The sequence below is a fragment of the Oncorhynchus nerka genome, linkage group LG24, assembly GCF_034236695.1.
Source record: "Oncorhynchus nerka isolate Pitt River linkage group LG24, Oner_Uvic_2.0, whole genome shotgun sequence".
Classification (NCBI taxonomy): Eukaryota; Metazoa; Chordata; class Actinopteri; order Salmoniformes; family Salmonidae; genus Oncorhynchus; species Oncorhynchus nerka.
The window spans coordinates 35,339,919-35,628,103 of record NC_088419.1 but is presented as its reverse complement, the minus strand read 5'-3'; the positions used below and the strand labels follow the sequence as shown (position 1 = coordinate 35,628,103).

General features: G+C 44.9%; 1 protein-coding gene across 2 annotated transcripts; it reads left to right on the top strand.

The window, feature by feature from the left end:
- Window positions 1-45,964: 45,964 nt before the first annotated feature.
- Window positions 45,965-208,992, top strand: LOC115107907 (alpha-(1,6)-fucosyltransferase-like). Of its 2 annotated transcripts, XM_029631668.2 has the most exons (11): window positions 45,965-46,390; window positions 131,565-132,175; window positions 141,390-141,511; window positions 143,004-143,166; window positions 163,075-163,189; window positions 169,219-169,456; window positions 178,209-178,262; window positions 178,509-178,755; window positions 181,177-181,353; window positions 188,493-188,643; window positions 207,501-208,992. In XM_029631668.2, exons 2-11 carry the CDS (start codon window positions 131,973-131,975, stop codon window positions 207,840-207,842), a joined length of 1,812 nt encoding a protein of 603 aa, XP_029487528.1. In that variant the 5' UTR covers window positions 45,965-46,390; window positions 131,565-131,972; the 3' UTR covers window positions 207,843-208,992. The 2 variants fall into 2 exon arrangements, with proteins under 2 accessions (XP_029487528.1, XP_029487529.1); XM_029631669.2 differs by lacking the exon at window positions 178,209-178,262 and having other exon boundaries at window positions 45,967-46,390.
- The last annotated feature ends 79,193 nt before the right edge of the window (window positions 208,993-288,185 follow it).

The following is a 288,185-nucleotide window of genomic DNA, read 5'->3' as shown; positions in this document are numbered from 1 at the left end:
TCACCCACACAGATACTGATCATCACACACACACAGTGTGTAGGTATGTGTGTGTGTGTGTTTGTGTGTGAACATACGTTTCAGAGCTCATCTCCATCCATATATATTCATTCTGTAATGTCTGCTGTGGTTATCTGTGTCCTACGTCTTTGCAGTTCCCGTGTGCACGTGCGTGTGTGTTTGTGTGCACGTGCGTGTGCGTGTGTGCGCGCGTGCGTGTGTGTTTGTGTGCGCGTGCGTGTGTGTTTGTGTGCGCGCACGTGATGCGATATGAAACACTTTCCAGGTACCAGCCTTGAGTTGAGCAATGTGGACAGTGGTCACCCCAAGAGCACACTTGATGAACCACGGCGCTACGGCCTAGCGCTTACTGAAATTAAAAAGCGACGTGATTTACATGACAATGGGAGCGCTGAGCCTTTGTCACAGCTCCAAATGGACACAAAAACAAATATCAATTAGTTGCTAATCCTTTGGTGGAGTGCCGATCCCATTGGAGGGATGAGAGGGAGGAGAACACTGTGAAGTTTTATAAGGATGCCTATTAACCACACTAGATAGACAGTAATATGGCAGTGATAAGAGTCATGGCAATTAATGAACCGTCAACAAACTCAACGTGTGGCTGTTATCCCTAGAAATGTTGCGGTTGGATACATCCGTTACTCCACCAACAATACCTTTCTAAGATCCACATTGTAAACAGTGTAATAATTCAATATATATATATCGTTACAACAACAAAGACATCATTTGTGTTTGGGTATGTTTTAAGACATATTATGACCCCAAACAAATGTGTATTGTCATTACTAAAGGATGTTTTTTTTTGTTTTCGAATTGATAACATCTTCGCCTTGGTTTAGTTGAATTTGAGCTAGGGAATAGCTTCTGGTTTAAAGAATGTGAGGAAAATTCCATTAACAGTTAAATAGAATATGTGTTTGCTTCTGAGAGACAGACTAGAATGGGTGAATCTACCGGATGTATCTATCCACCTTCGTGAATTGAAGGGAGAATGCCATTAGCCAATGAAAGGCTGTATCTGAGGCCTAAATAGTGTTTGTGGAGTGAGTGTGCTTACAATAGCTGTGCTCAAGCACACTCATCTCCCAGAGGAGCAGATGGGTAGGCTCTGCAGATGTGACTGATGTGTGTGCGGGACGGGGGGGGATGGGTTTGGGGGTGGGGGGATTGGGAGAGGGGGTACTGTGTGTGTGTGTGTGCCCTAGGGTTCTTTATCTCCTCTCTGAGATTCAGCACTGGCATGACAGTGCATCCTGACTGGTCTTGGATCAGTTCCACACCTTCTCTCTCTCTCTCTTTCTCCTCTTCCACTCAATCTCTCTCTCTCTCTCTCTCTCTCTCTCTCTCTCTCTCTCTCTCTCTCTCTCTCTCTCCCCCTCCCTCCCTCTCTCTCTCTCCCTGTACCCCTCCTCCACACGCACACACACACACAAACACAAACACTCCCACTCCCTCTCTCTCTCTCTCTCAATTTATCCTCCTCCTCCTCACCTCCTCTCTGTCTCAGAGAGGGAGCACAGGGAGTCATTCTTCAGTATGAATTCCCCCACACCTTGTAATAGCTGTCAGAACTCTCTCTGACAACTCATTTAATTGCTTATCTTTCCATTGTATGGGCAGAGCTTTAAGGTGACGGGGAGAGAAAGGAGAGGAGAGAGAGAAACAGAGGGAAAAGGTGGGCAAACAGGGTACAGGTATAAACAAAAATGGAGAAACGAAGGGGCTGGGTTCTGAGAAAAGTAACGATTTGGGTAGGCCAAGGAGTACAGGTTCCATTGGCCAAAGAAATAACAAAATATCACAATAATATACTATCAAGCTTCACACAGAAATATTCTTTAGAAAATGATGGAAAAAAATATTGAACTTTCCCACCAAACATTAGAACGGTACTGTAATTAACGTGTCGCACCATTAATATGCGAAGTGAAGGTGGTGAATTAATGATGTTGGTTGGTGGGAGGACTGCGTGGGTGATGCTTCACATTGTTCACGCTGCCGGTTTGCTACTCTGTAATTGCTATAAGTGGTGTCATTAGCGCTCCATCGAGCTCCATGGAATGTGGGATCACACTTTATCCTATAGTTTGTTTCAGGAACACTCGGCGAAGAGAGGAGTTGGTTGAAGATAGCAGTGAAATTTAAGAGTGGTTACATTTCTCCTGTTCCATGTCTTAGCTGTTTACCAAAAAAAGTGGCAGGATAACAACTTTCTCTTATTTGAATCCCATATTTCCCCTAAAATCTAAACTGTGACTTTTAGTCTCTTCTAGCACATAAACTACTGTCAGGGTGAGGAACTTACTGTAACCTTAAGGTCTAAAATAGCAAACTTATCCTTTAACATAATGTGATAAAGCAGTATCAGATCCTTGTTGAATTGACATGTCCATCTACGTTTTAAAAACATGTTGTCTATGTTCAGATGATGTCGGGATGTACTGCTGAGCCTCAATCTTTTGCTGCAGGTGTTTTCATCCAGGTCCTCCTCATGCTACTCCTAAGGAAGGGGAGAGGTGGGGAGAGAGTCCCCAGTGTGCTGGGAGTAGGTGTGTTGCGCGCATATGAGTGTATGTTTGTTCACGTGTTCGCATATGCCTGTGTGTGTGGTTCAGAACTAGGCAGTGAGGAAAGCAAACAGCCTTAATCAGAGCACAGCAGCACAACCCGGCGCTCCAGCAGGCCCAAAGCACACAGAGCGGTGCACCCTGGGATTGCTAGCTGTTCTATGGGAGATGGTACTCCGGGACCATGCAGCGATGCAGCGACCGTGGACAACTGATAAATGCATGCGCAGCGGCTGCCTCTCTCTCTCTCTCTCTCTCTCTCTCTCTCTCTCTCTGTCTGTCTGTCTGTCTGTCTGTCTGTCTATCTCTCTCTCTTTGCTGCAGACTTTCTTCTAACACACATACACACTACTGCACTGGAGACCTCTCCTAATCTGGGTTCAAGGAAGGAAAACAAATAAATAAATAAACACTGTGTCATTCCTGAAGATGAAGTGGCCAATCGCGGCCATCCAGAAAATTAGTCTCCCTGGGCCTGGTTGTCTGCTTTGATGAATATTCATGAACTTAGGAGCAGCAGCGCGGGCGGGCAGGTGTATAACAAATGTTTATTCCTGCGTGGAGTCGGGGGCGTGTGTAAGTGTCTGTCGGTGTGTATTTTCACTTTTCCCCCAGGGGCTCTGCGAGAACAGGGAAACGAATGACGATGCCTGCATCGCCGTAAGGACTGTGGTGACGCATAGATGAGGACGGAGGGATACGGAGCTCTGAGGTCGAAGGTCATTGAGATGTAAACACAGAGAGGATCATGAGGAGGTGGGTGGTGGTGGTGCTCAATCCTCCTATAGCTTATACAGTATTAGGCTATCCATCCATCCTACTGCAGGGAGAGAGAATGAGTTTAGGAGGGAGGGGGGATGAGAGAAAGTCATAAAACAGCAACAGAAAGAGTGAAAGAGAAGGGTAGAAAGGGAGAGAGCGATAAGCAATGGGGAAGGAGAGTAGAGGAGAGGGGGAGAAACCGAGGGAGGATCAATGAAGTAGGAAAGCCAAGTCCTGGGCTTCACACAGAGAGAGGATTATGGGGAGAGATGGGAACATCGTGCTGAGCAACACAAAGTACCACAGCACCATGACAGACATGAGCAAACTGAGAGAGAGAAAGATTGAAAAAAGTGTACTGCATTTCAAATGACTTGAAAGGACTGTAGGAGGGACAGGGAATTAGCACAAAGAAATACAATGAAACTTTTTTCTGTTTTCAGTGTTTTCTATTGGATGACCTACAACTATGACATACAGTGCATTCGGAAAGTACTCAGACCCCTTCCCTTTTTCCACATTTTCTTACATTACAGCCTTATTAAAAAATTTATTAAAAATGTATTTTCCTTATCCGTTTACACACAATACCCTGCAATGACAAAGCAAAACATTTTTTTAAATGTTAAGCAAAAACATTTTTTACTTCAGAAATATCTTATTTACATAAGTCTTCAAACCCTTTGCTATGAGACTTGAAATTGAGCTCGGGTGCATCCTGTTTCCATTGATCATCCTTGACATGTTTCAAAAACTTGATTGGAGTCAGCCTGTCGTAAATTCAATTGATTGGACATGATGTGGAAAGGCACACACCTGTGTGCCTTTCGGTCCCACAGTTGACAGTGCATGTCAGAGCAAAAACCAAGCCATGAGGTCAAAGGAATTGTCCGTAGAGCGCAGAGACAGGATTGTGTCGAGGCACAGATCTGTGGAAGGATACCAACAATTCTCTGGTCTGATGAAGCCAAGATTGAACTATTTGGCCTGAATGCCAAGTGTCACGTCTGGAGGAAACCTGGCACTGTCCCTACGGTGAAGCATGGTGGTGGCAGCATCATGTTGTGGGGATATTTTTCAGCAGCAGCGGCTGGGAGAATCGTCAGGATTGATGGAGAGATGAACGGAGCAAAGTACAGAGAGATCCTTGATGAAAACCTGCTCCAGAGCGCTCAGGACCTCAGACTGGGGTGAAGGTTCACCTTCCAACAGGACAACAACCCTAAGCAGACAGCCAAGACAATGCAGGAGTGGCTTCAGGACAAGTATCTGAATGTCCTTGAGTGGCCCAGCCAATTCCCGGACTTGAACCCGATCTAACTTCTCTGGAGAGACCTGCAAATAGCTGTGCAGAGACACTCCCCATCCAACCTGACAGAGCTTGAGAGGATCTGCAGAGAAGAATGAGAGAAATTCCCCAAATACAGGTGTGCCAAGTTTGTAGTGTCATACCGAAGAAGACTTGAGGCTGTAATCATTGCCAAAATTGCTTCAACAAAGTACTGAGTAAAAGGTCTGAATACTTATGTAAATATAATATTTAAGTATTTTTAAACCTGTTTTTGCATAATCAATTATAGGGTAGTGTGTGTAGATTGATGAGGGGAAAAAAAAACATTTGCGGAAAAAGTAACAAAACGTGGAAAAAGTAAAGTGGTCTGAATACTTTCCGAATGTGCTGTGTGGTCAGGGGAAGAGCCTGCTAGATTAAGTCTTGATAAAAGTGTGACTGGGAAATTTAGGGTGAATCCCTAACCATAGCAACTCGCTCGGAGTGCCCTCCGTTGTCACACGAAACTCCAAGGCTGACTTCTAGGCTGCGTTTACACAGGAAGCCCAATTCAAGACTCATACCTGGACAGGACACAAGCAACCAACAGATCAGGAGGCAGCCAGGCAGAAAGACAGACAGACAGGCAGCTAGGCAGACTGCCGCAAGCCTACTTGATAGTAATAGCGCTCACCATTGCCTCAGTGGCCGGTTTTGAAGGCATCTCCTGACATCCTGGGGACATGGTAGAATGTTGAATGTCGCCTTGGATCTCGAGTGACCTGGCTGGGCAGGCAGCCAGACACACAGGCAGCCAGCCAGACATGCAGCCAGCCAGCCAGACAGGCAAGAGAAAATAAACAGCCAGGCTGAGGAATCAATCTAGGCTGCCTGTTAGACTGGCCTCCATGTTGGAAAATGTGGATGTTCCCTGTCTATTTGCTGCACCAGCACGACTAATATGAAGAGCGAGTGCTGAGCAAGATCTGCTGTTGCCACGCTATATCAGCATAAACATCAAGGCAGAGTGTGACTCCTAAGTGGAGTGTGTGTCTGTGTGTGTGTGCACACATCTATACAGTACATGTCAGTACATACACACAAAAAAGTAGGTCACATGGGGGAGAGGTGTTGTGCTGAGGTGTTGCTTTATTTGTTTTTTGAAACCAGGTTTACTGTTCACTTGCGCTATATGAGATGAAAGGGAGTTCCATAAAATCATGGCTTTGTATAATACTGTACACTTCCTTGTATTTGTTTTGAACTGGCTCTAACCAGAATAGAAAGAGTTGTGGGAGGCCCCGGTGCACAACTTGGCAAGAGGACAAGGACATTAGAGTGTCTAGATTGAGAAACAGATGCCAGTCTTCAACTGGCAGCTTCATTAAATAGTACCCGCAAAACACCAGTCTCAATGTCAACAGAGGTGACTCCAGGATGCTGAGAGTTCCTCTGTCCAGTGTCTGTGTTCTTTTGCCCATCTTAATCTTTCCTTTTTTTTGTCCAGTCTGAAATAAGGCTTTTTCTTTGCAACACTGCCTAGAAAGCCAGCATCCCGGAGTCACCTCTTTCTTCACTGTTGACGTTGAGACAGGTGTTTTGCAGGTACTATTTAATGAAGCTGCCAGTTGAGGACTTGTGAGGCGTCTGTTTCTCAAACTGGACACTCTAATGTACTTGTCCTCTTGCTCATCTGTGCACCAGGGCCTTCTATTCTGGTTAGAGACAGTTTGCACTGTTCTGTGAAGGGAGTAGTACACAGCGTTGTACGAGAACTTCAGTTTCTTGACAATTTCTCGCATGGAATAGCCTTCATTTCTCAGAACTTTCAGAAGAAATGTCTTTGTTTCTGGCCATTTTGAGCCTGTAATCGAACCCACAAATGCTGATGCTCCAGATACTCAACTAGTCTAAGGAAGTCCAGTTTTATTGCTTCTTTAATCAGGACAACAGTTTTTAGCTATGCTAACATAATTGCAAAAGGGTTTTCTAATGATCAATTATTCTTTTAAAATGATAAACTTGAATTAGCTAACAGTATGCCATTGCTTGCTTATAATAGGCCTCTGTACGCCTAGATATTCCATTAAAAATGATGCCGTTTCCAGCTCCAACAGTCATTTACAACATTAACAATGTCTACACTGTATTTCTGATCAATTTTATGTTATTTTAATGGACAAAAAATGTGCTTTTCTTTCAAAATCAAGGACATTGCTAAGTGACCCCAAACTTTTGAAAGGTAGTGTGTATGTTGCATTTCTAATCCAAATGAGCGGTTGTTAGGGTGCTACATTTTCATATTTATGGTGAACATAGTTTCCAAATGTATGTATGATAATCAACTCTCCTTGTCTCTCCCTCTCTTTTATCTTTCCCCATCCCCTTTCCAATGTGTAACCAAATGATCCTGCTTCTGTTAGTCCACTAGAGACTGTTTTCATTGCATTGTGTTAGTAATCAATAACCTATACCATGTGTGTGTGTTTATGTATTTCTGTGTGATTATTTAATTAGTTAGAAAATAAATAATTCATCCAATTTGCGTATCGATTATTCATCACTTAGGTCAGGATTCGTGCAGATTTACGAAGTCAACGACGTTCAGAATGAGACTGATATGAGAGAATTATTAATTGATGACTGGTATGATATCGATATATTCTTTTTGTATTATTAATTGAAAATCCGAAACATACTATATACTTGCAGTGAAGCAGCTCAACAACTACATCACACCAGTCATCGCACCAGTCATCCCATTCAGAGCGACACACAGAAGCATCCAGGGCCAATGCCCTGCTCAAGGGCACGTTGACAAATCTACCACCAGGCCAAAAAACCTGAACCCGAACCCTCCAAGATCCACCCACTGTTCCCCAATTGCTGTCCCTCAACCATTCGAGACCCCTCCCACAGTCCCCCCAAGAATATATATATATATTTTTTTAAATACAATGAATTCCATTCCCCACCCCCAAGAACCCCCCCAATGCACCAACAACCAAGAGAATGAACTAAAAAGAAAAAAGGAAAAGACAGAAGAAAACAGCAAACAAAAATGCAAAAAATAAAAAATAAAACAAAGGACATCAAGGACAACTGGAATCATAACAGCAATGCCTACTGTATATGTTTGTGTGCATGTCTGGCACTATTACATGTATGTGTATGTTCTTGTATGTGTTTATTTGAATGAGAGTTTGTGTGTACAATGTGTACAAACACCTGCACGTTATCAGCCTCAGGCAAACCGGCATTAGATGTAAAAACACTGCCCCTCAGTTTCATTCAAACTTACTTTTTATTATGTTTTATTTTGACTTCACATTATTATAATTTAAAAAAAACTTTTATCTTTGACCATCATTCTATCTCCCACACAGCAACTCCACTCCCACTTGTCTCCAATTCCACTTCCCAACCCTCAGCTTCCCTCAGCCCCTCCCATCTATCTCTGCTGGCCACCCACTTCGGGTTTCTACACAACACGTGTCTTTCAACTATCCTGTGATGTTTAACGTACAATTTCAATCTATCTAATCGAATAGAATCCACAGATTGCGAGTTGAAGATAAATACTTACAATTCTTAGTCAAGAGAGACTGGCATGCATAGTATTGATATGAGCCCTCTGATTACAACGAAGAGCAAAATGTGCCACTCTGTTCTGGGCCAGCTGCAGCTTAACTAGGTCTTTCTTTTGCAGATCTTGCCCATGTGACTGTATAATAATCAAGATAAGATAAGACAAGAGCCCGCAGGGCGCTTCTGGAGTGTGGTGTCAAAAACAGGCGAGAATCTCTTTATCACAGACAGACCTCCACCCATCTTTGCAACCATTGAATTTATATGTTTTGTCCATGACAGTTTACAATCTAACAACAGCCACACCATTCATTACCCGATTCAGCGGAGGTCTAGAACTTAGGGAACGATTTGACTGCAGCTATTTCATAATCACTGACATTTTCCATGTTGCGTTCGCATTAAATCAGGAGACAAAATGAATGGTTGCAATATTGTGGATGATGGTTGAACGATGAATTAGCTCCCGATTTTATGTAAAATGATGCATTATACAAACAAATACTCATTACCATCTACAATTATTCATAATAATCACCCATGTGCCCCTAACATTGGCTCAAATGCATAATACTGTTTTTCAATTGTCATCCTCAATTTGATGTTATATTTGAATGAAACCTCCTTCATGTGGGTGGCAATAGCCAATATTATTCCAAACATATTGCGTTTGTTTTGTTTGGCACCAACCATACAGTATTGCCATACACCATATGCTATTGAATAATGGCTGTGTTATGTGCTGTACTCTTATTTTGTTCATCCTCCACTGCTCAGGTCTGGATATGAATGTCTCTGGGCTCTACAGTGCAACCTGCATACCGCCAGCTGCCAGCCAGGGCCCGGATTCCCAAAAGCATCTTAAGGCTAAGTTCATCATTAGAACCGTGGTAGGATCATCCTGAAAACTCAGAGCTGTTTCCCAAAAACCAACGTTGTTAACGTTGCACTTGAAAACGCTTGTAATCTAATGCCTACCTCAGACGACTCGTAGAACAGCTACGGGCGTCGTTGGATGCTTTTTTTGGGGGGGGGGGGGGCCCTCCTACGTCACTTTATAGACAAAAGATCTTGGTTAAACGTAGAATCACATGGTTTATCTGTCTCTCTGTGACCACCAATAACAGAACAAAGTTCACTTCAAATACAAAGTGTCCAATGTCTTTGCAATTGATGCAAACAAGCGACGTATAAAAATATGCTTCAAATGAAAACCATGACCACTGCGTTAAAATATAAACAGTAGACTATCGGCAATCATATTGAAATGCATTTCATGTTCAATCCCTCGAGTTCTGTTGTAGGCTACTGTCTGTATCGTCTCAATATATTTCATGATGTGTAGCCTAACGCCTAGCGCAATGATGTGCCAAATCTGTGATTTAGTGCATTTTCATTGGGTAAGCGTTATAACGAGCCGCCTCAATATTTGCAGCCGTAGGTGATAATACAGTATCTCTCTAGGACCTGAATCCATCATCAGCATTGTCAAATAATTATAATGTCAAGAAAAGATTTGAATGGGAGAAAAAGCTCATCCGAGAGCAGCGTTCCCTTTCTTTCAATCCTATCAGTGTCGACACATGCTCCAACAACACACTTAGCGACCGTTCTCTCTGTGTGATGTTTTCGGAAATGAATGTTACATCTTCGGCCATTGTAGAAAAGATGCATCGTTAAAACACTCATAATTCTGTTCCATCGGCATCGTTAAAAACCGGGCCCAGGTCTGTAAATCCTCTCTGGTGGTGATGTCTACTGCTCTCTACATTTACATACATTTACATTTAAGTCATTTAGCAGACGCTCTTATCCAGAGCGACTTACAAATTGGTGCATTCACCTTATGACATCCAGTGGAGCAGCCACTTTACAATAGTGCATCTAAATCTTTTAAGGGGGTGAGAAGGATTACTTTATCCTATCCTAGGTATTCCTTAAAGAGGTGGGGTTTCAGGTGTCTCCGGAAGGTGGTGCGTTTTGACTCCGCTGTCCTGGCGTCAATGAGGGAGTTTGTTCCACCATTGGGGAAGCCAGAGCAGCGAACAGAACTTTTGACTGGGCTGATGACAAGTGCCTGGAACTGTACTTCCTCAGTGGTAGGGAGGCGATGCAGGCCAGAGGTGGATGAACTGTCAGTGCCCTTGTTTGGGTGTAGGGCCTGATCAGAGCCTGGACTGGTACTGAGGTGCCGTTCCCCTCACAGTTCTCCGTAAGGCTCTGGCAAGCACCATGGTCTTGTATGTTTTGCGGATGCAAGCTTCAACTGGAAGCCAGTGGAGAGATTTTGCGGAGGAGCGGGGTGACGTGAGAGAACAGGAAGGTTGAACACCAGACGTGGCTGCGGCGTTCTGGATGAGTTGTAGTTTTAAATGGGTTTAATGGCACAGGTGATTTGGTTTTTTGGATTTGAGCCCAGCCAACAGCGGAGTTGTTTTTGTGTCTTTCCCTTTGTTGCAGTAATAGCCAGACTGTGTGGGAGATGACAAGTGCCTGGTTAATTAGGACCTGCGCCTACGCTTCCTGTGTGAGGCAGGGTCGCAGGTGTCTGGCCGGTACTTTCTCTGTGGATGTTGTAGAGCATGAACCTACAGGAATGGCCCGCGGGCCACCGCCTTGATGTTAGTTGAGAACGACAGGGTGTTGTGCCAGGATCACGCCAAGGTTCTTAGCGCTCTGGAAGGAGGACACAGTGGAGTTGTCAACCGTGATGGCGAGATCATGGAGCGGGCAGTCCTTCCCGGGAGGAAGAGCAGCTCCGTCTTGCCGAGGTTCAGCTTGAGGTGGTGATCCGTCATCCACACTGATATGTCTGCCAGACATGCAGAGATGCGATTCGCCACCTGGTCATCAGAAGGGGGAAAGGAGAAGATTAATTGTGTGTCGTCTGCATAGCAATGATAGGAGAGACCATGTGAGGTTATGACAGAGCCAAGTGACTTGGTGTATAGCGAGAATAGGAGAGGGCCTAGAACAGAGCCCTGGGGGACACCAGTGGTGAGAGCACGTGGTGAGGAGACGGATTCTCGCCACGCCACCTGGTAGGAGCGACCTGTCAGGTAGGACGCAATCCAAGCATGGGCCGCGCCGGAGATGCCCAACTCGGAGAGGGTGGAGAGGAGGATCTGATGGTTCACAGTATCGAAGGCAGCCGATAGGTCTAGAAGGATGAGAGCAGAGGAGAGAGAGTTAGCTTTAGCAGTGCGGAGCGCCTCCGTGATACAGAGAAGAGCAGTCTCAGTTGAATGACTAGTCTTGAAACCTGACTGATTTGGATCAAGAAGGTCATTCTGAGAGAGATAGCGGGAGAGCTGGCCAAGGACGGCACGTTCAAGGGTTTTGGAGAGAAAAGAAAGAAGGGATACTGGTCTGTAGTTGTTGACATCGGAGGGATCGAGTGTAGGTTTTTTCAGAAGGGGTGCAAACTCTCGCTCTCTTGAAGACGGAAGGGACGTAGCCAGCGGTCAGGGATGAGTTGATGAGCGAGGTGAGGTAAGGGAGAAGGTCTCCGGAAATGGTCTGGAGAAGAGAGGAGGGGATAGGGTCAAGCGGGCAGGTTGTTGGGCGGCCGGCCGTCACAAGACGTGAGATTTCATCTGGAGAGAGAGGGGAGAAAGAGGTCAGAGCACAGGGTAGGGCAGTGTGAGCAGAACCAGCGGTGTCGTTTGACTTAGCAAACGAGGATCGGATGTCGTCGACCTTCTTTTCAAAATGGTTGACGAAGTCATCTGCAGAGAGGAGGAGGAGGGGGGAGGGGGATTCAGGAGGGAGGAGAAGGTGGCAAAGAGCTTCCTAGGGTTAGAGGCAGATGCTTGGAATTTAGAGTGGTAGAAAGTGGCTTTAGCAGCAGCGACAGAAGAGGAAAATGTAGAGAGGAGGGAGTGAAAGGATGTCCCAGGTCCTCCATTTCCGCTCGGCTGCCCGGAGCCCCTGTTCTGTGAGCTCGCAATGAGTCGTCGAGCCACGGAGCGGGAGGGGAGGACCGAGCCGGCCTGGAGGATAGGGGACATAGAGAGTCAAAGGATGCAGAAAGGGAGGAGAGGAGGGTTGAGGAGGCAGAATCAGGAGATAGGTTGGAGAAGGTTTGAGCAGAGGGAAGAGATGATAGGATGGAAGAGGAGAGAGTAGCGGGGGAGAGAGAGCGAAGGTTGGGACGGCGCGATACCATCCGAGTAGGGGCAGTGTGGGAAGTGTTGGATGAGAGCGAGAGGGAAAAGGATACAAGGTAGTGGTCAGAGACTTGGAGGGGAGTTGCAATGAGGTTAGTGGAAGAACAGCATCTAGTAAAGATGAGGTCGAGCGTATTGCCTGCCTTGTGAGTAGGGGGAAGGTGAGAGGGTGAGGTCAAAAGAGGAGAGGAGTGGAAAGAAGGAGGCAGAGAGGAATGAGTCAAAGGTAGACGTGGGGAGGTTAAAGTCGCCCAGAACTGTGAGAGGTGAGCCGTCCTCAGGAAAGGAGCTTATCAAGGCATCAAGCTCATTGATGAACTCTCCGAGGAACCTGGAGGGCGATAAATGATAAGGATGTTAAGCTTGAAAGGGCCGGTAACTGTGACAGCATGGAATTCAAAGGAGGCGATAGACAGATGGGTAAGGGGAGAAAGAGAGAATGACCACTTGGGAGAGATGAGGATCCCGGTGCCACCACCCCGCTGACCAGAAGTTCTCGGGGTGTGCGAGAACACGTGGGCGGACGAAGAGAGAGCAGTAGGAGTAGCAGTGTTATCTGTGGTGATCCATGTTTCCGTCAGTGCCAAGAAGTCGAGGGACTGGAGGGAGGCATAGGCTGAGATGAACTCTGCCTTGTTGGCCGCAGATCGGCAGTTCCAGAGGCTACCGGAGACCTGGAACTCCACGTGGGTCGTGCGCTGGGACCACCAGATTAGAGTGGCCGCGGCCACGCGGTGTGGGAGCGTTTGTATGGTCTGTGCAGAGAGGAGAGAACAGGGATAGACAGACACATAGTTGACAGGCTACAGAAGAGGCTACGCTAATGCAAAGGAGATTGGAATGACAAGTGGACTACACGTCTCGAATGTTCAGAAAGTTGAGCTTACGTAGCAAGAATCTTATTGACTAAAATGATAAAAAATGATACAGTACTGCTGAAGTAGGCTAGCTGGCAGTGGCTGCGTTGTTGATTCGGGGGCTAGCTAGCAGTGTTGATTACGTTACGTTGCGTTAAAAGAACGACAATAGCTGGCTAGGTAACCTAGAAAATCGCTCTAGACTACACAATTATCTTTGATACAGAGACGGCTATGTAGCTAGCTATGTAGCTAGCTACGATCAAACAAATCAAACCGTTGTACTGTAATGAAATGAAATGAAAATGTGATACTACCTGTGGAGCGAGGCGGAATGCGACCGGGTTGTTGAGTTCTAATCGGTAGACGTTGGCTAGCTGTTGGCTAGCTAGCAGTGTCTCCTACGTTAAGGACGACAAATAGCTGGCTGCGTTGTTGATTCAGGGGCTAGCTGGCTAGCTAGCTAGCAGTGTTGATTACGTTACGTTGCGTTAAAAGAACAACAATAGCTGGCTAGGTAACCTAGAAAATCGCTCTAGACTACACACTTATCTACACAATTATCTTTGATACAGAGACGGCTATGTAGCTAGCTATGTAGACGGTGGGCGTTAGCTAGCTGGCTAGCTGCTGGGCAGATACGTTAGGACGACGAAATACGATAATTACGCAATTATCTTTGATACAAAGACGGCTATGTAGCTAGCTAAGAAGAAATTGCTAAGATTAGACAAATCAAACCGTTGTACTATAATGAAATGTAATGAAATGTAATGAAAAGTTATACTACCTGCAGACCGAAGTGCAGACCAAAGTGCGGATGTGACTGCTCGCTCCAACCCGGAAGCAGACGACTCTCTGCTCAAGAGTAGGACCTACCCATCACCAGCTCAGCCTCTCATCTCCTCATCTCTGGGTTTACATAGTAGCCCCTCAACTGGACTATTTCAACACAGATATACATACACACATTCTTGCAAGCACACACACACACACACATCTGTATCCAGCGGTCGCTCCCAACTCTCATTTCAATGGCTCATCAGGCCCACTCTCTGCTTTGTTTATGCTTATATGTGAATATATTTCACCATTCCCCACAGTTATTCTCCCTCTCTCTATTTCTCTCTCCTTTACCTTCCTCCTCTCTCTCTCTCTCTCTCTCTCTCTCTCTCTCTTTTTTCTCTCTCTCTCTCCCTCCTCCACTCACCCTCTCTATTTTCTCTCTCTCCACTGTGTACTACCCTTCTCCTCGGTAGACCAATTTCCATATCCTCTCTGGGAAATATAACGAGCATTGTGGGTAATTAGCTAAAAACGGCTAACGTTTTCCTGTTTTATACACTGTGTCCCTCATGCTAATGCAGGCAGATGAGCCTGATGAGATGGCAGAGTTGCTCCCCGTGGAAGGGCTAAACTTCATTGACCATGATTTCACCTCAACGCCAATGACATCAGACCCAGAAGTGCTGACTAAACTAAGGCCCCCTCAGTATACTTGGCACAACACGCCTCACTGTAACAAAGGAACGGTAATGAACACACACAACAACACACATTTCAAACTATGTACTTGCACCAGGGAGGGAAACGGGTGAGTATGAACAATACACAATGCAACACAGACAATGATTAGTACACATATATAATCTTCATAACAAGGCTAATTCACTGGCTGCACTGTTAGCCTTGCTTGGATACACAGTTCAAAAACAACGGATACACAGTTAAAAAACAATGGCTGCACAGTTCATTAACAATAGATACACAGTTCATTAACAATAGATACACAGTTTATTAACAATAAATACACCGTTCATTAACAATAAATACACCGTTCATTAACCTCTTGCCTCTACTTGGGACGCTTGCGTCCCAACTAGAGCTCTGGAAATGCAAATGCGCTACGCTAAATGCTAATAGTATTAGTTAAAACTCAAAAGTTCATTAAAATACACATGCAGGGTATCAAATTAAAGCTACACTCGTTGTGAATCCAGGCAACAAGTCAGATTTTTAAAATGCTTTTCAGCGACAGCATGAGAAGCTATTATCTGATAGCATGCACCAATACACTACAACAGAAAAGCACAGCAGGGGACGTAAACAAAATAATTAGCATTTCGGCGTTACACAAACCGCACAATAAAATAGAAAACAGTCATTACCTTTCACCATCTTCTTTGTTGGCACTCCTAGATGTCCCATAAACACTATTGGGTCTTTATTTCGATTAAATCGGGCCATATAAAGCCAAGATATCGTTATATGTAGACTGTGTGATAAACGAAAAAAACAGCGATTTCACAACGTAACGTCATTTTTTAAAATTCAAAAAGTAGACGATAAACTTTCACAAAACACTTCGAAATACGTTTGTAATGCTACTTTAGGTATTAGTAAACGTTAATAAGCGATAAAAATCATCCGTAGGCGATGTAAATATCATTAGCTGTCGTCTTGGAAAAAATTTCAGGAGAGAGCTCTTCCGGAATGATCTGGGCGGAGACCGGAGGTAAGTCGTGCCCCTCTTTCGGTTCAACCAAGAATCAAAGATGATTCAATTCACAAGACTCTAGACAACATGGGGATGCTGTGGGAGTTGAATGCTCGGTCTTATCTAATTCGGCTCACTGTTAACAATTGCTGGAAGTGGCGCAAGGATATTTATTTCCATTTTCTGTGATCAGGTTTTCCTGCGCTTTCCGATGTAACGCACGTTATGTAATAGCCACAGTCGTGATTTAACCAGTTTTAAAAACGTCCGAGGGTTTCCTATCCACACATTCTAACCATATGAACGTACTATATTCCTGGCATGAGTAGCAGGGCGCTGAAATGTTGCGCGATTCTTAACAAAATGTTCAAAAAAGTAGAGGGTAGGAGCAACAGGTTAACAATAGATACACAGTTCATTAACAATAGATACACAGTTCATAAATAACAATAGATACACAGTTCATTAACAATAGATACACAGTTCATTAACAATAGATACACAGTTCAAAAACAGTTAAAACCCAGCAATAATGAAGGGTGATTAATGAGGTAAAAATAGGCATACAACTAGTATTTCCTCAAAGGAAAAAAATTCTAATGAATCTAAGACTAGAGCAGATATGGATGTACAATAAGTGGAATTTGTACATGTCGACTTGTGTTGAAAGTGTTTAGTACATTGCAGTTCACTCTCAGTTCCAAATACACTACATCCTTTTTTATTTGCTCTGTATATCTTCATGCTCTGGTTTAGTGTGTGTATTTACGACAGCCTCAAGCTACTGCGTTTATCAGGAGTAGTATCGTTATAAACCTGTATGTGAGTGAATGTTACACTAGTCTTTAGTTGTAGATTGCGTGCTGCTCTCCTACCCTATGAGTCAGAGACGTGTGTGTGTGTGAGTGTATGTGCACATGCATGCGTGTGTGTGTGTCAGTGGTGTGTGCACGTGTGTGTGTTTGGGCTGTGTTTGGGCTTATTGACGCAGGCACCATAGCATCTGTAGGTTGTTCTGAGCTTGAAATCTGTTTTGGGGCTTATCCTTCCTCTATGCCTCTTCGTTAAAAAAAAGTTATTGATTTCTAGGTAGCTTGTCTTTCAGTATCTCATCAATATCAGATAAAACCAACTACCTAGATACAGCATTGTTTTCTTTTGGGGTGTTATTTTATTATTCTCACAGATTTGTATTCTCTTAGTAACCTTGTTGCATAGTGACGTGATGAGAATTCAAAAAATGGCAACTTGATTTTTTTATGCTTCTTCATAAGTACTGTTTGTATAGCATAACTGTTGCCTAGGTCAGTTAATCCCTCTTCTGGGTCTCCCCACTGCTCTCTAGGTCGCCGAGGCACTCTTCCAGCATGTCTTCTGGCATTATGGCCTTGCAGAGGACATTGTCTCCGACCGTGGCCCCCAATTTACATCAAGAGTATGGAGGGCCTTCTTGGGGTCAGCCTCACTTCCATGTACCGGCCTCAGTCTAACGGACAGGTGGAGAGGATGAGCTGGGGAGGTTCCTGAGGAGTCACTGTCAGGACCGTCAGGGTGAGTGGGTACAATTCCTTCCCTGGGTAGAGTACTCCCTACATGACTCCTCCACAGGGTTGACCCCCTTCCAGTGTGTTTTGGGTTTCCAGCCGGCTCCACACCTCGGCTTCAGTGTTAGATGAGTGGTTCCGGAGCGTGGAGGAGGTGTGGAGAAACGTGCATGTGAGACTCCAGCACGCCGTCCATCAGAAGGAATGCACACGTGAGACTCACCGCTGCCACAGTGAGACCTCTGTGTTCCATTCTGGATCTCTACCAGGAACCTCCCACTCCACCTGCCCTGCTAGAAACTGAGCCCCCGGTTTGTGGGGCCATTCAAGGTTCTCCGGAGGGTCAACAAGGTGACTTACAGGTTACATCTACCCAGTCACTATCGTATCTCACCCTCTTCATGCCTCCCTTCTCAGGCTGGTGGTTCCTGGTCCCCTAGCTGATACTGTCCCCCACGACACAACTCCATGCCCTTGGACATCGAGGGGAGGTCCGGCGTATGCTGTCAGATCCCTACTGGAATCCTGACATTGTGGGGGTCGGCTCCAGTATCTGGTGGATTAGGAGGGGTATGGCCCAGAGAAGCAGTGTTGGGTTCCGGTGGAGGACATACTGGACCCCAACAGCCGTGATTCCCACATTCGCCGACCAACCCACTCCTTGTCCTTGACCTCGGGGTCGGCATCATCCTGCGGCTAGGGCCATGCGTCAGAGGGGGGGTACTGTCACGTCTTCTCCTACTCCTCCCCTCCGGTGTACGACTTCGCCGGAATACTAACCACCGGTCCTGGGATTCATCCTTACGCACACCTGGCACTCATGACAACGCGCACCTGTTAATCATTATGATTCACACATCAAATCAAATCTAATTTTATTTGTCACATACACATGGTTAGCAGATGTTAATGTGAGTGTAGCGAAATGCTTGTGCTTCTAGTTCCAACAATGCAGTAATAACCAACGAGTAATCTAACCTAACAATTCCAAACTACTACCTTATACACACAAGTGTAAAGGGATAAAGAATGTGTACATAAAGATATATGAATGAGTGATGGTACAGAACGGCATAGGCAAGATGCAGTAGATGGTATCGAGTACAGTATATACATATGAGATGAGTAATGTAGGGTATGTAAATATTATATTAAGTAGCATTGTTTAAAGTGGCTAGTGATATATTTTTTACATCAATTTCCATCAATTTCCATTATTAAAGTGGCTGGAGTTGGGTCAGTGTGTTGGCAGCAGCCACTCAATGTTAGTGGTGGCTGTTTAACAGTCTGATGGCCTTGAGATAGAAGCTGTTTTTCAGTCTCTCGGTCCCTGCTTTGATGCACCTGTACTGACATCGCCTTCTGGATGATAGCGGGGTGAACAGGCAGTGGCTCGGGGGGTTGTTGTCCTTAATGATCTTTATGGCCTTCCTGTGACATCGGGTGGTGTAGGTGTCCTGGAGGGCAGGTAGTTTGCCCCCGGTGATGCGTTGTGCAGACCTCACTACCCTCTGGAGAGCCTTGCGGTTATGGGCGGAGCAGTTGCCGCACCAGGCGGTGATACAGCCCGACAGGATGCTCTCGATTGTGCATTTGTAGAAGTTTGTGAGTGCTTTTGGTGACAAGCCAAATTTCTTCAGCCTCCTGAGGTTGAAGAGGCGCTGCTGCGCCTTCTTCACGACACTGTCTGTGTGGGTGGACCAATTCAGTTTGTCCGTGATGTGTACGCCGAGGAACTTAAAACTTACTACCTTCTTCACTACTGTCCCGTCGATGTGGATAGGGGGGTACTCCCTCTGCTGTTTCCTGAAATCCACAATCATCTCCTTTGTTTTGTTGAAGTTGAGTGTGAGGTTATTTTCCTGACAACACACTCCAAGGGCCCTCACCTCCTCCCTGTAGGCCGTCTCTTCGTTGTTGGTAATCAAGCCTACCACTGTAGTGTCGTCCGCAAACTTGATGATTGAGTTGGAGGCATGCATGGCCACGCAGTCGTGGGTGAACAGGGAGTACAGGAGAGGGCTCAGAACGCACCCTTGTGGGGCCCCAGTGTTGAGGATCAGCGGGGTGGAGATGTTGTTACCTACCCTCACCACCTGGGGGCGGCCCGTCAGGAAGTCCAGTACCAAGTTGCATAGGGCGGGGTCGAGACCCAGGGCCTCGAGCTTGGTGACGAGTTTGGAGGGTACTATGGTGTTAAATGCTGAGCTGTAGTCAATGAACAACATTCTCACATAGGTATCCCTCTTGTCCAGATGGGTTAGGGCAGTGTGCAGTGTGGTTGCGATTGCGTCGTCTGTGGACCTATTTGGGCGGTAAGCAATTGGAGTGGGTCTAGGATGTCAGGTAGGGTGGAGGTGATAGCGTCATTGACTAGTCTCTCAAAGCACTTCATGATGACAGAAGTGCTACAGGGCGGTAGTCATTTAGCTCAGTTACTTTAGCTTTCTTGGGAACAGGGACAATGGTGGCCCTCTTGAAGCATGTGGGAATAGCAGACTGGGATACGGATTGATGGAATATGTCCGTAAACACACCAGCCAGCTGGTCTGCGCATGCTCTGAGGACGCGGCTGGGGATGCCTTCTGGGCCTGCAGCCTTGCGAGGGTTAACACGTTTAAATGTTTTACTCACGTCGGCTGTAGTGAAGGAGAGTCCGCAGGTTTTGGTTGCGGGCCGTGTCAGTGGCACTGTATTGTCCTCAAAAAAGTTATTTAGCCTGTCTGGGAGCAAGACATCCTGGTCCGCAACGGGGCTGGTTTTCTTTTTGTAATCCGTGATTGAATGTAGACCCTGCCACATACCTCTTGTGTTTGAGCCGTTGGATTGTGACTCTACTTTGTCTCTATACTGACACTTAGCTTGTTTGATTGCCTTGCGGAGGGAATAGCCTGCCTGTTTGTATTCGGTCATGTTTCCGGTCACCTTGCCCTGGTTAAAAGCAGTGGTTCGCACTTTCAGTTTCACTCGAATGCTGCCATCAATCCACGGTTTCTGGTTTGGGAATGTTTTAATTGTTGCTATTGGTACGACATCTGTCAATGCACTTTCTAATGAACTCGCTCACCGAATCAGCGTATTCGTCAATGTTGTTGTTGAACACAATGCGGAACATATCCCAATCCACGTGATGGCAGCAGTCTTGAAGCGTGGAATCAGATTGGTCGGACCAGCGTTGAACAGACCTGAACGCGGGAGCTTCTTGTTTTAGTTTCTGTCTGTAGGCTGGGAGCAACAAAATGGAGTCGTGGTCAGCTTTTCTGAAAGGAGGGCGGGGGAGGGCCTTATATGCGTCGCGGAAGTTAGAATAACAATGATCTAGGGTTTTACCAGCCCTGTTTGCGCAATTGATATGCTGATACAATTTAGGGAGTCTTGTTTTCAGATTAGCCTTGTTAAAATCCCCAGCTACAATGAATGCAGCCTCAGGATATGTGGTTTCCAGTTTGCATTGAGTCAAATAAAGTACGTCGAGGGCCATCGATGTGTCTGCTTGGGGGGGAATATAATCAAAGAGAATTCCCTTGGAAGATAATGTGGTCGACATTTGATTGTGAGGAATTCTAAATCAGGTGAACAGAAGGACTTGAGTTCCTGTATGTTGTTATGATCACACCACCTCTCGATAATCATAAGGCATACTCCCCCGCCCCTCTTCTTACCAGAAAGATGGTTGTTTCTGTCGGCGCGATGCGTGAAGAAACCAGCTGGCTGCACAGTCTCCAATAGTGTCTCTGAAGTGAGCCATTTTTCCGTGAAGCAAAGAACGTTACAGTCCCTGATGTCTCTCTGGAATGCTACCCTTGCTCGGATTTCATCAACCTTGTTGGAAAGAGACTGGACATTGGCGAGTAGTATGCTAGGGAGGGGTGCGCGATGTGCCTGTCTCCGGAGCCTGACCAGAAGACCGCTTTGTTTGCCTCTTTTACGACGTCGTTGTTTTGGGTCGCCAGCTAGGATCCGATCCATTGTCCTGGGTCGAAGGCAGAACACAGGATCCGCTTTGGGAAAGTCATATTCCTGGTCGTAATGATGGTGAGTTGACGTTGCTCTTATATTCAGTAGTTCCTCCCGACTGTATGTAGTGAAACCTAAGATTACCTGGGGTACCAATGTAAGAAATAACACGTAAAAAAACAAAATACTGCATAGTTTCCTAGGAACGCGAAGCGAGGCGGCCATCTCTGTCGGCACTGGAAGTACTGTCGGCGCATGGACGTCATTACCTTCATCCTTTCCTCCCCTTTATATGTCACTCTCTTATGTTTACTCACTAGTTGGTATTATTCAAATCAAATTTTAAAAAATTATATAGCCCCCTCTTACATCAGCTGATGTCTCAAAGTGCTGTACAGAAACCCAGCCTAAAACCCCAAACAGCAAGCAATGCAGGTGTAGAAGCACGGTGGCTAGGAAAAACTCCCTAGAAAGGCCAAAACCTAGGAAGAAACCTAGAGAGGAACCAGGCTATGAGGGGTTGCCAGTCCTCTTCTGGCTGTGCCGGATGGAGATTATAACAGAACATGGCCAAGATGTTCAAATGTTCATAAATGACCAGCATGGTCAAATAATAATAATCACAGTAGTTGTCGAGGGTGCAACAAGTCAGCACCTCAGGAGTAAATGTCAGTTGGCTTTTCATAGCCGATCATTAAGAGTATCTCTACCGCTCCTGCTGTCTCTAGAGAGTTGAAAACAGCAGGTCTGGGACAGGTAGCACGTCCGGTGAACAGGTCAGAGTTCCATAGCCGCAGGCAGAACAGTTGAAACTGGAGAAGCAGCACGGCCAGGTGGACTGGGGACAGCAAGGAGTCATCATGCCAGGTAGTCCTGGGGTATGGTCCTAGGGCTCAGGTCCTCCGAGAGAGAGAAAGAAAGAGAGAAAGAGAGAGCATACTTAAATTCACACAGGACACCAGATAAGACAGGAGAAGTACTCCAGATATAACAAACTGACCCTAGCCCCCCGACACAAACTACTGCAGCTACAACTGGAGGCTGAGACAGGAGGGGTCAGGAGACACTGTGGCCCCATCCGATGATACCCCCGAACAGGGCCAAACAGGAAGGATATAACCCCACCCACTTTGCGAAAGCACAGCCCCCACACCACTAGAGGGATATCTTCAACCACCAACTTACCATCCTGAGACAGGGCCGAGTATAGCCCACAAAGATCTCCGCCACGGCACAACCCAAGGGGGGCGCCAACCCAGACTTTAAGATCAGTGACTCAACTCACTCAAGTGACGCACCCCTCCTAGGAACGGCATGAAAGAGCAACAGTAAGCCAGTGACTCAGCCCCTGTGATAGGGTTAGAGGCAGATAATCCCAGTGGAGAGAGGGGAACCAGCCAGGCAGAGACAGCAAGGGCGGTTCGTTGCTCCAGAGTGTTTCCGTTCACCTTCTCACTCCTGGGCCAGACTACACTCAATCATATGACCTACTGAAGAGACGAGTCTTCAGTAAAGACTTAAAGCAGAGGCAGACCATTTCATAAAAATTGAGCTCTATAGGAGAAAGCCCTGCCTCCAGCTGATTGCTTAGAAATTCTAGGGACAATTAGGAGGCCTGCGTCTTGTGACGGTAGCGTACGTGTAGGTATGTATGGCAGAACCAAATCAGAAAGATAGGTAGGAGCAAGCCCATGTAATGCTTTGTAGGTTAGCAGTAAAATCTTGAAATCAGCCCTTGCCTTAACAGGAAGCCAGTGTAGGGAGGCTAGCACTGGAGTAATATGATCCAATTTTTTGTTTCTACTCAGGGTTCTAGCAGCCGTATTTAGCACTAACTGAACTTTATTTAGTGCTTTATCCAGGTAGCTGGAAAGTAAAGAATTGCAGTACTCTAACCTAAAAGTAACAAAAGCAAGGATTCATTTTTCTGCATCATTTTTGGACAGAAAGTTTCTGATTTTTGCAATGTTACGTAGATGGAAAAAAGCTGTCCTTGAAACAGTCTTGATATGTTCGTCAAAAGAGAGATTAGGGTCCAGAGTAACGCCGAGGTCCTTTACATTTTTTTGAGACAATTAATTGTCAGATTCAACAGAATCTTTGTTCTTGGGACAAAAAACAAGCATCTCTGTTTTGTCTGAGTTTAAACTCTGAGACTATCGATACCGACAGAATGAGCGCAAATCTTTGATACTAATTACTAGTCTGCAGCTAGGAATTCTGTACCACTGAACCCATAACCAACAATTTACGACATTTGCAAAGAGAATAACATGAGGTAAAGAATCATTAATTAATTAGAAGACAAATTGATCAGATATTAAAATATCTGAAAAGTGTATTAGAAAAATTATAACTTTGTAATCTGAATATTTTCCTTGGTGCCCCGACTTCCTAGTGTTGGAATCGGCTAAACCTTGATCATCGAGGTAGTAAATGAATGATAGGAGATGAAAGAGACTGGGTGTTATGTTAGAAGTTAATGGTTCGCTGAAGAAAGACAAGGCTTTGAAATGTGTTTGATGGAGGAGAGGAGAGCAATGTGTTGATATAGGGAAGACAGATGGATATCTGTGGATTAGGTGAAGGAGGGGTTGAGGTCAGGAGGTGAGGAGGTGAGGAGTGAGGTCAGTTCCCCTTAAGGGGAGTAATCAGGGTTAGTATCTGGTTACCTTCTTTCCTGTGGAGCCATAAATTGTAAGGAGGAGGAGTGTCTTAAGTAGGATGTATATAAACTGTGAGGTCTGAAATGTTTACCTGTTGAAGGGAACGTCGAATAGACACACGACGAGGTTCATCCGTCTACAACAGCAACACATGCTAAATGACTACGCTAAACTTGCCACAGCTTTGAAATTAGAATTCAGTGGCTCTGTGACTCGCAAACACGATAGTCACTGGCTAACACCATCAAACAAGCTCGAAACGAACACGCACAAGCTTGCTATCATAGTCTTTGATCAGCTTACTTTGGCCTACTCACTGAAACAGGAATGGAAGAGCTGTTACCATTCAAACAAATGTTTCTGTCGAACATGTATCCAACCTTCACTACCTACTTGGGCCCTGCAGCTCACGTTTGCTTGCATATCTTACAACACAGAGAGCTTGCAAGCACAGCTTTTGAGGCATCAAAAGTTCACAATGCTAAAGTTCACAGGGCTAAGAGCCCTGACCACTCGGGTTTGAAGTTTGACCAGGAGCACTCACTCCAGTTAGAGGGTGCATTATCAGGTATTGTAGCATTGAGAGATGACACACAACAACGGTTTCTAGCACGAAACCATGATTCCAATAACCTCCACGGTCAAAATAACTGTCAAGTGCGTTGCCATCAAAACGACTACCTCTACAATCAACTTGTTTTCTCTACGTTCCTGCACCCAACCCACAAAAAGTGCCAGAGCACAAGGGTAACAAAGGGTTGAAGGACGATCAAAACGTAGGCCAATGTTCTCCAGAAGTTCCACTACGGGAAGAACTGAAGAGAGAACAATTTGAGAAAAGGGTAAAAGACAAGGGCTAGACGGGGAATTACCAGACACCAGGTCCGCAGGAATTAACACTCATAGCAAGGAAGTTAAAGTTCAAATTTCTCCCGCTCTCTTTCGAGACCCTATCCAGGGCCCGCTTGACTCTTGACTCTCATACAAAGGTTGCGAAGAAAAGGTCAAATGCTTCGTTAAGGCCAAGCCCACTCAAAATCTGAAAAGTCGATCTGCTTCCACCTTGAACAGAAATGGCACATCACGTCATTGCGAACGACCACTCCACTTTGTGGGGAATATGTCCACTAAACACAAATCTAAATGTCCATACCTGGAAACAGTCCTGGAGGACTGCTTAACTTGTCATGCGCTAATCGATTCGGGCTCGACAATATCACGCATCTCTCAAACATTGTTTGATGATCTCGAAAGGGTTTTGAAGCCAACTAAACATTGGCTAAAAGTGGAACAATGCGATACTATACTTCAAGGTGTCACTCTTACGTGGAGAGTCATGCTGAAACTCCACTTCCAGGACATATCGCTTGTTCACCCTGTGTATGTTACCAGCCTCGAAACTGTACCCCTGCTACTTGGAGCAGACTTGATGGATCGGTTACTCCCATTGATGGATTGGAAAACCAACCAGGTATGGTCACAGGCCACAGTACCTTCTCCACTGACCACACTGTCCTCCCCTAACGCTAGCTGCAACGCAGTCATTCACGAGGGGTATCTGTGGAAAGAACGTTTAGAAATCTCTTGGTGCAGAATCTGATCCAAGGAGATATTCCGATATCTCGACACATTCCATCAGCCAACCTGATTGACCATTCTTTTCATGATTTCGAGCCAGCTACAGTGAGTAAAAAAACGATTTCATCTCCTGCTGATTTTGTATGTTTGCCCACTGACAAAGAAATTATCAGTCTATACTTTTAATGGTAGGTTTATTTGAACAGTGAGAGACAGAATAACAACAACAAAAAACAGAAACGCATGTCAAAAATGTTATAAATTGATTTGCATTTTAATGAGGGAAATAAGTATTTGACTCCCTTTCAATCAGAAAGATTTCTGGCTACCAGGTGTCTTTTATACAGGTAATGATCTGAGATTAGGAGCACACTCTTAAAGGGAGTGCTCCTAATCTCAGCTTGTTACCTGTATAAAAGACACCTGTCCACAGAAGCAATTAATCAATCAGATTCCAAACTCTCCACCATGGCCAAGACCAAAGAGCTCTCCAAGGATGTCAGGGACAAGACTGTAGACTTAGACAAGGCTGGAATGGGCTACAAGACCATCGCCAAGCAGCTTGGTGAGAAGGTGACAACAGTTGGTGTGATTATTCGCAAATGGAAGAAACACAAAAGAACTGTCAATCTCCCTCTGCCTGGGGCTCCATGCAAGATCTCACCTCGTGGAGTTGTGATGATCATGAGAACGGTGAGGAATCAGCCCAGAACTACACGGGAGGATCTTGTCAATGATCTCAAGGCAGCTGGGACCATAGTCACCAAGAAAACAATTGGTAACACACTACGCCGTGAAGGACTGAAATCCTGCAGCGCCCGCAAGGTCCCCCTGCTCAAGAAAGCACATATACATGCCTGTCTGAGGTTTGCCAATGAACATCTGAATTATTCAGAGGACAACTTAGTGAAAGTGTTGTGGTCAGATGAGACCAAAATGGAGCTCTTTGGCATCAACTCAACTCGCCGTGTTTGGAGGAGGAGGAATGCTGCCTATGACCCCAAGAACACCATCCCCACCGTCAAACATGGAGGTGGAAACATTATGCTTTGGGGGTATTTTTCTGCTAAGGGGACAGGACAACTTCACCGCATCAAAGGGACGATGGACAGGGTCATGTACCGTCAAATCTTGGGTGAGCACCTACTTCCCTCAGCCAGGGCATTGAAAATGGGTCGTGGATCGGTATTCCAGCATGACAATGATCCAAAACACACAGCCAAGGCAACAAAGGAGTGGCTCAAGAAGAAGCACATGAAGGTCCTGGAGTGGCCTAGCCAGTCTCCAGACCTTAATCCCATCGGAAATCTGTGGAGGGAGCTGAAGGTTCGAGTTGCCAAACGTCAGCCTCGAAACCTTAATGACTTGGAGAAGATCTGCAAAGAGGAGTGGGACAAAATCCCTCCTGAGATGTGTGCAAACCTGGTGGCCAACTACAAGAAACATCTGACTTCTGTGATTGCCAACAAGGGTTTTGCCACCAAGTACTAAGTCATGTTTTGCAGAGGGGTCAAATACTTATTTCCCTCATTAAAATGCAAATCAATTTATAACATTTTTGACATGCGTTTTTCGGGACAGGCCCCTGTACGGGGATTATTTTAGAACACATCTAAGCTATAGTACTGAGGAGTACCACACTGGTCATAAAGGAAGTACAGTAGACTTGTCCACTGTCAAAACACATGGCATCAATAATCATTCCTTGCCATGTGTAGGTTCAACTACAATACAACTAGTAAAATGCTCTAATCATGTGTTCCTGTAATATAAGTTTTCAGAATAAATCAGTAGGATAACTGGCCCCTTGAGTACCAGCACCAATACCAACAACAGTCAGTCCAGCTGCAATCAGTAATTACCCATGACAACAGTGACATAGTAGTTAGGAGTCACTCAGAGTGCAACACGGGGAAGGGAATCCCCAGTGCAAACTTCCAATGGTTAAACTCTGAGACTATAAATACCAACAGAATAAGAAAAATCCTTTGATACTAATTCCTAGTCTGCAGCTAGGAAGTCTGTACCATTGAACGTGAACACCGACAACCGCCGAAACATCTATTCTATAACAACATTTCTAAATGTTACTCTGTAGTATCCATTCTAACCAAAGACTCCAGGGACGCAGAGAGAATCTCGGACGAACTCTCCAACAGAACTGAGCGTAAATATATTGATTGCAATTATTTACGAATGAGTGAGCGTTCATGTGCAAAGGATTAGCATTTCAATTGTTAGAATTATTAACTGTGTAATGTCTTTTGTCTTTTGCGCCCTTCTCAGTCCCTTTGTCTACCAAGCCGCCATACTGGTTTAGCCCACTAGGGCACATCCCCTATCATTTCCTTGTAACCATATCTACTTTGTTGTTTGTTTATGCATTTCTGTGATTATTTAGTTAGTTAATAAATAAATGATTGAGACAATTGATGTGTTGATGATTCATAGGGAAGACTGGGTTCGTGCAGATAACCAACAATTTACAACGTTTGGAATAAGACTACATTTTTACATTTAAGTCATTTAGCAGACGCTCTTATCCAGAGCGACTTATAAATTGGTGCTTTCACCTTATGACATCCAGTGGAACAGCCACTTTACAATAGTGCATCTAGGTCTTTTAAGGGGGGGGGAGAAGGATTACTTTATCCTATCCTAGGTATTCCTTAAAGAGGTGGGGTTTCAGGTGTCTCCGGAAGATGGTGATTGACTCCGCTGTCCTGGCGTCGTGAGGGAGTTTGTTCCACCATTGGGGGGCCAGAGCAGCGAACAGTTTTGACTGGGCTGAGCGGGAACTGTACTTCCTCAGTGGTAGGGAGGCGAGCAGGCCAGAGGTGGATGAACGCAGTGCCCTTGTTTGGGTGTAGGGCCTGATCAGAGCCTGGAGGTACTGAGGTGCCGTTCCCCTCACAGCTCCGTAGGCAAGCACCATGGTCTTGTAGCGGATGCGAGCTTCAACTGGAAGCCAGTGGAGAGCGGAGGAGGAGCGGGGTGACGTGAGAGAACTTGGGAAGGTTGAACACCAGACGGGCTGCGGCGTTCTGGATGAGTTGTAGGGGTTTAATGGCACAGGCAGGGAGCCCAGCCAACAGCGAGTTGCAGTAATCCAGACGGGAGATGACAAGTGCCTGGATTAGGACCTGCGCCGCTTCCTGTGTGAGGCAGGGTCGTACTCTGCGGATGTTGTAGAGCATGAACCTACAGGAACGGGCCACCGCCTTGATGTTATTTGAGAACGACAGGGTGTTGTCCAGGATCACGCCAAGGTTCTTAGCGCTCTGGGACGAGGACACAATGGAGTTGTCAACCGTGATGGCGAGATCATGGAACGGGCAGTCCTTCCCCGGGAGGAAGAGCAGCTCCGTCTTGCCGAGGTTCAGCTTGAGGTGATGATCCGTCATCCACACTGATATGTCTGCCAGACATGCAGAGATGCGATTCGCCACCTGGTCGTCAGAAGGGGGAAAGGAAGATTAATTGTGTGTCGTCTGCATAGCAATGATAGGAGAGACCATGTGAGGTTATGACAGAGCCAAGTGAATAGCGAGAATAGGAGAGGGCCTAGAACAGAGCCCTGGGGGACACCAGTGGTGAGAGCACGTGGTGAGGAGACGGATTCTCGCCACGCCACCTGGTAGGAGCGACCTGTCAGGTAGGACGCAATGCGTGGGCGCGCCGAGGAGATGCCCAACTCGGAGAGGGTGGAGAGGAGGATCTGATGGTTCACAGTATCGAAGGCAGCCGATAGGTCTAGAAGGATGAGAGCAGAGGAGAGAGAGTTAGCTTTAGCAGTGCGGAGCGCCTCCGTGATACAGAGAAGAGCAGTCTCAGTTGAATGACTAGTCTTGAAACCTGACTGATTTGGATCAAGAAGGTCATTCTGAGAGAGATAGCGGGAGAGCTGGCCAAGGACGGCACGTTCAAGAGTTTTGGAGAGAAAAGAAAGAAGGGATACTGGTCTGTAGTTGTTGACATCGGAGGGATCGAGTGTAGGTTTTTCAGAAGGGGTGCAACTCTCGCTCTCTTGAAGACGGGAGGGACGTAGCCAGCGGTCAGGGATGAGTTGATGAGCGAGGTGAGGTAAGGGAGAAGGTCACCGGAGATGGTCTGGAGAAGAGAGGAGGGGATAGGGTCAAGCGGGCAGGTTGTTGGGCGGCCGGCCGTCACAAGACGCGAGATGTCATCTGGAGAGAGAGGGAGAAAGAGGTCAGAGCACAGGGTAGGGCAGTGTGAGCAGAACCAGCGGTGTCGTTTGACTTAGCAAACGAGGATCGGATGTCGTCGACCTTCTTTTCAAAATGGTTGACGAAGTCATCTGCAGAGAGGGGGAGGAGGGGGGAGGAGGATTCAAGAGGGAGGAGAAGGTGGCAAAGAGCTTCCTAGGGTTAGAGGCAGATGCTTGGAATTTAGAGTGGTAGAAAGTGGCTTTAGCAGCAGAGACAGAGGAGGAAAATGTAGAGAGGAGGGAGTGAAAGGATGCCAGGTCCGCAGGGAGGCGAGTTTTCCTCCATTTCCGCTCGGCTGCCCGGAGCCCTGTTCTGTGAGCTCGCAATGAGTCGTCGAGCCACGGAGCGGGAGGGGAGGACCGAGCCGGCCTGGAGGATAGGGGACATATAGAGTCAAAGGATGCAGAAAGGGAGGAGAGGAGGGTTGAGGAGGCAGAATCAGGAGATAGGTTGGAGAAGGTTTGAGCAGAGGGAAGAGATGATAGGATGGAAGAGGAGAGAGTAGCGGGGGAGAGAGAGCGAAGGTTGGGACGGTGCGATACCATCCGAGTAGGGGCAGTGTGGGAAGTGTTGGATGAGAGCGAGAGGGAAAAGGATACAAGGTAGTGGTCGGAGACTTGGAGGGGAGTTGCAATGAGGTTAGTGGAGGAACAGCATCTAGTAAAGATGAGGTCGAGCGTATTTCCTGCCTTGTGAGTAGGGGGGGAAGGTGAGAGGGTGAGGTCAAAAGAGGAGAGGAGTGGAAAGAAGGAGGCAGAGAGGAATGAGTCAAAGGTAGGCGTGGGGAGGTTAAAGTCGCCCAGAACTGTGAGAGGTGAGCCGTCCTCAGGAAAGGAGCTTATCAAGGCATCAAGCTCATTGATGAACTCTCCGAGGGAACCTGGAGAGCGATAAATGATAAGGATGTTAAGCTTGAAAGGGCTGGTAACTGTGACAGCATGGAATTCAAAGGAGGCGATAGACAGATGGGTAAGGGGAGAAAGAGAGAATGACCACTTGGGAGAGATGAGGATCCCGGTGCCACCACCCCGCTGACCAGAATCTCTCGGGGTGTGCGAGAGCACGTGGGCGGACGAAGAGAGAGCAGTAGGAGTAGCGGTGTTGTCTGTGGTGATCCATGTTTCCGTCAGAGCCAAGAAGTCGAGGGACTGGAGGGAGGCATAGGCTGAGATGAACTCTGCCTTGTTGGCCGCAGATCGGCAGTTCCAGAGGCTACCGGAGACCTGGAACTCCACGTGGGTCGTGCGCGCTGGGACCACCAGATTAGGGTGGCTGCGGCCATGCGGTGTGGAGCGTTTGTATGGTCTGTGCAGAGAGGAGAGAACAGGGATAGACAGACACATAGTTGACAGGCTAGAGAAGAGGCTACGCTAATGCAGAGGAGATTGGAATGACAAGTGGACTACACGTCTCGAATGTTCAGAAAGTTAAGCTTACGTAGCAAGAATCTAATTGACTAAAATGATAGAGTACTGCTGGGGTAGGCTAGCTGCGTTGTTGACACTACCCTAATCAAGTCGTACCGTTGAGTGTGAAGTTTCTACAATGCTGCTTTTCGGGAGCTAGCTGGCTAGCTAGCAGTGTTGGTTACGTTACGTTGCGTTAGGAGAACGACAATAGCTGGCTAGCTAACCTAGAGAATCGCTCTAGACTACACAATTATCTTTGAAACAAAGACGGCTATGTAGCTAGCTATGTAGCTAGCTACGATCAAACAAATCACACCGTTGGGACTGTAATGAAATGAAATGAAAAAGTGATACTACCTGTGGAGCGACGCGGAATGCGACCGGAATGCGAAAGTTCTATTCAGTAGACGTTGGCTGGCTATTGGCTAGCTAGGAGTGTCTCCTACGTTACGGACGACAAAATAGCTGGCTAGCTAACCTCGGTGAATTAAGATAATCACTCTAAGACTACACACTCTAAACTACACAATTATCTTGGATACGAAGACAGCAAAGACAACTATGTAGCTATCTAATACTACACTAATCAAGTCGTTCGGTTGAGTGTGATAGTTACTACAGTGCTACGGTAGCCGGTGAACGTATGCTAGCTGGCTAGCTGCTAGGCAGATAGGAGGGCGACGAAATACGATAATAACGCAATTATCACTCTAAGACTCCACACTCTAAGCTACACAATTATCTTCGATTCGAAGACAGCAAAGACAACTATGTAGCTAGCTATGTAGCTAGCTAACACTACACTAATCAAGTCGTTCAGTTGAGTGTGATAGTTACTACAGTGCTACGGTAGCCGGTGAACGTATGCTAGCTGGCTAGCTGCTAGGCAGATAGGAGGGCGACGAAATACGATAATAACGCAATTATCACTCTAAGACTCCACACTCTAAGCTACACAATTATCTTGGATACGAAGCTAGCTAGCTAACACTACACTAATCAAGTCGTTCAGTTGAGTGTGATAGTTACTACAGTGCTACGGTAGACTGTGAACGTGTTGGACGAAATACGATAATTACGCAATTATCTTTGATACAACGACGACTATGTAGCTAGCTAAGAAGAAATTGCTAAGATTAGACAAATCAGACCGTTGTACTATAATGAAATGTAATGAAATGTAATGAAAAAGTTATACAACCTGCAGACCGAAGCGCGGATGCGACCAGATCGCTCCGACTAAAGAATAATTCATTAATTAGAAGACTTAATTGATCAGATATTAAAATATCTGAAAAGTTGTATTATAACTTTTTAATCTGAATATTTTCCTTGGTGCCCCGACTTCCTAGTTAATTACATTTACATTATTAGAATAATCACGTGATAATAATGACATAGAATTGGTTTGATAAAACAACAGTCTTCAGTTTAATGATGCCAAAGACACACAATATATGACACTTGTTCGTGATAAAGAAAATGCTGGGCCTCCCGAGTAGTGCAGTGGTCTAAAGCACTGCATCGTAGTGTTGCGGCATCACTATAGCCTTGGGTTGGATCCTAGGCTGTGTCATTATCGGCCGTGACTGGGAGTCCTATAGGGTGGCACACAATTGGCCCAGCGTCGTCCTGGTTCGAGGAGGGTTGGGCCAGGGGGGCTTTACATGGCTCATCGCGCTCTAGCGACTCTTTGTGGAGGGCCTGGCACCTGCAGGCTGATTTCGGTTGTCAGTTGAACGGTGTTTCCTCTGACACATTGATACGGCTGGCTTCTGGGGTTAAGCGAATGGGTGTTAAGAAGCGCAGTTTAGCAGGATATGTTTCAGAGGACACATGACTTGACCTTCGCCTCTCACGAGCCTGTTGGGGAGTTGCAGCAATGAGACAAGCTCGTAACCACAACATTGGGGAGAAAAATGGGGTTAAAATTACAACAACAAAAATGCTTTTTAGACAACACTCTCCACAAATCAAGTCCTACAGGCTCTAGTTTTATCTTATCTTGATAATTGTCCAGTCATATGGCCGGTCAAATGTTGCAAAGGAGGACCTAGTTAAGCTGCAGCTGGCCCAGAACAGAGCGGCAGTTCTTGCTCTTCATTGTAATCAATAATATAATATGCATGTCAGTCTCTGGCTAAGATTTGAGGAAAGACTGACTGTATAGCTTCTTGTCTTTATAAGAAACATTCATGTGTTTTAAATTCCAAATTGTTTGTGTAGTCAACTTATACATAGCAGTGACACAGTTACACCACAAGACATGCCACCAGGGGTCTTTTCACAGTACCCAGGTCCAGAACAAATACAAGGAAGTGTACAGTGTTATACAGAGTCATGATTGAGTGGAACTCCCTTCGACCTCACATAGCGCAAGTGAACAGCAAACCTGGTTTAATGAGAAAAAACTAAATCAACACCTCACGGCACAATGCCTCTCCCCCATGTGACCTACTTTTTGTGTGAATGCTCTGACATGTACAGTATGTGTAACTGATAGATGCAAATACACATGTTAGTGTTTTTACATGTATTTCAATTGTAAAGTATTGTGTCTGTAATGTATTTTTCGTTATGTGTCGGATCCCAGTAAGACTAGCTGTAGCCATTGGCGTGGTCTAATGGTTATCCTAATAAAATCGAATAAAAACTCTGACGAAACCGCCTATTCCCTCCGTTTATTTGGTGAACCAACTGGACGAGCTCTGTACATGGTTGAAAAACTAGTTTTCATGATTCCAACCTAAGTGTATGTAAACTTCCCACTTCAACTCTATGTAAATATGATATTTCCAATTTTTTGTTTTTAATGTTTATGTTTTAAAAAATGTATAAAAACCTTTTTTTGCTTTGACGTTATGGGGTATTGTGTGTAGATTGATGAGGGACAAAACAACAATTAAATCAATTTTAGAAAAAGTCTGTAACGTAAACAAATGTGGGAAAAGTCAAAGGGTCTGAATACTTTCCGAATGCACTGTAATTGCCTAATTTTGTCTGTCAAACAGGTAGGCCTACCTTTTTTTTTCTTAATAGGAAGAAATAGGCTCCAACCGAAATCCCTCTTGATACTAAAGTCTAATTAAAATGAAGATGATTGAAAGAAAATACGGCTCCTCAAAATGTGCCTATTTCTGACTGATTGTACCACAGCTCCTGGCTTACGTTTCAGCACCACAGTGTACGTTTCTCAAATCGGACTTCTTGTGAGGTCAATAACTCTGATAAATACACAATGGGCAAGAAACATATTGTTTTTAGTCAAATCAATTATAGTAGCAGCAAGCTATCAACGTTGACCTCCAGTCCTCCTTCTCATGTTCGTGCTCTCCTTATCAAACTGAACAGAACATAGCTCATAGGCTCGTCCATCGGAACAGTGCATTTTTTGGACTAGGGCTAATAAAAATAAAACAACTGAAGCTTTTGACTTTCCTCCTGAACTGCCACTGTAGGCCTACACAGCACAATCATTGGTTAGGCAGCACACACACACAAAAAAACATTTTTGATCAAATAAAGCAGAGCAGGCCAGGGCTCAGGGTTGGAATATCCATTGCAGTGTGCAATGCAGCCTAGTTTAATTTACACTATTCCATCAGCTATCTTAGAAATATAACTTTGCTCTTCTCCGAGCATGCACATCGTGGCCTATAGCCTAAAAGGGCACTTGATATTGTGCGCCCATCTGAGAATCAGAGATGAGGTGCGGCATTGTGCACACGTCGATATCTATAGCCTAATAAGCAACTAATTCTAAAACACTGAGAAATGTTGACATTTCATCAATTACAAATTGCATGACTCTCCCCTGGACTACATTTTTTAAAAACTAAACACTACCCTTGACTGAAAAAGCATGACCCTCCCCCATTTTCCTCCATGTAATCATTCTGTACATTTCTATCCATCCCTCACATCAGACAGTTCGGAGGGGGGTACGTCTCCAGGAAGGCTCGGCTGCGACCTCCTGAGGTAGTGGTCGAGATGTGACCAGTTCGCAAGTTTACATGACAGAAGAAGGTCTAGCTGAGGGTATTTTTGTGAAATCTCTAGGCATTCTCTTGTAGTGAGTATAGGGCCTAAGGTATAAGGCATTGTTTTCATATTGCATCTCAAAGAAACCAGGATGTCAGGTTATTTGCTGTTTTTGACTAACTTAGCCCCCGAAGATGTGCATATTTCCCTAGGCAAGACAATGTTATGTCTCTTTGTAGCATTTGGACATATTCTCCACTAATGATATTGGATTATGAAGTTAGCAAACTCTGCAGGGAGTGAAAAGCCTCATTTTCTGTTTACTTTCCGTGGCAGCTCAGTGACCAGAACCAATTCATTAGGTCAAACACCAACTTGGAGATAATTGTTGTAGCTTGTGATCTTGGAGAAAACATCCAGCCACCTTGTCTTCTTCGTAGCATAAGGCCACAGAGGCGTTAATGAGCAGCCCTCTGTTCCACAACACACACAAAAAGACAGTTATTCAAAAGGCAAGAAAGCTGTACCTTGAACTGAACCTCCTCCGCAATGTATTATATTTTCTATAATTGTCTAATATAATTACTTTGGAGATGCATAATCAGTCAGTGACCTCAACCTCTCCCTACACTCGGCTCCCAGAAGAATACTGTCACAACACAGCTAACCTGAGCTTCCAGGGGCCATGTTTTATAGCCAGTGTGGAGATCTTAGGCTTTGTGTTTTGTTTGGCTCATATAAGCAAGATCCTATACACGAGGGGAAATAAACAACAATTGTGACAAAATGGACAAGCTGATTTTCTTAACGGGAGGGTATGTGAGTTTGCTGTAGAAAGATGGCTATATCTGGTGTCTTGTGGCAGACAGGGTGCTTAGAGAGTCGGTTCAACGTATCCAAGGGTTTATGGGGAGGCAGTCCAGACAGAAGCGTGGATATGAGCCTTAGGGCTACGACGAGAGATTAAGAGAAAGAAAGGGAGAGCGAGAATGAAAGATTTTTTAAAAAAGAGAATGAAAGAAAGCTAGAGATAAGAGTCAGAGAACATTTTAAGGCTACACTTTTGAAACTCCAATAAAGCCAGCTGGCTCGGGGCTGCTTTGGAAAATGGATAATGGGCTTTCAGTGTTGGAGGAAACCAGAGGCCAGTGGAGCGGAGGACAGGGATGCGGGCCCAGCAGAGGGTTCTGGCAGAGCTAAACCATAGCATGGTCAGCCCAGTGTGAGAGAGCTCATTTGCCATGGTTAAGATTTCTGAACTGGAGCTCAGCTGGGTTGAGCTACACACCAGCTAGCCTTCTGATTCTCTCTGGGCTTTTCCACAATCTCCACAACGTCTTATGAATATATTCTAATATAGTAAGCAGTAGATCATACGGAATAATTCACGATATCATAGTGTATCATATTTACAGCTATTCTTGCATATTGGAGGCAACTGCAATCTATACGGTTGAGTGGGTAGTCCTATATAGTACAAACAGCTGCATAAACAGTATGGAGTAAAGTCATTGCAGATATGTGTCTCTTGGGTGATACTACACACAATACACACACACACAAACTACCCTGCTCCCCAACCCTGTGGTAATGACAGTAGTCCCCCGCTGTTGCGTCCCTCCTTGCTCCCCTGAGCCGCAATATTAACATAAAAGTTGCATGCAAAGAACCAGGAAGTGCTTCCGACCATGATATTCCTTCAACCCTCCTTACCCCGATGTGCCAGACTAGTTTAACCTAGCCTAAAGGCCTGTAGCAGCCCAGCCATACGTATGCCTCCTGTTTACCGGCAGTGGAATATGCAATGCTGTGTGAAAAAACATCTCCTCTCAGGGATGTATACTGATTATAATCCCCGAAGTGTCTCTTCCGGGTGCAATCAGTGTTTCAACAGATTCATGAAGGAGTTTGCATCCTGATTTTCCCACTTTGACTACTGAGAAGGGAAGAAAGTTCAGCTGCACTGAAACGAGAAGGTTGTAGTATTATTTCACATGGGTGAACGGTGAATCCCCACACTTCCTCTCAGCAGGCAAAATCTCCTAAACTTGGCAATAGTGCCCTCTTACTGTCGGTCTATGGCAAAGGGTCAGACCATGGGCACAGTTGAACCAATAAAGTAGTCCCAAAAGTGCAAATTCCTCCCATCTGACACTCAAGTCATGCTCAATATAACGCTTAAACTGTTTGAAAGGAAACAAACACTTTTTGAACCCAAGTCTGGGAAGAATAGGGATGGTGCAACTGGTGTCATTGGAACCATAGAGTGTACAGTGCCACAGACAGAGGTGCTTTTTTATTATCTGGCTCACTGAAGAGTGGGTGTAGGGTGAGTCCATGCTATGCTACTGAGAAATTGATCCCACATCCTCTCAGACGTAAATTATAGACAGTCATTATGAAGTGAATTCATCTTGTTAGGGGCCAAGCCACGGCTCAATATTTTGCTCTAGATCTTCACCTCAGTTTATTGAGTGGTCCTCAGTCAGTGGGAGGAGAAGGACTTGCCAAAAGAGGCTGGCAAGATGATGCCTGCCTAAAAATCGACATCTTTGTTATGGCTTCATCTAACATAGGATATGCATAGAGAATATGCTTAGCTTACATTAAATGCATATGTGCATGTACACACTTGCACACACACACACACCGTTTCAAACACTCTACGGCTAGATAAATGACCAAACTACCGTAGGATGACTCAGCAGTGTGTGTGTTTGTGATGCAACTCAAGCACATCCTCCCTGCATTATTGCGTACATGCGCGTACGTGTGCTTTCGTGCACAACCCTTCCACACATGTACATATATTTATGGAGTTGACCTCATCCCAGCCTTGACCACATTGATTCTCTGTCACAATCAACTCTTTGTCTCTTCTCCTCTCTCTCTCTGTGTATGTCAATGGATTGGCATGTCATATCCACCCTGCCCTACGTCACACATTATACCTAGTTATCAGCTGGAGACATCTCCCCCATCATCCTCTGGGGTAAACGGACTGAACCCCGCCTGTGTCCCAAATGGCACCCTATTCCGTAGATAGCGCACTACTTTTGACTGGGGCCCTATCTGTAGGGAAATAGTGTTCCATTTGGGATGCAGACATGGCAAGTGTTCTGCACACGCCTTTATGTCACTCTGGATGTGCTGCTGTCACACCGTAGTTAGCGCATGGGAGGCAGCGGGAACAAGCTACACATGGAGCCATTCAGCTCTAACTTTGGCGGCTGTCCCTCTCTCCTCTGCACTCCTAGCCAACGTGTGGAGGATTTGAGAAAGAGCAGAAAATAATGTGTTTCCCTCCTACAAAAGCCCCCCCCATCTGTGCACGAGTTCCGGGGACCCACACACCTACAGCTCATATGCACACACACACACAGGAATACACAAGTATGTGCAGGCGCACGAGCATATATGCCATGGTACACACACACACATGCGTTGCACACACACACACACACACGGTACACTCTCCACCTTCATCCAGCACACCACTAACACACACCTTTCTCTCCCAGCTCCTGGAGGTCTTGTAGATAACCCACTATCTCACAAATTATAATACGAAGTCAGCCATCTCAGCTTCAGCACACTTTGTAATGGCATTGGATTAGTGGCCGTCTCAAGGTACAAATTCAATTTAAATGTTTAGTTGACATGCTCTGGGTGTATGAAATGGCGTGTGTGTGTGTGTGTGTATGAACTGTATGTGCGTGTGTGTTCATACGTATACACTGTATGCAACTGTGGAATGTTAGTGTGCAGAACTGCCTCACTTTGTATTGTCCTGCATTAGTCTGACCACTAGAGTACCTGGGGCATTCCTAAAGCACCCATGCATGACCTGGCGCTCGACCTTGAGTCCATGTCTTGACATGCTGTTGAACGTTTGGCCTTTTCAGAGTCCATGTTCATAGTATGCCGCCACTGATGACTTTTATGGTTACCTAGCTTTATTTTCCCATCAAGCCAAAATCAGATACAGAGAATCAGATCAGAATCAAAATCAGATACAAAAATCAGATCAGATACGTCCACAGTCAAGAGGCAAAGAGCACATGCAGTTCACAAAGACTTTAACCCATAAAGATACAGCATCGCTACGCAGTTACACTATCACACTACAGTGCCTCTGTCCTCCTCTCTCTTTCACTGCTAGACAGCAGCAATAGTGCCACTGCATTTACAATATTTACTTTCTAATATTACTAATGACTATGGCAGACATCTTTTAGCATGATGACAACGAGGATGCGGATGAGGGTGGTGATGATAAAGAGTAATAGTAACAATGATAATTAAAATTACAATGACAAGAATAATTATAACAATAATAATATCAAGGCACTCTACAAATGAAGTAATAATAACATTTAATTTGTAGTGCCTTCGCAGGCTCTTCACTGTTGAGTGGTGATGACGATGGGGAAGGTGCTGATGATGATGACAATGAAGACGGAGATGATGATGATGGTGATGATGATGAACAGAGGGAGGATAAAGGAGAGGATAGTGGAAAGACTGCAGAAGGAGCAGAGTCTCAACCAACTCCAGTAGTTCTGTAAAAGGAGCAGCACTGACATCTGGTGGAAACAGAGAGCAGTAAAGTACAGTATAATAAACCCCAATGCATCGTGGTCTGTGAACAGGGTGGAATGGGACAAGAATTCCCCCCAGAACATGCAACAATTTCAAAGTTACAGTTCATATAAGTAAATCAGTCAATTGAACTAAATTCATTAGGCCCTAATGTATGGGTTACACATGACTGAGAATACAGACATGCATCTGTTGGTCACATATACTTTTTTTTATTTTTAAGTAGGACCCTGGATCAGAAAACCAGTCAATATCTGGTGTGACCACCATTTGTCTCATGCAGCGTGACACATCTCTTTCCCATAGAGTTAATTAGGCTGTTTGATTTTGGCCTGTCAAATGTTGTTCTACTCCACTTCAATGGCTGTGAAGTTGCTTGATATAGGCGGGTACTGGAACACGCTGTCATACACATCGATTCAGAGCATCTCAAACATGCTCAATGGGTGAAATGTCTGAGTATGGAAGAACTGGGATATTTTCAGGTTCCAGGAATTGTGTACAGATCTTTGTGACATGGGGCTGTGCATTATCATGCTGAAACATGAGGTGATGGCAGCGGATGTGATGGCAAGACAATGGGCCTTAGGGACTCTTCACGGAATCTCTGTGCATTCAAATTGCCATCAATAAAATGCAAATGTCTTTGTCCGTAGCTTATGCCTGCCCATACCATAACCCCACTGTCACCATGGGGCACTCTGTTCACAACGTCGACATCAAGCAAACCGCTCGCCTACACAATGCCATACACATTGTCTGCGGTTGTGAGGTTGGTTGGATGTACTGCCAAATTATTTAAAACGACATTGAAGAAAGCTTATGGTAGAGAAATGAACATTCAGTTCTCTGGCAACAGCTCTTCTGGACATTACTGCAGTCAGTATGCCAATTGCACACTCTCTCAAAACTTGAGACATCTGTGGGATTGTGTTGTGTGACAAAACTGCACATTTTAGAGTGTCCTTTTATTGTCCCCAGCACAAGGTGCAGTTGTGTAATTATCATGCTGTTTAATCAGCTTCTTGATATGCCACATCTGTCAGGTGGATGGATTATTTTAGCAAAGGATAAATGCTCACTAACAGGAATGTAAACATTTCGTTTTTTTGACAAATACATTCCTTGGATCTTTGATTTCAGCCCATGAAACATGGGACCAACACTGTACGTGTTGCATTTCTGTTTTTGGGGAGTCTATGTTCTTTTTTCTATGTTGTGTTTATGTGTTTGGCCTGGTATGGTTCTCAATCAGAGGCAGGTGTTGTTCGTTGTCTCTGATTGAGAATCATACTTAGGTAGCCTATTTTTCCCATTTTAGTTGTGGGTGATTATTTTCTGTTTAGTGTTTTCTGCGCTTTACAGGACTGTTTCGTTTTTTTCGTTTATTCACGTTGTTATTTCGTATTTCCGTGTTCAGTAAATAAAATATCATGAACACGTACGACGCTGCGCATTGGTCCGATATTTCATACTCGTCCTCAGACGACGAAGACAACCGTTACAGGAAGTGGAAACAAAAACCACATGAACTTGATAACTAACTATAATACACACTACTAGTAGCCATGTATTCATCTAATAGTAAATATTATGACTTAAAAAAACTTTGCAGTTGTAGACTACTACCCATGAGACCTATAAGCCTATGCCCTCACAATGGTCGGTGCACATTTCGCGCACGTTCGCAGTTCCATATCTCAAAGCCATATTAAATATCTTGATTGAAAATAGTTGATTTTGGGCTGAATATTTATAATTGAAAAATAAATTATACTGAGCTAAATATTAAGAGTTGAGAAATAAATGACACCTACAGAAAGCTGAGACCCTCCTCTCTTCGATAGGGAGAAAGGGGACGAAGCTTCCAAAAGCGTTTTTCCCACAATTTTCGAAATGTTCAGACAGCATTTTTCTCTTAAGCTGATGGGGGAGAGAATGGGTCGCTCATCACGGCAGCAGGCCCCAGTGAGGGCACAGGCACAGGCACAGGCACAGGCACAGGTACAGGCACAGGCACATTCTTTCATTACAGGAATCATGAGGATAACGCACTTTACTATTTGACCAAATCATTTTTAGGGCATTTTAAGTGAAGTGACAATGTAGAATATGCTCTTTCTACATTTATAGGCACCCTTTTTGTGTTTTACAATCCGTGATCTTGGATAACTGATGACAGAGTCAAAGCAGGTCTCTCTCCTCATTCCGTGTTTGACTTAGAATGTGTTTGAATGACTGGGCTGGCTAATCTGCCAAAAACTCACTATTGATTAGTATACTAGGGAAATTGCGCAAAAATATTTTTAAAAAGCCCATGGGCCTGCGGCCCATGTTTAAAAAAAAAAATTACGTGTGAATTTCGACCAGCCCACCAAACAATTTTCCCTGTCCTTGAATGACCTCTTACATCTCTGTATCTTCTGACCTCTGTAATGACCTAACGAAAAGATTTGGCATTGGTCCTCAAATCCTCAAAAGGTTTTACAGATGCACCATCGAGAGCATCCTGACGGGTTGTATCACTGCCTGGTGTGGCAACTTCTCGGCCTTCGACCGCAAGGCACTACAGAGCGTAGCGCGTACGGCCCAGTACATTACCAGGGCCAAGCTTCCTGCCATCCAGGACCTCTATACCAGGCAATGTCAGAGGAAGGCCCTAAAATTGTCAAATAATCCAGCTACCCTAGTCATTGACTGTTCTTTCTGCTATCACACGGCAAGCGGTACTGGAGCGTCAAGTCTAGGTCCAAGAAGCTTCTAAACAGCTTCTACCCCCAAGCCATAAGACTCCTGAACAGCTAATTAACTGGATACCCAGACTACTTGCATTGCCCCCCCCTCCCTATTTTACACTGCTGCTACTCTCTGTTATTATCTATGCATAGTCACTTTTTTAAATGTTTTTAATTTAACCAGGTAGGACAGTTGAGAACAAGTTCTCATTTACAACTGTGACCTGGCCAAGATAAAGCAAAGCAGTGCGACAAAAACAACAACAACAGAGTTATACATGGGATAAACAAACATACAGTCAATAACACATTAGAAAAATCTTTGTATACAGTGTGTGCAGATGAAGTAAGGAGGTAAGGCAATAAATAGGCCGTAGTGGCGAAGTAATAACAATTTAGCAATTAACACTGGAGTGATAAATGTGCAGATGAGGATGTGCAAGTAGAAATACTGGTGTGCAAAAGAGCAGAAAAACAAAAACAAAATGGGATGAGGTAGGTAGTTGGTTGGATGGGCCGATGGGCTGTGTAAAGCTGCAGTGATTGGTGAACTGCTCTGATAGCTGATGCTTAAAGTTAGTGAGGGAGATAAGTCTCCAACTTCCATGATTTTTTTCAATTGGTTCTAGTCATTAGCAGAAGAGAACTGGAAGGAAAGGCAGCCAAAGGGGGTGTTGGCTTTGGGGATGACCAGTGAAATATACCTGCTGGAGCACGTGCTACGGGTCGGTGTTGCTATGGTAATCAGTGAGCTGAGATAAGGCGGAGCTTTACCTAGCAAAGACATATCGATGACCTTGTGCCAGTGGGTTTGGCGACGAGTATGAAGAGAGGGCCAGCCAACTAGAGCATACAGGTCGTAGTGGTGGGTAGTACATGTGACTTTGGTGACAAAACGAATGTCACTGTGATAGACTGCATCCAATTTGCTGAGTAGAGTGTTGGAGGCTATTTTGTAAATGACATCGCCAAAGTCAAGGATCGGTAGGATAGTCTGTTTTACAGGGTATGTTTGGCAGCATGAGTGAAGGAGGCTTTGTTGCGAAATAGAAAGCCGATTCTAGATTTAATTTTGGATTGGAGATGCTTAATATGAGTCTAGAAGGAGAGTTTACAGTCTAGTCAGCAACCTAGGTATTTATAGTTGTCCACATATTCTAAGTCAGAACGGTCCAGAGTAGTGATGCTCGTCGGGCGGGCGGGTGCGGGCAGCGATCGGTTGAAGAGCATGCATTTAATTTGACTAGCATTTAAGAGCAGTTGAAGGCCACGGAGGAGTGTTGTATGGCATTGAAGCTCGTTTGGAGGTTAATAACTATACCTACATGTACATATTACCTCAATAACCTCGACACCGGTGCCCTGCATATTGACTCTGTACCGGTACCCCCTGTATACAGCCCCACTACTGTTATTTTACTGCTGCTCTTTAATGATTTGTTATTCTTATCTCTTACTTTTTTTTAGGTATTTTCTTTAAACGACATTGTTGGTTAAGAGCTTGTAAGTAAGTATTTCACTGTAAGGTCTACACTTTTTCTAATCAGCGCATGTGACAAATAACATTTTATTTTATTTTATTTTTGAAGTTAATTCAAGCCATGTAGACACACCATTCCATTACAAATATGACCGAAGTAGCAATATTACATTATCAAGTCACTAAAGATTGCTTTGTTACAGGAATCTTGAAAGGGGAATAAATTAATATAAAAGTAAAGACAAGACTAAATAAGGAATAGAAAAGACCTGGTTAGGTATTTAGTATCAGCAATACGATGTAATTAACCTATCATACAATGAAGAGATCTACTTTCGTTTAGTTGCAAATTATTCCATATTATGTACAATTATAAATGTTGGGTTGAAGTCCATATATCTTCAAAGAATAGCAAAAAAATATTTAAGTGGAGCCATCCTCTATTAAGCTTCCAGGCGTCTTATGCACAGCTCAGATGCCAAATTGAATAGCTATGAAGAGCAAGATGGCACGGTTAAGAGCTTGGTTGGGGACGTATTCTCGTATGTCAGTGACCTCTCACAGAAGACCTCCACATGCAAATCCGAGGTCATGATTGTGCCTTTGTTGTGGGTGTGGTAGAGAAGCAACCTGTATTTGCATGCAATTAACATATATTAGAAACAGAGGCGTGCTTCAACCGCACCGCGCGGAAAGAGCGGCAGAGGCTGCCGAACTACGGTCAAAATTCCGACGAGTCTCACTGTTTCAGAGAGCACTATATCCCCAGTTCGGTGCAGCGACAGAGCGCTGTTTGAACTAGGTTTTACTCCCCTAGAGAGATGCTGCGTATGAGACGATCGCTGTCCACTGCCCTGTGGTGCTGAACTTCGGAATGACAGTTATCGCTGGCCGCTTCAGTGGTGCTGAAACGCCGCTTTTACCTTATTTACATAAGCGCCAGCAGACATTTTACACTTATGACACTTGAGACAAAGTAAGCACGTAACTTGTTTGGGTAATACGTGTAGGCTATCTATCTCAAATGACGCCTTGCAATCAGATGATGTATTATTGCCTTCAGAACACTGGGTGGCAGGACTGTGTAGCCTAAGTAAAGCCAGTGCCAATGCTGACCATTGAACGCAGTAGAAGAGATGTCCCTAAGCCTTTATAGATGAGAGCTGATTTAACATTCAGATTTCCACAATGTCTCTTGTGTGATTTTACATTGTTACGCCCAGCAAAACGTTCAGCCACAGCACGTCATCCCAAATGGACTGTATTGAGTAATGCCACAGACAACAGGGCTTGTTTGATCCCATTTCGTCTTAATAGGTCTAATGCTCGGAGGTAGCCTACAGAAGGTGAGTGGATATTTAGCACTGGGGAGTGGAGAAGGGTGAAGTTGCCACTAAAACCGGATCTTTCCCAATAATGGTTAAGGTTGTATGGGGAGGGGAAGCGGATCCCAGATATGTACGGGAAACTTCACCCGGAGCCTGAGGAATAGCACTGCGCAATGAAGGGTATATGCATGGTTACTGTAGCATATCTGTGCTTTTGGCTTGATTCCATTTGTATTAATGTTGAAACTAAATGAACCTGGCAAAGTTGTTGTAAGTTTGTATTATCAAAAACCCTCATTCATCATAGCGTTACTCTGAACATTTGCTGATTCGACGCACACATATCTGATTAGTGAGCTGATAGGTTCATGTCAATAAAACGTAGACTAATTGATTGAGCTGACCCCACAATTGTGATGGCGGTTAGAGGGTCGGAGATGACTGAGTATGAATACTTCCGGGTGATATGGTCCTGGTTTATAGATGTGTGAAGGGAACATAATTTGCAGCTACACTGGCCAGCAAGGTAGTCTGTACTGTAAATTGATAAGCTTTTGCCTGCGTTATTTATTTTTACAGCACATAAATATGTGGCTCTTTAAACGATGAGTTGTACAAAGTCATGAAATGCAAGGTGGGTAAATTGACATTACGGCCTGCCATGCCGCGGAAGAGCCCATGCTTTTGGTGCGCAGTGACCAAAAGTGAAGTTGCCGCTTCCTCGCTCTTCCCATTGGAATCGCAGTAGCAGAATCAGAGTGCTTACAGTATGTAGGCTATGTGACTGCCAGACCCCTCTTTCTCTCTGACACCGATGCGGTGGCACTAGGTAGCAGATTGTCAAACTGCGGGGTGAGGAGCCGCGGAGGAGACGTAAACCCAATAATCAGTGCCACAGGGCCGTCTATCAACGTGGCTGCAGTACAGCAATCTGACACTGGCATGCGCACTGCAGTTTAGAGTCAATTCGAGTCTCCTCAACTGGAGCCACAGGCAGCAGTGACTATTCCGATAACAGCCGTCCCCAGTTCCTGTTTCCGCCGCAGCTTTTTCCAACCGAATTTTGGACCAAAACATCGCCGCTGCGTCAGACTTCAACTTCGTCAGGCCTCCCCTCTCGGATCTCCCGGTGTGTCAAGTGAAGGTACGTGATTTTTCTCTGCTCGTTGTCTCTGTGCATAGCGAACACGCAGTGAGGTGAGCTCCGAGCTCGGTCCATATGTTTCCAGTCCATCCTTGCCTGGCATGTTGACTGCGTCGCTTCTGCTGTTGTGATCGTGGTGAAATAATAGCGGTCATGTTTGGAATGACTTGTCCCTGTAATATCACCGCTCTGACCCGGTGTGCTGTGTTGTGTCCTGCTCCGAATAGCCAATGGACAGAGCTGTTTCCAAACGATCTCTGTTAAAAAAAATCTCCAAAGCATATTGCCACTTTAGGCTACAATGTATCATGGCACAAATGCATTGATTTGATGAACAGGACAGAGTGTATCTGACATGCACGCAATACATTGCGAGACATTTCAGACCTATGTGAGAATTGTAATATTCCGAGACCTGCTGCTGATGTGTTGCACATTCACTGCTTATATTGGCACTGTTGTGATGTTATTGTTATGAGCTGCACATGGATGAAAACACTGGTTTAGTGCCATAACTAGAAAGTGAAGTGCTCTCTCACATCGGGCTCTGACCTCACCCATGAAAACGTGAGGGAAATCAAATTGACACATGACATGGTCTTATCTGACCATGTTATGCTGAATGGACAAAGCCTGTTGTCGGAAGAGTGTTGCTGATGCTGCAGCGCAGTCAGAATAAATAACATCCGAAAGGGCATTGGCTGCACATCTTCCATGTGCACGCAGCACGCACAGCTAGACAGACAGGGTATGGGTTCTTCGGGTTATTGGGTGATGACAGTGGTTAGGCTAGCCTACTGAGCCGCGGTAATGGGTGATACTTCGACCATGCTAAGCTTGGATATGTCTGCATGTGATGCGACACGAGCATGACGAACCGTCCATAATTAATATTTTGTTCTCATTCAGATACCGGAACAGACCTGGAAAGGCTAAATCGCGCGCGGGATTCTGACTCAATTCATTCCCACCCAGCTTTATCACCCACATTCTTGCTGTAAGTCCTCATGGTTTAGATTTCGTATTTCTGTTGTTTCCCAACTTGAGTTTGAGTTTGAGTTCATTCCAGGCACACATACAGATATGGCTCTACCTGTGATAAGAGCACATGTCCATTTGCCCTTTTGTTTAGATTAAAACAATAACTATCTAATAATAATTCCTATACAGTTTTTGTCATCGTTGTCCACAAATATTTAGCAAACCCATTTTTTTTGCTGTAAAAATGTATTGGGTTGACTCATAATATTTGTCTTATATCATCAACTAATATGTAATATGTAATTTCTTGGATTTACTTTAGTAGTGTAAATTCAAATAACTTATTCAATTATTTTACTGAAAACATAGGACATTATATTTACTCAATTATATTGTGTGTAGTTTCGTTGCCTGAATTTTTAAAAGTAGATTCAACACCTGATATTTAAGAAAAGTATCAGGACACCAGGAAACCTTGTCAAACAAATAAAAATGTATTAGTTAAGATACTTGACACGTTTTTTTTCTGTTTAGATATGTACAAATACAAAATGGTAAATATGCAAAAAAGACAGGGATGGATTCCCAAACTGGCACACAGGGCACGTGCCCCGGGCCCCGGGCCCGGGCCTAGAGAGCTCGGGTTCCAGAAAGCATATTACAGAAACATTTGTAGAATTGCAGGAAAAGTGCTTTAAAATAACATTTTCTCTCAGCCTCATGGCAAAATGTGTAGAATAGCAGGATATTTGTTTTAAACTACAAAAGTATCTCAGCCCCATGACAAAATGTGAATAAAAGCATGAGATGAGCTTTAAAAAAGCACATTTGACAGTATATTTGCCCCATAAAGTGTAGAAGAGCAGGAAATTAGCTTTAAAACAGCAGCAGTTTATTTTAACCTAATGACAAAATGTGTAGAATAGCATTAAAAAAACTGCACATTTTGCTCTCTGCACCATGGCAAAATGTGTTGATATACAGGAAGTTAGCTGCCCGGGGAACCCCAAATGTGGTATTCCGTCCCTGAATGAGACAATACAGTATATGTGCCTACTGCCATTCACTTTTCTGCATACTGGATGTGGAAAAATAAGCTCTGTGAACCACAAAATACTGAAAAGCATTTACTTTAGACTTGACCTCCGACTCTGTAATGATAAAAAAAATCATTCAATTGCCTATGCCTGGTTGGTCAAATAAAGGCTGAGCTCTATAGACCTTAAGCCAGTAGCTTATTCTTCAAGGCTTGCACTTTTGGGGAGAGCTTAGAACTATCCAGCTCCAAGAAAAGCTTCTGGAACACCTTGAAGGTGTACCTGAGTTCTTTGGGGTAGCAGAGGTTGAGTGCGTACTTAAGCCCTACAAGCGCGGAACAGGCCTTTGTAACATTGCCCAGGTTGATCAGTCTTTGTACTTCCAGAAGCATGCACTACCCTTTGTGATCGCGCAAACTTTCAAAAGGTTGTGGTGTGAGGTCCCTTCAGCATCCTTTCAAATCACTAAATCAACATGACTATGTTGTCTTTGTCATGTTCTTGCTGTCATCGGTCAGGCTACACAGCTCTCAATGTTGGCGATCAAATGTTAGAATTGATCTTGCATGACGCGTGATTCAGAACTGGCGAGTGTTACCAGAATACACGGTTGCATTTTCTTAAGTTATGAATCAAGAGCAGAATGTTCAAGAGCAGAATGTTCACAAAAATCATATACATACATTACCATTCAAAAGTTTGTGGTCGCTTAGAAATGTTCGTTGTTTTTGAAAGAAAAGCAATTTTTTTGTCCATTTAAAATAACATCAAATTGATCAGAAATACAGTGTAGACATTGTTAATGGTGGAAATGACTATTGTAGCTGGAAACAGCTGATTTTTAATTGAATATCTACATAGGTGTAGATAAATGCAATAAAACTGGACTTCCTTAGACTAGTTGAGTATCTGGAGCATCAGCATTTGTGGGTTCGGTTACAGGCTCAAAATGGCCAGAAACAAATACATTTCTTCTGAAACTCGTGAGTCTATTCGTGTTCTGAGAAATGAAGGTTATTCCATGTGAGAAATTGCCAAGAAACTGAAGATCTCATACAAAGCTGTGTTCTACTCCCTTCACAGAACAGCGCAAACTGTCTCTAATCAGAATAGAAAGAGGAGTGGGAGGCCCCAGTGCACAACTGAGCAAGAGGACAAGTACATTAGAGTGTCTAGTTTGAGAAACAGACGCCTCACAAGTCCTCAACTGGCAGCTTGATTAAATAGTACCCGCAAAACACCAGTCTCAAAGTCAACAGTGAAGAAGCAACTCCGGGATAATGGCTTTCTAGGCAGAGTTCCTCTGTCCAGTGTCTGTGTTCTTTTGCCCATCTCAATCTTTTATTTTTATTGGCCAGTCTGAGATATAGCTTTTTCTTTGCAATTCAGACCGGGACAAAGGTTCACCTTCCAATTGGACAACGACCCTAAGCAGACAGCCAAGACAATTTGGAGTGGCTTTGGGACAAGTCTTTGAATGTCCTTGAGTGGCCCAGCCAGACCTAATATATGGCTTTTTCTTTGCAATTCAGACTGGGACGAAGGTTCACCTTCCAATTGGACAACGACCCTAAGCAGACAGCCAAGACAATTTGGAGTGGCTTTGGGACAAGTCTTTGAATGTCCTTGAGTGGCCCAGCCAGACCTAATATATGGCTTTTTCTTTGCAATTCAGACTGGGACGAAGGTTCACCTTCCAATTGGACAACAACCCTAAGCAGACAGCCAAGAAAATTTGGAGTGGCTTTGGGACAAGTGGCCCAGCCAGACCTGATCTACAAAAAGAGCCAACAGAGACTGTACTTTCTCAAAAAGCTGGAATCCTTTAATGTAGACTGTACTATACTGACTCTGTTTTACACATTTTTCATTGAGAGTATTTTAACTTCTTGTATTGTTTGTTGGTTTGGCAATGCCACTGTCAGCCAGAGAAAAATGCTGAGAAGGATTATCACCACAGCAAGCACGGTACTTGGAGTCAAACAGACAACCTGGATGAGATCTTTAAGGTCAGGGACGTCCGTAAGGCTCACAAAATCATTTTAGACCCAAGCCACCCCCTGTACCTGGACTTTGAACCACTCCCCTCAGGGTGCAGGTATAGGGCACCCCTCAGCAGGAAAAACACAACTAGACAATTGTGCCAGGTGTGATATGCCTCCTAAATAGCTGTGGCTAATGTTCCTATCGATTCAGTAAAGCCAGCAGGCTAGTCTTTTTTTATTGGTAAGTAACTGTTATGAAAGTTGTTTTGTTCATTTTGTTTTGTGTTTAAACACCACTTCAAATGTGTACATGACACTGCAACAAAATTTCCTCATGGAGACAATAAAATCGGTAAGTAAGAGCCTGGAATCTAACATCTCTGGAGAGACCTTAAAAAACTGTGCAGCGACGCTCCCGATCCAACCTGACAGAGCTTGAGAGGATCTGCAGAGAAGAATGAGAGAAACTCCCCAAATACAGCTGTGCCATGCTGTAGCATCATACCCAAGAAGACTCAAGGCTGTAATCACTGCCAAAGATGCTTCAACAAAGTCCTGAGTAAAAGGTCTTGAATACTTATGTAAATGTGATGTTTCAGTTTTTGTTTTTAATACATTTGCAAAAATGTCTTACATTTTTTTTGTTGCTTTGTCATTATGGGGTATTGTGTGTAGATTGATGAGGGGAAAAAATATTTTATAATTTTTAGAATAAGGCTGTAATGTAACAAAGTGTGGAAAAAGTCAAGGGGTCTGAATACTTTCCGAATGCGCTGTTTATTTATGTTAGTGCAGATTACAATTGGATGGTACATTTGCCAATACCTAATACACTCCTGTTTTTTTTTTTTCATCTTGAAGTTCCAAGTGGGTTCAACACCTCAAAATCATCAACAAAGAGGACTAGAGAGATTCTTTATTCTTGTCCAGCATGAAAGTAATTTTGCTTGAAATATTTACCATCATAACATGACTCATACCCTGCAGTACTACACTGAACAAAAACATAAACGCAACATGTAAAGTGTCCGTCCAATGTTTAATGAGCTGAAATAAAAGATCCCAGAAACTTTCCATATGCACAAAAAGCTTATTTCTCAAAAAAATGGCACAAATTTGTTTACATCCCTGTTATTGAGCATTTCTCCTTTGCCAAGATGGTCCGTCCACCTGACAGGTGTGTAATATCAAGAAGTTGATTAAACAGCATGCTCATTACACAGGTGCACCTTGTGCTGGGAACAATAAAAGGCCAATCTAAAATGTGCAGTTGTCACACAACACAATGCCACAGATGTCTCAAGTTTTGAGGTAGCGTGCAATTGCCATTCTCACTATAAGAATATCCACCAGAGCTGTTGCCAGAGAATTGAGTGTTAATTTCTCTACCATAAACATTGTTTTAGATCATTTGGTAGTACATTCTTCCGGCCTCACAACCGCAGACCACGTGTAACCAATCCAGCCCAGGACTTCTACATCCAGCTTCTTCACCTGATGGATTGTCTTAGACCAGTCACCCAAACAGCTGACGAAACTGTGGGTTTGCACAACCAAAGACTTTCTGCAGTAACTGTCAGAAACCATCTCAGGGAAGGTCATCTGCTTGCTCGTCGTCCTCACCAGGGTCTTGACCTGATTGCAGTTCGACGTCGTAACCAACTTCAATGTGCAAATGCTCACTTCGATGGCTACTGGCACACTGGAGAAGTGTGCTCTTCATTGATTAATCCTGGTTTGAACTGTACCGGGCAGATGGCAGACAGCGTGTATGGCATCGTGTGGATGAGCGGTTTGCTGATGTCAACGTTGTGAACAGAGTGCCCCATGGTGGCGGTGGGGTTGTGGTATGTGCAGGCATAAGCTATGGACAACGAACACAATTGCATTTTATCGAGCCAATTTTAACCCTCTTGTTGTGTTTGTTTCATATTAATTAAGTCTGTGTTCCCGGTCCCATTATAGCTGTTTATAAATCCATAATAATACACTTATTATCACCTAATGTTGTGTTAGATCTTTTTATCAAGTTAAGTTCTTGTGAACATTACAAGTTTTGAACTTCTATTTGCTATTTATGGCCTGTAGGCCTCATTGACCTGAGTTTAAAAAAAAGCTTAATGTATGAATTATTTTGACTACAACAAATACTCAGATGAAACATATTGTACTATTTATTACAGACTACTTTGTGTCAAAGTTTAACAAGGACTCTCTCCTCACCAGTGTCATGATCAAAGATATGATCAAGAGCCTCACATACAGTATATCGTTTGGTCATTGTGCTGCCACAGAATTAATTCTGAGCAAAGCCTCAAAAAAGATTTATATCCAGAGCTGTGAGAACATTTCTAGATATTATTGAAACAATGTTGCGATTGTTTGTGAGAATGCCAACAGGTGTGGTTGCCGTGGGGGAAGATTCTATTGGGGAGAGGTTCCCGTAGGGGTTGCCACAGAAGCCAAGAAGGGGAGTGAGGTGTGTGTGTGCTCAAAAAAACATGTATTTGGGGGTCTGGGAGAGGAAGTGTGTCCATCTGATGATTGGGCATGTGCCTGAACTCATTTTTATACACTAATTGTAGTCTCACCCATTCATCTCTAATGACCAGTCATATTTGACCAGGAACACCACAGGCGTACAAAAGTTAAATAAAACACCCAAAATGTTATGAATATCATCTAAATGTATTTTGTGTGTTCAGATGCCGTGTGTGGACAAAGTCATGGAACCTTATGATAATTAGATTAAATGAACTACATTTTACAAGTTTTCTCTTTGAACATCGGTCCAATTCGACCGGAACACAGCCGGAGGGTTAATGCACAGAGATACCGTGACGAGATACTGAGGCCCATTGTCGTTCTATTCATCTTCTGCCATCACCTCATGTTTCAGCACAGTAATGCATGGCCCCATACCGCAAGGATCTGTACACAATTCCTGCAAGCTGAAAATGTCCCAGTTCCTCCATGGCCTGCATACTCACCAAACATGTCACCCATTGAGCATGTTTGGGATGCTCTAGATTGACGTGTATGGCAGCATGTTCCAGTTCCCACCAATATCCCAAAACTTTGTACAGACATTGAAGAGGAGTGGGACAACATTTCACAGGCCACAATCAACAGCATAATCAACTCTATGCCAAGGAGATGTCACGCTGCATGTGGCAAATGGTGGTCACACCAGATACTGACTGGTTTTCTGATTCACACCCTACCTTTTTATAAGGTATCGGTGACCAATGGATGCAAATCTGTATTGCCAGTAGGGCTGTCACCGACCCCCAAAAATCTTGGTAGACCGAGAGTCATGCTGTTCTTGTGTTTTAAACATGTTTTTCCATATACAGTATAGACAGACACCCTATGTGTTTGAATACAATCAGCTACATATGCACTGAGCTTGTCTGATGCTTTAAGCACACTGTTTGGTTAAATAATTAAGACACAAATGACTCAAGAAGTACCCGATGTTTACACTGTTAAAAAAAATGTGTGACTGGCGCATGTTGTCTTGCTCTCCTCCCTACTGCAGTGAATAGGCACCATAGCACAGCAAGTGTTTATTGTGCTGTCCTTGCTGAAGCTGCCCCATAATTACAGCCATTTAGTTTCTTACTTGTTTCTGACTGAAAAGTTATATCACTGAAATCCCTAATTTGTTTAGGAAAATCATTCCCTATTCCCTCAACCCTTGCTCTATTTATGTGAAACATGTTTGCATCACATGCATGTGACCAATAGGGCCTGACCTATAGCCTATCATAATCACATGAATAAATGAGTTATAACAAACTCCAAACACAGTGACGCCTGACAGCAAAATGGATGCGGACGACGTGAAAAAGAAACTCAAACAAATGTTTACTGGTTCCTCAGTAGGGAAAGGGGAAGTCAGATCTGTGGAAGACATTTTACTTAGTTGTGGAAAATACTGTTCTAAAGAGAGAAAAGACAGAAAAAATAAATATATAAAGGTTGTACTACAGCAGATTAAAAACAGTTGCATTCACTAAATACATTTTCTTTTTTGTTTAGGCAAATTATTCAAAACTCCATTTATTTCATTTGAAAACTAAAATGCTTGATTGCATTTCAAAGCATGAATGTCTCGTATGCTGGGTGATGGCATGAACTAATGAATGATTGAGTGATTGATACAGTAGCCTATATATTGAAAGATAGGCCTAAGTAAGTTATGGTATTAAGACTAAACAGGATGCGCTCTTAGGCCTACAGCTCGATGTTGGTTATAAAAGGCTGCTATACTAAGCCGACTAAAGACAGTGACTTGAGTTATTACAATGATGATAATAATAATAATATTAATAGTAATAATAACAATAATAAAAATGAGGGTGTAGGAGCGAGAGCGGCTGTATTATCTGTAACAAACAGGTGCTGTTAGATTACAATATTATTTTTATGGCTGTTTGGAAGAGTGTAAACAACACTACATAGAGTGGCAAGAAAAGTATGTGAACCCTTTGGAATTACCCTGGATTCCTGCAGAAATTGCTCATAGAATGTGTCAACAATAGACAAACAGTCTGCTTAAACTAATAACACACAAACAATTATACGTTTTCATGTCTTTATTGAGCACACCGTGTAAACATTCACAGTGCAGGTTGGAAAAAGTATGAGAAACCTTGGATTTAATAACTGGGTTGACCCTCCATTGGCAGAATTAACCTCAACCAACATTTTCTGTAGTTGCAGATCAGACCTGAACAACGGTCAGGAGAAATTTTGGACCATTCCTCTTTATAAAACTGTTTCAGTTCAACAATATATATATACAGTGGGGCAAAATAGTATTTAGTCAGCCACCAATTGTGCAAGTTCTCCCACTTAAAAAGATGAGAGAGGCCTGTAATTTTAATCGTAGGTACACTTCAACTATGACAGACAAAATGAGAAAAAAAATCCAGAAAATCACATTGTAGGATTTTTAATGAATTTATTTGCAAATTTTTTTGGACAGCAGTGGCTTCTTCCGTGGTTCTCCCATGAACACCATTCTTGTTTAGTGTTTTACGTATTGTAGCCTCGTCAACAGAGATGTTAGCATGTTCCAGAGATTTCCGTAAGTCTTTAGCTGACACTGTAGGATTCTTCTTAACCTCATTGATCATTCTGCGCTGTGCTCTTTGCAGTCATCTTTGCAGGACGGACACTCCTAAGGAGAGTAGCAACAGTGAACTTTTATTTTATTTTTATAGACAATTTGTCTTACCATGGACTGATGAACATCAAGGCTTTTAGAGATACTTTTGTAACCCTTTCCAGCTTTATGCAAGTCAACATTTCTTAATATTAGGTCTTCTGAGATCTCTTTTGTTAGAGGCATGGTTCACATCAGGCAATGCTTCTTGTGAATAGCAAACTCAAATTTTGTGATGGATTGTATAGGGCAAGGCAGCCCTAACCAACATCTCCAATCTTGTCTCATTGATTGGACTCAAGGTTAGCTGACCCCTGACTCCTATTAGCTTTTGGAGAAATCATTAGCCTTGGGGTTCAAATACTTTCCCCAACCTACTCTGTGAATGTTTAAATTATGTATTCAATATAGACAAGAAAAATACAATAATTTGTGTGTTATTAGTTTAAATTAAGCACACTATGTTTGTCTATTGACGTGATCAGATCAAATTCGATGACCAATTTATGCAGAAATCCAGGTAATTCCAAAAGGTTCACATACTTTTTCTTGCCACTGTAAATTAAAAGTAATACCAGTCTGTTCTAACGGAAAACAATTGTCAAGCCTTTATTAAAGCACAGTAAAGATTAAAAACAGCCATATCTGTGAAATTGCTTTCACCAACATTTTGCCATTGCATAAGCCTTGGTTCTCATGGAATAAGTAGGCTATTAAAAAAACACTCAACCAGGCAACAGAAGCAAGATCTGTCTTATTTATGTAGATATATATGGATGATTTATAAACCCATGCACATTTAACAGTTAGGCTATTGATTATAGACCTACTTTCTTAGACAATTAGGCTAAGCAAGGGCTTCCTCAACTCTGCTGCTGCCGCCTCCGCATTGTTATCAATCCCAATAGGATGGTTCATTTTGCTATTATGCACATAGCAACACAGGGAAAGCGCTAATTCTACGGTGCACTGAAGATAATGCTTCAGGACCACGGACAGCGACCATATCCAGCGCGGGAGAAAGTGCATTTGTTGTAAAATAATATTCAATGTTTTTAGTGTTGCACCATTATTTTACATAATATAACCATATATAATTTCACTTGACATGTTTTAGGAGTGATGAACTGTGCCATCCTCGTGGTCTCCGCAATGGATTATTCCACACAGACAGGCACGAATCAGACAAGTGTCTTGTGCACCATGAAAAAAACAAAAAACACAATATAAAACGGCAGCTCTTCCACTAAGTCATCTATGCATTTCACTGAGACATTGTATATGCCAATTTTTTGGGACAATTGTGTAAAATGCATCTGCCGGATGGTCACAATATTAACTTGTGTGTGTAATGTTCCCGTATATATTTGTTCTGAAATCACACATCCATCAAACACACACATACTACAGTTTCATGATTCTTCAGATGACGACTGACATGTTGAATTCACACCTTCTCTGTAGGATAATGGGTGCTGCAAACTTGACACGTAAGAGAAGGGACTACTCCTGGCTCCAGAGTTTCCTAATTTCCATGGCATCTAGATAGATGTGTGCGAAGAGCCAGGGCAACTGTGATGTAGACGTGGTAGGGAATGCCGACGAACAAATGTTCCACGTTGGAGACTATAATGCTTCAGGAGATCCCCCTTTTTGGGAGACACAGATTTGCAGACCGTACACTGCCATTTCATGAGCAGACGCCTAAGCAAAAAAACATATTAGCAGTATTCTGAGATGCAGTATTCTCACTGACGAGATGTTTGGCAATTAGCCTACACCAGTAACAACACACCTAAACCACATAGCTAAAATGTAGCCCTAATGTACGTCGTCCTCACTTTTATCAAGCATATAGTGTGATACATACCGTTTAGGTTAAACTGTCAGAGACTTATCGGATTCGGTTTCCATGTGCACCTGTTAAGAGATGAATATCAAATGTCATGCTATTGAAATATGAACATTTGTCACGCCCTGACCTTAGTATTCTTTGTTTTATTTATTATTTTGGTTAGGTCAGGGTGTGACGTGGGTGATGTATGTGTTTTTGTACTGTCTAGGTGTTTTGTAAGTCTATGGTTGCCTAGATTGAGAACCAATCAGAGGCAGCTGTTTATCGTTGTCTCTGATTGGGAACCATATTTAGGCAGCCATATTCTTTGGGTAATTCGTGGGTTGGTGTATGTGTGTTAGTTGCCTGTGTCTGCACTTATCATATAACTTCACGTTCGTTTTGTTATTTTGTAAGTTTAAGTGTTCTTCGTTAATAAATAGAAGATGTATTCAAATCACGCTGCACCTTGGTCTCATCCATACAACGAACGTGACATTTCCTCACATTGGCACGTCGCTCCCTTTTCACTTTACTCTGCACACAGCAGCAGCGTAAATCACCTGTGATTCTCACTTTGTGCATGTGCCCCTTTGAACTAGAAGTTTGAACACCCAGGATAGATTGTTAATATTTCAATGTCATAATTGTAACAGTCCCCTCTACACAATACACGATTATGAGAACAGAGTCAGGCATGTTTTTGGTTAGAAGCCCCCGAAATCTATCTAGCTAACTTACAAATCAGAGTTAAAACAAGTTACATAGCTAATCTTAGCCATTTCTAAATTATAGAGGCAATTGGCCAGCTCGATCCGCTTTGATTTTAAAATGACAAAAGCAACGAGGTTAGCTAGCTAGCTTTTAGCTATGTCTCTATGTATGGAAGCTAGCCATATTCAGGGATAACATTACTTGTTAGCTAGCATTGGATTTAATGTTACAGGACAGGCTAGCAAATTTTATTACGCATACAAGCCAAAAACATTTACGAGTCATCAACTGATATCCAATACTTTATCATGGTAAAAACAGCTCTTACCTTACTTGATGTCAAATCCAACAATGACGGTGTTTGGCAGGCGAAAAAAACAGGCTTCAGCTTGTTGGAGTAGTGGTGGGTGCGAAATGCATTTCAGGAAGGAAGTACAAGGTAATTAAAACCAAAGAGTTCAATCACAAAATGTTCTCTATTTTTGGTTATCCTCAAAATATACTTAAATTTTTATCAACATATTAAAGTTAGATTTTTTACATTTTTAAATTGTGAAATTAAATAAAATAAATAATTGAAACAACTTTCATTCATTTGTATTAAGTATACACTAACGGTCAAAAGTTTAAGAACACCTACTCATTCAAAGGTTTTTCTTAATTTTTTACTGTTTTCTACATTGCAGAATAAAAGTGAAGACATCAAAACTATGAAATAACACATATGGAATAAAGTAGTAATCAAAAAAGTGTCATACAGATTCTTCAAATAGCCACCCGTTGCCACCCGTTGCTTTGCACACTCTTGACATTGTCTCAACCAGCTTCACCTGGAATGCTTTTCTAATAGTCTTGAAGGAGTTCCCACATATGCTGAGCACTTGTTGGCCGCTTTTCCTTCACTCAAACGGTTCGACTCATCCCAAAATATCTCAATTTGGTTGAGGTCAGGGGATTGGGGAGGCCAGATTATCTGATGCAGCACTCCATCACTCTTCTTCTTGGTAAAATAGCCCTACACAGCCTGCAGCTAACAAATGACAGTCCCACTAAGCCCAAACCAGATGGGATGGCCTATCGCTGCCGAATGGTGTGGTAGCCATGCTGGTTAAGCGTCTTGAATTCTAAATAAATCACAGACAGTGTCATCACCATAACACCTCCTCTTCCATTTGTTACGGTGGGAAATACAAATGCGTATGTCATCCGTTCACCCACACGCGTTTCATAAAGACGCGGCGGTTGGAACCAAAAACCTCAAATTTGGACTCCAGACCAAATTTCCACCTGTGTCAGTCATGTGTATAGGTGGCAGGGAAGTCAGGCGCAGGAGAATCAAACTTAGTGGAATGGAGTTATTTAAAGACTTTAAACAAAACATCACTCCAAAACTATGAATAATATAAAACAAAGTGGGTACGAGGACCCCGTCGCGCACCAATACAAACAACACGAAATCGGAACAACAAACAATCTCTGACAGAGACATGAGGGGAAACAGAGAGTTAAATACACAACAGATAATGAATGGGATTGAAACCAGGTGTGTAGGAAGACAAGACAAAACCAATGGAAAATGAAAAATGGATCAATGATGGCTAGAAGACCGGTGACGTCGACCGCCGAGCACCGCCCGAACAAGGAGGGGCGTCGACTTCGGCAGAAGTCGTGACAACCTGTCTAATGTCCATTGCTCGTGTTTCTTGTCCCAAGCAAGTGTCTTGTTATTGGTGTCCTTTAGTAGTTGTTTCTTTGCAGCAATTTGACCATGAAGGCCTGATTCACACAGTCCCCTCTGAACAGTTGATGTTGAGATGTGTCTGTTACATGAACTCTGTGAAGAAATTTCTGAGGCTGGAAACTCTAATGAACTTATCCTCTGTAGCAGAGGTAACTCTTGTGGAGGTCCTCATGAGAGCCAGTTTCATCATAGCTCTTGATGGTTTTTCCGACTGCACTTGAAGAAACTTTCAAAGTTCTTGAAATGTTCCGTATTGACTGACCTTCATTTCTTAAAGTAATGATGGATTGCCATTTCTCTTTGCTTATTAATATGAGCTTTTCCTGCCATATTATGGACTTGGTATTTTACCAAATAGGGCTATCTTCCTTGTCACAACACAACTGATTGGCTCAAAAGCATTAATAGGGAAATAAATTCCACAAATGATATTTTAAGAAGGCACACCTGTTCATTGAAATGCATTCCAGGTGGGTACCTCATGAAGCTGAGAGAGTGCCAAGAGTGTACAAAGCTGTCATCAAGGCAAAGGGTGGCAATTTGAAGAATCTCAAATATATAATACACTTTTTTGGTTACTACATGATTCTATATGTGTTATTTCATAGTTTTTATGTTTTCACAATTATTCTACAATGTAGAAAATAGTACACATTTTGAGTGTATGTAAAAAAACAAAAAATGAATCAATTTCAAATCACCCCAGAATATTTTTTTACAGTGTAGGATGTTCGGGTTAATGTTAGGAGTTATGTTAAATGGTTAGTGGTTAGGGTTAGGGGAAGGGTTAGCTAACATGCCAAGTAATTGAAAAGTAGCTAAAAAGATGTAAGTACACTACATGAACAAAATATATGGACAGTACCTGTCGTCGAACATCTCATTCCAAAATCATGGGCATTAATATGGAGTTGGTGCCCCCTTTGATGCTAAAACAGTCTCCACTTTTCTGAGAAGGCTTTCCACTAGATGTTGGAACGTTGCTGTGGGGACTTGCTTCCATTCAGCCACAAGAGCATTAGTGAGGTCGGACACTGGCTCACAGTCGGCGTGCATCCCAAAGGTGTTTGACGGGGTTGAGATCAGCGCTCTGTGCAGGCCAGTCAAGTTCTTCCACATTGATATCGACAAACCATTTCTGTATGGATCTCACTTTGTGGACGGGGGCATTGTCATGCTGAAACAGGAAAAGGGCCTTCCCCAAACAGTTTCCACAATGTTGGAAACACAGAATAGTCTTGAATGTCACTGTATTCTGTTGTGTTAAGATGACCCTTTAATGGAACCAAGGGGCCTAGTTCGAACCATGAAAAACTGCCCCTGACCATTATTCCTCCTCCACCAAACTTTACAATTGGCACTATGCATTGGGGCAGGTTGTGTTCTCCTGGCATCCGTCAAACCCAGATTTGGCCACCGGACTGCCAGATGGTGTAGCGTGATTCATCACTCCAGAGAACACGTTTCCACTGCTCCAAAGTCCTTTTGGCAGTGAGCTTTACACCACTCCAGCCGACCCGTGACATTTCGCAAGGTGATTATTGTGTGCGGCTACTCGGCGATGGAAAACCATTTCATGAAGTTCCCAACGAACAGTTATTGTGCTGACGATTCTTCCAGAGACAGTTTGGAACTTGGTAGTGAGTGTTGCAACCGAGGACAGACGATATTTACATGCTACGCGCTTCAGCATTCGGCGGTCACGTTCTGTGAGCTTGTGTGGCCTACCACTTTGCAGCTGAGCCGTTGTTGCTCCTAGACATTTCCACTTCACAATAACAGCACTTACCGTTGACCGGGGCAGCTCTAGCAGGGCAGACATTTGACAAACTGACATGTTGGAAAGGTGGCATCCTATGACGGTGCCACGTTGAAAGTCACTGAGCTTTTCAGCAAGGCCATTCTTCTGCCAATGTTTGTCTATGGAAATTGCATGGCTGTGTGTTCTATTTTCCACACCTGCCAGAGACGGTTGTGGCGGAAATAGCTGAATGCACTAATTTGAATTGCTTTCAACATACTTTTGTATATATACTGTAGTTGCAAAGTTGCTAAGTAGCTAAAGTTGTCCTTGATGAGATTCGAACACTTAACCTTTTGGTTAGTAGACTTTCGCATTATATGCCCACCCAACCAACTAACCACCCTGCTTTAGTTTTTGCCTTAAAGGGCAACTACACCACTTTTTAACTTCATTTTCATTATCTCCAGCACAATATCAGTGTCAACATATGTGAAAACTGCCAAGGTAAAAAAAAGTTCTACCCGATGACATCATCAAAAGGTAAAACATAAAAATGAAGTGATTTTCAAACACTATGAGATTCACGGTGACATGGGGAACAAGAACATACCCACCCTTTGGGCTAGAAACTCCTTTCAGGTTTTGAAAATCATTTTTAAAAACGTTTAATCCTACTCTGTGATGTCACAGAGAAACACTTTCTTCTTGTCTTTTTATTTAACCACAATGCTGTTTTCATGTATATAGATACTGGTTTGATGCTGGATATGAGGTTGAAAAGTGGCAGAATTGCCCTTTAACTGTGTTATGTTACTATACTAAACGTAACATATCATACACATTTCAGTGTCCCCGGATATTTATTTACTATGTCAAGTCTAGGAGACCAGCCTGAATTAAGAGGGATGCTGCCCATACCTTTTTGTGCAGCATATGCCCTACCTGAATCCTTTGTTAGCTTGACTATTTCTAGCAATAAATTTGTAGCAACACTAGGCTGTTAAGATGATGAAACGGTCCTCTGAGGAGAGGACAGTGTAACTCGACGCTTCTGGACAGCTAATGCATCATTAACGCTTATCTAGTACAGTGATGCCTCGCAAATGGAAGCGAATTGGTTGAGTAAGTAGCCGTAATCCATCCATGAATAAGTAAACAGTTATATATTGTGTTGACAGATACCGTCATTATAGTTCCTATCAGTCCGTTATCGCTGGCACGCTGGCGGTATCCGCAAATGGCGGCCTGCCTTGAGAGAGACCTAAGCTAGGTCTATTATTGGGGCTTCGATATTCAGACATTTCAAGGGAAAAACGACAATTGCACTCATTGGTTCTCCGCAGCCAGGTTAAACAATGGCCTTTCGATTTACAGGCCAACTGGTTAGGTTTGATAACACCATCATCCAGGGGCGCAACTTTGGTTTTAGAAGTGGGGGGACATAACTTGGTGGGGTCTTGGGGTCCTCCCATTTTCTGGGGCATCTAAAGATAATTTATACACAATCGAATTAGTCCCATGGCCCTTCTAGCCATCTCTATTTAGAACAACAAAAAGTAAGCAAAAATGCCCACTGTCATCAAGCTAGGTAAGATATCATTATTAAATATGTTTAAGTGAATGATAAGAATGAACTACATTTTTGTTCAGTGAATTTCATATCATAGGCCTCATAGTACTGCAGAGCTCTTTTTACTTGCACACCACATAGCGGGGTCACCCCATCCTTCACCTAGGGGTCAAAGGCCCTGCAGCGCCCCAACCCATCACACCCAACTCAGCCTTAGGATCTTAGTGAAATATGAATGATTGGTTTCAGGTGTGTTACGCCAAGGCCAGAGTGACAACCAACAGTACGGTAGACCCCCAGGGCCAGGACTGAGCAGCCCAGCAGCTAGGGGTTGCTTAAAATAGCTATCTCCTCTGACGTGGGCATGTTTTCAATACAGACACCTTTTGTCGCACAGTATTCCCTGCAAGGCATCCAGACCTTATGAAAGTTGTGCAGTATACCCATAATCTTGTAATAAATCATATCTAGTGATACATAACTGGACGTTGATTCCATCCATTGTGGGAGGATAACCAACCTTCCAATTAATAGCACTCCATTTCTTAGCCACTGTAAAATGCTAGGTTAAACACTTTCTTCTGAGAACAGTCTGCAGTATTTCCAAGCAAACAAAAACAGGGAGAAGGGAGACTCTGTAGACATGCTCAGATAAAAGAACATAGTCTTTGCCAGAATTCAGCCGGCCTTCACAAGACCATAACATATGCGAATATGTCCCCTTTTGTGTTTCACAACTCCAGCAGAAGGATACAATTTCTGAGTGCATGATATTCAGGTTCACTGGCATATAGTATGTTCAATGGATGGTCTTAAACTGCATGAATTTATGTTTATTATATGAACATGACTCGACATTCTAACATATATGTTTCCCTTCATCATCATCAATAGTGTTTCCCAGGTCTTCCTCACATTTTTATTTTTCATGTTTTGTCTCATCGGGAAAATCCTCTATCAACCCTTGATACAGTTTGGAAATCAACTTCAGAGGTTCGTCAGACTGCCTTAAAATATTGTCCGTGATTTGAAGCTTCTTGCTTGTCCAGTGGTTGCTGCACAGAGAGAATAAAGTGTTGCATCGGCAGTAGTTCACCTCTGCGCTGTCACAGACTGGTCTACCCTGGCTGCCTGACCCCGATGAGACCCCTGTCACCATCTGTCCTGTGCAGATGAGGCATGACAAAGAATTACCTTGGTGTAGATTTATACATGATATTATCCATGGATAGAATCAATGGTTCAATTATTGAAGTGACTATTATTCCCAGATCCCAGACTGTAGCCTACCCACCAACTCAAGATTGAACATTGTAACAATTCACTGATTGTTATAATATATTGCAAAATTCACCTGAGCTCCGTAGACTGGTCTTCCCTGACTGTATGATCATGCTGGGACACCTGTCACCATCTGATCCTGCTAAGACATGATGAGCATAGTGTTGTGTACTGACTGTGCACCTCGACAGTGAAGCCTGTAGAGCTGTTCATACCATGTCAGTGTGAAAAGTAGGGCAATAGCTGGGGAAACTGACAGATCAATAACGTTACATTGCTATACTGACTAATAAAAACTCACATTGCCGTGAAAAAAATTCAGAATATTGGTCTTCAATCGTTTGGCAGCTGGTTTCATAGTTTGATTCAGGTCTAGTGTGGTTCAGGCAAAAATGATAGATAAAAAGTAATCTAGCTAGCAAGCTAATGTTAGACAATGTTTGGCTAGCTCTAGCTAATGGTACAATGGTACGTCATCTGTTGAAATGGGACAAAACAAAGGCTATAAAACATGTCCATACACATGACAGCTGTTAGATATTGCTATCTGACAGATTGCTAGATGCAAGCTAGAGCTGAACTGGCTGTGGTAGCTACTAGCTAGCAAACTAACTTCTAGTAGCTAGTTCATTCACTTCAGTCGAGAAGGGATGAAACATTAGCTAACATAACATGTCAGTTACACTACTAGCTCAGCACTGGGAATAAATATTTTTTGACAGTCAAACAGCAGTTACCTTGCCAGCTAGATCAGTCAACTAAAGAGTAGCCCATTTCTGCTCTGCTTGCTTTTACAACTCTGAGAAAAAGTGAAACACAGACAGCAGCTGCCTCTGATCATCTCTCCAGTGCTGGTCCCATACACCATCCTTTCAGAAGCTTTGCCTTCACACAGCCTGTCCACATGCACTGTGGTGTGCATGCGGTCCTAAATTCTGCTGGCTGTAACCGGAAAACAGACTACCTCTCTGAGGCGTCCGCATGGTCCTAAAGCACACCGGTGCTGTGTATCACAGTGCATTGATAAAACTGGTCGGGGACAAAAATGCTATTTTAGAATGTAGGTGTGTCATGTCCCCCCGTCCCCAGTGAAAGTTGTGCCCCTGCCATTATCAGTTATACATTGCTGATCTATCTATATCATTTGGTAATGACATGAGGCCTATTGTGCCTGGAACCCGCTCCCTCCTCTCTCTCTACCCTCAGTTTTGAATTCAGACCATAGTCCTCTCATCCATAGCTTCATTCCACCGTCTGTCTGTCTTCATTTTGATACTAATCACTTCATTAAACATATCAGCACTGCACTGCCACTGAGGTTAGATGGTGTGGCATGAGCTAAAACGGGCTTCGGAACGTTTCGTTTCTTTGTTTGTGTATTCAACAGTCACAGTCACACATATTGGATCAAATAACCACGGTGAGCTTCGAGGCTCCCAGTTGGTTTTACTCCCTCTGTTTAACATTGCTTTCTGACACACAATGCACCAGCCAAGTAGATTTCTAGTTCAAACATTTCCGAGTCTGTCTACCTTGTTCTTTGCACACAAAGAAACTGTTAATTTCAAGCATCACAGTGCCGACTATGCCGTGTTGGACTCAATGTATATCACCTTGATATAGGCTAAGTATACATCCGTTTTACATACCATTGTTTGCCCAGCCATCCTAACCTAGATCCCTTTCTTAAACAACACTGGAGGGATGAGATGAGAGCTGAATCGAGAAAAAGCAGCAAACAAACACTGTTTGAAGGAGAATTCCCAGTTTACATTCCTCATATGGCACATATAAAGGCCCTGTGAAGGCGAGAGGGCTATGAGAGAGTATTGCTTCTATCTACAGTAACAATGCAGTCGAAAAAGGAAGGCTGGTAGCTTTGTTTTGTTTTATTCTTTCTTTCCCAGCTTTCCAATTACATTTATAAAGTCAATAGAGCCAGGCTATAGAAAGCAGTCTTTGCTGCTCTTTCTGCTCTGAGAAAAGGAAAGTCAAAATGTCATCCTCTTTTGTGTGTGTGCATGTGTGTGTGCCTTCGTGCTCACCTATGTGTGCACGTGCAAATTTAAGTGTGCGTGTTTGACAGGGTGTGCGCTAGTGCAGTGTTTCCCAACCCTGGTCCTCCAGTACCCCCAACAGAACACATTTTCATTGTATCCCTGGACAAGCGCACCTGATTCAACTTGTCAACTAATCATCAGGCCCTCATTGAGTTGAATGAGGTGTGCTTGTCCAGGGATACAATGAAAATGTGTTCTGTTGGGGGTACTGGAGGACCCTCTCTGATACAGAGAGGGTCAGAGAACATGTCCGGTAGTGGCATTTCGCTGGCATTTTTTATGTACGGCTAGCAGTTGATGTCAGTTCTCTATCTGTCCCTCTATCTTCTGTCCCAGGCTTTTGAAAATGCTGGAAAAGAGAGACGAGGAACGATGGAGGAGCATTATTATCCCCCTCTGACGTTTGATTTGTGGTGGAATATTCTTATGAACTCCCAACAGTTTTCAGACAGACGGGTTAAAGCCTAGCTGACTAGCTCCCAGATGGATTGCATGTGTGTGTGTGTGTGTGTGTGTGTGTGTGTGTGTGTGTGTGTGTGTGTGTGTGTGTGTGTGTGTGTGCGTGTGTGTGTGTGTGGTTTCTCTCAGGCTGTAATGGGAAAGTCTCTGTTATTACCACTACAGGGCAGAATCACTATGAAGACGAGAGAGAAATCAGCTCTCCTTGACTTCCTTAAATTCTGCCATCACTCTTTTTAATGCTTCCGTCCTCCTCCCATATTTATGCTGGAAATATTGTGCGTATTGTAAGACAGACGGTCTGCATGACTGTTGAGTGCACAAACCAATCACATGGCTAGTCTGGGGGAGGTTTCCATGGTGAAACGTTGCGAGGGACTGGCGAAACTCCAGAACTAAATCTGATCCATTGCTAATATGGTAATATGATATGTACCATTCTCCAGCAGCTGAAAGAAAAAGGACCCCGACAGGCCTGTCCGCCTATCTGCCAGTCTGAATGTTTGTCTTAAACAGGTGAATTTCTGAAAAGAGTAGGAGACGAGGGAAAAATAGATATTTGAAAAAGAACCAGCACAATAGAGAAGCAGCCAGACGCTAAGGCAGGATTTCCCAAACTCGGTCCTCGGGACCCCAAGGTTTGCACGTTTTGGTTTTTGCTCTAGCACGACACAGCTGATTAAAGTAATCAACTAATCATCAAGTTGTTATAATATGTAGCAGCTGTGTAGTGCTAGAGCAAAAACCAAAATGTGCAACCGTTGGGGTCCCGAGGACCGAGTTTGGGAAACGCTGCAGTAAGACGAGGAGACGCGGTGTCTGCTTGGATAAGAAGTTTACTCTTGATCAGCCTTAACTGCTGCTGCCTATAGGGATTGGGTCTAAGCTTTGAGTGTGTCCTGTCCTTGTCCCTTTGTTTGTTGTCCCTGTCGCCGTGGTGACCAGTGATCCTGAACCCCTTCCTTCCCCAAGTGCCTGCTGTTCTGGCTCTGTTTGTCCCTGCAGGGTTGCTGCCGTTGAGTTGTTAGTTAGGGATGTGGAGAATCAGTGTGTGTCAGTGTGTGTGTCTGTGCCTGTGTACTCAGCTAGAACTGTGTATATATGCGTATGTGTTTGTGTGTGTGTGCATGTGTGTGTGAATGCATGCGCCTTTGTGTGTCTTTGTGCTTTTTGTGTGTGTGTGTGTGTGTGTGTTTGCCTGCAGTGATGCATGTGTGTGCGTTTGTGTCTTTGCATGCGTGTGTATGTGAGTGTGTGTTTGTGTGTGTGTGTGTGTGTGTGTGTGTGTGTGTGCGTGCGTGTGTGTGTGTTGGCCCGTCAGGGATGCCACCGTTACAGCTATTAGGAAGTGGGTTGCGACATGGTCCGCTCTAAGGAGAACGTCCAGAAATAGACCCTATGCCCTCATCTAACTGATTTATTCACATGCTCCCTTTTCTTCCCCCTTTCACCAGAATGCACGTAACTCTATCCTTGGTTAAATAGCCTCATGTCAGTGCACGTGCATGCCTGTGCGTGCGTGTGTGTGTGCGAGTGCATGCTCGTGACTGTTTGTGTGTAAGTGTTTTAAGGGAGAGGGACCATGGTGTACCCTGTCATCCCGGGTGATGCTTGTTGCACAAGGAACTGATAACAAAGTACATGACATCCTTTTGTAGGTCTTTTTTAGTTTCTCATAAACGTACCCTGCCGGTAAGGTGGTCACTGCTGGGCAGGCTAGCTGAGTATGCAGGAAGAACACAGGCTTCCTAGCACCATTTAAACACACTCAATAACCCCTTAAGCCGAGTGGTGGACAATAACACTTAAAACCCCCTAAAATAACCCTGCCCATCGCTCCATCCCTCCATCCCTCCCTCCCCCACCCAAGGCCAAATATGGATGGATAGTGTGATAGTAGTGAAGGAGAGTATGGGGATGAAGGGATGAGGAGGTGGAAAGAAACGTGGTAAATGGGACAGCTGTGGGGCAGGAGCCCAGCCCAATAAAGGCACACACCCAGATGCCCTTATGATCCTGTCGTGACAATGGCCCAAATCCACTCCCGAAACACACACAACACACACACATTCCCCACAACCCACACACACAGAAAAGTCTAAACACTTCTGGTCAAAAGTAGTACACTAATATGGGGCATAGTGTTCCATTTGGGATACAACCTATGTTAGACAAATGCACTGTAGACCACTGAGTCTCTCTCTCTCTCTCTCTCTCTCTCTCTCTCTCTCTCTCTCTCTGAAACACACCGACATGATAGTATGAGCTAAGCTGACAGAATGAGCACGTATCACACTTTTTAGGGCTGAGTGTGTATGACAGGCCTTTCTCTCTGCGCGGGGTGATTTTCAGATCTATGTGAAGTCTGGTTACTTTCTCAGCAACTCATATTCTCATGAGACCATTCCGCCTCGAGGCCGTGTTCCAAATGGCACCCTATGCCCTATTGTACGTAGCGCTTCACTTTTCACCAGGGCCCATAGTAGTGCACTATATCGGGAACAGGTTACCATCTGTGCTGCAGGCTAGTCTTTACCCTCCTGAGGGAAGATGAATGGCTCATGAAAGATCTCCACGACCACAGTGCTACCTGATCTAGGAGACGGTAATAGGCATCCGTTGACAAGGTGTGAGTACCACGCGGAACCCTATTCCCTTACATGGTGCACTACTTTTGACCAGGGCCAATAGGGCTTTGGTCAAAATAAGTGCACTTTAAAACGGAGTAGGCTGCCATTAGGACACAGCCATGGTGGTACCAGATACAGGGCACAGTAAAAAGCATCCTATTGGCTGCTGACCCCATAGTGGGTCATCCAGGGTTCAGTTATGGTCCCCAGGGGATAGAGCTTCACTCTGATGAAAGAGAGCCTTTATCACTTTCTGGCAGGGTAACTTAGGTCACTATGGTGCCAGCCAATCAGCCATGCATCCTAGGGGGTAAGGGCTTTGTGTGTGTTTGGGGTAAAGTGTGAATATGATTTCATTGCATTTACTTTCTGGGTGTGTTTGTAAATGTGTGTGTTTACTGTCTGTGTGTTAAGTGTGTGTGAGTGATAGTTAGTGACATGGGGTGCTTAGCAGAGAGGATTTGGAAGGAGCCATTGGGATTGGCCTGATAGGATTTCCCCTGGTGTTGGCCCTGCCATAGGGGGAAGTGTCACCTGTCTTCAGCATGGAGCAAAACAGCAGTTGCATTTAACTGCCCAAGGTCCTGCACTGCCATCTCCAACTCTGACCAGTAGCATCTCCTCAATCCTGAAGGACTGATAAGGACAAAGCCAGAGGCACTGCAGACCACTGCTGCTGGAGTGACCTGATTGGCTGGGGATAAAAGTAGTGATTTTATATTTTTCCGACATATCTCCAGTTCTGCCAGCCGTATCTGGGAGCAGAAGGGCAGGGATAGGTCAAAGCATTTCAACCCCTTGAGTCAACTGAGGCTAAGGCAGCCTCAACGTACTGCTCCCTAAACATCCTCTCCCCTCACAAGTATGGCCACGGGCTAATCAGATTATTCCATACTACCCTCCAATAACCTCCTAGTCACATCTGATCTTTAACACAACTCTGCCTATCCATAACTTCTCTCGATTGCCTCCAGCAGCAGCAGCAGCAGCAGCAACAGCAGCAGCCACTCTTCTTTCCCTCCATCACCACCTTCCCCAGTGGTTGTCAGAGTGGCAGGACTGGCATCCACCTACGGCTCGCCCCTGGCACTACCCAGCATGAGACCTACTCTGTCTGCCTGCCTCCTCCGCACCCACCGCCACCACCAAGCCCTCTAGGCTTACATCAAACCCAGATATAATGCAGGGATGGAAGGAGGGTGGCACGCAGTACGGCTTGTCCTGAGCACCACTCTTCATAATGACATGCTGCCCCCTTTGTCCGGGCAGTGTCCAGACCAAGAAGGGCAACAGGGGCTGCCATAGGCAGGTCCATCTCCTCAGGCTCAGTCAGTAGTACTCTGTGCCAATGAGAGGGGTAGTTAAGAACATGCCAGTCAGGAAGTAAGAGGCCCTAATGGGACTGGATGAGACGACATGACAGCGCCAGGGCCATTACAGCCACTGAGAGAGCCCTGTCAGACCTTGAGTGGAAGGAGAGAGAGAGAGAGAGAGAGAGAGAGAGAGAGAGAGAGAGCACAATGTCTTGAGTAAAAGCCAAATTGGATTTATACCAAAACATCGCACGACTGATCATATTTACACCCTACACACCAAAATATACACTTGCTTTATCGACTTCCAAAAAGCATTTGATTCTATTTGGCATACAGGACTGTTCTACAAAGTTATTGAAAGTGGTGTAGAGGGTAAAACATATGACATAATTAAATCAATGTATACTGGCAATATGTGCAGCATTAAAATTGTTAAGAAAATAACAGATTTCTTTAACCAGAGGCGGGGCCTTCGCCAGGGTTGCAATCTGAGCCCTGCACGCTTCAATATTTACATCAACTAATTGGCCACTATTCTAGAAAAATCCTCAGCCTCTGGTGTTAGTCTCCACAATTCAGAGGGTAAATGCCTACTCTTTGCAGATGACCTATGCCTGCCGTCACCCACAGCAGATGGCCTACAGCAGAACCTGGACCTGCTAGAGCAGTACTGTCAGACCTGGAAAAAATATTTTCCAAAGAAGATCCAGATCTCAGGGAATTAGGCCAAAGTTCTCAATTGGTACAAAATATATAGAGTACTGCACACACTACAATTACTTAGGTTTAAAAATAAGCTCAACTGGACACCTTAATAAGGCAGTGAATGAACAGAGAGAGAAAGCACGCAGGGAATTATATGCCATTAAAAAACAAATTCAAATTGAAATAACTATTCAAATTTGGCTAAAACAAATTGGATGTGTCATTGAACCAATTGCACTTAATGGCAGCGAGGTGTGGGGTCCACTTGCCAAACAAGATTTCATCAAATGGGACAAACACCCCATTGAAACCCTGCATGCAGAGTTTTGTAAGATTCTCCTACATGTCCTGAGGAAAACTACAAACAATGCATGCAGGGCAGAATTAGGCCATTTTCCACTAATAATAAAAACTCAAAAAAGAGCAATTAAGTTTTGGAAACATCTAAAATACAGTGACCCCCTCTCATATCACTACCAAGCCCTGCAATGCCAAGCGCTGAGCAACGAAAATAGTCCCCTCATCCAGCTGGTCCTGGGGCTGAGTTCACAAACCTGTTCCACTAACACACTGAAGCCTCAGGACCAGAACATCCAATCAATCAGAATAAACCAAATGACAACAAGGTCAAAACAAAACTACATTGCTTATTGGGAAACACAAACAACAACAAAGCAAAATGCAGCGCTATCTGGCCCTAAATCGACAGTACACCATGGCTGACTATTTGACCATGGTTTCTGATCAAAACCTTAGAATTACCTTGACAAAGTACAGGCTCAGTGAGCACAGCCTTGCCATTGAGAAGGGTAGACACAGGAAAACATGGCTCCCTGTAGAGCAAATGCTGTGCAAGCACTGCACAACAGCAGAACCTGAGACAGAGCTGACTTTTCCTGACAAAATAAAAAATATAAAACAATTAGAGAGTGATTTTTCCCCAGATTTGAAACCCTTACTCAAGGTTTCAAAGACCTCTCTGATGGGAGTAGGCTACCCGTCCTGTTGAGGGAGGACGCAGAGAGTTGTGGGTTGGCAGCGCACTACATCTGCCATAAGATGAGGGACAGTGTCTGACAGACCAATCAACCTGCACATGTCCTCTACTGTATGCTTATTGTTATTGTTCATTGAGAGAGAGAGAGAGAGAGAGAGAGAGAGAGAGAGAGAGAGAGAGAGAGAGAGAGAGAGAGAGAGAGAGACACACACACAGAGAGACACAAAGAGAGACAGACCAAGAGACAGAGAGTGAGAGCAGGCGATGGAGATGAACACAGAGATTAGAGATGGAGAGAGAACAAGAGAACAACAAAAAAAAGCCACAGGATGGACGTGACAGAGTTGAAGGATGGAGGCTGGCGGTAGTGTGTGTGTTTGAGGGAAGGTCTGTCCCTGTTGGTTCCTCCGTGCTGTTGTGTTGCCTGTTCATGGAGTGAAACAGCCGTAGAGCTAGAAGACGGATCTTTGTGCAACGTCATGAAAGAAGCAGCAACAACAAACCAGTGTGACAGCCAACAGCCAGCTACATGAATACAGGCCTCTTCAATTTTCTATTTAATGGGTTTTCTTTGCTTTGATCTCTGTGATGAAAGCAACAGCACAGTGTCCAATATGTCACCGAAGAAGAAGCCTACCACAAGGACAACCAAAACATTTAGGGAGGTGTTTTACTCCCTGGGCTTTGATTTCTTGTCTAAATTGAGGATTATGTTGGATTAACCCAATGTTGTGATCCCCCTCCCCCTAAAAAGGATGTTTACTCAAAATGTGTAATCCTGTACGCCTTCCTGAACTGTCATATTTATAGAACAAGATAGATTCAAGCGTCCACTTGTGAGAGGTTTCGACAAGCTAAGTACCTGCTCTTATTACCGCAGTACGTGAGTTGTATCATCCTAACCGGTGAATACAATGAGTGTGGTGCAAGCCCAAATGTAAGCCTACCCTCTCCATTTGAAACCGGAACCTTCCTCTCAGTCAGAATACTACTTACACCATTTCCCATTTGAACGTCAACATAAAAGTAGAAACATCATCCTCTTTGTTGCTTCTCACACTGGAATCCCATCCATCTATCCACACCTTAATTGAGGCTCTCTCCACCGATGTTTCCAGTGATGTTTATCACCGTGGCAACATTGCTGCCCCTGCAGATCGTGGTTGTGTTGTCTTGTGTGAGGATTACCATAACAACAGAGCTTTAATTCCAGTAACACTGGACCCGGCTCCTCTGTGGATCGGCTCGCCTGGCGGGCTTGTCTTAACTGGTATTAGCAGGCGTGGGCAGGGAGCTAACGCTATCGCCCGTCTGAGAGGCTGATCTCGCCTGGGGGGGCCCATACGGCCCGCACGAGGGCCTAGTGTTGATGTTCCACTGTTCAGTACACTCCCCCTAAGGTAAGCCCCAGCCTTAGCCCTTAGCATGTCAGGCACCCCTAGCAAGTGTCCACCCAACCCCAGACTGCCTGCCTGCTGCTCGGCTAACTAGTGATTAGCGCTGTCCACCAGGCAAATGGGTAGGTGGGTCACTGCATGCTGCCTCTCAGTGGGCGCTTATTGCAACCTGCAGCCCGGTGGGACGGGACGGGACGGGGGGTTGATGGAAGAAGAAGAGGCAGAGACGACATGTCATCACGGCTAAGCTGGCGGAGAGGAGCGAGGCAGAGGGAGGCGGAGGAGGAGGGGTAGGGGGGTGCGGGGGCAGGAGCTGACCCTGTAAGCAGAGGAGATTAGGGAGAATAATGAAAGGGGTCTTGGCAGTGCTTAACTAATATGTGAAGTAATCTGAAGAAAATGTGTGGAGGGAAATGTCAGCTGTGTGTGTGCAACAGTGTGACAATGCAACTGTTTGTCTGAGTGTGTTTGTGTGTTCTCGTGTGTGTGAGTGTTATTTGCATGGAGGATTGCTGCAGTCAGGCCTACTGAAAGAATTCTAACAGCCTCTTAAGCAAACAAGTGTCGGAGCATGGAAAATTAATTTCAGGCCTCCTCAAAAGAACAGCCCGACCGTTGACATGGAGTGCCTGCGAGAGACTAACAGAGTCAGTTAGGTCTCACTACACACACACACACACACACACACACACACACACACACACACACACACACACACACACACACACACACACACACACACACACACACACACACACACACACACACACACACACACACAAACATACTTGGCAGTACCTTGGCTGAGTCTCCGACCTGTGATCTCCAGATGTAGCCCAGGCTGTGAGACCTGCTGACCCCAGACTCTCTAGAGCTGACAGGGACAGGGCCATACGCCCAGGCTGTGAGACCTGCTGTAACCCAACCTGACCCCAGGCTTAGCCCCATACAGCCCAGGCTGTGAGACCTCCTGTAACCCAACCTGACCCCAGGCTTAGCCCCATACAGCCCAGGCTGTGAGACCTGCTATAACCCGACCTGACCCCAGACTTAGCCTCATACGCCCAGGCTGTGAGACCTGCTATAACCCTACCTGACCCCAGACTTAGCCCCATATGCCCAGGCTGTGAGGCCGGCTGTAACCCAACCTGACCCCAGGCTTAGCCCCATACAGCCCAGGCTGTGATACCTGCTGTAAACCAACCTGACCCCAGGCTTAGCCCCATACAGCCCATGCTGTGAGACCTCCTGTAACCCAACCTGACCCCAGGCTTAGCCCCATACAGCCCAGGCTGTGAGACCTCCTGTAACCCAACCTGACCCCAGGCTTAGCCCCATACAGCCCAGGCTGTGATACCTGCTGTAAACCAACCTGACCCCAGGCTTAGCCCCATACAGCCCAGGCTGTGAGAGACCTGACCCCAGGCTTAGCCCCATACAGCCCAGGCTATAACCCTGACCTGACCCCAGACTTAGCCTCATACAGCCCAGGCTGTGAGACCTCCTGTAACCCAACCTGAGAGCCCCTACAGCCCAGGCTGTAACCCTGTAAACCAACCTGACCCCAGGCTTAGCCCCATACAGCCCAGGCTGTGAGCTGTAACCCAACCTGGCTGTGAGACCCCAGGCTTAGCCCCATACAGCCCAGGCTGTGAACCTGCCCAACCTGACCCCAGGCTTAGCCCCATACAGCCCAGGCTGTGAGACCGGCTGTAACCCAACCTGACCCCAGGCTTAGCCCCATACAGCCCAGGCTGTGAGACCGGCTGTAACCCAACCTGACCCCAGGCTTAGCCCCATACAGCCCAGGCTGTGAGACCTGCTATAACCCAACCTGACCCCAGGCTTAGCCCCATACGCCCAGGCTGTGAGACCTGCTGTAAACCAACCTGACCCCAGGCTTAGCCCCATACAGCCCATGCTGTGAGACCTCCTGTAACCCAACCTGACCCCAGGCTTAGCCCCATACAGCCCAGGCTGTGATACCTGCTGTAAACCAACCTGACCCCAGGCTTAGCCCCATACAGCCCAGGCTGTGATACCTGCTGTAAACCAGCCTGACCCCAGGCTTAGCCCCATACAGCCCATGCTGTGAGACCTCCTGTAACCCAACCTGACCCCAGGCTTAGCCCCATACAGCCCAGGCTGTGATACCTGCTGTAAACCAACCTGACCCCAGGCTTAGCCCCATACGCCCAGGCTGTGAGACCTCCTGTAACCCAACCTGACCCCAAGCTTAGCCCCATACAGCCCCATAACAGCCCAGGCTGTACAGCCCAGGCTGTGACCTCCTGTAACCCAACCTGACCCCAGGCTTAGCCCCATACAGCCCAGGCTGTGAGACCTGCTGTAACCCAACCTGGCTTAGCCCCAACAGCCCCAACCTGACAACCCCTGACCCCAGGCTTAGCCCCATACAGCCCAGGCTGTGAGACCGGCTGTAACCCAACCTGACCCCAGGCTTAGCCCCATACAGCCCAGGCTGTGAGACCGGCTGTAACCCAACCTGACCCCAGGCTTAGCCCCATACAGCCCAGGCTGTGAGACCGGCTGTAACCCAACCTGACCCCAGGCTTAGCCCCATACAGCCCAGGCTGTGAGACCCCAGGCTTGTAACCCAACCCTGACCCCTAACCCAACCTGACCCCAGGCTTAGCCCCATACAGCCCAGGCTAAACCAACCTGACCCCAGGCTTAGAGCCCATGCTGTGAGACCTCCTGTAACCCAACCTGACCCCAGGCTTAGCCCCATACGCCCAGGCTGTGAGACCTGCTGTAACCCAACCTAACCCAACATGACCCCAGACTTAGCCCCATACAGCCCAGGCTGTAAACCAACCTGAGAGCCCAGGCTGTGAGACCTGCTGTAACCCAACCTGACCCCAGGCTTAGCCCCATACAGCCCAGGCTGTGAGACCTGCTGTAACCCAACCTGACCCCAGACTTAGGCCCTGTAAACCACGACCCCAGGCTGTGATACCTGATGTAACCCAACCTGACCCCAGGCTTAGCCCCATACAGCCCAGGCTGTGAGACCTGCTGTAACCCAACCTGACCCCAGGCTTAGCCCCATACAGCCCAGGCTGTGAGACCGGCTGTGAGCTGTAACCCAACCTGACCCCAGGCTTAGCCCCATACAGCCCAGGCTGTGAGACCTGCTGTAAACCAACCTGACCCCAGGCTTAGCCCCATACAGCCCAGGCTGTGAGACCTGCTGTAACCCAACCTGACCCCAAGCTTAGCCCCATACAGCCCAGGCTGTGAGAGCGGCTGTAACTCAACCTGACCCCAGGCTTAGCCCCATACAGCCCAGGCTGTGAGACCGGCTGTAACCCAACCTGACCCCAGGCTTAGCCCCATACAGCCCAGGCTGTGAGACCGGCTGTAACCCAACCTGACCCCAGGCTTAGCCCCATACGCCCAGGCTGTGAGACCTGCCCCATACGCCCAGGCTAACCCAACATGACCCCAGATGCTTACCTCCTGTAACCCAACCTGACCCCAGGCTTACAGCCCAGGCCAGGCTGTGAGACCTGCCCAGGCTGTAACCCAACCTGACCCCAGGCTTAGCCCCATACAGCCCAGGCTGTGAGACCTGCTGTAACCCAACCTGACCCCAGACTTAACCCAAGCCCCTTAGCCCCATACAGCCCAGGCTGTGAGACCTGATGTAACCCAGTCCAACCCAACCTGACCCCAGGCTTACCCCATACAGCCCAGGCTGTGATACCTGCTGTAACCCAACCTGACCCCAGACTTAGCCCCATACGCCCAGGCTGTGAGACCTGCTGTAACCCAACCTGACCCCAGACTTAGCCCTGTGAGACCTGCTATAACCCGACCTGACCCCATACGCCCAGGCTGTGAGACCTGCTATAACCCAACCTGACCCCAGACTTAGCCCCATACGCCCAGGCTGTGAGACCTGCTGTAACCCAACCTGACCCCAGACTTAGCCCCATATGCCCAGGCTGTGAGGCCGGCTGTAAACCAACCTGACCCCAGGCTTAGCCCCATACAGCCCAGGCTGTGATACCTGCTGTAAACCAACCTGACCCCAGGCTTAGCCCCATACAGCCCAGGCTGTGAGACCTGCTGTAACCCAACCTGACCCCAGGCTTAGCCCCATACAGCCCAGGCTGTGAGACCTGCTGTAACCCAACCTGACCCCAGACTTAGCCCCACACGTCCAGGCTGTGAGACCTGCTGTAACCCAACCTGACCCCAGACTTAGCCCCACACGTCCAGGCTGTGATACCTGATGTAACCCAACCTGACCCCACACGTCCAGGCTGTGATACCTGCTGTAACCCAACCTGACCCCAGACTTAGCCCCATACGCCCAGGCTGTGAGACCTGCTGTAACCCAACCTGACCCCAGACTTAGCCCCATACGCCCAGGCTGTGAGACCTGCTATAACCCGACCTGACCCCAGACTTAGCCCCATACAGCCCAGGCTGTGAGACCTGCTGTAACCCAACCTGACCCCAGACTTAGACCCATATGTCCAGGCTGTGATACCTGCTGTAACCCAACCTGACCCCAGACTTAGCCCCATACGTCCAGGCTGTGATACCTGCTGTAACCCAACCTGACCCCAGACTTAGCCCCACACGTCCAGGCTGTGAGGCCTCCTGTAAACCAACCTGACCCCAGGCTTAGCCCCATACAGCCCAGGCTGTGATACCTGCTGTAAACCAACCTGACCCCAGGCTTAGCCCCATACAGCCCAGGCTGTGAGACCTCCTGTAACCCAACCTGACCCCAGGCTTAGCCCCATACAGCCCAGGCTGTGAGACCTCCTGTAACCCAACCTGACCCCAGGCTTAGCCCCATACAGCCCAGGCTGTGATACCTGCTGTAACCCAACCTGAACCCAGGCTTAGCCCCATACAGCCCAGGCTGTGAGACCTGCTGTAACCCAACATGACCCCAGGCTTAGCCCCATACAGCCCAGGCTTTGGACTGTTGAGCTCAGGTGAAAGACTGATACCCTGATGTAATACTGAGTCGGAGACTCTTCTCAGGCATGCAATGGGATAGAACATGCCGTCTCAAGTTCTCTGGCCTCTTTTCACCCTCCTTCTTTATCACATGTGACCGACCAGCTCAATTCGGTCTTATGTAGCAACATTTGAAATGGTGTTTTTTACATTGGATAAATGTAGAGACTCAGAACTAGAAAACGGTACATCATACGTTACAGTTGAAGAACAATGGGAAAGTAATTCCGCTTTGAAAGTTGATAGACTTCTAAAATCATTTTTGAGAAAATTGCCCTTCAATGTTTTGGTACACCTACCGGAGAGCTCTTCTTTGTCTACACCCCCATTCAACATTTTCAATTTAGCCCCACACAGCTCTTTACGGATTCACATGAGGACCATGTATTGAACAATCAAAGATTTCAAGACTATAGGCTGGTTTATACTATGGGTGAGTTCATACATTTAAACTGGAGTGCCAGAGTGTTTTCTGAGTGTTTGTAAACTCAGTGTTGTCAGATTGTCCATTAGTAAATTCAGATATATTTGCTCTCTGAGCATTCGGAGCAGCACTCTGGCCGCCCTGACCGAAGAGTACTGTTGATTTTAGTGTTCTAAACCTAACAACCGCAGTCAAGCACAAAGCTAACTGGCTAACGCTACTTCCAGACACAAATGAGAGTCTTTTTCCATGGCCAAACCAACTAGGCTCAGAATTTAACAATCGTATTCATATTTACAGATGTCATACAAGTTTGTTATTAAGGCACATGAAAGTTCACATGTTCCAGAAGGCATTTCTTCCAAAAATAGGCATTTTGATAACAAAAATAAAAAGTTTACTTTCAAATGCCTCTCCTGTGAAGTAATGGCGCGCGACATATGCCGAGTTTCCTGAAAAGAGTCACATATACTGGCCCCATTTCATTCTCACTCTCTCTCTCTCATTCTCTAGCATGTTCTCACTTGAGTTACCTAAATCAGCTGTGAGATCTGAACAGATGCAGACACACACACATGTGTGACTGGTGGTTAACCAATGAGGAAGAAAATGCTCATCTCTCTCTCTCTCTCTCTCTCTCTCTCTCTCTCTCTCTCTCTCTCTCTCTCGCTCCCATGTATGCACACACGCTGTCGGGGAAAGTCTAATCAATAATGAGGAGAGACAAGGTCAATCACCCATCAGGATATTACTTTATTTAAAATGTATTAATAACATCAATGAAATATTGCAATAATGAAGCTGGTCGACGACCCACCCGTAGGTGACTCGTTGAGAGACCAACGAGCGGATTTGAGTCACAGCATTTTATAGCAAAGTACATCCTCCTGAATGTTCATTACAAACAACAGATGTATGGAATGGGTCAAAGGTTTAGGATTCGTATGAAAGATAGTAATAATTCACAGCAGACAGTATCTACGGTAAAGACTGTAAGCATTTCACTGTTAGTCGATGCCTGTTGTTTATGAGGAATGTAACAAACAAGGGCGTCACAGGTTACTAGGAGTGGTGGGTGCGAGCAAGGAGGCCTACAAACCTGACACAGTTACACCAGATTTTTCAGGAGGAATGGACCACAATTCACCCAACTTATTGTAGGAAGCTTGTAGAAGGCTACCCGAAATGTTTGACCCAAGTTAAACATTTTAAAGGCAATGCTACTGAATACTAATTCAGTGTATGTAAACTTCTGACCCACTGGGAATGTGATGAAAGAAAGAAAAGCTGAAATAAAACATTCTCTCTACTATTCTGACATTTCACATTCTTAAAATAAAGTGGTGATCCTAAGTGACCTTGGACAGGGACTTTTTTACAAGGACTAAATGTCAGGAATTGTGAAAAACGGAGTTGAACTGTATTTGGCTAAGGGGTATGTAAACTTCCAACTTAAACTGTAGGTATTTCAGACTGGGTCAGCGAGAGATTGAAAATGTCAGTGAAGATACTTGCCAGCTAGCAATCATTTTCTGATTTATATCCATTTATGTGGCAGATCACGCCCACGTGAATGTTTATTGTTCAGTAAGCCGCCATATTTTTGGAACATATTGTGTTGAGCGACCTTATTCCATCAATGCTATACATCAAATGCATTATCGGTTATTCGGTGGCAGAGGAGTAGCGTTTTGAGTTTTATTCAAAAAGGTTAAATGGTGGAAACTCCATCATGGCCGACCTTATGGGTCCTAGAAGCAAATGTGTTCCTTGTTAGGTAGGGAACTTAAGTACGGAATTTCATGATTCTAGGTCACATGGCGTGAGGGGCATGACTTGCAAGTAGGGTTGCAAAATACTGTTAACTTTTCCAAAATTCCCAGGTTTTTCAGAAAACCCAGTTGAAAGATTCCTGTACAATAGTATACTGTAAAATAGTAATAATATACCAAAAGAATAACGTACTGTAACATACTGTTCCTTTCTTTCACAGTAACTTACAGGTAAACAACAAGACATTTTTTTAAGTGTATTCACTTTTGTGTCCATTCACTCCATTCTCTCTCTATTAATAGGTGCCATTCATTCCATTGTTTGCTTGTTCGCCAGTGCTGTATAATCTCCCTCTCTTTCTATCCTTTTCAGCTTCTCTTCCCATTCTCTCTCTCTCTCTCTCTCTCTCTCTCTCGCTCGCTCGCTCGCTCACTCACTCACTCACTCACTCACTCACTCGCTCGCTCGCTCGCTCACTCACTCACTCACTCACTCACTCACTCACTCACTCGCTCGCTCGCTCACTCGCTCGCTCGCTCTCTCTCTCTCTCTCAATATCCAGGAGATGATAGAAAAGGCGAGGGAAAGAGGGGATCTCTGTCTCTTCTCTTCCACCCTCTCCGGTTCTCTCCTTCCTAATATTTCTCTCTCTCTCTCCTCTCTCCATATTCCCCTCTCTTTCTCGCCCGCTCCCCCGCTCCCCCCTCTCTCTTTGTCCACCATGTACTCCCTTTTCCATCCCTCCTTCCTCCCTCGAGTCATCTGCTGCTCCCTGACTTGTCACGTTTTGCTCAGTGTGTCTGTCCAGCCCCATCACAGTGCTAGCCGAGCTGACAGATAGCCACAGCAGAGTATAATACAGCACAGCGCTAAGGGCCTTTGGCCTGCATTCCAAATGGCACCCTATTCCCTTCATTTCATTACTTTTGACCAGGGCTCAGAATCCTCTGGTAAAATCCAGTGCACTAAATAGGACTAAGGTTGATATTTGAGACATTGCCAAAGTCCACAGCACAATATACAGCGGTAAGGGCCTCTGACCAGCTGACCTGTCTCTGTCCCTCACTCCTTTTATTTTTATTTTTTTTTTATTTCACCTTTATTTAACCAGGTAGGCTAGTTGAGAACAAGTTCTCATTTGCAACTACGACCTGGCCAAGATAAAGCATAGCAGTGTGAACAGACAACACAGAGTTACACATGGAGTAAACAATTAACAAGTCAATAAAATCACTGTGTGTGTTTGTCTATGTGTGTCTATGTGTGTGTGTGTGTGTGTGTGTGTGTGTGTGTGTGTGTGTGTGTGTGTGTGTGTGTGTGTGTGTGTGTGTGTGTGTGTGTGTGTGTGTGTGTGTCTGTGTCTGTGTCTGTGTCTGTGTCTGTGTCTGTGTACCTGTGTACCTGTGTCCCCCCCTGTCCCTCACTCCTTAAATTAAAGCACTGACATCATCAAAGAGGGACACGTTGGGACACAGTTCTTAACCCCAGGGATAATCATTGTACTACGGACGTACATAAAACACATTCTAATGTGTTGTTTCTATATGCGAGGGACAATATACATTTTGACTCATTGTTTTTGGATGTTCTTCTCAAATAACTATTTTAGTCGACAGTTTTAGACCTTGTGTACAGTGGTGGTTGCCTCACTTGAAATTCCTGGCCTCTTTTGAGTTAAAGACACCTCATCAGCACTATTCTGTTGGAGCGTTTCCCACTGAAGCTTTGCTACACACACACTCATACATGCACGCATGTACACTGAAGTCGTTATAAAGGCTTACATCAAATCAAATCACAATTTACGCTGAGTATACCAAACATTAGGAACACCTTCCTAATATTTAGTTGCCTCAATTCGTCAGGGCAAGGACTCTACAACATGTTGTACTACTACCATACCCCATTCAAAGGCACTTGTTTTTTGTCTTGCCTATTCACCCTCAATGTCACACACACACAATCCATGTCTCAATTGTCTCAAGGCTTAGGAATCCTTATTTAACCTGTCTCCTCCCCTTCATCTACACTGGCTAGCTCGATAGTCCTCAACGTGCGCCAGAAGAGGAACGAACTTATCCCAGCCATGAAAGCTGCCAGAGCACGTGGGGACATTGCTTGCATATGCTATGACAGGCTCATTGTCCACGCTCCCTCCCAAAAGCCTGGTAGTGATGAAAGAGCCAAGCAATTGGGTTCGTAGCTTTAACCCCTCAGTACACACACACACACACACTTACACACAACAAGTGATTAATTGACTGCTGAATGTATCTTTTTTTCACTTGCTTTGTTTGCTCTTTTCCATATTATGTCTATCTCTGATAAGCTACCCAGGAAAGGGCTGAAAATAGGCCATATTAATATATGTAGCCTTAGAAATCAATAACTTGCTAACATCAGATAACAGTAATATATCAGCCATTTCTGAGAATCACTTAGATAAGTCATTTGATCATACATCAGTAGAAATACAAGGGTATAACATCTATAGAAGAGACAGAAATCCTCATGGGGGAGGTGTTGCGGTGTATTCAGAGCCATATGTAAACACGGAGCCCTACTTTCTTGGGGACCTGAATATTGACTGGTTTTCATCGGGCTGTCCACTCAAGAGGAAGCATCTCACTGTAATCAGTGTCTGTAATTTGGTTCAAGTTACTAGTCAACCTACCAGGGTGTGTACAAACACTACAGGGACAAGATCATCCACATGTATCAATCCCATTTTTACTAATGCTGTAGAACTTTGTTCTAAAGCTGTATCCGTACCCATTGGATGCAGTGATCACAATATAGTGGTTATATCCAGAAAAGCCGAAGTTCCAAAAGCTGAGCGTAAAATAGGGAATAAAGATCAATACAAAACATTTATGTGGATGATGTTAAAAAATATTTGTTGGTTTGATGTGATTAATAGGAACCATACAGGTGCTGCACTTGATGAATTTGGGAAATTGCTTCTTCCAATTGTTAATAAACATGTACCTCTTAAAAGAAACGGACTGTTAGAACTGTTAAGGCACCATGGAATGATGAGGAAAGAAAAACGGAATGAAATCAACCAAAAAAAGGAGACTGTATTACGAAGCCAAGATCAATGACATAAAGAATGATGCGAAAAAGAATGTCGGAGTACTTTAAATTCAATTATGGGCAGAAAGACTAATTCAACTCCATCTTTCATCAAATCAGAAGACTTATTCATCACAAAACCATTTGATGTTGTTATTTGAATGATTACTCCATTGTTAAAGCGGGCAAACTTAGATAGGAAATGCCAACCGCGAACAGTGCAAAATAATTATTATAATAATGAAAGAAAAGCATTGCAAGTTTGAAGTTAGTGTGGGAGAGGTGGAAAAATTCTTATCGATCAGTAATGACAAACCTGGCATTGACAACTTAGATGGAAAACTACTGAGGATGGTAGCAGACTCTATAGCTACTCCTATAGCTATCTGTCATATCTTTAATCTGAGCCTAGAGGAAAGTATTTTTCCTCAGGCCTGGAGGGAAGCCAAAGTCATTCCACTACTCAAGAGTTGTAAAGCGGCCTTTACTGGTACTAACAGCAGACCTATGAGCTTGCTGCCAGCTCTTAGCAAACTGTTGGAAAACATTGTATTTGACCAAATACCATGCTATTTCTCTGTAAAACAATGACAACATACATTCAGCATGCTTAAAGAGAAGGGCACTCAACAGGTACTGCTCTGACACAAATGACTGATGTTTGGTTGAAAGAAATTGATAATAAGAAGATTGTCGGTCTGTACTGTTAGATTTCAGGAAGCCTTTTTTGAAAAATCACACAGTTGAAGTTGGAAGTTTACATACACTTAGGTTGGAGTCATTAAAACATATTTTTCAACCACCCCACAAATTTCTTCTTAACAAACTATAGTTTTGTGCATGACACAAGTACATTTTCCAACAATTGTTTACAGACAGATTATTTCACTTATATCACAAATACAGTGGGTCAGAAGTTGACTGTGCCTTTAAACAGCTTGGAAAATTATGTCAGGGCTTTAGAAGCTTCAATTGGAGGTGTACCTGTGGATGGATTTCAGCCAAGACCCCAGAAAAATAACTGTAGACCTCCACAAGTCTGGTTCATCCTTCTGAGCAATTTCCAAATGCCTGACGGTACCACGCTCATCTGTACAAACAATAGTACGCAAGTATAAACACCATGGGACCACGCAGCCATCATACCGCTCAGGAAGGAGACGTGTTCTGTCTCCTAGAGATTAACGTACTTTAGTGCGAAAAGTGCGAATGAATCCCAGAACAACAGCAAAGGACCTTGTGAAGATGCTGGAGGAAACAGGTACAAAAGTATCTATATCCACAGTAAAACGAGTCCTATATCGACATAACCTGAATGGCCGCTCAGCAAGGAAGAAGCCACTGCTCCAAAACCGCCGTAAAAAAGCCAGACTCCGGTTACAACTGCACATGGGGACAAAGATTGTACTTGTTGGAGAAATGTCCTCTGGTCTGATGAAACAAAAATAGAACTGTTTGGCCATAATGACCATCGTTATGATTGGAGGTTAAAGGGGAGGCTTGCAAGACGGTAATCACCATCAAACTGTGAAGCACAGAGGTGGCAGCATGTTGTGGGGGTGCTTTGCTTGCAGGAGGGACTGGTCCACTTCACAAAATAGATGGCATCGTGAGGATGGAAAATTATGTTGATATTTTGAATCAACATATCAAGACATCAGTCACGAAGTTAAAGCTTGGTCGCAAATGGGTCTTCCAAATGGACAATGACCCCAAGCATACTTAAAGACAACAAAGTCAAGGTATTGGAGTGGCCATCACAAAGCCCTTACCTCAATCCTATAGAAAATGTATGGGCTGAACTGAAAAAGCCTGTGTGAGCAAGGAGGCCTACAAACCTGACTCAGTTACACCAGCTCTGTCAGGAGGAATGGGCCACAATTCACCCAACCTATTGTGGGAAGCTTGTGGAAGGCTTCCCGAAACGTTTGACCCAAGTTAAACAATTTAAAGGCAATGCTACCAAATACTAATTGAGTGTATGTATATTTCTGTCCCACTGGGAATGTGATGAAAGAAAGAAAAGCTGAAATAAATCATTCTCTCTACTATTATTCTGACATTTCACATTCTTAAAATAAAGTGGTGATCCTAACTGACCTAAGACGGGGAATTTTTACTAGGATTAAATGTATTTGGCTCAGGTGTATGTAAACTTCCGACTTCAACTGTATGTGTTATGGCTTTTCATCCTCTGCCATATAATGGATTCAGAGCAATCTATCTAATAGAACTCAAAGGATTTTCTTTAAAGGAAGCTCCTCTAATGTCAAACATGTAATGTGTGGTGTACCACAGGGCAGCTTTCTTTGCCCTCTACCCTTTTCTATTGTTACCAATGACCTGCCACTGTCATAAAACAAAGCATATGTGTCCATGTATGCTGATGATTCAACCATAAACGCATCAGCAACCACAGCTAATGAAGTCACTGAAACCCTTAACAAAGTGTTGCAGTCTGTTTTGGAAGAGGTGGCCAGTAATAAACTGGTTCTGAACATCTCTAATACTAAGAGCATTGTATTTGGCACAAATCATTCCCTAAGTTTTAGACCTCAGCTGAATCTGGTAATGAATGTTGCGGCTGTTGAGCAAGTTGAGGAGACTAAATGACTTGGTATTACCTTAGATTGTAAACAGTCATGGTGAAACCATATAGATTATATGGTTGTAAAGATGGGAGAGGTCTGTCCGTAATAAAGAGATGCTCTGCTTTTTTGACACCACACTCCAAAAAGTCCTGCAGACTCTAGTTTTGTCTAATCTTGATTATTGTCCAGTCGTGTGGTTGAGTGCTGCAAGGAAAGACCTAGTTAAGCTGCAGTTGGCCCAGAAAAGAGCAACACGTCTTGCTCTTCATTTTAGGAGGAGCACTGCCAGAGCCCTGCAAAAGGGCTAATATAAATAATATGCATGCCAGTCTCTCTTGACTAAGAGTTGAGGAGAGAGTGACTGCATCACTTCTTCTTTTCATTAGAAACATTGAAGTGTTGAAAATCTGAAATTGTTTTCATAACTTACACAGCGCTGACACACACACTTACCCCACCAGACATGCCACCAGGGGTCTTTTCACATCCCCAGTTTAAATTCAAGGAAGTGTACAGTATTATATAGAGCCATTATTTGCATGGAACTGCCCTCCATCTCATATTGCTCAAATGAACAGCAAACCTGATTTAAAAAAAAGAAACAAATGAACACCTCACGGCATAACGCCGCTCCCCTGTTTGATCTAGATAGTTTGTGTGTACGTATTGATATTGTAGGCTACGTGTGCCTTTAAAAAATATTCGATGCAATTCTGTCCTTGAGCTGTTCCTGTCTATTAATATTCTGTATTATGTCATGTTTCATGTTTTTAGTGGACCCCAGGAAGAGTAGCTGCTGCTTTTGCAACAGCTAATGGGGATCCTAATAAGATACCATTAACCAAAGCTTGATGATGAGTTGGTTGCTTGAATCAGCTGTGTAGTGCTAGGGCAAAAAAACGAAATGTGCACCCAGGGGGTCCCCAGGACTAAGTTTGAGAAACACTGCCTTATAGGGTACCATTACAGTGAAAAGCATTTGTACCCCTTAAAGTACCATTTGTGACCTTTTTCCCCAGAGTGTATAAACAGACAAAGCAGTCGAAACATTTCACGAAAATGTCCCTTTATTTCTGTCCGTGTGACCATGAATATAGGCTAGTACAGTATGTCTTTGTAGCACGCAATAACATGCAAATCACCCAACAACCCAGGACTCATTCAATAAAACATGAATAAGGACAAAAGTGAACTCCTTTTGAGTATTCATTAGGATGAGGTCGCTGGTTTCATTCTGTTGCTGCAGGAGTTGGATGGCTTAGATGTTTTGTTCAGTGTGGCTCCTCCATCCATTGAGATGTGCATGGTACTGTCTGGGTGTAGCATACCAGGCTAGGATCTGGGTGCAGGGAGAGAGATGGATACTGAGTGGTCAGGGAATGGACACATCCATCAAGGAGCCAGTAGCTTACCCACTAGCAGAGCCAGGAGGGGAGGATTGGTCCGCATTGCACTGTAGAGCCGAGCCGGCTGATCAGTTGCCAAGAGTGACAGAATGGAGCCCTTCAGAGGAGTGCAACTGTGACTGGCAGTGTTCATTAGTCCAATTAGGGGTGGCTCGCGGACACGCACGCACACACACACACACACACACACACACGCACACACACACACACACACACACACATACAAATACATTCACACAGGCCATAGCTCCAGTCAGAGGCAGGGCCGAGCGGAGCGTGGGCGCTGATAGCCTCAGCCGCTGTATTGATGGGTGCTTAGAGTGGAGCGGAGGAGAGAGGATGAGAAAGAGGGAGGGAGGGAGGGAGGGAGAGAGAGAGCGAGAGAGAGGCGAGAGAGTAACAGGAGAGAAATGGAGTGTTATCCAGGTCTGGACAGTTTACGGATTGCCTGCAGCTGAGCAATGCCTCAGCTCAAATCAAATCAAATATTATTGGTCGCATACACATATTTGTGTAGTGAAATGCTTATGTTCCTAGCTCCAATGATGCAGTAATACCTAACAATGCAAAACAATACACACAAATCCCCAAAATAAAAAGAAAGGAATTAAGGAATATGTAAATATTAGAACAATTAATGTCAGCGTCCAGAATATACATATATATATATAATATACAGTGCCTTCAGAAAGTTTTCACACCCCTTGACTTATTCCACATTTTGTTGTGTTACAGCCTGAATTCAACATTTATTCCCCCCAAAATTATCATCTACACACAATTCCCCATAATGACAAAGTGGAAACATGTTTTTAGAAATCTTTACAAATTTTGTGAAAAGTAAATACAGAAATATCTCATATTCGCACCCCTGAGTTAATACTTTGTAGAAGTACCTTTGACAGTGACTAAAGCTTCTAAGACTAAAGTCTTTCTGGGTAAGTCTCTAAGAGCTTTCCACACCTGGATTGTGCAACATTTGCCAATTATTCTTATCAAAATTATACAGTGTTGAGCACTGGCTGAGTGTCATGAGAAGACTGTGCATATGTCCTATTCCCTATATAGTGCATTACTTTTGACCAGAGCGTTATGGGCCCTGGTCAAAAGAAGAGCACTACATAGGGCATATGGTGTCATTTGGGACGCACACTAAGTGTGTACGTGGTTGACTCAATGGCTACGTCCCAATTGACTCCCTGAGCCCTATATAGTGTTTTTTTTTGACAATAGTGTTATTGGCCCTGGTCAAAAGTAGTGCATTATATAGGGAATAGGGTGCCATTTAGGATGGACGAAGGTAGTGGTCTGTCAGCATTCATCTTGGATTAGCAGGACAAAACAGATTGTATGTCCTTGAATGGACAGACAGACAGACAGACAGACAGACAGACAGACAGACAGACAGACAGACAGACAGACAGACAGACAGACAGACAGACAGACAGACAGACAGACAGACAGACAGACAGACAGACAGACAGACAGACAGACAGACAGACAGACAGACACAGACTTGTGAGCAGAGAATAATGGTGGTAGACTTTGCTATCGGGTTCCGTTTATTAGGAACAGGCAATGTATGAATGACAGAAGAGATTTTTTAGGTAACACTTTGTCTGAAGGATAACTACATCAGGACTTCATAACCCATTCATAACCCATACATAACCCATACATAACACATTCCACTGTAGGACATAAGAATTCTATGTCAGCAACTGTGCCGTTGTTGAGATTAGCGCTTAGTTACTGCTTATAAAAATTGGTCTCAGCCTTTTTACCTCCTCAGAGAGGCTCACACACACACACACACACACACACACACACACACACACACACACACACACACACACACACACACACACACACACACACACACACACACACACACACACACACAGCCAATGTCCAGCTGCTAGAACAGCAGTGTTGGTTTTATGATTCATGACAACAACTAATGAACGGACGTAGCGGATGTGCATTTTATTTGTTGTTTTCCTGTGAATATCACACACAAACATCTTGCAAGTGCCTAGCTGGAGCATACTAGCCGCTTTCCCCTCTTTCTCTCCCCTCCTTCTTTCATTTCACTTCTCATCCATCTCATCCAAGGCTCTGGGTGCTATCAGATGAGACAGTGGGAGTCGGCGTTGGCGAGACCACTCTGTCTCGTTAGATGAGCTCATGTGAGCGTGTGTGTTTGTGTGTGCGTCCATGTGTGTGTTGAACTATGCATGTGTGCCCACTCGTGTTTTTGAGTGCTTTTTGTATGTGTCACAATTAACACGCTCCCTTGATTTAAAGCTCCCTTCTCTCTCTCTCTCTCTCTCTCTCTCTCTCTCTCTCTCTCTCTCTTCGGGCACATTGATCTGGGATCATTGGTTCGGGCATGAAAACAGATCATATTTGCTTTCCTTCCTCCAGAAGAGTGATCTGTACAGAGCGGTCGGTAATGAATTCCAGGAGGCTGAGCATGCTAACGAGTTCATTATTCCAGCCCGGGTTCGGGAGTAATTACCATTTTGTATCCCAAACTGTTCAAGACTGTTAAGCTGAGGCTGAATTTGGATAAATATTTGCATAAGTGTAAGTGTTGTGCGACTGACTGTGTTGGGGTGGGCTAGGCTGGTTCACTTTGTGACAGCTGGAGAAATTGGAGTGGGCATGTAGTCGAGTGGCTCGGCCGTTTCCACGGGCGCCCAAAGTGATGATCCGTCACCTCAGATATTAGTGGGTGTCTTTTGATTGGCCGAGGAGGAGGCTACAGGTTTCTATCCGAGTGGATGATTGGTGGATGATGAGGGATTTTTCCCATGGCTGGCTGCTGATAGGATGACTGATTGCAATGATGTTGAACTACTGACACCAGCTGTGCAGGCCTCTTGCATCTTGTTAGTCCACAAAAACAACATTCTACTTGGCTTGAGTCTTTCATGGATGTTCCCAACATTCAACAGGCTCATACAGATCAGTGTAAAAAGAGTACATATACCATTCCATCCTCTCCTATTTGTATTCGTGTGACTAAAAACCTTCATTACAATCAATGCGCCGTAGCATTTACAACGGACACGTATGGCAATCAACCAGGGACAAAACACCAATAATTCATGCCTTTCTACTCATCCATCTCGCCCATCACTTGCCGCTAGCCATTCAGCCGTTGCTTTCGTATACCGTCAGTGTGTAATTGATTGCTATATGTTTAATATTTGGAGAGAGTGTTGCATTAGTTTAGCTCCGATGAGATGATGATTTTTGTTTTTAAACTTGTAATAAATACTGTCGATTGCGTTATTTTCTCTCAGAATTGTTTTTATAATGGAGTGGATGGGTGATGTTTGCAGGGTTAATATTTAGTCGCTAGGCAACAGTTGTTGGCATTCGCCAGGAACCTTCAAGTAAAGTGGGTGGAGGGCGAGAGGAAGGTGGGGGCCACTGGCGTACCAGACACCCTCGCAGTCCCCTCAAGGCGGATGGGCCGACGAGCTCTGTAAGCCCATGCTCCTGTTATCTATGTCTATTTTTTAAATGTAATAAATCCTAACCCTACAAAAAGTCATTTATAATCTTTTTAAAATTTCCATGTACTAGGAAGCAAAGTGTTTGTGTCTTGGGCTTCAAGAATGTGACTGATCAAAGTGTTTCAGGCCTTGAAAAATAAGTCATTTAACTGATTGTAAGTAAGTAGGGGGATATTGGTGAACAAATGCTGTGGTTAAGGCTACAATGGTGCCAGTGCAATGAGTAGAGCTTAATCAGGTGTTCAAAAGAGCAAATTAGACCGAGAGCCTCATGCTTCTTTGTAGTTCTTTATGCACTTTGGTTTAGAAAACAATCAGTGCGCCGAAGACAGTCTTTGGTTACAGGGATGGTAAAAACATTTGATTTCCGTAGCAACATCAGGGAAACTGGGCAGAAGGGAGTGCTGCTTCAAATACAGCAGTTCTGCAACATCTCTAATTGAGCCTCTCTCATTCTGCTTAATTGCCGGCCTCAACACATTACGGAAAGAGATGAACTGTATAGGAAGCTCTGGGGACAGGTCGTCTGGATACTGGACAGCCAATAAATTGGCAGATGAAAACAGATTTATCGTGTTTAGCGGACAACAGTTCTTGAGGGTTAAAACAAAAGACAGCGCTTTAGGATTTTGTTCATACTGGTGAACTGGCGTTTGGGTTGTCTGGTTGCAATATATCCAGTCTCTTATCGCTTGTATATCTTGGCAAGACTAAGGGCTCTATTCAGTCTGTAAAGCTGAAGCGTTACAGATTCTGCAACAGAAATGTAGCCTATAGGGAATTTCAGATTGAACCCGACATATGCAGTGTTTACCGTGAATGCAGCTGAAGCAGGAGCATTACCTTAGATTGAAATTGAATCTCTAAAGCTGATCTTCCGGGATGCGGATTCAATATAGCCCTTAGTTTAAATTATGTGCAGTGCAATGGACATATATTGCACAGTTTCTCAGAACGGGCTGTCTGGTTTGTCAATATTCAGTGTAGAAAACATTCGGACCTGCAATCTGGACCTACAGGCCATGGCGAAAACATTTGCACAGAAGAATGCAAGGTCGACTCAGTTGCATACTGTGGCAACTATAGGCCTCCACTTAGAAAATTTAATTGACCTTGATTGCTGCCCATTTGTATAGGCTATTAGCCAGAAAAACCCCGCTGCGTTCAACAATAAATAGTGGCTGAAATGATCCTCAAACCGGCTACTTTTACATAATTTTTTTCAGAGGAAATGACTGGACTGAAATAGATGTGTATGGACAAATGGCAATTTCCCCCGGTATACAGTACACTGATCACTTTGTTGTGAAATAATAGCCCGTGCTCAACTACCAGTCATGCCAACTGCAACCCTTTAGCTTCCAAGATGGATTTATTCCAGTTTTCAGACCCAGGCATTTAAGGTTTGATCAACAGAATGTGTTGGTGTTCAATTCATACCGTTGAGCGTTGTAAGAGTTCATTTTGAGAGTGTGTGTTGTAGTGACGGCCCAGCTCCCTATCTGACTGTTATCAACTGTATACAAGGATTATTTTGTGTTTCTCAGGAATGCTGAATTATTTGGGTTGCTCTCACCATCCCCCATACTTTCACATCTCTGTGAAGCAGAGGTGATGTTGTGATAAAATCATGTACATTACTCATCTCATATGTATAAACTGTATCTTATACCATCTATTGCATCTTGCCTATGCCCTCGGCCATCGCTCATCCACATATATATATATATGTACATATTCTTATTCCATCCCTTTAGATTTGTGTGCATTAGGTCGAGTTGTCGGAATTGTTAGATTACTTGTTAGATATTACTGCACTGTCGGAACTAGAAGCACAAGCATTTCGCTACACTCGCATTAACATCTGCTAACCATGTGTGTGTGACCAATAACATTTGATTTGCGGCCTGATATCTGATTGGACGTTTACTTTGACAGCACTCTGTTGGACAAACAGATGGTCAGATGGTTATAAAAGAGTCAGATCCATTGCTATTTCTCTTTTGTTCCTGCTCTGGTGAGGTACACACACTGTCTCTCTCTCTCCTTCCCATGGTTATTTAGGTCATGACTTCTCTCTCGTTCTCCCTCTCTGATCATGACTAGATTATTAATGCTTAGGTTAATCAGTAATGTCTTGTAACTTATGCTTTTGCCTTGTATGATGGAATCTACTGATTTTCACAGTGTCGATAAATTAATTTGCCTTTGATAGACAATTCTCAGCCCTTTCTCGGTGGTCTACTCCTGTAACTCGACCATAGTCCCTCTTGCACAAGGCTAAATCCTCTTTATGGAGTCAGATCTACATTTTGAAGGACTTTGTTATATCAATTGCATAGTCTTATTACGAGTCGCATGTAAGGTACTTTACATACAAATATTACCCACTACAGTGTGGAATGCTCAGGCACTTATACCACTTCACCACTATGACCATTTGTACCACTCCATGAGGAACATAAAGGCAGTTCACAATGTCATCCCGCAGTCTGAGCGTGGCCCAGGAATATGATCTATCTCTCTCCATAACATCCCTGCTTAAATAAGTTCTGTTTATTTGTCATTTTTCTTTACGAGAAAGTAAAGTAAGTAGCCTTGTACGATTCTTTAAGCCTTCAACGATGCCATGTATATAACACAATGAAAGCGAGCTCCCCTAAAAACAGAGCCACAACCTCATTCACTATCCTATCTCCTCTACCGTCTCTGTCCTATCCCTGTCCTATTCTACCCCTCTATCCTATGGCCTCCATCCTAAAACCCTGGTGACGCTGAGGTCTGCTTTCCCAACTCCGTTTCCTCTGCGTTCAGATTGGTGTTTCTGATATTTATAATCTTTGCACACTGAGCTAATGGTATTTTCCGACTCAAATCAGTTTAGGTCATGTTTTCTGTAATAGCTTTTGCTTCGTGGCTGCAGTTAGAGGCCCAATCCTGAGTGTTGGAGGGATGGCTCTCATTTGGGGACGAACAGGGACAACTTCCCAAATTGCGCCGTATTCCCTACGTAGTGCACTGCTTTTGACCCGAGCCCTATCAATGGGGCAGAAGGCCGTGTGTTGTTATGATTGTAAACAATCAGTAAGTTAGCAACAATGACAAGAAGCTACCATGTGGGGAATCGTAGCTGGCAAGTTTCAGCTAGTTGTATTTTGTTCTTGATACCATGTCTTGTTTTGAGGTGTCTATGCTAATATGACTAAAACTCCTTAGCTAACTAACCAACAACTGTAACAATGTATTTGAGAGACAGCAGGTGCTTATTGTGCAAATGTATTCATGTTTTCAATAAACATTTGGAGTTGAAGCCTCAAAGTTGCGCACACAGCTGTTTTGTTCCTTAACAACCCACCAGTCTATTGGGAGATGTTTTGTTCCTTAACAACCCACCAGTCTATTGGGAGATGTTTTGTTCCTTAACAACCCACCAGTCTATTGGGAGATGTTTTGTTCCTTAACAACCCACCAGTCTATTGGGAGATGTTTTGTTCCTTAACAACCCACCAGTCTATTGGGAGATGTTTTGTTCCTTAACAACCCACCAGTCTATTGGGAGATGTTTTGTCAGTCTATTGGGAGATGTTTTGTTCTTAACAACCCACCAGTCTTAACAACCCACCAGTCTATTGGGAGATGTTTTGTTCCTTAACAACCCACCAGTCTATTGGGAGATGTTTTGTTCCTTAACAACCCACCAGTCTATTGGGAGATGTTTTGTTCCTTAACAACCCACCAGTCTATTGGGAGATGTTTTGTTCCTTAACAACCCACCAGTCTATTGGGAGATGTTTTGTTCCTTAACAACCCACCAGTCTATTGGGAGATGTTTTGTTCCTTAACAACCCACCAGTCTATTGGGAGATGTTTTGTTCCTTAACAACCCACCAGTCTATTGGGAGATGTTTTGCACAAATAGAATAATTCATGATTATCATCTTTCTCATCCTTATGATCGCTATCATCGTCATCTTCGTCATCATCATCTTTCGAATCCCCGAGCTGACAAGGTCAAATCTGTCGTTCTGCCCCTGAACAAGGCAGTTAACCCACTGTTCCTAGGCCGTCATTGAAAGTAAGAACTTGTTCTTATTAACTGACTTGCCTAGTTAAATAAAGGTCAAATAAAAATAAATAAAAACATATGATGTTATGTTAGTTAGCTACAGGTAACTGCCAAAATAAAGGAAACCCCAACATAAAGTCTCTTAATAGGGTGTTGGGCCGCCACGAGCCAGAACAGCTTCAATGAGTCTTGGCATAGATTCAACAAGTGTCTGGAACTCTATCGGAGGGATCTGACACCATTCTTCCACGAGAAATTCCATCATTTGGTGTTTTGTTGATGGTGGAAAACGCTGTCTCAGGCGCCGCTCCACAATCCCCATAAGTCTTCAATGGGGTTGAGATCATCAAATCATTCAGTGACCACTCCTGCCCTGTGGATGGGGACATTGCCATCCTATGGGGGCGTAGCCATGGTAGCCAAAATAATGCAGAAATAATAGCCTGCCCAGCATTTTTAGACATGACCCTAAGCATGATGGGATGTTAATTGCTTAGTTAACTCAGGGACCCCACCTGTGTGGAAGCACCTGCTTTGATTATTCTGTGTATCATGCAGTTACCTGTATGTAAAGTTAGCTACTGTATGTACAGTTGAAGTCGGAAGATTACATACACCTTAGCCAAATACATTTCAACTCAGTTTTTCACAATTCCTGACATTTAATCCTAGTAAAAATTCCCTGTCTTGGGTCAGTTAGGATCACCACTTTATTTTAAGAATGTGACATTTCAGAATAATAGTAGAGAGAGTGATTTATTTCAGCTTTTATTTCTTTCATCATATCCCCGTGGGTCAGAAGTTTACATACACTCAATTTGTATTTGGTAGCATTGCCTATAAATTGTTTAACTTGGGTCAAACGTTTTGGGGCCTTCCACAAGCTTCCCACAATAAGTCGGGTGAACTTTGGCCCATTCCTCCTGACAGAGCTGGTGTAACTGAGTCAGGTTTGTAGGTCTCCTTTGCTCGCACACGCTTTTTCAGTTCTGCCCACACATTTTCTGTAGGATTGAGTTAAGGGCTTTGTGATGGCCACTCCAACACCTTGACTTTGTTGTCCTTAAGCCATTTTGCCACAACTTTGGAATTATGCTTGGGGTCATTGTCCATTTGAAGACCCATTTGCGACCAATCTTTAACTTCATGACTGACGTCTTGAGATGTTGCTTCAATATATCCACATACTTTCCAACCTCATGATGCCATCTATTTTGTGAAGTGCACCAATCCCTCCTGCAGTAAAGCACCCCCACAACATGATGCTGCCATCCCCGTGCTTCACAGTTGGGATGGTGTTCTTCGACTTGCAAGCCTCCCCCTTTTTCCACCGAATATAACAATGGTCATTATGGCCAAACAGTTCTATTTTTGTTTCATCAGACCAGAGGACATTTCTCTAAAAAATAATTATGATACAGTGAATTATGATTGAAATACTCTGTCTGTAAACAATTGTTGGGAAAATTACTTGTGTCATGCACAAAGTAGATGTCCTAACCGACTTGCCAAAAGTATAGTTTGTTAACAAGAAATTTGTGGAGTGGTTGAAAAACTAGTTTTAATGACTCCAACCTAAGTGGATGTAAACTTCCGACTTCAAATGTATATGCTCTGTATTGAAGCTCTCAAAGCCTAGGCCACTATCATAGATTACAGGAGCGCAGTTATAAAATATGGTTGAAATGATCATGCATGGTTTGTTACTGGTAGCGTTTGTTCAGCCAGTCTAAACTCCTCTGCCTGCTCTATCTGAAAATAGAGACACGGGTAGAGCACATCACCTTGGCAACTGAGGTAAAGGTGGGCGCTAAGCTCGCAGGCGGTGGCAGCTCCCTGTAGCCCACAGAGGCAGTAGCACCTGTGTACCTGTGTAGACACGAATCGGGGAAGGAAGGAGGCACGGAGGGATAGATGGAGGGAGGGGTGGAGGGATAGAGGGTGATGGAGCCCAGGTGGGGATGAATGTCTGAGGAAGACCAGCGATGCGGTCAGTGGCTGGTTTACATTCCACAGAACCGACTAAAGCCTCGTACTCGTACACACCACACCACTGCTATATGTGAATGAGAGACAATCCGCACCGCAATCATCTGCTGGACTACTGTGGCTTCCAGTGCTTCGCGTTGCCACGTGGTATCAGAAACGGAAGTAGATAAACCACCGAAGAAGGTGCTAATGTAGCATGATTCTTTTTGTTGTGATGTGTGTATGGATTTTGACTATGAAGTCAAATGTACCGTACCACAATTTAATGATGTAACCACGCTCACCCACCACGGTCCCCTTATCCACATCTGCCTTCCAGCTACCAGAAAATCATAGACGGTTACACACACACACACACACACACACACACACACACACACACACACACACACACACACACACACACACACACACACACACACACACACACACACACACACACACCCCACCACTGCCACGAGTATTCCTCTGCTGTACGGCGTAACCTTGGAGACGGCGTCACCTTCCCTAGTCTAAGGGGAGGAGTCAGCCAGTTTAGAGCTGTAGGGACAGAGACCTGCCCTGCTCCTCACACACAACATGCAGACATTACAATTATTGGCCTCAGTGCTCCACAATCACCTATGTACTATAGCTACGACTCAGCTAGTGGGGGCCATTAGCGTGTGTGTGTGGGAATGGGCGTCTGTGTGTGTGTACGGATGTGTCTGCCTACGTGTATGGGTGTGTGTGTGCTTTTGTGTGTGTGTGTGCAGGTATAATGTGGGTGTGTGGTGTGTTGTCTGTGGTCTATGTGTGTGTCATGGTACATGCTCATCTTGAGGGTCTATGATGACTCTCTCTTCTCATGTCCCAGGGGCCGGTGAAACCACCAAATCAAATCACAAATTTTCTTCTCCCTCTCTCAGAGGTATTCATCGGATGTCCTTGGCACCGACACAGATACAGGTTCATTTGACATCACTCAACATAGACATACAAATAATACGCCATATACCCCTTGGTTGAATCAATGTTGTTTCAATGTCATTTCTCAATGTATTGTGATGTAGAATCTAAGTGGAAAATACATTGGATTTGAAAAAAGTCATCAGCTGTCGTTTTCAGCCACAAGAGTATGTCATCATAGGAAACAAATGTCAACCTAGACAAACCATGTATAAAATGTGATGTATTTCCACCTTCAAAGACATGCTCCAGTACTTTGGTGACTAAGAATTTTTTTTTGAAACATCACGCTTCAGGCTGGATGTGTCAATGTGTAGTTCATACATGCATCATCTAGGAGCAGAATTACTGGTTAACCTCAGTTAGCCACGAAATGCCTGGCTTTAAAGTGACTGTTTTCTGGAAGCTGTGTACGCCACTTTGAGTACTCCAAGCTTGGACGACGTGGGCCAACCCCTTAGCAATTCCAGCCAATGAGGTTCAGCCCCTTGCCATTTGAGTGACAGCTAGCACAAGGACCCAACAGCTCAGTGGAGACAGCAGAGAGAAAGAGCAATACTGTGGTGCAGATATATGCATAATGTATGTGTCAGATTTTTCACTATAAGAAAACAACTATAGGCTGGGCATCACCTTGTTCTGGAGAATTGATCTAGCCACAGCTCACCTTTTGGTTTCCAACTCAGGGTTGTAACCAAGCCAAGCCCTGCTTAGCTATAATATTTGTCACTGACTATTACTATTACACTGTGCTATCGTGAGAATGATTGTTGAGAGATCTCCACATAAATACCAAGTAGATGAACGGTTGCTGTTGAAGTCATTTCAAAGGGTAGGTTAAACAGAGAAAATTAAATGTGACCATACTTTCTCACTCAAATATCCTCAATGATGCTATTTAGGCCTACACTGAGTTTACAAAACATTATGAACACCTTCCTAATATTGAGTTGTACCCGCTTTTGCCCTCAGAACAACCTCAATTAGTCGAGGCATGGACTCGACAAGGTGTCGATAGCTTTCCACAGGGATGCTGGCCCATACTGATTCCAATGCTTCCAACAGTTGTGTCATGTTGGCCGGATGACCTCTGAGTTGTGGATGATTCTTGATATACAGTGCATTCAGAAAGTATTCAGATTTTCCACATTTTGTTATGTTACAACATTATTCTAACATTGATTAAATATGCATTTTTCTCATCAATCTACACACAATTACCCATAATGACAAAGCAAAAACTGTTACATTTTTTTGCTAATTTAAAACAAGAAAAAACTGAAACCTTATTTACATAAGTATTCAGACCCTTTTCTATGAGACTCAAAATTGAAAAAAAAAATCCTGTTTCCATGAATCATCCTTTAGATGTTTCTATAACTTGATTGGAGTCCACCTGTGGTAAATTCAGTTGATTGGACAAGATTTGGAAAGGCACACGCCTGTCTATATAAGATCCCACAGTTCACAGTTAATTTCAGATCAAAAACCAAGCCATGAAGTTGAAGGAATTGTCTATAGAACTCCGAGACAGGATTGTGTCGAGGCACAGATCTGGGGAAGGGTACCAAAAAATATCTGCAGCATTGAAGGTCCCCACGAACACAGTGGCCTCCATCATTCTTAAATGGAAGAAGTTTTTAACCACCAACACTCTTCCTAGAGCTGGCAGCCTGGCCAAACTGAGCAATCGTGGGGACAAGGGCCTTGGTCAGAGAGGTGACCAAGAATCTGATGCTCACTCTGACAGAGCTCTAGAGTTCCTCTGTGGAGATGGGAGAACCTTCCAGAAGGACAACCATCTCTGCAGCATTCCACCAATCAGGACTTTATGGTAGAGTGTCCAGACGGAAGCCACTCCTCAGTAAAATGCACATGACAGCCTGCTTGGAGTTTGCCAAAAAACACCAAAGGACTCTTAGACCATGAGAAACAAGATTCTCTGGTTTGATGATAGCAAGATTGAACTCTTTGGCCTGAATGCCAAGCGTTACATCTGGAGGAAACTTGGCACCATCCCTAAGTTGAAGCATGGTGGTGGCAGCATCATGCTGTTGGGATGTATTTCAGCGCCAGGGACTGGGAGACTAGTCAGGATTGAGGGACAGATGAACGGAGAAAAGTACAGCGAGATCCTTGATGAAAACCTGCTCCAGTGCCCTCAAGATCTCAGACTGAGGCAAAGGTTCACCTTTCAACAGGAAAATTACCCTATGCACACAGCCAAGACAATGCAGGAGTGGCTTCAGGACAGGCCTCAATGTCCTTGAGTGGCCCAGCCAGAGCCTGGATTTGAACCCCGATTCTGAAAATAGCTGTGCAGTGACGCTCCCCATCCAACCTGACAGAGCTTGAGAGGATCTGCAGAGAAGAATGGGAGAAACTTCCCAAATGCAGGTGTGCCAATCTTGTAGCATCATACCCAAGAAGACTCGAGGATGTAATCGCTGCCAAAGGTGACTCAACGAAGTACTGAGTAAATGGTCTGAATTATTATGTAAATGTGATATTTCAGTTATAGGTTTTTCATAAATTTGCAAACATTTCTAAAAGCCTGTTTTTGCTTTGTCAATATGGGTTATTGTATGTAGATTGATGAGGAAGACAATAAGGCTGTAACGTAACAAAATGTGGAAAAAGTCAAGGGGTATGAATACTTTCCAAATGCACTGTCACGAGAAATTGTTGATCGTGAAAAATCCAGCAAAGTTGCAGTTCTGAAAGTGGATATAACAGGTGACATCAATAAAGGATCATAGCTTTCACCTGGTCCAGTGGAGGCTGCTGATGGGAGGACAGAGCAAATTAAATGGCTTCAAACACATGGAAACCATGTATTTGATACCCTTCCACCAATTACGCTCCAGCCATTACCACAAGCCCGTCCTCCCCAATTAAGTTGCCACCAACATCCCTTGACCTGGTCAGACTATGCCATGGATAGAACAGGTGTTTCTAATGTTTGTACACTCAGTGTATATACTATTTGAAACATCATCAACAGCTATTGTTTCAATTCAACACAGAATTCAACTAAAAATAGACAGCACAATAGTGCTAGGGTTTCAAGCTCTGATTGTAATGATATTTAGTGATATTGAATTGTTAACGATTAATATGTTGGATTCACCTCTCCATCTCAATGAAAAATAATTGTATTTAAAGTGACTTAAATTTGATTTGATTTAGTCCTATTCTTACATTTTTGTTGAGATGGAGATGTGAATCCAACATACAAATGATAAATTGTAGACAAACTGGAATTAAAGCCAAACTAAGTCAGTGCCTCAGAAGGAAATATCCAAGCTGTAGATACATCTCCTTTTTTTAAGTGATAATGCCCTGTAAGCCGGTGTTTGGTGGATATAATGGCGCGGTTGTTGTTAGGATATACAGTTAAAGTCAGAAGTTTACATACACTTAGGTTGGAGTCAGTAAAACTCGTTTTTCAACCACTCCACACATTTCTTGTTAACAAACTCTAGTTTTGGCAAGTCGGTTAGGACATCTACTTTGTGCATGACACAAGTAATTTTTCCAACAATTGTTTACAGACAGATCATTTCACTTATAATTCACTTTATCACAATTCCAGTGGGGTCAGAAGTTCACATACACTAAGTTGAATGTGCCTTTAAAAGCTTGGAACATTCCAGAAAATGTGGTCATGGCTTTAGAAGCTTCTGATAGGCTAATTGACATCATTTGAGTCAATTGGAGGTGTTCCTGTGGATGTATTTCAAGGCAAACCTTCAAACTCAGTGCCTCTCTGCTTGACATCATGGGAAAATCGAAAGAAATCAGCCAAGACCTCAGAAAGAAATCTAAACAAGTCTGGTTCATCCTTCGGAGCAATTTCCAAACGTCTGAAGGTACCACGCTCATCTGTCCAAACAATAGTACGCAAATATAAACACCATGGGACCACGCAGCTATCATACCGCTCAGGAAGGAGACGCGTTCTGTCCCCTAGAGATGAACGTGTACTTTGGTGCGAAAAGTGCAAATCAATCCCAGAACAACAGCAAAGGACCCCGTGAAGATGCTGGAGGAAACAGGTACAAAAGTATCTGTATCCACAGTAAATCGAGTCCTATGTCGACATAACCTGAAAGGCCTCTCAACAAGGAAGAAGCCACTGCTCCAAAACTGCCATAAAAAAGCCAGACTATGGTTTGCAACTGCACATGGGGAGAAAGATCGTACTTTTTGAAGAAATGTCCTCTGGTCTGATGAAACTAAAATAGAACTGTTTGGCCATAATGACCATCGTTATGTTTGCAGGAAAAAGGGGGGTCTTGCAAGCCGAAGAACACCATCCCAACCGTGAAGTACAGGGGTGGCAGCATCATGTTGTGGGGGGTGCTTTGCTGCAGGAGGGACTGGTGCACATCACAAAATAGATGGCATCATGAGGTTGGAAAGTATGTGGATATATTGAAGCAACCACTCAAGACATCAGTCAGGAAGTTAAAGCTTGGTCGCAAATGGGTCTTCCAAATGGACAATGACCCCAAAAATACCTCCAAAGTTGTGGCAAAGTGGCTTAAGGAAAACAAAGTCAAGGTATTGGAGTGGCCATCACAAAGCCCTGACCTCAATCCCATAGAAAATGTGTGGGCAGAACTGAAAAAACATATGTGTGCAAGGAGTGATCTTAACTGACCTAAGACTGGTAATTTTGACTAGGATTAAATGTCAAGAATTGTGAAAAACTGAGTTTAAATGTATTTGGCTAAGGTGTATGTAAACTTCCAACTTCAACTGTATTGGCAACCCGTGCCAAAATGTCCTCCAAACACCGGCTTCGAGGGCATTACCACTTTTATTCAACATGTTACCAAGAAATAAAAAAACATAGTTGACATATTTTCTATTTTTTTTCTGTTTCATCCTTCCACAAGATATTGTCCCGACACAAATCTAAGGTTGCTACCAATCCCGGCTGGTCATTCGTTCTATTGTTTCCGTTGCCAGAAATGCGACTCAGTCATTAAGACTTTTTGTTCTGTATATACTGATGCGACCCAGTCTTTCGTTCTGAATGTTCCATTGCCGTACTGGCTTGCAACGTTATTATCCCTTGCGTGCAATCTATCCAACTACGGCTAACCTACAGTCACATCAAACAGTGAAGCCAAAATAACAGAAAAGTAGCTGCATTTTGCATTTCTTTAAGCTGTTTTCTGGTGACACTTTTTGGGATACATCCATAACAATGAGCTAATGATGCCCGATTTCTGCAGGCATAGAGAAATGTGCTCTCTCATCAGAATACTGTTGTTCAGAGAAGCTAGCAAACACATGTAGGCTGGAAAGAGTGCAAACTAGGTGCATTTCTAAACAAATTGGGAGATAATGTCTAGATGCTTTTTATAATGGAGGTCAAGTTCCTAAATTGCCTGGCTGGGCTGAAGACACAGTGGATTGCGCAGTGAGATGGAACAGAGTAAATAGCATTTCAACATCATAGCATTACCTGGTGGTAAATTGTGGAGTAGACACTGGCTGGAATGCGGTTTTAACCAATCAACATCCAGAATTAGACCCGCCTGTTGGAAAATGTTGATATTTGGTTGCGTTGTCAACCGAACTAAACGCAATATCACTTTTGTAATACAGTAAATAGCCAAAAGTTAAAGCTAGAGTAATTAATTGAAACAATAAGAAAGAAAATATCCCACCTCTGTTTTGGTAAAAAGCTGAGGAATGAGCATGGAGAAATGTAATAGACATAGCTATGGATGCAAGGACTGACCATCCATGATATAACAATTATAGTTTTAATCATGTTATGAAGCTATACAGTGTTTGTTTAGATTGTTTACAAACATTGGAGTAAAACAAGCTCATATGTTAGGTTCTAACAAGGTTCGACAGTTGAACTAAGCCCTTGAGGCATTTATTTCTTCCCCAATTCTTCAAGAATCCATAGCTATGTTAAGTTAAGCCCAAAAATGGGTGTACTGTAGCAACTAAGGATTCTAGCTTTAAGGCTATTTTACAAACTAATGTAACATTCAACCTTAAAATTAGTTATACATCCATGGGCACATTTTGAGGTTACTGTAACTATACATGTATTTTTATGTAGTCATATAAAGCGTGCCTGTTCAAGATAGCATGCAGAGGTAGTCACAGGTCTGTGGAGATCTTCCCAATTGCTGTAATAATCTGTGCAGAATCTTGAACAGCATTGATCACCTGCACTGTATACTTTCAATGTAATCTCAACTGTAATTCAGCTTCGTTCTGCTATTAGATGAAGCATAGTGACAACACATTCATCTGTTGTATAAATCCCAAATATCTGACATTGTATTCTCATATCAACTTTGATGTGCTTTTAGTTGGTTGAAAGCACAGTGCTAACACATTTGGAAATTCAACTAACTTGTAGCTGTCTTTTAGAGTGGGTGAGTATATGTTGTAATCTCACTGATATACCCAATTATCCACATTGAAATTTTGTGTGGTGCCCAGTGGGTAGTGAAAAATGATAAAACCTCTATACATAATCATATTCCTACCTATCGCCTTGTTGAAAGGACCTGTAACCCACTTCCTCATTCATTTCCTTGCTAGATGGGTCTATGGGATTTATAATTAAATGGCTCCATTAGATCTGTGCCGGAGCATCAGTTGCCTGTAGGTCTTCTTCTGTGATGGTTAGAGGAGAGGAAAACTGGGCTCCCGACAGACGTCTGCTGCTTGCAGCTCGTTAGCCAGGCGTTACGGTGGGGCTATGGGGAGGAAGTCAGGGTGTTCCTTCCCTTCCTACTCTTTCAGCAGATGGACAGACACGGAAACAGTGTTGTCCCCGAAACGAGGTAAAAGTAGAGTTAACAGACAGACGAGTTGGAGCGCAGTGGATGGTGAGCGAGCCAGCCAGCCAGCCAGCCAGCCAGCCAGCCAGCCAGCCAGCCAGCCAGACAGACAGACAGACAGACAGACAGACAGACAGACAGACAGACAGCACCGCCAGCAGGCACAGACACGTGGATGGTGCAAACATCAATGCGTACTTTGTATGCCTGCCTGCCTTGTAGGTTTGTTATGACTCTTTTAAGTCTGATGTCTTCTTAGATGTGAGAACTTTCCTGTCCATGTCCACGCTCTGAATTCAGTCACGTGTAGTCTTAAGATGCTGAGTAGTGAGGAAGATCTCTCACATACTTGCAGGGTCAAATTAAAGATGAACTTGGATCACAAACAGCATACTGTAATGTAAAGAATGTATGCATGACTGGATAAAAGGGTCTGTTAAGTGACATATACTGCACTGTATGTATGTAAAAAAATGTTTCATAGATTATCTGTAGATGACTGCTCTAATGAATTGACCGGCTCTTGAATTGTATGACTTTTTCCTTCATTAGTTATCAGCCATGTGTTTACCTTGTGTTACTGGTCCCCCCCACACACACACACACACCTGCGTGTTGAGAGTGACAGTGGGGAATGATCGCCCCTGCTTATTGCGTGTACAACACACACGCTAGCGATCAATAATTCAAGAGAGGGTAACCAGTCACGCCAGCCACCTCCATTACAGGGCAATATCACAACATGAAGCTTGTAACCGTGCCCAGAACGCCGCATGGACAGCGGAGAAACGGTGGGGGGTAAGGAGGGTGTGTGTGTGTGTGAGGGGATTTGGGGGACGGTAGTATTATGGGATATCTGGTTTCTCAGCCTGAGGTCCACAGAACAGACATACCCCTGCTTGCCTACCAGTACCGTTTCCATCCTATGTCCCTACTGGTGGATTGAGAGAAAAGTTCACCGCCATGCAAACAAACATCATCTGCAGCAACAGCAGAGACTGAGCTACCTGGCCCTCTTCCTTTACCTCACTCTCCCTGCCACGTGTGCCCACGTTCAGTTAAAAGTCATTCATCGACGTCTTCCATTCCTCCTTCAACCCATGTCTGAGAAGAGATACTTCCTTTGATTGTGTTGAAGACGTCCCATCTGGGTTCTGTTGAATGGGATTGGGTTCTGTTGAATGGGATTGGGTTCTGTTGAAAGGTACAAACTGTTACGCTAACTACGTTGCAACACAATAGCAGGGCTTTGTTGATTGTGCTTATGATCTTACCTTGTTTGTTGTTAGAAAATAAATATGTTTTATGTACACACTTTATTATAATTATTAGAATACTTATGAAATGCACGTTGATATATTTGGTAACATATGCTTTTTTTTCTTACACTCCAACCCTATTTGATGCATTGAACGGATGTGGGTGGAGCCATGTCTACATAAGGGTGCAAATGAAAAACACTCACAAAGCTCTGACGGAGGCCTTGAGGCCGATATGTAAAGCTTATTAAAGAGCAGTGATACTATCAAAAGCAGTGTGCGGGTTTCTTCTTTTTTCTCATCTGTTCTTAGAAAGCAAAAGCTAAGCAAAAAAGCCTTTTTTCCCCCTAGAAGTGCTTATGTTATGCATAATTTCACCAGTAGAAATTAGTATTGCTTTTGTATATAGATAAGAGGCTGACAACAAGTTTAGCTACTTTGTTTGCTGCCTCAGCCCTGTGTGTTTGCCCGCGTCCCGAAGTTGATCTCTAGAGGAAGATTGACTGGCACATCTGTATCTTTGTGGTGTTGTTGACTCTACTGGTACTGCCAAGTGTGTGTGTGTGTGTGTGTGTGTGTGTGTGTGTGTGTGTGTGTGTGTGTGTGTGTGTGTGTGTGTGTGTGTGTGTGTGTGTGTGTGTGCGTGCGCGTGTGTGAGAGAGAGACTTTTTGTCTTTCTTTAATGAAACATTCTCATTTCATTAAAACCTCACCACCCCCCAACCCCTCCCCGTTTAAAATTAAAACACCAAAATATGTACCATACTCACCTTTCTCTCTACCACATGATACAAAAACACACCACACATCACAATAACCAAAAAACCTCACCACTTCTACAACCGTATATCCAAAACATCTTCCCCAGCTATACAGACAGCCCCCCCCAACACGCCATATCTCCTGAGACAACTCCACACTTTTTATAATTTTATAGAACACAAATTTGACCCTAAGGCGCGCAGAGACCATCCCATTAAATCATCGTAAAGGGTCTGCTATTACCCCACCTTTGACCCTGTTCGTCCTTGTTATCCAAATAGTCAACTTTGCCTCAACAAAACACACTTGGCCTTTTTCTTATTTGGATACCTGTACCCCATTATAAACATCCTAACAGTAAAAACCACCCCCCAACCTCTCACACAGACATTCCAACAGAGACATTAATGGCCTTAACCTGGCGCACACAGAAAACACATGAATCACAGTTTCTCTCATAACACAGAAATAGCACCCCTCCCCGACTCAACCCGTGCCAACCAGCTGTTAGTGGCCAGGGCTCAATGTAGAACCCTCCACTGGAGGTCCCCTGACCTCTTTAGTACTGGGGTTTGTAGGGGTTCCATCTAAAACCCACCATACTCTCCGCCCCACATACCCCCTGCCACTGATGTGCCTTCACTCCTGTTAGGCTCCTAATTTTCCTCACTTTAATGCAGAGGTTGTAGAGGGCTTTTACCTCCCACCCCCTCAAACTCCCCCAGGCTCGGAGTGTTACAATCTAACAAGTCCTCCAGACCCCCTTGCCAGTCCCCAGTCTCTGCCATCACCTGCAGTGGTGGAAACATTGGTGGCCCCTTCCCCTTTTGCCACTCAAACACCCCACTTACCGGCTCAGACAGGGCCTCCTGGACCTCCTCCAGGAATCTCTCCAGCAGCCTAAGAGACGTTATTCCTGTTTGTTGTGCCAGGACGTCCGTTGTTTTCCACCCCTCCTCTCCCAGTAGTCGTAGGTCACCCAGCCTTTGTAAACCATCAGTTGCCTTTGCAGGGTGGCTGACTGAACCAATCTCAAAGGGATGGCTGGGTTGTGGAAGATAGGCTCCTCCCACACTCACAGCCCAAGCTCCACACCCCCTTCTCGTTAGCAGCTGCCAGGCCCTCAGCACTGCGGAGTAAAAATTACAAGCTTACATTGCAGGTCTGCGAGCAGACCGGCAGGGGGGTTGAGGACAGACAGTTTATGCCACAGGGAAGATGCCACCAGGTTGTTGATTATCAGCATGTTCCCTCTATTTGACACTCCAGACAGGAACCACCTCAATGGCTAGTGTATATAACTGCCCCTATAGAGGGCATCCTTGTCTAATGCCCCATCTCACACAGACTGACCTACTGAGCCCCCCTCTCAACTTGACCATACATGACACCCCAGCATGCAACATGTTCACAAAAGTCAAAACCTTTACCCAAACCCAAAACCAGACATCACATTAAACAGATACTCATGGTCCACTCTATCGAAAGCCTTCTCTTGATCCAAAGTTCACATTAGAACCTCTCGACAAGTCCAACATGTCCATGATTCAGAACAAATTGTCCATGATTGAGCGTCCCGGAACACAATATGTTTGGTCCTTATGTACTATCGAGTCCAAATGGGACAGTCTGTTAGAGAGGACCTTGGCAAATATCTTGTAGAGCAATGCCACAGGCTTCCAGTTCTTAAGTTCACACAAGTCCACTTTTTTGAGCAGGAGAGTCAGAGCCGCCCGATGGCAGCTCATCGGCAACTCTCCTACCCCGACGCATTCACGCAGCACGCAAAAGAAGTCTAGTCCAATTATTCCCCATAATTTTTTATAGAACTCCACTGGGAGTCCATCGACCCCCGGTGCACGACCGGGGGACATCTGGGTTATGGCCTCTGCTAGTTCATGGGACAACAGAGGAATGTCCATAGGGAGTGCTTAGGGAGTTCTGCGAACAAGACCTGAGCACACATAGGATCACACATTTCTGCCCTATGCAACTCACTATAAAACTCCACAGTCCGCTCCCGCATCTCACCCACCACAGAGGTCACCCGCCCATCAGACAGCCGTAGACAATGCAAACCCTTGGCTTCACCGCTCTGTCTTTCCAAACCAAAGAAGAAGGAGCTGGGAGCATCCATCTCCTTAAGCATGTAAAACCTAGCTCTTACAAGTGCTCCCTTTGCTTTAACCTGGAAAAAACTGCCCAGGCAGGTCCCTACATAATTCAGCTGAATTAGCCTGGAGGCCTACACTGCCTTGTCCCACCATCTCTACCTACATCTCACTAATACTGCGCTTGAATTATCCCCAATGCTCTCCTAGCCTCTGAGGATGAGAGAGCTGTATACTGTTGACAGAATAGCCAAACTTGGACTTTCCTCACATCCCACCATTGACTCAGAGACTCATACTCCTCTCTTCGCTGCCCCCACCTTTCCCAAAAAGTCTGGAAACATGAGCAAAAAGTGGCATCTTGAAAGAGCTTTACATTAAACTTCCAATCGGATGCCTACCAAGGCCCTGGTGAAATAGACAGCCGAGCCATGCACATGTGATTATCCGAAAACCCCACCGGGAGAAAGTAAAAATGATACATTTTTAATTCTCCAAACATCCACTAGGTCGAACTGATTAATATCCCTTAATTAACACTCCCACTGACACTGAATGAGGCTCTTCCCCATTTCTGTCTTTCGTCAAATCCATTGTACAGTTCCAGTCCCCGCCGACCACCAGCGTCTCCTCAGGCACTACCTGTGAGTTCCTGTCTAAGACACCCAAATAGAACCCCCCTCTCTCTCCCTGTGTTAGGCGCATACACATTTATAAAGACAAAGCCCATGTTGTAAATTTCTGCTTTTACAACAAGCAGCCTACCCCTACACACCTCCTCTCAAAATATTACAGCCAGACCTGGTACAAAAAGGACTGCCACCCCTGCACTAAAGTTTGTCCCATGGCTCAACACACTTGGCCCTTTCCACCAGAGCTCCCAATCGACTACATTCACCACATCACTATGCGTCTCCTGCAGAAACAACACCTGTAGTTTTTTTTGTTTGACATATTCACCCAACACACTCCTCTTTCCCACATCTCTGGCGCCATTTATATTGAGCGAGCCTACCCGAAGAGTCTCCATAAGAAGTGGGAGAAAAGCCAGCAAAGAAAGAGACCAATAGCAAAGCTCAAAAAGCCCCAGTGCCAGAAATAAACTATACATCTAAATATTGTCTGAAGGTCGACCCTTACGCATGGTTCTGACCCACTTCCTCAACCTAAACCGTTTCCTGGGTGAGAGGAAACCATGCCCCTCATTTTTCATAGAATGTTGTACTGATTTTACAAACTTTCTCGGGTCAGAAAAAAAGCCTCAAGATTAACTTTTCCCCTTGGTCTCATTCAGGAACCTTGTCAGTTCCCTCAACGTGTACTTTGACCCGTCTGCTTGACTGGCTGTCAGCTCCGGATCCATTGAAGAGGAGTCTGAAAAAAAGGCCTCCTCATCATCCTCTTCCTCAGACTCACTTTGCTCCTCATTTCCATCTCCCATCCTGACCACCTGGCAAAGGTTCATTGGTGCTTTTAACCACACCAGCCTCTCCCCTTTCTCCTCCTTTCTTCTCCCCCTTTTTCCTTTTCCTCTTGACCCCCCCCCCCAGTCTCTTACACTTCCCACAATACTCTCTTCATTCACTAGCATAACCTGACCAGACCCAGCCTTATCTACACCACCATCCATAGCATGACTAGGCCCAGCCTCAGCTACCCCACCATCTCTAGCCTGACTAGGCCAGCCTCATATACACCACCATCCATAGCATGACTAGGCCCAGCCTCAGCTACCCCACCATCTCTAGCCTGACTAGGCCATCCTTATCTACACCACCATCCATAGCCTGACTAGGCCCAGCCTCAGCTACCCCACCATCTCTAGCCTGACTAGGCCAGCCTCATATACACCACCATCCATAGCATGACTAGGCCCAGCCTCAGCTACCCCACCATCTCTAGCCTGACTAGGCCAGCCTTATCTACACCACCATCCATAGCATGACTAGGCCCAGCCTCAGCTACCCCACCATCTCTAGCCTGACTAGGCCAGCCTCATATACACCACCATCCATAGCATGACTAGGCCCAGCCTCAGCTACCCCACCATCTCTAGCCTGACTAGGCCAGCCTTATCTACACCACCATCCATAGCATGACTAGGCCCAGCCTCAGCTACCCCACCATCTCTAGCCTGACTAGGCCAGCCTTATCTACACCACCATCCATAGCATGACTAGGCCCAGCCTCAGCTACCCCACCATCTCTAGCCTGACTAGGCCAGCCTTATCTACACCACCATCCATAGCATGACTAGGCCCAGCCTCAGCTACCCCACCATCTCTAGCCTGACTAGGCCAGCCTTATCTACACCACCATCCATAGCATGACTAGGCCCAGCCTCAGCTACCCCACCATCTCTGGCATGACATTGATCATCTCTGGCATGGCAGAACCTCCTCCACCTTAACTCCATTCTCAGGAACACACCTGAAGCCATAGCCACCGCGCACACCACACATTCCAAACCCCCTAACTTTGAAAAAACCTGTGGACACTGCTAAAACAAATAGTGCATTAACCCTCCACCATAGAAAATAAAATATCAGACCAAGACAGAATCCTGAAACAAAACACAAAAACACGAGAGAGACAGTGAGAGACTTGGCCCTCTCCTGTTTAGGGCATGAGTTGCACAGCGGTTGAGTTTTCTCATTTTTCACGCTTAGTAAATCTGATTTGCGCATCAGATCCATTCTGTGGCGACACCGGGGTGAGAGGCTAGTGGTACGTCCTAACTGGCATCCTGTTCCATATATAGTTTCAGTTTGAATCCCAGAGCCGACAAGGTGAAAAATCTGTCCATTTGCCCTTAAGCAAGGCACTTAAACCTAATTGTTTCATGGTTGCCGTTCATAATGGCTGATCCCTGGCTTTGACCCCACTCTCTGAGGGTGTCTCAGAGAGAGTTGGATATGCAAAAAACACATTTCCACCTCACATGTGTATTAATACACACTTGTACATGTATGAAATGGCTATAAGGACCCATCAAATGATTGTATGGTATGGGGTGCCATTTGGGACTGGCTGTAGATGTTGAGCCTGTATTTAAAGGGCGTGCTAATAGGGGCCAGGGGACTGAGTGGAGCTGGAACTCATTGTTTTGACTGTAATCACATTTGGGGAAAGTCTGTTCCCAGGGAGACGAGGCAAGGCTATTTTGGGAATTTTTGTGAGCCTTGTTTCTTCTTTATTGTCCTGGAGGAGGGGGGTGCAGAGTAGGATGTTTAGACTTAGAGTTGGGCTGGAACCGGCTGGAACAGCTGCAAGGCTACGATATTGTCTAGGTATGAACAAGTGCAGAGGAGATGTGGGTAGTTATGTGTTTTCATTTTCAGTTTTATGGACAATCTTAGAAGTTCTTTCTCATATACAGTAGGCTAAGAGGAATGGTAAAGCCAGTCTTGTCTCCTCGGATGGAAGTTGACAAGACAAACAGGCACACAGTCGCATACATCTACGCACTCACTCACACAAACAGAAGGAGAGCAGAGGAAGGGAAGTCAAGCGAAAGTGTGTCGAGTGTCGACCCAGGGAACACAGCGTGACAGGCCGTGGGACTGACCCTCTATATAAACCAGAGGAAAAATAACTCTGGGCCACCTATACTCCACACACAGATACGCATACAACGCTCCCCATCGCCCTCCATTTGGCAAATCCGACCATAATTCTATCCTCCTGATTCCTGCTTACAACCAAAAATTCAAGTGGGAAGCACCAGTGACTAGATCAATAAAAAAGTGGTCAGATGAAGCAGATGCCAAGCTACAAGACTGTTTTGCTAGCACAGACTGGAATATGTTCCGGGATTCCTCCAATGGCATTGAGGAGTACACCACGTCAGTCATTGGCTTCATCAATAAGTGCATCAATGATGTTGTCCCCACAGTGACCGTACGTACATACCCCAACCAGGAGCCATGGATTACAGGCAGCATCCGCACTGAGCTAAAGGCTAGAGCTGCCGCTTTCAAGGAGCGGGACTCTAACCTGGAAGCTTATAAGAAATCCCGCTATGCCATCCGACTTACCATCAAACAGGCAAAGCATCAATACAGGACTAAGATCGAATTGTACTACACCAGCTCTGATGCTCATCGGATGTGGCAGGGCTTGCAAACCCTTACTGACTTACAAAGGGAAGCACAGCCGAAAGCTGCCCAGTGACACAAGCCTACCAGATGAGCTAAACTATTTCTATGCTCGCTTCGAGAACACTGAAACATGCATGAGAGCCCCAGCTGTTCCGGAAGACTGTGTGATCACGCTCTCCACAGCCGATGTGAGTAAGACCTTTAAACAGGTCAGCATTGACAAGGCCGCAGGGCCAGACGGATTACCAGGACGTGTACTGTAGACCTTGTGCCCAAGAACACTAAGGTAACCTGCCTAAATGACTACCGACTCGTAGCACTCACATCTGTAGCCATGAGGTGCTTTGAAAGGCTGGTCATGGCTCACATCAACACCATCATCCCAGAAACCCCAGACCCACTCCAATTTGCATACCACCCCGACAGATCCACAGATGATGCAATCTCATTGCACTCCACACTGCCCTTTCCCACCTGGACAAAAGGAACACCTATGTGAGAATGCTATTCATTGACTACAGCTTAGTGTTCAACACCATAGTGCCCTCAAAGCTCATCACTAATCTAAGGACCCTGGGACTAAACACCTCCCTCTGCAACTGGATCCTGGACTTCCTGACGGGCCGTCCCCAGGTGGTAATGGTAGGTAACAACACATCCGCCACGCTGATCCTCAACACAGGGTACCCTCAGGGGTGCATGCTCAGTCCCCTCCTGTACTCCCTGTTCACTCATGACTGCATGGCCAGGCACGACTCCAACACCATCGTTAAGTTTGCTGATGACACAACAGTGGTAGGCCTGATCACCGACAACGATGAGACAGCCTATAGGGAAGACGTCAGAGACCTGGCCGTGTGGTGCCAGGACAACAACATCGCCCTCAACGTGATCAAGACAAAGGAGATGATTGTGGACTACAGGAAAAAGAGGACCGAGCACGCCCCCATTCTCATCCATGGGGCTGTAGTGGAGCAGGTTGAGAGCTTCAAGTTCTTTGGTGTCCACATCACTAACAAACTAACATGGTCCAAGACAGTCATGAAGAGGGCATCACAAAACCTATTCCCCTTCAGGAAACTGAAAAGATTTGGCATGGGTTCTCAGATCCTCAAAAGGTTTGACAGCTGCACCATCGAGAGCATCCTGACTGGTTGCATCACTGCCTGGTATGGCAACTGCTCGGCCTCCGACAGCAAGGCACTACAGAGTGTTGTGCGAGCGGTCCAGTACATCACTGGGGCCAAGCTTCCTGCCATCCAGGACCACTATACCTGGCGGTGTCAGAGGAAGGCCCTAAAAATTGTCAAAGACTCCATTCACCCTACTCATAGACTGTTCTCTCTGCTCTCTGCATAGACTGTTCTCTCTATCTGCATTTTTTAAACTGAATTGCTGGTTAGTGGCTCGTAAGTAAGCATTTCACTGTAAGGTCTACAGTGGCGGGCAGCAACACCTGTTGTAATTCGGCTCATGTGACTAATAACATTTGATTTGATTTGATACCAATAGGCATGTGGAGTGATGTTGTGGAGCGTAGAGAGAAATTAGGAATATACAGAGGAGACTGGGTGAAGACATTTTGACATACCATGAAGGTCGAAGAGGTGGGAGACAGGAGAGGGTGATGACAGCGGAGGGTGACGAGGCAGAAAGGAGAAGAGAAGGGCGAGATGGGTGAAAGGAGGGGTTACAGAAAAGGAGAAGAGTGAGAGGAGGGGTGAGGGAATGGGTGAGAGAAAAGGAAGGAGAAAAGTGGGAGGGGTGCACCAGTATGCACACACAGGCAGGTTGGGACAGCACTAAGAGAAGTAATGTAGCAGAGAGAGGGAGCGAGGGATGAATGGGCCACAGCTTCAGGTTATTGCTGTTTATAGAACTCCCTCCAACCCTGTGTGTTAGTCAGACTCAGGACCCAAACACCCCTAGGGAGCACTCTCACTCTCTCTCTCGCTCATCATATTGCACACTCTGGCACTACTTTTGTTACACTGTCTTTAATCTATTTTGTCCTGTCTCTATCACTCCTTTTCTTTCTCTCACTTTGTCTGTCCTTTCTTCCTCCACCCTCTTCAATCATGCTGTTATTGGGAGGTTACAATTAGAGGCAGGGATGTTTTTCTCCACTGTCTCCTCTCGACAGCTGTACCCCCCCTAAACAGCCCCAGCTAAAGTCTCTTTGTATCTCTCTCTGAACATTTTTCTTTCTGCCTCTCTCTCTCTCTCTCTCTCTCTCTCTCTTTCTCTCCCTCCCTCTCTTTCTCTCCCTCCCTCTTTTTCTCTGTCTCCCTCTTTGCCACTATCTCTCTCTGTGTCTCTCTCTCTCTCTCTCTCCCTCTCTCTCACTATCTCTCTTCACCCACCCTCACTCCCTTCATCCTCACTCTCCTCTATGGCTGGCTGATTGGTTCTCTGTTTTCTCCTTGTCTGTCATTAGGCCGTTGAAGTGACTGAACAGAGGTGGGCGCTGTCAGTGGAGGGTTGCGACCCGCTCTGCTGCCCCCCACTGTGCCCATCTCCCCCTCGTACCCCTCAGCCCCTGGCCCGCCAAAGGTCAGCTGTCACTGGGGCCTCATGAGAAACAGAGACTGGAACAGACAGTGTGTGTGTGTGTGTGTGTGTGTGTGTGTGTGTGTGTGTGTGTGTGTGTGTGTGTGTGTGTGTGTGTGTGTGTGGAAGCTGAGCTGCGGCTAATTCAGGCAGGAGAAGTAGACTGAGTTTTTTAATACTGTTTTTCAAAAGCAATTACAGTCAAGGTTCTATGTCTGAAACGGGCATGTACGAATTTGGAGAACCATCAACAGGATGCTGTATGCACATTTAGTGAAAGCATATCGTACAAGGCTGGGACACAAACACACTAGCACACGCACACACACATACACACTCTTGAAAATGCGGTTTCCCTCCTTGTCGTATTGTGATGCATGTCTGTCTAAGTGGCATTGTTCTCTCTCTCTTTGTCTTTCTCGCTCTCGCTCTCGATCTCTCAAACGTAACACTCACAACCCTTGCCCCCACATACACTCCCTCACTCCCCACTCCCTTCTCAGAGTGTTACCTTGAACCAGCCTTTCTCTGGCTCTCCCTGGCTGTGTGGTTTGACAAGCATGTCCTTGACCACGTCTGAGCCCCTCAGATCCACCTTCACTCGTCAGGGAGGCAGATTGGCCTGGCATATTGGCCTCGGTATTGGTGGGGCCAGTACCGAGCCTTCCGCCCCCGTACATTTTTATTTGGACATAAAAAGTAATGAAACAGGGGAATGATGGGAGCGTTTTACTGCTAATCATGTGTCCCTTCGTCCAAATTAAAGACTTGTTTGTATAACAGTCCGCACAAACAAACTCCCTCTTCCCTCTCTCTCTCTCTCTTTCTCGGCTCTTTTACCTCTGGGCTTGGAAGAGTGTGTGTGTATGTCCAACTGTTTGTATATTGTGTGTATGTGTGTGTTTGTGTGTGTGTCTGTCTGGACCCTGTCAGCAAATTCTCAGCTGAGATAACCTTGAGGGAGAGGCAGTGTGCTTAGCGCTGATACCGAGTGCCGGGCCTAGCTGCATTGTGTGTGTGTGTGTGTGTGTGTGTATGTCATGTGTCGTGTGTCGTGTGTGTGTGTGTGTGTGTGTGTGTGTGTGTGTGTGTGTGTGTGTGTGTGTGTGTGTGTGTGTGTGTGTGTGTGTGTGTGTGTGTGTGTGTGTGTGTGTGCGCGTGTGTGTGTGTGTGTGTCGTGCGTGTGTGTGTCGTGTGCACTTGGGACTGCTACCGCTTCTTCCAAAGTTGATCCCAAAGTTGTAATGAGGGGAAACAGTGCCTACATGGCGCTCCAGGAGTAACTCAAGTTACGACACACACACACACACATGCACGCAAACTCACTCTCACACTGTGTTAACCCGCTGAGTAACTAAGTTGGGTAACTAAGCAAAGTGAGGTGTAGAATTACCAACTAGCTCTCACAGTCTCGTCAGAATTAGACATTCCTCCATGTTTCTCAAATGTCAAATTTCGAAGTTGTTGCAAACATCTTTTTTTAAAGTTTAATTTAAGTTTACATTTAGGCATGAACAAAATATGTTTTATGTTAGGGTTAAGTTTAGGCATCAGCTCTAAAATCTTAAGGTTAGGCATACACTCTGAATGATTAAGGTAAGTGTAAAGGTTTGGGATAGGCTTTAAAACTAAAATCTCAAAAACACCATTCTATCACTGGATTTGAACTTGCAGCCCTTAGAATCAAAGGCCCATCCAAAATGCCCTAAGGGGTGCACGTTTTGGTTTTTGCCTAAACACTACACAGCTGATTCACAGGTTGATGATTAGTTGGTTATTTGAGTCAGCTGTGCTAGTTGGGGGGGGGAACGTGCAGAAACCGAGTTTGTGAAACCCTACCCTAGCAAAACTGAAACCTATTTGAAGGTAAAAGTCCTCACTGTTGCCCATAGGGGACAGTTTGCATGTCATCTCCCAATGTCCTTAGACATGGAAGGACATCGAATACTGACTTGTATCATGGGTGACCTAGCTGGAATTACTGATCTACAGGTTTTGTGCGGCTCAAATTCACAGAGCTACAACTCCTCTTGGCTCAGGCGGTCCCGTCGTCCAACACACACAACGAGACACGGATTGATTGATTGGAGACCTCTTGTGTCAATTACAGAACGTTTTTGAGGATTTTCTACTTCTAGTAACAATAGTGGATAATGCTGAAATACCGGTGTAAAGCACAGTGCATCCATTTCCGCAACAAAAAGCAGGGCCCTAAACGACTACACTACCCATAATGACACTGTAATGGCATTACGTCATTACCTCAAGAGCCTCCTACTGGTAAACCTAACAGCATCAGTTACTGTCTCTATGGTCTCTCAGTCTCTTCATTTTTCTCTTTCTCTCTCTCTATCTCCCTCCTTCACTCCTCCATCCTTTTCTCCCACCTCTTTCCTTCAATCCCTCCGTCTGTCTATCCCTCTCTGGTTTCCATATGGAGATCTCTCGGTGCGCTCTGTGCCATTTAAGTTAATGGACTCCTGTGCAGTCAGCCTGGAAATGTTGTCAAGCAAACAGCAGCTCATGAAATATGCAGCCGGCTTCTGTCTGTGCAGCCACCCATGCCCAACACAGCCCTACCCAGCCCTACCCAGCCCCGGTGACTCCTAAACACACACATCACCGAGACACATGCAGACGCATAGGCATGCACACACACACAAACACCAAGACACACACCGCTGTTTAGCACCAAAAAGCAGCCGGTTCTGCACTTTTGCCAAAAACTATGTCAAATGTAGCATCCTTACTGAGACGGCTGTAGTCTACTCCTAATGATGAGTCAAGTAGAATCCTAACTGAGACGGCTGTAGTCTACTCCTATTGATGAGTCATGTAGCATCCCAACTGAGACGGCTGTAGTCTACTCCTATTGATGAGTCATGTAGCATCCTAACTGAGACGGCTGTAGTCTACTCCTAATGATGAGTCATGTAGCATCCTAACTGAGACGGCTGTAGTCTACTCCTATTGATGAGTCATGTAGCATCCTAACTGAGACGGCTGTAGTCTACTCCTAATGATGAGTCATGTAGCATCCTAACTGAGACGGCTGTAGTCTACTCCTATTGATGAGTCATGTAGCATCCTAACTGAGACGGCTGTAGTCTACTCCTAATGATGAGTCATGTAGCATCCTAACTGAGATGGCTGTAGTCTACATTTAACATTTACATTTAAGTCATTTAGCAGACGCTCTTATCCAGAGCGACTTACAAATTGGTGCATTCACCTTATGACATCCAGTGGAGCAGCCACTTTACAATAGTGCATCTAAATCTTTTAAGGGGGGGGGTGAGAAGGATTACTTTATCCTATCCTAGGTATTCCTTAAAGAGGTGGGGTTTCAGGTGTCTCCGGAAGGTGGTGATTGACTCCGCTGTCCTGGCGTCGTGAGGGAGTTTGTTCCACCATTGGGGGGCCAGAGCAGCGAACAGTTTTGACTGGGCTGAGCGGGAACTGTACTTCCTCAGTGGTAGGGAGGCGAGCAGGCCAGAGGTGGATGAACGCAGTGCCCTTGTTTGGATGTAGGGCCTGATCAGAGCCTGGAGGTACTGAGGTGCCGTTCCCCTCACAGCTCCGTAGGCAAGCACCATGGTCTTGTAGCGGATGCGAGCTTCAACTGGAAGCCAGTGGAGAGAGCGGAGGAGCGGGGTGACGTGAGAGAACTTGGGAAGGTTGAACACCAGACGGGCTGCGGCGTTCTGGATGAGTTGTAGGGGTTTAATGGCACAGGCAGGGAGCCCAGCCAACAGCGAGTTGCAGTAATCCAGTCTACTCCTAATGATGAGTCATGTAGCATCCCAACTGAGACGGCTGTAGTCTACTCCTAATGATGAGTCATGTAGCATCCTAACTGAGACTGCTGTAGTCCATTCCTAATGATGAGTCATGTAGCATCCTTACTGAGACGGCTGTAGTCTACCCCTAATGATGAGTCATGTAGCATCCTTACTGAGACGGCTATAGTCTACCCCTAATGATGAGTCATGTAGCATCCTTACTGAGACGGCTGTAGTCTACCCCTAATGATGAGTCATGTAGCATCCTAACTGAGACGGCTGTAGTCTACTCCTAATGATGAGTCATGTAGCATCCTTACTGAGACGGCTGTAGTCTACCCCTAATGATGAGTCATGTAGCATCCTAACTGAGACGGCTGTAGTCTACTCCTAATGATGAGTCATGTAGCATCCTAACTGAGACGGCTGTAGTCTACTCCTAATGATGAGTCATGTAGCATCCTTACTGAGACGGCTGTAGTCTACTCCTAATGATGAGTCATGTAGCATCCTAACTGAGACGGCTGTAGTCTACTCCTAATGATGAGTCATGTAGCATCCTAACTGAGACGGCTGTAGTCTACTCCTAATGATGAGTCATGTAGCATCCTAACTGAGACGGCTGTAGTCTACTCCTAATGATGAGTCATGTAGCATCCTAACTGAGACGGCTGTAGTTTACTCCTAATGATGAGTCATGTAGCATCCTAACTGAGACGGCTGTAGTCTACTCCTAATGATGAGTCATGTAGCATCCTAACTGAGACGGCTGTAGTCTACTCCTATTGATGAGTCATGTAGCATCCTAACTGAGACGGCTGTAGTCTACTCCTAATGATGAGTCATGTAGCATCCTAACTGAGACGGCTGTAGTCTACTCCTATTGATGAGTCATGTAGCATCCTAACTGAGACGGCTGTAGTCTACTCCTAATGATGAGTCATGTAGCATCCTAACTGAGACGGCTGTAGTCTACTCCTATTGATGAGTCATGTAGCATCCTAACTGAGACGGCTGTAGTCTACTCCTAATGATGAGTCATGTAGCATCCTAACTGAGACGGCTGTAGTCTACTCCTATTGATGAGTCATGTAGCATCCTAACTGAGACGGCTGTAGTCTACTCCTAATGATGAGTCATGTAGCATCCTAACTGAGACGGCTGTAGTCTACTCCTAATGATGAGTCATGTAGCATCCTTACTGAGACGGCTGTAGTCTACTCCTATTGATGAGTCATGTAGCATCCTTACTGAGACGGCTGTAGTCTACTCCTAATGATGAGTCATGTAGCATCCTAACTGAGACGGCTGTAGTCTACTCCTAATGATGAGTCATGTAGCATCCTAACTGAGACGGCTGTAGTCTACTCCTAATGATGAGTCATGTAGCATCCTTACTGAGACGGCTGTAGTTTACTCCTAATGATGAGTCATGTAGCATCCTTACTGAGACGGCTGTAGTCTACTCCTAATGATGAGTCATGTAGCATCCTAACTGAGACGGCTGTAGTCTACTCCTAATGATGAGTCATGTAGCATCCTTACTGAGACGGCTGTAGTCTACTCCTAATGATGAGTCATGTAGCATCCTAACTGAGACGGCTGTAGTCTACTCCTAATGATGAGTCATGTAGCATCCTAACTGAGACGGCTGTAGTCTACTCCTATTGATGAGTCATGTAGCATCCTAACTGAGACGGCTGTAGTCTACTCCTATTGATGAGTCATGTAGCATCCTAACTGAGACGGCTGTAGTCTACTCCTAATGATGAGTCATGTAGCATCCTAACTGAGACGGCTGTAGTCTACTCCTATTGATGAGTCATGTAGCATCCTAACTGAGACGGCTGTAGTCTACTCCTAATGATGAGTCATGTAGCATCCTAACTGAGACGGCTGTAGTCTACTCCTATTGATGAGTCATGTAGCATCCTAACTGAGACGGCTGTAGTCTACTCCTAATGATGAGTCATGTAGCATCCTAACTGAGACGGCTGTAGTCTACTCCTATTGATGAGTCATGTAGCATCCTAACTGAGACGGCTGTAGTCTACTCCTATTGATGAGTCATGTAGCATCCTAACTGAGACGGCTGTAGTCTACTCCTATTGATGAGTCATGTAGCATCCTAACTGAGACGGCTGTAGTCTACTCCTAATGATGAGTCATGTAGCATCCTAACTGAGACGGCTGTAGTCCATTCCTAATGATGAGTCATGTAGCATCCTAACTGAGACGGCTGTAGTCTACTCCTAATGATGAGTCATGTAGCATCCTAACTGAGACGGCTGTAGTCTACTCCTAATGATGAGTCATGTAGCATCCTAACTGAGACGGCTGTAGTCTACTCCTAATGATGAGTCATGTAGCATCCTAACTGAGACGGCTGCAAACCTGTTTTTTTGCTGCTCCTATTTGCTGTATTCAACCCCAGGTGTGTGTCTTGTTCCGCTTTACATAACTGTATTCCAGTAGTCAGCCAGTGCACCCATCACCCCCTCCATCTTGTTCTTAGCACGTGGGTGCACCTGTCGTCCCGAGCTACCTAGAGGTAATACCAGGAGCACACGCTAATATGCACAAACTCATGTAACCACATACACAGAGTACACACACTGTACAAACGGAATTCCATTACTGTCTTTCACGTGTCTGAACCCCACTAGATGTGTAAGAAACGTATTCTACTGCTTCATGCTTTATTCAATAGATTGGGTTTAATATGGCCTTGTGAAAGATAGATGACCTTTCCTAGGGCTTCACGTCTAGCTCTTCTAGCTCTACATTCTGCTAACCCTGGTTGGTCTTATAGAGAGTATGTGTTAGTGTGTGTTATTTGTTATTTTGTTATTTCATTAGGATCTCCATTAGCGTCTTCAAAATCAGCAGCTACTCTTCTTGTGATTCACATAAAACATGACATAATACAGACTATTAATAGACAATAACAGCTGAAGAACAGAACTGCATACATTTCAAATAAGAATATAATAAAGGTCCTGTACTGGTGTGTGTGTGTGTGTGTGTGTGTGTGTGTGTGTGTGTGTGTGTGTGTGTGTGTGTGTGTGTGTGTGTGTGTGTGTGTGTGTGTGTGTGTGTGTGTGTGTGTGTGTGTGTGTGCGTGCGTGCATGCTTGTGTGTTTGCATGCATGCATGTGTTTATGTGTGATAGCATCATGACGACATCTCCCAGTCCTGGCTGTACTGAGAGTTAGGCGCGAGGCGTCAGTATAAGGTTGGGCAGTATCCAGATTTTCATATCATCATGCCGTCTTTCTCTCGTCCCGTGATTTATGGTATTACTAGCTTAGTACATAAGGGGGCGTTGGGTGTCTATTATCAGAATGCTAACAAAATAAGCACAAGTAAGAGTGAAATTCCATGGAGGCTGCTAGCTAAATATGCAGACGAGCACAAACAGACATAAATTAATTGCAAAGATAGGCAATCCAGCTAATAAAGTTATACATAGTGTTGGTCCCATGTTTTATGAGCTGAAATAAAAGATCCCAGAAATGTTCTATATGCACAAAAATCTTATTTCTCTCCAATTTTTTCCACAAAATTGTTTACACCTCTGTTAGTGACCATTTCTCCTTTTCCAAGATAATCGATCCACCTGGCAGGTGTGGCATATCAAGAATCTGATTAAACAGCATGATCATTACACAGGTGCACCTTGTGCTGGGGAAAATAAAAGGCCACTCTAAAATGTGCAGTTTTGTCACACAAGACAATGCTACAGATGTCTCAAGTTCTGAGGGAGTGTGCAATTGGCATGCTGAAGCAGGAATGTCCACTAGAGCTGTTGCCAGAGAATTGAATGTTAATTTCTCTACCATTTGCCGCCTCCAATGTCATTTTAGATCATTTGGCAGTATGTCCCACTGGCCTCACAACCGCAAACCACGTGTATGGCATTGTGTGGGCGAGCGGATTGATGATGTCAACTTGGTGAACAGAGTGCCCCATGGTGGCAGTGCGGTTAAGGTATGGGCAGGCATAATCTACGGACAACGAACACAGTTGCATTTTATTAATGGCAATTTTAATGAACAGTGATAACGTGACGAGATCCTGAGGCCCATTGTCATGCCATTCATCAGTCACCATCACCTCATGTTTCAGCATGATAATGCGCAGCCCCATGTCACAAGAATCTGTACACAATTCCTGGAAACTGAAAATGTTCCAGTTCTTCCATGGCCTGTATACTCACCAGACATGTCACCCATTGAGCATGTTTGGGATGCTCTGTATTGACGTTTATGACAGCGTGTTTCAGTTCCCGCCAATATCCAGCAACTTCCACAGCTATTGAAGGGGAATGGGACAACATTCCACAGGCCACAATCAACAGCCTGATCAACGCAATGTGAAGGAGATGTCGCACTGCATGAGGCAAATGGTGGTCACACCAGATACTGACTCATTTTCTGATCCATGCCCCTACCTTTTTTAAGGTGTCTGTGACCAACAGGTGCATGTCTGTATTTCCAGTCATGTGAAATCCATAGATTAGGGCCAAATTCATGTTTTTCAGTTGACTGAATTCATTATATGAACTGTAACTTAGTAAAATCTTCGAAACTGTTACATGTCGCGTTTATATTTTTGTTCAGTATAGTTAAGACCTACCGAATGTAATTTTTCATGAGTTTGGACATTTACAAATGAATGTGGTGCCTCGTTAACTTATTAATTCGGCCACTTACTTAGATAACTAGTAACTTAAACTTAGGGGTTGCTTTAAGGCAGAATTTTCCATTTTTCAGGGAGGAAAATGAGATAAAACGCCTAAGAAATATCTTGCTGTGTTTTGTAAACACAGATGTAAAATGCTTCTTATTGTAATTTTTGCATCAGACTCATTTTGTGCTTCAGTTGTACTTCTCGGGATGAGAATTCACCAACGGCCGTTATACCAGTAGACAGTGCTCTGACTGATGTGCAGATACTTTTCTCCTGTAGGCTACTTCTCACAGTGTAGCTTCATGCTTTTAAGTTATTGCAAGATTAACTTTAAGCTACATTCTTTATATGATAAACATAAGAAATTTGATGGCCAAGGATCTTTTTTTTTGCAAAAAAAGACCTTGATTTTTCATTGTAAACGCCTTTAATTGTTTGGCTGCTAGCCAAATAGCGTTGCACTTCCGTTGTCATCTGATGAAAATCAAGCCATTTTTTGCCGAATGTGTTGCACTAATGTATCTACTGTGGAAAGCTATAGTTGCACGTCCCTGATCCCTCTACTGAAGCAAGAAAAGACACTGTTGGGTTTTCAATATAAACGCGACCCCAGTCAATACACATTTGGACTCATCCGCTCCTTCTTTCTCCCGTTGTGCTATTTACAAACAAACACATGACTGGCTCAACTGTTCTGGGGAACCACAGTAAGCTTCACAATGTCAAATAATGTGACAGGTGAAATAATCATGCAATCAGCGTTGTCTCCGAATGTATTGCACAAGTTGACCTCAGGTATTTACTTAAAAAGTAGCCACAAATATTAAAATGAATTGAAAAAGATAAAATTACTAGTTTTCATTTCTATATACCCCAACATACGGTATATACGGTATACCGCCCAAGCCTAGTCGGTAAGAAGATTGGCGAGATGGCGGTGGCTTGAGTCTACCCGCTTACGAATAGCGCTGCGCATCTTTTATTCCCTTCTATTCACCCATATTCCCTCTAGTGCAAATGTAAAAAAAGAGTCGTCACATATTTAATTTAGGCTGGAGTGGCTGGCGCTTCACTTTACATCAGGTTGCTCTTTTTTTGAGGGGAAGAGGAGAGGGGGAAATTGTGGTCAGAAACAACCACTAAACGACTAACTTGTCTGAAAATGTCACAGCTGTCAGCAGGACCTCGTGGTCCTTCCACTTCAAATGACTCTGGTGCTGAGGCAGTATTTTCGATTTCCTGGTTTAGACCTAACATTATCATTTTTTGACTTCTGCATCTCGCTATTAGCTGGGCTCCCCACTTGTGCCATCAAACCCCTGAATGCTGCAGCCCCCCTGGTTTTCAACCTTCCCACGTTCTCCATGTCACCCCGCTCCTCCATACATTCCACTGGCTTCCAGTCAAAGCTCGCATCCCTGGTGCTGGCTACGGAGCAGCAAGAGGAACTGCCTCCTCCCTACCTTCAGGCTATCCTCAAATCCCCCTACACCCCAACCCGAGCACTCCGTTCTGTCACCTCTAGTCTCTTGCGGACAGCTCGCGCTCAGCCCAGTTCAAGCTCAGTCCCTGCCCATTTTCCCGAAAGCAGCTGAAACCCTACCTCTTAAATAATCCCCCTCCTCTCCTCAACCACCCCCTTCCTCTAGCTCTGAGTTTGCTAATAGCTGCTTTATTAAGGAAAAGTGGACTTACTGTTCCTGTGATATGTGGTTGTCGACTTACAGTGCTGTGAAAAAGCATGTGCTCCCTATCACATTTTCTCTACTTTTGCATATTTTTGATACTGAATGTTTTCAGATCTTTAACATAACCTAATGTTAGATAAAGGGAACCTCATTGAACAAAGAACACGACAATGACATACTTATTTAATTGATTTCATTAACAAAGTTATGCAACACCTAATGCTACTGTGTGAAAAAGTAATCGCCACCTTACGGCACTGCAGCTATCTTAAGATGTTTTCAGAAGTCGCTCTGGATAAGACAAGTCTGCTAAATGACAAAAATGTATATATATATATATATATATACAATACCAGTCAAATGTCTGGACACCTACTCATTCCAGGGTTTTTCTTTATCTCTATTATTTTCTACATTGTAGAATGATATTGAAGACCTAAACTATGACATAACACATATGGAATCATGTAGTAACCAAAAAAAGTATTAAACAAATCAAAATATATTTTAGATTTGAAATTCTTCAAAGTAGCCACCCTTTGCCTTGATGACAGCTCTGCACACTTTTGGCATTCTCTCAACCAGCTTCATGAGGTGTTCGCCTGGAATGCATTTCAATTAACAGGTGTGCCTTGTTAAAAGTTAATTTGTGAAAAGCATTAATTCATTCATTCTTAATGCATTTGAGACAATCAGTTGTGTTGTGACAAGGTAAGGTTGGTATACAAAAGATAGTCCTATTTGGTAAAAGACAAAGTCCACATTATGGCAAAAACAGCTCAAATAAGCAAAGAGAAATTACAGTCCATCATTAAGGTCAGTCAATCCAGAAAATGTGAAGAACTTTTAAAGTTTCTTCAAGTGCAGTCGCAAAAACTATCCAGCACTATGATGAATCTCGCTCTCATGAGACCGCCACAGGAAAGGAAGACCCATGGTTACCTCGTCTGCAGAGGATAAGTTCATTAGAGTTACCAGCCTCAGAAATTGGCAATTAACTGCACCTCAAATTACAGCCCCAAATAAATGCTTCACAGAGTTCAAGTAACAGACATTACCTGTTTAGAGGAGACTGTGTGAATCAGGCCTTCATTGTCGAATTGCTGCAAAGAAACCACTACTAAAGGAAACAAATGAGAAGAATAGACTTGAGGAATTGGCATTAGGCTGGTGGAAGTCTGATGTGTCCAAATTTGAGATTTTTCCAACCGCCGTGTCTTTGTGAGACGCAGAATCGGTGAACAGATGATCTCTGCATGTGTTGTTCTCACTGTGAAGCATGTAGGAGGAGGTGTGATGGTGTGGAGGTGCTTTGCTGGTGACACTGTTAATGATTTATTTAGAATTCAAGGCACACTTAACCAGCATGGCTATCATAGCATTCTTCAGCGATATGCCATTCCATCTGGTTTGCACTTAGAGGGACTATCATTTGTTTTCAATAGGACAATGAACCAAAACACACCTCCAGGATGTGTAAGGGCTATTTGACCAAGATGGAGAGTGACAGAGTGCTGCATCAGATGACCTGGCCTTCACAATCACCTGACCTCAACCCAATTGAGATGGTTTGGGATGAGTTGAACCGCAGAGTGAAGGAAAAGCAGTGCTCAGCATATGTGAGAACTCCTTCAAGACTGTTGGAAAAGCATTCCATGCTCCAACCCTCCCTTGCTTCAATTAGAGGCCTCGGAGCATGGTAGTACGCATATTGAGAAATAACCATAACAGTTCCCCAGAACAGTTGAGCCAGTCATGTGTTTGTTTCTAAATAGCACAACAGATTAACTCTTAAGGATCTGCATCGCCTAAAATGACCTACCCAAATCTAACTGCCTGTATCTCAGGTCCTGAAGCAAGGATATGCATATTCTTGATACCATTTGAAAGGAAATACTTTGAAGTTTTTGGAAATGTGAAATGAATGTAGGAGAATATGAACCATTAGATCGGGTAAAATTATTTTATTTTTATTTGTTTTGTACCATCATCTTTGAAATGCAATGCAAGAGAAAGGCCATAATGTAGTACTCCAGCCCAGGTGCAATTTAGATTCTGTGCATGTGCAACGTTTTAGACTGATCCAATGAACCATTGTATTTCTGTTGAAAATGTTGTATCAAGACTGCCCAAATGTGCCTAATTGGTTTATTAATAACTTTTCAAGTTCATAGCTGTGCACTCTCCTCAAACAATAGCATGGTATTCTTTCACTGTAATAGCTAATGTAAATTGAACAGCGCAGTTAGATTAACAAGAATTGTTGCTTTCTGTCAATATCAGATATGTCTATGTCCTGGGAAATGTTCTTGTTACTTACAACCTCATGCTACTCGCATTAGCCTATGTTAACGCAACTGTCCCGTGGGGGACCCACCGATCCTGTCGTGGCTCCAGACTACTTCTACTGTAGAAGGAAATGAGAATACATATTATTCACCATTTGAACAAAATAGATTTCATGGCATAGGTTGTGATTTTCTCCCACATTCCATAAGGTATCACTTAGCCTAAACCTATACGGGAATCTCAGGGTTGATGTGTGGATCTCACATTTTCATTCCTGTGAAACGCAAGCGTCTGAAGAGTGTCACCTCTCCTCGTTCACCTCATATTCACAACAACGATGTCTGTGTTGAACCATTGAATCAGACAGCAGAGAAGGCAGCCTTCCATTTCAGTTTCACTTATAGTAACTATTCTATTGTACTAAAGTCATTGTAACCTACTGATACAGAGTGTGCCACAAGCTTCCCCTGCTTATTTTGTATGTGTTTTAGAGAAATATTAGCAAATAGCAAATATTGGTCTGTGCTATGGTGAACTCTGGCACTGAGGGTAGTGTGTTCCCTCTCTATTTATTATTTTATTTTCTGGGGTAGCAAGGGGCCATAGTCATTGTTTTGCTAATCTCTGCTAACCCAGAAGTAAAATCTCACATAATTTAATCAGCTGCATGATTAACATCTGTGTTCATACATGTTAGAAATTGAGAGTTCTACACCCTCCCACCCTCCCTTTCTAATCTGTGTGGGCACAGCGCTAAGCATTCGAGGCATAGGAGTTGAAGCACCGCCTTCGCCCCAATCCTGATACGGCCAAACAACCTGTGACAAAAAAACAAAAAAAAACGGAACTAATGCTGCTCGTTATCTCACGCATCCCAATCAGTCCCAGCAGATTCTTCTACAAGCAAAATCTGCCCACGGGGCATTAATGTCTTGCCAAAGCACCAACAGATCCTTTTAAAGGCTGTGTCAGGAGAAACACTAGCCTGGTTCCAGATCTGTTTGTACTGTATGTCAAAGAGCATATATGACATGGCCATACAGCCAAACAAATCTGGGACCAGTGCTACTGTGGTGCTCACCCTGACCCGGTCCAAGCCCACTTAACACAATCTTCATTACTACTCCAGCCAGACAACCTGTCTCCCTATAACATGATGACGAGTGATTCACAGTCACCCTCCACCAAGCAAATGCATTAGCTGGCAGCAGCTAATCCTCGCACTGCTTATTTCCCATAATAAAAACACAGCTCAGCATTATCCTAGCCCTGCATACAGTACGTCAACCTGTCCTCATGTCAGCTCGTGTTAGTCACAACAACAGTGCAGAGCCGCCACGGAGCACAGTGGCACGATATCATTTTGGCTCTCAATAGCTGGCCAGAAGGACTGGTCGGCCATTACGACTTGTTGTGTGTGGGAAGATCTCAATTGCGTTCTCCTTGCGTCGTCTCTCCTCTATGCTCGCCTACTTCTCAAAACCCATTGGATGAGAAAGCCAGAGGTCCTTCCCGTTTGACCTTCGCCTCCAATGTGTTTTGAGAAGTAGACAAGGAGAGAGAGGATGCGAGGAGTATGCAATTGAGATTCTCCCTGTGTGTGCATGACCGCAGTTGTGTTCAGGAGTGTTGTCAGTGAAACATGAAGGGCCTACATGGCACCACTTATGTCCTACATACCAACTACGCAGCATGCTCCATAAATCACATGCTGACGTACACTGGCAGTGCAGCTAACCTACTTATGTGTTACCACGCTAGTCCCAGGTGATAATGATCACACACACATCCTAGTGAGACCAAACATACAGATAGGCACGCACACATGACATTCCCTGTCATGTCTCAAAGCACGGTCCATACACAGCATCTGTAGGTCCAGTGCTTTGTTGGGTTTTGGAAGCTGATAGAAAAGGGGTGTATTGTCATAAACCCGGCAACGTCCGTGCATCTCTCTCTCTCTCTCTCTCTCTCTCTCTCTCTCTCTCTCTCTCTCTCTCTCTCTCTCGGTGATGTGGGGGAGGTGAAGTGATGATACAGGGATTTTTTTCCACATGCTCCATTGTGCTCGTCACATCACCTTGACAGTGTTCGCACATCGTCACAAAGACAATGGCGATGGCAGCGGGAGTGTACAGGGGAAAACCAAGGGAACGGCCAGGGATTTAGCCATCACCATGGGAAGTCATTAGCCATTAGGCTTAGCCATGCCTAAAAGTGAGAGGAGAGGTGGAGAGAGAGAGAGAAAGAAAGAATGAGAGAGAGACTGGGAGAGAGAAAGGCAGAGAGAGAGAGTGAGTAAACAAAACATCCCTGTCTCTCTGCCTCCTCATCACAGTGCATTGTGTTTCTCATCACCCTGGAAATGTAAATTGCGGTGTCATGCTGATCAATCTTGAGGGGCTGCTGCTGAGCCTGGGCTGCTGAGCCTGTTACACCCAGCAAACCTTGTTCCTTTGAGCTGTGTCTATGCTTCTCTGGGACTGTCTGCGGCATGTCTGATGCTCAGCTCTTCTCCCAGGCATATGTCTCTCTGTCTGTCTGTATGTTTGACCATCTCTCTCCGTGTGTCTATGTGTGTGGGTTTGGGTGTGTGTCTGAGCGTCCGTCCCTTCGTCAGCCCATCCGTCCGTCCCTTCGTCTTTCTGTCCGTCTGACAACCTCTCTTTCTCTTTCTGTCCCCATAGAAGCCAGGCCAAACACATGAAGTAATCAGGACCGGAGGAAAAGGTGACATGTACAAACCAGGTGCAACCAGCAAGGGGCAAGGAGTGGAACGATAAACACACAGTCACCAAGGAGCACGAAAAAACAGGAGGTGGAGACCCCTGCAGGACAGGATAGGAACAACAGCCAGGAGCCTTAGTCAGTCAGTGAACCCTCTGAGGAGAAAAACATGCTCTAGCACAAGAAGAGGGGACTGGTCGGAATACTCACCAAAGAAACACCCAATTGTATCCCCTTTCACGCCTTCCACAAAACCCCTCGTCTCTCTTACTACCTCCCTCCCCCTGCCCTGCGGTGCCAGAGAGGATGCCCTGGTGGGTATTGTGACGGGGCGCGACGGTGTGTGTGGGTGGCCAGGCTGAACTACGATGCGGCCCTGGGCGGGCTCGTGGCGCTGGATCACCCTGGTGTTGCTGGCGTGGGGCACGCTGCTCTTCTACATCGGGGGCCATCTGGTGAGAGACAGCGAACACCCTGAGAGATCCAGCCGCGAGCTATCTAAGATCCTGGCCAAACTGGAGCGCCTCAAGCAGCAGAACGAGGACCTGAGACGCATGGCAGAGTCCCTCAGGTAACTACCCGGAGGGGGGGATGTGTGTGTAGAGGGGGGTTAGTCTGTGTCTGGTTTGTGCGCGTTTGTGTGTGTTTATTTGTGTGTGTGTGTGTGTGTGTGTGTGTGTGTGTGTGTGTGTGTGTGTGTGTGTGTGTGTGTGTGTGTGTGTGTGTGTGTGTGTGTGTGTGTGTGTGTGTGTGCGTGTGTGTGTGTGTGAGGGCCTGCATTAGTCATATGTCCAGCTGTAGGTGCAGCATTCAGTTCCCTCCTGTGATATCCTCAATTGCTTTGAAGCACACACACTTCAGACAGCTGGTCTCCGATTAAATCCCTTGCTCTTGTAATTATTCAGGATTGGCTTGAAAGCAAAGGTAGGATTCATGGCACCAAAACAAGTCCAGCCTTCAAACAGGCACTGTCCAGATGGGTCTCAGTCAGAGACAGTGCCTTCCTTGTGTTTGTTGTTATTGAACAGATAGAGCCAGCGTTCTGCAACCAGTCAGTCTACTCTGTTAGAGCAGGTCAGGACCAGTGTTACCACCCAGCGTCATAAAGGTAATGTCTTGCTGTCTTGCTAAAGTCCCACTAATCTATATTGCTAATTATCAGAGATGACATGCCAGAGCTATGAGGCTGGGTAGATGGGTATGTATGTGTGTGTAGCGGTGAGTCTGAACTGAAGCAGGCGCAAGCCCGGAGACCGCTGCGGAGATGTGTCTTATCTGTGTAATAAGAGAGACCCTGCCCTTCTCCACCACCTAACTGCTGGCACAGACATGGACCAGGGCCTTTGTGTGTGTGCGTGTGCGTGTTTGTGACAGCCGGCCTGAGTGATGTGGCTCTTACCACCTAGTTGTCACGAACTGACATACTCACTGACTCACTGTTTGACTAACTTACTATATACACTGACTGTACAAAACATTAAGAACACCTTCCTAATATTGAGTTTTTTCCCTCAGAACAGCCTCAGTTTGTCAGGGCATTGACTCTACATGGGATGCTGGCCCATGTTGACTCCAATGCTTCCCACAGGTGTGTCAAGACGGCTGGATGTCCTTTGGGTGGTGGACCATTCTTGATACACACTGGCGTGAAAAACCCAGCAGCGTTGCAGTTCTTGACACACACAAACCGGTGCGCCTGGCACCTACCACCATACCCTGTTCAAAGGCACTTACATTTTTTGTCTTTCTCCTTCACCCTCTGAGAGGCACACATACACAAAACATGTCTCAAGGCTTAAAAAGTATTCTATCATTTGAATGTTTGTGCTTTTCTTATAACTCATTTCCGTGTTCTATTCATGTGCTGTTCTATAAACCAATTTCTGTGTTCATTCAAGCGACTCACTGTACAAATCCTCACTATCAGTAGCTGCAATTTGGCAGTACGACCAGACCTTGTTTTGAGAACGAACTAAAGATATCTCAGTATCAAGTATCTCAGCTTAGAGAGAAGAAGCCTCGTGAGATATTGGTCAGTCACATGAATGAAACAAAAGCGTAATGATGAATTAATTATGCTAAATCATGCAAATATAACTTGTCTGTGTATAGCCGTATATAAGACAAACTGCTGGGACTGCCACGGCAGAGCTTCTGATTAACGTGTGTACTATGGTGCATTGAGATAGTTGGAACCTTTCCAACATGCTGACAAATAGACAATGATTCATTTAAGATTGACTTCGAGTGTCCCCGTGTAAGAATTTCCACCACAGTGGATTTAACATTTGGCATCATTAAGGGATCATAGACTGACCAGGTGAATCCAGGTGAATGCTATTTCATGGAAAGAGCAAGTGTTGTTAATGTTTTGTACACTCAGCGTATGTCACCAACTCACTGACTGAGTGAATTATGGCTGTGACTAGTTTCAGGTTGACTAGAATGCCTGGATAGGTGTTGAACTTGTTGTGTTTAATATATCAGCTAACCCATCACATGATATAGAAATCTGGTGTCGGACTGTGGAGTTGATGACGTGGCACACGACATGTGAGCATGTATTGCAATGTAGTCACCCTGAGGTGCAGCCATTAACTCAGTATCTCACACCTCCACTACATTAACTCCCACTCAGCCTCTCCCTCACTGATTTGAGAGACAGGCCGATAGCCCACCCACCAATCACCCAGCAGCACTAATGAGGGGTGAACACAGGGTCGGTGTGGCGATCTGCCTCTGGTGCCGCCCTCTCCACAGCTGTCAATCACCTGGTGTGTCTCACACAGAGATGATTACACGCGCAAGCGATATGTCGAGAGAGAATGTGTGTGCGCGTGTGTGCGTGTGTAAAAAAAAACAGCTGGCCAGAGCGATGAGGGCCTGATCGATCCCCAGGCATGCGGATGGCGAAAGGGAGGGATGATGGATGAGGTGAGGTCTGCACCATGCAGATATTTAGGGATGGGTGGAAGAAGAGGATTGTTAAAGAGAGAGGAGAGCAGTGCAGGCACTGTTGTAGCACACACCCCAGCAGCCCCCGCAAGGCAAGGGGCCCACGTTATAAGCCATGATTTTATTTTTTATAGCAGGAAATTAGCTCTTAAACAGCATCATTTTCTCCAGGCCTCATGGCAAAATTTGTAAAATAGCGAGAAACTGATATACGCCACTGAGTGCAGGTCGCTATGATAACATGGACAGGAGGGAAAGAGAGTGGAGGGACTGACATGGACGAAATGGAATGGAGAGAGATGTACAGTCTTCATGCTCAAGCACACAAACAGTGTCACGCCCTGACCTTAGTATTCTTTGTTTTCTTTATTATTTTGGTTAGGTCAGGGTGTGACATGGGTTATATGTGTGTTTTTGTCTCATCTAGGGTGTTTGTACTGTCTAGGGGGTTTTGTAGATTTATGGGGTTGTTTCCATATAGGTGTTTATGTAGGTCTATGGTTGCCTAGATTGGTTCTCAATTAGAGGCAGGTGTTTATCGTTGTCTCTGATTGGGAACCATATTTAGGCAGCCATATTCTTTGGGTATTTTGTGGGTGATTGTTTCCTGTGTCAGTGTTTGTGCCACATGGGACTGTTTCGTTTCCATTTCACTTTGTTATTTTGTACTTGTGTCATATTCAGTATTTTCTATTAAAACATGGACACTTACCACCCTGCGTATTAGTCCGATCCTTGCTACACCTTGCTACACAGAGGAGGAAATCCGTTACAAACAGGGCCGTTTGCAGGCAGACACACAGGTCCGGTTGCAAGCACACACACACAGGGCCAGGTGCAGGCATAAGTGACATAAGCGGTTGCGTGGCCACAAAAACGTTTTACCGCAGGGGGGGTCCCCCCAATCAAATCTTGCTTAGGGCACCCAAAAGGCTAGAGCACACACAGACACAATAAGAAAGAGCTGAATGGTTTATTGGTTTTTCTCTACAGTGGTCCATTGACCATTATCTGTCCATTAGACGGTCTCCTCCTAATGATATAGACTTATTGGAGTCTGTCAGTCTGACTGTCTGCCTCCAATGAGACTGAGAGACAGATTACTCTATTACTCGGTGTTCTCCATGCTCCATGCAGCAGATCTATAACTGTGCTTTATGTGCAGGCGTGCGTGTTTGCGTGCGTGTGTGTGTAGCAACAGTCGTCAAAAGTGTATATAAAGGTCCAAAATACAGTTCTGATAAATGTAACAGCTGCATAATGGAGTAAAACACTTTTATAGCACATTCAGTGCATTCGGAAAGTATACAGACTCTTTCCCCTTTTCCACATTTTTTGTTACAGTACAGCCTTATTCTAAAATGAATTAAAATGTATTTTTTTCCTCATCAATCTACACGCAATACCCCATAAGTGCAAGTTAAAACAGGATACATTTTTGTGCGAATTTAGATCCTCTCAAGCTCTGTCATGTTGGATGGGGAGCGTCACTGCACAGCTATTTTCAGGTCTCTCCAGAGATGTTTGATCGGGTTCAAGTCCGGGCTCTGGCTGGGCCACTCAAGGACATTCAGAGACTTGTCCCGAAGCCACTCCTGCATTGTCTTGGCTGTCTGCTTAGGGTCGTTATCCTGTTAGAAGGTGAACCTTCGCCCCAGTCTGAGGTCCTGAGCACTCTGGAGCAGGTCTTCATCAAGGATCTCTCTGTACTTTTCTCCATTCATCTTTCCCTCGATCCTGACTAGTCTCCCAGTCCCTGCCACTGAAAAACTTCCCCACAGCATGATGCTGCCACCACCATGCTTTACTGTAGTATGGGGCCACGTTTCCTCCAGAAATAACAATTGGCATTCAGTGCCTTGAATTCTAAATAAATGACTGACAGTGTCACCAGCAAAGCACGCGCCACACCTGCATACCTCCTCCTCTCACTTACTCTGCGTCTCACAAAGACACAGCGGTTGGAACCAAAAATCCCAAAGGACAGATTTCCACCTGTCTAATGTCCATTGCTCGTGTTTCTTCTTCGTATTGTGTCATTTAGTATTGGTTTCTTTGCAGAAATTCAACCATGAAGGCCTGATTCACACAGTCTCCTGTGAACAGTTGATGTTGAGATGTGTCTGTTACTTGAACTCTGTGAAGCTTTTATTTGGCCCGCAATCTGAGGTGCAGTTAACTCTAATGAACGTATCCAGAGGTAACTCTGGATCTTCCTTTCCTGTGGCAGTCATCATGAGAGCCAGTTTCATCATAGCGCTTTATGGTTTTTGCAACTGCACTTGATGAAACTTCAAATGTTCTTGACATTTTCTGTATTGACTGACCTTCATGTCTTAAAGTAATGATGGACTGTCATTTCTCTTTGCTTATATGAGCTGTTCTTGCCATAATATGGACTTGGTCTTTTACCAAATAGGGCTATCTTCTGTATACCACCCCTACCTTGTCACAACACAACTGATTTGCTCAAACACATTAAGAAGGAAAGAAATTCCACAAATTAACTTTTAACAAGGCACACCTGTTTATTGAAATGCATTCCAGGTGACATTATGAAGCTGGTTGAGAGAACGCCAAGAGTGTGAAAAGCTGTCATCAAGGCAAAGGGTGGCTACTTTGAAGAGTCTCAAATATCAAATATATTTTGATTTGTTTAACACTTTTTTGGTTAATGCATGATTCCATTTGTGTTATTTCATAGTGTTGATGTATTCACTATTATTATACAATGTAGAAAATACAAATTTTTTTTTTGAAAAACCCTTGAATGAGTCGGTGTCCAAACGTTTGACCGGTACTTTGTATTATGTCCCCGACCACTTCTAAACCCAAGTTACGCCCCTGATCTAATCAAACATCAACTCTTTCTTGTTCAATTTTGAAAGCAATCGGTGAAGTGGCAATTTAGTTGACAAATAGATGATCCACTTCTCAAACACAGCCAACTGAGAGCAAAGAGATGTGTTTTCTCAGGTGGGCTTGGCTTGAGCCTTGCTAGTATGTGTGTATGTGTGTGTCTGCTTGTCTATGTGTGTCTCCCATTATGTATCTATGGCCTCAATTTGTGTGTGTATCTTTGTGTCTCTCTGTATGTAAGATCTTATCTCATGACTTGAGCGCTGCCTGTGTGCCATTGACTGTATTCCTTGTGTGGTGACTCTGGTGAGAGGACTCATTTACTGGGTAATGTCATTAGCCCAGTATGGTTCCACTGAGCAGACACTGCCTGCTACCACTGCCACTGCCTCCAGACTGAACTCCTGTTGACCTGGTCGTCTCAGGGAAGGCAGGGGCTCGGCCAGCAACACTAGCCCATTGTGTGAGCTGTCTGTGGGCACAACAACTGTGTAAGCCTGGCCTGGTTGGGAGAGATGAGCTGGAGAGAGCTGGAGTCTGGCCGTGTGGGCGTGGATTAGCTCGTACTTCACTTCTAGTGAATTTGAGGTTTGGAGTAATAGGGTATCAAGCACCAGCTGGGATTTTGACTCCAATACACAGCCTTTAACACTCTCTCTCTCACTCTCTCTCACTCTCACACTCACACATATATATATATATATGGCCTCCTCCCACGGCTCCACACAGCACCCGTCTTTTCCAGATGTAAATTGTATTTATATAGCCCCACTTTCATCTGTGTGATTCTAGCAGTGCTTTACATTCCTATCCATATGTATGTCTCTGCCCAGGTCAGCTCTAAGGTCACCTATGAAGTCTCGGAATAGAGGAGGTGAATGGAATACGGAAATATGTATGCAGTACCATTATGCCTCACACACATTATTCGCCCCCCCCGTTTAAACTGCTGTATCCAGCTCCGATCTTAATGTGACTCCTAACTCCATGGTTACCAGGCGGAGGCGAGCCAATGAGGAGGCAGCGGGCAGCGTTTCCGAGGGAACGGGGGCTGTGCGTGCGGAATCTCACCTGCTTTCCGCCTCAGTGGCCGTTGCCGCGGGGCTCCCTGCTCCCTCATTCTCAGCCTGTCCTTCTTTCACTCAGACTGAACAGTGTTCTTCATTCCTCCCTCCCCCTCCCTAGTTGGAATTTTCCCGTCCGCTATCTCTCTCCCGTTTCATTAAACGAAGGCCTAGATTCAATCAGAACGCGGAAGATCCGGGTTATAGCGTAATTTACATTGAATTAGTCATTTCCGATTGAGTGGACATAGTGTTCACCGTGAATGTGGTCACAGCGATTTTAAGGAACATTGCCTTTAAAACATGCATAGAAGACAATGCACGATTGGATTGTGCCGTTTTGCATATTTTACCCTCCAAGTTACCCTGCCTAGCCTCAGTTCTGTTTGTCCTTAGGGACAAAAGTATAGCACATATTCATGTCAGGGATCCTTTGAGCACTTTTTTGTTCATTTCATGTGTATTCTGTCAGTGGTAGGTCGTCTTTGGTGTTGTTACTATGTTTGCATTCCTGTTGTGTCTTTGTCTCTGTGTTTACATGTTGACGTCTGTTGTCTGTGGCTGCAGGCGTCTACTATTTGACGTCTCTCCGTTATCATCTGAGCTAGCAGTAGACACATGTTATGCTTGTTAGCCTTTGTTAGCATCACATAGAGTGAGTGCTGTAAGGATTTGTGTCTCTTGTCGGAGGTGCTACACTGTGGAAGTACAAACTTGTTTGCCTCATCATTCCAGGATCCTCATGGGGTATTTTCGGTAATGCAGAGCGTTCAGAATGGTGCAGATAGAAATGCAACATATAGAGCTGTAATCAGAGGCTCTCTTTAAATGAAATGATGACATATTCTACAGGTCAGAGAATAATGTTATATCATAGTCTACATGAATTTCTATCTGAACATTCTGCAAGTTGCATCGTCCTAAACAAGCCCCCAGCCCTTGTTCCTACGTGATCGTGTGAGCTGGTCAGTAAGGCGGTGGCCTCTGGGAGTTCCTCTCATTGTCTTCTTACAGTGAGGTTAAACGTTCATAATGTTACCCGTAGAAATGTAATGAATACACTTCTTCTAACTGAACGATCTGGAACGTTGCACACTTCTGAGCTGACCCCTGACCTTGAAGGAGGAGAACACACGCAATGGGTCTTCCTTCGTAAGAGTTTTGTCAGACTCAGGCAAGTGAAACAGCCCTTTCTCAAGTTTCTGCGACTCGGGGAGAGTTGGAAGACCATTTCACAGTAATATGAACTAATATCACAGGGGATTTTTGAAAGGTTAACCTTGTCCCTTATCCACTGCTGCCCAAATGTAAACTTCAAGTGGTTATTCATCACTTCTTTTTTCGTTTCTTCGTTTCTTTACTCCCACACTGCTGTTAGCTTAGTTCTCTGATGTGTGTGTGCATGTTTTATAATGACGATATAAGGTTATAGACCCATGTTACTATAAAAGTCTCCTCCTTCTGCCTGACAGCTTCTGATGTTCCCCACTCAGGGAGCAAATTGAGTTTGCGTGCCTTGATGACTCATTAGCAAAGCCTCTGTCTCGGTTCACGAATGACTGGATGTGTCTGGACGCACTTGGAGCTGTTTCAATTAATATTTTCTTATAGGTATTAATGTATTAGATAGCGTTAAGGCATTTTAATTTGCTATCATGATTGAAGATTGTGTGTGTGTGTGTGTGTGTGTGTGTGTGTGTGTGTGTGTGTGTGTGTGTGTGTGTGTGTGTGTGTGTGTGTGTGTGTGTGTGTGTGTGTGTGTGTGTGTGTGTGTGTGTGTGTGTGTGTGTGTGTGTGCTTGTGTGTGTGTGTACTTGTGTGCACGTTCGTGGCTATGTGTAATCTGTGTGTTATGAGAAAGAGGACAACCTTTTCATGAAGTAATTGAGATGCTCAGGAAATGGCATCAAGTGAGACACTATAGCACACTGTATACAGCATTGTAGCATTGAACTGTGGTACACCTTGAAAATTCTACAGCTCGTCTAAAATATCCCTATTCATTTATTTAATGGTAATGACCTCCATCTCATCTGATCCATGTTTTATGGATTACATTTTATTTGAACTATTAGTTCCTTACTCATGATGATTCATTTGTGTGTACCCCTTTAAGAAAGTAAAATAATTGTTGAATGGTTTGGACTACAGATAAGCGGTTATCTGCTCCATGCTCCGTTTGTTCCTGTGTCTTAGGATGTGGTACAGCTAATTCTAATCAGACTTGCCTATGCTAATGGTTCTCACAGGTGAAGTAAAATGAAACAAATTGCATTGCTCATGATGCGCGCCCCTCATATTAATACAATTGTGGCAACAGCCTGAGTTCACTGGACTTGAAACAACGATACAGATGTAACCATGTGCCATTTCATTTATTATCCGAGCATCACTGGTGCTCCCAAGTCAGAATTCCCTGTACGTTCAACAGGTCACGTTTACAAGTGAGTGTTCCAACAAATGTACACGATTTGGAAAAGTTTCACGGCAACCCGGTTGAAAACCACTGCATTATACTTTACAAATACTCATTAGTGAAAAGCGAGCAATGTAGGCTACATTTTAAATGGCTGAAAGGCGGCCTGAACGTAATTTAAATTGTAATTAGCAATTAAGCTTTGCAAGATTTTCAGCTGCAAATTTGCTAAGCTCACTGAAATACTGTGCTATTGAACACTCTTTGATGCATGCTCACATTTAATCAAGACAGCCACAAAGAGCTACACACACACACACACACACACACACACACACACACACACACACACACACACACACACACACACACACTGCATAAGAGCTGTAACTCATACTAACCCAGCGGAGAAAGATGATGAAAAACAAACACACGCACATCCACACACTCCCATACCCATTGCTCTCTCTCACCCTCGTCTCTTGTTGCAGGATACCTGAGGGCAAAGTAGAAGAGGGAGGGGCCCTGGCTGTGGGGAGACTACGCTCGCTGGAGGACCAGCTGACCAGAGCCAAGCAGAAGATCCACAGCTTCCAGAGACTGACCGGAGATGGTGAGCAGAACAGCAGGACCTGGGAAGGACATGTCGGGGGAGAGAAGAGGAAAGCTGTGGGAGAATCCCAGATAGGAAGGGGTGACCAGGTGGAACTGTACCTATAGGATCAGTTGGTATGAAGTCAGATAGATCAGGCTAATTCAATGCTGTGCTAGCAGCTGAACTCAGCTGAAATGTGTGTGTGTGTGTGTGTGTGTGTGTGTGTATGCTTTTTTAAAGCTTGCATCTGTGTGTGTCTAAAAAGTGAGCGTCAGGAGGATAGGGTAGTTGCTAGGTGAGTGGGTAAACGTGGGAATGGAATAGAATTAGTGTGAGAGAGAGAGCAATACAACAATTTTGAAGCAAAAGGAGAAAATCCAATATCTGTGAGAAAAAAAACCTTTATCAGCCTCAAAATATGTAGCTTCCTGCCCCACCCCGTAGGGACAGCCAGTGGAACGACCAACCAGAGCAATAACAGTTCTACCTGTGTCTTTCTCACTATTTCATTATTGTCCTCATTCATTTCTTACTGTAGTGTCCTGTTAAATGTTACTACTCACTGAGTATTATTCTTTTTCCTATTATGATCGATCTGCGTCATCATTGATTCTATATGTGTCCATATGTTTGCTTTGGCAACATATGTGGAAACACTTTTCAATTACTATACAAAATTATTGCAATGATAATATATATATATGGGGGATACAATCTTCCCAGCTCTGCAGATTTTGCTGTGAGGAGGCAGAGTTATTAGATCATTTATTTTGGTACTGTCTGTATGTAGCTTGTTTTTGGTCACAGGTCCAGGAATGGCTGAAGAATTGCAACATTTGCCTAGAACTAACGCTGCAGATAGCAATAGTGGGTGATTTGAAAAGCCATAGTCGATAAATCAATAATATAATTATTATTTTTGCAAAAAAAAAAATTACAATCTGTAGAAGCTATGAGAATAGAAAGGTTGAGTACTTTTGTGAAGCATCACACCACAGTTGAAAAATATATGGCAAAATGGATGGTGTTAATAAAGAGATAGATGGGAGAGGTTGAATGGAGCTGAAGGATGGGACTAATAACAAGATAAACAATGTAAAACATACGGTATCTGTAGAATGTATATAGGTTCAGAACTTTTGTGAAATAGCACAGTTACAAATAGAAATCAAACTGGATGGACATCAGAAATAGAGGAAGGACTAAAAACAAACAAAATATAACTATTGTAAAATAGATTGTGTCTGTAAAATGTGTATAAGTGTGGTGTTCCATCCTGTACGGACAAAACAGATGTGCTAATACTGCTCTGATCAAAGCAACCCCTTGGGAGGGAGGTTGAGAGGCAGGGATTGAGAAAGCAGACGATCCAGTATGTTCCTGAAGCTACCATGTGTTCAATGACAATTCCACCTGTGCTTTATGTTCATAATAGTTGTTCTATCCCCCCTCACTCCCTCCCTCCTTCCTTTCTTCCCTCCACAATCCCCACCACCCCACCACCCCTCAGGTCCAGGCCCCACCCAGGAGGAGCTGAGGCGGAGGGTAGAGAACGGTGTGAGGGAGCTCTGGTACTTTGTCCGCAGCGAGGTGAAGAGCCTGGGCCATGTGGAGGCCGGGGAAAGGCCCAGACAGGCTGACACCCTGCTACAAGACCTGGGACACCAGCAGAGGTCAGAGACACACACAGACATACAGTACATAAACACAAACATGCACGCATGCACACACACTGCAATAACATTTGATTTGATTTGACCTCTTAAAAGCCTTCCACAGGCTGCCCCCCCCATCCCGCCACACACACAGAAACAACAGGAACACGCACACACACTTTTCCTTTCCACTCCTCTCTTCCAGCGGCTCTCTCTTCCTTTGTGTTGGCCTTGAGCTCCCCGTGAGCAGGGAGCGGTTGAGACATGAGGCACACGTTCACGTAGTTGATGGGCCCTGTAAGACTGCAGTGTCCCCCAGCCCTCTCTCCCCTCCTCCCTCCCTTTCTCTGCCTCCTTGTTGATTTATTACTTGTAAATGGGACAATAATTGTCCACCAATTGGAGCGAGTAATCAGTACTCAGGGCTGCTCAGCTCAGCCGCCCGTCAACCCCTGTCTCCAGCCTGCAGCTTCGAAAGTCTGCATCTGCAGCAAGCGCCGGGCAGAGGAAGCCCCCACAAGCCACACAGAAAAGGAGACGGAGCATGCATGCAGAAAGACACACATACATACAGACACGCGCACGTATACAACCAACAAAAGAATCCCCCCTCTCGTCTCCCAAAGCCCACTGGGTCTGTCTGCCTATTCTCCCACACTGTACAGTTTTTTTATTTCAACTGAATATTATTAAGTAACTGGTTCCACAGTCTTTTTGTTTTGTTTACTCAACTCTTCGGTCAAAGTGTTACTTGAATTTCAAATGTTTAGTTGGCCCAAGTATAGCTCCAACATGAGAAAACTTCAAATGTGTTTCCACAAATTGTCTCATATGTTCATTCAACTAGAAATTATTATTTGGGCATCATAACAAAAAAAAAGGTTAGGAACTAGTTACACAGGAAATGGCAAAGCGATTTATTATACACAGTGCACCTTTTAATCTGTTCTTTAAAGGTTCCCAGAATGTTGTGAGAACAGTCTGGTGAGAACATTGTGGGGACGTCACATTGTGGGGACAAAGATATGTTCCCAAAACAGTTGTGCGGATGATTCTACAATATTTATTTTAAGGTACAAAAAAGATTCACCTGATGTTGCACGAATGTTCCTAGAACACATTGTGTCTGTTCTTTAAAGGTTCCCAGAATGTTTCATTAGGTTGTGGGAACAGTCTGGTGGGAACATTGTTGGGACATCACAAAAGATATGTTCCCAAAACTACAAAAATATCCAGTTGTGTGAATGATTCTTTATTTTAGGATGCAAAAAACATTCACCTAAAATAATGTGGATAAATCGGAGTAATCCCAATATCATATACATTGAGTATACAAAACATTAAGAACACCTGCTCTTTCCATGACAGACTGATCAGGTGAATCCAGGTGTTAGCTATGATCCCTTATTGATGTCACTTGCTAAATCCACTTCAACCAGTGTAGATGAAGGGGGGGAGACCGGTTAAAGAAGGATTTTTAAGCATTGAGACAATTGAGACGTGGATTGTGTATGTGTACCATTCAGAGGGTGAATAGGCAAGAAAAAATATTTAAGTACCTTTGAATGGGGCATAGCAATATGTGCTAGAAGCACCGGTTTGTGTCATGAACTGTAAAGCTGCTAGCTTGTTTTTTGCTTAACAGTTTCCTGTGTGTATCAAGTATGGTCCCACCACTCAAAGGACATCCAGCCAACTTTACACAACTATGGGAAACATTGGAGTCAACATGGGCCAGCATCCCTGTGGAACACTTTCAACACCTTGTAGAGTCAATGCCCTGACGAATTGAGACTGATAGAGGGCAATAAAGGGGGGGGGGGGGGGGTGTTCCTAATGTTTGAAATACTGAGTCTATGTCTAAAAGACACTTTTGGAATCAGAATTTGTCAGGATATGGTACTGATCTACAAACTCAAAATATGCATTGGAAATGTTCCGTATTCTGTAGAATATATATATAAAAAAATGTGTCATGTAAATATATTCAAAACACAAAAACTGTCCAGTTGTGTGGATGATTCTACAATGTTTATTGTAGGGTGCAAACAAATGAAATGTATTGTAGCGACCCGCACAGACAGCTGTGTGTTATGTGTTAGGCTAGGAGGTGGTTGTGTTGTACTGACCAGTACCCGGTGTCTGCGGGGTCCGACATGTCAATCAACCTGCTATCTGCCAATCACGGGAATGCCTGGAATGTTCTGATGCCGGGCATCCTGGTGGTTGGCGGAGTGGCGTGGAGGGGGGTTGGGCAGGGGGGTGGAGCATTGGAAGTTAAGACCAGGTTCAGCTTTTGTTCTCTCTCTTACGTCTGGGCTTCACAAGAGAAGGTCACGATTGGCTTGTGGGTTATCTGTCATCTTTTTGGCGTGTGCTACGGCCCAAACAGTAGCCTGTGTAAAGTTGGTTTAATAAACCGTCAATTCGCAAACTCAAGCCTATGCCTGGACAATTGTTCATTTCTGATCTAGTCAGGTCATTACATTGGTGTCAGAAGTAAAAATGTTGATACAAGTTAGCCAGCTAGCTAGCTGACTTATGTGGCTAGCTACCGTAGGTGAGAACGGGGATTGAAAATGCTTCGAGGGAATCCGAAAGTGAAGGTGGAGGTAGGGGACGATTATGGCCAAGGAGGTGCGTGTGAATGGACGTCGGGGGTTCTGTCTGAGGAGATCGCCAGGGCGTCGGAGCGCAGAGGCCGCTTGAGGGAGGACGTTAGAGCGATGGCGGATGAAGCGGGCATGAGTGCTTCGTCGACTGTATTTCGCGCGGATTCTGGTGGGCGGACCGAAGTGGTGACGTCGACGCGGCGTGACGAGGAATCTGGGGCTCAGGATGTAAACAAACATGGCGGCGCCCAGTTCCCGGCTGCGTCCGTATCTGTTAAGATCCCGAAGTATTCCGGTAAGGCGGATTGGGAAGCTTTTCATGCTCAGTTTGAACTGTTAGCTCATTTTAGGGGGGTGGTCGGATGAAGAAAGGGCACTGCAGTTGGCTTTATGCCTCACGGATGAAGCTCTGGCCTGTTTGATATTGATTAGCCCCGAGGACAGGCATGATTATGGTGCTTTAGTGGGAGCACTGAGGAGGCGCTATGGACAGTGTGTACAGCCCGGGCTACTGCGCTCCGAACTGAGTAATAGACGCAGGCAGCCTGGAGAGCCTCTACGGGTGCTAGCTAATGACATTGAGAGCCTCTCTCGGCGGGCATATGCTCACATGCCCCCCTCCGTGCAGAGCGAGCTAGCACGGGACCAGTTCATACAGGCGCTCTCTCCTACGGAGCTGCGCATACAGACCCAGCTGGCTCATCCTGAGTCATTGCAGACAGCCTTGGAGATGGCTTTGGAGAGGGAGCTGGTGTGGGCTGGGGCTTCAGCTGGGGCTTTGGTGGGGGTGCAGGGAGACACACCCTCTGTGCGAGCTGGGGGGCAGAGCAGCCCGGAGCCGGAAAAGCCTGCTTGGGTGGCCGAAATTTCTAAACTCATTCGTGCTGTGTCGCTACAGGCGGAACGAAACACACGCCCTGGTCTGCGCCGAGATTGCCCCATGTCCCCCAGAGCTCAGGGAAACGGCTCGGGGTCCGCATAGACCGGGTAGTGCGGACCCCTGGCTTTCTATCCCAACCACCATCATCTTCAGGAGGAGCCCACCGGCACAGACGGGGAAGCAAGGCTCCACTTCCCCCAGAAGCAGACGAGGGCAAGCGGATGGAGCCTGTTGTTGTGGTGGGCCGGACCTGTGTTGGGGACTTTTGTCATGTCCCTGTCACTGTGGAGGGGGTGCCCTGCTCCGCCCTGGTGGACACTGGGTCCACAGTAACCCTGGTGAGGCCAGATATTGTGCCAGGTTGGACTCAGTGTGAGCCTACAACTGTGCAGCTCCGCACAGTCACAGGTGAGCTGGCACCCATGAAAGGGAAGGGAATAATGACTCTGACAGTAGGGGGCAGGACTGTGCGTCATCCTGTGTGGGTGGCGGCTGTGCAGGACCCTTGTATCCTGGGGTTGGACTTTCTTAGGAGCACAGGCTGCCAGTTAGACCTAAATAGGGGCACACTGAGCTTCCAGGGAGGGACGGAAGTCACCATGGCCCCCCCTAATGTCACATTCACTCAACCCAACAAACCCTTTACTCCAACAGTTAAAGCAGCAGAGACTCATGGCTGCGCCCCCTTCCCCACAGCTGTGTGTGACTTTTCCCCAGTCCCCCTGTCACCTACGGCGGTGTGTTACATTCCCCCAGCTACCTCTATGACACAGCCCTCTGTGAGCCCGGGCCGCACCCCCAGCCCAGCTACCCCAGATGGGAGAGGAGAGGACACTGTCTGCAGTGAGGGAGATATGGGGGAGGAACTGTGTTGGTCTTGACCCCGAGCAGCAGGAACGGTTGTGGCAGTTGCTGTTTGAATTCAGAGACAGCTTTGCGTTGAGTGAGGAAGAGGTGGGTCAGACTCATCTGGTGCAGCATGAGATCGACACAGGTGATGCTCGACCCATCAAGATGCGTCCCCGCCGTATCCCGCTGGCACGCCAGGAGGCGGCAGACAAGGCTGCGTTGGAGATGCAGCGGGCAGACTTCATTGAGCCCTCAGACAGCCCCTGGGCGGCGCCAGTCGTCATGGTTCCGAAGAAGGGGGGCAAGCTGAGGTTCTGTGCGGACTACAGGCGGCTGAATGAGGTAACCAGGAAGGACTCATACCCCATACCACGTATCGATGAGTCGCTGGACCTGGTTAGGGGTCCTCCTGGTTCTCCTCACTAGACCTCCGCAGTGGCTACTGGCAGGTGCCCCTCTCCCCAGAGGCCAGAGCCAAAACTGCGTTCTCCACTAACAGAGGACACTGGCAGTTCAAGGTCCTGTGCTTTGGCCTGTGCAACGCTCCAGCTACTTTTGAGCGTTTGATGGACAGGGTGCTGGATGGCATTCCCCGACAGCAGTGTCTGGTATACCTCGATGACATCCTGGCCCATGGCAGCTCCTTCCAGTCAACCCTGGGGGCGCTACGGCGTGTGCTGGAGAGGGTGGCTGCCGCAGGTCTGAAGCTCCACCCCGAGAAGTGCCACTTCATGAGGAGAGAGGTGTCCTTCTTGGGCCACCGAGTGGGGAAGGAGGGGATCAGCACCATGGAGGACAAGGTAGGGGCTGTCAGAGACTGGCCCACCCCCACCGACCAGCGTCAGCTGAAGAGCTTCCTGGGCCTGGCCTCGTACTACAGGAGGTTTGTACGGGGCTTCTCGAGCGTTGCTGCTCCACTGAACCGCCTGCTGCCGAAGGACAAGGCTTTCACTTGGACAGTGGAGTGTGAGGAGGCGTTCAACACCCTCAAACGTGCACTGATCGAGGCCCCCGTGCTCGCCCCCCCTGACCTCACCTTGCCCTTTATCCTGGACACAGACGCGAGCAATGTGGGCATAGGTGGGGTGCTGGCCCAGGTGGGGCCAGAGGGGGAGAGAGTGGTGGCGTACTTCAGCAAAACATTTGACAAACATGAGCGCCGCTACTGTGTCACCTGGCGGGAGCTCTTGGCTGTTGTGGCTTCCGTCAAACACTTCAAGTACTACCTGGGTGGTCTGCCCTTTACTGTAAGGACTGACCACTCTGCTCTCCAGTGGCTCATGTCTTTCAGAGAGCCAGAGGGGCAGGTGGCACGCTGGTTGGAGGAGCTTCAGCCGAATGACTTCACGGTGGTGCACAGGGCAGGGGCACGCCACTCCAACGCCGACGCCATGTCCCGTCGGCCCTGTACTGCAGACGGCTGCCGCCACTGTGAACGGAGAGAGGGACGGGAGAGAGAGCTGCGGGCAGAGGAGGGTGTCTGTGCCACAGTGTGTCGGGCGAGCGGGCCTGTCTGCTGTGGGCTGCAGACTGTCGACGTGGCTGAATGGCGGCAGCAGCAGGGACGGGACACAGACCTACAGCCAGTGCTACAGTGGGTAGAGGCGCAGGTGAGGCCACCATGGGAAGAGGTGACAGCGCTCTCACTCGCGACCAAAGGGTTGTGGTCGAAGTTTGAGAGACTGCGGCTGGCTGATGGCGTGCTACAGCGGGCATGGAAGGAGTCAGCTACGGGAGAGGAGAGGTGGCAGGTGGTGGTCCCAAAAGCATTGCGGGAGGCTGTGCTCCAGAGTACTCATGGGGGGTGGGGACTGGACACTTTGGGGTCACAAAAACACTGCGCCGTCTCCATCAGGGCTTCTACTGGGGGCAGCACAAGAGGGATGTGGAGGACTTTTGTCGCCGCTGTGACAACTGCACAGCGAGAAAGGGCCCCCCAGGCCGCTCTCATGCTCAGCTCCAACAGTTCCCAGTGGGGGCTCCCATGGAGAGGGTGGGAGTGGATGTAGTTGGGCCGTTCCCCACCACAGACAGTGGAAACCGCTGGGTGCTCACGGCCATGGACTATTTCACAAAATGGCCCGAGGCCTATGCCCTGCCTGACCAGGAGGCAGAGACCATCGTCGACGCCCTGACAGCGGGGATGTTCAGCAGGTTTGGAGCTGCAGAGTCCATCCACAGCGACCAAGGCAGAAACTTTGAGTCCCGTGTGTTCGCCACCATGTGTGAGAGGCTGGGTATGCACAAGACCCGCACTACTCCTCTCCATCCTCAAAGTGATGGCCTTGTGGAGCGCTTCAACAAAACGCTTGGACAGCAGCTGGCCATCGTCTCCTCCAAACACCAGCGTGACTGGGACAAGCACCTGCCTATGGTCCTCATGGCATGCCGCTCCGCCGTCCAAGACTCCACCTCCTGCACACCTGCCCTCCTCATGCTGGGGAGAGAGATCCGCACCCCTGCGGAGATGGCGTTTGGTCGGCCCCTGGATAGCCCTCATGTTCCTCCGGGGCCGGAGTATGCCCGGAGACTCCAGGACCGCCTGGAGACAGCCCACACCTTCGCCAGAGAGCAGCTGGTGAATGCAGGTGTGAGGCAGAAAAGGAACTATGACGTGCACACCCGGGAAGGCACTTTGTGGCTGGGGAGCTGGTCTGGGTCTACAGCCCCTAAGGAAAAAAGGCAGATGCCCCAAGTTGGACAGTCACTGGGTGGGACCCTGCAGTGTCCTGGAGAGGGTAGGGAGGTTGTGTACCGGGTGCAGCTTCCTCCCAGGGGGAGAAAGGTGGCACTGCACCGGGACAGGTTAGCCCCATACAGAGGGGCCTCTTCTCCCCAAACCCCAGGAACCCCACAATTCCCCTCTCTGGCAATGACATTCTCCAGGCACCCGCCCTCAGGTGCCGCAGAAAAGGCTCCAGACAGCCCACTCCCCTGTCTCCCCCTGTGTCACCGCGTGGTTCCCCAGAGCCACGGACTGTATTACCCGTTCCCGCTTCCTTGTCCCCCATATCCCTGCCTTCATCCCCTGGTTCCCAGAGGGGCACTCTGCGACCATCACGGCCACGCAGGCAAAGGAGACCTCCGGGTCGCTTCAGAGACTTTGTTTGTTCCCTCGGGGACGAGGGACTTTGTGGTGGGGGGGCTGTGTAGCGACCCGCACAGACAGCTGTGTGTTATGTGTTAGGCTAGGAGGTGGTTGTGTTGTACTGACCAGTACCCGGTGTTCGCGGGGTCCGACATGTCAATCAACCTGCTATCTGCCAATCACGGGAATGCCTGGAATGTTCTGATGCCGGGCATCCTGGTGGTTGGCGGAGTGGCGTGGAGGGGGGTTGGGCAGGGGGGTGGAGCATTGGAAGTTAAGACCAGGTTCAGCTTTTGTTCTCTCTCTTACGTCTGGGCTTCACAAGAGAAGGTCACGATTGGCTTGTGGGTTATCTGTCATCTTTTTGGCGTGTGCTACGGCCCAAACAGTAGCCTGTGTAAAGTTGGTTTAATAAACCGTCAATTCGCAAACTCAAGCCTCTGCCTGGACAATTGTTCATTTATGATCTAGTCAGGTCATTACAGTATGTTCCCAAAACACCAAAGCTTCCAGTTGTGTGGATGATTCTACAATGTTTATTTTATGATGCAAAAACTTTCAATTGTTGTTGCAAGAATGCTCCTAGAACACAATCATAGCTAAATTTGGCGTAAGCAGCGTGTGTTCATGAGATTTGATGCTTCATAATGATGGTTGCTAGGCAGCACCTGTTACTAGGCTGTTTCCCTCCTCGTGGCAGTTCTCAAATTTGCGAAGCATGTCACTTCGCAAAGCCCACCACTACGCATGCACGTTTTCTTAACCACGACTGGATGGGTCAATCAATAATTATGGGAATGAATATCACTGAATGATGAAAATATTGGAATAAAGTAGGCTAATGCAATTGAAGGCATATATCAAATTGTTGCTTATTGAAACTCCCAAAGTCATCCAACCATTTTAAATATTTTAAAGCAATAGCTTTAAAGTATTATCAACTATAATGTTGTATAACCATTCTGATTGCGACTGCGTTAACGCGCTGTTTTGAGACAAGTCTTGGGACTCGTCTTGATAAATCAACCAATGTCCGAATCTCAGTTTGAATATTTGGTTACAATTAGGCTGGCAAAATGTTAGCCGAATTGAGGTGAGCGTTCATGATTTGAATTTTTTTGTTTAGTTTGCTCTTCTAACAGTGTTATCAGAAAACTTTGCTATCATGTTAGCTAGCTATGTAGCCTACGCTAGCCTAGTATAGCAGGTTAATTATTTTGCTTTTCACTCGCGTAAGCCTATAGGGGCTACATCCCGACTAAAAGCCCTTGACTTGTCTGATAATCAATCAATGTGATTGTGTTTCAATGAATCTCCATCTGTATATTTGGTTATCTGATCTCTGGCGATGCAAATAAGTGGAGGTGGCAACTCACCTATTAGTTTGCTAATATCTGATCAGACACATTTAGCATTCTATAGCATATACATTTCAATCACAGAAACAAACAAGCGTCATAGATCAAATAAAAAAAGATCTATCATATGTACCACTGCATCAAATCCTAATGACAATCACATTCCTCGGTAATATGTGAGTCAACCAACTGAACTCCTCCCAGGGAACAAGACCATGGTGTTTCAAGCTGGCCTGGAGAGAATTCAAAGACCACGGAGCTGAGTAGCTAAAGCGCCTTTTTGCCGTGATCCCTTCTGATTATAGGAACCGTTAAAAGTAAGTAGGAGTGAGACCATAACTGATATATATTTTCTGACCTTATCAAAGAATAACGGAGATAAAGTGGCAGTTTTCCCAAAATGGCCTTAGGCTTCAAGATTGGTATACTATGATCTATGTACTGTAGAGTCAACGAAGACCAGCCAACAGCACTATCGAGGTCACAGTGGTGTGTCAAAAGCTTTTGGTTGGTAATAAACCTAAGAGCTGTGTGAAACACAGAATCAAGTGCCTTCATGGTAGTGCTTGAGGTCTGTATATAAATGACATCCCTGTAGTCCAAGACAGAGAGGAATGTACACCGTAGCAGCTCTTTCTGGCTGAGCCTTATACCAGTAATAAAACCTATTCTCAACCTGATCCTCTTTACCAGGTTCTCAAGATGAGTAGTGAAGCTCTGCTTCTCATCCACCCAAACGCCCAGATATTTGTACTTCTTGACTCGCTATATGGAATTCCCTTCCAATGTAGTAATGACATGGTTTTCAGAGTGTTTAGTATTGGAAATTAGCATGTGTTTTGTTTAAGAGGAATTCAGAACAAGCTTCAATTTGCACAGATTATTTTTGATGTTCGATTTTTCAAAAGCCAAAATCAAACTGCTGCAACTTGAATAGAGACAGTGTCATTCGCATTAAACGTCAGCTGTCTCAACATGTCTCCCAATGTTGTTGATCGAGATAATAAACAACAGGGGACCTAAAATGGATCTTTGAGGCACACCTGAGTGCAGCTCTATGATGTCGGATTTACAACCATCTGCCTTAACACAATGGGTTCTACTTGACAGGTATTTCACAAACCACTCTAGAGCATGACCAGTAATCCCAATACACTTCAGTCTCTGCACCAATACAGTATGGTCCACAGTGTCCCATTCCTTTGACAAATCTATGAACAAATCTGATACACAATGCAACTTCTTATCCAGAGCACAGTAAATATCATCCAAAACTGTTCAATATTACTGTAACAGTGCTGTTGTGGCTTGTCCTGAAACCTGATTGCATACCACCCAAAATATTGTTTTCCTGGAAGTAGGCCTTAAGCTGCTTATTGACTAGGAACTCCAATACTTTTGCCAAAACAGACTATTTAGATATGGGTTTATAGTTATTCAGTAGACTGTGATCACCTCATTTCAAAAGAAGTAGGTGAAATGCTGATTCCCACAACTTGGGGATTTCATTACAATTTATAGTGAGGTTAAATGTGCATGTTAAAGGGGGAGCAATTATGTCTGCACCTTATTGTAATAGGCGGGGGTCTAGACCATCGGGGCCAGGGGATTTGTTTGACATCAATTGCTATCGCCGCTCTACGCACCTCTGAGACTGAGAAGGAGAACCTGGAGAAGGAGTAGACGGGGGTATCAGGTAATTTCGCAGGGGACTCATTTAGACCTTTAACCCTATCCAATAATCCACCTGCATCAAGAAAATGCTGATTAAAACAGGTTTTCTCAGTTACTACCTACCAGCAGTTGTTTAGAAAGCTGTGCATCTATTTTGAAGGATTATTCAGATTATCAGCAGTAGATTTGAGGGAGTGGTCTGCTTTCAGCTCTCGGGTCGTAGTCACACCTTGATTCCAAAGGCGTTTAAAAGCCATCCAATCTTCAGCCAAATCAGACCTTCTTGCTTTAGCCCACACACCATTCCGTTTCCTTATGATTTCAGCTAGTTCATCTGAGAATCAGAGTTGTCTGCCCTTAATTCGGGTATTGTTTGAAAGGGGCATGCTTGTTGCATACATCCTGGAATGCTTTGTGGAAGTAAGAAAAGGCTAATTCAACATCAGGGATGAATTCAACTCTATTGAATTAAAAACAAAATGTAAAAAAACTCTGAATATCAAACTGCTTCCAGTTCTTTTCATGATGATACGTGGAGGTAATTGTAGCAAAATAATGGCAAGTCTATGGGAAAAACACTTAATGTTCTCCGCATTTTAAGAGGCATCAGGCCCTAAAAGCATTATCCTCATTGTAAGATTCAAGGGTAGACAATAGCAACATGTTAGTTTATGGCTGATCAATCAATGTGAGAAATAACCATAAAAAGTTTGGCTAAAATAATATGCTTATGATGTTGCACTTCTCACAAATAGGCCTAAACTACTAAGGTACAAAACAATACCAATAAAGGCCAAGTACTGTCACGCCCTGGCCATAGAGAGGCTTTTATTCTCTATTTTGGTTAGGCCAGCGTGTGACTAGGGTGGGCATTTTATGTTCCTTTTTCTATGTTTTTGGATTTCTTTGTTGTTTGGCCGGGTGTGGTTCTCAATCAGAGGCAGCTGTCTTGTTGTCTCTGATTGAGAACCATACTTTTGAGAACCATACTTTGGTAGCTTTTTCCCACTGGGTTTTTGTGGGTAGTTCATTTCTGTTTAGTGTGTATTGCACCTGACGGAGCTGTTTCGGTTGTCTCTTTGTTGTTTTGCATTTTAGTGTTCAGTTTGGAATAAACATGACGAACACGTACCACGCTGCGCTTTGGTCCTCACCTTCTTCCACCAACTGCCGGTACAAGTACACTGTAAAACCGAATAAGTTAGCAGAACTCAATACATTTGTGGCAACTAATTGCTCCGTTTTTGTTGTTATTATGAAACTTAAAATTATTGATTGGGGCGGCAGGTAGCCTAGTGGTTAGAGCGTTGGACTAGTAACCAAAATGTTGCAAGATCGAATCCCTGAGCTGACAAGGTAAATATGTCATTCTGCCCCTGAACAAGTCAGTTAACCCACTGTTCCTAGACTGTCATTGAAAATAAGAAATTGTTCTTAACTGACTTTCTTAGTTAAAAAATACACAGTACTCAATTTCTGTTAATTAATATACATTTTTGATTACAGAGAGCTTAATTAAAGTCATTAGAATGAACTTTATTACCATGATCTACAGTAACTTATATATATCAATTAAACTCATTATGTTTAAGTAAACGTAACACACCACTTTCAAGGAGTTTTTCTACAAACTTCGTGTTGTATGAACTTAATATTTTAGTGAAATGCTTACATCCTAGCCATTAACCTGTAATCAATTATTGTAAGTTGCAACAACTAATATGCAAATTAAAAACTAGAACTTACTTAAATCAAAAGGTAGTTGTGCATCTAATCCAAAACTTTGTGGCCACTGATTGCGTATGTTTTCTTTAGTAGCACTGACTCAAACAGAATAATTGCAATGTAAAAAAAAAAAAACAGGAATAATATGGATTTATTGCTGCAGTAACAATAACAATCAGAGTACATTTAAAGAGAATACAGGAAAAGTTTTACATGTTAGAGAACACAGTGCAAGGTTCCACAATTAAATTGACCCCAATTACAGATTGGAGTCAATGTGGCAATGTCTCAGTGGAGGTCAGGTTTGGGTCAGTCATTTTCAATTCAGTCGACTTGGTAAGTAAACTGAAATTTTAATATTTTCCTCATTGCCTCCTTTGAGGAAAACATTTGAATTTCAGTTCACTTCTTGGATTGACTGAATTTAAAATGGAATTGACCCGACCCTGACCTCCACTGAGACATTGCTCCATATGTAAGCCCGAAAAAAAATAATTGGCAGTGCTAGGCCTATTCAAGTGCTGCGTGTTACAAGCAGTGGACAACATGCTTGAAAAGAAACTAACAGCAGTAGACGTATTCAAGTGCCATGTTAATAACGGTAGACAACATGCTAATTATCTCAATGCATTTGAGCAAGGAAATAATATGTTAAGGAAAACGGCAGATCTAAGAAGCACCAAGACCTACAATTATTAGCCTACATACTGCAAAGGTTAACTGAACACTTTACAGTAGCACTTCCACCATGGTTGGGGTCAATTCCTTTTCAATTCAGGAAGTAAGCTAACATTTCAATATCAATTCCAATTTTTCTCATTGCCTCCTATAAAATGAAATTAGAACTGGAATTTCAGTTTACTTCCCGAATTGAAATGGAATTGACCCCAACGCTGGTAGAGGTGCTACTGTAATAATGATTAGGGGGTAAGAGAAAGTGTCTTTTTTTGTGGTTCCTTTCGTTAAAAAAAATGCAACAATGTCAACAAATAATAGTTGGGATTTAAAAGCAGGATTTTCTGAATGAACTTGAACGTGTTGGACAGTTCTTTCGAATAACTGAGATGTAGAGCATAAATCAGATCAAACATTACCCAGGAAAGCATCCGGCAGTCTGGGGAGGTCAATCACCACAACTTCACTCTCCAGGACGACAGATCTTGACCGGATTGTAGTGGACTGGATTTTCTGTGTTGTCAAAAACGATTGTCAGCAGGGCTAACGGTGAGTCACCAACCTCTGGTTCGTCTGAATCCAGATGAGAATACTAGACAGATATGTTATATAGCAATAAATCTACACAGACTTATGGTTGGCTAGATTGACCATACTCACCCATCTAATCATCTGAGATCACCTCAGGAGCTGGAGTGGGTTGATTGGGAATGGGCACAATAATACAATATTACTGGAATGACAGAAAACCTACCTAGCATGTTTTGCTTACTAGCGCAGCAACACAGGAAGAGCACAGAGAACAGCTGTACACCTTGTGTGGGCATCATGTGTTCCTAAAGGGATACATGAATGTACATTTTATGACATCTGCTTACCCGATCTAACCTGGTACCAGAGAAAGATTTTAAATATTTCACTGAGGTCGGTTTAATTAGGAACATGGTACAATGAAACCAGTGGAATAGTCCCAAAAGGGCAAACTATCAGGTGCCTTTTTAAATTATTATCAAGCCTAGTCCTGGACTAAAAAGCAAGCTCAATGGAGAATCTCCATAGAAATAATTTTAGTCCAGGACTAGGCTTAATCTTTGTCTGGGACATCTCCCCTCAAGGTTTAGTAAGTAGTTGATAATTGCATTAGACCAAGATCTGAATTCAGTATAATGTGGAGTCCTCCGTCTTACCTGTAGATCATGACACCTCAGAATGTCAACCAAAGTGTCAGCAGTCCTTCCAGTCTTCGATGCCATCTGTCTGTACAAGGTCATTAACCGAGGGGTGTGACGGTCAGCATAGAAGATGTTTGGCAGGTTCTGGTTTGTAATTCGCTAGAACTCTGCATACACCTACACTTGGAATAGACATCATTTTGAATTTTTCACAGGTTTGGAATACTGTATCACAATTTAATTCAGTAGAACTAATATATTAATACAGCATTGCAATTTTACCTGCGGCTCCATGCTCAGAGCAGTCCAGAGATCAAGGAACTCCTTTACAATTTGAGTGTCGGTGACTATACCCTGGCACCGCAGTGCGAATGTGTTCTGCATCTTCCTATCGATCTTCCTTTCGTCTTCTGAACTTCTTGGACCATTACCTGTCTCAGCGATTTACGACTCCCTGAGTCCTTTCCACGGTGGAGGTTTGGCAGGAAGTTCACTTCAGCCCACTTACCTAGGTCTCTTCATGTTTGAGTGCGGTGGTTCATTCTCTGGATTGCTTCTCCTTCTTTTTCCTGTGTTTACGGAGACCTGACATCCTCATCTTGATTCTGTAGTTATCCATATTGAATTTGATCCTGTTCTTCCATCGATTCCAACCAGTTTCAGATTATGCCTCTTTTAGACAGGGGTGTTTCGAAACAAGAGCTTCAGCTGACTTTAGCTAGCTAACATTAGCTCTAGCCAGCTAACTTACCTGGTGCCTAGCTAAATAGCTAACGTTAGCCCTGCCTGGCACTTGCCAGTTAACCAGATTACTTGCTTGACAGATATCCATTCGATGCTCGATAAATCATACAATCACGACAGAGTTAAAAATAATGAATACATTTTTATCCATTGTCGTAGGGACCATCAACGATGTTGGAAAGATTTTGAAATGCTTGCCTTTGAACGTCGACGTACACTACCGGTCAAAAGTTTTAGAACACCTACTCATTCAAGAGTTTCTTTATTTTTACTATTTTCTACATTGTAGAATACTAACGAAGACATCAAAACTATGAAATAACACATATGGGATTATGTAATAACCAAAAAAGTGTTAAACAAATCAGAATATATTTTATTTGTGTCACGGCTGGCTGAAGGACTGGACCAAGGTGCAGCATGGTAAGCATACATTTGAACTTTATTTTAAAATGACGCCGACAAATGAAGAACAAACCAAACCGTGAAGCTTTGGGCTATGTGCCCTCGAACAAAGACAAAGTTAACTTCCCACAAAACAGGTGGGAGAAAAGGGTACCTAAGTATGATTATCAATCAGAGACAACGATAGACAGCTGTCCCTGATTGAGAACCATACCAGGCAAATACAAAACATAGAAAAAAGGACATAGAATGCCCACCCTAGTCACACACTGGCCTAACCAAAATAGAGAATAAAAAGCCTCTCTATGGCCAGGGCGTGACAATTTGAGTATAATATATATTTGAGATTCTTCAAATAGCTACCATTTGCCTTGACAGCTTTACACACTCTTGGCATTCTCTCAACCAGCTTCACCTGGATTGCTTTTCCAACCGTGTTGAAGGAGTTCCCACATGCTGAGCACTTGTTGACTGCTTTTCCTTCATTCTGCGATCCGACTCATCACAAACCATCTCAATTTGGTTGAGGTTGGGGGTTTGTGGAGGCCAGGTCGTCTGATGCAGCACTCCATCACTCTCCTTCATGGTAAAATATCCCTTACACAGTCTGGAGGTGTGTTGGGTCATTATGCTGATGAAAAAACAAATGACAGTCCCACTAAGCCCAAACCAGATGGGATGGCATATCGCTGCAGTGTGCCTTGAATTCTAAATAAATCACAGACAGTGTCACCAGCAAAGCACCCCCACACCATAACACCTCCTCCTCCATGCTTCACGGTGGGAAATACACATGCGGAGATCATCCGTTTACCCACACAGCGTCTCACAACGACACCAGACCAAAGGACAAATTTCCACCGGTCTAATGTCCATTGCCCGTGTTTCTTCTTCTTATTGGTGTCCTTTAGTGGTGGTTTCTTAGCAGAAATTTGACCATGAAGGCCTGATTCACACAGTCCCCCCTGAAAAGTTTATGTATTTTCTCTTTGCTTATGTCACGATCGTCGTAATGAGTGGACCAAGGCACAGAGTGAGTATAGTTCCACATCTTTATTACGGTGAAACTTTGAACAAAAAAACAATAAACCAACAACGAAATGTGAAAGTAGTGATGCACAAACACAAAACAATATCCCACAAAACACAGGTGGGGAAATGGCTACCTAAATATGATCCCCAATCAGAGGCAACGATAAACAGCTGACTCTAATTGGGAATCATATTAGCACCAATATAGAAATAGACATACTAGAACACCCCCTAATCACACCCTGACCTACTACACCATAGAGAACCAAGGGCTCTCTATGGTCAGGGTGAGACAGCTTTTTTGAGCTGTTCTTTACATTTCTGAGGCTGGTAACTCTAATGAACTTGTCCTCTGCAGCAGAGGTAAATCTCGGTTTTCTTTCCTGTGGCGGTCCTCATGAGAGCCAGTTTCATCATAGCGCTTGATGGTTTTTGCTACTGCCCTTGAAGAAACATTCAAAATTCTTGAAATTTTCCAGATTTCCTGACCTGTCATATCTCTTTGGTTATTTGAGCTGTTCTTGCAATAATATCGATTTAACAAATCGGGCTATCTTCTGTATACCACCCTTACCTTGTCACATCACAACTGATTGGCTCAAACGCATTCAGAAGGAAAGAAATTCTACAAATTAACTTAAGGCATGCCTGTTAATTGAAATCCATTCCAGGTGACTACCTCGTGAAGCTGGTTGAGAGAATGCCAAGAGTGTGCAAATCTGTCATCAAGGCAAAGGGTGGCTACATTGAATAATCTCAATCTGAAATATATTTTGATTTCTTTAACACTTTTTTGGTTACTACATGATTCCATATTTCATAGTTTTGATGTCTTTCTATATAGAAAATAGTAAAATAAAGAAAAACCCTTGATTGAGTAGGAGTCCAAACTTTTGACTGGTACCATATTATACTTTTTTTCCCCTTGAGCTTTCTTTTATCTCCTAGATGTAGGACAGACACTTCAAAAATTTATTTTTGACTGTCTTTTTTTGCCATTAATGAATGTGTTATTCAATGCGTTGCGTCAGCTTAGACCCCCCCCCCCCCACAAACACACATTTTTTAAGAAACCAGATTGGACTATAAATGTAACATTTAGTCATACAAACCAAACCATATTTTTACACTTCATATGTGGACAATCTGTACATTTGTGGTTTGAACCTGCAATGTGTAGCTCTAAAGGTAAGCCCTTCATCCTCTTCTCCACCATCTTGTTTTTTCAGTGTGGCAGTATGGTCAATCTTTAGCCTTCTTAGACATTAATAAAGAAATACTGGTAAGTAGGTTATTCACCAGCCTCTTTTTTATTTTTATTTTCTATTTCTCCTTTATTTAACCAGGTAGGCCAGTTAAGAACAAGTTCTCATTTACAACTGCGACCTGGCCAAGATAAAGCAAAGCAGTGTGACAGAAACAACAACAGAGTTACACATAAACAAACATACAGTCAATAACACAAAATAATAGAAAAATCTATGTACAGTGAGTGAAAATGTAGAAGATTCTGTATACACCTGGCCCTTCTTGGACACTGTGCTAACAAACCTCCAAATGAGCTTCAACGCCATAGAACACTCCTTCCGTGGCCTCCAACTGCTTTTAAATGCTAGTAAAACTATGTGCACGCTCTTCAACCGATTGCTGCCTGCACCCGCCCGCCTGACTAGCATCACTACTCTGGACGGTTCTGACTTAAAATATGTGGACAACTACAAAAATCTAGGTGTCTCGTTAGACTGTAAACTCTCCTTCCAAACTCACATAAGTATCTCCAATCCAAAATTAAATCCAGAATTGGCTTCCTATTTCTCAAAACAAAGCCTCCTTCACTCATGCTGCTAAACATACCCTCGTAAAACTGACTGTCATACCGATCCTTGACTTCGGCGATGTAATTTACAAAATAGCCCCCAACACTCAGCAAACTGGATGTAGTCTATCACAGTGCCATCCGTTTTATCACCAAAGCCCCATATACTACCCATCACTGCAACCTGTATGCTCTCGTTGGCTGGCCCTCACTACATATCCGTCACCAAACCCACTGGCTCCAGGTCATCTATAATTCTTTGCTAGGTAAAGCCCCGCCTTATCTCAGCCCACTGGTCACCATAGCAACACCCAGCCGTAGCACGTGCTCCAGCAGTTATATTGCACTGGTCATCCCCAAAGCCAGCACCTCCTTTGCTGCCAGTGACTGGAACGAATTGCAAAAATCCCTGAAGCTGGAGTCTTACATCTCCCTCTCTAACTTTAAACATCAGCTATCTGAGCGGGCTAACCGATCGCTGCAGCTGTACATAGTCCATCTGTAAATAGCCTACCCAATCTACCTACCTCATCCCCAAATTGTTTTTATTAACTTTTCTGCTCTTTTGCACACCTGTATCACTACTTGCACATCATCATCTGCTCATCTATCACTCTCGTGTTAATCTGCTAAATTGTAATTACTTCGCTACTATGGCCTATTTATTGCTTTACCTCCTCAAGCCATTTGCACACACTGTATATAAACTTTTTTTTTTCTATTGTGTTATTGACTGTACGCTTGTTTATTCCATGAGTAACTCTGTGTTGATGTTTGTGTCGCACTGCTTTGCTTCATCTTGGCCAGGTCGCAGTTGTAAATGAGAACTTGTATATATATATATATATATATATATATATATATTTTTTTTAATTCAGGAAAAACTATTGTATTTAACATAGTGATTAAGGAGTAACAATAAAACAGAATAATATGCCCCACCAACAGTAGACAACAGAAAAACCTCAAATCAAATCAATATTGAGAGAATAATCAAGGTGACTGATAACTGGCAAAGGCATGGTACCAAGGCAGGAAGATTGGAATGCCATGAACCAGGATGTTGTGCATTCAAATCCTAGGTGAGGACCTGTTGAATAATAATTACTGTGGACAATGTAATTATGTATGTCAACATGTGTCAAATATGTATGTTAAAAGTACTGTGTGTGTAACCAGTTGCACAGACTTTTTTAGTTAAGATGCCCAAATAATCATGTTTAGTTGAGTGAACATATGAGACAAGTTGAGCAAACACATCATTTGAAATGGACTTTTGCCAAAGTTTTCTCAATTTGTAGCTAAGTTTGGGCGACATTATTTTTAAATTTGGTAACACGTGTAACCAGTTACTTAGTAATGATTAGTTGAAACAACTAGATGAGTATATATTTTATTTTATTTACAGTGTATGTTAACTCAGTGACTAGCGGAGAGTTGTAGTTATCTCACAGGGAGACTGTGATATATCCCTGGTGGGTTCTGGGTAAAGGAGTTTGGCTTCACATCAAACACACACGTTGTGGTTTAAGATTAAAAATGGAAGCATGAGTGACGATTATGTCTTGCCAGAGGACACGTGTGCATGTGTGTACGTGCACAAGTGTATGTGTGTGTAAGTGTGCATGTGTGTACGTGCACAAGTGTATGTGTGTGTAAGTGTGCATGGGTACTTGTGCTCAGGAGGTTTCCCACACTGAGGATGTGACTGATTTGGGTCACTGAAATTAATTGAGCCATGCTGGTTTTTAGAGATGGGAAACTGCTGTATACGTGTGTCTGTGCTATGTAGCACACTGGACTTATGGGTTTCTTTTTCGGTATGTGTGCATTTGTGTGTGTGTGTGTGTGTGCGTGTGTGTGCGCGTGTGCGTGTGCGTGTGTGTGTGCATGCAGGTCTATCATGACAGACCTGTACTACCTCAGCCAGGCTGATGGAGTGGGAGACTGGAGAGTGAAGGAGGCCAGGGACCTGTCTAACCTGGTGCAGAGCAGGATCACCTACCTACAGGTACACACACATACACACACACACAGACACAAACACACACACACACGCACACACAAACACTCTTTCTCACACCTGCTCTTCTCTACCTAACACAAGCCAAACCTGTCAGAATCACCATAGATGAAACACATCGTGTCTAAGGGTCTGACTGCTGTCTAATCCCTGTATATCATCTATCCTGTCACACACACACACACCCACCATCCTCCGACCCTATCCACTTTCTGTTATCCCCTCATATACCCTCCACCCCCAGTGACCCAGGAGTCTCCCCTCAGCCCTCCTCCCTTCCCCAGTTTGCATGCAGCAGGCCTGGGGTGGGGCTGTGCGGCGCTGGGCCCTGCAGCATTAATGAGCCTTGGTGTTTGATGAAGAGAGCCAGAGCGAGTGTGGCTGGGAGGAGACGCCATAGCTAACAGCTGCTGTCACCACCGCTGAGGGATCACACAGCTCCAGCGGCCGCCATCACCAATTCATCAACCACACACAGTCCTCACAGGCTGGCAGACACACAAACACACACACACTTAGGGAGCCAGGGACCCGTCTACCTCTTACACTTCTGTCAGTAACATCAATCCCAGGTCTACAAACACACACACACACGGATGTGCATGAGCACACACACACACACACACACACACACACACACACACACACACACACACACACACACACCACCCTTCCCCCACACCACCAACTTCAGCCCCTGCGCCCTTCGGCCCTGGCCCGGCTGACTCCATCAACCTGTCTGTCTGTCTGTCTGTCTGTCTGTCTGTCTGTCTGTCTGTCTGTCTGTCTGTCTGTCTGTCTGTCTGTCTGTCTGTCTGTCTGTCTGTCTGTCTGTCTGTCTGTCTGTCTGTCTGTCTGTCTCACTGCGCCCTCTTCAATGAGAACACAGTGGCCTTTACTTGGTGTCCCTTTGTTCAGTGTCACACAGTACCACCTTGTCACAGACACAAACACATAGTACCTCCTCCATTTTCAGCCTTCCACTTTCACTTGTTCTTCTATAGCACATCATCAGCTCTGAACCAGCTGATTATAGGTCATATTTAATGAGTCACTCTCTCTCTCTCTCTCTCTCTCTCTCTCTCTCTCTCTCTCTCTCTCTCTCTCTCTTCTCTCTCTCTCTCTCTCTCTCTCACATGCACATTTTCAGTCTACTGTATTTTAACTAGAAAATGCCGTTTTTGAAGGGCTACTTAACCTATAGCAGTAAGGGTCAGCCTTGGTATTTCACTCTCTCCATAATTACCATTGAACTTTGTCTCCTAGCACATCTGAATCGCATGAATCTGTCTTTTTTAAACAACCAAAGTAGTTCAGAGTTTGTGCGCTTATGGTTGTTTGTCGTTCCGATTTAACGCCATGCTCCAAAAGAGATGGGTGTAAAATGGGTGTAAAACTGCCTTTCAAGTCGTTGTTGTTGAGACTCGCAACAACACACCAGATTATTAGTATTTAAATCAAACGTAGTTTACAAACGTTCAATGAGGAAGGCTGGTCTGGATGCTTGTTTATAATCATCCAATAAGCATAACATAATCCACTTCATTTCCATTTCTACTGGCATAGTCGGATTGAATACAAATGTACACTATATATACAAAACTATGTGGACATCCCTTCAAATTAGTGCTATTATTGTGAAGTGGAAACATCTAGGAGCAACAACGGCTCAGCCACAAAGTGGTAGGCCAAACAAGAACGGGACCGCCAAGGGCTGAAGCGCATAAACGTGTAAAAATCTGTTCTCGTTTGCAACACTCACTACCGAGTTCCAAACTGCATCTGGAAGCAACGTTAGCACAATAAATGTTCAACGGGTGCTTCATGAAATGGGCTTCCATGGCCGAGCAGCTGGACACAGGCTTAAGATCACCATGCGCAATGCCAAGTGGTGACTGAAGTGGTGTAAAGCTTGCAGCAATTGGATTCTGGAGCAGTGTACATGCATTCTCTGGAGTGATGAATCACGCTTCACCATCTGGCAGTCCAACTGATGAATCTGATTTGGCGGATGCCAGGAGAACACCCCAATGCATAGTGTCCACTGTAAAGTTTGGTGGAAGAAGAATAATGGTCTGGGGCTGTTTTTCATTGTTCAGGCCCCTTAGTTACATTGAAGGGACATCTTAATCTACAGAATACAATGACATTCTGGATGATTCTGTGCTTCCAACTTTGTGGCAACAGTTTGGGGAAGGCCCTTTCCTGTTTCAGCATGACAATGCCCCCTGTACACAAAGCAAAATCCAAATAGAAATGGTTTGTCGAGATCGCTGTGGAAGAACTTGATTGGCCTGTTCAAAACCCTGACCTCAACCCCATTGGACACCTTTGGGATGAATTGGCACGCTGACTGTGAGCCAGGCCCATTTGCCCAACATCAGTGCCCGACCTCACAAATGCTCTTGGGGCCGAAAGGAAGCAAGCAATGGTCCAACATCTAGTGGAAAGCATTCCCAGAAGAGTGGAGGCTGTTACAGCAGCAAAGGGGGGACCAACTTCATATTAATGCCCATGATTTTGGAATGAGATGTTTGATGAGCAGGTGTCCACATACTTTTGGTCATGTAGTGTATCATCAACACAGTCTATTCTCCTCTTTCCTATTAGCCATCTGCGGAATCTCATTCACCTATTTACCTTATAGCATATAAGCATGGCACAATAATGCACATTCCTCACACTTGCTGTTTAACCTATGGGCTCACTCCTGCAATTATCACTCACCCATGTTCTCTCACTTGCTATTTTTCAGCAACAGTTTCGACAACCATCCTCCTCCCCACAACCAACAGCTATAATAACCTTAAGGCCCGTCATTGGAACTCCTTTCCCCCAGCGGAGGTGTTTCAATGCCAAAAGCCTCGCATAGGGCTACCTGCCATCACATCATCTGAGACAGGGCCGCACACCAAACAATTTAATTAAATCTCATATTACATTCCGTCTTTGTTATTTATTCAGTAAAGCCTGTACTCGATTCAACTGTAAGTGTGATACCTATGGGGCCAATATGGAGAAGAGGAGCGATATTTACCTCAAACACACACACACACACACACACACACACACACACACACACACACACACACACACACAGATTCCTCAAAGGAAATCTTCCCAGTGGCTTGTTTGTTGCTTCGTTGACATCTGCTTGTGTTGTTCAGGTTATTATTGCACGTCGGCGGTAATACATTTGGAACATGAAGGAACATTAGCTCTCCTCTAGTTTTTAAACAGACAAGCGGTGTGATAACGTTAGCACTTGCCAGACGCCTTGCCGCCATGATCACCGCCAACCAGTTTCAGCTGTGACAGCCCAATGAGCAAAACACTCGCAATGCAGAGTAAATTGCTATTTAGAAAGATGTTGGCACAAGTTGGTGCGGAGTGAGGAGAAGAAGATGGGGAACCAAAGATGGTAGATAAATTAAGTTCACTCAGGCCATTTACTCTGGATCACTGCTACTCTAACTTCCGCGATGCATACAAAGCCCTCCTCTCCCAACCTTCCTTCGGGCAAATCTGACCACGACACCAAACTCAAACAGGATGTAACCGTGACAAGGACTATTCAACGCTGGTCTGACCAATCGGAATCCACACTTCAAGATTGTTTTGATCACATGGACTGGGACATGTTCCGGGTAGCCTCAGAGTATAATATAGATTTATACACTTATTCGGTGAGTGAGTTTTTAAAGAAGTGCATAGGAGATGTTGTACCCACTGTGACTATTAAAACCTACCCTAACCAGATAGATGGCGGTATTCACGCAAAACTGAAAGCGTGAACCACCGCATTTAATCATGGTAAGTTGACTAGGAATATGGCCGAATACAAACAGTGTAGTTATTCCCTCCGCAAGGCAATCAAACAAGCGAAATGTCAGGATAGAGACAAAGTGGAATCACAATTCAACGCCTCAGACACGAGACGAATATGGCAGGGTCTACAGACAATCACGGACTACAAAAAGAAAACCAGCCACGTCACGGACAACGACGGCTTGCTTCCAGACAAACTAAAACCATCTTTGCCCGCTTTGAGGATAACACTGACGCAGCCCAGTATCAAGGACTGTAGGCTCTCCTTCTCTGTGGCCATCGTGAGTAAGACATTTAAACGTGTTAAACCTCGCAAGGATGCCGGCCCAGACAGCATCCCTACCCGCTTCCTCAGAGCATGCAGAGATCAGCTGGCTGGTGTGTTTACGGACATATTCAATCTCTCCCTATCTCAGTCTGCTGTCCCCACTGGCTGCCCCCAGGTGGTGGAGGTAGGAAACAACATCTCCACTTTTCTGATCCTCAACACTAGGGCCCCACAAGGGTGCATGCTTAGCCCCCTCCTGTACTCCCTGTTCACCCATGACTACGTGGTCATGCACGCCTCCAACTCAATCATCAAGTTTGCAGACTACACAACAGCAGTAGGCTTGATTACCAACAACGACGAGACAGCCTATAGGGAGGAGGTGAGGGCACTCAGAGTGTGATGTCAGGAAAACAACCTCTCACTCAACGTCAACGAAACAAAGGAGATGATCGTGGACTTCAGGAAACAGCAGAGGGAGCACCCCCCTAACCACATCGATGGGTGGAAAGTTTTATGTTCCTCAGCTGACACATCACGGACAAACTGAAATGGTCCACCCACACAGACAGTGTGGTGAAGAAAGTGCAATAGGGCCTCTTCAACCTCAGGAGGCTGAAGAAATTTGGCTTGTCACCTAAAACCCTCACAAACTTTTACAGATGCACAATTGAGAGCATCCTGTCGGCTGCATCACCGCCTGGTACTGCAACTGCTCCAACCATAACCGCAGGGGTCTCCAGAGGGTGGTGCGGTTGGTACAACACATCACTGGGGGAAAACTACCTGCCCTCCAGGATACCTACAGCACCCGATATCAGGCCAACAACCACCCGAGCCACTGCCTGTTCACCTCGCTGCCACCCAGAAGGCGAGGTCAGTACAGATGCATCAAAGCTGTGGGCGAGAGACTGGAAAATAGCTTCTATCTCAGAAACTCAAATAGGATGTCAAACAGCCATCACTAACACAGTGAGGCTGCTGCCTACATACAGACTTGAAATCATTGGCCACTTTAATAAATGGATCACTCTTCACTTTAATAATACCACTTTAATAATGTTTACATATCTCGCATTACTCATCTCATATGTATATACTGTATTTATACCATCTTTTGCATCTTAAATATGCTCTGTCATTGCTCTTCCATATATTTCTATGTATATATTCTTATTCCTTTCCTTTACCTTAGATTTGTGTGTATTAGGTAGTTGTTGTAGAATTGTTAGATTACTTGCTAGATATTGCTGCCCTGTCGGAACTAGAAGCACAAGCATTTCGCTAAACTCGCAATAGCATCTGCTAACCATGTGTATGTGACCAATAAAATTTGATTTGATTGGATTGAAAACATTTTTTAGTTCTGTTTGGGGTGGCTCTCACAAAGATACCAATGTGATAGCAGCTGGGTCTGGTCTACTTAGTTTATTGATTTCCATTGAAACAGAAATAATGAGGGAGTGGGATATCTCACTTCCTCTTCTGTCTCTGTGGGGCACGACGCAGCGCCGCATGGTATCATTTTGCCACCGCTCGTCTGATGAGGTGTAGTTGAATACGGTGGAATGGTCTCACTTCGTGATTTACAGGTGCCATTTTGAGAGAATGCTTTTTTTCTCTGGCTCATATTTCGGGAGATCTCTTTGTCATGAGAGACAGAGAGGGGAAGAGAGTGAAAGAGAGCGAGAGATATAGACAAATTGTGTTATCATAAATTAGAGAACAATGCTCAGAAAGCCATTTTGGGCACCCCAGAGGTCAAGTGGTCAAATGTATGTTCTTACACCCATATGTCTCTCTCCCCCATCCCCCTCTGTCGTTTTCTTCACTCCCACTCTCTCCGCTCCGTCTCGATCTGTCTCTCTCTCCCTCTCATCCTCCCTCTCTCTACCTCTACCTCTCCCTCCCCCCTCATCAGAACCCCCAGGACTGCAGCAAGGCACGTAAGCTGGTGTGTAACATCAACAAGGGCTGTGGCTATGGCTGTCAGCTGCACCACGTGGTCTACTGCTTCATGATCGCATACGGCACCCAGCGCACCCTCATCCTGGAGTCCCACAACTGGCGCTACGCCACAGGTGGCTGGGAGACCGTCTTCCACCCCGTCAGCAACTCCTGTACCGACCGCACTGGGGTGTCTACAGGGCACTGGTCAGGTAGGCAGGGTGCGCGCTGTCTGGTGTGCAGCCAGGTATTTATAGTTTGGCCCGGTTCTATAGCTACGGTTGAACTATTGAGGTATCTGCATTATGGTGCATTTCCATTTTTATTTTTTTATTTTTTTATTTAACCTTTATTTAACTAGGCAAGTCAGTTAATAACAAATTCTTATTTACAATGACGAGCCTATCCCAGCCAAACCTGGAAGACGCTGGGCCAATTGTGCGCTGCCCTATGGGACTCCCAATCACGGCCGGATGTGATGCAGCCTGGATTCAAACCAGGGACTGCAGTGACGCCTGCAATACTAACATAATTGACACATCCTGTTTGCAACAAGGCAATAAAGTAACACTGAAAAAAAATAAGTTTGTCCTGAACACAAAGTGTTATGTTTGGGGAAAATGATATACAACACATTACCAGTGGTACTACTCTGTACTTTGTTACTATTTAGATTTTTGACTACTTTTACTTTTACTTCTCTACATTCCTTAAGAAAAGAATGTACTTTTTATTCAATACATTTTCCCTGACACACAAAAGTACTCGTTACATTTTAAATGCTTAGCAGGACAGAGAACATCCCTGGTCATCCCTAATGCCTCTGATCTGGCAGACCCACTAAACACAAATGCTTTGTTTGTAAATGATGTCTGAGTGTTGAAGTGTGCCTGGCTATTCATACATTTTAAAAAACAAGAAAATTGTGGCATCTGCTTTGCTTAATATAAGGAATTTTCTATTATTCATACTTTTACTTTTGATACTTAAGTATATTTGAGCAATTACATTTACTTTTGATACTGAAGTATATTTAAAACCAACAACTTTTATACTTTTACTCAAGTAGTATTTTACTGGATGACTTTCACTTTTACTTGAGTCATTATCTATTAAGGTATCTCTATTTTTACTCAAGTATGACAATTGGACACTTTTTCCACCGTACCACTGCATATTTTTAAGCATAGTGGTGGCTGCATCATCTTATGGCTATGCTTGTAATCGTTAAGGATTGAGGAGTATTTCAGGATAAAAAATAAACAGAATGGAGCTAAGCACAGGCAAAATCCTAGAGGAAAATCTGGTTCAGTCTGCTTTCCACCAGACACTGGAATATTTGTTCACCTTTCAGCAGGACAATAACCTAAAACACAAGAAGCAAATCTACACTGGAGTAGGTTATTCACTGGAGTTGCTTAGCAAGAAGACAGTGAATGTTCCTGAGTGGCCAAGTTGCAGTTTGACCTAAATCGGTTCAACAATCTATGGCAAGACTTGAAAATGGTTGTCTTAGCAATGATCAACAACCAATTTGACAGAGCTTGAATAATTTTTTAAAAGATGAATGGGAAAATGTTGCACAATCCAGGTGTGGAAAGCTCTTAGACATGTACCCAGCAAGATTCCGAGCTGTAATAGCTGGCAAAAGTGATTTTAATATGTACAGTTGAGGTCGGAAGTTTACATACACTTAGGTTGGAGTCATTAAAACTCGTTTTTCAACCACTCCACAAATGTCTTGTTTTAACAAACTATAGTTTTGGCAAGTTGGTTAGGACATCTACTTTGTGCATGACACAAGTCATTTTTACAACAATTGTTTACAGACAGATTATTTCACTTATAATTCACTATATCACAATTCCAATGGGTCAGAGGTTTACATACTGTAACGATCGTCTGTGGTGTCCCGTAAGGTGAATGAAAAAAACACTAAACAGGAAATATTCACCCACAAAACACAGGTGGAAAAAGGCTACCTAAGTATGATTCTCAATCAGAGACAACGAACGACACCTGCCTCTGATTGAGAACCATACCAGGCCAAACACATAAACACAACCTAGAAAAACGAACTGCCCACCCCAACTCACGCCCTGACCATACTAACACAAAGACAAAATAAAGGAACTAAGGTCAGAACGTGACAGTACCCCCCCCCCCTCCAAAGGTGCGGACTCTGGCCGCAAAACCTGAACCTTTGGGGAGGGTCTGGGTGGGCGTCTGTCCGCGGTGGCGGCTCTGGCGCGGGACATGGACCCCACTCCATCATAGTCTCGGCCTACTGAAGTGGTGCCCCTGGCACGGCGACCCACACCGCCGACCCTGAACTGGGGACCCCTGCAGCGGGCCCCGAATGGACGGGAGATTCCGGCAGCCCCGGACAGGCAGGAGACTCCGGCAGCGCCGGAGGGAGGGTTATACCGGCAGCGCCGGAGGGAAGGGTTATACCGGCAGCGCCGGAGGGAAGGGTTATACCGGCAGCGCCGGAGTGAAGGGCGATTCTGGCAGCTCCTGACTGACGGACGGCTCCGGCAGCTCCTGACTGACGGATGGCTCCGGCAGCTCCTGACAGACGGGCGGCTCTGGCAGCTCAGGACCGACAGGTGGCTCTGGCAGCGCTGGACAGGAGGGAGACTCTGGCAGCGCTGGACAGGAGGGAGACTCTGGAGGAAGGATACGAAGAGACAGCCTGGTGCGTGGGGCTGCCACCGGAGGCCTGGTGTGTGGAGGAGGCACCGGATAGACCGGAACATGGAGGCGCACTGGAGGTCTCGAGCACCGAGCCGGCACAACCTTTGCTGGCTGGATACTTCCCGTAGCCTGGCCAGTGCGGCAGGGGTGGAACAGACCGCAATGGGTTGTGCTGGCGAACCGGGGACACCGTGCGTAGGGCTGGTGCCATGTACCCCGGGCCGAAGAGACGCACTGGAGACCAGATGCGCTGAGCCCGCTTCATAGCACCTGGCTCGATTCCCACTCTATCCCGGCCAATACGAGGCGCTGCGATGTAACACACCAGGCTATGCTTGTGCACTGGGGACACCGTGCGCCTCACGGCATAACACGATGCCTGCCCGGTCCAACTCTCTCCACGGTAAGCACGTGGGAGTTGGCTCAGGTCTCCTACCTGACTTAGCCACACTCACCGTGGTCCCCCCCAAGACATTTTGGGGCTGCCTCTCGTCCCTGTTGTGCTGCCATGCTAGCTCCTCATAATGTCGCCTCTCGGCTTTGGCTGCCTCCAGCTCTTCCCGGGGGCGGCGATATTCCCCAGCCTGTGTCCAGGGTCCCTCTCCGTCCAAGATCTCCTCCCATGTCCCGGAGTCCAGCCTTCACTGCTGCCTTCGCTGCTGCCTTCGCTGCTGCCTTCGCTGCTGAATCTGTACCGATCGTCCGTGGTGGAAGGTGAGGACCAAAGCGCAGCGTAGTAAGTGTTTATATTTTAAATAAAAGAACTGAACACTGAAAAAAACAATAATCGACAAACGAACAGTCCCGTAAGGTGAATGAAAAAAACACTAAACAGGAAATATTCACCCACAAAACACAGGTGGAAAAAGGCTAAGGCTAAGTATGATTCTCAATCAGAGACAACGAACGACCCTTTAAACAATTTAAAGGCAATGCTACCAAATACTAATTGAGTGTATGTAAACTTCTGACCCACTGGGAATGTGATGAAAGAAATAAAAGCTGAAAGAAATATTTCTCTACTCTTATTCTGACATTTCACATTCTTAAAATAGTGTTGATCCTAACTGACCTAAGACCGAGAATTTTTACTAGAATGAATTGTCAGGAATTGTGAAAAACTGAGTTTAAATGTATTTGGGTAAGGTGTATGTAAACTTCCGACTTCAACTGTATTGTCTCAAGGGGGTTGAATATTTTATTTTTTACAATTGGTCTTCCACTTTGACTTTACAGAGTATTTTGTGTAGATAACTTTGTAACACAACAAATGTGGAAACATACTTTCTGAACACTCTTTATGCTCGCTACATTTTTCCTCTCTGACTCTCTCTCACACTTCCTCTCCAGCTTCCTTGTTCTCTGTCTCCCCCTTCTCTCCCTTGGGCTTTCTTTTTCTCTTGCTTTTCCTGTTATACTTTTCTCTTTCTCTTGATTTTCCTGTTGGGTTTTTGCATCTTGCATGCTCTAATGGTCCTTATTGATTTGCCCTGCTTGCTCTTTGTGTGGTGAGTTCATTTCACTGGTTCATTGCTCATCTGAGCTGGATTCCTTATAGGAGCTGATGCACTTACAGTGGGGCAAAAAAGTATTTAGTCAGCCACCAATTGTGCAAGTTCTCCCACTTAAAAAGATGAGAGAGGCCTGTAATTTTCATCATAGGTACACTTCAACTATGACAGACAAAATGAGAGAAACAAAATCCAGAAAATTACATTGTAGGATTTTTTATGAATTTATTTGAAAATTATGGTGGAAAACAAGTATTTGGTCAATAACAAAAGTTTATCTCAATACTTTGTTATATACCCTTTGTTGGCAATGACAGAGGTCAGACGTTTTCTGTAAGTCTTCACAAGATTTTCACACACTGTTGCTGGTATTTTGGCCCATTCCTCCATGCAGATCTCCTCTAGAGCAGTGATGTTTTGGGTCTGTTGCTGGGCAACACGGACTTTCAACTCCCTCCAAATATTTTCTATGTGGTTGAGATCTGGAGACTGGCTAGGCCACTCCAGGACCTTGAAATGCTTCTTACCTAGCCACTCCTTTGTTGCCCGGTCGGTGTGTTTGAGATCATTGTCATGCTGAAAGACCCAGCCACGTTTCATCTTCAATGCCCTTGCTGATGGAAGGAGGTTTTCACTCAATCTCACGATACATGGCCCCATTCATTCTTTCCTTTACATGGATCAGTCGTCCTGGTCCCTTTGCAGAAAAACAGCCCCAAAGCATGATGTTTCCACCCCCATGCTTCACAGTAGGTATGGTGTTCTTTGGAGGCAACTCAGCATTCTTTGTCCTCCAAACACGACGAGTTGAGTTTTTACCAAAAAGTTATATTTTTGTTTCATCTGACCATATGTCATTCTCCCAATCTTCTTCTGGATCATCCAAATGCTCTCTAGCAAACTTCAGACGGGCCTGGACATGTACTGGCTTAAGCAGGGGGACACGTCTGGCACTGCAGGATTTGAGTCCCTAACGGCGTAGTGTGTTACTGATGGTAGGCTTTGTTACTTTGGACCCAGCTCTCTGCAGGTCATTCACTAGGTCCCCCCGTGTGGTTCTGGGAGTTTTGCTCACCGTTCTTGTGATCATTTTGACCCCACGGGGTGAGATCTTGCGTGGAGCCCCAGATCGAGGGAGATTATCAGTGGCCATTTCCTAATAATTGCTCCCACAGTTGATTTCTTCAAACTAAACTGCTCACCTATTGCAGATTCAGTCTTCCCAGCCTGGTGCAGGTCTACAATTTTGTTTCTGTCCTTTGACAGCTCTTTGGTCTTGGCCATAGTGGAGTTTGTAGTGTGACTGTTTGAGGTTGTGGACAGGTGTCTTTTATACTGATAACAAGTTCAAACAGGTGCCATTAATACAGGTAACGAGTGGAGGACAGAGGAGCCTCTTAAAGAAGAAGTTACAGGTCTATGAGAGCCAAAAATTTTGCTTGTTTGTAGGTGACCAAATACTTATTTTCCACCATAATTTGCAAATAAATTCATTAAAAATCCTACAATCTGATTTTCTGGATGTTTTTCTCTAATTTGGTCTGTCATAGTTGAAGTGTACCTATGATGAAAATTTCAGGCCTCTCTCATCTTTTTAAGTGGGAGAACTTGCACAATTGGTGGCTGACTAAATACTTTTTTGCTCCACTGTATACACATGGTGCGAGAGTACATGGTTGTGTGTGTGTGTGTGTTTCTGGGGGGGTATTGTGTGTGTGTGTGTCTGGGGGAGGTTATTGTGTGTGTGTGTCTGGGGGGGAGGTTATTGTGTGTGTGTGTCTAGGGTGGTATTGTGTGTGTCTGGGAGGGTGGTATTGTGTGTGTGTGTGTGTGTGTGTTTTCTTGTGTTTGTGTGTGCATGGGAGTGTGTGTGTGTCGATGTGTGCCTGTATTTGTGTGAACGTGCTTGTGTAGAAGTGAATACTGTAATCGCGTCCGTGTTCATGTGTGTGCTTAAGTTTCTGTGTGTGTTGTAGGGATGTCTTTGTGAGAGCATAGGAGCCAATCAACAAAGATACTGACATCGCGGTCAACAGAACAATGCATTATGGGTTAAATTTCTTCTCCATTCCTGCCTCAAATAGTGAAATAAATGTCTTAAATTGTTGCTGCATGAATTTATTCATGCAGATTGCGGAGGTTGAGTAAAAATGTAGACTCTTTGTGTCCTAATTAGGAAGCTATGGGAGGGGGAAGGAGCGCTTAACTGTGCAGTTGTGCCAAGAATTGCAGGCCTAAAAAATATGGCTAGTCCCCTCTCGCAAAACCTGCCAATGATGATATATAAGCAAAGAGAAAGCTTGGAAATATTTTTTCTGTTAAATATTTAATGCTCTTGCCAATTTATATTCCGCTCACGCTACATGGAGTACACATGCCCTCGCACCGACACCCTGGTTTTTGTGTTCCCTTGTTGTTATTAATTTTTTTATTTTATTCCAGTTCCATTTGAATGAGTAATTATGCCATTTGTTTGACAATGGGTTATGAAAGCTGTGTGCAGTTTTATTAGGCTTTCTGTAATGGAACAGGTCACCGTAGTTACAACTTCACAGAGATCAGTAGTTGCAACTTCACAGAGATCAGTAGTTACAACTTCACAGAGATCAGTAGTTACAACTTCACAGAGATCAGTAGTTGCAACTTCCCAGAGATCAGTAGTTGTCGTCTAAGCTTATTTTTGAAACTGTAAAAAAAAAACATGTTTGCAACTTCCCAGAGATCAGTAGTTGTCGTCTAAGCTTATTTTTGAAACTGTAAAAAAAAAACATGTTTTAAAAAATGTCCTCTGGTTTTCAGACCGGATGTATGTGTGAATGGAGGTTGTCTGCCAGACATATCCCTCCTGGCGAGATGAGATTAGACCAAAAGTGTGTGTGTGTGTCCACATGTGTTTGTGCGCGCGCTTGTGTGTGTGTCCTGGCCACTCCTTTGTGTACTGAGGCTTAACACCCACTCTCCCAGGTGGAAAGGCTATCAGGAACCCAGTGAGGATGACCTTCCTAATCAGCCCAGCTCAACCGTCCTCTCTGCCCACTGTGCCCAGAGCCCCTGCCAGTCCCATGCCCGTCAATGGGCCGCCCTCTGGGTGCAGCTGGTGCCAGTGTTCCACCCCCAGTACCATGGAAGTAGATTGGCTCACCTTGGCTTTTAAAGGGATATTCCACTTAAAATGACAAATTCCTATGATTTACATTGTTAAATAATACTAATATGTGAGAACAATGGGAATTTCATTTGCATTTTGTAGTTAGGAAGCAACATGTAAAAAAACTTGTGGAGATCTGCAGAGTAGAACCCACAATGCAATGCTTTCTCTAGATAGGTTGGCTGGCTAGCTAGGTAACTATGAAAATGTATGTAACACAATAATATCAAAGCCAATATCAGTATGTGAAGTAGTTAGCTAGTTGTAAAATCCCTGAAACACACTGCACTATTAATTTAGGCATTAGACATTTACCATGTTCAACCTGGTAGAGATCGCATTTCTAGCTCAAAGCTGTGCGAGTCAGGTTGCTATGCAAACGTGCATGCGCCCTGTGAGCCTGTGTGCAGGGAGACGAGAGGAGAAAACTGCTTTGCATCATGGCAGTTGAAGGAAAAAGGAAATTAATTTAATGGTGCACTGTCCACTTTGAAAACATTTGAACAAAAGATATACTTTGTCGTGACTATATAGACTGACTGATGTGTTTTAGACAAGTTTGCCCATACAGTCTATTGGCTGATTTGGCGTTCCCGAGTGCAAGTAATTGTTTTAAAAGAGTTATGAAATGTGATCGTTTGTTATCCCCTATCTCAAGTGATGAGAACCTTATCATGATGATGTAGCATGTCACATTTCAATTTTAGGGTGGATTATCCCTTTAAAGAAGGACAGCCAAAGGGCAACTGTCACTCTGAGTGCAGTGGGGATAAAGCGAGAGAGAGAATTGGGATTGTTGTTTTGAAAGAGCATGACTTTCTCCTGTCTTCTCTAACTTCTCTATCCTTCCATGACTTTCTCCTGTCTTCTCTAACTTCTCTATCCTTCCATGACTTTCTCCTGTCTTCTCTATCCTTCCATGACTTTCTCCTGTCTTCTCTAACTTCTCTATCCTTCCATGTCTTTCTCCTGTCTTCTTTAACTTCCTTCACTCTCTCTATCTTTTTGGCTGCGGCTCATTCCATACCCTTTTCTCCACAGTGTGCACTTGTTCACTGTAGCTGTTAGATGTACAGAGGGAAGAAACTGTCTCGCCAAGGTTTACACTAATCCAATGATTGTAAATGAACGAGGATTTAAGTCTCCGTCACAGATGGAACAATGAGACAGATATTTCACCGGGATCTATAAATGTGAAGCGTCCACTTGGCGTTTCCAAATATGGTAGTGAGAGGAAGCTCAGTGGCTGGCAGTGAGAGATGATGGAACGCGATGGATTTTGGTCAACATTCTGCACATTTTCTCAGCGATTAAACATTTGATCTCAATAAAATGTTCTGTTCCATAAACTAGAATATGTTATAAACAGAGGGGACTTTACCCTTGGCCAAAGTTGTAACAAATTGCGTTGTTTACAAGAAGTGCAAAGGAGAATTGAATTATTGCACACACGCACTTCACAGTGTAGGCGTTATACAACTCTTTTAATAGTATAGAATGGCTCCCTCCTCTCATCTCATCTGCTCTGATCTGACATCCTTGGATGAGTAGGAAACGTAGTACGGCAGAAAGTTATTTGGATATCAACTCTCACCTATCTGTTTTTAGATTTGTATAAACCAAGGATAGGACCCAAGAGGAGGCCAGTTGGATCAAATAAGGGTGAGTGTAGCCAATGTGGATTAGCTAGCTAGTTAGCTATGTGTGCAATAGACTAGCGTCCATTAGACGACATCACCTGCTCTCATACCTAGAAGTAGCTGCTCTCCCATAGCGTTTGTGGGGTGACAGGCAACGCTGCTTGGTGCAAAGTGTTGTTGTGCAGCAGAAGGTTGCTAGTTCGCTTCTAGTGAGGGATGGACAAAATCCGCAAAATCCCTGTAACTCTTTCCCCCTCTGTCTCTGTAGGTGAGGCCCATGACAAGGACATCCAGGTGGTGGAGTTACCCATCGTGGATAGCCTACACCCCCGCCCCCCGTACCTGCCCCTGTCCATCCCGGAAGACCTAGCCCAGCGTCTACACCGTCTCCATGGTGACCCGTCTGTGTGGTGGGTGTCTCAGTTCGTTAAGTACCTGGTGCGTCCTCAGGCCTGGCTGGAGAAGGAGATTGCAGACACCACAGCCAAGCTGGGTTTCAAGCACCCCATCATAGGGTAGGTGGATGCATGCACGTACGTATTAACACACATGTGCACGCACACACACACACACACACATGACACCCAACCTGGGTCAAGCTGGCTTTCAAACACCCCATTAAAGGGTAGATCAAATAGTCACTTTAATAACTCTACCTACATGTATATATTACCTCGACTGACCGATGCCCCCACACATTGACTCTGTACTGGTATCCCCTGTATATAGCCCCGCTATTGTTATTGTACTGCTGCTCTTTAAGTTGTTACTTTTATTTCTAAGTTGTTACAGCATTTCACTGTATTCGGTGCATGTGACAAATACAATTTGATTTGATTTGATTTGAAATAGGAAATACACTTTTTGAGTGTCTCTTTCTGTTTTTGGTTTGAAGTGTCCTATTTCTCTATCTATTTGTGTATGTTTCTGTCAGTTGTGTAAATGTCTGTCTGTCTGTCTGTCTGTCTGTCTGTCTGTCTGTCTGTCTGTCTGTCTGTCTGTCTGTCTGTCTGTTCACCTTTACCTCTATTAGGCCTACTTCTTTCTCAGTTTCTTCTGCTGCTACCTTTTTCTCTCAACCCTCTTTCATTCTCCCTGTCCTCTTTTGACTCTATGAATCATCCTCCTTTCTTTCCCAATCAAACGTTCTCTCTCATGTCGTCTGCACCTCGATCCTTTCTTTCACCTGCTCCTCTTTTTGTCTTTATCTCATTTATTTCGCTCACCTTTTTCTCTATTTCCCCCGTATCGCTTTCCCTATTTCCCATCACTGCCTCTCCTGACTCTATTGCTTTGTCTTCTCCTCTCTCCTCTCCTCACTTGCTCCCTCCATTCTCCCCCCTCTGTCACTGGGGAGCCTATTGAAATAAAGTGCTAGTTGGTAAGAAAGTTTCCTCTGCTCCTTTTCTCTTTCTACTTCCATCTGATAATATAATAAAGTGCCTTAGTACTTAGGGGAGATAGAGGGGGGTGGGGGAAGCAGTTGGGTAGGATTGGGGTTTGGGAAGAGGAAGATGTGGTGTGGGTGGGAGAGCATGAAACTGAGGAGAGTCATTGAGTGAGGGAGTGAGGGGATGAGTGAAAGGGGCTAGAGGAGGAATGCGAGAGGGGCTTCGGAGGGGAGGGACTGTATGAGGTATCTCCGAGGACACGAGACGACGTGGGAGCCAGCCGTCTCCCTGCATCCCCGTGCTCCTGTGAAAAGCAATGTCGTCGCAGCAGAGCCTCTACCCTCAGTAGGCCTGCAACACACCAGACTAAAGCATCTAAAAGCAGTCGTCAGCACAACCTCAGCCCCAGCGCAGCTTCTCACAAGCAGTGGAGACAGCCAGAGAGGAGGGGGAGTGGAGAAGGAGGGAGGGAGGGATGGGTAGATTGATTACTCGTACGCCGTCTGGCACTAAGCACCCAGGCACGGCCGCATCGTCTGCCAAGTAACGGGCGGCGGGATGAAGGGAGGGAAAGAGGAGAGAACGAGAGGAGGAACAAAACAGGAGGAGAGATGAAAGGAGAGAGAGAGCGGGAGAAAGACAGACAGAGACCATGGAAGAGAGAAGCAGAGAATGGAGAGGCTCGTAGTCAAGAGTCCCACTTATAATCAAAAGTCTCTTCAGATCAGATAGGGAGAGATGGAAGGAGAGAGTGAGAGTGCATGGGAGTGAATATGAAGATATGAACAGAGAGAGAGAGAGTTAAATAGATGTAGAGAAACAAAGAGGTTCACTTTCAGCCTTACGTGCACCTGTGGAGAATCCCTCCCCCACTCTACTCCTCTCCATCCATCTCTCTCTTTTAATCTCTCGTTCCCTCTATTCTCTCTGATCCAGGAGTGTGTTAGGGTAAATAAAGGTGTTTGTTGCTTCAGTGAGCATCCCGAGGACTGGGCTGACTGATCTCAGGCCAGTTCTGGTAATTAGACACACTGTGTTTATTATCTCGTTCTTTCGATTTCTCATTCATTCGCTCTGTCGCTCTCTGTCTCTCTCTTGCTCTTTCTCTCTCTTGCTCTTTTCACTCTCCTCTCTTTCTCTCTCTCTCTTATTCCCTTTGTCTCTAACTTCTTTATTCTCTCCCTCCAAACCATAGATGCTGGCTTTGTTGTGTTATGAGCAATTAAACAAAGAAAGCACTCAGTTTCACAAACACTTGCAGCGCTGGTCTATTATTCGTCAGTTCGCTTCTATCTCCCATTCAAACCCCCTTCCTTTCTTACTTTAGTTTTCTGTCATTACTCCTACATTGTGCCACTGGGTATCTCTCTCTCTTTCTCTCTCTCTCTCTCTCTCGCTCTGATTATGGGCAAGACTGGCAAGGGCACAAAGATGCTGTCAAATGAAGTACAGTATGAAGTAGCTGATAGTGAACGTATTGACTGAAAGTATTGCTCTCTCTCTCTCGCTCCCTCCCTCCCTCCACCCCTGTCTCTGTCCCTGTAGGGTCCATGTTCGACGGACAGATAAGGTGGGGACGGAGGCTGCGTTCCACCCTATAGAGGAGTATATGGTGCACGTGGAGGAACAGTTCCAACACATGGCCAGACGCATCCACGTGGACAAGAAACGAGTCTACCTGGCAACAGATGACCCCTCACTACTGCAAGAGGCTAAGACGAAGTGAGTGACAACCAATATCCTTATAATGAAGTGTGTGTGTGTGTGTGTGTGGTGTGCCGCCTCAGCTCCTATAAAGAAACCAGCTCAGATGAGCAGTGAAATGAACTCACCACACAAAGAGCAAGCAGGCCCAACCAATAGGGACAGGGAGGGGGTGTAGCATTCGTGTTTGTATGTTAGAAACCATCAAGAATCAAGTCCGTTAGTCTCTATGGGCCAGATGACCGTTTGGTGAGGGCCACAGCATAGTCCTTTAGTCTCTATGGGCCAGATGACAGTTTGGTGAGGGCCACAGCATAGTCCTTTAGTCTCTATGGGCCAGATGACCGTTTGGTGAGGGCCAGAGCATAGTCCGTTAGTCTCTATGGGCCAGATGACCGTTTGGTGAGGGCCACAGCATAGTCCGTTAGTCTCTATGGGCCAGATGACAGGTTGGTGAGGGCCACAGCATAGTCCGTTAGTCTCTATGGGCCAGATGACCGTTTGGTGAGGGCCACAGCATAGTCCGTTAGTCTCTATGGGCCAGATGACCGTTTGGTGAGGGCCACAGCATAGTACGTTAGTCTCTATGGGCCAGATGACAGGTTGGTGAGGGCCACAGCATAGTCCGTTAGTCTCTATGGGCCAGATGACAGGTTGGTGAGGGCCACAGCATAGTACGTTAGTCTCTATGGGCCAGATGACCGTTTGGAGAGGGCCACAGCATGGTCCGTTAGTCTCTATGGGCCAGATGACAGGTTGGTGAGGGCCACAGCATAGTCCGTTAGTCTCTATGGGCCAGATGACCGTTTGGTGAGGGCCACAGCATAGTCCGTTAGTCTCTATGGGCCAGATGACAGGTTGGTGAGGGCCACAGCATAGTCCGTTAGTCTCTATGGGCCAGATGACCGTTTGGTGAGGGCCACAGCATGGTCCGTTAGTCTCTATGGGCCAGATGACAGGTTGGTGAGGGCCAGAGCATAGTCCGTTAGTCTCTATGGGCCAGATGACCATTAGGTGAGTGCCACAGCATGGTCTGTTAGTCTCTATGAGCCAGATGACAGGTTGGTGAGGGCCACAGCATAGTCCGTTAGTCTCTATGGGCCAGATGACAGGTTGGTGAGGGCCACAGCATAGTCCGTTAGTCTCTATGGGCCAGATGACCGTTTGGAGAGGGCCACAGCATAGTACGTTAGTCTCTATGGGCCAGATGACCGTTTGGAGAGGGCCACAGCATGGTCCGTTAGTCTCTATGGGCCAGATGACAGGTTGGTGAGGGCCACAGCATAGTCCGTTAGTCTCTATGGGCCAGATGACCGTTTGGTGAGGGCCACAGCATAGTCTGTTAGTCTCTATGGGCCAGATGACCGTTTGGGGAGGGCCACAGCATGGTCCGTTAGTCTCTATGGGCCAGATGACAGGTTGGTGAGGGCCACAGCATAGTCCGTTAGTCTCTATGGGCCAGATGACCGTTTGGTGAGGGCCACAGCATGGTCCGTTAGTCTCTATGGGCCAGATGACAGGTTGGTGAGGGCCACAGCATAGTCCGTTAGTCTCTATGGGCCAGATGACCGTTTGGTGAGGGCCACAGCATAGTCTGTTAGTCTCTATGGGCCAGATGACCGTTTGGGGAGGGCCACAGCATGGTCCGTTAGTCTCTATGGGTCAGATGACAGGTTGGTGAGGGCCACAGCATAGTCCGTTAGTCTCTATGGGCCAGATGACCGTTTGGTGAGGGCCACAGCATGGTCCGTTAGTCTCTATGGGCCAGATGACAGGTTGGTGAGGGCCAGAGCATAGTCCGTTAGTCTCTATGGGCCAGATGACCGTTTGGTGAGGGCCACAGCATAGTCCGTTAGTCTCTATGGGCCAGATGACCGTTAGGTGAGGGCCACAGCATAGTCCGTTAGACTCTATGGGCCAGATGACAGGTTGGTGAGGGCCACAGCATAGTCCGTTAGTCTCTATGGGCCAGATGACCGTTTGGTGAGGGCCACAGCATAGTCCGTTAGTCTCTATGGGCCAGATGACCGTTTGGAGAGGGCCACAGCATGGTCCGTTAGTCTCTATGGGCCAGATGACAGGTTGGTGAGGGCCACAGCATAGTCCGTTAGTCTCTATGGGCCAGATGACAGGTTGGTGAGGGCCACAGCATAGTCTGTTAGTCTCTATGGGCCAGATGACCGTTTGGAGAGGGCCACAGCATAGTACGTTAGTCTCTATGGGCCAGATGACCGTTTGGAGAGGGCCACAGCATGGTCCGTTAGTCTCTATGGGCCAGATGACAGGTTGGTGAGGGCCACAGCATAGTCCGTTAGTCTCTATGGGCCAGATGACCGTTTGGTGAGGGCCACAGCATAGTCTGTTAGTCTCTATGGGCCAGATGACCGTTTGGGGAGGGCCACAGCATGGTCCGTTAGTCTCTATGGGCCAGATGACAGGTTGGTGAGGGCCACAGCATAGTCCGTTAGTCTCTATGGGCCAGATGACCGTTTGGTGAGGGCCACAGCATGGTCCGTTAGTCTCTATGGGCCAGATGACAGGTTGGTGAGGGCCAGAGCATAGTCCGTTAGTCTCTATGGGCCAGATGACCGTTTGGTGAGGGCCACAGCATAATCCGTTAGTCTCTATGGGCCAGATGACCGCTAGGTGAGGGCCACAGCATAGTCCGTTAGACTCTATGGGCCAGATGACAGGTTGGTGAGGGCCACAGCATAGTCCGTTAGTCTCTATGGGCCAGATGACCGTTTGGAGAGGGCCACAGCATAGTACGTTAGTCTCTATGGGCCAGATGACCGTTTGGAGAGGGCCACAGCATGGTCCGTTAGTCTCTATGGGCCAGATGACAGGTTGGTGAGGGCCACAGCATAGTCCGTTAGTCTCTATGGGCCAGATGACCGTTTGGTGAGGGCCACAGCATAGTCTGTTAGTCTCTATGGGCCAGATGACCGTTTGGGGAGGGCCACAGCATGGTCCGTTAGTCTCTATGGGCCAGATGACAGGTTGGTGAGGGCCACAGCATAGTCCGTTAGTCTCTATGGGCCAGATGACCGTTTGGTGAGGGCCACAGCATGGTCCGTTAGTCTCTATGGGCCAGATGACAGGTTGGTGAGGGCCACAGCATAGTCCGTTAGTCTCTATGGGCCAGATGACCGTTTGGTGAGGGCCACAGCATAGTCTGTTAGTCTCTATGGGCCAGATGACCGTTTGGGGAGGGCCACAGCATGGTCCGTTAGTCTCTATGGGTCAGATGACAGGTTGGTGAGGGCCACAGCATAGTCCGTTAGTCTCTATGGGCCAGATGACCGTTTGGTGAGGGCCACAGCATGGTCCGTTAGTCTCTATGGGCCAGATGACAGGTTGGTGAGGGCCAGAGCATAGTCCGTTAGTCTCTATGGGCCAGATGACCGTTTGGTGAGGGCCACAGCATAGTCCGTTAGTCTCTATGGGCCAGATGACCGTTAGGTGAGGGCCACAGCATAGTCCGTTAGACTCTATGGGCCAGATGACAGGTTGGTGAGGGCCACAGCATAGTCCGTTAGTCTCTATGGGCCAGATGACCGTTTGGTGAGGGCCACAGCATAGTCCGTTAGTCTCTATGGGCCAGATGACCGTTTGGAGAGGGCCACAGCATGGTCCGTTAGTCTCTATGGGCCAGATGACAGGTTGGTGAGGGCCACAGCATAGTCCGTTAGTCTCTATGGGCCAGATGACAGGTTGGTGAGGGCCACAGCATAGTCTGTTAGTCTCTATGGGCCAGATGACCGTTTGGAGAGGGCCACAGCATAGTACGTTAGTCTCTATGGGCCAGATGACCGTTTGGAGAGGGCCACAGCATGGTCCGTTAGTCTCTATGGGCCAGATGACAGGTTGGTGAGGGCCACAGCATAGTCCGTTAGTCTCTATGGGCCAGATGACCGTTTGGTGAGGGCCACAGCATAGTCTGTTAGTCTCTATGGGCCAGATGACCGTTTGGGGAGGGCCACAGCATGGTCCGTTAGTCTCTATGGGCCAGATGACAGGTTGGTGAGGGCCACAGCATAGTCCGTTAGTCTCTATGGGCCAGATGACCGTTTGGTGAGGGCCACAGCATGGTCCGTTAGTCTCTATGGGCCAGATGACAGGTTGGTGAGGGCCAGAGCATAGTCCGTTAGTCTCTATGGGCCAGATGACCGTTTGGTGAGGGCCACAGCATAATCCGTTAGTCTCTATGGGCCAGATGACCGCTAGGTGAGGGCCACAGCATAGTCCGTTAGACTCTATGGGCCAGATGACAGGTTGGTGAGGGCCACAGCATAGTCCGTTAGTCTCTATGGGCCAGATGACCGTTTGGTGAGGGCCACAGCATAGTCCGTTAGTCTCTATGGGCCAGATGACCGTTTGGAGAGGGCCACAGCATGGTCCGTTAGTCTCTATGGGCCAGATGACAGGTTGGTGAGGGCCACAGCATAGTCCGTTAGTCTCTATGGGCCAGATGACCGTTTGGTGAGGGCCACAGCATAGTCCGTTAGTCTCTATGGGCCAGATGACAGGTTGGTGAGGGCCACAGCATAGTCCGTTAGTCTCTATGGGCCAGATGACCGTTTGGAGAGGGCCACAGCATAGTACGTTAGTCTCTATGGGCCAGATGACCGTTTGGAGAGGGCCACAGCATGGTCCGTTAGTCTCTATGGGCCAGATGACAGGTTGGTGAGGGCCACAGCATAGTCCGTTAGTCTCTATGGGCCAGATGACCGTTTGGTGAGGGCCACAGCATAGTCTGTTAGTCTCTATGGGCCAGATAACCGTTTGGTGAGGGCCACAGCATGGTCCGTTAGTCTCTATGGGCCAGATGACAGGTTGGTGAGGGCCACAGCATAGTCCGTTAGTCTCTATGGGCCAGATGACCGTTTGGTGAGGGCCACAGCATGGTCCGTTAGTCTCTATGGGCCAGATGACAGGTTGGTGAGGGCCAGAGCATAGTCCGTTAGTCTCTATGGGCCAGATGACCGTTTGGTGAGGGCCACAGCATAGTCCGTTAGTCTCTATGGGCCAGATGACCGTTAGGTGAGGGCCACAGCATAGTCCGTTAGACTCTATGGGCCAGATGACAGGTTGGTGAGGGCCACAGCATAGTCCGTTAGTCTCTATGGGCCAGATGACCGTTTGGTGAGGGCCACAGCATAGTCCGTTAGTCTCTATGGGCCAGATGACCGTTAGGTGAGGGCCACAGCATAGTCCGTTAGTCTCTATGGGCCAGATGACAGGTTGGTGAGGGCCACAGCATAGTCCGTTAGTCTCTATGGGCCAGATGACCATTAGGTGAGGGCCACAGCCCGGGGGAAGAAACTCTTAGGTGGGGGGAAGTTTTGGTCATGAGTGAAGTGGCAAGGAGGGGTAGACGGAAGGGTGTATTGTCCTGGTGATTGAGGGGCCTTTATGAGTCAAATCTGTAGTAAACTGGTTTAGTTTGTTGGGCAGTGAGGGGTCGTCTGGCGTCAGGGAGCTTTAGGTTTGAAGTTGGTAATGGTTTTCAGTCCTCTCCAGACAGACAGTCGTGGCTGGAGAACTGTTGCTCTAGCCTGTCTTTGTACTGCTGTTTGGCTGCCCTAATTCCTGAGTGTATATTTTTCTTGGCCTCTCTATAGAGGTCCCTGGTCTTGCTCGTGTGGTCTTCCTCTTTGGAAGAAAGGAGAGCCCTAAGCTCACCAGTGCTTATCGTTGCTGTGTGATAGAAAGGTATTTCATGGTATGCAATTCTCCTCACATACACTGATGTAGGATGTGTCTGTGTAGTCGTGTGTGTTGGCATTGTTGTCCTTGAATATGTTCCAATCCGTGGCGTCTAGGCAGTCCTTTAACTCCCCAATGGCCTCTTCAGTCCATTTCTGCACTGTATGTTTGACAGGTTTAGCAGTTTTTAGTTTCTGTCTGTATGCGGGGATGAGGTGTAGCATCACATGGTCTGAGTTGCCCAGAGGAGCGTGGGGGACAGTGTGGTATGCCCCTTTAATTGTGCCGTAAACGTTGTCCAGAATTTTTTATTGGCTTGTTGAACATTTCACCATTTGTTTGTAGCTGGGAAGTTCCTGTTGTAGGCCGGTGTGGTTAAAATCCCCCATGATGGTCAAAGTAGAATCCGGATATTTCCTTTCCACCTCTGTGATCTGATCAGCCTGCAGCTGTTGTGATGTGTGTGCACACAGGTGCTCGGCGTGATGTAGACTCTGGAGAGCATGCTTTAGACAGAATAGGGAAACACACACCATTTTTGAATTTACTGGACTGCTCCGGGATCAGCCCAGTTCAGCTGGAAGCCGGCTAGATCCACGGTGGTGTCGGGAATAGAGGCATTTAACCATAAAAAAAAGAAAGCAGAGGTGAGAGAGAAGTCCTTTTTTTCTCATCATCAGAAGTTGTAGCTCGTCGGATTTGTTGGCGAGTGAACGCACATTGGAGAGGGAGATGACGGACAAGGGGCATGGAGTCCTCACCTTCTGAAAGGCATGAGTCCCAGCTTCTCCTCCCCATGTGTCTCTGTCCCACAGTCCCATAACCTCGGTTTAAAGTCTGACTCAACATCGGGGTAGTCTTCAGTAGTATATCGTTGGATGATGACAGAATTTCAGGACAAATACCAACCGGTACTGTGTCCCTAATATTCATTAGCCGTTCTGGGTGAAATCCACATTTTGTTGCGATCCAAAAGGGAACAAGCAAACAAGCACACATCCGAGCAGTGACCAAAACAATGTGGCTGATCACTGGCCACAACTGTGTGTGTATGATTGGCCGTTTCCGAAATCTTTCTTGCCTACTACTTACTAAAACTGCATACTGTATACTAATTGTACTAGATAAAACATACTGTTTTATAAAAAATGTATTGCAGTAAGCAAAAACGATCAACCTTTTTGGTGATCAGTTGTTGTCCAACACACTTGGATCTGAAAAGATCAATCTCCTCCTCAATAGTATGCAGCGAATTCTACTAGATGAAAAGTCTACATGAGTATGACATCAAAGCATACTTCATTTTCAAAATTTCACATAAAACATCATGTTTTTGCATAGCCAAAATGCCTACTATTTAGAACGCAAGTTTGGGTATTCAGACACGGCCATTGTGTTTCTGTTTGTATGTAGAAGCCCATGTGGGTAATCGTATGTGTGTCCTACAGGTACACTGACTATGAGTTCATCAGTGATAACTCCATCTCGTGGTCAGCCGGCCTTCACAACCGCTACACCGAGAACTCTCTGAGAGGAGTCATCCTAGACATACACTTCCTGTCCCAGACCGACTTCCTGGTCTGCACCTTCTCCTCACAGGTAGGTGTACCACATCCCCCAGGGGTTCTCAAAAGTGGGGTGTCTGCGAAGGTACTACAGGGTGTCCTTGGCTAAAGCAACAAAAAAGAAATATATATATATATATATATATATATATATATATATATATATATATATACACACACACAGATATATATTATTTTTATGAATATTACTAACAGTAACAGATTAAACAAATTATGGCCAAGGGATCTGTGGAATATGTTTAGAGGGTGTAATGCAATACAATGTAATATTATTCATGTACAATTTATATTCTTAATCATGAGCAACATGGGCCTGGGAGGCTCCCAGGGATATTGGTATCCTCAGTACTCCGCCAATTATACATTTTTCAACTCAATACCTCAAAATTATGTTTTTTTTTTTACATAAATGCACTGTAATTTAAGCTTTAAAACTGCAATGTTTTCTCTCTGCCTCATGGTAGAATGAGTAAATTCGCAGGAAATTAGCTTGAAAACTGAATTAATTCTCTCCGATGCAATGAGGCGAGCCTTTAAAATGTTTCATCCCAGGGCCCGGGACTTGATTCTTACAGCCATGCACTGAAGTCATAGTAAAACTCCTTGTATGCTATTTGTATGATTATGAGGGGGTCCCTGATGAATTTACTTTCACAAAAGAGGTCCTCAGTCCCAAAAGGTTTGAGAACCCCTGCCATAGCCAACACAACACCCTTTAAGGGAATATAAGGTATATAATTCACTGATCTATACGGTTACAAACCTGAATAGCCTACTACTACTGTCATTGTCATGTTAAACAATGACCATAGGAGATGGCAAGACAACAAATAGATCTGGGACAAGGTAACTTTTTCATCTGAACAAATCTAAATAGTCAAATCCACATAATGTACAGTGCATTCGGAATGTATTCAGACCCCTTGGCTATTTTAACATTTTGTTACGTTACTGCCTTATTATAAAATTGATTAAATAGTTTTTATCCCTCATCAATCTACACACAAAACTTCATAATGACAAAGCAAATGCAGGTTTTAAGAAATATTAGCAAATTTAAAAAAAATACAAAACTGAAATATTACATTTACATACAGTAAGTATTCAGACCCTTTCCTCAGTACTTTGTTGAAGCACCTTTGGCAGTGATTACAGCCTTGAGTCTTCTTGGGTATGACGCTACAAGCTTGGCACACCTGTATTTGCACATTGGCTAACCGGGCTATCTGCATTGTGTCCCGCCACCCCATCTGTTACGCTACTGATACTCTCTGTTCATCATATATGCATAGGTACTTTAACCATATCTACATGTACTTACTACCTCAATCAGCCCGACTAACCGGTGCCTGTCTGTAGCCTCGCTACTGTTATAGCCTCGCTAATGTATATAGCCTCGATACTGTTATTTTTCATTGTCTTTTTACTGTTGTTTTTATTTCACCTAATACCTTTTTTGCACTGTTGGTTGGAGCCTGTAAGTAAGCATTTCACTGCAAGGTCTACACCTGTTGTATTCGGCGCATGTGACAAATAAACTTAGATTTTATTTGATTTGGAGAGTCTCTCCCATTCTTCCCTGCAGATCCTCTCAGGCTCTGTCAGGTTGGATGGGGAGCGTCACTGCACAGCTATTTTCAGGTCTGTCCAGGGATGTTCGATCGGGTTCAAGTCCGGGCTCTGGCTGGGCCACTCAAGGACATTCAGAAAATTGCGTTTACTTGTCATGGCTGTGTGCTTAGGGTCGTTATCCTGTTGGAAGGTGAACCTTCGCACCAATCTGAGGTCCTGAGCGCTCTGGAGCAGGTCTTCATCAAGGATCTCTCTGTACTTTTCTCCGTTCATCTTTCCCTCCATCCTGACTAGTCTCCTAGTCCCTGCCACTGAAAGACATCCCCACAGCGTGATGCTGCCACCACCATGCTTCACCGTAGGCATGGTGCCAGGTTTGCTCCAGACGTGACACTTGGCATTCAGGCCAAAGAGTTTAATTTTGGTTTCATCAGACCAGAGAATCTTGTTTCTCGTGGTCTGGGAGTCCTTTAGGTGCCTTTTGGCAAACTCCAAGCAGAGTTTGGCTGGGCGGCCAGCTCTAGGAAGAGTCTTGGTGGTTCCAAACTTCTTACATTTAAGAATGATGGAGGCTACTGTGTTCTAGGGGACATTCAATGCTGCAGAAATGTTTTGTTACCCTTCCCCAGATCTGTGCCTCGACACAATCCTGTCTCAGAGCTCTACGAACAATTAATTCGACCTCGTGGCCTTGTTTTTGCTCTGACAAGCATTGCCAACTGTGGTACCTTATATAGACAGTTGTGTGCCTTTCCAAATCATGTCTAATCAATTGAATTTACCACAGGTGGACTCCAATAAAGTTCTAGAAAACATCTCAAGGATGATCAATGGAAACAGGATGCTCCTGAGCTCAATTTCGAGTCTCATAGCAAAGGGTCCGAATACTTATGTATTTCTGTTTTTTTTTGCTTTAACACATTTGCAAACGTTTCTGAAAACCTGTTTTTGCATTGTCATTATGGGCGATTGTGTGTAGATAGATGAGGAATGTTTGATTTAACCCGTTTTAGAATAAGGCTGTAACGTCACAAAATGTGGAAAAAGACAAAGGGCCTGTAAATACTCTCTGAATGCACTGTAATCTAACATGCAAGCTGCCATGATTCTTCACGCTTCCTGGTCACATGTCCTGTTTCCTGTATCTATACCTTCTGTTTCCTATACAGTGCCTTCAGAAAGTATTCCATATTTGGTTGTGTCACAGCCTGAATTTAAAATGAATTAAATCAAACAAATTTAAACACACCTGTCTAGACTCAATACCCCACAATGACATAGTGAAACCATGTTAATTTTTTTCGGGGGGGGGGGGGCTAATTTATTGAAATTTAAATACAGAAATATCTAAATACATAAGTATTCACACCCCTGAGTCAATACTTTGTAGAAGGACCTTTGGCAGCAATTATAGCGGTGAGTCTTTCTGGGTAAGTCTCTAAGAGCTTTCCACACCTGGATTGTGCAATATTTTCCCATTATTATTCTCAAAATTCTTCAAGCCCTGTCAAATTGTATGTTGATCATTGCTAGACAATCATTTTCAGGTCTTGCCATAGATATTCAAGTAGATTTAAGGCAAAACGACGCAACTTGTTGTCCTGCTCCCAGTGTCTGAAAGAAAGCAGACTTTTCCTCTAGGATTTTGCCTGTGCTTAGCTCCAAGCTCCCCAGTCCTTAACTAGTACAAGCATAACCATAACATGATGCAGCTACCACTATACTTGGAAATATGGAGAGTGGTACTCCGTAATGTGTTGTATTGGTTCTACTAAGCTAAACTCAGCAAAAATTGAAACGTTCTCTCACTGTCAACTGTGTTTATTTTCAGCAAACTAACAAGATTCAACAACTGAGACATAAACTGAACAATTTCCACAGACATGTGACTAACATAAATGGAATAATGTGTCCCTGAACAAAGGGGGGTCAAAATCAAAAGTAACAGTCAGTATCTGGTGTGGCCACCAGCTGCATTAAGTCCTGCAGTGCATCTCCTCCTCATGGACTGCACCATATTTGCCAGTTCTTGCTGTGAGATGTTACCCCACTCTTCCACCAAGGCGCCGGCAAGTTCCCGGACATTACTGGGGGGGAATGGCCCTAGCCCTCACCCTCCGATCCAAAAGGTCCCAGACGTGCTCAATGGGATTGAGATCTGGGCAGTATGGCAGAACACTGACATTCCTGTCTTGCAGGAAATAACGCACAGAATGAGCAGTATGGGTGGTGGCATTGTCATGCTGGAGGGTCATGTCAGGATGAGCCTGCAGGAAGGGTACCACATGAGGGAGGAGGATGTCTTCCCTGTAACGCACAGCATTGAGATTGACTGCGACTCGTCAGTGAAGGACACCTTTTGCCAGTCCTGTCTGGTCCAGCGACCGTGGGTTTGTGCCCATAGGCAACGTTGTTGCCGGTGATGTCTGGTGAGGACCTGCCCTACAGCAGTCCTACAAGCCCTCAGTCCAGCCTCTGTCAGCCTATTGCGGACAGTCTGAGCACTGATGGAGGGATTATGCATTCCTGGTGTAACTTGGGCAGTTGTTGTTGCCATCCTGTACCTGTCCTGCTGGTGTGATGTTCAGATATACCGATCCTGTGCAGGTGTTGTTACACCTGGTCTGCCACTACGAGGACGATCAGCTGTCCGTCCTGTCTCCCTGTAGCGCTGTCTTAGGTGTCTCATAGTACGGACATTGCAATTTATTGCCCTGGCCACATCTGCAATCCTCATGCCTCCTTGCAGCATGCCTAAGGCATGTTCATGCAGATGAGCAGGGACCCTGGGCATCTTTCTTTTGGTGTTTTTCAGTAGAATGGCCTCTTTAGTGTCTTAAGCTTTCATAACTGTGACCTTAATTGCCTACCGTCTGTAAGCTGTTAGTGTCTTAAAGAACGTTCTACAGGTGCATGTTCATTAATTGTTTATGGTTCTTTGAACAAGCATGGGAAACAGTATATAAACCCTTTACAATGAAGATCGGTGAAGTTATTTGCATTTTTACGAATTATCTTTGAAATACAGGGTCCTGAAAAAGGTATGTTTCTGTTTTTTTGCGTTTTAAGTTTATATGGAATTGTTTTAAGAAGGTCATACACTTGATCATTTTGCTATTTGATTTAGAATGATTATTTCTTTGACATGTATTTAACCCCTTATTTTTGTCACTAAACAGTCTCCATATATACTTCCATTCATTGTTTTTCAACCGGTAACAGGGGACCTTCAGACGAATCTTGTGAGCCCTGTGGGCGTCCTTGATCAAAACAACCAACACGTATGTGTTCATTATAGTCTCACCTTTTCACAGAAGGGTCAAATTAGTGTTCGGACGCTACAGACAGAAGTTGGCAAATCGGCTGTATCGATTTCCGACAAGTCCCAAGACACTTGTGGGGGTCATAGAGCAAAACGGAGGACACTATTGTGTTCGTGAGAGTCTCATCTTTCCATAGGGTTTGTAGGCCAAACCATTCGGACGCTACAGACGATTTTTTGGAGAAGACCGAACTTCCTCTCCGTCAACTGAGTTAAGGAGGATGCATGTGTCTTTGTAGTTACTGGGTGTAGGTGGCCTTCTTTGCGAGGCATTGGAAAAACACTGTTTGTTTTGGGTTGAATTTGTGTTTGAAATTCACTGCTCGACTGAGGGACCATGAAAATCATTTTATGTGTGTGGTAAAGAGATGAGGTAGTCATCCATGAATCATGTTAAACACTATTATTGCATACAGAGTGAGTCCATGCAACTTCTTATGTGACTTGTTAAGCAAATGTTTACTCCTGAACTTCTTTAGGCTTGCCATAGCAAAGGGGTTGAATACGTATTGACTCAAGACATTACAACTTTTCATTTTCCCACTTTGACATGATGGGGTATTGTGTGTAGGCTGGGGCCGATAGAGATGGTTGCCTCGCTTCAAGTCCTGAGGAAACTATGCAGTAGTTTGTCTTTCATGTATTATTTCTTACATTGTTAGCCCAGAAAATCTTAAATGTTATTACATACAGCCGGGAAGAACTTTTGGATATAAGAGCGGGTCAATACGACTTCCCCGAAGCGGATCCTTTGTTCGGATCTCCACCCTGGACATTGGATCTAATCCCAAGAGGCCGACCCAAAACAACGTCGTCGTTGCAAGGGAGACAGACGGAGCAGCCTCCTGGTCAGACTTAGAAGGCGAGCAACCATCCAGCGCTTCCGAGGTTCTTACTCGCCAATGTCCAGTGTCTAGACAACCAGGTGGACAAAAATTAGTTGCCTTCCAGAGAGACATCAGAGATTGTAACATGCTCTGTTTCACGGAAACATTGCTCACTCGGGATACGTTGTCAGAGTCAGTACATCCACCGGGTTTCTTCATGCGTCGCACCGACAGAAACATCTCTCTGGCAAGAAGAAGGGCAGGGGTGTACGACTCATGGTGTAATCATAACAACATGCAGGAACTCAAGTCCTTTTTTTCACCTGACCTAGAACCCCCCCCCCCCCAAGCAGATACCTCAACGGTCCTGAAAGAACTTCACTGGACTCTATGTAAACTGGAAACCATATATGCTGAGGATACATTTATTGTAGCTGGGGATTTTAGTAAAGATAATTTGAGAACAAGGACCCCTAAATTCTACCAGCACATTGTAGTACCTGCTCGAGCAAAACACTGGAACTGGAACACCTCTACTACTTCCGCAATGCATACAAGGCCCTCCCCCGCCCTACCTTCAGCAAATCTGACCATAACTCCATCTTGTTTCACCCTTCCTATAGGCAGAAACTAAAACAGGACTCGCCCGTGCTTAGGTCTATCCAACGCTGGTCTGACCAATTGGATTCCACACTTCAAGATTGCTTTGATCACATGGACTGAGATAAGTTCTGGCTAGCCTCAGACAATAACATTGATGTATACGCTTTTTGATTTTTAATCAAATCAAATCAAATCAAATTTATTTATATAGCCCTTTGTACATCAGCTGATATCTCAAAGTGCTGTACAGAAACCCAGCCTAAAACCCCAAACAGCAAACAATGCAGGTGTAAAAGCACGGTGGCTAGGAAAAACTCCCTAGAAAGGCCAAAACCTAGGAAGAAACCTAGAGAGGAACCAGGCTATGTGGGGTGGCCAGTCCTCTTCTGGCTGTGCCGGGTAGAGATTATAACAGAACATGACCAAGATGTTCAAATGTTCATAAATGACCAGCATGGTCGAATAATAGTAGGGCAGAACAGTTGAAACTGGAGCAGCAGCACAGTCAGGTGGACTGGGGACAGCAAGGAGTCATCATGTCAGGTAGTCCTGGGGCACGGTCCTAGGGCTCAGGTCCTCCGAGAGAGAGAAAGAAAGAGAGAATTAGAGAGAGCATATGTGGGGTGGCCAGTCCTCTTCTGGCTGTGCCGGGTGGAGATTATAACAGAACGTGGCCAAGATGTTCAAATGTTCATAAATGACCAGCATGGTTGAATAATAGTAGGGCAGAACAGTTGAAACTGAGCAGCAGCATGGCCAGGTGGACTGGGGACAGCAAGGAGTCATCATGTCAGGTAGTCCTGGGACATGGTCCTAGGGCCCAGGCCAGTTGAAACTGGAGCAGCAGCATGGCCAGGTGGACTGGGGACAGCAAGGAGTCATCATGTCAGGTAGTCCTGGGGCATGGTCCTAGGGCTCAGGTCCTCCGAGAGAGAGAAAGAAAGAGAGAAGGAGAGAATTAGAGAACGCACACTTAGATTCACACAGGACACCGAATAGGACAGGAGAAGTACTCCAGATATAACAAACTGACCCTAGCCCCCCGACACATAAACTACTGCAGCATAAATACTGGAGGCTGAGACAGGAGGGGTCAGGAGACACTGTGGCCCCATCCGAGGACACCCCGGACAGGGCCAAACAGGAAGGATATAACCCCACCCACTTTGCCAAAGCACAGCCCCCACACCACTAGAGGGATATCTTCAACCACCAACTTACCATCCTGAAACAAGGCCGAGTATAGCCCACAAAGATCTCCGCCACGGCACAACCCAAGGGGGCGCCAACCCAGACAGGCTGACCACAACAGTGAATCAACCCACCCAGGTGACGCACCCCCCCAGGGACGGCATGAGAGAGCCCCAGTAAGCCAGTGACTCAGCCCCCGTAACAGGGTAGAGGCAGAGAATCCCAGTGGAAAGAGGGGAACCGGCCAGGCAGAGACAGCAAGGGCGGTTCGTTGCTCCAGAGCCTTTCCGTTCACCTTCCCACTCCTGGGCCAGACTACACTCAATCATATGACCCACTGAAGAGATGAGTCTTCAGTAAAGACTTAAAGGTTGAGACCGAGTTTGCGTCTCTGACATGGGTAGGCAGACCGTTCCATAAAAATGGAGCTCTATAGGAGAAAGCCCTGTCTCCAGCTGTTTGCTTAGAAATTCTAGGGACAATTAGGAGGCCTGCGTCTTGTGACCGTAGCGTACGTGTAGGTATGTACGGCAGGACCAAATCAGAGAGATAGGTAGGAGCAAGCCCATGTAATGCTTTGTAGGTTAGCAATAAAACCTTGAAATCAGCCCTTGCTTTGACAGGAAGCCAGTGTAGAGAGGCTAGCACTGGAGTAATATGATCAAATTTTTTGGTTCTAGTCAGGATTTTAGCAGCCGTATTTAGCACTAACTGAAGTTTATTTAGTGCTTTATCCGGGTAGCCGGAAAATAGAGCATTGCAGTAGTCTAACCTAGAAGTGACAAAAGCATAATTTGTTTATACCTTCCGGAAACCTGCCTCACCTGCCCATCCACCGCTGCCCCCTGGATACTGATCTCTTGGCTACATAGCTGATGCACGCTGGACTGTCCATTAATCACGGTACTCCATTCTGCTTGTTTGTTTTATCTGTCGGCCCCGTTGCCTAGTCAACGCCATTTTACCTGCTGTTTGTTGTGCTAGCTGATTAGCCTCGCCTACTGTTTTAGCTAGCTTTCCCAATTCAACACCTGTGATTACTGTATGCCTCGCTGTATGTCTCTCTCAAATGTCAATATGCCTTGTATACTGTTGTTGAGGTTAGTTATCATTGTTTTAGTTCACAATGGAGCCCCTAGTTCCACTCTTCATACCCCTGTTACCTCCTTTGTCCCAACTCCCACACATGCGGTGACCTCACCCAATTACAACCAGCACGTCCAGAGATACAACCTCTCTCATCATCATTACCTCCGCTGTACCCGCACCCCACCATACCCCGTTCTGCGCATTATGCCCTGAACGGGGTATGGTGGGGTGCGGGTACAGCGGAGGTAATGATGATGAGAGAGGTTGTATCTCTGGACGTGCTGGTTGTAATTGGGTGAGGTCACCGAACAGGGCTCCGGGCAGCCGAGCGGAAATGGAGGAAAACTCGCCTCCCTGCGGACCTGACATCCTTTCACTCCCTCCTCTCTACATTTTCCTCCTCTCTCTCTGCTGCTAAAGCCACTTTCTACCACTCTAAATTCCAAGCATCTGCCTCTAACCCTAGGAAGCTCTTTGCAACCTTCTCCTCCCTCCTGAATCCTCCTCCCCCTCCCCCCCCCCCCTCCTCCCTCTCTGCAGATGACTTCGTCAACCATTTTGAAAAGAAGGTCGACGACATCCGATCCTCGTTTGCTAAGTCAAACGACACCGCTGGTTCTGCTCACACTGCCCTACCCTGTGCTCTGACCTCTTTCTCCCCTCTCTCTCCAGATGAAATCTCGCGTCTTGTGACGGCCGGCCGCCCCTACAACCTGCCCGCTTGACCCTATCCCCTCCTCTCTTCTCCAGACCATTTCCGGAGACCTCCTCCCTTACCTCACCTCGCTCATCAACTCATCCCTGACCGCTGGCTACGTCCCTTCCGTCTTCAAGAGAGCGAGAGTTGCACCCCTTCTGAAAAACCTACACTCGATCCCTCCGATGTCAACAACTACAGACCAGTATCCCTTCTTTCTTTTCTCTCCAAAACTCTTGAACGTGCCGTCCTTGGCCAGCTCTCCCGCTATCTCTCTCAGAATGACCTTCTTGATCCAAATCAGTCAGGTTTCAAGACTAGTCATTCAACTGAGACTGCTCTTCTCTGTATCACGGAGGCGCTCCGCACTGCTAAAGCTAACTCTCTCTCCTCTGCTCTCATCCTTCTAGACCTATCGGCTGCCTTCGATACTGTGAACCATCAGATCCTCCTCTCCACCCTCTCCGAGTTGGGCATCTCCGGCGCGGCCCACGCTTGGATTGCGTCCTACCTGACAGGTCGCTCCTACCAGGTGGCGTGGCGAGAATCCGTCTCCACACCACGTGCTCTCACCACTGGTGTCCCCAGGGCTCTGTTCTAGGCCCTCTCCTATTCTCGCTATACACCAAGTCACTTGGCTCTGTCATAACCTCACATGGTCTCTCCTATCATTGCTATGCAGACGACACACAATTAATCTTCTCCTTTCCCCTTCTGATGACCAGGTGGCGAATCGCATCTCTGCATGTCTGGCAGACATATCCGTGTGGATGACGGATCACCACCTCAAGCTGAACCTCGGCAAGACGGAGCTGCTCTTCCTCCCGGGAAGGACTGCCCGTTCCATGATCTCGCCATCACGGTTGACAACTCCATTGTGTCCTCCTCCCAGAGCGCTAAGAACCTTGGCGTGATCCTGGACAACACCCTGTCGTTCTCAACTAACATCAAGGCGGTGGCCCGTTCCTGTAGGTTCATGCTCTACAACATCCGCAGAGTACGACCCTGCCTCACACAGGAAGCGGCGCAGGTCCTAATCCAGACACTTGTCATCTCCCGTCTGGATTACTGCAACTCGCTGTTGGCTGGGCTCCCTGCCTGTGCCATTAAACCCCTACAACTCATCCAGAACGCCGCAGCCCGTCTGGTGTTCAACCTTCCCAAGTTCTCTCACGTCACCCCGCTCCTCCGCTCCCTCCACTGGCTTCCAGTTGAAGCTCGCATCCGCTACAAGACCATGGTGCTTGCCTACGGAGCTGTGAGGGGAACGGCACCTCAGTACCTCCAGGCTCTGATCAGGCCCTACACCCAAACAAGGGCACTGCGTTCATCCACCTCTGGCCTGCTCGCCTCCCTACCACTGAGGAAGTACAGTTCCCGCTCAGCCCAGTCAAAACTGTTCGCTGCTCTGGCCCCCCAATGGTGGAACAAACTCCCTCACGACGCCAGGACAGCGGAGTCAATCACCACCTTCCGGAGACACCTGAAACCCCACCTCTTTAAGGAATACCTAGGATAGGATAAAGTAATCCCTCTCACCCCCCCTCCCCCTGAAAAGATTTAGATGCACTACTGTTCCACTGGAGGTCATAAGGTGAATGCACCAATTTGTAAGTCGCTCTGGATAAGAGCGTCTGCTAAATGACTTAAATGTAATGTAAATGTAAAAATATATTCTACCATGCCCAGAAACCTGCTCCTCTTATTCTCTGCCCCCAACGCTCTAGGCGACCAGTTTTGATAGCCTTTAGCCGCACCCTCATACTACTCCTTCTCTGTTCCGCGGGTGATGTGGAGGTAAACCCAGGCCCTGCATGTCCCCAGGCACCCTCATTTGCTGACTTCTGTGATCGAAAAAGCCTTGGTTTTATGCATGTCAACATCAGAAGCCTCCTCCCTAAGTTTGTTTTACTCACTGCTTTAGCACACTCTGCTAACCCTGATGTCCTTGCCGTGTCTGAATCCTGGCTCAGGAAGGCCACCAAAAATTCAGAGATTTCCATACCCAACTATAACATCTTCCGTCAAGATAGAACTGCCAAAGGGGGAGGAGTTGCAGTCTATTGCAGAGATAGCCTGCAAAGTAATGTCATACTTTCCAGGTCCATACCCAAACAGTTTGAACTACTAATTTTGAAAATTACTCTCTCCAGAAATAAGTCTCTCACTGTTGCCGCCTGCTACCGACCACCCTCAGCTCCCAGCTGTGCCCTGGACACCATTTGTGAATTGATCGCCCCCCATCTAGCTTCAGAGTTTGTTCTGTTAGGTGACCTAAACTGGGATATGCTTAACCTCTTCAGTCGACCCTCTACTTTTTTGAACATTCTGTTAAAAATCGCGCAACATTTCAGCGCCCTGCTACTCATGCCAGGAATATAGTATATGCATTTGCTTAGTCTGTGTGGATAGAAAACACTCAGACGTTTAAAAAAACTGGTTAAATCACTGCTGTGGCTTTACCAGAACGGCATTTACATCGAAAAGCACAGGAAAAACTGATCACTGAAAATGGGGAAAATATATCCATGCGCTACTTGAACCCATTGATAAACGTGAACCACAATTAATTGACTGAGGTTGCAGTACCTACAGCTTCCACAGGGTGTCTAGAGTCTTGTCATTTCCCTTCAAGTTTTTTCTTGGTCAAACACATACAGGACACCGTATCTAATCCGGTCTAGGACCGGATATTTTCGTTGAGTTTCTAGCCGGACATTTTTCCAGACGGACAGCTAATGATCTTTACATCGCCTCCTGATGAATTTTATCGCTTATTAACGTTTACTAATACCTAAAGTTGCATTACAAACGTATTTCGAAGTGTTTTGTGAAAGTTTATCGTCGACTTTTTGAATTTTAAAAAATGACGTTACGTTTTGAAACTATGTTTTTTCCGTTTATCACACAGTCTACATATAACGATATCTAGGCTTTATATGGACCGATTTAATCGAAATAAAGACCCAAATAGTGTTTATGGGACATCTAGGAGTGCCAACAAAGAAGATGGTGAAAGGTAATGAATGTTTTCTATTTTATTGTGCGGTTTGTGTAACGCCGAAATGCTAATTATTTTGTTTACGTCCCCTGTGGGTCTTTTGGGGTGTTGCATGCTATCAGATAATAGCTTCTCATGCTTTCGCCGAAAAGCATTTTAAAAATCTGACTTGTTGCCTGGATTCACAACGAGTGTAGCTTTAATTCGATACCCTGCATGTGTATTTTAATGAACTTTTGAGTTTTAACTAATACTATTAGCATTTAGCGTAGCGCATTTGCATTTCCAGAGCTCTAGTTGGGACGCAAGCGTCCCGAGTAGAAGCAACAGGTTAACACCCCGGCAGTCCTACAATCTAAGCTAGATGCCCTCAATCTCACTCAAATCATCAAGGAACCCACCAGGTACAACCCTAACTCTGTAAACAAGGGCACCCTCATAGACGTCATCCTGACCAACTGGCCCTCCAAATACACCTCCTCTGTCTTCAACCAGGATCTCAGCGATCACTGCCTCATTGCCTGTATCCGCCACGGAGCCGCAGTCAAACGACCACCCCTCATCACTGTCAAACGCTCCCTAAAACACTTCTGTGAGCAGGCCTTTCTAATCGACCTGGCCCGGGTATCCTGGAAGGACATTGACCTCATCCCGTCAGTTGAGGATGCCTGGTCATTCTTTAAAAATAACTTCCTCACCATTTTAGATAAGCATGCTCCGTTCAAAAAATGCAGAACCAAGAACAGATACAGCCCTTGGTTCACTCCAGACCTGACTGCCCTCGACCAGCACAAAAACATCCTGTGGCGGACTGCAATAGCATCGAATAGTCCCCGTGATATGCAACTGTTCAGGGAAGTCAGGAACCAATACACGCAGTCAGTCAGGAAAGCTAAGGCCAGCTTCTTCAGGCAGAAGTTTGCATCCTGTAGCTCCAACTCCAAAAAGTTCTGGGACACTGTGAAGTCCATGGAGAACAAGAGCACCTCCTCCCAGCTGCCCACTGCACTGAGGCTAGGTAACACGGTCTCCACCGATAAATCCATGATTATCGAAAACTTCAATAAGCATTTCTCAACGGCTGGCCATGCCTTCCGCCTGGCTACTCCAACCTCGGCCAACAGCTCCGCCCCCCCGCAGCTCCTCGCCCAAGCCTCTCCAGGTTCTCCTTTACCCAAATCCAGATAGCAGATGTTCTGAAAGAGCTGCAAAACCTGGACCCGTACAAATCAGCTGGGCTTGACAATCTGGACCCTCTATTTCTGAAACTATCCGCCGCCATTGTCGCAACCCCTATTACCAGCCTGTTCAATCTCTCTTTCATATCGTCTGAGATCCCCAAGGATTGAAAGCTGCCGCAGTCATCCCCCTCTTCAAAGGGGAGACACCCTGGACCCAAACTGTTATAGACCTATATCCATCCTGCCCTGCCTATCTAAGGTCTTTGAAAGCCAAGTCAACAAACAGGTCACTGACCATCTCGAATCCCACCGTACCTTCTCCGCTGTGCAATCTGGTTTCCGAGCCGGTCACGGGTGCACCTCAGCCACACTCAAGGTACTAAACGATATCATAACCGCCATCGATAAAAGACAGTACTGTGCAGCCGTCTTCATCGACCTTGCCAAGGCTTTCGACTCTGTCAATCACCATATTCTTATCGGCAGACTCAGTAGCCTCGGTTTTTCGGATGACTGCCTTGCCTGGTTCACCAATTACTTTGCAGACAGAGTTCAGTGTGTCAAATCGGAGGGCATGCTGTCCGGTCCTCTGGCAGTCTCTATGGGGGTGCCACAGGGTTCAATTCTCGGGCCGACTCTTTTCTCTGTATATATCAATGATGTTGCTCTTGCTGCGGGCGATTCCCTGATCCACCTCTACGCAGACGACACCATTCTATATACTTTCGGCCCGTCATTGGACACTGTGCTATCTAACCTCCAAACGAGCTTCAATGCCATACAATACTCCTTCCGTGGCCTCCAACTGCTCTTAAACGCTAGTAAAACCAAATGCATGCTTTTCAACCGATCGCTGCCTGCACCCGCATGCCCGACTAGCATCACCACCCCGGATGGTTCCGACCTTGAATATGTGGACATCTATAAGTACCTAGATGTCTGGCTAGATTGCAAACTCTCCTTCCAGACTCATATCAAACATCTCCAATCGAAAATCAAATCAAGAGTCGGCTTTCTATTCCGCAACAAAGCCTCCTTCACTCACGCCGCCAAGCTTACCCTAGTAAAACTGACTATCCTACCGATCCTCGACTTCGGCGATGTCATCTACAAAATGGCTTCCAACACTCTACTCAGCAAACTGGATACAGTCTATCACAGTGCCATCCGTTTTGTCACTAAAGCACCTTATACCACCCACCACTGCGACTTGTATGCTCTAGTCGGCTGGCCCTCGCTACATATTCATCGCCAGACCCACTGGCTCCAGGTCATCTACAAGTCCATGCTAGGTAAAGCTCCGCCTTATCTCAGTTCACTGGTCACGATGGCAACACCCATCCGTAGCACGCGCTCCAGCAGGTGTATCTCACTGATCATCCCTAAAGCCAACACCTCATTTGGCCGCCTTTCGTTCCAGTACTCTGCTGCCTGTGACTGGAACGAACTGCAAAAATCGCTGAAGTTGGAGACTTTTATCTCCCTCACCAACTTCAAACATCAGCTATCTGAGCAGCTAACCGATCGCTGCAGCTGTACATAGTCTATTGGTAAATAGCCCACCCATTTTCACCTACCTCATTCCCATACTGTTTTTATACTGTTTTTATTTATTTACTTTTCTGCTCTTTTGCACACCAATATCTCTACCTGTACATGACCATCTGATCATTTATCACTCCAGTGTTAATCTGCAAAATTGTAATTATTCGCCTACCTCCTCATGCCTTTTGCACACATTGTATATAGACTGCCCCTTTTTTCTACTGTGTTATTGACTTGTTAATTGTTTACTCCATGTGTAACTCTGTGTTGTCTGTTCACACTGCTATGCTTTATCTTGGCCAGGTCGCAGTTGCAAATGAGAACTTGTTCTCAACTAGCCTACCTGGTTAAATAAAGGTGAAAAAAAAAAAACGCTTACTCTGTGAGCAATTTTATAAGAAAGTGCATAGGAGACGTTGTACCCACTGTGACTATTAAAACCTTCCATAACCAGAAACCGTGGATTGATGGAAGCATTCGCGCAACACTGAAAGCACGAACCACCGCATTTAATCATGGCTTGGAGACTGGAAACATGACCGAATTCAAACAGTGCAGTTACTCACTCCACAAGGCAATAAAAAAAGCAGTGTCAGTATAGAGACAAAGTAGAGTCGCAATTCAACGGCTCAAACATGAGACGTATGTGGCATGGTCTACAGACAATCATGGATTACAAAAAGAAAACCAGCCCCGTCGCGGACATCGATGTCTTGCTCCCAGACAAACTAAACAACTTCTTTGCACGCAATACAGTGCCACTGACACAGCCCGCTACCAAAGACTGTGGGCTCTCCTTCTCCAAGGGCCGACGTGAGTCAAACGTTTAAACATGTTAACCCTCTCAAGGCTGCTGGCCCAGACGGCATCACTAGCCGCATCCTCAGAGCATGCGCAGACCAGCTGGCTGGTTTATTTATGGACATATGCAATCAATCCCTATCCCAGTCTGCTGTTCCCACATGCTTCAAGATGGCCACCATTGTTCCTGTTCCCAAGAATGCTAAGGTAACGGAACTAAATGACTATTGCCCCGTAGCACTCACTTCTGTCATCATGAAGTGCTTTGAGAGATTGAGTCAAGGATCACCTCCACCCTACCTGATACACTAGATCCATTCCAATTTTCTTACCACCCCAATAGGTCCACAGAAGATGCAATCACCATCACACTGCACACTGCCCTATCCCATCTGGACAAGAGTAATACTTATGTAAGAATGCTGTTCAATGACTACAGCTCAGCATTCAACACCATAGTACCCTCCAAATTCATCGTTAACCTCTTGCTCCTACCTGACACGCAGGCGTCCCATCTAGACATCTGGAAATGCAAATGCGCTACGCTAAATGCTAATAGTACTAGTTAAAACTCAAACGTTCATTAAAATACACATGCAGGGTATTGAATTAAAGCTACACTCGTTGTGAATCCAGGAAACAAGTCAGATTTTTAAAATGCTTTTCGGCGAAAGCATGAGAAGCTATTATCTGATAGCATGTAACACCCCAAAAGACCCGCAGGGGACGTAAACAAAATAATTAGCATAGTCGGCGCTACATAAACCGCACAAATAAAATATAAAACATTCATTACCTTTGACCATCTTGGCACTCCTAGATGTCCCATAATCAGTATTGGGTCTTTTTTTCTCGATTAAATCGGTCCATATATAGCCTAGATATCGATCTATGAAGACTGTGTGATAAACAAAAAAAAATAGCGTCTTATAACGTAACGTCATTTTTTTTAATTAAAAAAGTAGACGATAAACTTTCACAAAACACTTCGAAATACTTTTGTAATGCAACTTTAGGTATTAGTAAACGTTAATAAGCGATCAAATTGATCACGAGACGAAGTATATTCTATAGGGGTACGTCTGGAAATAATGTCCGGGTAATCTCAACCAAAATATCCGGTCCGAGACCTGAAGAAATGGGCTTTCTCTTCTTCATTTGACCAAGAAACAAAGCCTAGGCAAATGACAAATCAAATCAAATCAAATCAAATTTATTTATATAGCCCTTCGTACATCAGCTGATATCTCAAAGTGCTGTACAGAAACCCAGCCTAAAACCCCAAACAGCAAACAATGCAGGTGTAAAAGCACGGTGGCTAGGAAAAACTCCCTAGAAAGGCCAAAACCTAGGAAGAAACCTAGAGAGGAACCAGGCTATGTGGGGTGGCCAGTCCTCTTCTGGCTGTGCCGGGTAGAGATTATAACAGAACATGACCAAGATGTTCAAATGTTCATAAATGACCAGCATGGTCGAATAATAATAAGGCAGAACAGTTGAAACTGGAGCAGCAGCACAGTCAGGTGGACTGGGGACAGCAAGGAGTCATCATGTCAGGTAGTCCTGGGGCACGGTCCTAGGGCTCAGGTCCTCCGAGAGAGAGAAAGAAAGAGAGAATTAGAGAGAGCATATGTGGGGTGGCCAGTCCTCTTCTGGCTGTGCCGGGTGGAGATTATAACAGAACGTGGCCAAGATGTTCAAATGTTCATAAATGACCAGCATGGTTGAATAATAGTAAGGCAGAACAGTTGAAACTGGAGCAGCAGCACAGTCAGGTGGACTGGGGACAGCAAGGAGTCATCATGTAAGACTGTTGACATCGTGTGGAAGCTGTAGGAATTGCAATCTCGGCTCCAGGTCATTTGCTTTCCCATAGACAATACATGCAAGTGGCGCATTGATATATTTTCCAATTTTCAGTGATCAGATTTTCCTGCACTTTTCGATGAAACACACGTTCTGTTATGGTCACAGCCGTGATTTAACCAGTTTTATAAACGTCTGAGTGTTTTCTATCCTCACATACTAATCATATGCATATACTATATTCCTGGCATGAGTAGCAGGGCGCTGAAATGTTGCGCAATTTTTAACAGAATGTTCGAAAAAGTAAGCCCTAAGCTTAATTAAGCTTGAGATCCTGGGTTTCGACCCCGTCCTGTGCAACTGGATCCTGGACTTTCTGATGGGTCGCCCCCAGGTGGTGAAGGTAGGAAGCAACATCTCCACCCTGCTGATCATCAACACCGGGCCCCACAAGGGTGTGTTCTCAGCCCTCTCCTCTACTCCCTGTTCACCCATGACTGCGTTGCCATGCACGCCTCCAACTCAATCATCAAGTTTGCAGACGACACTACAGTGGTAGGCTTGATTACCAACAACGACGAGAAGTTGGTAATCTCGGAGTGCGGTGTCAGGAAAATAACCTCTCACTCAACGTCAAAACTCAACGTCAAAACTCAAATCACTGGCCACTTTAATAAATGGATTTAATAAAAGGTATCACTAGTCACTTTAAATAATGCCACTTTAATAATGTTTACATATCCTACATTACTCATCTCATATGTATATACTGTATTTTATACCATCTATTGCAACTTGCCTATACCGCACGGCCATCGTGCACCCATATATGTATATGTACATATTCTTATTGCATTCCCTTACATTTGTGTGTATAAGGTAGTCATTGTGAATTTGTTAGATTACTTGTTAGATATTTCTGCACTGTCGGAACTAGAAGCACAAGCTTCTAGTCATTGTGAATTTGTTAGATTACTTGTTAGATATTACTGCACTGTCGGAAACAGAAGCACAAGCTCTACACTTGCATTAACATCTGCTAACCATGTGCATGTGACCAATAAAATTTGATTTGATAACAACAAAAATTTGGGAAAAAAAGTGAAGGGGTGTGAATACTTTCTGAAGGAACTGCATCTGTACTTCCTGTTTCCTGTATCTCTACGTACTGTTTTCTGTAGCTCAACTTCCTGTTCATACCTCCTGTTTCCTGTATCTCTTCTTTCTGGTTCCAGGTGTGCCGCGTGGCCTACGAGATGATGCAGACGCTGCACCCGGACGCCTCCTCCTTCTTCCACTCGCTAGACGACATCTACTACTTCGGTGGTCAGAACGCCCACAACCAGATCGCCATCTACCCCCACCACCCCCGCAGCCCTGAAGACATACCCCTGGAGCCCGGTGACGTCATCGGCGTGGCGGGGAACCACTGGGATGGCTACTCGAAAGGGGTCAACCGTAAAATGGGCCGCACCGGCCTCTACCCGTCCTACAAAGTCAAGGAGAAGATCGAGACCGTAAAGTACCCCACGTACCCTGAGGCAGACAAGCTGCTCTCAAACTCCCAACAGAAGTGAAGAAGAAAGGGAAAGATGAAAATAAAAATAGAGAAATAGACTCTGAATCAGTGATAGAACAGGGGGAAAGGGGGGGGGGGGTCGTGTTTAGGCTGCACTGAGAGTCTGTGTGTGTTGTGTGTGTGTGTGTGTGTGGGTCTGTAAATTATGGAATCTTGCAGCTGCCACTACATCGTCCCCGTGCACACAGATTATGATGAAAAGTATCAATCAAACATTGATTTCAAACGAACCGGAAAACAATTAAACGCCCGTAGCCGACAACGTGGACTGGGAATGGAACTAGCAAATCGGGTCGAGCCTTGGATCAAGGGCTGAAAAACAATTATAAACTGGAAGAAAAAAACATGTTTTCATTTTTATTCAATTATTTTGGTGGTTTTAATTCTATTCTTGTCTTATTTCTTCTCTCCTGTGTTCATTAAATGTACTGTATCTTGTATCTTCCCCTTGCCATATTCACTCACTGCGTTCCTCCCCTCTCCTTTTGCTCCAATAGCACTGTCCAACATCTAGTCTTTCATGTGCAATTCCTTTTATACCACCTTAATGTCTTTTTAACAAGTGATTTGATTTTAACGTGCGTGTGTCTGTTTAGGGGGCATGACATGGTGCCTGTCATCAGTGAGAGGTGTCCTTATGTCCTTATTCCTGACTGAATAGTTGTGTTGTGCTCAATGAGACTGGTGGTGACAGTTGGACCCTTAGCAGGAACTTGAACCGTGAACTATGGTGACCAATAAGTGAAGATTGATGATGGTGAACAATGTTGATCTATGTTGAACAATAATACTCTATGGTGACCTATGATTACCTTTGAACTATGATGACCTGTAATGATCTACGGTGAACTACAGTGCACACAGGAGCACTCTTTAGGCTCACCAAACAAAGCACTCCACTGAGCTAATGTCCTTTTGACATCTCTACGTCCGTCTAAGTCCATCTGTTTGTTTGTTGTATTTTTTTGTTACTAACATTACTGTTGGAAATATGAGGTGGGGGGGAAAGAGATGCCTATGTTGAAATTGATAATGCTATGTCATAAGAGGTTTGTAATCGACCGTGATAAAGAACTTTGTCATAGCTTATGTTCTGGGGGCATTTTCTTTGATAACAACCACTGATCGAGTAAACTTGACAAACCAAGTGACACTTGTGTTGTCCCGCTCCATCTACATTAAAAGGAATCCAAAATGATTCCACCTCTACCCTCAAACCCCCCAAAACTCCTTATGAATGATGTTGAATAAATGTGTTACGAAGGTTGTTATGGATGATACTGCTACTCCCACAAAGGTTGATATTAATTGTTCAATGTGAACCTACCAGGAATGTCTTTGTCCCGAATCAAGATGGCCTCCTAGTCAGGTGACCTATCATCATCAGCTGACCAGTCACCTGACCTCATCAAGATGGCAAACATTTGATGGCTTGACAGCCATCAGAGGACTTCATCCAGTATGTGTTCGTGACATGAGGGTTATGTATGCCTTAACCCTTAAAGTAAAGTGTCATCCCTCTTCCTTTAGAAGGAAGGGTCCAGCCAGAGCCAAATATTTAGAGAGTTGGGACATTGCAGTTTCTGTCTGAACGTTCCGAGAGCGCTACATTCTCCTCCGTAGCCATTGCTTAGTGATAACTGACGCTTCCGTATTGTGCTGTTTATTCTGAACGTTTTCTAAACCAATGAAGATGTCCATTTGTTGACACTACAATAGTATATATATATATATATATATATATATATATATATATATATATAAACACAGAAAATACTTGGATACACATGATCCTGAATGCTAATCAATAAAAATGTCTATTAAATTCACTGCTCTGTTTTGCTTGTTTACAGTGGGTCATTTCATAGGGAACTGTCGGAGGTGCTATCTTAATGTTACATCACCAAAATGTTGAGAATAAAATGGCGTCTGTTCTAGAAGTTGTCCAAACTCTCTAAATATATGGCTCTGGGTCCGGCGTCACTGACGGCCAAAGGCTGTCGATGACCCCTTGTGTGGCCGTAATGCCCCACTAAAAAAGATACATGCTTTGCTGCCAAAGTGGCAATTGTGCCCTTGAGCTGAATGTAATAACTCCCTTCTCACGGCTGCCAATCACCATTCTCCTAAGCGTCTCTCACTCATATCGCTCTCTCAGATATCTAAATTGAACTCTGTGAAGCATTTATTTGGTCTGCAATTTCTGAGGCTGGTAACTCTAATGAACTTATCCTCTGCAGCAGAGGTAAATCTGGGTCTTCCTTTCCTGTGGTGGTCCTCAGGAGAGACAGTTTCATCATAGCGCTTGATGGTTTTTGCGACTGCACTTGAAGAAACTTTCAAAATGCTAGAAATGTTTCGGATTGACTGACCTGTCATTTCTCTTTGGTTATTTGAGCTGTTCTTGCCATAATATTGACTTTTACCAAATAGGGCTATCTTCTGTATACCACCCCTACCTTGTCACAACACAACTGATAGGCTCAAACAAGTTAAGAAGGAAAGAAATTCCACAAATTAACTTTTTTTAAAAGCACACCTGTTAATTCTCCCGGCTGCCAATCACTGTGCTCCTAAACGCCTCTCACTCAAATCGCTCTCAGATATCAAAATTCTTATTAGCCAATACCTGTCAAGACCGACACATCGGGGATGCAACAGCATCGAATTCTGAGGCGCTTGTTGAAGACATTAGAACTGTCCACATTTACCACGTAAGCCAACATGATGAGTAGGCCTAACGAACAACAAAGTACTAGCGTATGTCAATCTACTATCCCCAATAGTACAAAAGTCAACCTTTTCTATTGGTCAACTTGTCCTTCTGTACGAGAAAGAAATATTTCAAACATACTCTGGGATAGTTGTGGGACGTGACAGATCCCAAATGAAAACAACCATTATAGCCTACATACAAATACAAATGAAAATGTACAAGCAATGAGGCTGATGCAACAGAACAGAATGATTAGCTTAAAATATTGATGAACTATTAGGCTATTTCTTCACATAATTGCAGCAATGCGCACAAGACGGGAAGGCTATACTCTCAAATTGTCACGTTCTGACCTTTATTTCCTTTGTTTTTGTATTTATTTAGTATGGTCAGGGCGTGAGTTGGGGTGGGCAGTCTATATTTGTTTTTCTATGATTTGGGGATTTGTATGTTTCGGCCTGGTATGGTTCTCAATCAGAGGCAGGTGTCATTAGTTGTCTCTGATTGAGAATCATACTTAGGTAGCCTGGGTTTCACTGTTTGTTTGTGGGTGATTGTCTATGTTAGTGGCTTGTTTCAGCACAGGTCTCATTTATAGCTTCACGGTCGTTATTTGTTTATTGTTTTTGTATAGTTTGTATTCAGTGTTCAGTGCTTTCTTTTATTAAATATTCATCATGAACACATACCACGCCACATTTTGGTCCTTCGATCCTTCTCGCCTCTCCTCTTCAGATGAAGAGGAGGACGACCGTGACACAAATGTTCTAAAATGCCATTTTAACGGAAGTGCACTGCAAATGTGAGCTCTTTCATATGACAGAGATGGAAAATATCCTTCCGAAATGTAGTAAGACACATTAACAAGCATGTGTTGTTAACATGACTGGACAACGAAAGAAAGCTGAGAACATCTCCGCATGTGTGGTTTCCACAATGAAGCCTGGAGGAGGTGGTGTGATGGATTTATTTTAAATTCAAGGCACATTTAACCAGCATGGCTACCACAGCATGGCTTCCACAGCATTCTGCCATCCCGTCTGGTTTGCGCTTAGTGGGACTATCATTTGTTTTCAACAGGAAAAGGATGTGTAAGGGCTATTTGACCAAGAAGGAGAGTGATGGAGTGCTGCATCAGATGACCTGTCCTCCACAATCACCCGACCGCAACCCAATTGAGATGGTTTGGTATGAGTTGGACCACAGAGTGAAGGAAAAGCTTCCAACAAGTGCTCAGCATATGTGGGTACTCTTTCAAGACTGTTGGAAAAGCATTCCAGGTGAAGCTAGTTGAGAGAATGCCAAGAGTGTGCAAAGCTGTCAAGGCAAAGGGTGGTTACTTTAAAGAATCTCACATATAAAATATTTATAAACACTTTTTTGGTTACTTCATGATTCCATGTGTTATTTCATAGTTTTGATGTCTTCACTATTATTCTACAATATAGAAAATATATGTTTTAAATTAAAAACTTGAATGAGTAGGTGTGTCCAAACTTTTGACTGGTACTGCATATATATAGGCTAAACACCAGTCTTGTTTGACATATTTAAAGTAGGGTCATTATTAACAGCTGAAGGCTGGATTCTGTCGACATACTTGAGGCACTGTTAGACAAGATAGGAAAGGCCAGTGCACTGCAACCTCACCCACCTTGCAATCTGAGTGGAGGCAGTCAACATTTAGGAACTATAAACCTAATTGTTTGAAACCTGAACGTTTTTTGTCATTTTATGATTCATGTTTTTCCATGTTCTGACAGAATGTCAAGGGGATTATTTCATAAACACTTCCTCATATGCCCTTGAAACTAGTAGCCTATTTATCTCATGTTCTAAACTTTCAGTTTTCAAATCAATGTAATTGGCTATTTTGGTTAATGGCCTTGGTGCCCTGGCAGATTGGGCACCTCTTGAAGGCCAAATGGCCTTGCCCCTGAAATCACAAATTTCCAGCTCTGGTCCAGCTAGAAACCAATTATTTATCTAGATATACTGTAAAGCTGCCAGAGTGAGTCACCCCAATGGACAATTCAGCCACCTAAAACCCCCATGCACCAGATGACAGAGAAGAATATTAATGCCATTTAGCAGACACTTTTATCCAAAGTGGGAATCAAACCCACAACTCTGGGAGTGTATATGCCATGCTATTTTACACAGTACTTCTTGTTCTCTCATGTCCAGTTTTTTACTTCCTACAACGTCTTAGTCATTTAGGATCTCTAATTATACGTCTTATTTTTGCAGACTTCTTATGTACACAGCACTGGCGGTGTATGGGAGCTTTGTTACATATCCCTCCTTTAACTCCATCAGTGATCTACATGCCTCGTTGGACAGCAACAAGATAAAGCGCAGAGCTAGTGGGGAGATGAGTTTCGAGTGTACAGTTTTTTTTATAGCTATTCACACTTCTGACAACAATTCAGAGCCAATTTAGTCTGGGTTGACAACCACACTCACAAAGTGTGCGGTGCAGACACGAGCACACGCACATCCTCTCTCTTAGCCGAGAGCTATTCAGTGAACATCTCTTTCACCGAGTAAGAGGTGCCTCCAGGGCTTTCTAAATGCACAAGTTAACTCGAGGGGAGTTTAATTAAAACACTTGACGCTGTAAGAGTCATTTAAAAGAGACGTTAGTTCAGTTAATTATTCTGTTAATTGGTCTGCGGGTACCCGGTGTGGGTGCCTTCAGGTTTTTAACTGGCCGATTCTCCTCTCTCTACTTATGGCCAAATTTTTTTAACAATTGTAAATCTCACAGAGAACACAGGGCTGCTTTATAGGCAGCGTAGCGAAGGTGTGTCCTGCCTTGTGTCCTGAGGGTAGGCCATTGCTGCAGAAAGAGCATGTTGATGGTCATTCTCCTGGTTTCTGGAGTATTTGGGGCCTTAGTCCATGCTTTAAGTACAGTATACAGGTATTGTGGCATTGAAGTGTAAGTCACTGGAAAAGTTTAACAAGTTACAGCAGCATGTTGACTTTCAGAATTCATGTCTTGTAAGCGGAGTTCATTTTGGCAGCCATTTTAGATTTAGTTTTATTCTTAGTCTTTTGATTAAAATAGCTTGTAGTCTTAATCACATTTTAGTAATTTAATCCTTAGGTTTAGTTATTATCAGTCGTCTAAACTCTGGACAATTTTAGTCTAGTTTTAGTCAATGCATTGTCTATTAAATAATTTATATTTAGGATAGCAGATAATTAACTGCAACGTCCCAATGGGTAAATTGTCTTAGACACACAGTACTGCTCTATACAAAATAGACACTGTACATTACACATTAAAAATAATGCATACCCTTATTATCAAACACTGCTCATATAGCCACATATAGTTGATGTCGGAAGTTTACATACACCTTAGCCAAATACATTTCAACTCAGTTTTTCACAGTTCCTGACATTTAATCCTAGAAAAAATGCCATGTCTTAGGTCAGTTAGGATCACCACTTTATTTTAGGAATGTGAAATGTCAGAATAAGAGTAGAGAGTGATTTATTTCAGCTTTCATCACATTCCCAGTGGGTCAGAAGTTTACATACACTCAGTTAGTATTTGGTAGCATTGCCTTTAAATTGTTTAACTTGGGTCAAACATTTCGGGTAGCCTTCCACAATGAATTGGGTGAATTTTGACAGAGCTGGTGTAACTGAGGCAGGTTTGTAGGCCTCCTTGCTCGCACACGCTTTTTCAGTTCTGCGCACAAATGTTCTATGTCATTGAGGTCAGGGCTTTCTGATGGCCACTCCAATAGCTTGACTTTGTTGTCCTTAAGCCATTTTGACACAACTTTGGATGTATGCTTGGGGTCATTGTCCATTTGGAAGACCCATTTGCGACCAAGCTTTAACTTCCTGACTGATGTCTTGAGATGTTGCTTCAATATATCCACGTAATTTTCCACCCTCATGATGCCATCTATTTCGTGAAGTGCACCAGTCCCTCCTGCAGCAAAGCACCCCCACAACATGATGCTGCCACCCCCAAGCTTCACGGGTTGGGATGGTGTTCTTTGGCTTGCAAGCCTCCCCCTTTTTCCTCCAAAAATAACAATGGTCATTATGGCCAAACAGTTCTAAAAATGGCCAGTGGACATTTCTCCAAAAAGTACGATCTTTGTCCCCACGTGGAGTTGAAAACCGCAGTCTGGCATTTAATGGCGGTTTTGGAGCAGTGGCTTCTTCCTTGCTGAGTGGACTTTCATGTTATGTCGATATCGGACTCGTTTTACTGTGGATATAGATACTTTTGTACTTTTTTCCTCCAGCATCTTCACAAGGTCCTTTGCTGTTGTTCTGGGATTGATTTGCACTTTTCACAACAAAGTACATTCATCTCTAGGAGACCGAGCGCGTCTCCTTCCTGAGCGGTATGACGTCTGTGTGGTCCCATGGTGTTTATACGTGCTTACTATTGTTTGTACAGATGAACGTGGTACCTTCAGGCATTTAGAAATTGCCCCCAAGGATGAACCAGACTTGTGGAGGTCTACAATTTTTTTCTGAGGACTTTTTCTGAGGACTTCTGCTGATTTCTTTTGATTTTCCCATGATGGCAAGTAAAGAGGCACTGAGTTTGAAGGTAGGCCTTGAAATACATCCACAGGTACACCTCCAATTGACTCAAATGATGTCAATTAGCCTATCAGAAGCTTCTAAAGCCATGACATAATTTTCTGGAATTTTCCAAGCTGTTTAAAGGCACAGTCAACTTAGTGTATGTGAACTTCTGACCCACTGGAATTGTGATAAAGTGAATTATAAGTGAAATAATCTGTGTATAAACAATTGTTGTAAAAATGACTTGTCATGCACAAAGTAGATGTTTAACCGACTTGCCAAAACTATAGTTTGTTAACAAGAAATTTGTGGAGTGGTTGAAAAACGAGTTTTAATGACTCCAACCTAAGTGTATGTTAACTTCTGACTTCAACTGTACATAATACTTTGCACATTCCCTTATTCTGTCAGTGGCGTTTAACACAGCTGAGCTTTACTTATTTCTGTTTAGGTATTTGATGGACATGGGAATGAAGGAGTGCTTATACCTGTTCAGTTTACACTTAAGGACCCCATAGAGTCTGCCTGTGGGGAGGATGGACCCTATAGAGTCTGCCTGTGGGGAGGATGGACCCTATAGAGTCTGCCTGTGGGGAGGATGGACCCTATAGAGTCTGCCTGTGGGGAGGATGGACCCTATAGTGTCTGCCTGTGGGGAGGATGGACCCTATAGAGTCTGCCTGTGGGGAGGATGGACCCTATAGAGTCTGCCTGTGGGGAGGATGGACCCTATAGAGTCGGCCTGTGGGGAGGATGGACCCTATAGAGTCTGCCTGTGGGGAGGATGGACCCTATAGAGTCTGCCTGTGGGGAGGTTGGACCCTATAGTGTCTGCCTGTGGGGAGGATGGACCCTATAGAGTCTGCCTGTGGGGAGGATGGACCCTATAGTGTCTGCCTGTGGGGAGGATGGACCCTATAGAGTCTGCCTGTGGGGAGGATGGACCCTATAGAGTCTGCCTGTGGGGAGGATGGACCCTATAGTGTCTGCCTGAGGGGAGGATGGACCCTATAGAGTCTGCCTGTGGGGAGGATGAACCCTATAGAGTCTGCCTGTGGGGAGGATGGACCCTATAAAGTCGGCCTGTGGGGAGGATGGACCCTATAGAGTCGGCCTGTGGGGAGGATGGACCCTATAGAGTCTGCCTGTGGGGAGGAGGGACCCTATAGAGTCTGCCTGTGGGGAGGATGGAACCTATAGAGTCTGCCTGTGGGGAGGATGGACCCTATATAGTCTGCCTGTGGGGAGGATGGACCCTATAGAGTCTGCCTGTGGGGAGGATGGACCCCATAGAGTCTGCCTGTGGGGAGGATGGACCCTATAGAGTCTGCCTGTGGGGAGGATGGACCCTATAGAGTCTGCCTGTGGGGAGGATGGACCCTATAGCATCTGCCTGAGGGGAGGAGCTGATATTCAGAGTGAAGTGCATGGGAGGGATCTGGAATAATTTTCTGTCCTTGTCTGGTAACAGTCTGTTCAAACAATAGTCTGCAGGGAGTGATGTTGCCTCACACCCATGACCTTCACACCCATGACCTTCACACCCATGACGTTCATTGCAGTTTGTATCAGGCGGGCAATTTGAGATGTCAGTTGGACTGATGAATTGCCAAACCATACTGTGATGCCATATCTCAACATACTCTCTACGACCACGTGGTAGAACAGAAGCATTATTTTCTGGTACAATTCCAAAAACCCAGAGTCTACATAGGAAATAGAGGCATTGGTTGGACTCTGCAGCAGACACACTCTAGTTGGACCTTCCAGCTTAGCACATTGTACATATGTACACCCAGGTACTTATCCAAACTAACCTGTGCTATGTTGGCATTGTGGACAACCACAGGCATGTGGTCGCCGACAGATTTGGGGTCAAACACCATCTCCTCTATTTTCTTTACATTGAGGATGAGAGAGTGCTCATCATATCACAACCTCTTGCTTCTACTTGGGACGCTTGCGTCCCAACTAGAGCTCTGGAAATGCAAATGCGCTACGCTAAATGCTAATAGTATTAGTTAAAACTCAAAAGTTCATTAAAATACACATGCAGGGTATCAAATTAAAGCTACACTTGTTGTGAATCCAGGCAACAAGTCAGATTTTTAAAATGCTTTTCGGCGACAGCATGAGAAGCTATTATCTGATAGCATGCACCAATACACTACAACACAAAAGCACAGCAGGGGACGTAAACAAAATAATTAGCATTTCGGCGTTACACAAACCGCACAATAAAATAGAAAACAGTCATTACCTTTCACCATCTTCTTTGTTGGCACTCCTAGATGTCCCATAAACACTATTGGGTCTTTATTTCGATTAAATCGGGCCATATAAAGCCAAGATATCGTTATATGTAGACTGTGTGATAAACGAAAAAAACAGCGATTTCACAACGTAACGTCATTTTTTAAAATTCAAAAAGTAGACGATAAACTTTCACAAAACACTTCGAAATACGTTTGTAATGCTACTTTAGGTATTAGTAAACGTTAATAAGCGATAAAAATCATCCTTAGGTGATGTAAAAATCATTAGCTGTTGTCTTGGAAAAAATTTCACGAGAGAGCTCTTCCGGAATGATCTGGGCGGAGACCGGAGGTAAGTGGTGCCCCTGTTTCGGTTCAACCAAGAATCAAAGATGATTCAATTCACAAGACTCTAGACAACATGGGGATGCTGTGGGAGTTGAATGCTCGGTCTTATCTAATTCGGCTCACTGTTAACAATGGCTGGAAGTGGCGCAAGGATATTTATTTCCATTTTCTGTGATCAGGTTTTCCTGCGCTTTCCGATGTAACACACGTTATGTTATAGCCACAGTCGTGATTTAACCAGTTTTAAAAACGTCCGAGGGTTTCCTATCCACACATTCTAACCATATGAACGTACTATATTCCTGGCATGAGTAGCAGGGCGCTGAAATGTTGCGCGATTTTTAACAAAATGTTCAAAAAAGTAGAGGGTAGGAGCAACAGCTCTGACCTTTGAATCTCTGACTTGTACACAGTAGTATCTGCATCTTTATACAATAGACCAAGAATGACAGTATCATCAGAAAACTTGACAATATAGGATTACTGCTAGTGCATTCATGAGGGTACTGTTAACTCTAACCGGTCGAGAATGACTAGTCAGGAATAAGTGGTACCATCTAATGGTGTAGCGGTTAACACCATCTGATTTAACTGGCTGAGTAGGACAAGTGGTTTTGTTGTGCTAAACGCTGAACTGAAATCAATAAATAACTGTCCAGCATAGGCCATGGGGTTTTCCAGATGCTGAACAATGAGATGCACTGTGGTGTTGATTGCATCATCCGTCCCACGACTTTTCCCTTGATAAGGATCTAACACACCATGATCTTTTCAAAACCCTTAAATGCGATGGGGGTCAGTGCAACAGGTGTGTAGTCATCATTTTCTTTTGGACAAGGCTTTTTGGGGACTGGAGTGCTAATGGCCTTTTTTTCCACAAAGATGTGGACAATATGGGAGTCTACAGACCTCTGAAAGACAGGGTATCAAGCAGGAGTAAGTTCATCAAAGAAAAGAAGAGTTGCCTTATTCATACAGGTGTGCTTGAAGACAGCCACAGGGTTGATCTCCGACCTAAGAACAATGTCATCAATAACAATGGAGTCAGTCATTATCACACTCAGCAGAGAAGTCATGTACATCAAATCTTTCATAGAAAACACTAAATTAATTGGCATTGGTCAATTCATCTGGTGTGCGCAAGGATTCTTTAGGCAAGGTTCATAATGGTTGTTGTTCTCATCAACTTTCATTGTTTTTTTTTAAATTCACTGTAAGGAACTCTTTTGTTTTCATTGATTCCTTATGGTCTTTCCTTGTCTCCCTGAGCTTTTGGTTGAGCTCCTTTTGCACACATTTCAGAGGTTGTTGCCTCTTGCTTGCCTCTTGACCCAGTCCGTTACCTCCTTTGTGAGGTTTGTTGTTTGGGTATGCCTTTAATGTCTTTTGGGGTATGACAGAGTCAACACAGAAATGGATGTAGTCTGTGGCAGCCTGTGTTGACTTGCGCATGTCTAACTCATGAAAAATATCCCAATCTGTACACAAAAAAAAACAGCCCTTAAGTGATTATCTGCTGTCTTCAGTCCACACATTAAAAGATTTCACGAGGGTTTTTTAGCTCGAGAGCTGTACTGTAGGTGGGAGTGAGCTGGACGGTGTTGTGATTGGAGTTAGACAGGTGGTTTAGCTCTAGCTGAGTATACATTTTTAACATTTCCAAAACATTTCTGTCCCAAGTCACTACTTCACCGGAGAGGCATTTGAATGTAATCTTTTTTCAATCAAAATGTATTTTATGGGCAGAAATACCTTCTGGAACATGTGAACTTTCATGTGCCTTAATAACAAAACGTATATGCCATCTGTAAATAAGAATTAAACTGTTAAATTATGAGCCTCGTTGGTTTAGCCATGGAAAAAGGAAGGAACCTTCCCGCTAGCCCTGATTGGCTGAGATAATGAATGGGCTGGACATGCCAAGAGATAAGTTCGAACTGGTCTGCCATGCATCATGCGTCTGTCGATAACGTGAGCTGTTCAGTATGTGTCGATAATCCTTGCTGCTGCGGCTTTTTAAAAGTACAGTATATAACATTAGCCATAGAGAACTGCAAAAGTGTTGATACTGCTCTCAACAACATTGCTGCCCTGAATTTAGCAGGCGCTATGGACAAAGTGTGAAAAGGTTGTGATCGACTACTTTCCGCACACAGTCAGAGTGAACTGGAGTGACTTGACACAACGCGGGCCAAACAAGCTGTACAATCTACAGACAAAACAGAGTTAAAGGGGTTCCAGTCTGCTGTGAAGCGTTCATCCACGCACACAGGGAAGAGCCTAGCTACATTTACAGATATTATACAGTACATTTCTAATTCAGTCAGAAAGTCGTTTTCATTGCATGTTAAAGCATACTTTAACTACTGTAGCTAGCAAACGTTAGCTTGCTGGCTCGCTAGCTAACGATGCGTGTATGGTCTGTGTAGTAATATTATTTGTATCTCAGAAAGCCATATGCATTGCTAGTTATAGCCTAATGTTAGCTAACTAAGATTGAACCTCCTAGGTTAGCTTTAGCTACCTGTGGATTCATACTACAGCATCATGCAAAATTGGGATTACAAGTTTATCAACTTCCCATTGTTCTTCAACTGCAGTGTATGATATACCATTATGTTGCTCTGAGTCTCTACAATATAAAAAGCACAATTGGAAATGTTGCTACATAAGACACAAAAAGAGGTGGTCGGCCCTTTGTCAAGAATGATGTTATTTCTAGTGTCACATTTAACAGACTGTTCATACCCAGGTAGTGACATTGTCAGTTTGCAATGATACACAAAAAGTTTCCAAAATAAAAATATGGGCTTTTGGGGTGCGTTGTAGTTGTTGGTGGCCATAGTCAGCTACTTTGGCAGTGGCCCTCGCAGCCGTGGAACTAGGGGGTATGTAGAAGAATGCTTCTGAATTCCCGGGGTAGGTAAAACCGCCTTAGACTCAAACATAGCTGTTGAACGTCTGGATTGTATATTGTTTACACCATTTGTTGTTGATGCACACACAGATACTGCCCCCTCTGCTCTTCCTTGACGCATCACTCCTATCCAAGCGGACATGAGTAAACCCCTCTATTTCAATAGGAGAATCGGTTGATGTCTTGATGTAACCAAGTCTCAGTAAATGGCATGATGCAGGACTCACATTATTCGTAGCATGCTCTGGTTTCCAGTCGGAGTTCATCCATTTTATTTTTCAGAAAACACGAGGTGCACTGGATCATAGATGGTAGAGATGGTCTACTGCTCCTTCGCCGGAGTCACTGTCTGATTCCCTCACTTCCATGCGCACATTGAGCCTTGTCCAGCAAGGCCTCTTATACCTTAGCTGGCAACATTGCTATTGTGGCAGAAATAGCCATGATTAACCATAAGCTACTTCAAAGCCTTGTCTATAGGTTAAACCATTTACAGCTCAGATCTTCTTCCCACTATAATCGTCAGAGGGGGGGGGGGGGGGTAAGTAACAGTGATACCATTGAAAATGGGAGAATCTGAGTTTTCTAACAATGGCAGACTTTTTGCTGTATCCTACTTGTAATACTCAGCAAATAGGAGAAAAGTAACTCTTCTCACATTTGCGGACCGCAAGGTGAATAAAGCACATAATGGCAAAATAGAGTTTGGGATGTTATTAAAGCAAAAATTGCCAACAGGTTTTGTTACAATTTAGAAGTGCCCTGAAGGTGCATCAGGGCAAAAGGAGCTGTGTGTGTTGCAAAGGCAGGCAGGGCCAAGCTCAGTCAACCTGTGCACCTGAAAAATGATAATTCTGCCAATGACAGGATTGCATTACAATTTGTAATAGTTATCGGGCTTTTTTCAGAACATCTCGTCTAGTTCTTGTCATAGTTTTAGTCAGGGAAAATAGGTTGTTGGTTATTTGTAACTCTTGGGAATGATGTGAAAATGCTTTACACTTGCTGGACCATCACAGGTATCAGATGATGAGTGAGGGGTTTGGGAGATAAACACACAGAGAGTGTTCTTTTCACAGGGGATCATTCAATGTGATCAAATTAAATCAAATGTTATTGGTCACATACACATGGTTAGCAGATGTTAATGCGAGTGTAGCAAAATGCTTGTGCTTCTAGGTCCGACAGTGCAGTAGTATCTAACAAGTAATCTAACAATTCCACAACAACTATGGAATCAATCACTTTCTGACTGCACCCATCTTGATTTGAATCAAACCTTCCATACAAGTTTGCCCATGGTAAAAGTGGTCAGAAAGTTACTTTTTGGTAAACATTCAGGAGATAGAGGTCCTCAAGAGGTACCCCACGTCCTTGTCTTTATTACTCATTAAGATAAACGGTTGAATTTCATATAATTTGAAAGCTTACAAAACAGGGTTTTCAAACCGTTCACGACTCATAAAAAAAAAAGTTTTTCACAACACAAATTATATTTTTTAAGCTCGTCAATTATCTAAAAACGCAACTCAGATTTTTGTCATATTCATATATGTTGTAGCTTAGACCCCATTTTGCATCATCTGAGGTGTTTGTGTTTTGCCTGCCATCGGTTGAGACACAGCACACTCCTCTTGAATACAGGGTGTATGTCATGTTTTGGCTGCTAAATGTACTAACATGTGAATAGAGTAGACATTTCGACTTTCAAAATGTACCGCAAAGATGGTTGGAGGTGCGTCCGGTTTAGCATGTGAATGGAGAAGAAGCTCGTGGACAGGGCTCCTACACATGAGTTAATTTTGCCACATTTTTACTTTCTTACATATCAGATTTGATTGATGAGTTCGTAAGTTACCTTTTTGATTCAAATGTCACACGATCGGAGGAACAGAAGACCTTTAATTAACATTTTAACCTCGAGGGGAAATGTGAATGGTAATGGCTTCGACTCCAGTCCAACCGGTACGGAGTCTCATGTGGTCACAATCCCCACCGATCTTCAGAACCTCCGTAAGATTCTGGTCTCTGAAATTACAGCTACCATTGCCACTCAGCTCAAACGGCCATCGATGCTGCTCTGGCTCCCTTCTCCGACTTCCTGGATGGTGTCCGAGCTGCTGCGGATGAACAAGGCCACAGACTTGACGGCTTTGAACATGACCTGTGTGACTGCAGTGACCGCCTAGTAGCCCTTGAGAAAACTGTCGCCCGTCTGAGCACCAAAAACCAAAAGCTGATTGACAAGACTGATGACCTGGAATCTCGTTCTCGCCGTTGCAATCTTCGGTTTGTTGGTCTACCAGAGAAACTTGAAGGAGGGGACTCAGTTAAGTTCATGTCAGACTTCTTCTCGGAGGTGCTGGGTCCGGCCATCGTTCCATCACCCCGAAGCTGGACATAGCTCACCGCATTGGCGGGCGGAGACGACAACTCCAAGCCTACAGTGTTTATCGTCCGTTTTCAGAACTACCGTGACATTGAGTGCATCCCCTAGAGGTGGGGCAGAGATGTTTTTTCATCTAGATACTTACTCACTTTATTACGCCCCAATGATCATTCATTCGTACAGACACTCGACCCCTTTTTTGTTTTGTAACAGGGTAACATACCACAGGACACTTATTTGGACCTCCTTAAGACACATAGTACGTGTTGCACTGATTGAATACTCCCAGGACAATTCCGTTTTACTGTTATCTGGATTTCTGTCTTTGTTTTGTCTTTGTTTTGGTTATACTTTACCATTTTGTGAATGCCTTTTCAAATCTATTTCACTACTCGTGCTATGGAGCCTCTCCTCGTTAGGATAGGAAGGTTTTCTGTGTATATGCTCCGAAGCTGCAAAAACGTCAACCTACTGTCTCCATTAGTTGGGGAAGGAGACTTTGGGTTTGGGTGGGTGGGAGGGGAGGGGAGGTCCTATTTTAAATGTTAAATGTATTTTTAATATTCGCTTTTTTCATCATTTTTCTCTGTTATCTTTGCAAATGCATGCTCTGTTTTCACACCTTTTTCCTTTAAGGATTCTAGATGGCTAACAACACTAATAATAGTACTATTGGAATAGGTAGGCCTAATCCTATAAAGCTTTTATCTTAGAATACTAAAACAATTAATAATCCTGTCAAGAGGTCTAGGATCTTCTCCCATTTGAAAAAGCTAAAAGCAGATGTGGTATTTTTACAAGAGACCCATTTAAGCATTAAAGGTCACTCAGGTTCAGTCAGGTCTTCCATTCAGACTTTAACTCCAAAGCCAGAGGGGTTGCAATTTTGGTTAGTAAAATAATGCATTTCTCTACTACTAATGTTATTTCAGACAGTAATGGGAGATATTTGATCATAACTGGCACCATTTGGCACACACCTGTAGTATTGGTCAATGTATATGCTCTCAATTTTGAAGATGTTTAATTTGCCAATGGGTTGCTGGGGAAAATCCATTCTCTGAATACGCATCTTTTGATATTTGGCGGGGATCTGAATTGTGTTATTAGCCCGGCTTTAGACCGCTCCAACCCCAGAACTATGTCTCCCTCTGCTATGTCAAAGTCCTTCTCAGGTTTTATGGTTCAGAATGGGTGTACAGATCACTGGAGATTTCAGAATCCCTAGGCAAGAGAGTATTCTAAAGAGAGTATTCTAAAGCCTCCTTGACTTAGACCACCAATATGCCCTGACGCTGTCTCCAGAGCTGTATAAGCAACGCTTGAACTTACAATCTGAATTCAATCTCTTGTCCACTGCAGATGCAGAACGGTTACTATTGCATTCACGTGTACCTGCTGTAAACATGACGACAGGGCAAGTTGTCTGCTCACAAACCAATTCAAACCCAGTGCTGCTACCCGTGTGATTCCCCTAGTTAAAGATTCCTCTCATAGCTTGATTTCTGATCCTACGGGGATCAATGACACCTTCAAATCTTTCTATTTCTCCCTGTATACATCTGAATTTCCATCAGATGCTGCCTATATGACTACATTTTAGGGTGAACTGGAGACTCCCACAGCTGAGACTGAAACTGCTGATTACCTTGATTCTCCTCTCAGCCTTGAAGAAGTTATTCAGTCTATCAAGTCAATGTAGAACAGCAAAGCTCCAGGGCCTGATGGGTTTTCCGTCTACTTCTCAATGGTTCAACGGTGTAATGTTTTTCCCAAAGCTTGAAAAAACGAGGTATTCTCTTAGGGCTTCCTGTGATACATATGTTATAAAATGGCAACCATATTTATCATACTTTAATGGCTTGCAGAGGCTCCCCTCTGGTGAGATACATTTACATTTACATTTAAGTCATTTAGCAGACGCTCTTATCCAGAGCGACTTACAAATTGGTGCTTTCACCTTATGCCATCCAGTGGAACAGCCACTTTACAATAGTGCATCTAGGTCTTTTAAGGGGGGGGGGGGGGGGGGGGGAGAAGGATTACTTTATCCTATCCTAGGTATTCCTTAAAGAGGTGGGGTTTCAGGTGTCTCCGGAAGGTGGTGATTGCTTTAAGGTTTCCCAGTAGGTATTCCCAGTAGTCCTTACATAATAGGTACAGTCATCAATATAAAGCTATCCAGTCCAAGCAAGTTTGTCAAAGGTTCACTGATAGTTTATATCCATATTTATTTATGTTTTTGTTGCTCAACTTCTGTATCTTGAATCCGTATTGAGTTGTTTGTATGTGAGACATTTTGTGTTGTTCCTGTATTCTTGTTTGTTTGTTTATTTGTTGAGATATCTCTGTAGAATTTTTGTTTTCTAGGAGCGAACTGAGAGGGGGGGGGATTGGGTATATGGGGTAATTGGAGTGGGTGGTTGCGAGGGGGTTGGGGTGAGTGGTTGTGAGGGAATCGAGGTGGTGGGACTGAGTTAGGGCGGAGAGGTAGGGAAGGACTGGGGGGGTTGGGGGGATGTGTTGTGTGGGGGGAGAGAGGGTGGTTGGGAGATAGTAAAATATTTGTACTTACATTGGTGTATATATTGCAAAACCTGAATAAAAATATATATAAAAAATAAAAAGATGGTTGGAGGTCTCCACAGCTCTCACGTGTGCCCCCTCTCCGGCCTCTAGGTCACCAGGCTGCTTGTTATGGCGCACACCTGTCACGATCGTTACGCGCACCTGCACAGCGTCAGACTCACCTGGACTCCATCAATTCCCTGATTACCTTCCCTCTTGTCACGACTTCCGCCGAAGTTGGTGCCTCTCCTTGTTCGGGCGGCGTTCGGCGGTCGACGTCACCGGCTTTCTAGCCTCCACCGATCTACATTTATTTTTCCATTTGTTTTGTCTGTATTGTACACACCTGGTTCCCATTACATTTGAATTATTCCCCTATTTAATGGCCTTGTACTCTTATGGCCTTGAACTCTTATAATCTCCACAGGCACAGCCAGAGGAGGACTAGCCATCCCTCAGAGCCTGGTTCCTCACTAGGTTCCTGCCATTCTAGGGAGTTTTTCCTAGCCACTGTGCTTCAACATGTACATCTGCATGGCTTGTTCTTTGAGATTTTAGGCTGGGTTTCTGTATAAGCACTTTCTGACCACTTCCCACATGGGCAAATATATCTGAAAGGTTTTGTTCAAATCAAAAGGGGTGCAGTTAGAAAGTGATTGAAATCATATGGAACGACCCCAGGGCAAATGGATTGGGTGTTGTCGGTGTTCTTTGTCTGAAATTGAGCTTGTGTGGGGTCACCCTAATTGTCCACGGATTGCACACTCAGAAGATGAGCTCCAAAATGTATTACCGTCTCTTAATGCCCTTATTCCTCTTCATCTCCTTCTCCAGTCTTTAAAATATGTTTCCTATTTTGGTTATTCCTTACCCCCCCCCTCCCATCTGGCCAAATTGAGCCTGTGTAAGGTACATCACCACTTAGTGAAGCAAAAGGAATTTTGTTTGGCACACACAACAAAGTGATTCTCGTTTGCAGATCAGATAAATCAATGACTTATTTGAGCTCTGAAGCAGTGAAGGAGATGAGAGACAAATGTGCAACAGGCTTTTCCAAATGTTCCAGGAAGAAAGAGAATAGTAAAATAGATCTGGGCTGCTGATGGCTCTTAAAAGTATTTGATTGGTTCGCCTGTTAAAAATGTTCTGATAGATTTAGTGATAGTTGCGGTCGTGGAGACAAGTGTGATGTTCTTCAAGTTTCTGTACTTGTGGTCAGACAAACAGCACATTGTGATGTCACAGATTGTATGTGCTTGTGGTCATAGGAACAGAGCAGTGTGATGTCACAGAGTTCATGTTCTTGCTGTCAGAAACAGCATTGTGATGTCACAAAGTTTATGTGCTTGCGGTCATAGAAACAGGGCATGGTGATGTCACAGAGTTCATGTGCTTGTAGTCATAGCAACAGTACTTTGTGATGTCACAGAGTTCATGTGCTCGCAGTCATAGACTGAGCGTTGTGATGTCACATAATTCAGGTGATTACAGTCATGGTTCAGCAACTACTTCTCTAGAGTTCAGTGTGTCAAATCGGAGGGCCCTCTATGGGGGTGCCACAGGGTTCAATTCTTGGGCCGACTCTCTTCTCTGTATACATCAATGATGTCGCTCTTGCTGCTGGTGAGTCTCTGATCCACCTCTACGCAGACGACACCATTCTGTATAATTCTAGCCCTTCTTAGGACACTGTGTTAACAACCCTCCAGACGAGCTTCAATGCCATACAACTCTCCTTCCGTGGCCTCCAACTGCTCTTAAATGCTAGTAAAACTAAATGCATGCTCTTCAACCGATTGCTGCCTGCACCTGCCCGCCCGTCCAGCATCACTACTCTGGACGGTTCTGACCTAGAATATGTGGACAACTACAAATACCTAGGTGTATGGTTAGACTGTAAACTCTCCTTCCAGACTCACATCAAACATCTCCAATCCAAAGTTAAATCTAGAATTGGCTTCCTATTTCGCAACAAAGCATCCTTCACTCATGCTGTCAAACAAACCCTCATAAAACTGACCATCCTACCGATCCTCGACTTCGGCGATGTCATTTACAAAATAGCCTCCAATACCCTACTCAATAAATTGGATGCAGTCTATCACAGTGCCATCCGTTTTGTCACCAAAGTACCATATACTGCCCACCACTGCGACCTGTACTCTCTCGTTGGCTGGCCCTCGCTTCATACTCGTCGCCAAACCCACTGGCTCCAGGTCATCTACAAGACCCTACTAGGTAAAGTTCCCCCTTATCTCAGCTCACTGGTCACCATAGCAGCACCCACCTGTAGCAAGCGCTCCAGCAGGTATATCTCTCTGGTCACCCCCAAAACCAATTTATCCTTTGGCCGCCTCTCCTTCCAGTTCTTTGCTGCCAATGACTGGAACGAATTACAAAAATCTCTGAAACTGGAAACACTTATCTCCCTCACTAGCTTTAAGCACCAGCTGTCAGAGCAGCTCACAGACTACTGCACCTGTACATAGCCCACCTATAATTTAGCCCAAACAACTACCTCTTTCCCTACTGTATTTATTTTGCTCCTTTGCACCCCATTATTTGTATTTCTACTTTGTACATTCTTCCACTGCAAATCTACCATTCCAGTGTTTTACTTGCTATATTGTATTTACTTTGCCACCATGGTCTTTTTTTGCCTTTACCTACCTTATCTCACCTCATTTGCTCACATCGTATATAGACTTATTTTTCTACTGTATTATTGACTGTATGTTTGTTTTACTCCATGTGTAACTCTGTGTTGTTGTATGTGTTGAACTGCTTTGCTTTATCTTGGCCAGGTCGCAATTGTAAATGAGAGCTTGTTCTCAACTTGCCTACCTGGTTAAATAAAGGTGAAATAAAATGAAAATAAATAAAATAAGCAGAACAGTGTGATGTCACAGAGTTAATGCTTATAAAGCTGTGGTTGCGGTTGTAGAAACAGAGCGTTGTGATGTCACTGAGTCAATAATGATGTAGATTCAGAAGGAGGGCTTTGTAATTTTATGATGGTAGTAATGATTTCACTGTTATTTATGGACTCATGAAGGACATATTGTGTCCTTCCGGTTCCAATTATGATATCACATTCAGCATATACTGTAGATATCTTTATAGCCATTGTGGTGAGTACAGTATATTTTCACCTAATGTGACTACAGTGAAACCATGGAGTTTCCATGTTAACCCAATAGCTCTTACTATTATGTGTCTGGCGTGTAAAGGTGTCCCTCCTCTCTCTTCTCCCCCTGTCCCTCCTCCCGGGGTTCCACCGTCCTGTGGTGATGACCATTAGTGTGTGGCTGCAGCCTGCAGGAGATAACAGGTGATTTAGTGGCCCTGCATCCCACCACAGCCAGAGAGAAATGGCTGCCCGCCGTTTATCTTCCCTGCTCCGCCATTCTCCACACACTTTTACATTAGGCTGCCCCATTCAAAGCCATCTGTCTTCCCAGTCAGAGTTTGATAAAGAGACGAGGAAGGGAGGAAGGAGAGAAAGTGGGGAGGCTGTGAAGGCACACAACTCAACTCTCCCTGCATACTTATATTATACACTGTCTGCTACTAGGAGTTCAGTAGGCACCAAACAGAGGAAAAGGGTCCGGAATGGATTGGAATTGAACTTGTTCAACAATAAATGCTCATTTTGGTTTGCTATAATGTGCCCTTATGAACATGGCCCAGGACAGGACATAGCTGGAAGGTTTGTATTGAACAATATATATATATTAATTAAAACAAATCTAAAATAAATCAATTGTACTACAGTCATTGACAATGATTTGCACAATAAACGTTTCTAGTATTAATTCTACGCAGTTCATCATTCATCACTCAATGGGTTTAGATAATAATAATAATACATACAGTTGAAGTCGGAAGTTTACATACACTTAGGTTGGAGTCATTAAAACTCGTTTTTCAACCACTCCACAAATGTCTTGTGAACAAACTATAGTTTTGGCAAGTCGGTTAGGACATCTGCATGACACAAGTAATTCTTTCCAACAATTGTTCACCTGAAACGTTTGACCCAAGTTAAACAATTTAAAGGCAATGCTACCAAATACTAAATGAGTCTATGTAAACTTCTGACCCACTGGGAATGTGATGAAAGAAATAAAAGCTGAAATAAATCATTCTCTCTACTATTATTCTGACATTTCACATTCTTAAAATAAAGTGGTGATCCTAACTGACCTAAGAAAGGGAATTTTTACTAGGATTAAATGTCAGGAATTGTGAAAACTGAGTTTAAATTTATTTGGCTTAAGTGTATGTAAACCTCCGACTTCAACTGTATATCTTGTATAGTCCTTTTCATTAATTATTAAAGAAAATGACCTCAAAACGCATAAAACCTGAACAAATAACAAATTGAAATTGATATAAGGAAGTTGTAATATCTCTATTTGGCTTCGGATGATGGAAAGGCCGGGAGTTGAGGTCTTAAAAAAAGGTGCCCTCTAGAACCTAAAAGGGTTCTTCGGCTGTCCCCATATGAGAACAACTTGATGTACCCTTTTTGGTTCCAGGTAGAACCCGTTTGGTTCATCTCCACAGATGGTTCTACATGAATCCGAAAAGAGTTCAATTTAGATCCAAAGGGGGTTCTGCTATGGGGACAGCTGAAGAACCCTTCTTTGAACCCTTTTTTTCTAAGAGTGTAGTTTGGATTGGAAATGCAGTGTAGCTTCAGTGGAGGGGGTATTAATGGTGCAATCAGGAAGAAACAAAGACAGTCTGACAAACATTGGTTAAGAACAGTCCCCGAGCCTCCCTTGCCATCTCTGGACAAAGCATGCAGTCCTTGTTGTAGATATTCCCGACAGATTAAACAAAAAGGCCAGGGCTGCGTTATTTAAATCAAGACAGCCAACAAGCTAGCTACAAGCCAAAAATATAGACCTTTTTATCCCAAATCTGCAAATCTGAGAATCATGACCTCAAGATGTAAGTGCAGTAAAACCCACGCCTAAAAAAAAGAAAGAAAATGCTACTAAAAACACATAATTGAAAATGAAATATGTACAATATTTACAGAGCTCTCTGCCTAGGCAATCTCATGGCACCATGACAACCTTGACGATGCGACCATTCCACAAAAGAACAACATGTAATTTCTCCTGAAGTCTTGTTTTCTTTCTACATGGCGAATTCCACGGGTGGTGGTAATAGCGGAGAGTGATTAAGATCGCAGCATGGCTTCCAGAGATTCCACCGCCACGCTGGTCCTCACCACACCACCGTGTCTACACGATGTCGTGATTACATCTTAATTCCTGAGCAACTGCGTGAACCTCCAGCAGGCATGAAAAGAGGATTCATTCTGCCTGGCTGATTGCGTGTTGCCATTTTGCCACTATTCTATAAGTTACATCACGCCAGGCAAGCTCAATCAAGCTCAACTAAAATGTAAACAATTATTTTGAATACTATTTGAACCCAGGTCTGATTGCAGATGCATATGAAACGAAACAGGACATATCAAATCTACAGTCAGAACTCAAGAAGCCTGATAAAAGCCCTAGTATCTTAGCCTAACAGATTGCTAGCTGCCAGGCTCCCTAGGAAGAAAAAGAAAGAGTGTGATATTGTGATGTGGTGCAGTTTTTAAGTGGTTGTTCTGTAATGGCCGAGCCAACGTGCCGATTTGTGATTTCTCTTTGGTGGTGGCGTGTCAGAGTGAGAGTGGAGCATTTTCAAGTATTTTGTTTGGTCCCTGGTCTGTAATTAGGATGTCATTGTGTGACAGGAGAATAGGACCGTGATGAGGTGGTGGCCTGCTAGAGGGACAGCAAGGTGTCTGGTGTCTAGACGCACGCTGGGAGAGAAAAAGGGGACTCCTCTCCTCCTCTGACACAGGTCTGTGGTCTAGCTGCGGTCTTCTCTCTCTTTCTCTCTCACTGTGTCGCTTCTCTCGCTCACACACCTTTCTCCCCTTCTCTCCTCTCGCTCTCTAATCCCATATCCCCCCTCTACCTCTCTGTCTTCCTCCCTGGCCCCTGTCCCTTTGATTCTGATGACCAAGCACAAGTGAAGTGTGCCTGTGTAATTAACTGTGTTGCTACGAGGTTAATGAGTCTATCTCTGTCTCTCTCTCTCTCGTCTCTCTCTCTCTCTCTAGTCTCTCTCTTTCTCTCTCTCCTCAGTCTCCCTCATCTGTTGACAGACTATAGGCCTTGTGCCTCGCATAACAGTGTGTGTTGCCTTTGTCTAGAGGACAAGATAGGAGGATAGTGGCCGATGTAGCACAGCTGCTGCTGTTTCTTCTACTGGGAATAAATCAGAAGAGAGAGGGAGGATTTTTGCTCATCTTCCGTTCTTGTTTCTCATCAGTGTATATTACTCCTTCATATATACAAACAGTATTAGGTTTCTTTTCTTTAAGTGACATGCAGTCAGGTAGTCAGGCACTCCCCTGAACCCCGATCCACTACAGCGGAGGCATTTCTTATTTTGTGTCCGTAGCTCCATCCAATTGGTGCCATATTTTCATGTGAATATTCAAAAATCTGCATAAGCCATCTATCTACTGACGGTTTTGTCAATAAGAATTTTGTGTTATATAGCAAATGTGTCCGCTAGGGTCTTGGTACGTTTGTTCTAGCCAACAGCTCGCAGATACAGTGAGGGTATAGCCTACATGATGATATTATGGATAAAATAGCTATCTTTTTGGGGGGTTTGTCAATTGGCAGCCAAGCCCCCAATCCTCAAGTTATCAGAATTAGACCCTCGATATTTATTGGAAAGGAGGATCAAGCTTATCACCATACACTTTCAAGACCCTGTGAAGTTCATCGTAACTTATTTTATCTAGAGCCTAACAAACTGCATGCTTTCCCGAGTCGTAGTGGGAGGACCACACAACAAGTCATTGCATATCATGTTTACTTGGATATGATGGTTATTATACTGTATCACATAATACATTTTACAGACACAAAAAGATCCCACCTTTTCTAACGTATTTCGTTTTATTGACGTTTGGAAGGTTTATCGTTAAATTTGACGTTTGCATCAGGCCTGACTTTTTTGTTGTTGTTGTGACGTGTACTTTTCTCGCAAAAAAAAAATGGTTGGATGGAAACCTGGTTAGTGAAGAATTGGAATGCTGGAGTTTCTGTCCACTACGATAGAGTTGAAAAGCAAAGATGTAAGAATTAAAGCATATCGTGAAAATGAAATGAAATGTTTGCCCTAAAAGGAATGACATGTTTAAACTATGAAAAGAATGTGTTCATGTAAATACAGTGCATTCAGAAAGTATTCAGACCCCATTACTTTTTCCACATTTTATTACGTTACAGCCGTATTCTAAAATTGATTCAATCATTTTTTCCCCTCATCAATCTAAATTATTGCAAAATTATAAACATTTATTTATTTGCTATGAGACTTGAAATTGAGCTCAGGTGCATCCTGTTTCCATTGATCTTCCTTGAGATGTTTCTATAACTTGACTGGAGTCCACCTGTGGTAAATTGATTGGACATGATTTGGAAAGGCAAACACCTGTCTATATAAAGGTTCCACAGTTGACAGTGCATGTCAGAGCAAAAACCAAGTCATGAGGTCAAAGGAAATGTCCATAGAGTTCCCGAGACAGGATTGTGTCGAGGCACATATTTGGGTAAAGGGTACCAAAAAATGTCTGCAGCATTGAAGGTCCCCAAGAACACTGTGGCCTCCATCATTCTTAAATGGAAAAAGTTTGGAACCACCAAGACTCTTCCTAGAACTGAGCAATCGGGGGAGAAAGGCCTTGGTCAAGGAGGTGACCAAGACCCAGATGGTAGCTTTGACAGAGCTTCAGAGTTCCTCTGTGGAGATGGGAGAACCTTTCAGAAGGACAACCATCTCTGCAGCACTACACCAATCAGGCCTTTATGGTAGAGTGGCCAGACTGAAGCCACTCCTCAGTAAAAGGCACATGACAGCCAGCTTGGTGTTTGCCAAAAGGCACCTAAAGACTCTCAGACCATGAGAAACAAGATTCTCTGATCTAATGAAACCAAGATTGAATTCTTTGGCCTGAATGCAAAACATCACATCTGGAGGAAACCTGCCACCATCCCTATGGTGAAGCATTTATGTATTTATGCTGCAGTAGTTTATGTGTCGGGGGGCTAGGGTCAGTTTGTTATATCTGGAGTACTGCTCCTGTCCTATTCGGTGTCCTGTGTGAATTTAAGTGTGCTCTCTCCAATTCTCTCTTTCTCTCTTTCTTTCTCTCTCTCGGAGGACCTGAGCCCTAGGACCATGCCTCAGGACTACCTGACATGATGACTCCTTGCTGTCCCCAGTCCACCTGGCCGTGCTGCTGCTCCAGTTTCAACTGTTCTGCCTTATTATTATTGGACCATGCTGGTCAATTATGAACATTTGAACATCTTGGCCATGTTCTGTTATAATCTCCACCCGGCACAGCCAGAAGAGGACTGGCCACCCCACATAGCCTGGTTCCTCTCTAGGTTTCTTCCTAGGTTTTGGCCTTTCTAGGGAGTTTTTCCTAGCCACCGTGCTTCTACACCTGCATTGCTTGCTGTTTGGGGTTTTAGGCTGGGTTTCTGTACAGCACTTTGAGATATCAGCTGATGTACGAAGGGCTATATAAAAAAAAATATGTAAAAAAAAATTGATTTGAAGTAACAAGAACATTTCCCGGGACATTGACATATCTTATATTGCCAGAAAGCTTAATAACTTGTTAATCTAACTGCACTGTTCAATTTACAGTAGCTATTACAGTGAAAGAATACCATGCTATTGTTTGAGGAGAGTGCAAAGTTAAGAACTATTAATAAACCAATTAGGCACATTTGGGCAGTCTTGATACAGCATTTTGAACAGAATTTCAAACCTTAATTCAAACCTTAATCAGTCTGAAATGTTGCACATACACTGCTGCCATCTAGTGGCCAAATCGAAATTGCGCCTAACCTGGAACAGTACATTATGGTCTTTCTCTTGCAATTAAAAGATGATGTATTATCTTTTACCAGATCTAATGTGTATATTGTCCTACATTCATTTCAAATGTGCAAAAACTTCAAAGTGTTTCCTTTCAAATGGTATTAAGAATATGCATGTCCTTGTTTCAGATCCTGAGCTACAGGCAGTTAGATTTGGGTATGTCATTTTAGGCTTCTTTTTTTTTTGAAAGGGTCCGATCGTAATGCCTCTCCTGTGAAGTAGAGACGTGCGACATATATTCATTTTTCTTCCAAGGAATGTGTTCCTATGAGTCATTTTGGAAAAATAAATGCATTTCCTTCTTTTGAAGATGCACCTTGTGTGACTGCAGTGTGTATAAATGGGCATTCTAATTCATGGCAGGTGCTTGTGCATGTTTAAGTGAAATGGTACACTCAGAGGCTTGGATTAGACATGCTGCTAGATGACTGCCTGCAGCTGCAGCCTCCCTATCATTATGGCCTTGTCCTGACTCTTGCCTGCAGCTGGAAAGGGGGGTGGGGCAGAGGGTAGTGTTTGTGAGAGTGTGTAGGTGTAGTGCGTGTGTGTGTGTGTGTGTGTGTGTGTGTGTGTGTGTGTGTGTGTGTGTGTGTGTGTGTGTGTGTGTGTGTGTGTGTGTGTGTGTGTGTGTGTGTGTGTGTGTGTGTGTGTGTGTGTGTGTGTGCGCGAGTGTGCGTGTGTGTGTGAGAGAGAGAGAGAGAGAGAGAGAGAGAGCATCAGAGAACCAGGAGGTATCTATTTTGGTTTCTATTTTGGACGACCTCTCCTTTTGTTATCCTCTCATTTTGCTGAACAAGTAAAACTTGCAGAATGTCTTTTGCTGAAAGCAGCATTTTACCAACTGTTTCCCCCTTTAGTTATCTATTCTTGGCCTAACCAGCATTGAGATGTTAGCTCTTATTTCAGAGTGCATGTCGTTACCCAAGTAGTGGGATCGATGCTCTTTCTCCGCTCTCTGTGTATATACTCACACACACACGCACCACACGGTAAACCTCTTGTCCTGGCTGCCTATAATGAAAATAGTTACTAATTATGGGAAGTATTTATTGGGATGTCTTGTCACGACATTCATCAACGCCACCCCAGGGATTCATATTCCATTATTCCATGGCCAGGTTGATCCAATTCAGCCTATTCATATCAACCATGTTTGCAGATTGACTTAATATAACACCCAAGCAAAGCCCATCCCCATCCAAGTAGAGGTCATTATGAGAAGAGATAATACATTTCCAAGACTTCCACTACCAAGGTTGTTTTCAGTAGGTACAATTTGGAAGAAAAACTAACTGAGACAGGGAGGTACTGTCTGAATGTGTCCAATGACAAACGTTCATTTTCGTTTACCGTTGCAAAGGTGTGCCCTAATGAACATGACCCAGGTTTGGATGCAGGTAGCCAGAGTGACATGGTAGCTCCAGAAAAGGAGAGAGGATGCTGTACTGTAAAGACTGTACTGTAAGATTGTTTAATGCCCTAGTCAAAACAATCCTATAGGATTAGTGATTTTCCAATATAATTTTGTGTTACTTGTATCAGAATCCAATTTGAATTCTATTGGACTACAGTTTTCCTATTGGGATTCAAAACTAATCCTATTTGGGCCCTACATGATTCTCACAATCCTATAGGATTTTGCATCACCTCTATCAGAATCCTATTGGACTACTTTTTTTCTGATTGTAAATCAAATGTAATCCGATTGGATCCTATAGGTTTTGATATATCCCCAATCAGAATACTATTAGAACTGTTTTCTTAATTGAATCCATTCAATTTTAGTTTGTTGTCATTAGTTCCAGTACAATACAACAACACTAATTCCAGCATTCTCGTTGATCGGAAACAACAGCTCTACATTCAATTCTGTTTCATTCACCTGTAAGAAGGCCTGTCCCTTTAAGAGTGAGTGATGACTTCACAGCTAGCGCAAGCTCACAATGTTAACTAGCCTAACTCCCAAGTTCAGCTTGCCACCTGTGGCTGTGCAGAGAATCTCTGGCTGCGTTCCGAACACATAAAAGACACACCCTCCTCCACTTACCTTCGCCTCATGCCCTTGGGGGAATCCCCGCGGCCATCTTTGCCGTCGGTCCAAACAATTAGCCAGGCAAGGGAAGTTGGCAACGTAAGCCTCTCAGCCCTTGTTTGTGATTTGAGTTTGCGAGTGTACAATTCTGTTCACTCCGGGGCCTGAACGCCCCAATCATGATGATTGTACATCCGCTAACAAAAGTCAACCAAAACTTACAACCAACATCAATATGGGAAGTCAACATAGAAGTACAAGTTAGAAGTTGTGCTACTAATGCACATGGTGGCACAAACTCGTATGTAAGAGTAATGATGTTTTTGTTTGGTTAGCTTTTGAAAACGTTAGCTAGTGCACACAACTTTTCCTGACATCACACTTCTACATTGTCATTTCCGATTTACCTGACATCGTCGGAGGGCTAGCATTCGATGTCTGCGGATGCGTTGTCTTCTAGCCAAGATATGAAATGCAATCATAATTGACTGTAGCTTATATGAAGCACACACAACAGCTACTGGTGGTTCCATTATGATTGAAGACAACAATGGGAGGAACAAGTGACAAATATCCATGCGAGGGAGGTATATTTCAAATTCACCAGTTTCATCCAACACATTGGTGCTGATGTCTTCCGGTGTTAAGCGAGCAGTGTGTTAAGAAGCAGTGCGGCTTGGCAGTGTCGTGTTTCCCATGCCTGTCAACCTTCGACTCTCCCGAGTACGTAAGGGAGTTGCAGCGATGGGACAAGACTGTAACTACCAATTGGATATCACGAGGTTGGGGAGAAAATGTGGGTACAAATATCTAAATACAGGGGGAGAGGGCTGAGAGGAGAGGGCTGAGGGGAGAGGGCTGAGAGGAGAGGGCTGAGAGGAGAGGGCTGAGAGGAGAGGGCTGAGGGGAGAGGGCTGAGGGGAGAGGGCTGAGAGGAGAGGCTGAGGGGAGAGGGCTGAGAGGAGAGGGCTGAGGGGAGAGGGCTGAGGGGAGAGGGCTGAGAGGAGAGGGCTGAGGGGAGAGGGCTGAGAGGAGAGGGCTGAGGGAGAGGGCTGAGAGGAAAGGGCTGATGGGAGAGGGCTGAGGGGAGAGGGCTGAGAGGAGAGGGCTGAGAGGAGAGGGCTGAGGGGAGAGGGCTGAGAGGAGAGGGCTGAGAGGAGAGGGCTGAGAGGAGAGGGCTGATGGGAGAGGGCAGAGAGGAGAGGGCTGAGAGGAGAGGGCTGAGGGGAGAGGGCTGAGAGGAGAGGGCTGAGAGGAGAGGGCTGAGAGGAGAGGGCTGATGGGAGAGGGCTGAGGGGAGAGGGCTGAGGGAGAGGGCTGAGAGGAGAGGGCTGAGAGGAGAGGGCTGAGGGGAGAGGGCTGAGAGAAGAGGGCTGAGGGGAGAGGGCTGAGAGGAGAGGGCTGAGAGGAGAGGGCTGAGGGGAGAGGGCTGAGAGGAGAGGGCTGAGGGGAGAGGGCTGAGAGGAGAGGGCTGAGGGGGAGAGGGCTGAGAGGAGAGGGCTGAGGGGAGAGGGCTGAGAGGAGAGGGCTGAGGGGAGAGGGCTGAGGGGAGAGGGCTGATGGGAGAGGGCTGAGGGGAGAGGGCTGAGAGAGAGAGGGCTGAGGGGAGAGGGCTGAGGGGAGAGGGCTGAGAGGAGAGGGCTGAGGGGAGAGGAGGGCTGAGAGGAGAGGGCTGAGAGGAGAGGGCTGATGGGAGAGGGCTGAGGGGAGAGGGCTGAGAGGAGAGGGCTGAGGGGAGAGGGCTGAGAGGAGAGGGCTGAGAGGAGAGGGCTGAGGGGAGAGGGCTGAGAGAAGAGGGCTGAGGGGAGAGGGCTGAGAGGAGAGGGCTGAGAGGAGAGGGCTGAGAGGAGAGGGCTGAGGGGAGAGGGCTGAGAGGAGAGGGCTGAGGGGAGAGGGCTGAGAGGAGAGGGCTCACAGTTACCAGCCCTTTCAAGCTTAACATCCTTATCATTTATCACCCTCCAGGTTCCCTCGGAGAGTTCATCAATGAGCTTGATGCCTTGATAAGCTCCTTTCCTGAGGACGGCTCACCTCTCACAGTTCTGGGCGACTTTAACCTCCCCCGTCTACCTTTGACTCATTCCTCTCTGCCTCCTTCTTTCCCTCCTCTCCTCTTTTGACCTCACCCTCTCACCTTCCCCCCCTACTCACAAGGCAGGAAATACGCTCGACGACCTCATCTTTACTAGATGCTGCTCTTCCACTAACCTCATTGCAACTCCCCTCCAAGTCTCCGACCACTACCTTGTATCCTTCTCCCTCTCGCTCTCATCCAACACTTCCCACACTGCCCCTACTCGGATGGTATCGCGCCGTCCCAACCTTCGCTCTCTCTCCCCCGCTACTCTCTCCTCTTCCATCCTATCATCTCTTCCCTCTGCTCAAACCTTCTCCAACCTATCTCCTGATTCTGCCTCCTCAACCCTCCTCTCCTCCCTTTCTGCATCCTTTTACTCTCTATGTCCCCTATCCTCCAGGCCGGCTCGGTCCTCCCCTCCCGCTCCGTGGCTCAACGACTCATTGCGAGCTCACAGAACAGGGCTCCGGGCAGCCGAGCGGAAATGGGGAAAACTCGCCTCCCTGCGGACCTGACATCCTTTCACTCCCTCCTCTCTACATTTTCCTCTTCTCTCTCTGCTGCTAAAGCCACTTTCTACCACTCTAAATTCCAAGCATCTGCCTCTAACCCTAGGAAGCTCTTTGCCACCTTCTCCTCCCTCCTGAATCCTCCTCCCCCTCCCCCTCCTCCCTCTCTGCAGATGACTTCGTCAACCATTTTGAAAAGAAGGTCGACGACATCCGATCCTCGTTTGCGAAGTCAAACGACACCGCTGGTTCTGCTCACACTGCCCTACCCTGTGCTCTGACCTCTTTCTCCCCCCTCTCTCCAGATGAAATCTCGTGTCTTGTGACGGCCGGCCGCCCAACAACCTGCCCGCTTGGCCCTATCCCCTCCTCTCTTCTCCAGACCATTTCCGGAGACCTTCTCCCTTACCTCACCTCGCTCATCAACTCATCCCTGACCGCTGGCTACGTCCCTTCCGTCTTCAAGAGAGCGAGAGTTGCACCCCTTCTGAAAAAACCTACACTCGATCCCTCCGATGTCAACAACTACAGACCAGTATCCCTTCTTTCTTTTCTCTCCAAAACTCTTGAACGTGCCGTCCTTGGCCAGCTCTCCCGCTATCTCTCTCAGAATGACCTTCTTGATCCAAATCAGTCAGGTTTCAAGACTAGTCATTCAACTGAGACTGCTCTTCTCTGTATCACGGAGGCGCTCCGCACTGCTAAAGCTAACTCTCTCTGCTCTGCTCTCATCCTTCTAGACCTATCGGCTGCCTTCGATACTGTGAACCATCAGATCCTACTCTCCACCCTCTCCGAGTTGGGCATCTCCGGCGCGGCCCACGCTTGGATTGTGTCCTACCTGACAGGTCGCTCCTACCAGGTGGCGTGGCGAGAATCCGTCTCCACACCACGTGCTCTCACCACTGGTGTCCCCCAGGGCTCTGTTCTAGGCCCTCTCCTATTCTCGCTATACACCAAGTCACTTGGCTCTGTCATAACCTCACATGGTCTCTCCTATCATTGCTATGCAGACGACACACAATTAATCTTCTCCTTTCCTCCTTCTGATGATCAGGTGGCGAATCGCATCTCTGCATGTCTGGCAGACATATCAGTGTGGATGACGGATCACCACCTCAAGCTGAACCTCGGCAAGACGGAGCTGCTCTTCCTCCCGGGGAAGGACTGCCCGTTCCATGATCTCGCCATCACGGTTGACAACTCCATTGTGTCCTCCTCCCAGAGCGCTAAGAACCTTGGCGTGATCCTGGACAACACCCTGTCGTTCTCAACTAACATCAAGGCGGTGGCCCGTTCCTGTAGGTTCATGCTCTACAACATCCGCAGAGTACGACCCTGCCTCACACAGGAAGCGGCGCAGGTCCTAATCCAGGCACTCGTCATCTCCCGTCTGGATTACTGCAACTCGCTGTTGGCTGGGCTCCCTGCCTGTGCCATTAAACCCCTACAACTCATCCAGAACGCCACAGCCCGTCTGGTGTTCAACCTTCCCTAGTTCTCTCACGTCACCCCGCTCCTCCGCTCTCTCCACTGGCTTCCAGTTGAAGCTCGCATCCGCTACAAGACCATGGTGCTTGCCTACGGAGCTGTGAGGGGAACGGCACCTCAGTACCTCCAGGCTCTGATCAGGCCCTACACCCAAACAAGGGCACTGCATTCATCCACCTCTGGCCTGCTCGCCTCCCTACCACTGAGGAAGTACAGTTCCCGCTCAGCCCAGTCAAAACTGTTCGCTGCTCTGGCCCCCCAATGGTGGAACAAACTCCCTCACGACGCCAGGACAGCGGAGTCAATCACCACCTTCCGGAGACACCTGAAACCCCACCTCTTTAAGGAATACCTAGGATAGGATAAAGTAATCCCTCTCACCCCCCTTAAAAGATTTAGATGCACTACTGTTCCACTGGATGTCATAAGGTGAATGCACCAATTTGTAAGTCGCTCTGGATAAGAGCGTCTGCTAAATGACTTAAATGTAATGTAAATGGGAGAGGGCTGAGAGGAGAGGGCTAAGAGGAGAGGGCTGAGGGAGAGGGCTGAGAGGAGAGGGCTGAGAGGAGAGGGCTGATGGGAGAGGGCTGAGGGAGAGGGCTGAGAGGGAGAGGGCTGAGGGAGAGGGCTGAGAGGAGAGGGCTGAGGGGAGAGGGCTGAGAGAAGAGGGCTGAGGGGAGAGGGCTGAGAGGGAGAGGGCTGAGAGGGAGAGGGCTGAGAGGAGAGGGCTGAGGGAGAGGGCTGAGAGGAGAGGGCTGAGGGGAGAGGGCTGAGAGGAGAGGGCTGAGAGGAGAGGGCTGATGGGAGAGGGCAGAGGGAGAGGGCTGAGAGGGGAGAGGGCTGAGGGAGAGGGCTGAGAGGAGAGGGCTGAGAGGAGAGGGCTGAGAGGGAGAGGGCTGATGGGAGAGGGCTGAGGGGAGAGGGCTGAGAGGAGAGGGCTGAGGGGAGAGGGCTGAGAGGAGAGGGCTGAGGGGAGAGGGCTGAGAGAAGAGGGCTGAGGGAGAGGGCTGAGAGGAGAGGGCTGAGAGGGCTGAGGGGAGAGGGCTGAGAGGAGAGGGCTGAGGAGAGGGCTGAGGGAGAGGGCTGATGGGAGAGGGCTGAGGGGAGAGGGCTGAGGGAGAGGGCTGAGGGGAGAGGGCTGAGGGAGAGGGCTGAGAGGAGAGGGCTGAGGGGAGAGGGCTGAGAGGAGAGGGCTGAGGGGAGAGGGCTGATGGGAGAGGGCTGAGGGAGAGGGCTGAGAGGAGAGGGCTGAGGAGAGGGCTGAGAGGAGAGGGCTGAGGGGAGAGGGCTGAGAGAAGAGGGCTGAGGGGGAGAGGGCTGAGAGGAGAGGGCTGAGAGGAGAGGGCTGAGAGGGAGAGGGCTGAGGGGAGAGGGCTGAGAGGAGAGGGCTGAGGGGAGAGGGCTGAGAGGAGAGGGCTGAGAGGAGAGGGCTGATGGGAGAGGGCAGAGAGGAGAGGGCTGAGAGGAGAGGGCTGAGGGGAGAGGGCTGAGAGGAGAGGGCTGAGAGGAGAGGGCTGAGAGGAGAGGGCTGATGGGAGAGGGCTGAGGGGAGAGGGCTGAGAGGAGAGGGCTGAGGGGAGAGGGCTGAGAGGAGAGGGCTGAGGGGAGAGGGCTGAGAGAAGAGGGCTGAGGGGAGAGGGCTGAGAGGAGAGGGCTGAGAGGAGAGGGCTGAGGGGAGAGGGCTGAGGGAGAGGGCTGAGGGAGAGGGCTGAGGGAGAGGGCTGATGGGAGAGGGCTGAGGGGAGAGGGCTGAGAGGGCTGAGAGGGCTGAGGGGAGAGGGCTGAGGGGGAGAGGGCTGAGAGGAGAGGGCTGAGGGGGAGAGGGCTGAGAGGAGAGGGCTGAGAGGAGAGGGCTGATGGGAGAGGGCTGAGGGGAGAGGGCTGAGAGGAGAGGGCTGAGGGGAGAGGGCTGAGAGGAGAGGGCTGAGAGGAGAGGGCTGAGGGGAGAGGGCTGAGAGAAGAGGGCTGAGGGGAGAGGGCTGAGAGGAGAGGGCTGAGAGGAGAGGGCTGAGAGGAGAGGGCTGAGGGGAGAGGGCTGAGAGGAGAGGGCTGAGGGGAGAGGGCTGAGAGGAGAGGGCTCACAGTTACCAGCCCTTTCAAGCTTAACATCCTTATCATTTATCACCCTCCAGGTTCCCTCGGAGAGTTCATCAATGAGCTTGATGCCTTGATAAGCTCCTTTCCTGAGGACGGCTCACCTCTCACAGTTCTGGGCGACTTTAACCTCCCCACGTCTACCTTTGACTCATTCCTCTCTGCCTCCTTCTTTCCACTCCTCTCCTCTTTTGACCTCACCCTCTCACCTTCCCCCCCTACTCACAAGGCAGGAAATACGCTCGACGACCTCATCTTTACTAGATGCTGCTCTTCCACTAACCTCATTGCAACTCCCCTCCAAGTCTCCGACCACTACCTTGTATCCTTCTCCCTCTCGCTCTCATCCAACACTTCCCACACTGCCCCTACTCGGATGGTATCGCGCCGTCCCAACCTTCGCTCTCTCTCCCCGCTACTCTCTCCTCTTCCATCCTATCATCTCTTCCCTCTGCTCAAACCTTCTCCAACCTATCTCCTGATTCTGCCTCCTCAACCCTCCTCTCCTCCCTTTCTGCATCCTTTTACTCTCTATGTCCCCTATCCTCCAGGCCGGCTCGGTCCTCCCCTCCCGCTCCGTGGCTCAACGACTCATTGCGAGCTCACAGAACAGGGCTCCGGGCAGCCGGCGGAAATGGGGAAAACTCGCCTCCCTGCGGACCTGACATCCTTTCACTCCCTCCTCTCTACATTTTCCTCTTCTCTCTCTGCTGCTAAAGCCACTTTCTACCACTCTAAATTCCAAGCATCTGCCTCTAACCCTAGGAAGCTCTTTGCCACCTTCTCCTCCCTCCTGAATCCTCCTCCCCCTCCCCCTCCTCCCTCTCTGCAGATGACTTCGTCAACCATTTTGAAAAGAAGGTCGACGACATCCGATCCTCGTTTGCGAAGTCAAACGACACCGCTGGTTCTGCTCACACTGCCCTACCCTGTGCTCTGACCTCTTTCTCCCCCCTCTCTCCAGATGAAATCTCGTGTCTTGTGACGGCCGGCCGCCCAACAACCTGCCCGCTTGGCCCTATCCCCTCCTCTCTTCTCCAGACCATTTCCGGAGACCTTCTCCCTTACCTCACCTCGCTCATCAACTCATCCCTGACCGCTGGCTACGTCCCTTCCGTCTTCAAGAGAGCGAGAGTTGCACCCCTTCTGAAAAAACCTACACTCGATCCCTCCGATGTCAACAACTACAGACCAGTATCCCTTCTTTCTTTTCTCTCCAAAACTCTTGAACGTGCCGTCCTTGGCCAGCTCTCCCGCTATCTCTCTCAGAATGACCTTCTTGATCCAAATCAGTCAGGTTTCAAGACTAGTCATTCAACTGAGACTGCTCTTCTCTGTATCACGGAGGCGCTCCGCACTGCTAAAGCTAACTCTCTCTGCTCTGCTCTCATCCTTCTAGACCTATCGGCTGCCTTCGATACTGTGAACCATCAGATCCTACTCTCCACCCTCTCCGAGTTGGGCATCTCCGGCGCGGCCCACGCTTGGATTGTGTCCTACCTGACAGGTCGCTCCTACCAGGTGGCGTGGCGAGAATCCGTCTCCACACCACGTGCTCTCACCACTGGTGTCCCCCAGGGCTCTGTTCTAGGCCCTCTCTATTCTCGCTATACACCAAGTCACTTGGCTCTGTCATAACCTCACATGGTCTCTCCTATCATTGCTATGCAGACGACACACAATTAATCTTCTCCTTTCCTCCTTCTGATGATCAGGTGGCGAATCGCATCTCTGCATGTCTGGCAGACATATCAGTGTGGATGACGGATCACCACCTCAAGCTGAACCTCGGCAAGACGGAGCTGCTCTTCCTCCCGGGGAAGGACTGCCCGTTCCATGATCTCGCCATCACGGTTGACAACTCCATTGTGTCCTCCTCCCAGAGCGCTAAGAACCTTGGCGTGATCCTGGACAACACCCTGTCGTTCTCAACTAACATCAAGGCGGTGGCCCGTTCCTGTAGGTTCATGCTCTACAACATCCGCAGAGTACGACCCTGCCTCACACAGGAAGCGGCGCAGGTCCTAATCCAGGCACTCGTCATCTCCCGTCTGGATTACTGCAACTCGCTGTTGGCTGGGCTCCCTGCCTGTGCCATTAAACCCCTACAACTCATCCAGAACGCCACAGCCCGTCTGGTGTTCAACCTTCCCTAGTTCTCTCCGTCACCCCGCTCCTCCGCTCTCTCCACTGGCTTCCAGTTGAAGCTCGCATCCGCTACAAGACCATGGTGCTTGCCTACGGAGCTGTGAGGGGGAACGGCACCTCAGTACCTCCAGGCTCTGATCAGGCCCTACACCCAAACAAGGGCACTGCATTCATCCACCTCTGGCCTGCTCGCCTCCCTACCACTGAGGAAGTACAGTTCCCGCTCAGCCCAGTCAAAACTGTTCGCTGCTCTGGCCCCCCAATGGTGGAACAAACTCCCTCACGACGCCAGGACAGCGGAGTCAATCACCACCTTCCGGAGACACCTGAAACCCCACCTCTTTAAGGAATACCTAGGATAGGATAAAGTAATCCCTCTCACCCCCCTTAAAAGATTTAGATGCACTACTGTTCCACTGGATGTCATAAGGTGAATGCACCAATTTGTAAGTCGCTCTGGATAAGAGCGTCTGCTAAATGACTTAAATGTAATGTAAATGGGAGAGGGCTGAGAGGAGAGGGCTAAGAGGAGAGGGCTGAGGGGAGAGGGCTGAGAGGAGAGGGCTGAGAGGAGAGGGCTGATGGGAGAGGGCTGAGGGGAGAGGGCTGAGAGGAGAGGGCTGAGGGGAGAGGGCTGAGAGGAGAGGGCTGAGAGGAGAGGGCTGAGGGGAGAGGGCTGAGAGGAGAGGGCTGAGGGGAGAGGGCTGAGAGGAGAGGGCTGAGAGGAGAGGGCTGAGGGAGAGGGCTGAGAGGAGAGGGCTGAGGGGAGAGGGCTGAGAGGAGAGGGCTGAGAGGAGAAGGCTGAGGGGAGAGGGCTGAGAGGAGAGGGCTGAGGGGAGAGGGCTGAGGGAGAGGGCTGAGAGGAGAGGGCTGAGAGGAGAGGGCTGAGAGGGCTGAGAGGAGAGGGCTGAGAGGAGAGGGCTGAGAGGAGAGGGCTGAGGGGAGAGGGTTGAGGGGAGAGGGCTGAGAGGAGAGGGCTGAGAGGAGAGGGCTGAGGGGAGAGGGCTGAGGGGAGAGGGCTGAAGGGAGAGGGTGTGTCTTTTACGTGTTTGGAATGTTGCCTCTGGTTTTCTAACATTATTATTCTAACTGTTATCATTCACTGTGCCTCCTTATGTTTCCTAATGAAGTTGTCAATGTTTTAGTCATATTTTCATAATTGTACAGCATTTAATGCACTCATTTTTATGTTAGCCACATGTTGCCTTTCATCTGACTGGCTAACTATGTTGTAGCCATGTGTATGCCGTTTTTGAGTCAATGTATTGTTATAATATTTATAGCAGATGATAAATGTTTTTTTATTGTTTGTTGTTGCTAAATACAGTATATGTGCCTTATTATAGGCAGGTCAATCCCGTTTTCATGATTTCTAGTAGATCATCAATCGATCACATCACATTTTTGAACTCATTCAAGCAGTTTTTACCTAAGTACAATACTATTGGAAATTAATGTTGAAAGTTCCATTTATATTCCTAAAACCTTGTTGTTTTGACAAGTGGCAATAAATCACTCATATTGATTGGGGGGATATCAGGTTATATGCACTGTTGCAACTCAAAAACCCGTAAATATGATATGTGTATATACAGTATATATGATATTATAAATACCTCACATCCGACTCATAAGACAATTAGCCTATTAACATCTTTATCTGGCTCCATAAAGATAACTAGCAATATACAAGAGACCATAGTTGAGTTACAGCAATGAGCAATGAAGAAATGCCTGAGAATACAAGTATCATTTAAGTACTATGTCAAATGAATGGATTCATATAGAAGACATAAAGCTTAAGTTACAAGCATTACAAAGAATTATTCTAATCATGAACAAAGAGATTGTCACGTTCTGACCTTAGTTCCTTTGTGATGTCTTTGTTTTAGTGTGGTCAGGGCGTGCGTTGGGTGGGCAGTCTATGTTCCTTTTTCTATGATTTGGTATGTCTGTGTTTGGCCTGGTATGGTTCTCAATCAGAGGCAGCTGTCAATCGTTGTCCCTGATTGAGAACCATACTTAGGCAGCCTGTTTTCACCCTTGAGTTGTGGGTGATTATACTTTCTGTTTAGTGTGGGTTGCACCTGACGGAGCTGTTTCGGCTGTGCTTTTTTGTTTCTTTGTTAGATGTTTTTCAGTTTAAATAAATAATATGAACAAGTACCACGCTGTGCTTTGGTCCTCACCTTCTTCCATCGACGACCGTTACAGAGATGCCTATTAGGCCTACAAGCCAAGGAAATTATAATTGATCATACATCCTTCCTCCATGGACTGGATACAGGAGGCATTTAATTCCATTTATAATATCTGAAAGTGTAACCTTTCAACCCAGAACCAAAAGTGACCACTAGTGACCAATCAAACAATACCAAGTTTACAGTAATCTAAACACTCCTAGGCCCAATCTCCACAGGGTTGGGTGTCATCATTTAAAGGCTTGTGTGGGGGATGAGACCAAAGTAAATAATACACAATTCCTGAGAAGACTATAAAAAAGTATTTGCATAATATAATAATTCAAAGTTCACCCTGTACAAATACAAGTAACCACAGAGATAATACATCCAAACAGATAGCTCAGAGTTATCCTCAGTGAACAAGTTTCTGATACATACCAGACGTGGATAATATAGCATTATTCTACCACAATAGTCATGTGGCAGGTAGCCTAGTGGTTAGAGCGTTGGGCCAGTAACCTGAAGGTTGCTGGATTGAATCCCTGAGCTGACAAGTTAAACATATGTTGTTCTGTCCCTGACAAGGCAGTTAACCCACTGTTCCCTGGGTGCCATGTATGTCGATTAAGACAGCCCCCCGCACCTCTCTGATTCAGGGGGATTGGGTTAAATGTGGGAGACTAATTTCAGTTGGACAACTGACTAGGCATTCTGGATACTGTAACAGAGAGGTCCGTTTTGGCCGCTCAGAGGGGGAAGGGCTGACGAGTCCTTGGGCATTGTCCTTTGTTCCTGGACCATGCAACTCCAGGTGTTAGAGAGCACATACATTAGGGCAGAGTTTACATCACTTGTGAGAGGACAACCTGCTGAAGACAACCAGTTACATTTTGGAGTGATGCATTTTGATTTGGGGGTGGCCAAAATGGAAAGAGCAACTCAACACTTATTTGTCAATCACTCATATTGATATCACGTTGAAATCTATAGAACGAGAGAGGGGAGTCGGGTTTCACGTCCTGTTCAAACTGACCTTACTTAATAAAACACGGAGTCTGGGAATAATAGGTGTATCACTGGTTAGAGGACAACTTGTAGAAGACAGCCAGCCACATTTTGGATTATTGCATTTTGCAATTAAAGTGGGTTGCCAATACTGAAAGGTAAACGCAACACTTTTGTTAATCACTCATATCGATATCAATTTAAAATCAATAGAGCAGGGGCAAACGTTTGGTATGTATGCACTGTTTAAACTAACACTGAAAAGCCATATTGACTCTGAGAATAATTTGCTGAAGACAGTCATCTAAATTCTAAAACGTCGGATGGAAGTTTAGGGAGGCTGCCGTAAAGGGGAAGGAAACAAATCAGTTGCTTTGTTATTTGACTTCAACGAATCACGACCCGCCATAGGATATCAAAGGTGACAAGGGTTGGCTGTTACTTGAGTCATAGTTTGCATGTATAGGTGTGAGGTCAGCGACTTTTATACAGAGAGCACCCCGAAATGTTCCTTTCCATTTAAGTTTGAAAATGAAAGTAGAATTCTAAGTCCTTAAGACCGCCAAAGGACAAAATCAACAGTACAAAACCAAGGATATTGATCTGTTTTAAAGCAATCGATTTGGTGTCATTGTGATCACTATAAACTTTTATACTAACATCACTAACCTGAGGTAAAAAGTATGTGCAATTACCTTCAACTCGATGTGGTCAAAACATGAGGTTTAATGTAGTAACGTATACTGTCCACTTACAGGAAATGAGCGCAATATAAAATCAAATATGTCAATTTTAAATTTGGCCGATTGTGTACACATATATTTCTCACTAGTTTAACCATTTACAGAGTAGTCTTTTCTTCCTCTTATGCACCATTTAACTTACCGCTCTAGAAATCGTTCCCATAGTGACTGTGCAGCAGCCCGTTTATTCGCCCTGCCTACTTATTATAACCTATATTATTTCTAGCATTCTCTTCATTGTTATTTCAGACCACGTGAATGGATAGAACAGTTTGATAAATATAGGTTCATTGGACAATCTCACAGCTAAATATCACATAGAAACATGAACATTTATGTAAAACTGCAATCCAGATTAACGACCAGTAAACGGAGGAACAGCCTTTCTCCCATGTCCCCGGAGCAGATCTCCATATCGTTGCCGACTCACACCAGTGATGATTCCCTGAGGTTCTCAACCCTCTTCAACACACCAAAGTGCTCCTGAGTGGTGCAGTGGTCTAAGGCATCTCAGTGCAAGAGGTGCCACTACAGTCTCTGGTTCAGTTCCAGGCTAAATCACATCCGGCTGTGATTGGGAGTCCCATAGGGCCATGCACAATTGGTCCGGAGTAGGCCGTCATTGTAAATCACTGACTAAATGAAAACCAATCTCACTATGGGAGTGATTCAAGGCTCCAAGTTAATTTGCAATGTGACCAATAGAAAAATCCTATCAGGTTTTGGAACCAGTCCTATTGGACTCCTTTGGGATTATATCCTATAGGATTTTGTTCTAGAAGACCCTATAGGATTCCAATACAATAATCCAATAGACAAATCCTATCAGATTTTGGAACCAGTCCTATTGAACTCCTTTGGGATTATATCCTATAGGATTTTGTTCTAGAAGATCCTATAGGATTCCAATCCAATAATCCAATCGAAGAATCCTATCGGGTTTTGGAACCAGTCCTGTTGGACTCCTATAGGATTTTTTGACTAGGGTGATGAAGATGGACGGTGACAAGTGACATTTGCAGCATAAGGGTAGTCTTCCTCACTCTGGTTCCCCCCTCTGACTGACTGGTTGTCTACACCTAGACAGGGCCTGGAAAGGGGAGTGTTCTTCCAATGTGTCAACTGTACTCTATGTACAGTAAAATGATGCAACCTACAACCGTCCGTAGGTTCCTGCTCCTCCCTTTCCCTACAGTATGTTTCAGAGGGACACACTTCTGGTAAACTAGCATTGATGGTTCTTTCACATGCAACCGTCAGAGTTTCTCCCCAAGCCTCACTCATGGGCATCTGCAGGAGGTATAGACGCCAGACTGCAAGCTGGAAGTCCTAGTCAGCCTAACCGTCCCATAAGAGGTCCCAGTCCACCCTTTGTATGTCTGATGTGGCTCTAGCTTCAGACCTCAGCCGACACACCACAGTGTCATGATCAACATTCCAGAGAGGGCCAGCCGAAGGCTCCTCTGAGATGGAGCGGAGACAGATCTTATCTGGACACACACACACACACACACACACACACACACACACACACACACACACAATAGACACCCAGTGAATATCCAGTCGCCATCAGAGATAAATGGAGAAGATGCACTGTGAATAATTTACACCCAGACAAAATAAGAATCAAAAAGCTGTTCCCTCTCAGAGCCCCAGGGGACATTCTGAGCACAAAGCTCAAAGGATTGGAGGGGGGGGGGGCAGCTAGGAGCAGGGGGTGAATCTCAATTATATGTCCTTGATTCCTTGCCTCCTCTCTCCGTGCTTCCTTCTCAAAACTCATTGGAGGAGAAGGGCAGCATAATCCGCATCTATGACCGATCATAAGCATATGATGCAATGGCATGTCAAATGTTGCTCGTATGTACGTCACAACACTCTTAGGGTGCCCTCGCTCTCTCTATCTCTCTCTCTCACGATCTGCTGAGTGTGGAAGAAGAGCAGTGTATTATGCTGACAAGTGGGAATTCAATCATTTGATCTGATGGAGGAGAAGTGCTGACTTCAACTGAGAGCTGCAGGTTGGATCCCACAGACTGATTGACTGGCTGACTGAGGCATAGTGAGTAGATTCTCTATTGGTGGTTTGGGATCACAAAGTGTATGGATACATCAATCTATGTAGGATGATTGTTGGACTTTGGGAAGGGCACACTAAATGTAATCACAGAAATACAATGTTAGACGAAAGGATGGATTGTTGGATTGATGGAAGAGAATAACGGTTTTACTGGGACACAGGACTAACTCAAGACCTACAGACACTAGCAAGGGTCATCTGGGTAGTGTTACATTTGATCTGACCAGTACCATAGATATAAACTGTGGCTCTATGACATCAGCCTGTCTAGGGTTCTTTATCTATGACCGGTACCCCCCCCCAACTGTTGTCATGACAACTAGTGCCATTTGTAGTTCCAAATTAAATAGCTGGCCATCACCACTACCTCTCTCCACTAAGCAAACCTCCCCTCCGTCTCCATCTGACATGACACCCTATTCCCTATGTAGTGCACTACTTTAGACCAAGGCCCCTAGGTCAAAAGTAGTGCACTATATAGGAAATAGGGTGCCATTTGGGATGTAGCCCATGTGTACTGAACCTTTTCATCTCCTGTAAGCCTTGGGCACTATGTAAACTCTCTCACCTTATATGGTAAGCCTTCCCCCTCTCTTCCTGCCTGTTAGATGGGAATAGGAGCAGACAACTCCAGTAGACTGGAAGTGAGCTGTTACAGGCAGATGTTAACTCTACCTGAGATGCTGGCATCTTCAGTGCAGTCCACCACCACCACCAGCACCACTACCATCTCCCAGGTAAACACACAGGTACACTGCCTTCCATCTATCCTGTGACAGGTCCGCTCTCCCCGGCTCTTGAAATATTAGGACATCATCATGGGACATCATCAATGCTGTCATAACTGGAGCTGCGGCCCAGGACAACATGCAATCAATCCCTCATCTGCTATTCTCTCTCCCTTTCTCTCTCTCTCTCTCTCTCTCTCTCTCTCTCTCTCTCTCTCTCTCTCTCTCTCTCACTCTCACTTCCTCTCTCTCTCTATTGCACATCCCCTCATCCCCCACTCCTCGGAATACTGCCAGAATACCGCTGTTCTCGTCTCCCGCTGTTTCGGAACGTCGTCTCCGGCACTTGTCCCTCCCCTCCTCCCAGGTGGCAGGTGGATTAAGAGTGGCTTGGAATAATGATGCAGATTTATGGCACATAAATCATGGATAGTATTCCAACGGAATCTGCCAATTCTAGAGGCAATTTCACATTACAGTGATCCTATAATCTGTGCCTGGTGGTTACGATGGAGTGGGGGGAGAGGGGCCGGCTGTAAAAACCCTGATGGATGGGATGGGAGAGATAGGGCTGGGGCTGCGGTTGAGGTGGATTGGTGGCACACACACACGTATAGACAACGCCTCAGCTTGTATCATCTCCTTCCCGAGTACATCTGGTGTTTGGGTTAAAGCTAAAGATAAGTTGTGCCCTTGGCATTAGAATAGCAGGGCCTGCTTAGAGTAAGCAATTGTAAGCAAAACCTCAATAGAGTAAGGCATATACAGTTCATTCGGAAAGTATTCAGGACCCTTGAATTTTTCCACATTTTGTTACATTACAGCCTTATTCTAAAATGTATGAAATAGTTTTTTTCCCTCATCAATCTAAATTATTGCAATTGTTTTTACATGAGACTCGAAATTGAGCTCAGCTGCATCCTGTTTCCATTGAACATCCTTGAGATGTTCATACAACTTGATTTACCTGTTGATTGGACATGATTCGGAAAGGAACACACGTGTCTATATAAGGTCCCACAGTTGACAGTGCATGTCAGAGTAACAATGTATCCATGAGGTCGAAAGAATTGTCCTTAGAGCTCCGAGACATGATTGTGTCGAGGCTCAGATCTGGGGAAAGGTACCAAAAATGTCTGAAACATTGAAGGTCCCTAAGAACACAGTGGCCTCCATCATTCTTAAATGGAAAAAGTTTGGAACCACCAAGATTCCGCCCAGACAAATTGAGCAATCGGGGGAGAAGGGAGGTGACCAATAACCCGATGGTAACTCTAACAGAGCTCCATAGTTCCACTGTGGAGATGGGAGAACCTTTCAGAAGGACAGCCGTCTCTACAGCACTCCACCAATCAGGCCTTTATGCTAGAGTGGCCAGGCGGAAGCCACTCCTCAGTAAAAGGCACGTTCCGAAAGGAACCTAAAGGACTCTTAGACCATGAGAAACAAGATTATCTGGTCTGATGAAACCAAGATTGAACTCTTTGGCCTGAAGGCCAAGTGTCACGTCTGGAGTAAACCTGGCACCATCCCTATGGTAAAGCATGGTGGTGGCAGCATCATGCTGTGGGGATGTTTTTTCAGCGGCAGGGACTGCGACACAAGTCAGGACCAAGGGAAAGATTAACGGAGCAAGTACAGAGAGATCTTTGAAGAAAACCTGATCCAGAGCGCTCAGGACCTCAGACTGGGGTGAAGGTTCACATTACAACAGGACAATGACCCTAAGCACACATGGAAAACTTTGATCTGATTTACAAGGCTAATATCACATTTCATTGTCTCACAAATAGTTTCATATTTAATCATATACGTTTTACAACATTTAGATGTAAATCTCATAACTGGGACGTATATATTTGTAGAGTTACAGTTATTTATTTATACTGTCCTTAATGATATCACAAAACAATATCATTTGGACAGTATTTATTGTTTGGGGGGGTGAGATTCATGACACTGTATAATATATAATATATGCCATTTAGCAGACTTCAGTCATGATCTGTATAATATGATACTCTGCTCAGTTTACAGATAAACTGAGAATCTCTCAGGATGTTTAAAAAACATTGGTGCAGTTACAAGATATCAGGGTCTGCCTCAGTAGAGCAATTTTATGTCAGTGTATTCTTATTTTAAATGTATGTAGTTCTGAACTTGAGTTGATACCTAAGTATGTACTGATGTTTGTGTATCAATGGAGACTCCTCAGAGGAGGAAGGGGTGGACCATCCTCCTCAGTGAATTTTATAAAAATATAAATTGTAAGACAATTAAAAAATGATATTTTTTAGATAAAACTATACTAAATATAATCACGTCATGAAATAATTGAAAGGCATCCCGCTAGCGGGACAACTTCCGGGGAAACTAGGGGGCGCGCAATTCAAATAAATAATCATAAAAATGTTGGGATATTAAACATTTAGGTACATACAAGTGTCTTATATCGGTTAAAATCTTAAATTCTTGTTAATCTAACTGCACTGTCCGATTTACAGTAGGCTTTACAGTGAAAGCATGACATGCGATTGTTTGAGGACGGCGCCCCACATCAACATATTTTTCCACCAGCACAGGTTTCATAAATTCACAAATAGCGATTAAACATTCATTTACTTTTTGAAAATCTTCCTCTGATTTGTCATCCAAAGGGTCCCAGCTACAACATGTAGTGTCGATACAATCCTTCTTTATTTCCCATAAAGTCAGTTTAGTTGGCGCCATCGATTTGAGTAATCCACTCGTTCAACATGCAGAGAAAGGTATGCAAAAAGATACTGCTAAACTTTGTTAAAACAAGTCAAAATACGTTTCTATTTAATCCTCAGATACCCTAAAATTGTTTTATTTATATTTAAAATATTTAATACGGAAAGAAGTATGTATCAAAACTCATTATTCTTCATCGTTTTCGAAGAAACAAGCCTGAAACCTTGAACAAAGACTACTGACACCCAGTGGAAGCCATAGGAATTGCATACTGGGAGCTAGATTACATTTTCCCTATACCTTCCATTGGAATAGCATGGGCTGGATTTTCTCCTACCATATCTATTGTGTTATAGTCTCCTCCATAATTTTAAAATTTCTACAAACGTCAGAGCAATGGTACCAAACGTCAGAGCAATGGTACCAATTATATGAATATCCTGGCTTCAGAGCCTGAGCAACAGGCAGTTTACTTTGGGCATGTCAGTCAGGCGGAAATTGAGAAAAATAGACCCTAATCTGAAGAAGTTAAATCACATTATTTTGCAATAAAGATCTACAGTAGCCTCAACAGCACTCTGTAGGGTAGCACCATGGTGTAACCGGAGGAAAGCTAGCTTCCGTCCTCGTCTGGATATATTGACTCCTTCACTAGGAGGCTCATGTTTCACACCCCCTTTCATAGCCTTACACAGTAATTATGACAACTTCCAGAGGACATCCTTCAACCTATCAGAGCTCTTGCAGCATGAACTGACATGTTGTCCACCCAATCAAAGATCAGAGAATGAATCTAGTAGTGAAAACATAAGATACAGCACTGCAGTGCATACTGCACAATTTTTTATTTATTTTTTATTTTACCTTTATTTTACTAGGCAAGTCAGTTAAGAACAAATTCTTATTTTCAATGACGGCCTAGGAACAGTGGGTTAACTGCCTGTTCAGGGGCAGAACGACAGATTTGTACCTTGTCAGCTCGAGGATTCAAACTTGCAACCTTTCGGTTACTAGTCCAACGCTCTAACCACTAGGCTACCCTGCCACCCCAATGTGGTGAGTAGATGACTCAAAGAGAGAGAAAGACAACAGTTGAACAATTATGAACAAATTAATTTCTTCCAAAATGAAGAAGCAAGAGAGAAATAGAGACTGATATTTTTTTTTTTTCACTTTCAGTTTCAGAAAATTAGAAAATGCAGCTAGCTAGTTTAGCCTACTGAAACACCCTGCTCAAACAGAGGGATGCTATGTTAGCTAGCTGGTGATGACTATCCAACACAACACTGGAAATGTTCCAAGTCAAGGTAAGCTTTTGGTTTTACCAATTTATTGCCATCTGGGGCCCGCTGGTGTAACTGCTTACTGACTGTACACTGTAACGTTACTACATGATTATAGCAGGTTTACTAATGCGTTAGTCCTATTAGCTATGATGACTATGATGTTACTTTAGCTAATATGGTGACAACGATGTAGGCTGTGTGTAGTGGTTTGACTTGGAAAGGTTTTTTCGCCTGGTCAAATACAGCTGATGTGTTGTGCATTGAAGTCCACAAGCGAAGGGAAGAGGTGAGAAGAGGAGACCACATAGATGCGAGAAGGAATACAACGTGGTTGCTATGAAAGTGAACTGTGTTTACCTGTGATCAGGGGTGTATTCATTCCGCTGATTCTGTTGAAAAACATTTCTTAAACGGAAGCAACAGGAACAAAATGGGGATAAACATCCCTGAATTTGCCCAATATTAACTCTTGTTTGCAACTGATATACTAATGATTACACCCTATATCAGTTAAATGCAGGCAAGAGTGTGCAAGGTGGTATTGAATGTTACTGTCTGTCCATGTGTCACTGTCTGTCACGTCAAATTTGTCTCTCAACCTGTGTGCACCTATTTTGTAAACTTTCATTCATAGGCTAGTTTGTATCAACCTCATGATGGGTTTTGGGAAATTTTGAGTATCATGTAGCAGCCTACATCTATTGCTGTTACATTGAACTGGGGGAATGGGATATGAATGACAGTCATCCAATATGATGTAATAGAAATAAAGCCGTGCTCATTAAAACAAATGTGTCCTCCCTCATCTTAAATGGCACTGACCGCCACTGGTGTGTTTGTGTGTGACTGGTGGACGCTGCTGGGTGTGAATGTGGTGTCGGGGAATGAAGGTAGAAATGTAGGAAGTTGTTGAGGTGCAAACCATTAAGTTTGAAACTACACATGAATCAAGGTTGCAAAGTTCACATCTCTTAAAACACTGATCAAAGTGGCTGAGTTGAAAGCCAAGGCGAGAGCCATTTGCCTTATGTGAAACTCCCATCTGATTCTGGTTCAGTTTATATGAGCAGGAGCGTAACAACTCCATTTGATTAACAGGACCTCGTTCATTATAAGTACAGGTCCAAAGCCTAGCGTAAAACCTCAGATAACCCTTTATGGGTGTTAGACTGCAACCAGTTACACTATAGCTCAGCTAACCCCTAATGGGTGGTAGACTGTAACACGTTACACTATATCTCAGTTAAACTGTTATGGGTGACATACTGTAAGAAGGCTCAAGATTCAAGGCCTGGTTATTTTATGTTCATGAATGTTGCATTTTACCTAATGAAACCCATTGTGGGTGGTCACTGTTAAAAGTCTATACTTTCCCCAGAATATGGTCTGTAGCTATAAAAATAAGGGGTAATTTAGCGAAACAAGGTAGCTACATTCACATCAGGGAAATTTGGCAAAAAGTGTCCGAGTATTTTCAATGCACCTCCATGTGATTGCATTTCCATTGTCGTTTCTGTGTGTTCTATGAATCACATGATTATAAAGGAATACATGTGTGAAAGTGTGTATACTTATTTAAAATGTATATACTCTTGTCCTTGTGATGTACTTGTCTATTAATGTTCCGTATTATGTCATCTTTCACATTTTATCAGGACTCCAGGAAAAGTAGCTGCTGCTTTAGCAGAACTGGGGATACTAATAAAATACTTAAATACTATAAACTTATACACACTTACAATATGCACACAGGTACACACTTATACACGTACACAGGGACACACACATACTTAAAGAAATACCTGGTGTGTGTGTTCGTGTGTGTTCCCAGTGGTGGGTCCTTGCCTGGATGATGACAGCGGAGAAGAGGAGAGGCCCGCTGAGACTGCGACCGTGCAGAGTGGGCCTTTGTAGTTACAAAACAGAGTGGGAGAGTGGTATCCTAACTTGCACACACTTACATAACTTGATGATTGCGTAAATCATGCATTGACTGCTAAAACTTTGGTTAGGATTCAGGCTTTTGTGTTCTTTAATCCTGTTATTAGAAAACTGTTGGGTGTGCAGGTTTTTGTGCTAGCCCAGCATTAAATGTTTCTTTGATGGTTCTTCATGGTGTAAAACATTTTTGTTGTTTGACCTAAAAAGGGTTCTCTTTCAGGGCCAGCTGAAGAACCCTGATTCCAGCCACAGCACCTTTTCTCAAAAACAATGTAGGGCCAGAGAGGAAAAAACAGAGATAAGATAGATATGCCTCAGAAGAGTTCATTCCACAACTCACAGCCACCCTCCCTTATAACACTTTAGCCTACATACAGATAAAACTGACTAAGATTCTGAGGAGACTACCCTCAAGGACACGTCCCTCTGCTATCATTTACATCCATGAATCAATAATCCCCAGATGTGATGAAAGAGAGCAGAAAGAGAAAAGTAAAAAGTGATCTTTCATCTTTGGGTCATTTCTACATTAGGAATCCCCAATCTTCATTACTCACCATGAAACGCACCACAGTGCATGGACAGAGTTCCATTTCCGAACGCATCGAATCTCTGATGGTGCCCAACCTTTTCATCTCCCAATTTATGGGGGCTTTTTATTCACACTTTAGCAATAACTTATCAAATGGTTGACAGCAAACAATGTCCTCCACACCATTGTCAGTTTACAGGCAGACCTGTGTCTGAAATACAGAACAAAATAATAGTGCAAACCCATCCCCACTATTTCCTACCTGCATACTGGAGTAGTATAGTGTCTGGGAGAAATGGGAATATGCACTAATCTAAGGGCCTATGCATAGTTTTTTTCTAGGAATCCCACATTCAATTATTAGTGAACCAAATGCCATCTCCTCTGCTCCGTGTGGTTGATCGTCATCTTGGAGACTGACATATAGTTGACCAGAGGTGTTTGAAGGATTGGCACATATGTGCGTTTTTGGGGGCAGAGTCTGGGGAAAATGGCCTTTCCTAAATGCATTTCATGCAAATCTATGTAATTTACATGACTGGAGACGTTTTAGCTGAATCGTTTTTAGTACCGAAATGAGTAGCTACTCGGACAAAACTGAGATCAATTAACAGAACCTGTCATGACTTCCACCGAAGCCTCTCCTTGTTCTGGCGGCGTTCGGCGGTCACCGGCCATCTAGCCATCGCCGATCCACTTTTCATTTTCCATTTGTTTTATCTTTGTTTTACAAACCTGGTTTCAATTCCCCAATTACATGTTCATTAGTTACCCCTTGTTTTCCCCATGGTTTTCGTGCGTGTTTGTTTATTGTAAGTTCGGTCCGATGTTTGTGGGCCTGGTGTTACTTCATGTATTTTGATATTTTGAGTAAAGTTCCTTGTGTTACTCACCTCTGCTGTCCTGCGCCTGACTCCTCTGCACCAGCTACACCCAGATCCTAACTCAATGTGAATGCAACCAACAGCACAGGCCAATGAAAAGAGAGGAAACACATAGATTGTACAATATTAGGAGGAAATATTTATTTTCAGTGGCACTGACTCACCCAATGATAAAGATAGCATGAATATGTGTTTATGTAACTGATGTGAAATGGCTAGCTAGTTAGCGGTGGTGCGCGCTAATAGTGTTTCAATCTGTGACGTCACTCGCTCTGAGACCTTGAAGTAGTTATTTCCCTTGCTCTGCAAAGGCCGTGGCTTTTGTGGAGTGATGGGTAACGATGCTTCGAGGGTGGCAGTTGTTGATGTGTGCAGAGGGTCCCTGGTTTGAGCCCAGGTAGGGGCGAGGAGAGGGACGGAAGCAATACTGTTACATCTAGGCTACTCACCGGTGATGGCCAATGCTCTTGTGCTAATAGCCTATCTCAAGATCAGCTACTTTGAAAAACAGTGCTGTTTGCTCAAATTTAGAATTTTGAGAAACGTTTTGGTTGCTTCTACAGACAGATTAGTCTTCTCAGTAGTAATTTCATTTCCAAATCACGCTTTTCTCGCGATTGTATTCAGAAATGTGCGAAAGGCCGATTATGGCTACTGTTCACTGACCATAGAAATAGAATTCATAGAACGCACATGCCCATTCAAGTCAGGACTGGCAGCCATTGGAAGTGTATGAGCTTACCAGCGAAATTGCTAGGGTTAGAGGTTCCAAGGCCTTTCTATTGATAATATTTCTATGGGCTCAAAACAACAAGCTGTTCTGGATTCCTGACCAAATTGTGGCTCTGATATTTTTTATGATTTTATTGATGTAGGCCAAGGGTCTTCCACCTTTTCTTGCCCAGGGACCACATCATATGTTAGCAGAAATATTTTCAGGGGAATGAATGGCCAAGTAAAAACATTATTTTTATGTCCAAGTCAAAAAAGCTTACCAGCAGCCTGCAGCACTTTCTGGCTTTTCCCAAGCTTATGTTACATACTCCAATAAGTGTAATTAGCTCCAATTAGCTCCAAGCCCAACAGATGATGCCATCTCTATTGCACTTCACACTGCCCTTTCCCACCTAGACAAAAGGAATACCTACGTGAGAATATCGTTCATTGACTACAGCTCAGTATTCAACACCATAGTGTCCGAAAAAGCTCATCAATAAGCTAAGGACCCTGGGACTAAACACCTCCCTCTGCAACTGGGTCCTGGACTTGATGAGGGTAGGTAGCAACACATCTGCCATGCTGATCCTCAACACAAGGACCCTCAGGAGTGCGTGCTCAGTCCCCTCCTGTACTCCCTGTTCCCTCATGACTGCATGGCCAGGCATGACTAAAACATCATCATTAAGTTTGCTGATAACACAACAGTGGTAGGCCTGTTCAACGACAATGACGGGACAGCCTATAGGAGGAGATCAGAGACCTGGTCGTGTGGTGCCAGGACAGTAACCTCTCCCTCAACGTGATCAAGACTAAGAAGATGATTGTGGACTACAGGAAAGGAGGACCGAGCAAGCCCCCATTCTCATTGATGAGGCTGTAGTGAAGCAGGTTGAGAGCTTCAAGTTCCTTGGTGTCCACATCATCAACAAACTAACATGGTCCAAGCACACTAAAACAGTCTTGAAGAGGTCACGACAAAACCTATTCCCCTCAGGAGACTGAAAATATTTGGCATGGGTCCTCAGATCCTCAAAAGGTTCTACAGCTGCACCATCGAGAGCATCACTGCCTGGTATGGCAACTGCTCGGCCTTCGACTGCAAGGCCCTACAGAGGGTACAGCCTAGTACATCACTGGGGCCAAGCTTCCTGCCATCCAGGACCTCTATACCAGGCGGTGTCAGAGGAAGGCCCTAAAAATTGTCAAAGACTCCAGACACCCTAGTCATAGACTGTTCTCTCTGCTACCACATGACAAGCGGTACCAGAGATCCAAGTCTAGGTCCAAGAGGCTTCTAAACAGCTTCTACCCCCAAGCCATAAGATTCCTGAACATCTAATCATTGCCCACCCCTCCTCCCCACCCCTCTTTTACACCGCTGCTACTCTCTGTTATTATCTATGCATAGTCACTTTAATAACTCTACCTACATGTACATATTACCTCAATTACCTCGACAAACCGATGCCCCCGAACATGGACTCTGTCCCGGTACCCCCTGTATATAGTCTCGCTATTGTTATTTTACTGCTGCTCTTTAATGACTTGTTTCTTTCATTTCTTATTCTTATTCGTACTTTTTAAACTGCATTGTTGGTTAGGGCTTGTAAGTAAGCATTTCACTGTAAGGTCTTCCTACACCTCTTGTATTCGGCGCATGTGACTAATAACATTTGGTTTGATTTGAATTAGTGTAATTTGAGCAATATTAGCAGTTTAGAAATAAAGTTGACATCATTAGAAAGAAGATTTACAGTGAGCTCCAAAATGATCGGGACAGAGACTCATTTGTTGTTCTTTTGGCTCTGTACTCCAGCACTTTGGATTTGAAATTATACAACGACTAATTTTGGTTGTGTTTCAGATTATTGTATGATGAATCACGTATTGTGTCATTTCAGAGTCACTTTATTGTAAATAAGAATACAATATGTCTCTAAACACTTCTACATTAATGTGGATGCTACCATGATTATGTATAATCCTGAATTAATCGGGAATAATGATGAGTGAGAAAGTTAGACGCACAAATATCGTACCCCCAAGACATGCTAACCTCTCACCATTACAATAACAGGGGAGATTCACATTTTTGCAGGGTATGATATTGGTGCGTCTGTTATGGCAAATTTCCAGCACCCCTACTTCCCAACTGCAGCAGCAATATCAATAACCCTGTTTAATACTTCCGCTTAAATACCTAATCTAGCACTATAAAATCACACAACATGACGTTGCCAGAGAACCATGACATATTGTCTGATGTCACACTATTTACAAATCTAATTTACTGCTCCATTTGGAACTCAAACTCTGATTCAGCTCTACAGACCTGTTGATTGTAGCAAGGAACTCGACACACACACACACACACACACACACACACACACACACGGACACTCTAAAATGGATTTTACATGACCTGTTTCCATGGCAACTGTCCAATATTAATCTTGTTGTTTTTACGGCCAATTGAGGGGGTAATTTGTAAAGAAATTAGGGCCTTAAAACCAGGTTGGTAACATTTACATAATGAATGGCCAAGCCACGCTAGATCAGTCACCGGCAAGCCACTGCTGATTGCTTTTTGATTCGTTTCTTGCAATTGAGTGTTTAGTTGCCATAGTGTTCTCAGCCCATTGAGTACCACTGTACCAAACATAATATCACGACTCAGGATATTTTTATTTTATTTATTTAATCTTTATTTAACTAGGAAAGTCAGTTAAGAACAAATTCTTATTTACAATGACGGCGAAGCTAGGCCAATTGTGCTCTGCCCTATGGGACTCCCAATCACAGCCGGATGTGATACAGCCTGGATTTGAACCAGGGACTGTAGTGTCACCCCTTGCTCTGAGATGCAGCGTCTTAGACTGCTGCTCCACTCGGGAGCCCAATATAACCCAGATGCAGATACAGGAGGCGAATGGTTTGGTTCTCAGAATATTTATTATAACCAAGGTTCAGGCAAAACGGCAGGTCGAGGGCAGGCAGAGGTTCATACTCCAAGGCAAATACTCCGAGTCAAAAAGGGAAGGAAAGGCAGGCAGGGTCAGGGCAAACAGAAAGGTCTGAACCAGGAAGACTAGAAAACTAGCGCATGGGCGAACCCGGGAAACACGCTGGTAAGACCTGACAAAAACAAGACGAACTGGCAACAGACAAACAGAAAACGCAAGTATAAATACACAGGGGATAATGGGAAAAATTAGGAGACACCTGGTGGGGGGTGGAGACAAGCACAAGACAGGTGAAACAGATCAGGGTGTGACAAGTGTACACTGAGTGTACAAAACATTAAGGACACCTGCTCTTTCCATGACGTAGACTGACCAGGTGAAAGCTATGATCCATTATTGACGTCACTTGTTAAATCCACTTCAATTAAAGAAGGTTTTTTAAACCTTGAAGCAATTGAGACATGGTTTGTGTATACAGTGCCTTGCGAAAGCATTCGGCCCCCTTGAACTTTGCGACCTTTTGCCACATTTCAGGCTTCAAACATAAAGATATACAACTGTATTTTTTTGTGAAGAATCAACAACAAGTGGGACACAATAATGAAGTGGAACGACATTTATTGGATATTTCAAACTTTTTTAACAAATCAAAAACTGAAAGATTGGGCATGCAAAATTATTCAGCCCCCTTAAGTTAATACTTTGTAGCGCCACCTTTTGCTGCGATTACAGCTGTAAGTCGCTTGGGGTATGTCTCTATCAGTTTTGCACATCGAGAGACTGAAATTTTTTCCCATTCCTCCTTGCAAAACAGCTCGAGCTCAGTGAGGTTGGATGGAGAGCATTTGTGAACAGCAGTTTTCAGTTCTTTCCACAGATTCTCAATTGGATTCAGGTCTGGACTTTGACTTGGCCATTCTAACACCTGGATATGTTTATTTTTGAACCATTCCATTATAGATTTTGCTTTATGTTTTGGATCATTGTCTTGTTGGAAGACAAATCTCCGCCCCAGTCTCAGGTCTTTTGCAGACTCCATCAGGTTTTCTTCCAGAATGGTCCTGTATTTGGCTCCATCCATCTTCCCATCAATTTTAACCATCTTCCCTGTCCCTGCTGAAGAAAAGCAGGCCCAAACCATGATGCTGCCACCACCATGTTTGACAGTGGGGATGGTATGTTCAGGGTGATGAGCTGTTTTGCTTTTACGCCAAACATAACGTTTTGCATTGTTGCCAAAAAGTTCAATTTTGGTTTCATCTGACCAGAGCACCTTCTTCCACATGTTTGGTGTGTCTCCCAGGTGGCTTGTGGCAACCTTTAAACAACACTTTTTATGGATATCTTTAAGAAATGGCTTTCTTCTTGCCACTCTTCCATAAAGGCCAGATTTGTGCAATATACGACTGATTGTTGTCCTATGGACAGAGTCTCCCACCTCAGCTGTGGGAGACCAGAGTGATCATGGGCCTCTTGGCTGCATCTCTGATCAGTCTTCTCCTTGTATGAGCTGAAAGTTTAGAGGGACGGCCAGGTCTTGGAGTGCAGTGGTCTGATACTCCTTCCATTTCAATATTATCGCTTGCACAGTGCTCCTTGGGATGTTTAAAGCTTGGGAAATCTTTTTGTATCCAAATCCGGCTTTAAACTTCTTCACAACAGTATCTCGACCTGCCTGGTGTGTTCCTTGTTCTTCATGATGCTCTCTGCGCTTTTAACAGACCTCTGAGACTATCACAGTGCAGGTGCATTTATACAGAGACTTGATTACACACAGGTGGATTGTATTTATCATCATTAGTCATTTAGGTCAACATTGGATCATTCAGAGATCCTCACCGAACTTCTGGAGAGAGTTTGCTGCACTGAAAGTAAAGGGGCTGAATAATTTTGCACGCCCAATTTTTCAGTTTTTGATTTGTTAAAAAAGTTTGAAATATCCAATAAATGTCGTTCCACTTCATGATTGTGTCCCACTTGTTGTTGATTCTTCACAAAAAAATACAGTTTTATATCTTTATGTTTGAAGCCTGAAATGTGGCAAAAGGTCGCAAAGTTCAAGGGGGCCGAATACTTTCGCAAGGCACTGTATGTGCCATTCAGAGTGTGAATGAGCAAGACAAAATATTTAAGTGCCTTTGAAGGGGAGATGGTAGTGAGTGCCAGGCCCAGACCTACCAGTGTGAGTGTGTCAAGTACATCGGACCCAGCTTTGCCAGCTCAATTTAGGAATCCACCACTTATTGTTTATAGGAGAGGTCACAATTTACCCCATAAATGTGTCCATGCCAACTGCCAGCCACAAAAGAAAATCAACCAGGCTCTTTTACGCCCTCTTCCGAATGGTAGCTATAAATGCAGAGGATGCGCACAGTGCAACAATATGATGAAGTGTGAATATTTCTGCCACATACATACAGGAAAATGGTTCCAAATCAATGACATTATTACGTGCTCCACCACCCATGTTATTTACATTATTAAATGTCCATGTGGGCTGTGTTATGTAGGTAAAACCTCTCGTTCTCTCAAACAGAGAATCAGTCAACATAAAAGTTCAATCGGGAGAAAGGACAGGAATGAACCAATCGCAGTACATTTTAATGACCTAAAACATGACATATCTACCTTTTAGATTTTGTGGCATAGAGAAAGTTAAGATATCAGACAGGGAGGTGATATAAATAATGGATTTTCTCCCTCCAGACATTATTTCCTAAAGGTCTTAATGATGAAATGCCTCTGTATGTTATGTTGTAAATGAGAATATGAATTATGACTCTGACATTTGTCTTGCGCCGTACCCAATGATTTATGAAAACTTCCTTGGTAGGCCGATGTCCTCATTGTGGTTTTACAGACGTGTTTAATACGTTTTATGTACACACTTTATTTGAATATTTATGTATTTATTTTGGTAGCACTTATTTGTTTTCCCTTGACTCCAACCCCATTCGATGCATGGAACGGATGTGGGTGGGGCTATGTCACCTAAGGGTGCTGATTTAGAAAACTCAGACCGAGGCCTTGAGGCCGATAAAGCTTTTTAAAGAGCAGTGATACTATCAAGAGCAGTGTGCGGGTTTCTTCTTATTTCTCATCTTATTAAAATTGTCACCGTGCACCTGCAACAAAGATAGCTCAGATGTGCGAGTACCTTTTTGAATTTTGAGTGTGTCATGAAACACAACCCTCCTGGGTTTTTCATGCTCAACATTTTCCCATGTGCTTCAAGAATGGTCCACCGCCCTAAGGACATCCAGCCAACTGGACTCCAGCCAACAAGCATTGGAGTCAACATGGGCCAACATCCCTGTGGAACGCTTTTGACACCTTGTAGAGTCCATGCCCGGAGAATTGAGGCTGTTCTGAGGGCAAAAGGGGGTGCAACTCAATATTAGGAAGGTGTTCCTAATTTTTTATAAACTCAGTGTATACAAACACAATGGAGACATTGGCCATAACTGTAGGCAACAGATACTATGGACAATGTTGATTCTGAGAAATATAATTCCTTGGTGCACATTAATACTGTAAGTACTGTAGGCTTCTTCTATTCTATTTTCTGTAGGGCACAGAAGGTTAGAGATAACAGTAAATAGCACAAGGACAGTCTGGGGTTGTTCATGCTGATAATCGTGTCTCTCTAGAGGTTGATGTTACCGTGGCCCAATAAACCCTAGGGTAGACTTCACACTGTGTCATAACCTTTCTTTGGGCCTTTGACTCTTCCACTCTCACAGTTCCTGCCCCCTGCCAAATTCCAGGAAGGTGTGTGTGTGTGTGGGGGGGGGGGCTCTGAGAGTTTAATCACATCCTGACAGGTGTATTGGGGTAGTGATTTGTTACTGTGTCTGAGAATCGCTCCTCACGGCCCTCAGGGAGGAACGTAACCCCCTCTATCAGAGCGACCTCCCCACAGGGTACCACCCCACACACTGTTAATACAATATCCTGTGTGTGTGTGTGTGTGTGTGTGTGTGTGTGTGTGTGTGTGTGTGTGTGTGTGTGTGTGTGTGTGTGTGTGTGTGTCTTTACTGGGGTTGACAAAAAGGTGAGGCTCTTTCTAATCCACTTTAGCACTCTTTCACACCGGGAAAATGTGTAGCTTTCCTCTTGCAAATGGTCTTCACGTTTCAGAGCACACATCACAAAGGCAGCAAAGAGAAGGATAAGAAAGATAGGCCTACAGCATGCACAGCAATTAGCCTCGCAATTAGAGTGTTGGGCCAGTAACTGAAAGATCGCCTGTTCGAATCCAAAAACCGACAAGGTGAAAAATCTGGAAATGTGTCCTTGAGCAAGGTACCTGTATGTACAGTGCCTTGCGAAAGTATTTGGCCCCCTTGAACTTTGCGACCTTTTGCCACATTTCAGGCTTCAAACATAAAGATATAAAACTGTATTTTTTTACGAAGAATCAACAACAAGTGGGACACAATCATGAAGTGGAACAACATTTATTGGATATTTCAAACTTTTTTAACAAATCAAAAACTGAAAAATTGGGCGTGCAAAATTATTCAGCCCCCTTAAGTTAATACTTTGTAGCGCCACCTTTTGCTGCGATTACAGCTGTAAGTCGCTTGGGGTATGTCTCTATCAGTTTTGCACATCGAGAGATGCAGAGCGCCTAGTTTGAAAACTGGCTTCCCCCAACCAGACAGCAGATTACTGGATGGGCAACCCGTAACAGCCATAAACAGAACAGTCCCATGACACGAACAGGCTGCTATCAGAACTCTCCCATTCCACACTAAAACTGATCAACGCAGACACCATATAGCCCAGGGGCCTTAGAAATGCCTTCCTAACACCTCTAAATATGTATTTTTTTTAAACCTCCACCCCGAACCTTATCGTTGTGGTCTTGCTGATTTGTATATATTGCATATTTTAACATTGTATTATATTAAGTGATTTGCTAGTTTAGGATTTTACTATTGGATAATTATATATGATTGAAGTTATGATTGTACATTTGTGTAAAATTCAGTCTGTGTCTGTCAGAAACCAATAAAAGCTACTACTACTACTACTGTAACGATCGTCGTAGGTGGAGTAAGAGGAGGACCAATGCGCAGCGTGGTAAGTGTTCATATTTTTAATAAAGTAATTGAACACTGAACAAAACAAATAAAACGACAAACGAACAGTCCTGTATGGTGCTGAAAAAACACTGAACAGAAAATAATCACCCACCCGCCTGAAAACAGGCTGCCTAAGTATGGTTCTCAATCAGAGACAACGATTGACAGCTGCCTCTGATTGAAAACCATACCAGGCCAAACACAGAAATACCAAATCATAGAAAAAAGAACATAGACTACCCAACTCACACCCTGACCATACTAAAACAAAGATATAACAGAAGAACTAAGGTCAGAACGTGACAACTACTACTACTCCTACTACTACTACTACTACCACTACTACTACTACTACTACGCTATAAATGATGTCAGATCTCAGGGTCTACGCTACAAAGCTGTGTTTGAGTTTTGACTGATAGCCGTTCTGAACTTGAGCTCAGCCCGCGACAAGGAATTACCCCGATTCCCTCCCGCTAATTGGGCAACTTTTGTACATTTTTTGTTGTCTGAGTGAAGGAAAAGCTGTAAATTAAGAGGACTGAGAAGATGAAAAGTTGAAGATTATAATAAATAACACTTTGATGTCATACAATCCAGCCAAACAACCATGAGTCCAAACGCTCACTTCACATTTCCATATCATAAAACTCATGTCATATACCATGTCAACGTTTATGATCACTATGTGTGACGTGGCGTCATAGCTTGAACAGAATGAGCCTATGTTTGTCTATTGTGAAAATGTTCTGCTTAACACGCACCTGAATGCTCCTCACGACTCCTTTCTACGTGCACCAACATCGCAAATCACTTTCTCTGTATCGCCTTGTTAAATCCTCACACTGTAAAATCTCATTTTAGAATTTAGCTAGTCAGCTTTCACATTATGCCCACCCTGCCCCAGAATGAGATTTAAATGGATTCACAATCCACCCTATAGTTGAAGACTCTTCTTTTAGTCATAAAAGTCACATCTGCCAATCATAATGTTATGATTCAGTCTTGTGTCCGGTGTCCTCAAGTTTGGTCTAATCATTTTTCCCATAATCTCCTAACTGTTCTCCCTGTTAATTGCTACCTGGTAATGCATTTTATAGTGCTTCTGTAAGAATCATTTCAATTTAGCCCTATCCATATAGGCCAATTCCCACGAGTGGCAGACCCTTGCCGTGACCCCATGTCTCAGGGAGAGTTGGGATATGCATAAAATTCCAATTCACAAATGCATAATAAATCACTCTTCTACATGTGGGAAGTAAGACCGATATAACCACCCACCAAATTATTATTATATTAGTATATGATATGCAAATAATTTTCCAGTCTCAATAATAAACAAATCTCTGTTTTAAAAAGAAGATTAAATGAAAGAAAAACGTATGAAAAACATATTCTGCTCACACTATGATTTGTGGTAACATTATCGTTCGGATCAACAGTCCTACACTCAGACGAACATCTTTTTAATTGAAAAAACACTACCTCTGAATGCGTGTCTGTATCGGAGATGGAGAGATGGAGTGAGAGGAGAAAGGAGGGAGATATGGAGCTGGAGAACAAGAGGGAAGGCTGAACGGAAAGAGTGTAAGAGCGATGGAGGGAACGAGGGAAGGCTGAATGGAAAGAGCGTAAGAGCGATGGAGGGAACGAGGGAGGGCTGAACGGAAAGAGCGTAAGAGCGATGGAGGGAAAGAGGGAGGGCTGAACGGAAAGAGTGTAAGAGCGATGGAGGGAACGAGGGAGGGCTGAACGGAAAGAGTGTAAGAGCGATGGAGGGAACGAGGGAGGGCAGTGAGGGAAATGAGAGGAAAGAACAAAGAGCGATAGAAGGGACTCTTCTGAGGCAAAAACAGACCACACACACACACACACACACATGTACACACACACACACACGCACACACGCACACATGCATATACACGTACACACACAAACACACTCATTAATGATCCAATGAATTAACTGGAACATGACCCCTTAGTCATCGGGTCTCTTCATTAGACACATTTTGGATCATTACACTAAATATTCCCCTCAGTCCCACTTACAGGTCGTACTCTCCTGTCCCCTTAGCCCCATGCTAAGTCGTTCTTCGCTTGCTGTTTGGGGTTTTAGGCTGGGTTTCTGTACAGCACTTTGCGACATCTGCTGATGTTAAAAATAAATACACTTGATTGATTGATTGATTGATTGATGCAGTTCATATCCCTTTCCCTGTTGATTAGTGTAAGACGTTTAGTGGGTTGCAAATTGGTTGGAACACAGTGGGGGTATAACTATACAGTTGAGTGGCGATGGGTCAATGGCTTCGAAGGGGAGTGGGGTTATAACTATACTGAACATTTTCTGTAGGGTTGCATGTTGTGCAGGGGCCTTGAGGGGGAAATAGAGTTTTGTGGGCCGATTTCTGGTCCACAGGAGGCGGATGGTTCGGTTCTCCGAATATTTTTTAGAACAAAGGGCAGATTGAGGGCAGGCAGACATTCGTAATCCAAGGCAGGGAATGGCAGGCAGGCTCAGGGGCAGGGTCGGGGGCAGGGTCAGGGGCAGGGTCGGGGCAGGGGCAGGGTCGGGGCAGGGTCAGGGGAAGGGTCGGGGCAGGCTCAGGGGCAGGGTCGGGGGGCAGGCTCAGGGGCAGGGTCGGGGCAGGGTCAGGGGCAGGGTCGGGGCAGGCTCAGGGGCAGGGTCGGGGGCAGGCTCAGGGGCAGGGTCGGGGGCAGGGTCGGGGCAGGCAGAAAGTTCAGAACCGGGAAGACTAGAAAACAAGAACTTAAGAAACAGGAAACACGCTGTTAAGACCTGACAATAAAAAAAGACAAACTGGCAACAGACAAGCAGAAAAACGCAGATATAAATACACAGGGGATAATGGGGAGGAATAGGAGACAAGCACAAGACAGGTGAAACAGATCAGGGTGTGACAGCCTGAGAGCTGGGTCATCTGGAATCGTTGAGGCAAAAGCAGAGGTAACGTTGAAATAAAACTCAGAAATGATCAAAACTGTCAAACTGAATTGCATGGTGTGTATCTGTACAGTGTTGTGCTTCCAAGGTCGGTTTGTCTAGAATGGTGAAAGCCTAGGTAGCATTGAAGTAAAAGTCCGGTATTTTTAACAACTGTCAAGCTGACTGGGTTCGCAAGTCAACCATTTCCCAAATCCAACCGAAGGTTTTTGTTTTGTTCTTTTGTCATCTTGATTAAATTTGACAAGAAAAAAACTATTTACCTTTGAGTTTGAATCATCTGTGCAGATCTGGGTGACACTTTCTAACAAATTAGTCTTGGTCAGAAAATCTGCAGAAGCACTTTCATCCAATCATAATGTCAAGATAATTGTAGTCATCTACTGTATAGTACATTTTTAAAATAAATCTATAGTGTGCACGTACTCATGCACATACATGCACGGAAAGACACGTGCACGCAGACACACACACACACAAACATACACATACACACACACACATACACATACACACAGAAATAAAAGCCTCCTGACTGGGCACAGATGTCAGTTCAATGTCTAGTGTTGATTTACATTTGGTTGAGTAGTCAACTCACTCACATTGGCTTTTGCTTAAAAGTTGGGTAAAAAAAAAAAAGCTCTTGTGTTGATGACTTTTTGCAAATTCAATACGTTTTCCACATTGATTCAACACCATCACATCAATTTTTGAAGTTGAAATATTGTGGAAACAATGTTGATTTAACCCGTTTTTTCCCCCAGTGTGTTATGACTAACATCCCTTTGTCAGCCCATCAGTCTAACATTGAGACCAGATAAAGGTTTGTGACTACTTCCTGGGAGACATCAGGGACTGTAATATACTCTGGAATCATGGCTCTCTCCGGATGTATTGTTTACATCCATTCAGCCAGTGAGGTTCTCTGTCCTTCGTGACGACAGGAAGAAAGAACTCTCCTGGAAATATGTATTTATTTAGCTTGGGACTTTAATAAAGGAAATCTGTCAAAACAACTACTAAAATTCTATCAACACATCTCCTGTGCTACACATGCAACACGGACCCTGGATCGTTGCTACTCTTCCTTCCGGGATGGCTATGCTTCAAGATTGTTTTGATTACGAAGACTTGGAAATATTACAGGTCTTATTAGAACTTATCCAAACCAATCACCATAGATAGATGGCAGTATTCACACAAAACCACCACATTTAAATCATGGCAAGGTGATACATATACTTTTACAAACAGACCAGCAACAATCTGCGCAAGGCAAACAAAGGGGCAAAACGACAGTACAGGGACAAAGTGGAGTCGCAATTCAATGGCTCAGATACGAGTCGTATGTGGCAGGGACTCCAGACAATCTTGGATTATCAAGGGAAATCCAGCCACATCACGGACACCGACGCCTCGCTCCTGGACGAGCTAAACACCTTGTTCGCCGTTTCGAGGAAAACAACATCGAGTAGCCGATGCGGGCCCTCAACGCTGTGCACTCATTCTCTGTGACCAAAGTGAGAAATCAAATTAAAGTTTATTTGTCACGTGCGCCGGATTCAACAGGTGTAGACCTTACAGTGAAATGCTTACTTACTTACTAACCAATGGTGCAAAAAAAGGTATTAAGTGAACAATAGGTAAGTAAAGAAATAAAAACAAGAGTAAAAAGACAGTGAAAAATAACAGTAGTGAGGCTATATACAGTAGCAAGGCTATAACAGTAGCGAGGCTACATACAGACACGTGTTAGTCAGGCTGAGGTAGAGGTAGTATGTACATGTAGATATGGTTAAAGTGACTATGCATATACGATGACCGGAGAGTAGCAGTAGCGTAAAAGCGGGGATAGTGGGTGGTGGGACAAAATGCAGATAGCCCGGTTAGCCAATGTGCAGGGGCAATAGTTGGTCGGGCCAATTGAGGTAGTATGTACATGAATGTATAGATAAAGTGACTATGCATATATGATAAACAGAGAGCAGCAGCAGCGTAAAAGAGGGGTTGGGCTGGGCACACAATGCAAATAGTCTAGGTAGCCATTTGATTACCTGTTCAGGACGGATGGCTTGGGGGTAAAAACTGTTGAGAAGCCTTTTTGTCCTAGACTTGACACTCCGGTACCGCTCGCCATGCGGTAGTAGAGAGAACAGTCTATGACTGGGGCGGCTGGGGTCTTTGACAATTTTTAGGGCCTTCCTCTGACACCGCCTGGTGTAGAGGTCCTGAATGGCAGGCAGCTTAGCCCCAGTGATGTACTGGGCCGTACGATTCGTTACGATTCACATAACCCATTACGATTCACATATCATCCCAACAGATCCATAGACGACACAATCGCCATTGCACTGCACACTGCCCTATCCCATCTGGACAAGAGAAATACCTATGTAAGAATGCTGTTCATCAAGCCCTCCAAGCTCATCACTATGCTCAGGGCCCTGGGTTTAAACCTCTCTATGTGCAACTGGGTCGACCCCAAGTGGTGAAGGTAGGCAACAACACCTCTGCCACACTGATCCTCAACACGGGGGCCCCACAGGGGTGCGTGCTCAGCCCCCTCCTGTACTCCCTTTTAACCCATGACTGTGTGGCCAAGCATGTTTCCAACTCAGTCATCAAGTTTGCTGAGTTTGCAGTGTTAGGCCTGATTACCAACAACGATGAGATAGCCTAGAGGGAGGAGGTGAGAGCCCTGGCAGAGTAGTGCCAGGAAAATAACCTCTTCCTCAACGTCAACAAAATGAAGTAGCTGATCGTGGACAACAGGAGACAGCAGAGAGAGCATGCCCCCATCCACATCAACGGAGCCTCAGTGGAGAGGGTCAAAGCTTCAAGTTCCTTGGCGTGCACATCACTGACAACCTGAAATGGTCCATCCACAAAGACCGCATGGTTAGACTACCAAGAAACATTTTGTGTGACCCTGATTTAGCTCACTGTAGTAAAAGGTTGTTAAAACCTCTTTGAGATAGGGGGCGGTAATTTTCACGTCCAGATGAAAAGCGTGCCCAAAGTACACTGCCTGCTACTCAGGCCCAGAAGCTAGGATATGCATATAATCGGTAGATGTGAATAGAAAACACTCTACAGTTTCTAAAACTGTTAAGATAATGTGTATGTGAATATAACAGAACTTATTTGGCAGACGAAACCCGAGGACAAACCATCCAATATTTTTTTGTTTGTTTGTTGAGTTCACTGTGTTTTCTATTGTTTTCAATGGGGAACTAGATTTATGAGGCAGCTGGTTGCAGTTCCTATGGCTTCCACTAGATGTCAACAGTCTTTAGAAATTGGTTGATGTTTTTCCTTTGAGAAATGAAGAAGTACTGCTGTTCAGAATGAGTGTCAAGCCATGTGTACTCTTTTGTTTGGTGCGCACTCCAGGTCACGCGCACCACGTTGATTTTATCCGCTATTGAACACAGTATTTTCCGTCTTACATTTTATCAATTATTTACGTTTTAGGATACCTAATGATGGATTAGGAAAGTTGTTTGAAATGTTTGGAGAGAGTTTACAGGTAACTTATTAGATCATTTTTAGTCATGCTGGGCGAGTTGGAATGGGTGTTTTTCTGAATCAAAAGCGCCAAATAAATGGACATTTTGGGGATATTAAAAGGACCATTTGTGATGTTTCTGGGACATATTGGAGTGCCAACAGAAGAAGATCTTATTTCTGACTTGTTATTTCTGACTTTTGTGTCGCACCTGCTTGGTAGAAATATGATTTTCATGGGTTTGTATGGCGGGGTGCTGTCTCCCTCAACGGTCCGTGCTGCATTTTGTTACCGGTATTCACACATTTCGTCGGTAGTAGTCAGTATAATTCTCGATTATCAGAAGGTATAACGGTAATTGTTTTTGGAATGCTGCAAAAAAAAATTCGACTTTTCATGGTCTGATAAACATTTCGAACTGACAATTCGTGAAGCAGATAAAAATATGTTTTAAAAAAATTAAAAGATTAGGTCTCGATGTCTTGCCAAGGCTGCACTGCAGCATCTACTCACAGGTATTATCCCACTACTGGACAGCACGGGGGATTTGACCTGCTTTGTTTCCGACCTGGGCCGGTTCACCCCTCCTTAGACAACCTGGTGGTCCCGGGCTTTGCATGGGAAAATCTAAGAAGTGCTGCTGACTAGGTTGTAAGAAATAAAATACGGATCATGCTTTACCATACATTGTGAAAGTGTAGGTTTACAGTAAAAAAGAGAGAACAAACACACGACTGACAATGAGACTGACAATGAGTTAATAGGTTTAAAAACAGTTTCAGAAATTCTATAAAATGTTTAGAAAATCATTGTGCTAATTTGAAAATCTGATTAGGCCAAAAGAAAATTATGATAAACAAAACACCCCCAAAAATAATGATAAACAAAACCAGAAAAATGTTATATGCTGACTTCATTCACAATGGACAGCGAAGAAAAACATACAGTGTCATTCACACCTCAACAGCACTTTGCTTAATTGACGTCTGCCCCCCTACTGCATGCAGGAACAAAACAAAAAGGTGTGTAAAAAGATGCTAGAAGATTCTGCTAAAAGATGAGAATACTCATGAATCAATACATCTTCCAGTGCCCTAGGCACTGTTATCAACATTGTAAAACATTGTAAAACATTTATAATCCTCTCTTACTCAAACAGTAAAGCTACAGACAAATCAACGTCTTGGTCCAGCACAGGGAAAATTAGAGAGGAACAAGGGGTCATTTCTCCAGGACCTGCAGCTCAATACCAGAGCCATCTTCTTCTATACAGAGAACAAAACAACAACATACACATCAGACTTGTCAGACCATTCCTTCTACAGCAGACTGTGAAGATGGAATATGCTGTTGCCGTGGTAAAATGAAAAGACAACCCGTGACCATGACCGCTTTCTCTCGCTCTCTCTGCTCAACCTCAGGAATATGGAAGTGATCCCATCTTAAAGGACAACCACCGAGAAAAGGACTAGTTGCAGTCATAGACATACTTATTTCTTCTTCTTCTTTTTATATTCATCTATCCCCATTTTAGCTACAAACAAAGTTAAATGTGCTGCTTCTATGAGCCAGTGCGTACACTGTCATTGGATGTCCAGTTGGGCCCTTGGTAGGTTTAGGTTGATTTGAAGATATTGGTATTGAAACACACATGAAATGTGATGTCATGCAAAAACAGGTAAAAAATATATAATCTGCCTAAATATATCATCAAAGTTGTATCATCAAAAGTTGTACACAACAAATCAATAGATAAGCCTATCAAATACCTTTAGTGATGGAGAATGTCATTTGCCTAGTTTGAGAGCTCTTGCCAAGAATGATCTTTGGTGTCTGGTAGTGCGGCTTGTTGCCTTGAACTCGTGAGAGCATACTGTTGCTGTGCACGTGTTAGACATTTGTGCAGAGCACTTGTGTGATCGTGCAGGAGCACAAGTTGTAGGAAGTGCCAATGATGTGGCAGCAGCGTCTCTGAAAGCCGCCCAAGTCCCTGGAGAGACAAGAGACTTGATTCCACTCACTGATATGTTCTGTTGACATGTAGACTATGTCACTTGACTTATTTCTGTCCTGTACACTACTTAAAGAAAAGGCAAATGTACCCAGAATTAGAGGAAGGAAGGATTACCATGTCTGATTAACCAATCAAATGAATATGACCATATTAGCCTTTCCTGCTGTCAAATGATGCACTCATGGGTGGTGTTGGTTAGAAATGGTTAGAAAGCGCAACAGCGCCACTTAGGAGGCTGAAGAAATTTGTCTCGGCCCCTAAGACCCTCAAGAACATATGGACCTTTGAGCGCATCCTGTTGGGCTGTATTGTCGCCTGGTATTGCAATTGCACCATCCGCAACCGCAGGGCTCTCCAGAGGGTGGTACGGTCAGCCCAACGCATCACCAGTGACACACTTCCTGCCCTCCAGGACATCTACAGCACTCTGTGTCACAGGAAGGCCAAGAAGATCATCAAGGCCACGTCCTGTTCACCCCGCTACTATATAGAAGGCATAGGCAATACAGGTGCATCAAAGCTGGGACCGAGAGACTGAGAAATAGCTTCTATCTCTAGGCCATCAGACTGTACCCTGACCTGAACCTTAGTCACTGTTCTAGCCGGCTACCACCTGGTACTCTACCCTGCACCTTAGAGACTGCAGCCTTATGTAGATGCAGTGATCATTGATTACATTGATTGATTATATGTATACTGTATACAGTATTTTAGTCATGGCTCATTCTATACAACTACAGCCGTACAAACCTTTTCTATCATATACTGTCCAAGTTGTCTTTACAAACCATTATATGTGTATATACATTATACATTATATATACAAAAGTATGTGGACAACCCTTAGAAATCTCGATAATTCTGTGCTTCCAACATTGTGGTAACAGTATGGGGAAGGCCCTTTCCTGTTTCAGCACGACAATTCCCCTGTGCACAAAGCGAGGTCCATACAGAAATGGTTTGTCGGTGTGGAAGAACTTGAACGGCCTGGATTTTCGCCCTGACCACAACCCCATCGAACGCCTTTGGGATGAATTGGAACGGCGAATTAATCGCCCAACATCAGTGCCCGACCTCACCAATGCTTTCGTGGCTGAAAATCCCCACAGCAATGTTCCAACATCTTCTGGAAAGCCTTCTCAGAAGAGTGGAGGCTGATATAGCAGGAAAGGGGGGACCAACTCCATATTATTGCCTATGATTCTGGAATGAGATGTTCATCCACATACCTTTGGTCATATAGTGTATTTTTATATTCGGTCTTAATTTCTTAATTTGTTGTAATTATTTTGGGGGATTATGTGTGTGTTGTTGTTTTTGTTGTTATTGCTAGGCATTACTGCACTGTTGGAGCTAGAAACACAAGCCTTTAGCTAAATATTACTGCACTGTTATTGAAGCTAGAAACACAAGCATTCCGGTGCACTTGGATAACACCTGCAAATCTGTGTAAGCGACCAATAAACTTTGATTTGATTTGCATTGGTCAGTAAAACAGTTTACTAGTGGGGGTTTCGAGCTTCATATAGCCCTTTCCATTGCTCTGATTGGTGAGCAGTTGATGGGGGATAGCAGGTTGTTAACTTTGAACTGAGCTTTAAGATTAGATCAAAGCTAGATTTATATCATACTAGACGTGCCATAAATTTCAAGGACATTGCTGGAAAGTTATTGCTATAAGATATATTGTTTGTGTGTGCTGGTGCGTTTCTCTCTGTACCCTGTGGCCTGTGATTACCCTGGATCTGACAGTAGAATGACAAATACCAACCAATAACTTAATGATAGCCTACAGTACTCGAGTCCATTCTCACCAGCAAGTGCCTGATGCCTCAATCACACCTAAGGCGTCATTGCGTTTGAATACACATGGAAATTCAGTCATTTCCAATGGAACGCTGCGTTTGCCTTGCATTGCAGTGCGTCCTGTGTGGTGCATACGTTGGATTTATCGAACGTATGCATCAAATTGTACTCGCAGGTGGCTTGACAGTAACGGTAGTGTTTTGTGCAATGACGTTGTAGGTGTTTGAGACGTGAGACCCCAGTACCAAGTAAACTAAAGAAACCATCATCTTTCTCCCTGTATCCCCTTCTCTCTGACCCTGTCGCCTCTGTCACAGACAGTGGGGCTGCTGCATGGAAGGCCCAAGGTCAGCACAGAGAGTGGCTGAAATCTGTCTTGGCTACAACTTACTAAAACAACATACTGTGTACTAATCGTACCACATACTTTTAGAACGTTCTGTTTATAAAAAACGATTGCATCAAGATACTAGGCTCAACCGTACTGAGAGTGTGTCACCTAATGTCGTTTCCCGCCATTAACTCCTTATCTAATTAGCAGCGTGGGTATGCAGCAAATTCTAGATGAAAGCTGAAATTAGTATGATATCCTGGCAACATTTGGGAAATTGCACATACTATAAAACGTTATATTTTCGCAAAACCAAACTGCGTACTATTTAGAATGTAAGTATGGCTACTCAGAAGCTCTTTTGCACAGACACCCCATTTAGCCAGATAGGGCCTCTCAAGATGAAGTTGAACATCGTCAATCGTATGTGTAGCAGGTCCCGGTTTAGGACCACGTCAACAGATAATAGTATCCTGTAAAACAGGAGAAATGATGCGTCTGGGAATAAGATGACCGGTTCGTGGACAGATTCTGAAAGAATCTATTAAACATATTTTCAAAATATTTATTTTGTATTTTCCTTTTTCTTTTGGTATCAAAAACAATAATTTCATACAAAAATAGCCACTCACATATATAGTGCATTTGGGAAGTATTCCTCAGTAAAAGGCACATGACAGCCTGCTTGGAGTTTTCCAAAAGGCACCTAAAGGACTCTCAGACCATGAGAAACAAGATTCTCTGGTCTGATGAAACCAAGATTGAACTCTTTGGCGTGAATGCCAAGTGTCACATCTGGAGGAAACCAGGCACCATCCCTAAGGTGAGGCATGGTGGTGGCACCATCCTGCTGTGGGGATGTTTTTCAGCGGGCAGGTACTGGGAGACTAGTCAGGATCGAGGGACAGATGAACAGAGCATAGTACAGCGAGATCCTTGATGAAAACCTTCTCCAGAACGCTCATGACCTCAGACTGGGGTGAAGATTCATCTTCCAACATGACAACAACCTTAAGCACACAGCCAAGACAATGCAAGAGTGGCTTCGGGACAAGTCTCTGAATGTCCTTGAGTGGCCCAGCCAGAGCCCAGACTTGAACCTGATCGAACATCTCTGGAGAGACCTGAAAACAACTGTCCAGCTTATATAAATGTGATATTTCAGGTTTATTATTTTTATAAACTTTCAACATTTTCTAAAAACCTGATTTTCCTTTTTTATTATGGGGATTGATGAGCAGATTGATTGAGAGACATTTTATTTTGTCCATTTTAGAACAAGGCTGCAACGTAACAAAATGTGGAAAAAGTCAAGGGGTCTGAATACTTTCCCGAATGCACTGTACATGATGAAATTGAGCCATAGAGATATTAAATAACAGTGACAGGAGCTACAAAATACATACAAAATGGAAACCAAAAAGTCAGTGAATTCCTCCCTTTTCCCCCCTCTAGATAAGCAATGCGGCTTACCGCACATGCACCAAACTGTCACAACAACTTCACAAAACCATCAAATAGTAAAACCACTAACTGACTGTATATTTTACTTACAAGTAACGATAAAGCGCATAAATGTATACATAATGCAGACCTGTAAAACAGGAGAAATGATGAGACTGCAAATGAGGTGTCTGGTTCGTGGACAGCTTCTCTCAGAATGAGGAAGTGGCGCCAAGGTCAAAGTACATCACCAACCAGGGCTCCCAAATCTCGCAGTCTCCACCTTGTAGTGACACTTGGTATAAATTACTTCCAATGTAAAGTCTGGAGGACACATATTCTTAAGCCGAATATTTACGTAAGTAGATAAATTAGGTGCAGATCTTTTAAATATAAGAAAACATCAAATGAACACAACTGTGACCATACATTTTGTGTACATCACATGCCCAAGGTCCAAATTTGACTTCCGCAAATCCTCCAAAAGACACACATATAGGTTGGAGCAGGGGGCAGCCACACTGGGGGCCTGTGGAGAAGTAGTTGTGGGGGGTTAAGTGCTTTGATACCAGCAACCCTCCGTTGCCAGCTCACTTCCCCAAAAAAATCCCATCAGACCCGGGACTCAAACTGGCAACCCTTCAGTAGGCTACCTGCCACCACATGCACAGGAGGCTGCTGAGGGGCTGGAACGGAGTGAATTGAATGGTATCAAACACATGGAAACCACACTTAGGCTGGAGTCATTAAAACTCATTTTTGAATCACTCCACAAATTTCTTGTTAACAAACTGGCAAGTCGGTTAGGACATCTACTTTGTGCATGACACAAGTCATTTTCCCAACAATTGTTTGCAGACAGATTATTTCACTCACTGTATCACAATTCCAGTGGGTCAGAAGTGTACACATACTAAGTTGACTGTGCCTTTAAACAGCTTGGAAAATCCCAGAAAATTATGGCATGGCTTTAGAAGCTAATTGAAATAATTTGAGTCAATTGAAGATGTATCTGTGGATGTATTTCAAGGCCTACCTTCTAACTCAGTGCCTCTTTGCTTGATATCATAGGGAAAATCAAAGGAATCAGCTAAGACCTCAGAAAAAAAATTGAGAGAGAGAGGAGCATTTTCCAAACGCCTGAAGGTACCACATTCTTCTGTACAAGCAATAGTACGCACGTATTAGAAATGCTACCAAATACTAATTGAGTGTATGTAAACTTCTGACCCACAGGGAATGTGATGAAAGAAATAAAAGCTGAAATAAATCATTATCTCTACTATTATTCTGACATTTCATATTCTTAAAATAAAGTAGTGTTTGGAAATTGCTCCCAATGATGAACCAGACTTGTGGAGGTCTACAATTTGTTTTCTGAGGTCTTGGCTGATTTCTTTTGAATTTCCCATGATGTCAAGCAAAGAGGCACTGAGTTTGAAGGTAGGCCTTGAAGTACATCCACAGGTACACCTCCAATTGACTCAAATGATGTCAATTAGCCTATCAGAAGCTTCTAAAGCCATGACATAATTTTCTGGAATTTTCCAAGCTTTGCAAAGGCACAGTCAACTAAGTGTATTGTCGTGGAATTATCAGAATTTGTTGGTAACATTTGTAAGATGTTTAATATTCATCAAATGTGTGTAAGTTACTTCTCATAAGAATGTATTTTGTTGTACTATAGTGGTGGCCATTGGCAGTTATCTGTTCTATGTCAGGACTAAGTTACATGGGCCACATGAGAGGGGAGAGGTCAAAGTGTCATCATGTGTAAACATATCTTATACTCCCTACCTTTCCCAGTGGGGAAAGGAGGGGTTGCAGTGTCTGGAATCATTCTATGCTCCCTCTTTGTTGACCTGTAGGGTCACTCTCCTCTCCGTGAGTTTGTCCAGGAGTTTGTGTTTAGAGTGGGTTGTATATAAATGACAATTTGATATATGCCTGTTGATATGGAGGATTTGGTTTATGGTTCTGGGGTTTGGGGAAGGAGACAAAGCTGAACGATGAATTATGTCTATGCTGTCTGACTATGTGTGTTTTTGCTATTAAAGGAACTCAGTTGCATTGTAAGGGGGCTCTCAGAGAATTCACTGGGGAGACACTGAATTTATCTGAGAGTCACAGGATTGTGATAAGAGCTCATATAATTAAAGATGGACTTTTATAACTAACTCTGACGTGTGTGTGTGGTTTGCTCCCATGATTTGGTAAATAGAGGAAATTTCCACGACAGTATGTAAACCCACTGGAATTGGGAAGTGAAATAATCTGTAAACAATTGTTGGAATAATCACTTGTGTCATGCACGAAGTAGATGTCCTAACCGACTTGCCAAAACTGTAGTTTGTTAATTAACAAGACATTTGTGGAGTGGTTGAAAAACGAGTTTTAATGACTCCAACCTAAGTGTATGTAAACTTCCAACTTCAACTGTGTCCACCTCTCATCTCGTCTACCAGCTGCTTTGCTCCTTTCTCTCATTAGCTGTTATTGTAGTTCCGTGTGGTAATAATGTAATTGAGTGTCTCTCTCCTGTTTGATTTTAATGAAGAGAATTGATTTGTGCTCATCCAATTGTGATTACTCACCATCATGCCACTGCCCGGACATCTCTCTCTCTCTGTTATAGCGTGGAGTTCATACGCTGCAGATAAAAAACAGGGAATGAGTCTATTGCAATTAATTATGATGAATAGGAAAATAAATACATCTTATTACAGTGATTTTATGATTATGAATACACGTGCAAGCAACTGTGCCCAGGAAAAAATTGTCACTGGAGCAGACAGTCTATAAATTCAAAGTTTCAACAGTCCTTCTCAGGGACCCTTACATAGACTGTCTGTGTATAGTTTTAGGAGCTATCCATCGTTCATGCTTAGCATGCTCCAGTTCAGTCTTACGACAAGCCCAGAAAGTGTTGAAAAGCTCTAAATCAATATTATTCTGCCAATATGAAAGAATATTATTACTCAGGGGTCGTTTACTCTTACAGTATGTGTCTGGTGGTACAGGTATGGAGTGCAAAACGGAGAGAGGGAGAGAGTGGTAGAGTGGTAGAGAAAGAACAACTGAGACAGAGAGAGAGAGAGTGAGAGCTAGAAAGAGAGAGCTGTAAAATAGAGAGAAACATCGTTTTACGAGAGATAGAGAAAAAGAGAGACAGAAGCTCCCCAAGTCGGTAAGGCAAACCTTGTGTTATGTCATGCCAATGAAGCACCTTGAAATTGAATTGAATTGAAAGGAAAGAACCATATAGGAGAGTAAGAGTAGATTTACAGAGAAGGGGGATAAGGATGATGAGAATCTGTGGGGCTTATGTGCCAAGGACATCGGGAAGGTGAATGCCATAGCATGTGCCCATCTGTGTGGGTGGTGGGGGGATGGGGTGGGGGGGGGGGGGTAAGGTGTGTGTGTGCCCTAATACATTCAGCCTCACACCCCAGGCAGAGGTGTAGTGTGAGGGTCAAGACATCACCCCCCTCCCAGGTCCTGATGTATCCTCATTCTCTCTCCCACTGTTCTTTCCCCCTGCCTATTTATCCTTCATGACTCTCCTCTCCTCATTCTCTCCCCCATTGCTCCCTCCATCCCTCCCTTCCTCTACATTTACCAGCGGTGGCCCGCTCTACTCTAACCCATCATTGTGTCACCCGTTAGCTGGGTTTATGCAGCTGAACGATGGGGAGGCCTGTGGATGCTGCCAAGCTACATCTAGCACCCTGCTAGCTGCCCACCTGCTGGTCTGGTGGATGCTAATATGCTACGATGGTAATAGGCTACGATGCTAACTAAAGCTACTGGCCCTGCTGCTGTCTACCTGCTGGGCTGAACCCCCTTTGATGCAAAATTACAGCTTTTAATGGCCATTGCTGACCCACTATTGCCTTTCTTCTGCATCACTGCTGCTAGAACTTCACTTTTGCCCTGGTCGGCTGGCTGCCTTTTGCTAATGAGGATTTGTGAGGAGAAATGCACCACTGAGAGAGAAAGTGGCAGAGAGGCAAAAAGAGAGACCCAACCAAATTATGACAGGATAAAAATACTATTTTATGACAAATTGGAAAATACTAACCAAAAACACACCCAATTTGAATGCTATTTGGCCCTAAACAGAGAGTTAGTGGAGGAATACCTGACCACTGTGACTGACACAAAATTAAGAAAGGCCTTGACTATGAACAGACTAAGTGAGCATAGCCTTGCTATCGAGAGAGGCCGTCATAGACAGACCTGGCTCTCGAGAGAAGACAGGCTTTGTGCCCAATGCCCACAAAATGAGGTGGAAACTGAACTGCGCTTCCTAACCTCCTGCCAACTGTATGACCATATTAGAGACACATATTTCCCACAGATCACACAGACCCACAAAGAATTTGGAAACTAACCAAATAAAGCAGAAAACAATCTGGCCAAGGTCACACACATCACTCTGAATCACCCCATCTAGTATCCGGGTGATGGGTGTTTGTGTTTGTGCATGCACCTATGAACAAATGGATGAAGGCAGGTCAATATCATTGTCAGTGTTCATACATTCCGTATAAATTACAGATCAAAGCCAGAGTATTGGACTATTATCATAGTATTGCATGCCACTGCGCTTGAGAAACACACACACACACACACACACACACACACACACACACACACACAATAATTCAGAACTAATTTAGTCTGTCCTAACACATAAACTAACACACACACACTCTCTCTCTCTCTCTCGCTCTCTCTCACACACACACAACACACACACACACACACACACACACACACACACACACACACACACACACTGGGTGCTAATCAGCCTCATAGGTAACCTATTTTTCCCCTTTCTTCTTGATCAACACTCATCTATAATTCAGACATGGCCCATTAGCTTTGTGATAAATGCCAGCAAGCAAGTTAAGCATGTCATTTCTTATTCACTGTGAGTACAGTGCAAGTTTAACCCTGCTGGAGAAATGTTATAGAGCTAGGTATTTACTGTTAGCCTCAGCACTTGATGATTATACTTAATAACAACAGCCTTTGAAAACATGTGCATCAATTCAAATCACATCTTAACTGTAATCTAAATAACACATTTTAGCAACTCAAATTCAATTCCAAGTTGCATATCAGGGCCGTATTCGTAAAGTGTCTCATAGTATGAGTCCTGATTCGTTTCGGCCATTCAGATCATCATTAATAAGATTACATGGATGGCGGGGGACCTGATCCTAGATCAGTAGATAATAAATATGGGCCCTGAGCAGTATCTCTTCTGATCCTGCTCATGAAATGTGATGGTGTTGTAATAACGTTCACTGTCACCCCATTTCCTCAAGTGCTGCTGATGTAGCTGATGTGTGTACAATAAGCTGGGAGATTGATACTTTCTGGGTGCAACTTTCACACACGCTCATAGGGTTGGGATCAACAAGACTGTTCTCTTTGCAGCCCATTGCCTATTCTGCTGTCATTTGTACACACACACACACACACACACACACACACACACACACACACACACACACACACACTTCTCTCTTTCTCTCTCTCCCCCTACCCATCTCTCTGTCTAGTATTATTTGTGACAGCATTTAAAAAAAAATCTCTTCCACTGTGTTCAGGCGTTTGTCATTGTGCGTCAACCACACCCCTGGGATTTGCTGCTTCAATTCGCAAAAACACTTGTTCTGTTGCATCAAGCGGCAACTGTCATTGAGCTACACCTGGAACAACATGCTAACCAAACTGGACATATACAATTGCGCACCAGACGCACGGGTGGAGGCGGTTTGGTCAGCATGTAAGAAGATGATGTGGTGAGGGTAAAGAAAAGTTGTATATTTTCTGGTAGGTATTAATTAAGTGGTTAGCCAGGTGCTTAGCAGCTCTCACTCTCTCTCTATTTCTATTTCTCTATCTATCTCTGTCTGCCTCTCTGTCACTCCCCATCTCTCTCTCTCTCTCTCTCTCTCTCTCTCTCTCTCTCTCTCTCTCGCTCCCCATCACTGTCTCTATGCCTCACTCCCCATCTCTCTCTCTCTCTCTCTCTCTCTCTCCCTCTCTCACTCTCGCTCTCTCTGTCTCACTCTCGCTCCCCATCTCTCTCTCGCTCGCTCTCTCTCTCTTCACTTTTCTTTTTCCACACTCCTGTCTCTAGGCCCTCTAAGCTCCTCTCAAGGCCAGTACATCACCTCTATCCCCTGTGAACTACGGCACAGACCATGTCCTTCATTCTTACATTCCCTCTTTCTCTCCCTCTATCCCCCTCTCCCTCTATCCCCCTCTCCCTCTTTCTCTCCCTCTATCCCCCTCTCCCTCTATCCCCCTCTCCCTCTTTCTCTCCGTCTATCCCCCTCTCCCTCTATCCCCCTCTCCCTCTATCCCCCTCTCCCTCTTTCTCTCCCTCTATCCCCCTCTCCCTCTATCCCCCTCTCCCTCTTTCTCTCCCTCTATCCCCCTCTCCCTCTTTCTCTCCCTCTATCCCCCTCTCCCTCTATCCCCCTCTCCCTCTTTCTCTCCCTCTATCCCCCTCTCCCTCTATCCCCCTCTCCCTCTTTCTCTCCCTCTATCCCCTCTCCCTCTATCCCCTCTCCCTCTTTCTCTCCCTCTATCCCCCTCTCCCTCTATCCCCCTCTCCCTCTTTCTCTCCCTCTATCCCCCTCTCCCTCTTTCTCTCCCTCTATCCCCCTCTCCCTCTATCCCCCTCTCCCTCTTTCTCTCCCTCTATCCCCCTCTCCCTCTATCCCCCTCTCCCTCTTTCTCTCCCTCTATCCCCCTCTCCCTCTATCCCCCTCTCCCTCTTTCTCTCCCTCTATCCCCCTCTCCCTTTAGCTTTTTAGCTGTTGGTTTTCTTCTCACGTTTTTGACTAAAGGCACCACAGGAGGCTGCTGATGGGAGAATGGCTCATAATAATGTCTGCAACGGCGCAAATGGAATGGCAACCTGGAAACCATGTGTTTGATGTATTTGATACCATTCCACCTATTCCGCTCTAGTCATTAACACGAGCCCATCCTCCCCAATTAAGGTGCCAGCAACCTGTGATAGGCACTGATGTTTCTTTTGTCTTTTGTGATCATGCACATGTGGTGAAGGTAAGCTCTATGGTTGGTTGCTGCCGTGACAAATTAATTTCCTCTCGGGGATTAGTAAGGTAGCATCTATCTATCCAACAATGGAGTTCTGAGTGATAGTAGGAATATGGTATTGAATCTAGCCCATCGTTGATACATGATGTTCTGAATATGCCGAAATATATGAGCACACAAGCACAATATCACACACACACACCGACCCGCACACAGACAATAATTCAGGACCAATTTAGTCTATGCTGACACACGCTTACACTCCCTCTCACACGCACACACACACACACACACACAAACCGCCACCCCACCCGGCAGCCTCAATTAATATTCCCTGTGCCTCCCCATGCACACACAGGCATTAAAACCCAGCTATTAACATCATTACCTCCATGAAAAAATATCAATACGTTGTGTTGAATTAGCATTAATGTGGCTGCTGACAGGGCGCGTGTTCCCCTCTGCCAGCACAAATGCCAGCGTGCTGTTTTCTAGCTCTGCCTGGCAGGGGGCCCACGCCCGATGCTTCCCCCCTGAGACCCCCCCCTGCCACCCACTGCTGCCCGCTGCCCACTCACGACACCCAAACACTTGTTGTTGTCAGGACAATGGATAGGTGGATCTGCTTGTTTCGTTTTTTCTTGTGCGCTAAATTCTTTTTTTGTAAATTGGATTAATTGCAATAATTGGAGGTTGTCTCACCCTTGCTGCCATGCCTTTTATCTCCACCTAATTGCTGCTCGCACACTCGTTCTCTCACTTGCTCCCTCCCTCCCTCGCTGTTTCTATTTCCATTTCTCTTTCATTCTCTCTCTCACTCGCTCTTTCTCTCCTCTCTCTCTCTCTCTCTCTCCCTTTCCCTCCCTTCCTCCCTTGTCTCTCTTTATCTCTTCCATCTCTTTCTCTCTCCCCCTCTAGCCCTCTCTCTCTCCCTTTCCCTCCCTTCCTCGCTCACTTTCTCTCTGCCATCTCCCTCACCCTCGTAGTCATTCCTCGGTTTTTCTCCTTCTTTATTATTTCATGATGTGTTGCACTACATGATAAAGAAAACCGCTGTAATTTCAAATGCAACTTCATCCAATTCTCATTTGATGATTATCACATATTTTGTGAGAAGAGCGATCTGTGCAGTCCATGACTGCACCGCACCACCAGTATCCACTATGATGGATACAATAAGCCTCCCAAATGAAATCCTATTCCCA

Coding starts and splice junctions, on each gene's coding strand:
- LOC115107907 (XM_029631668.2), top strand. CDS start 131,973: ATGCGGCCCTGGGCGGGCTCGTGGCGCTGGATCACCCTGGTGTTGCTG. Junction 169,457..178,208: donor GTCTACAGGGCACTGGTCAG/GTAGGCAGGGTG, acceptor ATCTGTTTTTAG/ATTTGTATAAACCAAGGATA. Junction 188,644..207,500: donor TCTGCACCTTCTCCTCACAG/GTAGGTGTACCA, acceptor TTCTGGTTCCAG/GTGTGCCGCGTGGCCTACGA.